General features: G+C 46.7%; 12 protein-coding genes, 2 long non-coding RNA genes and 4 pseudogenes across 26 annotated transcripts; 4 read left to right on the top strand and 14 right to left on the bottom strand.

Moving 5' to 3' along the window:
• Positions 1-3,827: 3,827 nt before the first annotated feature.
• NFATC4 (nuclear factor of activated T cells 4) lies at positions 3,828-12,932 on the top strand. Its single transcript, XM_074328083.2, has 10 exons — positions 3,828-4,044; positions 5,146-6,241; positions 7,627-7,789; positions 8,377-8,576; positions 8,897-9,069; positions 9,529-9,669; positions 10,568-10,623; positions 10,895-11,021; positions 11,212-11,793; positions 12,522-12,932. The coding sequence occupies exons 1-10, from the start codon at positions 3,945-3,947 to the stop codon at positions 12,587-12,589; spliced, it is 2,706 nt and encodes a 901-aa protein (XP_074184184.1). The 5' UTR covers positions 3,828-3,944; the 3' UTR covers positions 12,590-12,932.
• Positions 12,933-29,888: 16,956 nt separating this feature from the next.
• Positions 29,889-49,936, top strand: NYNRIN (NYN domain and retroviral integrase containing). Of its 2 annotated transcripts, none has more exons than XM_074328084.2 (9): positions 29,889-30,010; positions 30,563-30,777; positions 38,508-39,154; positions 39,274-40,821; positions 41,707-41,837; positions 41,967-42,063; positions 43,638-43,739; positions 43,950-44,051; positions 45,240-49,936. In XM_074328084.2, the coding sequence occupies exons 2-9, from the start codon at positions 30,580-30,582 to the stop codon at positions 48,109-48,111; spliced, it is 5,697 nt and encodes a 1,898-aa protein (XP_074184185.2). In that variant the 5' UTR covers positions 29,889-30,010; positions 30,563-30,579; the 3' UTR covers positions 48,112-49,936. The 2 variants fall into 2 exon arrangements, with proteins under 2 accessions (XP_074184185.2, XP_019570006.3); XM_019714447.3 differs by lacking the exon at positions 29,889-30,010 and adding an exon at positions 30,236-30,418.
• A 5,654-nt stretch (positions 49,937-55,590) lies between these two features.
• On the bottom strand, positions 55,591-63,455 carry CBLN3 (cerebellin 3 precursor). The gene is made up of 5 exons (XM_019714402.3): positions 63,317-63,455; positions 62,847-62,950; positions 61,331-62,347; positions 60,908-61,027; positions 55,591-60,591 (listed from the first exon to the last, which is right to left on the bottom strand). The coding sequence occupies exons 3-5, from the start codon at positions 61,628-61,630 to the stop codon at positions 60,394-60,396; spliced, it is 618 nt and encodes a 205-aa protein (XP_019569961.2). The 5' UTR covers positions 61,631-62,347; positions 62,847-62,950; positions 63,317-63,455; the 3' UTR covers positions 55,591-60,393.
• KHNYN (KH and NYN domain containing) lies at positions 62,445-70,778 on the top strand. 7 transcript variants are annotated; one of them, XM_019714396.3, is made up of 8 exons: positions 62,445-62,559; positions 63,289-63,509; positions 64,305-65,416; positions 65,569-65,699; positions 65,787-65,883; positions 68,476-68,583; positions 68,789-68,890; positions 69,387-70,778. In XM_019714396.3, the coding sequence occupies exons 2-8, from the start codon at positions 63,309-63,311 to the stop codon at positions 69,637-69,639; spliced, it is 2,004 nt and encodes a 667-aa protein (XP_019569955.1). In that variant the 5' UTR covers positions 62,445-62,559; positions 63,289-63,308; the 3' UTR covers positions 69,640-70,778. The 7 variants fall into 7 exon arrangements, 6 of the variants coding, with proteins under 6 accessions (XP_019569955.1, XP_019569952.1, XP_019569954.1 ...); XM_019714393.3 differs by having other exon boundaries at positions 62,486-62,694; XM_019714395.3 differs by lacking the exon at positions 62,445-62,559 and adding an exon at positions 62,761-62,897.
• A 1,304-nt stretch (positions 70,779-72,082) lies between these two features.
• Positions 72,083-75,107, bottom strand: SDR39U1 (short chain dehydrogenase/reductase family 39U member 1). Of its 3 annotated transcripts, none has more exons than XM_074328087.2 (6): positions 75,032-75,107; positions 74,634-74,740; positions 74,465-74,547; positions 73,969-74,090; positions 73,105-73,248; positions 72,083-72,833 (listed from the first exon to the last, which is right to left on the bottom strand). In XM_074328087.2, the coding sequence occupies exons 1-6, from the start codon at positions 75,090-75,092 to the stop codon at positions 72,421-72,423; spliced, it is 930 nt and encodes a 309-aa protein (XP_074184188.2). In that variant the 5' UTR covers positions 75,093-75,107; the 3' UTR covers positions 72,083-72,420. The 3 variants fall into 3 exon arrangements, with proteins under 3 accessions (XP_074184188.2, XP_019569957.2, XP_019569958.2); XM_019714398.3 differs by having other exon boundaries at positions 75,050-75,107; XM_019714399.3 differs by having other exon boundaries at positions 75,022-75,065.
• On the top strand, positions 75,096-118,327 carry LOC141570610 (uncharacterized). The gene is made up of 4 exons (XR_012494809.2): positions 75,096-75,188; positions 93,071-93,145; positions 93,415-95,326; positions 115,749-118,327. It is a non-coding gene; the product is annotated as an uncharacterized LOC141570610 (long non-coding RNA).
• LOC109436101 (chymase-like) lies at positions 90,528-93,585 on the bottom strand. The gene is made up of 5 exons (XM_019714401.3): positions 93,458-93,585; positions 92,621-92,771; positions 91,713-91,848; positions 91,229-91,483; positions 90,528-90,835 (listed from the first exon to the last, which is right to left on the bottom strand). Exons 1-5 carry the CDS (start codon positions 93,534-93,536, stop codon positions 90,695-90,697), a joined length of 762 nt encoding a protein of 253 aa, XP_019569960.2. The 5' UTR covers positions 93,537-93,585; the 3' UTR covers positions 90,528-90,694.
• Positions 101,478-104,323, bottom strand: LOC109436090 (mast cell protease 4-like). The gene is made up of 5 exons (XM_019714371.3): positions 104,257-104,323; positions 103,522-103,672; positions 102,939-103,074; positions 102,452-102,706; positions 101,478-101,999 (listed from the first exon to the last, which is right to left on the bottom strand). Exons 1-5 carry the CDS (start codon positions 104,309-104,311, stop codon positions 101,856-101,858), a joined length of 741 nt encoding a protein of 246 aa, XP_019569930.3. The 5' UTR covers positions 104,312-104,323; the 3' UTR covers positions 101,478-101,855.
• A 9,460-nt stretch (positions 118,328-127,787) lies between the features above and the next one.
• On the bottom strand, positions 127,788-130,427 carry LOC109436089 (cathepsin G). The gene is made up of 5 exons (XM_019714370.3): positions 130,297-130,427; positions 129,428-129,575; positions 128,888-129,023; positions 128,475-128,729; positions 127,788-128,041 (listed from the first exon to the last, which is right to left on the bottom strand). The coding sequence occupies exons 1-5, from the start codon at positions 130,349-130,351 to the stop codon at positions 127,880-127,882; spliced, it is 756 nt and encodes a 251-aa protein (XP_019569929.3). The 5' UTR covers positions 130,352-130,427; the 3' UTR covers positions 127,788-127,879.
• A 13,756-nt stretch (positions 130,428-144,183) lies between these two features.
• On the bottom strand, positions 144,184-146,930 carry LOC109439851 (cathepsin G-like). Its single transcript, XM_074326708.2, has 5 exons — positions 146,800-146,930; positions 145,933-146,080; positions 145,393-145,528; positions 144,979-145,233; positions 144,184-144,438 (listed from the first exon to the last, which is right to left on the bottom strand). The coding sequence occupies exons 1-5, from the start codon at positions 146,852-146,854 to the stop codon at positions 144,256-144,258; spliced, it is 777 nt and encodes a 258-aa protein (XP_074182809.2). The 5' UTR covers positions 146,855-146,930; the 3' UTR covers positions 144,184-144,255.
• Positions 146,931-155,145: 8,215 nt separating this feature from the next.
• LOC141570765 (granzyme H-like) lies at positions 155,146-162,133 on the bottom strand (annotated as a pseudogene). The gene is made up of 4 exons (XR_016020781.1): positions 162,077-162,133; positions 160,182-160,365; positions 159,535-159,656; positions 155,146-159,330 (listed from the first exon to the last, which is right to left on the bottom strand). The product of XR_016020781.1 is annotated as a granzyme H-like (transcript).
• A 1,484-nt stretch (positions 162,134-163,617) lies between these two features.
• Positions 163,618-166,656, bottom strand: LOC141570613 (mast cell protease 1A-like; annotated as a pseudogene). The gene is made up of 5 exons (XR_016020560.1): positions 166,425-166,656; positions 165,316-165,460; positions 164,713-164,848; positions 164,272-164,528; positions 163,618-163,888 (listed from the first exon to the last, which is right to left on the bottom strand). The product of XR_016020560.1 is annotated as a mast cell protease 1A-like (transcript).
• Positions 166,657-172,536: 5,880 nt separating this feature from the next.
• Positions 172,537-174,759, bottom strand: LOC141570614 (granzyme B-like; the record flags this gene model as incomplete). The annotated part of the gene is given in 4 exon segments (XM_088796929.1): positions 172,537-172,776; positions 173,394-173,765; positions 173,767-173,992; positions 174,515-174,759. Coding segments are annotated over 4 exon segments (987 nt in total), but the record flags the coding sequence as incomplete, so codon positions are not given.
• A 2,543-nt stretch (positions 174,760-177,302) lies between these two features.
• On the bottom strand, positions 177,303-180,400 carry LOC109439895 (mast cell protease 1A-like). 2 transcript variants are annotated; one of them, XM_074328101.2, is made up of 5 exons: positions 180,110-180,393; positions 179,001-179,145; positions 178,400-178,535; positions 177,958-178,215; positions 177,303-177,573 (listed from the first exon to the last, which is right to left on the bottom strand). In XM_074328101.2, the coding sequence occupies exons 1-5, from the start codon at positions 180,162-180,164 to the stop codon at positions 177,412-177,414; spliced, it is 756 nt and encodes a 251-aa protein (XP_074184202.2). In that variant the 5' UTR covers positions 180,165-180,393; the 3' UTR covers positions 177,303-177,411. The 2 variants fall into 2 exon arrangements, with proteins under 2 accessions (XP_074184202.2, XP_074184203.2); XM_074328102.2 differs by lacking the exon at positions 178,400-178,535 and having other exon boundaries at positions 177,958-178,297; positions 180,110-180,400.
• Positions 180,401-192,021: 11,621 nt separating this feature from the next.
• LOC109439931 (uncharacterized) lies at positions 192,022-195,421 on the bottom strand. The gene is made up of 3 exons (XR_012494375.2): positions 195,215-195,421; positions 193,315-193,449; positions 192,022-192,235 (listed from the first exon to the last, which is right to left on the bottom strand). It is a non-coding gene; the product is annotated as an uncharacterized LOC109439931 (long non-coding RNA).
• Positions 195,422-197,518: 2,097 nt separating this feature from the next.
• Positions 197,519-200,548, bottom strand: LOC109439940 (mast cell protease 1A-like). Its single transcript, XM_074328099.2, has 5 exons — positions 200,323-200,548; positions 199,230-199,374; positions 198,627-198,762; positions 198,186-198,443; positions 197,519-197,788 (listed from the first exon to the last, which is right to left on the bottom strand). The coding sequence occupies exons 1-5, from the start codon at positions 200,483-200,485 to the stop codon at positions 197,627-197,629; spliced, it is 864 nt and encodes a 287-aa protein (XP_074184200.2). The 5' UTR covers positions 200,486-200,548; the 3' UTR covers positions 197,519-197,626.
• Positions 200,549-207,133: 6,585 nt separating this feature from the next.
• On the bottom strand, positions 207,134-210,382 carry LOC109439989 (granzyme B-like; annotated as a pseudogene).
• A 22,226-nt stretch (positions 210,383-232,608) lies between these two features.
• LOC109439890 (granzyme H-like) lies at positions 232,609-235,899 on the bottom strand (annotated as a pseudogene).
• Between the last annotated feature and the right edge of the window lie 7,894 nt (positions 235,900-243,793).

The following is a 243,793-nucleotide window of genomic DNA, read 5'->3' as shown; positions in this document are numbered from 1 at the left end:
GTTATAAGGTTATAATTATATAAGGTTATAATTCATTCCTATGACACACAAATATGTAAACATATGTTTTTCCTTTTTATTTAAAATAAAAGTATATTAATATGATTACAATTATTAATTTGTTGTTGTTTTTCTTGTACTATAACATATATATATACACACACACGTTATACATATGAGCATATGATGTCAGTAAAAATATTTTTACTCTCTGTATTTCTTTCCTGGCCATTATTATGTTCCATATCATGATTAATACTGAAAAACCTTGTTTTGTTATAGAGGAGAAGGGCTATAAAATGATATGCTTCAGTTGTCAAATATGTAAGGTATGCCGTTGACATTAGGTACTGTTATTGAGCGTCTACATCAGAAAACAAATCAAGGCCTAAACTCATATGGCAATGAAGGAAATGGAAAGGAAGGCTAAACAGGTAGATACTGCCTGAATAACACTAATAGTTCTCTACAGTGATGGACACAAGGAAGAGGGAGATGTCAAGTATGGGATATATTTCCAGCCTGATAAGAACTGGCAATTCTTGGGGACTTGGTTTATAAATATAGGTACCTAATGCCTAGAGGTTTCTCAATACACATTTTTTTGTTTGACTGAATAAATGATCTTGTTTAGGACACATCTTATGTGCCTCACATACTCTCCATCCATCATTTTACTCCAGGACGGCAACCAACTGCCTGCAACTGCCAGCTACAACTCCTATCTTTTGCCTTTTGCTCAGCCTTGTGGGACACCTACTATTTTCTGACACTTGTGTAAACCTGGAAGAGTAAGGGAATTAACACTGAAGGGCAACTTTTGACCATTGGGGGTGGGAGCGCCTGGATAAACATTCCCCTGTCTGTCTCTTCAATCACATTGTATATGGCTTCACAGAAGGTTCCCAGTGAGACAATGTTCCAGTTGCTCAGAGTGATGACCAGCTCAATATCCCAGCTTTGGATGGTCTTTCCCTCTTTCCCAGTTTCACTCTTCCCAGTCCAAGGGATAGGTTTCACTTCTATCCCTTGGGATTTCTTTCCACAATAAACTACCTACATCTCATTCTTGCCTGAGGCTCTGCTTTTTGAGGGAGCGCAGCTAAGACAGATTCCTGTGTAAAATATGGTGTAGTGGAATTAGCACTGGACAAGAACCCAGGAAGATCTCGAAGCCATTTGTTAACTAAGAAAAAAAAAAAGCAAGGCAAGAAAAATGCTTGTAGCACGGTCTTCTGTGCATAAAGAGAGCAGGTGTGCATACATATATGTTAGTAGATGTATACACAAGGTGGACTATAACCGTTTACTATATATTTTTGTGTGGCTTGAATCGTTTACAAGGACAATACGAGTATATCTGGTGTGGAAAGAAAAAAAGTGTCCACCTCAAAAGGGAATTAACTTGTGAAAGGGCAGAGCAGAAGGCAAAGCACTCCACAAACACCAGGTGAGAAAACTGAGCTGTGCTCAGGTGTGCGCGCTAGGGGGCAGCGGGGCCTGCACAAAAGAGAGACCAGCGAGAAACCTCAGCTGCCGGGGAGAGAGGGCCGCCGGGTCTTTGTGATCGCCAGGGGGCAGAAGTGTAGGGAAATCTAAACCTACAAATACTCTTCTCCAGGCAGGACAAGACACAAGTCATAAATTCCATCCCTCTGCTGCAGCCCAGACAGACGGGAGGGTTTTCAGAGTCGAGGGGATCCCCCCTCCACTCCCTCGAGAGAAGCTTGGCACCTTGAGATGCCAAGGCTAGTTCACACCACTTTTGCCCTCCACAACTCTTCCCTCTGCTCCCCACCCTTCCCTAACTCCCGCGGAGGGGAAATTGAGTCACTGAGAGGCGAGGCCAGAGTGGCCAGGGGAATGTGTGCAGACGCCAACCCTCAGGGCCTTCCAGATGCTAAGAGGAGGGGGAGGTTCTCCAGGAAAATATACAAAGGGGGTGAGAGGGGAGGCGGTTGGCTGGGCAGGAGCTAAGCCAGACACATGGAGAAACGCTGCCCAGGATCAAAGGAAATATGACATTTGAAAAGAATGTGCGTGTCTGCTTGTGCTGCGGAGGGGGGCGCGGGGAGCAGCAGGGGCTGGGTCCCGGTCCCGGTCTCTACCCTGCCCTTCTCGCCTCCGCTTCCCACCTCTCTCTGCCTTCCCTCCTTAAGGTGGAGGCTGGTCGCTGTCTCAGGGTGTTCCTCGCTCTCCCTCCCCGTTTGTCTCTCCTTCATTTCCGAGATGAAGCTGGAAGGGAAATGTAACCTGAGGAGACCAACCAAAGGGGGGAAATATCGAACCAGACCGCCTCCCGGCTCGGCCTCGGAACATTCTTCTCTTCCCGCCGGCCTGGCCTCTTCTCCCCGCCCCTCCAGCGTCGCGGCCCAGGGCTCGGAGCCGGGGCAGCTCCGCACGTCACTGGGGTCCCCGGGGGCTGGGGGGTCCCCAGGGCGGGCCAGAGGGAGGACGGGAGGGAAGGGAGGGGAGCCGCCTCAGCCGCTGCGGAGCTCCGGCCTCCCGGGCCAGCCCTCCCCTTTTCTCCTGCCCAGCGGAGCCTGTTTCTCATTAGAGTAACGGGCGCGGTCCCCGCCCGGCTCCCGAGTGTTTGTAAACGTCTGACCCGAGGGCCGTCGCTTAACCCTTCAGATGCGGGGCTGGGGCGCCAACGGGGTCGTGGCCCTGAGGCTGGAAGGATTTAGATTAAAGATCAGGGCGGCCTGTTAGGGAGCTTGGAACTATAGGATTAGAGTGGGGGGAAATGGTAACACCCAAACCCGTCCGCCGTCGGAGTCACGAATCTCGGATATAACTCCCACTCAAACAACTGGGCCTCTCCGTGCCTGCCCTTCCTAGAAGCTCCAGTCCGAGTCTTCCTTCCTCCTCCCGCCCAGGTGACAGGTGTCCCACCCCGGAGCCCACCAGGTCGCTAGACTCGGGCCTTTAGTAAACCTGGCCAGGATTTTCAGGAGAGCCGGATCGGGATACCATAGGGTCTGAGATTCATTCCAGTCTACAGTTCTTGGGAGGAAGGAGCTGACTTCCCGTGGAGGCTAATTAATGGTCCCTCTGGGTAGCTGTGACAAGGGCAGCGGTAAAGCCCGGCCTGGATCATCGCCCATCAGGGGCCGTGGACCTATGAACAGTTCCCCAGGACTGCTAAATGTTCTTCACCTTTAGGATGGACAGGAGAGAGGGCAGGAGAAAAGGCTGATTTGGCAGAGCAAAGGCTTCCAGAAGACCCAGGCACGGCGGTCTCGGGCGAGGGACTTCGAAGGAATGGCCTTTCCCTCTTCAGAGCAGCCTGGAGCCACTCTGCACCCTAGAGCCTGCTTGGCCTCAGGCTTGGAGGGAAAGGGAAGAGGTGGTTTTTCCCAACTAGTTACTGGCTGCAGAACTCCAGAACTTAAGAAACGGTCTTTCGTGGACCCTCTACACTGTGGGCGCAGGATGTGGCCCCTTTAAGGCGCTCGGACCCGGAGCCCCAGAACTTAGACTAAGTTGGGGAGTGGTGATGGTAGTGCTCCCTGAGGGAAATGATTGTCACAACTGCGGGCCAATAGGCAGCATTATGGTCGTACCACGCTTGAGGGACCGTTTTCCAATTCAGTTTTGTTCTTTTTTTTTGAGGGGGAGGGACTGGAGAGCGGACCAAGGGAGGGAGGCAGGGTGGGGGAGGACGAGGGGCGCGTGGTTTTCCCATCTCATCCCTGGAGGAGGGGCTGGAGCATCCTGGGCAGCCAATCAGGGAAGGCTGGGGGAGCGCTTTGAAGAAGTTTGGGGGAAAAAAGTTTGGAAAAGTTTCTATAATAACTAGGGGGCGTCCGGAGGGAGGTGGCAGCGGCGGAGGAGGGGGCGTCTCAGAGAAGGGGAGGGAGGGAGCCACGGGTGAAGCGACGGCAGCCTCCTGAGCTCACCCCTCCCACCCAGACCTGGACCTGGGGGCTCTGGCCGGATCCATGGGGGCAGCAAGCTGCGAGGATGAGGAGCTGGAATTTAAGCTGGTGTTCGGGGAGGAAAAGGAGGCCCCCCCGCTGAACGCGGGGGGGCCGGGGGAAGGTTAGTGCGGGGCTGGGATGGGGTCTTGGGGTCAGTGAGGGAAGGGCCTGGGGATCCTGAGACCGGTGACTTTAGGGCAGCGAACTTGCGGGGAGGGGAATGAGGGGTCAGAGGTTGAGGGGAGTCGCGGGGCTCAGGGGTCTGCGGAGGTCTGCCGGGGGCAGGGCACCACTTTCTCCTTTTTAGGTCGTGACTGAGGTGGGGGTGGGGGTGCCGTTGGCTCCGCGCCGCCTCTCGGCTGGGCCGACTGTCACTGGGATGGGGGGCGGGCGGGAACAGCAGTCCTGAGAGCCCCCGGCACCGCCGGGGGAAGGGGAAGTGGGGCTCCGGAGCTTGCCCCTTGCGGACCGAGCCCTGGGCCCGCAGACCCGACGCCGGGGGCCGGGGGCGCTCTTGGGCCCCGTCAGGGCGCCCCTCCCCCTCCCCCGTCTGGCCGCAATGAGAGGCAGATGGCGGGGACTGAGCCGGGGGCGGCGGCCGCCTCTCGCACGAAATCCGTGCGGCCTGCGCCCCCCTCCCCCTCTCCGGGCCGGGCCGGCACGCAGCACCCCCTCCGCTGCACCCCCGCCCCCAGATTGGGGGGAGAGAGGGAGGAGCCACCTCCTCTCGTCACCACTGCCCTGGCGCTCCCCCTCCCCTGGCCACTGTTGCGATGGCAACTGGGGCTCCTGCCAGGGCCGTTTGGGGGTTTGGGAACCGCTGCTAATTGGGTTCATGTGTGAGTCGCCCCCAGCCCAGCCCAGCGTCTCTCTAAACACGCCTCCAGGCCCGGCTCCAGCCCCTCTCGACCTGCCTCCCTCACCGTAAGACCCACCGGGTCTGATACCCGAGGTCCCAGGGACGGGGTCTTAGAGTGTGAGGTTCTCCGAGTGGGAAAAAGCCTGGCACATCTGAATCTATCACCTCCACCTCCCGAAGTCCAACTTTGCTTGTCTTTGTGGCCCAGAAAGGCACTCAGAGACCCTTCTTTGCTGAGGAGGGGGTAGCATCCAGGACTTGGGGGGCTGACCACTCAAGGAACCTAGGTATCTTACCCGCTTCTCTCTCTCCCCACGCCTGTGGCATCCCTCTTTCTGTCTCCCTCCCTTCCCATTTTGACAGAACTGGACTCAGAGGATGCCCCGCCATGCTGCCGTCTGGCCCTGGGAGAGCCCCCTCCCTATGGCGCTGCCCCTATTGGCATTCCCCGGCCACCCCCCCCTCGGCCTGGCATGCACTCGCCACCACCCCGCCCAGCCCCCTCACCTGGCACTTGGGAGAGCCAGCCAGCCCGGTCAGTGAGGCTGGGGGGGCCAGGAGGGGGCTCCGGGGGGGCTGGAGGAGGCCGTGTCCTTGAGTGCCCAAGTATTCGCATCACTTCCATCTCTCCCACGCCCGACCCGCCAGCCACACTGGAGGACAACCCTGATGCCTGGGGAGACGGCTCCCCCAGGGATTACCCCCCACCAGAAGGCTTTGGAGGCTACCGAGAGGCAGGGGGCCAGGGCGGGGGCCCCTTCTTCAGCCCGAGCCCTGGCAGCAGCAGCCTGTCCTCGTGGAGCTTCTTCTCGGATGCCTCTGATGAGGCAGCCCTGTATGCTGCCTGCGACGAGGTGGAGTCTGAGCTAAATGAAGCAGCCTCCCGCTTTGGCCTGGGCTCCCCGCTGCCCTCGCCCCGGGCCTCCCCTAGACCATGGACCCCCGATGATCCCTGGAGCCTGTATGGTCCGAGCCCAGGAGGCAGGGGGCCGGAAGATAGCTGGCTACTCCTCAGTGCTCCAGGGCCCACCGCTGCCTCCCCACGGCCTGCCTCTCCATGTGGCAAACGGCGCTATTCCAGCTCCGGAACCCCATCTTCAGCCTCTCCAGCTCTGTCCCGACGGGGAAGCCTGGGGGAGGAGGGGCCTGAGCCACCTCCGCCCCCCCCATTGCCTCTGGCCCGGGACCCTGGTTCCCCAGGCCCCTTTGACTATGTGGGAGCTCCACCAGCGGAGAGCATCCCTCAGAAAACCCGGCGGACTTCCAGCGAGCAGGCATTGGCCCTGCCTCGGTCTGAGGAGCCTGCCTCATGCAATGGGAAGCTGCCTTCGGGAGCAGAGGAGGCTGCAGCTCCCCCAGGGGGTCCTCGGAAGGAGGTGGCTGGCATGGACTACCTGGCGGTGCCCTCCCCTCTGGCTTGGTCCAAGGCTCGGATTGGGGGACACAGCCCCATCTTCAGGTGAGGGTTGTGCAAGGTACTACTGAACCAGGAGGCTCAAGGGATGGGTTTGAACAAAGGTCCTAGTTCTGTGCCCTTGGCATTTCAAAGGACAATCTGCAACTAACTTGGCTGCTGCCATTTACGTAGTTTTAGGGAGAATTAAAAAAACAAACAAACAACACTAAGTTCTACAAACTGATGATGCTTTGCAAAAGGATAAGCATTCTCTATGGACTAATTAGAAAAAGCCCCCCAGCAGCACTGCTTAGGGAAAGGGGGAGTTCCTCCAGGGTGTCCCCTGGCCTCAGCTTTGGGCTGGCACTGGCTGGTACTGGACCATGGGCTGGATTTCAGCCCCACCCTGGGTAGCAGGAAGTCCCCCTTCTGTAACTTAACTTTTAGGGCTTGACTTATGCTTTAAAAGTATAGCTGCTAATTTGAAGTAAAATAGCATATATTTGCAAGTCAAAATTCATATTAAAACAAGTAGTTCTTGCATTCTTCTATCCCTTTTACCCTCAAAGAACCCTGCTTATTTCAATAATCCTAAACCTTTAGATGCCAGATTGAGCTGGCTCCATGCAGAAAAGTTTCCTGGGGAAAGAAACCTTAATACCTGTTCCCCTGGGTTCCTTGTAGGTCAGGGTTTCTCACCCTCACCACTACTGATATTTTGAGCAGGACAATTCATTTTTGTGGGGGCTGTGTTGGGCGTTGTAGGATGGTTTAGCAGCATCCCTGGCCCCTATTAGGTGCTAGTAGCACCTCCTCCCCTAGTTGTGACAACAAATATTCAGACATTGCTGAATATCGCTGGGGCAATTACCAGTTGAGATCCCCTGGCCTAGGGTATCTGGGAGCTCAATATGAGAAAGTTGCCCATCTGTAACCTGCAGCTCCTGAAGGACCTGTCCAGCCCCAAGTGGGTGCTGGCCTGAGAACAGGATGTGCTCAGTCCTGGCTTCTGTCAGTCACTGGCTTGTTGGCCCGCTGTATTCCATCATCTGGGTCTCAGTTTCTTTATTTGAAAAACAAAGGGGTTAATCTCTGAGGTCTTTTCTGGTCTGAAATGGTGCTTCTTTACTGGACTCTTCCCATCCAGGTCTGAGGATTAGGATGGGCTTGGGGTTCCTCTGTATCCAGGTAAACCCTTGCCACCTCAGACCCTGTGCTCAGAGCTGGAAAGGAGGGAGTCTCAGATCTGGTACCATCTTCCACACCCTCATATTGAGGGACTCTGAGGATCCTGTCCCCTATCCCCTTGCTTCTGGGCCTTTGGACTGTTTTATTTCTACAATAATTTCTCTCACACTCACACCCCCTCCTCCATCATATCCCAGGGAGCTGGGACCCAGCGCTGCATCTGAGGCTGCAGATGACCAGTGTTCTTCTCTCCTGCCCAGGACCTCTGCCCTACCCCCGCTGGACTGGCCTCTGCCAAGCCAATATGAGCAGCTGGAGCTGAGGATTGAGGTGCAGCCTAGAGCTCACCACCGGGCCCACTATGAGACAGAGGGCAGCCGAGGTGCTGTCAAAGCTGCCCCTGGTGGTCACCCCGTAGTCAAGGTAAGAGGCAGAGACCAGGCTTGATAGCCTTTCTCTTCTCCAGTCCCCATCCCTGCAGATGGGCTCCAGCTGTGCAGACCCGCCTGTGGCACTGCCCTTTCCCACACTCCCTCTCATCAGTGACCCTGCAGGCAGCCAGGGGGAGGGACTGGAGTTGGAGGAGGAAGGATGCCCTTCAAGGACCCGGATATACTTTCTACTCCTCTGTCCCTCCACCCCCGCTCCACTCATCCCAGGGGACACCAGCCTCATGTCTACTCTGGAAAATGGTGGCCTGCCAGATGTGGGGGAGGGCTTAGGCTGAGGCCAAAGTTCACTGGGAGTTAGGTTGTCTCCCTTGAGTTGGGCGAGTCTCTCTTGGAAGATTTTCCCCTTTGCCCAGCCCAGTTTGGGCCTTATTCCAAGAATAACACCCGAACTCCAGACCACGTTTTCTCCACAACTGGTGCCCAATTCCCCCTGGGAATCCCTTCCAGGATATCCTTTGTCTTTCTCCATCCTCACCCTCTGGTGGACTGAAAACCCAGGGGTGGATGAAGGATGAGACAGTGGGGATTTCAGTTGGGTGGCCTGTCTCCCTCTGCCAGCTCCTTGGCTACAGTGAGAAGCCACTGACCCTGCAGATGTTCATCGGCACTGCAGATGAAAGGAACCTGCGGCCGCATGCCTTCTATCAGGTGCATCGTATCACTGGCAAGATGGTGGCCACGGCCAGCTATGAAGCTGTAGTCAGTGGTACCAAGGTGCTGGAGATGACCCTGCTTCCTGAGAACAATATGGCAGCCAAGTATGTCCTTACTTCACTTCCCCTTAGTCTTCAGGTTTTAGAATGGGTCTTTTCCATGGGGCCTAAGCCAGGCCTACTCTTGCTTTTCTCAGAAGAGCTAGACAATATCCATAGGAGCAGTTTCAGGCCTTCTCACCATCTAGAAGAGGACTTTTGAGGCTGGGAGCACCCCAGAGAGGTCATCTCTGGGTTAAAATAGGCTCCCAGAGAAGGTCTTCAGAGCTTTGGATGGAGGGTGGGGGCTTCTCTCTTGGGGGGGAAGGGGTCATTACCATTCTGGTTTCAGCTTGGAGGGCTTGCCTTCTATTCTTTGCCTTCAGCATTGACTGTGCCGGAATCCTGAAGCTTCGGAATTCAGACATTGAGCTGCGGAAGGGTGAGACAGACATCGGGCGTAAGAACACACGTGTGCGGCTGGTATTCCGGGTACACGTACCCCAGGGCAGCGGGAAGGTCATCTCTGTGCAGACAGCGTCGGTGCCCATCGAGTGCTGTGAGCAAAGAGGCCCTACGCCATCTCTCTGTCTCTTGCAACACTCTTGTCTGTGTGTCTGTTCACCCACCACCTCTGCATAGCATCCTGTGCCCCGTCTGTCCTGGGTAGCCCGACAAAGGACTTAGCCCTTATTTCTTTCCTGGAGGGTTGGGGGAAATGTTCTAATTTGTCCCTGCTGCAGACTCTGTCTCTGGGCTGGACCAGAGTGGCCATGTCTTCCCTGTGTCCTGGGTGGCCCTGTGCACTTGTTTGGGTAACACTCTGGACTGCTCTGTTCACTTTTCTCTCTGCCCGGGTGTCTCTTTACATGGTTGGTGCCACCCCAGGGACTCTATTGGTTTACTTGTGTGTCTGCTGGTGAGGAGGGCTCCTCCAAGGCCCTGTGATAGTTATTCCAAGGAAGTGGGGGCAGAGGCTGTCCTCTCCATACCCAGCCCAGCCTGCACTGCTCTGCAGCCCAGCGCTCAGCCCAGGAGCTGCCCCAGGTGGAGGCCTACAGCCCCAGTGCCTGCTCCGTGAGAGGAGGAGAGGAGCTAGTGCTGACTGGCTCCAACTTCCTGCCAGACTCCAAGGTGGTGTTCATAGAGAGAGGCCCTGGTGAGTACCCACTGGGAAGGGGAGGGCAGTCAGGTGAAAGATCTCTGGCCCTGTCACTAAACTAGCTAGTTGAGCCTCGGTTTCTTTCTCTGTAAAATGGGGCAGATAGATTGTACTTCTTCTTGTTCTGTCTGCTTCACGGGCACGACAGCAATCTACAATATTCAGGATGGTGAACAAATGTAAGAAATATGCGTTCTATTTATTAAAGAAGAGTCGGCTTTAAGATCATTGACCCCCGTTGTGGATAGGGTCCATGAGGAGACGGGAAAAGTTGGCTTACACCCTCACAGCCCCACACGGAGCCCCTCCTGAGTATAGGCCTGGCAGTACAGCTCTGATTACGAGAGTCTATGAGGTACCCCAAGAGGTACCCCAAGGGGAGACTGAGGGACCCAGGTGTGCACCCACCAGCCAGAGGCCTTTGCTCTTTCCTAACCCTGACCACTAAGAGCCCTAGCCCCTGTACTCAAATATAGCACTCTGGGACCATGTCAAAGCAGATTTAGAGGGGCTGGGTCATGAGACTTGAGGTCTCATTGCCTTCCTTCAAACTGGGACCCTTTCCTACCCTCGAACTTCCTCCTAGCGCTCTTATGGGTGTTTGGAGTTGGTGGGAGGGTTCAAGAGTTGCTTCTGTCACCCGCTCCCTCTGGTTTCTAGGCTGGCCCTGCCCTTTCTCTTGGTCTCAGTTTGCTCCTCTATTTCCTACAGACAGTTTTAAACCCTACCTCTTCCATTTGATTGCGTAAACACGCAGTGGGCTCCTTTGTGAGCAAAGCCTTCTAGAGGTCTTCTGAGTCTGGCCTTGGCTCTAGCAGGAGAGGAAATGGCAGGAAACTGGTCAGGGCACAGGGGCCCTGGAGCTGGGCTGGAGCTGTCTGTTCCTCCTGTACAGATGGAAAGCTGCAATGGGAGGAGGAGGCCACCGTGAACCGGTTGCAGAGCAATGAGGTACCAGTGTCACTGGGGTGCCTACCCTGGGGGCGGGGCGGGGGAGAAGTCAGGGAATTCCCAGCTATGTCCCTTGCCCATGGGAATGGACCCCAGAATCGACCTGTTCTTTTCCGGAGGAGGCAATCTGGCCACTCTGGAGGCAGGTTCACCTCCAGGAAGTGAACTTTGCACATGGAAAACGCTAGGAGGTGGAGTTTGGTTACTTGGAAGGGCTAGGCTGAGCCTAGGTCCCTGAGGGCTCCCTGCCTCATCCTCTGCTCCTCCCCAGGTGACACTGACCCTGACTGTCCCTGAGTACAGCAACAAGCGGGTGTCCCGGCCTGTCCAGGTCTACTTTTATGTCTCCAACGGGCGCAGGAAGCGCAGCCCTACCCAGAGTTTCAAGTTTCTGCCTGGTGCGCTCTAGGACAGCCCATGGTGGGGTGTGGGGATATGGGAGCTGCAGCAGGGCAGAGGGTGCCATGCCCCCATAGTGAGGGGTCAGGGGATGGAGGACACCTGGGGATGGGAAGGTAGATGGAGGGTGTGCAGTGGGGAGCCTGCCAACCTTCTCACCAGTGTGTCCTCCTGCTTCCCATCATCCAGTGATCTTCAAGGAGGAGCCCCTACCGGACTCATCTCTCCGGGGCTTCCCTTCAGCATCGGCCCCCCCCTTTGGCACTGACATGGACTTCTCACCACCCAGGCCCCCCTACCCCTCCTATCCCCATGAAGACCCTGCTTATGAAACTCCTTACCTGTCAGAAGGCTTCAGCTATGGCACCCCCCCTCTGTACCCTCAGACGGGGCCCCCACCATCCTACAGACCTGGCCTTCGGATGTTCCCTGAGACTGGGGGTACCACAGGTTGTGCCCGCCCACCTCCAGTATCTTTCCTTCCCCGGCCCTTCCCTAGTGACCCCTATGGGGGACGGGGCTCCCCTTTTCCCCTGGGGCTGCCATTCCCTCCTCCAGCCCCCTTTCGGCCTCCTCTGCCTTCCTCCCCACCGCTGGAAGCCCCCTTCCCTCCCCAGAGTGGTGTTCATCCCCCACCTGCTGAGGGGTACAATGAGGTAGGGCCAAGCTATGGCCCTGGGGAGGGGGCTCCGGAGCAGGAGAAATCCAGGGGTGGCTACGGCAGCGGCTTCCGAGACAGTGTCCCTATCCAGGGTATCACGCTGGAGGAAGGTGGGTGTGGGACTGGGGGCTGCAAGTGTGAGTGTGTGCAAGAGATTGCTCTGTATGTTTGCTGAGGGCTGGAGCTTGGCTTCCCAGAGATTGGGCATCCTTGATCCCTTGGGGCCAGTTGGAGGGTCTCAGGAGGCAAGTTCTTGATGCATGTGGCCATCTGAACTTGGCTAACTTAATTCTGAAGAGTGCATGGAGTCTCTGCCCCAACCCTTCTCTTGCCTCTGCCCCAGATCACAAAATCTCAGGCTAGAAGTGCTTTCAAGATCATTCAATCGAGCTCCCCAGTTTGCAGATTTAGGCACTGGATTTCAGAGAGGAGCAGCAGCTTACTGAGGTCCCAGTCAAGCACATTTTCCCTTGTGTGACCTTCCCCTAGACATGGGGACTGGGGTTAGGATTGGTGATGAGGAAACTTCATATTTTGCCCCTCCTTCCTCCCACTGGCTACACCCACCTCTGGCCCTGCCGACAGCGATTGCCCTGGCATTGTAGGCTGCTGAGCCAGCATGAGAGGGCTGGGATGGCAGCCTGGGAGCCCACATGGATGGAACTGAGCAAGATTTGATTTGGAGCAGGTGTCAAGATTCCTTGGGCAAAGTGAGGCCAAGTGGAGGAGGAGCCTAGAGACATCTTAGACTGAGGCCTGCCTGGAATGGATTGGGGGTCTCTGTTAAAGGAGGGGAGTTGCCCTTAGCCCCCATCTCTCAACTGTCCCTCCTTTACAGTGAGTGAGATCATTGGCCGAGACCTGAGTGGCTTTCCTGCACCTCCTGGAGAAGAGCCTCCTGCCTGAACCCAGCGCCTGGCAATCCCAGCTCTTGCCCCGCCCCCAGCCCTGCCCACTCTCCCTTCATCCTGGGGTGGTGGTTCCAGAAGCTTGGGGCCAATCTCGTTTTTGCCCCCCAGCTTTTGCCTTCTCTCCCCCGCCCTCCCGCCCCTCCCCTAGCTGAGGTGTGGCCCCCTGGGCCTGGTGCTGCCATGGAGGGAGGGGCAGAGCACGGAGGACTGGGATGGGTGGAGACTGAGGCTGGCTGTGAGGATTGACTGGAGCGAAGGCTGTGTCTCTAGATTGTGTACAGGCCGCCGTGCTGGGAGGCTGGGGACAGGTGGATGGGTAATAAACTGCTCACTGATGAGTGCTTCATGCTCTAGAACTCTGTGGAGAGAGAGATGGGGCAGCTCACTCCAGCCCTGGCCGGAGGAGGCTTAGAGGTTGGAAAGAGATGGGATGTGGCTGGGATCATTGCACCCCAAATAACTGCTCAGTGCAGGGAGCTGGGGAGGGTTTGAAGGGGCTCCAGAGGCTCCTTGACTGGGTTGAGGGCGGGGCCAGAGCTCCAGTAGGCCTCTGTCCCTTGAGGATTCAGAGTCCGGTAGGGCCTTTGGGATGGTGCCCAGGAATCTGGGTATTTTCAAGTTCCTTTCTCTTGCCACCACCCAGATGATTCTGATTCATAACCAAGGTCAGGAAACACCAGTCTAGTCCTGCCTCATTTACAAAGGAGGAATCCGAGACTCAGGGAAGGAAAGGGCTTGTCCAAGGTCACATAGCCAATCAGTTGCAGGTTAGATGCTGTATTCCTGAGCTGCTGCCCCCAGCTCACCCTGACGCATGCTGCCTAGGCCCCTAAAGCTTATTTCCCTGGACTAGGGCTGCGGGTGAGGGAGGGCTGGCATGGGTCCATCCACAATCTGGATTCTCCCACCCTTGGGGACTGTGAAAACATTCTGGAAAGATCTGTGCTTCAGAGGTAGACTGCAGGAAGCCAAGCAGCCAGCCTCTCCAGCAGCCCTGAGTGCCACCTGCCCTGGGGCTCAGGGCATTTTATGCGCCCCCGGCCTATCCCGCAGGTATGCCCACATGTAACCACTGATAGGCCTGTGCTGAAAACTGGTTTGTCTCATCTTGATGGCCTGTGGGGCCAAGTCCCTAGTGGGTTGGGGAAAGTCAAACCTTGTCAGCTCTGCTTACTTGGAGCCTGGCACACAGTAGGCACTAAGTACCACTATCCTGAGTTGCTAGGCCTGGCTGCAGGGGGCCATACCCAAAACAGACTCAGGGAGTTGGTGCTTAGGAAACTGTGCTCAGCTCAAGGCTGGTGGGGCCTCTCTATGTCCAGTGGCTCCAGACAGGTGTGGCAAGTACCCATGTGTTCAGGGATGGGTGTGACAGAATCTAACTCTGGAATGGAGGACAAGAAAACCAGGATGACCCCTGGTAACAATGAATTGTCTTTATCTTCCTGAACACAAACTGCTGTGAACCAAACTGACATCAAGTGATCAGCTCAATGGGCCTTGGCTGCTTTTCAAAGACACCCTCCAGCAGGGGCCAGAGTCATTATCCTATAATCGCCATGTCCGGAGGGACCCTGGGGTACATATCATACCTAGCATTCAGCTCCCCCCCGCCCCGCCCGCCACCAACCCCCAAGATCTCTGGTGGGTCAGTTTCATGAATGAAAAGGTGTAGTGGTGGGGACTCACTGACTCCTAAGGCAGACAATTTCATTTTCTGCCAGGCTACTGCCGTTCATTCGTTGCCAGACATTTATCAAGCAGCTACTAAGTGCCAGCCAATGGGTCCTGGAGGACCTCAGCCTCATGGGGCAACAGTAAGTCAACAGCTCGTTATAACTCAACAGTTCAACTCAGTAAATATTTCTTCTAGTATGTCAGGTCTTCAGGGGGCAGTGAACAATTTCATTATGGGGTGCAGAAGGAGCAGAGAGCAGGGGTGGCGTCCAGCTGTGGGGGCTTCAGGGAACTTCAAGAGCGACTTCTAGATGGAGACCTGAAGCATGACGCAACTGACCAACCCCAAAGCGGAAAAAGGCAGACCAGGCAGAGCCACCAGAAGGGGCCAGGTCCTGGAGGAGAGAAGCAAACACGGAAGGCTGGCAGACAGAGGGCTTGTCACACTTGGAGGAACAAGAGAGGTTCTGTGTGATGGGAGTGGGAGGCAGATTAAGTTCTGGAAGTGGGGAGCTCTGAGGAAGGACTGGAGAGGAAAGCAGGGGTTGGATTCTGAGGGGCTTCATAGCCACGCTGGGGACTTTAGAGTTATCCAAGGATGATGAGGGCTTTCCCACTAGATGGTAGGCCTTAAGCTGGGAGTGACACAGTAGACTCGCATGAAGTTCCTCCTCTGGCTGAGCTGACATCTGCTTCCATGTGACTGCTCTGCAAGACTTGTTCTGGGCCCTCACTGCACAGGCCTAACCCCTCTTCCCATTAGAATTCTGATGTGGGTTGGCCTCCCAGGGTCATTGTCTCTTCCCAGGATCCCTACAGACATCTTGCTCCCTGAGGCTGGAGTTGGGAGAGGAGAAGGATGCTGGATCTTTAGCTGATGCCAGAAAAGACTTCCTTGGCCAGGGTTTCTCAGAGTGTGGTCTGAGGGTTACTTGCGTTTGAATCACTAGGTGGTGTGGGTGGTGGAGGAGGTTGCTTTGTTTTGTTTTGTTTTTTAACTTCGATTCCTAGGCAACCCTTGACCTTCTCAATGATATTCTCTGGGGGAAAGGCCTAGGGCACTCCACTTTAAAGAGTACCCTAGGTGAGTCTTCAGCACAGGAAGGTTTGAGAGCTAGAATCACTTATCAATTATGTGTCAGTCTTTCCCACTCGAAGCTAAAATAGCCCAGATCTTGTCTGGGCTGCTGTGTGTGGAGGGTCACCTGGAAAAGTGTACTTAGGGGAGGGGAAGGGCACACACATTCCTGACATTGCAGCTCATCTCTTCCCTCGGCTGGCCCTGTCTTGCTTCTTCATCTAAGGTCTCAGGGACAACCTGGAAGCCTGATGCAGGGGCAGCTGCCTCTGGAGTCTCCTTCTCTGGCTGGAACTCTGGGCCTCCAAGATGTATGGGGAAGGCAGAGTGGGGAGCACTGTTGGGTTTTGGGCTCTGCTTGGTGCGGGTTCCGTGGCGCCTTGGAGCTTGCCCCCAGACCAAGGCTGCAGAGAAGTGGCATCTTGCACACTTCCTGGAAACTGCAGGTGTGGAAAGCGCACAGTGGTTGGGCTGCTTTTTTTGGGAGCTGGTTTTAGTAGCCTCAGTGTCTGATTGCTCACTTAGCCAACTCCCCACAAAGTCCTCCAGGGCCCTGCTCTATGCCAAACCCTGTACTGGGGCGAGGAACATGGGCATCACAGGGGGGCCTTGCCCTGAAGGATCAGACAATCTAGTCACTAGCGGAAGAGACCTTCCTATCTGGAGATGGGGATTCCATCTGAGCTGTCTGAGAGACAGAAACCGATATGTTGCTATGGAAACAATGGGGCGGAGCCAAAGGAGGAGGATCAAAGAACATTTTACACAGGCAGGTGATTTTGAACTGGGTCTTTAAGGAGGAGTGGGAGTTTTTTGGGTAAACAAGATAGGGAGGAGAGAGGGGTTCATGCCTAGGAGTTAAAGTGGATGAGGTCAAGACCAGACATGTGGGAAGGAATCACACTTAGGATGCTTCAATAGGCCATGCTGAGGAGTGTGAATAATACCGAGTCATTCACTCATTTGGTCAAGGGCCTACAGGCGTGTGTGTGTGTGTGTGTGTGTGTGTGTGTGTTAAGATTTAGAAGCTGTGTGGAGAGTTAGTGGCAAGGAGACCAGAAAGAAAGGTTTTGTATTATTTCACGCAAGAGAAGTCTGGGCTGTAGCTACTGCTTAGCTCAGCTAAACAGGATGAGCTATTTCTAACAGGGACTAGGAAAGGTCCTTGGCTGGAGTCCTAATTCAGCCAACTATCTGTGTGATCTCTAGCACATCCCACATCTAACTGGGTCCTACTACCACATATAAAAGTTTAGTGAGCTCCTACTACGTGCCAGCCTCTGTGCTAACTACTGGGGCGAGAACAGTAAATGAGACAAACATGGTTCCTTCCTTCATGGAACTCAAGGATTAATAGGTAATTATGGAACAACATGTAGTGGTGAGGAAGTACTGGCGACTTTGGGACCTCACAGAAAGGTCACTGAATCTGTCTTCTCCCTCTTCTTGGCAATGGAGGATGACCATATTTTGAGAAAATTTGTTGGACTAATCTCTTTGAGGGGGAGACAAGATGTTCTCTGAAAGGAATCGATTTTCCCAATGTGAGTTATCCTGGATGAAGAACATCCAGGGTCAGGAACAGTGGATTTGTCACTCAGGCCTTGGATAGAGTTTGAAGGAGCATCTCTCTCTCTGTTTCTCTCTCTTGGGCCTGAACCCTGAGGAAGCTATTAAGTTGGTGCAAAAGTAATTGTTTAAAAGGTTAAATATTATTGCAGAAACCGCGATTGCTTTTGCACCAGCCTAATAATTAGCCCTGAGTGTGTCCAAGTGGCCTCTCCCACAGTGAGGCAGGATCCTGGCAGAGTAGGAAGCCAGGGGCAAAGGTGGGGCAAGGTGGGGCAAGGTGGCGTCTCTATGACTCGGTGGCACTCCACTTTTATGTTCCTCTGAGTAATTCCTTTTAGCTCTTTTTGAATGTCTTAGTTTCCTAGGGCTGTCATAACAGCGCCACACACTGGGTGGCTTAAAAACAATAGAAACCTATTCTCTCATAACTCAGGAGGCCAGAAATCTGAAATCAATTTGTTGGCAGAGTTGGTTTCTTCTGGAGGCTCTGAGGGAGAATCTGTTCCCGTCCTCTCTCCTAGCTTCTGATGGTTGCTTGTAGAAGCATCATTCTAATCTCACCCTCTGTCATCACATGGAAGTCTTTCTTGTATCTCCTCCTACCTGTGTCTCTGTGTCCAAATTTTCCATATAATGACATCAGTCATTGGATTTAGGGCCTACCCTAAATCCTAGAGAAGAGAGACCCTCTTCCTTCCCAGTGGGACCTGGCTGAGCTTCAGGTCTTGCTTAGCTGTGCCCTGGGGTAGGGGGTTGGCCCCTCCCCACAGATTGCCCTGGGGGGAACAGTGCCCAGTTTATCACCCAGGAGTGCTAGGAAGGTGACTGACACCAGGGGGCAGCAGTCACAAGGTGGAGGGTGGGGTGGGAAAACAGGAGAAGAAAGGGTAGAAAGAGCAATGTCTCCATTCCTGTTTGAACTTGACAATGCAGATCGTCTTCTGCAGTTGCTCAGACCACTCCTGGAAGACTGGTTCCCGATATTAGAATCATCAGTCTTTCAGCCCTTAGTAATCATACATTTGCCTTGCTAATTGTATTTTTAGGGAGCTTTCCCTGTCTCCCCTACTAGACTGTAAGGTCCTAAAGAGCAGAGACAGTGTTTATATTTATAACTCTTTGTATCTCCTTACACAGATACAAAGAGTTATAATGAATAATAAAATTTGCCATTTTTGTGCTGCATGTTAGGGGAGTGCTTTACGTGTTTTAATGCCAAGTTTGCTGCAATCCCAAACCAAGGCTCAGAGACATTTGTTAAGAACAGCAGCAACAGAAGTAAATAACACTTAGGGAGTGCTCACTCTGCTCCCCGTGCCTCATCAACACCTTTACATAGCTCATTTCATTTAAACCTCTCCCAACAATCCTCAGGAGTTGCTCCTATTACTATCCCATTTTATAGATGAGGAAACTGAGACACAGACGGCTTAAGTAATGTCTAGAGTCATATAGCTCCCCAGCGACGGAGCTACGATTTGAAGGCTATCTCCTAACACCAGGTCCAGCGATCTTTTCTACAATACTGCAGCCAATTTCTTCTCACCTGGGTGAAATCAGATTAAAAGTAAACACCTAGTAAAGTACAGCATAGGGAATATAGTCAATAATGTTATAATAACGATGTACGGTGTCAGATGGATACTAGACTTATCGGAGTGATCACTTTGTAAGGTATATAAATGTCTAATTGCTCTGTGTAGATCTGAAACTAATACAATATTGTGTGTCAACTGTAATTGAAAAATCAATTTGAAAAAGAAAGTAAACGTCCAGGGCTACCTGCGAATGATGCAGCCAGACAACCCAGAGATTGAACTTGAGACTTTTAATGAAAAGTCCTGGGATTCACGCTTGCGTTTGGAAATCGTTCACTTCTTAAATAGTAAAACTACGTAAGTAGGGGTTGGACTGGTCTGAACAGTGCCTGCGCTCCCGTTCAGTTCTAACACTCCAGGAGTTTATGTCACAAATAACACTGTGCAGAGGCCCCTGCAGAAGGTGATCTTCCCACAGGGTTGCCAGATAAAACAAGGGAAGGCAAGTGCCACCTCCCTCATCCCCCGCTGAACGGGCAGAGTGGGGAAGGGGTATGCAGGCTGGGTGTATGTGGAGACAGGGAGGAGAACTGAGCCCCTTTCCCCTCCATTCTTTAGGTTCCTTAAAGATGTTGCTCGGACTCAGAGAGAAGTCTTCGTTCCTTGTCCCCTTGGTGGTAGAAGGCAGAGAAAGAAAGCAGACCAACGTTTTGGTGTGCCTGTTACCTGGCCAGCCCCCGTACGCAGGCTGTGTACACAATGCCATTGTACATAGATTCAACCAAGTGCTGAAACGCTTCATTACCCCTCACATGAGTGATGATGTAGAGCACGAAAGGTTTTTCCAAGACAGGGGAGATTAAGTTTCAATTCCATTTCGGGTTATTTTTGCATTATTTTCTCCATGCTGAGAATTCTAACACTTCCTAACTGAGTACCCCCGTGGCTGCTGACCATAGTCTCACCTGGTCCTCTAGCTTTGAGTGGATCTGGCTACACTCCATTTCCTGCCTCCGTCAGATTCCCCACTCTTGTTTCTTTGAGGTTGTACTTGGTCAGCGTGACCTTCTCTGGCTCTCCCAGGATGTAACACACTGTCACCAAAATTCTCACTGGCTTAATTGTTCATTAGCTACCCAGCATGCCATCCCATTGTGCAATTGGCACTACTAATTCATTATTTCACAAACATTCTTTTTAAAAGGAATATAGAACTGCAGGGAAAACTGTTGGTCTCTGCTCGGATGAAAAAGGCATGTACGACAAAGACCTGTCCTCACAGAGACTGCCACTGTGCAGGAGTTTGTCATATAACCACAGTGATTTGTTCACAAAGGATTTCTTACCACTGGGCATCCCAGAGGCCCCACCACTCTCTATTGCTCATCGCAGGCTCTCCTCACCCAGCAGGTCTCCTGCCTGGCTACTGTTTGTGAACTCTGTCTTCTAGCATTTCTGGTGATAACAATGGAGGACAGTATGTAATGAGGTCAAATGTGTCCCACAGATCACTCAGCTGCTTGTCCCTGAAAGGTGACCTGAGGCACTGAAATGTGGCACACAAGCAATTTTTGTTACTAAAAATAGTTTAAATGTTGAAGCTACTTGTCTTAGTTTCCTTGGGCTGCCATAACAAATTACCACAAACTGAGTGGTTTAAAACAACAGAACTTTATTCTCTCCCAGTTTTGGAGGCCAGAAGTCCAATTTCAAGGTGTTGGCAGGGCCGTGCTCCCTCTGCAGGCTCTAGAGAAGAATTCTTGCTTGCCTCATCCAGCTTCTGATAGCTCCCGTCCATCAGGCTTGTTCCTTTCCGGCATTACTCCAGTTTCCGTATTCATTTTCCTATGGTCTTCTCCTCTGTGTCTCTGTGTCTTTTCCTCTTCTTACAAGGACACTGGTCATTATTGGATTCAGAGCCCACTCTAATCCAGTATGACCTCATCTTAATTAATTACAACTGCAAAGACTCTATTTCCAAATAATGTCACGTTTTGAGGTTCCATGTGGACATGAATTTTTGGGGGGACACTATTCAGCCCACTATATTAGTGAATGATTCTTCTAAAGGAAATAGAGCATTTTTTAAGTTTATGCCTATAGAAATGTCACTCACACTTGTATTCTAATATGCTTTATTGAGTGAACGACCAGTAACATTATAACTACTAGGGATTTTTCACAACTGTGGCTATACTCAGAGAGTGTATCTGGCATGTGAATTCTCCAGTGTGGGAGGAGGGGGAACAAGGGGAAAGGTTGGGGACAGCTGGTAAATATAGTGAGTACTACTTGGTCAGAGAAGAGGTTAAAATGGCCACGAAAGGCTTTAGAAGGAAGTGGGAAGTAGTGTTTGATTGAGACCTTAAACTGCAGATAGGGTTTAGATGGGTGGAGAGGAAGTGAAAGAACAGCATGGTCAAAGTTCAGAGATTCCATGTGTGATGCAGGGCGGCCTGCGGGGTCTCTGGTCCCGCTCCCCACATAAGAACGCAGGATATGCTGAGGCCAAAACGGAACACCCACAGAGCCACAGATAGGGGAGTCATACCACTATAGTCTCGCTGGCGGCTGGGTTGGAGACACAGGAAGGAGGAGCCACCCTCACTCTGCTGCTTGCAGGCTCAGCCACCATCTTCTTGCTAGCTCCCATTTTCTGCTAGCGAAGCCACGGCAGTTATATTAGTGGCCAGTGGCTCACTGGTTACAGCTGACGGCCAACTAGCCACAGCTGACGGCCATCTACTACCTGAGCCAGAACCCCCCCACGTGAGGCCAAGAGCCTGGAAACTGCTCTCTGGGGCTCTGTCCCCACACCATGACATACTGATGGAAAGTAAATGACCAGTGTGGTGAAGAGTGAATTTGGGTTTGGGGAGTATCAGACTGGGCTAAGAGATCAGACATAGTCCTGTAAGCTGGTAGAACCACAGTGTTCAAATCATATCAACTGATTTTATAGCTTATATTTTGCACTTGCTGTAAGATTTCCTTTGAGTAATAATAACAACAACAACAACACTAAGAGCTAATGATTATCAAGTGTTTATTATGCACATAAGTATCTATGTGCCTTATCTCATTTAATGCCCCCCAATCTCCCATCTCCTTGACTAGGTAGTACGATCGTCTTCTCTTTAAAGATGAGGAAGCTGAGATTCTTACGGCTGGGATGCAGTCTCTCGGCCGCGGATATCAGAGCCTATGCTTTGAATCGTTATATTCAACTGCTGTTGTCAAATGGGTTCCATGGAAAATAATACTGGGAAACCACTGCTGGGAGTTGCTAAAAATGTGGAAATGGTAAGCTCATGCCACAGAGAGAGTGGTGTTCTTCAATTAACTGGGGATCTGGATTCAGAGTCAAATCAGGGTTTGGGGTTGTGGGTTGGGGTGGGGTGACGGTCTGGTGGCTGGCAGACCAGTTTGAAGGTCATTTCAGTAGCCTAAGCAAGGGTGGTGTCTGTGGCATCTGAATCAAATAAGTCTCATCGGATAAGGAGAAGAAGTGGTGAGTGATTTGCTTGTGCAAAATACTAATCTAAGTGCCCCACCACTTCCCTCTTAGAAATTGTGAGAGCTTAGAAAAGCTCTACTGTGTGGAGCTTTGAGTCTCAGTGTTAACACAGTGTTAAAAAAAAAAAAAGAAGAAGGGCCCTCATGTGAACTATGGATTTTGGGTGGTAGTGATGTGCCAATGTTGGTTCATCTGTTGTAATAAAAATATCACTCTAGGGCAGGATGTCACTAGTGAGGGACGCTGTGCGTGTGTGGAGGTGGGCAGCATATGGGAACTCTTACTTTATGCTCAATTTGCTAGGAACCTAAAACTGCTCTAAAAAGAAAGTCTATATGTTAAAAAAAAAAAAAGAGGGGGTAATGGTTACTGAGGAAATACTGATAAATAAAGTTAATATTTTTTAACTGCAAGACTTACATCACTCCTTTTCCTTCCTAACACTTAATATAATTACAATGAGATAATTATGCCATTATTTGTTCACCTTCTAGACATAGGCTCCATGAGACCAGGGACCATGAGCACTGATGTATCTCCAGCACCTAGAGTAGAGTTTGGCACATGGTAGGCCCTCCATACTTACCAATTGAAGGAAAAAGAAATCAATCTTGTAAGTCTTGTAAGACTTGATGATTGATTGGATGAGAGAGCGGGCGGAGGGCCATAGCTTTGGAGTGGCTTTAATTAGTCATACTCTTGCTTGAGACACTCCCTTCCCCCCCCCCCACACCTTTAAAGCTCCCCACAGCCTACTCTGCTTTGTTTGTCTTGTGATGGCCTCTGACCTCTGCAGCCCCCACTTGACCAGTTTTGCCCCCCACCTTAACCTCAGTGGCTTTCAGGCAAATCTCTGCCTATGCCCCAGCATAAGCTGTGCTCACTGTTCTCTCCACCAGACCTCCAGCTTCCTCTCAGCCACTCACCCTGAAAGTCCCCTTACCCAGTCTCAAAGCCCGGCCCAACACCATAGAGCTCAGAAATATTGCTGCTTTTGGCTTTTTGCAACAATTACCCAAAGTGCACCAGTGTCTCACAGCAGTAAATACCAGGTAATCGTGGGAGCCACCAATGTCCTCTGGTGTCCCTGAGAAGCCAGGGAATAAGTAAATCCACATGAGCTCCACCCCAGGCTTGTTCTAGGAAGAGCTGGAAATATGCCAGGATGGAGGGAAGGCAGAAATCACCGTATCTGGTATGATGTCAGGGACAGAGGCTTTTTTTTTTATCAGCTCAAGCCAACATAAACAGTAATCCTAACGTCCTAGGGATGACCTCTGTTTCAGAAATGAGCTCAGGAGAGAGGTGGGACTAGCTCCTTCATGGCAGCTAGAACATTCTTAATAACTGAAGGAAGAACTTCCTCCTTAGCTATTGATATATTTATATAACAACAGGTGTACCTTTCTCCTGCTGATATTTAAAAAAATCATAAAGGCAGTATCTGCTTATTAAAAAATGTTTTAAAATATTAAAAAACTGTAAAGGGCCATGAAACGGAATGTGGAAGTCTTGCCCCACTGCCTATCCACTTCTGTCCATCCTCATTTTAAAATCATGCCACGTGTTTTATTGTGTAGCCTGTGCCCTGCTCCCTAACTTTAAGGAATTGATCAATCATCTAGCTCATTATTTTTATTGGCCACACAATTTTTAGCAGCGTGAATGCACCATAAATTTGGAAAACAATCTAAGCATGCACAGCCTTTGATGTAGCAATTCTGTTTCTAGGAATCTACAGAAACACCAGCACCAGCGTGAAAGACTGTATCACCCCAATGTTTGCTAACAGTGAAACACTGGAGACAGTCTGTTAATTTGTAATATAACTGAGGAGGGAGGGACAGAAAGCAAACCACTAGGTATGAGAAACTCTGGTTTTGGGGACTCTGTAGGGAGACAAAGGGCCATTATCAAATAGAGAATATGTTTCCTACTAATAAAATTTTCCTTTCTGGGTGTACATACAAGGTAGTGTCAGGTTACCTGGACTCCTGAGGTCTAAACAGAAGCAACACTCTTGACAGTAGACTTCTTCTTTTTCTTTTTCTTTTTTTCCACTAAAGATAGAGGTTAGCAAGGTATTCTGCATTTTGCTTTACATTTTTGGTACAAAAAAATAGAAAAATCAAACTAAATTACACATTAAAAAAACATAAATGTTACAAACACTCTAAAATCCAGAAAAATAGCATCATATGTTAAAATTATTAAATTTATCACTAACTGCTTGATGTGCAGTTTGTGGGACCTATACCTTTGTGCGACCATCCCAGAGGAGGTGGCACAGTTGGCAGTAGGAATATTTCTGGAAGCCATTTCCACACAGGAACAGCAAACAATAACTTAACTCTGCATGGAAGTTACTGCAAGCCGTACAAATCTGTCCCAGGAAACGTACAATAAATGTGCCTCCAACCCATCTTAGCCAGATCTCAAAAATGTCCTTGGCTGTTCCAGTGCCACTTGAGACAACGGGAAGTGTGACAGGAAAATCTGAAGGGGAAGACACAGTGGTCTTGACCAACTGGGGTTAAAATATCTTCTACAAATTTTACAAAAACACGGGACTGTGGAACCATGGCTGGGGCCCCTCCAGGGCCTTGGCTAGGGCCTGTGGCGGGGGAGGGGCCCTACAGCCTCAGCTTGCTTAGAGACAGGAGAAGCGTGCCTCTGGTGTGGGTGCTGGCAGTGCCCTGGGGCAGCCAGAAGTTGGGTGGTTTTCCCCAGCTCTCCTTCCCTTGCACTTGGCTTTATAAAATTCATATTTGTGTGTCTTAGACATATTACTAGTTCCATACTAGGACAAATAAGAGAGCCTAATTCTACCCCCCAATTTTTTTCAAATGATATTAGGTTGGTGCAAAAGTAATTTGGTTTTTGCCAATTATTTTTAACCTTCTAAACCGCAATTGCTTTTGCATCAACCTAACATATTCTATCGTATGAACACCTACCTTTGGATTATTTCAATCTGCCATAACAAACAATGCTGCAAAACATATCCTTGTTCAAACTGGATTTTTTTTTAACTGATGACATATGCCAGGGAACAAGATCTCAATGCTCCCACTCTTTTTCTTTTTTTTTAAAGCATTTGTGGGAATATATTTGTAAAATACATTCTTAAAGTTCGATTACTGGGTCTCAGAGTATATCCAGTTAAAATTTTGGTGGAGGGGGTGGCCGGTTACCTCAGCTGGTTAGAGCATGGTGCTGGTAGCACCAAGGCTGCCAGTTCAGATTCAATCCCCACATGGGCCACTGTGTGCTCTCCTTAAAAAAGAAAAAAATTTTGGTGGCTATTGCCAATTGCGGTCCTTGAAGGCATGCGAGCAGGGTGTGAGAGGGGTCAACACTGTGTGTGTGCAAACATTGCTGGTTCTTGTCACTCTTTAGGTGAAAAATGCTTTTAATTTGCATTTCTCTTAGTAAGGGTGAAGGGGAAGATCTTTTCAAATATTTAAGAACCAGTTATATTTCCTTTTCTATGGACTGTTTATGTCCATTGTCCATTTTTCTATTGAGCTAGTTTTTTTCCTTATTGATTTGTAAGAGCTGTTTAAATTTTAAGGAAATTAGCCCTTGGTCTGTGATATAAGTGGCAAATATGTTTGGCCAACTTTTCATTTGTCAGTTGACTTTGTCTATGATGTTTATTTTCCCGTGGGGAAAAATTCTATATTTACGTAACTGAATGTATTAAGTAATGACTTCTGGTATGTGTCATACTTAGAAAGGCCTTTCTGTCCCAATATAATAATAAAAAAATTCTCCTATGGTTTGTTGTAATATTTTTATGATTTCATTTTTTTTAAGTTTATTGGGGTGACAATTGTTAGTAAAGTTACATAGATTTCAGGTGTACAATTCTGTATTACATCATCTATATATCACATTGTGTGTTCACCACCCAGAGTCAGCTCTCTTTCCATCACCATATATTTGATCTCCTTTACTCTCATCTACCATCTCCCTCCCCCTTACCCTCTGGTAACCACTAAACTATTGTCTGTGTCTATCAGTTTTTGTTTCATTTGTTTGTCTTGTTCTTTTGTTGTTTTCAGTTTTATATCCTACATATCAGTGAAATCATATGGTTCTCGACTTTTTCTGTCTGCCTTATATCACTCAGCATAATAATCTCAAGATCCATCCGTGTTGTGGCAAATGGTCCTATTTCATCTTTTCTTATGGCAGAATAGTATTCCATTGTGTATATATACCACAACTTCTTTATCCAATCATCTATCGAAGGACACTTTGGTTGTTTCCATGTTGTGGCCACCATAAATAAAGCTGCAATGAACATTGGAGCACATATATATTTATGATTTAATTTTTAATATTTAAATTTTTTATCCTTCAGGAATTTGTTTTGGTGTAGGGGGTGAGGCGTGGCTGTTTCATTTTATCTCAGAAGGCTACCCCATTGTCCCAAGATCATTTATTTAAAAATGCATCTTATCTCCACTGACTAAAAGGCTATGTTTGTCACATACTAAATTTCAGTATGTAATTGCTCTGTTTTTCTAGATTTTTTGGTCTGTTCCACTGAATAGTTTGTCCATTCATGCACCAGTTGATTATAGTAGCTTTATATGTTTTTTTGATTTCAGACTTCCAGCTTCCAAAACTGTGAGAGAATGCATTTCTGTTGTTTTAAGCCACCCAGTTTGTGGTAACTTATAACGACAGCCGTAGGAAACTGATACAGTGACAGAGCTGGGATTTGAACCCAAACCTTTGATTGAAAGTCCTGTTTTCTGAATGAAGGTGCAGGGATAATCAGCCCTGTTCCTGAGAGTGTTTGTTGGTGGAGGAGAAGAGCAGAAGAAATTCATATAATGCCAGTTTCCTTGGGCCCCATCAATCTGTGGGTATTAAAGGGACAAAGGGGTGTGCTGACTATTCTTTGTCCCTTTAGTTCTCCTTTTCACTCTTCTCCACCCTGCCCTGTATCTATGAGGCTGACCGCAGTGGTCTGCCTTGACCCTACTTCCTTGCCCTTTGACTTTTGATCAGGTTTGGTCAATGCTAGGTACTGCTGGGAAATTGGAAGGCGGCCCTCTCCACTCTGGGCCCCAGCTTGTCAGTGGCTGTGCATCTTCACCTAAGGCCCACCTGTGGCCTTCTAAATCTCCAGTTCTTGCCCAATGGTTGGTTTCAGTGACCAGTTCTTCCCTTTTCCCTTTCAGGCCTACAGGTGATAACAGCTTCTCCCATACTAACGCTAGCATACTGCACCAGTCTCTTGGTTTTCCTTAACTCTGCCCACATCCCCATAAAAAATCTATTCTTTAAACTTCCGTCAGCGATCTCTTTTGAAAGGACCATGTGTTTCCTGACCAACGTGGGAGAGCCTCCCCCCGCCCCCACCCCAGTAAAGTAACTCCAGTTTCCTTGGGTCTTGCCTCTGTCTGCTCATTTGGAACCACCTTAAGTCATTGCTTCTGGGAAGCACTTCTGCTCTGATGGAAGCCTCCTGGAAGACAAGCTGCTCAGGGACTCGGGTAAAGTCAGGAAGAAGCCCATCTCCCTTCTGGGTTACTCTATACAAAGGCTCAAAGCAGGCTGCCTGGGTCCCAGGGCTCCCCACCCCCATCCCCAGGAACTGGGCTAGGCATGGTCTGGGCTAGGCAGGGAGGTCTTCAGGTGACAGAACTGCCTCTCCTTCAGAAGCCTGGGAGGGATAAGATCTATTACTGTCAGGCTCACAGGGCAGGCCCCTCCTTTAATCATGATGAGCTTTCTCCTGGAGGCTTCTCATTCCTTCTGCAAACCCGCTCCTGGCAGGATATGCTATCCTGTTGCCAGACATGCCTAGACATATCTATTTCTACTTAGACTTGAGCTGGGATCCTTCAATACCAGGTTGGGAAAGTAGATTTGGGTCAGGGTGAGGGAGGCCTCCAACACAATCAAACAAGTTTTATTTAACCTAATGTTGCAGGTAAGGAATTGCTAAATGAATTCGAGCTGGGGAGAAACTTGGATCAAGAATTGTTAATAGCATAGCGCGTTGCCATCTCAGTGCCCACGTTCCTGCTCTCCCTCTAGCTGAAACATCACCTCAACCAGAGAGGCCCAAACAGGGCACCCTCCACCACCGCACCTGGTTTTATTTCCAGCAGAGTATGTATCATTCCCTGAAATCACACCTGTTCTCTTCTTTCTTCACCTGTTCTATGAGGGCAGGGAGATAGCTGTCTTAGTCAATGCTATACTCCCAGGGCCTGGCTGGCTCATACGAGGCACTTGATTACATGTGTTGTTGAAATTGTTGAATAAGTGAATGAATTTGGCTCAGTGAATGAGTTTAGATGGGGAAGCCCAGAAAGGTCAAGGGACTTAACTATTTGATTAAGAGAGCACAAGTCATCACTGGCAAAGCTGGGACTAGAACCAGGATATAGAACTAAATCCACTACCTCCAGGTGGAGAGGCAGGAGGTGGGAAATGGCTTAGCAAGAAGGGTAAGGAGAGCCCGACGTAGGAGCCAGGCTGGTGACATCTCGGTGGCAGTGAGATGCAAAAGGATAGGAAAGACGGGATCTCTGGGAAAGTATGGTGGCAGAGTGGCCCAAGCTGAGGTGGTGGAGAAGAAACAAGATCGACGAACGGAAAATTAAAATATATCGGGTATCTACTCTTTGCCAGGCAATGTGCCAGGTGTGGTACCTGTGTCTGTGTGGTCTGATTTACAACCTGTGCTGTAGGTATTATTATCCCCATTTTTATGAGTGAAGGAAACGAAGGCCAAGAGTTTCAATAAATTACCCTTTTACCCATTTATCAAATACCCGACTGCTAAGCTTGACCTCTTCCCATCCTCCACATGGTCTCTTTGAACATTGGATTAAAGCTGAGAGTTTTCCTTCAAGATGCCACTGTGCTTGAGGTCCACAGTCAGTTGGAAGAGGGCAACAAGAGGTAAATGTTTATTAGTGGGGAGCAGGGGGTCCGTGGTGGCTCTTACCTTGTTTCAGAGGAGAAGCACAATACGGCAGGAGCTTTGATAAAGGGAGAGCAGTTAGAGGTATTAATAGTAAGAGCGGAGAGAGACAAGGTCACTCTGAGAGTCTTCTGCTTCAAGGTGCTGTAGAGGGAGCAGGTCAAGAACTTGACATGGGACAGAGCAGAAGGCCTTGGAGCCAGGGTGACACAGATCACCTTTTCCTTATCTGGATTCCAATCTAGGGAGAAGCAGCAGAAGTGGGGTAGGACTGGATGGGTTGAGTTCCGTCCAGACTAGGAGTGCTGTGAGCCCATCCCTTCTCCCTTAGTTGGGCCCCTTCCTTGCTGTGGGGCACTTCTGGCCCTTTCCCGTAGGTACACAAACACATGATGGCCCCTCAGCACAGATGTTCCCGGGCAGCCTAATTTAAAGCCCACTGCCCTTTATCCCTGTAGGTACACTTGTATCTGTCAGATTGCTCTTGGTTTTGGTTTGGAAAATAAAGGTCATTGAGTTCCAGGACATAGATGGTGCCCTCCACAGAGCCAGGTTCTGTTCAGGCCACAGGGCTGCATAAGGTGTTCTTTGTGCTGGGGATGCCTTTGGGGTCCGGTGTTGGAGGTGGCCCCCAGCCCAGGGTTAGTCCCTGACCACTGATGCCAAGCGGCTGGCTGTGGGTCAAGGGTTGAGGGAACCCTCAGAGGCTGTGTTACCCACCAGACCCTCATCCCATCCTCCCCTCAGGACATAACTCAAACTTGCTAAAAAGGGCTTTCATAAACAACACAAGTCTGAAAACTCGGGCGGGGAGGCCCCTCCAGTCCTGGGGGCTTCAGGAGGGTCTGGGCTGCCTGCCAGCTCCAGGCTGTCCCCAGACTTGGGGGGAGGGGTGGGGAGGCGGTGCTGTTACCCTCCCCTTCCTGCTCGGTTTCCAGCCCAGAGTTTCCTCAGGCCCCGGCCTCCTGGGCTCCCCACCCTGCTCTCCCTTAACCCTTTCCTCGAGGGAAGGAGTAGCACAGGTCCCCGTTCTCCAAGGAGGCCTGGGAGGCGGCTGGGTAGGAGTGAGGAACCGCCAGGTCCGTGAAACCAAGACCTCTTTCCCCCACCCGAATTTCCCTCCTTCCTCTTCCTCTTCCTTCCACTAGGGAAAGGGGAACGTGGAAGGAAATTAACTTTGACCCCTGGATTCTGGCTCTGAGCCCAAAACTTGGGTGGATGGCAGAGTTTTCCAGGACCCTCCCCCCGCCCCTCTCCTCCTCCCCTCCGCCTTCCTCGCCCCGTTAAGCTGCCCAGCCGACTGAGAAGGAGTTCATCCTGGAGGGGCTGGCTGAGTGGTGAAGGGGGAAGGCTGGGGGCGGAGGGAAGGGCGGCGGGAGCCCGACCGGTCCCACCCCCAGCTGCAACCCCTGGCAGGAAGAGATTGTCCCAGGAGCCGCCGCCGAAAGGGACGGAGCTCCAGAGGGCGGGCGCCCGAGCGGTGGCGGGTGGGTCCGCTAGCCCTGAGGACCTAGGCCGAGGCGGGGGGCGCGCCTCCGGGAGCAGGGGGCGTGGCCTGGGCTCCTTGGGCGGGGGGCGGGGGCGCCTCCCGCGCGGGGACCCCGGTGACACTTTGGGCTCCCTCCTTTCAGGGGCGGGCGGGGCAGCCATGCTCCTGTCCGGGGGCGACCCCCCAGCACAGGAATGGGTCATGGTGCCGACCAAATCCAAGCCCCGCGTGCAGCGGCAGCGGCTCCAAGTGCAGCGCATCTTTAGGGTCAAACTCAACGCCTTCCAGAGCCGCCCGGACACCCCCTACTTCTGGCTGCAGCTCGAGGGGCCCAGGGAGAACCTGGGCAAAGCCAAGGTAAATAGCTTCTCTCCACCCCCACTCGTCCCTCTCTGCCAGACCTCTCTCCCGCTCCCGTGCCCCCGGGGAGACAGGGGACCCCAGCAGTTCCTCGACCTGGATTCGGCAGTATGGCGGGCAGGTACTGGGCCATCCTCCTGACTTTCCAGATTTGCAGCCTTGGTTTCTTCCCTTTGGTTCCTTCTCTTTTCTGCCCCACCCCTCTCTTGCGTGTCACTTCTGCCCCTCAAATGCCTTGAGAGAGGCTCCGCAGGGTGTGTACCCCCATGAGCCTTCCCTGGCCAGGGCCCCAGCACCCACAGCTCCCCTCCTCCATCTGGGGAGCAACTTAAGGTCCTGCATTTCTACGGACTCTGCAACACACCTCTTTGTTCTCCACCAAGACAGTCCTTCTGTCTCCTTTTAAGTCTCCTGAAATCTGGGGCTGTCCCTTGGAGCCTGTTAGGGTGCAGGGACTGGAGGGGCCCTTAGATATGCTGCTAAAACAATGCTGGCATTTTACAGATGAGGTATTGGGCATTGGAGAGGGGAAGGGGCTCACCTGAATGCTCAGGGTCAGGCTGGTGGGGATGATGGGGGCTGGGACCAGAACCCAGAGCTCTGGGTTCCCTGCCCCATACTCTTGATGCCATCGACAGCTTTTTGCAAGGCTCAGGGGTGGGGGTGCAGCTGCTCTGGAAGGCAGCAGCCCTTGGGGATGGGTGGGAATCTGGGAGGAGGGCTGTGGGCTTTCAGATGAAAGGGCTTGCTGTATGGGGTTGGGCACTGCGCAGATAGGCCAGGTCACAGTGTGCGCCTCTTGTATTCTCCCTGGCTTCTCTCACAAGCTTCTCTTCTTCCTCTTGTGCCTCTCAGGTTCTCTTTGACCCCCAATCATGGCCAAGGTCTCCTGCTTCCCTCAGATTCCCTTATCTTATCTTTTCCTGGTAGGAATGCTACTGCCTCCCTCTGCCCCAGACCACCCCAACACACACTCCTTCCCTAGCTGGGTCTATACCAATATACTAATTGGTGAAGGCCATGGGTGGGGGAGGCCCAGAACATGCTGGCCAGCAGGCAGCCAGGCTGGAAAGTTCCTCCCTCAGCCCCTCTGTTGAGCTGCTGCGTCAGCAGTTTTTCCAATTCTGACAGAGGTGCCGGGGGGAGGGGAGGGGTGTCTGTCCTGAGAATAGATGTTCAGGAGCCCCTGAGATTAAAACTTCTCAGTAGCTGGGATAGGATGGGTTAACAAGAGAAGCCTTTTGGGTTGTTTAGGGTTCTTAATGATTTTGTTAATTTGAAATACAACAGCTCACCATTTTATGGGACTGGTACTTGCTGAGGTGCACAGCTCCCCTGCCCCCTGCTTAAATCCTGGGATCAACTTCTCCAGGCCTGTCTGCTCCTGCTCACACTGCCTCCCTAAAGGATCCCTCCCTCACATCCCAGGCCCTGCTGTTGTAACCTGTCGCTTCCTCAATTCCCTTACCCTATCACTCCTCCTTTGTCTTCCCCTGGGGAAAGGCACTGTTTAAGATGGAAACATAGCATAAAGATATCTGAAGCAACTCCCTCCCTTATTTCACAGAATGAGCAGAAAGAAGAAATGGTTGGAGGTTTGGAGCAAGAGGACAGGGAAGGTGGGGAGTATAAGGCTTTGTCTCAGGAGTTAAAAGCTCTGGCCTTAATTTGCTATCACCAAATTATACTGTGACAGAGGGGTATGGTGGGAGAGTTTGAGATTGGCGTTTGCTACCTTCTAATCGGGTGACCTGGGTCAAATCATTTACCCTCTCTTGAGCCTATTTTCTCATCTATAAAATAATATATTATCACCCACCTCATGGAGGGGTTGTGAGAGTCAGCTGAAATTATGCATGCTTAAGTACTTTTGAAAAATGTGGAGAACTATAGAGTACAGATGTCAGTTATTGTTACCTAGCTGCGTAACTTTGAGCGAGTCCTGTTCCCATTCTGAGTCTTGGTCTCTTTGTTTGTAAAGTGAGAAGCTTGGATTAAATGCTCTCTAAGTTTCAGCGATGTGATACAGGAAAATTTCCCAAGTATAAGGATGTCTAGTGTTTTCCATGTGGAGATGCTGTGGCTCACCCCAGTCTCAGCTGTAGGGACACAGAATCATGCACTTTGATAATGGCCAACAGGCAGCAAGGACTCAGTGAGACTAGAGATTGAGGAAGGGGTGAGAATGGGGATGGCTTGTTGGTGAGGAGAGGAAGGAAGAGTCAGGAAGGATACAGGCTCATCTAGAGAAGGGTCTGGGTGTGTTTATACAATACATGTAGTTGGTCTTCCAGGAAAATCTCTGTAGAATTCAAGAGTGCCTTTACATTGTTTTCTTGTGGTGGGATTTAAAAAACAATGAAGACATTGCTGAAATTATATTCCCACGCAGCAAAAACAAACACTTGGGGAGGCCTGGCTTCTGAGTGAAATCAGCAAGTGGAAAGGAGGGTTCATCTGTCTCTGCTCCACACTTAACTGTGAGCAGTACCATGGAAGTCGGTAATGGCCAGAGGTATGCTGGAGGTGGCTGCTACTGACCCATAGTTAACATTTCAGGAAGTTTGCAAGCCTGTGGAGTCCCACTGGGAGTTTGAAATCAGCCATGGTGGGAGTATTTACATCACAGGAATTGGCATATGCTACAAATCGGGGCTAATCCCCCAACCGGCTGATTGTTAAACACTTACCAGCATACCTAATTGTGTTGTGGGCACCTAACCCTCCTTTTTTTTTTTTAACTTAATTTTTCTTTTATCAAAGTAATTCGCAATTGAAAAGTCCAGTAATTTTGAAAAAGTTCACAATAGAACACAGCGATTCCCTGCGTTGTTCTTCTCAATTCTCCCTCAAATGCGCTTCCTTGTAGACAATGTTTGCTCTGGCATTTACACATCTCCACATTGCCCCCAAAATTTTAGATAGGATTATCTTTTGATGAATCAATTTTAGATATTTTTTTTTTACTTCCTGTTATGGTAGGTGAGGATTTAACTTCCTTACATTGCCATCCCCTCTTTATTTTTAATATAGTTATTTTTCAATTTTCTGTTAAATCTATATTTAGTAGTTGCATCATTATGTCTATGCAAGTATCATTAACATCTAAACATTGAAAGGTATGTACTATGATTATGTTTTCTTTCCTTTTTATTTCACTGAGGTTAAGAACTCCTTGTTTTTCAATATGCTTGTTTTTCTTTGTACCTATTGCCAATTCTTAAAACTTTCAGTGGCCTCTTGCTACAGTTTTCTATAAGGTCAATCTATTGGTGTGCTTTCAGTTCCAAATTTTTTCTTGGAGACATCCTTCCTTCTGTCTTATCCAACCTGCAGAGCTGTTATCCTGAGACTTTTGTTTGCTGTCATGCTTGGCCTTTCTTTGCCTTTTTTCTTTGTTAGATGTCTTGTTTCCTGGACCAAATGTCTTTCTCTTTCTTGGGTGGGTGGAGCACATCCACCATTAGCTTCAAGTTATAGAAAGATGGTGCAGAGCGAGAGTGTGCTGATGACTGCTCTCAACCTCCTTGTCTCCTGAGTCCTTTCTAACCTGAACTAGTTGTCCTCTGTGCTTGCTGGTAGTCGTCATCCTAGAACAGTGCCTGGCACATAGTAGGTACTCAGTAATGATTTGTTGAAAGGATGAGTAAATTCTGAGATTTCTCTTCATTATCATCCTGGAGGTTGCCTTTGCTTTTTTTCCTATGTTGGTCTCCTTTCTTGGTTTGATGGGAAATACTCTGCAGGAGCTTCCTGAGAAAGGTTTTATAGGAGGTAAAAATGTTGGGATTGCATATCTGAAGGTCACTTGATTGATAGGCTGGTATCAAATTATAAATGGAAAATTATTTCCCTTCAGAAGTGTAAAGGCATTACTTCATTGACTTCTTGCTTTTTAGATGTCTGAAGTTTTCCGGTTCCTGGTCCTTTGTATGTGAGGTTTTTTTCTCTCTGGAAGTTTGTAGTTTCCCCCACTGTTCTGAGTTTTCTCAGTGAGACCCCTTTATGTGGATCTCTCTTCATCCATCATTGGTTACTGTTGTACTCAGTGGGTCCTTCTATCTGGGCACTCATGTACTTCAGATTTAGGGCATTTTCTGGAAATGTTTCACTGATGATTTTCTCCCCTATGTTTTCTGTTTTCTCTCTTTCTGGAACTCCTATTCAGACATTGGGTTTTCTGGACTGACTGGTTCACTTTTCTTATTTTTTCTCCTATTTTCCAACTCGGACTTTTTGCTTTGCTTTCTGGAGATTTCCTTAACTTTATCTTCCAACCCTTTTCTTGAGTCTTTCATTTCTGATTTCTGCCATCATATATATATGATGGCAAGAAAATGTATATATATATATATTTATTTATTTATTTAAGTGTGTTTTTCCAGGACCCATCAGCTCCAAGTCGAGTAGTTGTTTCAGTCTAGTTGTGGAGGGCGCAGCTCACAGTGGCCCATGCAGGGATCGAACTGACAACCTTGTTGTTAAGAGCACCGTGCTCTAACCAAGTGAGCCAACTGGCTGCCCCTCTGCCATCATATTTGTAATGTCTAAAAGTCATTTATGTTCTCTCTGTATTTCCTTTTTAAAAATAGTAGCCTATTCTCGTTCAGTTTGTACAGTATTCTCTGTTATCTCTGAGGAGACTAATGATAGGAGGAGACCGTTTGAAGTTTTCTTCTTCCTGACTTTCTCTTCCTTCAAGTCTCTTCCCACCTCTTTTTGTATGTTTTCTGTATGTTTGCCTCACATTAGAAGTTTTCTTCATATGTTTGATAATATTGTCATGATTAAGAATGAAGGTCAAAATGCCGATCGGGAGCTGACTGAGGCATGTTGATTTTGAGCTTGGCTATACAGAGGTCTGGGGGTACTGACTACTAGGGAACCTGTTTGGTGGTCTTTGCTCTTGGGCTGGCTGGATTTCTAGAATGTATTTCTCTGTTCTTTATCCTAGAGGGTTAGGGTCTGGCTGCTGAATTTCTGAATGGGAAGAATGAGTTTCTCTGCAATGAGCTTTCACGGTAGACATCATTGTTTGGCCCTCCTCCCTTCCTCCATGGTTTTTTGTATGGTACTCACACCCTCAAGTATGCTGATATGATAAACCTCTAATCCCAGGACCTGTTTTCAGCTCTGTAGAGAACAAATCTCCAGTGGGTAGGGAGGTACTTGCCCAGCCTGTTTGTGTGTGGTGGTGGGGGATGGTTGGCCCCTGGATCTTAACTGCTCCTCAAACAACTTTACCTCAGTCCACCTTTCTTTTTATGTTCTCCTTCACTCCCAATTCCAGGGTTTCTTGGTGCTGTCATTTTCTGAGCTTTTGAGTATTCTGCAGTATAATTTTGGGTGGTTCTGGAAAGCAGACAATGAATGGTAACTGGCTTAAGAGAAGGAAGAATCCAAATCAGGTGTTAAATAATAAAGCAACTTGATTAAGTATAGAGCAGTGTTAAACTATTTGGTGGTGTTTTTAATTTAACTTACAGGTTGACAAAGAATCTGCGGGACATTGTGCAACATATTTTTATGAATATACCACTCTTTTTCTGTGCTTATTTTGTTCCTGCCTCTTCTCTACTTTTCCTCCTCTTGTAGGAAAAAGTCCTAGATGGGCTTTTAAGCAGGAAAATTGTTCCAGGTATTTTCTGGATGTAAATGCCTGTTGTTTCCTCTCCTCTTCCTCCTCCTCCTCCTCCTCCTCTTCTTCCTCTTCTTCCTCCTCCTTCTCCTCCTTCCCTTTCCTCTTCCTCTTCCTCTTCCTCTTCTTCCCCTTCCCCTTCTTCTTCTCCTCATCTTCCTCCTCCTCCTCCTCCTTCTTTTTTGGCTTGAAAGTATAGACAGCGTCGTGATTAAGGCCCCAGACGTTGGAGTCAGAGCGGCTGAGTGTCCCAGCCTGTGATCTGTGTGACCTTGAACATGTGCCCATCCTTGCTCATCTAAAATAGGGATGACAGTGATTTCCTTACAGGGCTGAGAGAGGAATAAATGAGATAGTGTGTGTAAAGAGCCCAGCACAGAGTAAGTGTTCAATAAATATTCAGATTTATTATTTTGAAAATTATTTCAGTTCTTGTATATCTTCTAGTTAAAAAATATTGAATAGTTAATGGTACAATAAATATTTTAAGCTCTTTGCACAAAGAGAAAGCAACCACCCATAATCTTCCTCTCCAGCACATCTCTTCATGTTTACATATTGTTTCCCTGTGGTTAGAATGTGGGGTGCACAGGGGGGCAAGTTTGTTAAGACCTGTGAGGGTGATCCCTCACCTGGTCAGACTCACCCTTGCTAGGCAGTGGGTCCAGCTGAGCTTCTGGGTGGGAGGAGTTCGCTTGGGATCTCAGTCAGGTTTTGAGCTGGTTTGGGACTGGTTGGAAAGGGGTTAGACCCGGACCTCAGGCTCTTTGGGGAAAGAGTTGGCAGTCTATATCCTGGGCCAGGTGGAAGAGGTCAACATAGGCCGGAGGTAAGCAGAGGGCCTGGAGTGGTCTTTAGGATGACTGCTGGAGATCCCGAATGGTGCATTTGCTTCCTAATGGGACTGTCAGGGGGGAGCAGGAAGATTATGACTGTTAGCGACACGGGGATATGGAGGAACAGGAGAGTGAACACTGTCAACATTAACTGGCTGGTTGAGAGGGAGTGCTCAAACTCCCTTGGAGCTCATGGGAGCATGCTGGTGGAACTCAGCCATCTAATGGAGGAACCCGACCTCTCCCATTCCAGCAACTGCTAAAGACTGAGTGTGTGAGTCCTCGTGTGAACATGAGGGCTTGGTCTGCCCAGAGAGCCAGGGGCCTTCCTTCTGGTTCAGCCATTGTGCATATCTGTGGGGTTCCCCTGGATGCGGGCCCAGAGACTTATCTCCTCCTCTGGCCCCTCTGGGCAGCAAAGTTACCATGGTTACGGGTACAGATTGTGCTAGAGACCTTCTGGAGGGCGATTAAGCCAGAATCTCACAGGCTTACCCTATAGTCACTGTGTAGTCAGCCTGAGGAGGTGGAAGAGCTCTGGTTCCAGGGTCAGACAGATGTGGGTTGTGGTCCTGGCCCTGTCACCCTCTAGCTGTGTGTCCTTGGGCAAGCTGCATAGCCCTTCTGAGCCTGCAAAATGGGAATAGGCTGTGCCGGGCACTAGGCTAAGCACTTTTTTTTGTATTAACTCACTGAAGCTCCATAATAGCCTTTTGAGGCCGAACTATTTTCCCCATTTTACAGATGCGGAAATGTAGGTACAGGGAGGATAAATCACTTGCCCCAGGTCACGTAAGTTCCTGGCACCTGGAGGGTGCTCAGTAGGGTCCAATCCCGCTCTCCCTAGTTATTTCACAATTCTAGAATGCCAGAGTAGGACTGGACCTTAGGAGTATCTTGTTTAACCTGTTACACAAGTAAAGAGGCTGAGGCCCTGAGCAGAAGATACATTTCCCACAATGAACTTAACCTATTGAGGTCAAGTTGGAAGTAGAACCAGGTCCCGTCATTCCAAACACAGGTGTTCCCCTTTCCTCCAGGACTCCCCCATTCTGTCAGACTCTCCTGGAAAGGAATGATTGTGAGGAGGCAGGGCCAAGGAGAGGGGGGCTGGCCATGGGGAACTCGTTGGCTTGTGGTAGGAAGGGGAGGGCACCTGCTTGGCGAGGGGTGAGCCTTCTGGGTGGGAAGTGGCAGCCAGTGGCCGCCCGTAAAGGGATGACTTCCTTTGTGTTCTCCCACTGTGGCTTCAGGAGTATCTGAAGGGCCTGTGCAGCCCGGAGCTATGGAAGGAGGTTCGCTATCCGCCTGCCCTGCACTGTGCCTTCCTTGGGGCCCAGGGCCTCTTCCTCGACTGCCTCTGCTGGAGCACCCTGGCCTACCTGGTGCCTGGCCCCCCTGGCTCCCTGATGGTGGGCGGGCTGACTGAGTCTTTCATCATGACCCAGAACTGGCTGGAGGAGCTGGTGGGGCGGCTGCGCTGGGGCCCTGCCCCTCTGCTCACCCCCCGGGGGATCTGGGAGGCCGAGGTAACCCGGGCCTTTGGGGCTTTGGTCTGGATCCGTGGTGATCAGTATGCAGGGGACCTGCTGCAGCTGCCCCCAGCGGTCCAGGAGCTGCTGCTGAGCCTGGTGCGGGACGCTGCGGGCAAGGAGGACATCATTGAGTGGCTCAGCCGAATCGGCACCTCCAGCGCCCGCTCTGACCCGGAGGTCATGATCTGCCCTCCCCACCAGCGGAAGGAAGGCCCAGCAATGATGTCCGTGGGAGATGGTCCTGGGCCCCTCCTGGAGATGAGGGCCCTCCAGAATGGGAGCACAGAAAATTCAAAGAGATTAACCAGCCTGGGAGCCCCCCCAGGCCAGAATGCACAGCAGGAGACAGCAAACCAGCTGGTACGGTAAGTTCTGGACAATCAGTCTAGCTTCTCTGCTCCCACCCCTGCTCCCCCACCCCAAGGAAGGTGTTTGGAACCTAACTGACCACCTCACCTTTCCAACAAACTTGGTCTTCCTCCAGGGTCGGTTCCAACAACCAAGGTGGTATGGACAGTGCTTGCAAGGAAGGGCCAGTGCCCGCAGCCAGCAACCAGGACTCTGTGAACCACTCACAAACCTTGTCACAGCAGAGGCAGGTCCAGAGGGTGGAAGACAAACTCCCCTTCCCGCCTCCAGTGTCAGCCCTGGGTGTGTGCCCTCCCTGGAAGGCCTGGGCTCCTGGGCCAGCCTTTGGGCCCTTGTGGCCGGGGGCTATTGCTGCAACCTTCTGGAGGATCAATGAACTGCATTCTCTCCACCTGGCCTGGCTGCTGTCCCAGGCGTGCTTCAGTTTCCCCTTCTGGCAGAGGCCGCTGGGCCCCATTCAGTTCAAACTACCAGGGCAGAGTCCTTTGCCCTTAAACCTGGAGTGGAAGCAGAAGGAGCTTGTTCCTTTGCCCAGTGTGGAAAGCCCAGATTGTAGACCAGATGGGGGACCGGGAGGAGAGGCAACCCTACAGAATTGCCCGAGGCCAGAGACCCCCAAAAAAGTCATGAGTTTATTGGTTGTCTCAGGGGGCTCGGGTATAAAGGACAAGGCTAGCCCAGGACTTCCACAGATAGGGCCACCTTTGACCTCTACACACCAACTCCAAGCTGGAAGTGAGCCGGGTGGTCAAGGAAGTGTGCAGTGGGATTGTAAGGGCCCAGAAGAGGCACCCTTTCCAGCATTGCCCAGAGAGCAAGGCATGCCTACAACTCAAGGGAGGCCTGTGGCTCAACCGGGGCTAACCGCTCAGTCAGTACCTGATGCTCAAACAGTGCCTGAAACTCTTGAAGTGCCCATGGTTTCAGCAGTGTCCCCAGCTCAAACTCCACCCGCAAACCAAGTACCGCCTGCAGCCCCCAAAGTGCCTACAACCCAAATGATGCCAGCAGCCCACACAGAACCTGCTGCTCCCAAAGTGCCTTCGGCTCCAGCAAAGCCTGCACCTCAAGTGGTTCCCACAGCTCAGAAGGCAGCCGTGGGGCCACTGGCATCGGCAGCTCACGCGGTGCCTGCAACTCCGAAAACCCCCACAGCTCAGAAAATGCCTGCAGCTAAAACATCACCTGTGGGCCCCAAAACACCCAAAGCTCAAACTGGGCCTGCAACTAAAACAGGGTCCACAGCTCCCAAAGGATCTGCAGCCCCCAAAGCCTCCAGAGCTCAAAAAATGCCTGCAGCTCAGAAGGCACCCACAGATCCAGGCCCAGCCTTGGATGCAGCCAAACTCCTGAGTGAGGTTCAGCCCCTGTCAAGGGGCAGTGCCTCCTTGAAGGGCCAGGGAGAGGCCAGGAGGCAGAGTCCCCAGTCCAGCAGTACCTTGGCTCCCAGTAGTAAGCACCAACCTCAGGTGGGCGGACTCCTGGGGGCCTGGGAGGGGGCCCCGAGGCAGCCCCCTCGACAACCACAGGCGAACAATACAGTGACCAGCTTCCAGAGGTACCACGAGGCCCTCAATACACCCTTTGAGCTGAACTTGTCGGGGGAACCTGGGAACCACAGGCTGCGGCGAGTGGTCATTGATGGCAGCAGCGTGGCCATGGTGTGAGTAGCCACGGTCTGGGGGAGGCTAAGCATGCTGGGGGGCTGTGGCAGGGAATCCCTGGGGGGACAGATTGTGGGCATCCTTTCTTGACCTCTGTGTGTGGGTGACATGGGGTTCAAATGGGGAAAAGATGGGAGGGGAAGTGACCCATGTTGAGTGGCTACTGCACGGTAGGCAGTGTGTGTGTGGAATTGTCACAGTAACCCTGCAAATGAAGGTTTCTGTTCTTCTTTGACAGAAGCCGAAACAGGCTCAGAGAGGTGACCAATCTTGCCCAAGTTCCCAGAGCCAGTAAGGGTTCTAACTGGCCTTTGGGTTCAGATCCATTCACTGCCAAGGCCCACTCTCTTTCCATTGCAGTCTGCCTTGCATAGCATGGCATCAGACAACCCCAGGCCTTTCCAATGTTTAGCACGAACCTTAGTCCTAGTGCAGACCTCTTCTATGAAGCTTTTCCTGACCAACCCTTAGACATCGCCCTCCCTCTATAATACTTACTGCTGTGTATGCATTAGCATAAATATATGCAAGACCACGGTAGACTAATGTCTGTGTTGAATACACTCCCCGCACACAGTAGGTGGTCAGTGAACGTTTGTTTTCAGCTCTAACCTGAGCTCTTTGGGTATAGAGGTCGCCTTCTTCCTCTTGCCCTGGGGGCCGCGCGCGCGCGCACAGTAGATGAGTTTACCCAATAGGTGCTGGAAGGATGATGGGCTGATGATGGAAGGAAGGGAGAAGGGCATTTTTGGTGCCTGTGGTGCTGATGCTGGTGCCCTGGCATTGCCCACTGTGCTGCCCCGGCTGGCTCTAAGGGAGGGGTGGAGAGGCAGGGCCATTCCATGCGTAGGCAGTTGCTCCTTTACTTCTCACCAACCCCACAGGCACGGCCTCCAGCACTTCTTCTCCTGCCGTGGCATTGCTATGGCGGTGCAGTATTTCTGGAACCGGGGACACCGAGAGGTTACTGTATTTGTACCCACCTGGCAGCTGAAGAAGAACCGGAGGGTGAGAGGTGAGCTGTGCACTGCCCCCCAGCCCCTCCAGCATGACCAAGCTTTTCCTATCCCTGACTGTCCCCACTGCGGCCTTTTCCACTTAACCCTTCCTGTGACCATCTCTGTCTTCTGCCTTTCACCTCCAGAGAGTCACTTTCTGACGAAGCTACATTCCCTCAAGATGCTTTCAATCACCCCCTCCCAGCTTGAGAACGGCAAGAAGATCACCACCTATGATTACAGGTGTGCCAGTCCCCAGGCCTTCTCTCTGTGGGGCTCCGGAGTCTGGACTGGTGTGTCAGGTGGAGTCCTGGCTTGTCTGCTTTGGGAGATGGAGGCAGACATGTTTGAGGGGGTCGTGTAAAAGAGGATGACGCATAGCCCTCTGTAGGCAGAGAGAAGGACACAGTGAGGAGACGGCTCCAAGGTCAGCTCTACTCGAGCCAATGGGCATTCCTGACTTTGGGACTTTGCTACTTCATTTCCCTTAGTTAACAGACTTTCTTTCCCCATGTCGTATGGGCCAAGACCCACTGCTTTGAATAGGACTAGGCCAGGTGACTCTTGGTGCTTCGGTGCTTCGAGTGAGCTGCTTCTCTAAACAGATGGTTTTGGGTGACAGTTTGGGTTGAAGTTCATGCCTCTAGGAGCTGCTTCAGTCTTTCTCTTCCCCATCCCTGGTACTGGGAGGAGGTATATGCGCAGTTCTGGCTGGGTTCTGAAAATGGTTAGACTGGCCCCATTTCCTAGCTAAAGCCCGAATGCCTCCCTACTTGTCAATCCTAAGCACCAAGTCCCCAACATGACTGCACAACCACTGTGCACGGGGATGGGGTGGGGGGTGTGAGTCTGTGCTGCCTTTGTTGGGGCAGAGAAGGCCCTGCTGTAGTCTCCTGGGTTAGACACAGGTCTTGGCTCCACTTAGGCACCTACGATGCCGGGCAGGGAGAAGTTGTGTTCCTCCCCACTATTCCCCAAACCTGGCCCCCACTCAGCTTTCAGGCCTGGGAAGGGGTGGGCAGGGCAGCTCAGGCAACTTTCCTTCAAGATCAAGCCTGCTGGGTGAGGTGTTTAAGTTCCTGTAGGTTCCTTCCTGTGTTGGAAGGTGGCTTTTCTGCAGATGGCCCCCTCTGCTGGGCACTAATGGAATAACATGCTTGGAGCCGCCTGAATGGCCGTCTTCAGGGAATGCTAAGTGGGTGGCCTTTGCTTTCTTTCCTGGTCACAGTCCTCTTTCCAGTAGAAGTGATCCTTGGAAAATGGGTTTGTTTATTCAGGTGTGTGTTTTTATATGCATTTTACATGTGTATACATGTATACATATAGTATATGTACGTATGTGTGTCTCCGCATGTACATGGGTGATGTGCATTGGTGAAGAGTAATAACGGAAAATGTGTGTGTGAGCTGTGTAGCAGGCGCTGAATGTGCTGTCATTCAGTTTAATCCTCACAGCAATATAGGGTAGGTGTTTTATGTTTTACAGATGTGGACACTGAAGCAGTAAAAATTCATGTGTGGGTGTGGACAAGTGTGTGGGTTTGTGTGTGTGCGTGTGTATGCGAACGCCTATGTGTAAAATAAGGGTCTGTGTTCGTATAGACAGTCGGGGGGTGTGCATCCCAGGTCACCCTCCCAGGTACTAGTAGTGACCCCAGATGGCTGCACAGACGAGGGGATGGGCTCCTGAGCCCCGGCTTCCTGACTACCAAGGGCAGTTTTTGTCCAACACGCCTCAATGTGAAACTACAAGTTCATTTTCCTGGGAAAGGAGGGCCTGGTTGTTGGGCCATTAGTGACTCCCTGTCTCCTTGCAGGTTCATGGTAAAGCTGGCAGAAGAGACGGATGGCATCATCGTCACCAATGAGCAGCTCCACATTCTGATGAATAATTCCAAGAAACTGATGGTCAAAGATCGGTGAGGCAGCTGAGAGGGGGTTAGGCTGTTCCTTCCCCTTGAGTGTCAGGCAGCCTCTGGCAGGGGGGTGTTGGGGCAGGGAGAGGGGCCTTGGGGCAGTGCCCACCAGCACTGCTGGGTCTCCACCCCCGTGGAGATGCCCGGGCAGCAGTGGGGTGTGGGTGAGTCAAGGGCTCCTCTGTGACTGTGCCTCTTCTCTCTCGGGTCCAGCCTGCTGCCCTTCACCTTTGCGGGGAATCTCTTCATGGTGCCTGATGACCCCCTGGGCCGTGATGGCCCCACTTTGGACGAGTTTCTGAGGAAACCAAATAGGTAATGGGCCTCTCCTGCCTCCCTGCCCCTTCTGGCACTGACCAGAAACTTCCCCTAGGTGCTAGCTAGCATTTGTCTAGTGCTTAATAGTGAGCAGAATGATTGAACTTTTTCACGTCTTTACACTTCTACCACTTATTTATACATCTATAAACCACTTACAGTGTGGTTTTGTTGTTTTTCAATTTTTCACACATGCTTTAGTACTGTATATATCCTTCCACAATTGGTACTCAACTTTTTATTGTTTTTTTCCAGATGTTAATTCACATGGCTCTCTTTAATGACCGTGTGATATTCCATTACATGAGTACTCAACAGTTATCAGACCTCTTGTGGAGGGCCGTTGATGATTTCAGGGTTATGCTATTGGAACAAGGCAGTGAACAGCCTTGTTCTTGTTTCATTGTGTACAAGGACAGCTGTTTCTAGAATATATGCCAAGGAGAATTTTTTCCACATTTATTATTCCCTTTGGTCTTCACACCTTGAGTTAGAAATACATGACCACTGTCTTCATTCTACAGATGAGGAATCAGAGACTCAAGTACTTTCCCAAGGTCACTTTGCTGGTATCTGCAGGACTGGTTTGCAGTAACTCAGATCCTTTGGCCTCTGCCCCCTCTGAGCCACCTTGTTCCCCATCTCCCAGTTCCCTGAGCCCACCAGGGGACTGTGGTGGACCTTCTGGACAGGATACTGCTTCCTGGGCCAGGTCCCCCTAGTGCCATTTTCCTGGTTTGGAAAAGAAGTGATGTAGAGGAGGTTTGTCTGCTGTGTCCTCCCAAGTCCCTTGTCAGGCCTCTTTCCCTCTCTTGAGCTCTCCCTGCCTTGCTCATCCTGGGGTCAGATTGGGAGCATCAGTCATCTAATTCTTATCAAATGTTGGCTTGAAACTGGTTGAAAATGTCCCTTGGTCAATGAGATTTTGATTGGATAAGCCTTCAAAGCACAGCGGAATCTCTAATATTGAGGCCCTGCACGTAGAGGAAGCATGTGAGGGCATGGTCCTAACTAAGGCTCTGCCATGTCGGAGGCTGGCACTTGGCCCAGACTCAGGGGCGCTGAGCAATGGGGTGGGGTTCTACAGGGTTTCCACAGGGGTGATTGTCCCCTTCAATGACCTTTCGTGTGGGCTGTCCCCTTCCCTCCTCCATCGGACCCCTCCACTCCGCTGTTCTGGTGCAGGTTGGACACTGACATTGGCAACTTCCTGAAGGTGTGGAAGACTCTTCCTCCCAGCTCGGCCAGCATCTCTGAACTGAATGATGCCACTGACCCAGGGCCCTTGGAGAGTCCTCAGAAAGTAGAAGTCAGGGAGGAGAAGGAGGAGAGACAGGACGGAGAGCCAATGGAGAGGCTGGACGAGGAGCAGAGGGAGGGGCAGGGCATACAGAGGCCAGCTGAGGAAGAGGACCTGGACTCCTCACTGGTGTCGGTGTTCAGGGCCGAGTGCCCTTCCCTTTCAGAGGAAATCCTCCGGTGTCTCAGCCTCCAGGACCCCCCGGACGGGGCCCTAGACATCGATCTCCTACCAGCAGTGGCTTCTCCCTCCCTGGGCATCCCCTGGGATGGGAAGGCCCCCTGCCAGCAGATTCTTACCCACCTGGCCCAGATGATCATCCCCAGCAACTTCACTGCACTCTCCTTCTTTGTGGGGTTCATGGACTCCCACCAGGATGTCATCCCCGACTATGAAGCCCTTGTGGGCCCCTTGCATAGCCTCCTCAAGCAGAAGCCAGACTGGCAGTGGGACCAGGAGCACGAGAAGGCCTTCTTGTCTCTGAAGCGAGCCCTAGTATCTGCCCTCTGCCTGACAGCCCCCAACTCCCAGCTGCCCTTCCGTCTGGAGGTGACGGTGAGCCAAGTGGCCCTGACGGCCATTGTCTACCAGGAGCACTCAGGGAGGAAGCACCCCATTGCCTATACCTCGAAACCCCTCCTCCCCGATGAGGAGAGCGAGGGCCCCCAGTCGGGGGGAGACAGCCCCTATGCTGTGGCCTGGGCCCTCAAGCATTTTTCCCGCTGCATTGGAGACACCCCAGTGGTCCTGGACCTTTCCTATGCTGCCCGGACCACTGTGGACCCTGAGGCACGAGAGGGCCGAAGGGTTTCCAAAGCATGGTTGATCCGGTGGTCCCTCTTGGTACAGGATAGAGGCAAGAGGGCCCTGGAATTGACACTTCTCCAGGGCCTGCTGGGGGAAAACCGACTGCTGACGCCTGCGTCCTCCATGCCTCGTTTCTTCCAGGTTTTGCCTCCTTTTTCCGACCTGTCTACTTTTGTCTGCATTCACATGTCGGGCTATTGCTTTTACCGTGAGGATGAGTGGTGTGCTGGCTTTGGTCTCTATGTCCTGTCTCCCACCAGCGCCCCTGTCTCCCTTTCCTTCTCTTGCTCTCCTTACACACCAACTTATGCCCACCTGGCTGCCGTGGCATGCGGCCTGGAGCGCTTCGGCCAGTCCCACCTCCCGGTGGTTTTCCTCACGCACTGCAACTGGGTCTTCAGCCTCCTCTGGGAGCTCCTGCCCCTGTGGAAGGCTCGGGGCTTCCTGTCCTCTGATGGGGCCCCACTACCTCACCCGAGCCTGCTCTCCTACATCATATCCCTCACCTCCGGCCTCTCATCCCTTCCGTTTATCTACCGAACCTCCTACCGTGGCTCCCTGTTTGCTGTGACAGTGGACACCCTGGCCAAGCAGGGTGCACAGGGGGGTGGGCAGTGGTGGAATTTGCCAACGGATGTGCCAGTCCCCGTAGTGTCTCCCCACACCATGGGCAAGAGGCCCGACTTGCGGGCATTACAGCTGAGCGACAGCACCCTGGCGGATATCATTGCCAAGCTGCAGGCCGGGCAGAAGTTGTCTGGCTCCTCACCCTTCAGTTCTGCCTTTAACTCGCTCAGTCTGGACAAGGATAGCGGCCTGCTTCTGTTTAAGGGAGAGAAGAAGCCCAAGGTCTGGGTAGTCCCGAGACAACTCCGGAGGGATCTGATTTTCTCTGTGCATGACCTCCCCGTCGGGGCCCACCAGAGGCCTGAGGAAACCTACAAGAAATTGCGGTTGCTGGGGTGGTGGCCCGGGATGCAGGAGCATGTCAGAGATTACTGCAGGAGCTGCTTATTCTGCATCCCCCGAAATCTCCTAGGCAGCGAGCTGAAGGTTATCGAGTCCCTGTGGCCCCTCAGGTCGACCGCCCCCTGGTCGAACCTGCAGATCGAGGTGGTGGGTCCCGTTACCATAAGCGAGGAAGGCCACAAGCATGTGTTGATCGTGGCTGACCCCAATACCAGGTGGGTAGAGGCGTTCCCACTGAAGCCCTACACGCACACGGCTGTGGCCCAGGTGCTACTTCAGCATGTGTTTGCCAGGTGGGGTGTTCCCGTGAGGCTGGAGGCCGCCCAGGGCCCCCAGTTTGCCCGGCATGTCTTGGTGAGCTGTGGGTTGGCCCTGGGAGCCCAGACGGCCTCCCTGAGTAGGGACCTCCAGTTTCCCTGCCTGACAAGCTCAGGGGCCTACTGGGAATTCAAGAGGGCCCTCAAGGAGTTCATCTTCCTGCATGGTAAGAGGTGGGCGGCTGCCCTGCCCTTGCTGCACCTGGCCTTCAGGGCCTCCTCCACCCAGGCCACGCCATTCCAGATCCTGACAGGGGGTGAAGGGAGACTGACCGAGCCCCTGTGGTGGGAGATGAGCAGTGCAAATATCGAAGGGCTCAAGATGGATGTCTTCCTGCTGCAACTGATGCGGGAGCTGCTGGAGCTCCACTGGAGGGTGGCTGACAAGGCCAGTGAAAAGGCGGAGAACAGGCGTTTCAAGCGGGAGAGCCAGGAGAAGGAGTGGAACGTGGGGGACCAGGTCCTCTTGCTGTCTCTCCCCAGGAACGGCAGCAGTGCCAAATGGGTGGGCCCCTTCTATATTGGGGACCGCCTGAGCCTGTCTCTCTACAGGGTCTGGGGCTTCCCAACTCCAGAAAAGCTCGGGTGCATCTACCCCAGCAGTCTGATGAAGTCCTTTGCCAAGAGTGGCACCCCCCTGTCCTTCAAGGTCTTGGAGCAGTGAGCTGGAGCAGTGGGGGAATCCCTGCCCCCAGGGTCCTGGGCCGCTGTTGCTAGGCCTCTCACAGCCCCTGGGGTCCTCCGTTGTGCCTTTCATAGAGAAGTTACTTCATAAAGCTTTGCTGAATTGCCTTGAACTGGGGACCAGCATCCCTATGGAAAGGTCCCCAATTTTGGGTATTGGGAGAATCTGCCAAAGGCTGTCAGCTATGGGCCTCTGGCAGTTTCACCTGGGGAGTGCGAAGTCCCCTTACTGAGGTAGGCCAGGCTCAATGTCTTTTCCCCCAGTATCCCCTTCACCCCATCACACACGTGCAGGTGTATGCACACAAACACGCACACACACACATCCAGAATCTGACTCCTGGCTACCTAACCATGAAACTGTGGCTCAGGACTTCAGAGCCAGAACCACACTCCCTTCGCAAACAGAAACCTCCGATGTAGACTCCTCTCCCCCGACCTGTTCATTTGGGGACCCTTTGCCCTTGAAGTTGTCACAGCTGACACAAACATGCAGGCTGTGGAATGGCAGCCTGTTCCCAGTCTCATGGTCAGCTTTTTTAGACCAGGCTAGGCCTGCCTCGCTGTCAAGGAAGAGCTGGCAGCCCTAGGCCCTGAGGCTCAGAGCCGGGGTGGGAGGGTGGCCAGCCACAAATGAGTGTCCCGCTTGTCAGCAAGGAAAAGCAAGGGGGAGACTGAGTCAGCCTACCTCATTTGACTCCAGCCAATGGAGACAACCCTGACCCCTGCTGCGATGGTACCAACCCCACAGGAATCAAGGATCTTGATGCCAAATGTGGCATCTCTACCTGAAGAGCTGCTTCAACTAGACCAAGGGGCCCAGGCCTCTATTTCACGGGGGGAGGGTGTCTGAAATGGGCAGTCTGGCACATGGTGAGGTGTTGGCATGTCTCTACCTCCCTACCCCACCCCAAAGCCCACAGCCCTCTCCTCCCGCCTCCAAGGCGCCCTGCACCCCCACTTCCTACATAGTGTGTGACTGCTGTGGTTGGATCACCTCCCATCCCCTGGACCTGCCTTCTGTGTAGAGCAAAACGTGGGTGCCCTCAGAGCACTCTGCAATGATCACTCTTGCAGCAAGAGAGTTCTCAGGTGTGTGCACTTATACTCACCCTCACCCTCTGAATTGCTGCTGCCACAGACAGAGTGAGCTCCAGTGAAGGCCAGCACTGTATCCCTCTGGCTGGGCCTGTGAGTAGTTTTATTTCTCTAAAGCTGAGCCAGTCTCCTTGCCTAGCTCAGGTTGCCAACACACTTGGCATTGCTAAAGCCAGAGTAGAACCTGCCATAGAGTTGAATTTGCTTGTTTTACAGCCAAGGAAAGGTCCAGAGAGGGGAAGTGACTTGCCCAAGGTCACAGCTAGCTTGTGGCTGAGCTGGGACCAGGATTAAGCTTCTTGACTCTCAGTTCACCATAGACAGGGCTCTAGTGACAGGTTCAACCGAGAGAATGCCTCAAAATCATATACCCATATTCCCTCCAACTCCCCATCTCCCATATCTTGTAGACAAACTACTAGAGGTTGCCCTTAAACTATTCCCAGCTGTTAGTTCTGTCCAGGAAAGAATGATTGGGTGACATGAGAAACTGAAAGCTGAGCTGTGGGATTTATAGCAGAACCTTCTCTCCTCTCCCTGCTCCTCTCCCTCCTCCCCTTCCTCCTCCTCCCTCCAATGGTATGGCCAACCTCATTCTTCCTCCCAGTGCTGTACCCATTCTCCCTGTTAACCACATTTATGAGTTTATACCTTTTTACGTGACTTTTAGTTTTCATTTGATTCATCAATAAACAGATCAAAACAGAGCCAAGGTCCAATTCTTTTTTAGATTCAGTTATGGGAATGAGGAGGGTGGGGGGCCGCCGTGGGGTATGACTGCTACATGTTTCCCAGGCTGACTTGCAGATTTGAAGACCTGGATGGCGCCTTTTCAACTTCACCTGACCCTACCTCTTATTTTACAGATGAGCCTGGCAACCGGGTAGTGATGTACAGGCCCCAGGACCCACGGCTGGTTCGTGGCAGGGCTGGGAGGGGAGCCCAGGCTGTGGCTTCCACGCGAGTGCTCTTCCCAGTTTCTCTCTCTCTCTCTCTTAAATAAGTCCAATATTTATTTATTTATTTATTTTTAATTAAATTTATTGGGGTGACAATTGTTAGTAAAATTACATAGATTTCAGGTGTACAATTCCATATCACATCATCTATAAATCCCTTTTTTTCTTTTTTTTAAAGATTTTTCTACTGGGGAAGGGGAACAGGACTTTATTGGGGAACAGTGTGTACTTCCAGGATTTTTTCCAAGTCAAGTTGTCTTTTCAATCGTAGTTGTGGAGGGCGCCGTTCAGCTCCAGGTCCAGTTGCCATTGTTAGTTGCAGGGGGCGCTGCCCACCATCCCTTGTGGGAGTTGAACTGGCAACCTTGTGGTTGAGAGCCCACTGGCCCATGTGGGAATCCAACTGGCAGCCTTCGGAGTTAGGAGCAAGAAGCTCCAACCACCTGAGCCACTGGGCTGCTCCCACCCCCCACCCCCCAGTTTATTTCTTGAAAATGGGTAGGGTGGGAAGATAAATGAAGGCTGACGTAAGAACATGGCATCAGAACTGAATCAGTTGTATTGGAAACAAGCTGGAACTGGGTTTGAATACTGACTCTGTATCTGCTAGCTATGTGACCTGTTTCCTGAGGCCTCAGTTTCCCCATCTGTCAAATGCAGGGTAACAATTCCTAAATTATAGATAGTTCAAAGAATATATGAAATAATCTGTGCGAAGAGACTACTGTGGCACCGGGTATGGAGTAAGCATTTATCACTACATAGGCTGCATATTTGTGCTCCCCCGAATTCATATATTGAAATCCTTACCCCTAGAGGGATGGTATTAGGAGGTGGGGCCTTTGGGAGGTAATCAGGTTTAGATACTGTCGTGAGGGTGGAGCCCCCATGATGGGAACAAATTCCTTATAAGAAGGGAGAGAAATTAGAGCTTGCTCTCACTATCCACCTCATGAGGATACAATGAGAACATGGCCATCTGCGCATGAGGAAATGGGCTCTCACCAGGCACTTGATTTGCTGGCACCTTGATCTTGAATGTCCAGACTCCAGAACTATGAGAAATAAATGTCTGTTGTTCAAACCACACAGTCTATGGTGTTTTTGTTACAGCAGGCCCAACTAACTAAGATGATTGCATGCTAGCTAACGTTTCTTTCCTTCCTATCTTTGGAACTGTTGCTGTCACTGCCCCTCAGGCTCAGAGACTACCGTAACCCTGGCCAAGCTTCCTGACGTCAGGTCTCTGCCTCTTGCTGCCTTTCTTACCTGCCCAAACTTCCATTCAGCACTGGCTGGGGGGTATGGAGTGGCAGGAAGGGACTGTCCTTCCTGAGAACTCCCCAGCTCATGTGTATACTGCCATTCAGTATTTATAGAGCACCTACTATGTGCCAGGCCCCAACTAGGTGTGGGTGGATAGCAAGCACTGTGGGTGACATGGGTCTCTGCCCCTTTGGAACTCACAGTCAGTGAGGGAGGCAATTCAACAAACAAATACAGTTCAGGGTGGTGAGGGAGAGTGTGGCATAGAAGCCCATGGCACAGGGGCCCGGTGTCTCAGCTCACAGTTTATTCAGAGAGGTCTTGGTCTTCCCTGATCCCCTTCACCAAGAATAACATACATGCCCTAGGTCAGTGAGTGAAGGGTTCAGAAATCCCAAGTGGAAGACTGATCAGAAAGGTGGCCCAGCAAAATCTCTTTAGTTTTACTCAGAAAACTTTAAGCAATAATCAGATTTTACCCAGATTAGCCTCTGAGCCCTCTAATGGTGAGATTTCTCTTCTTCACTTTTGAACAATTTACAAGGTCTGAGCAAAGACCGGGGAGATTCCTCCTATTTTCAAAGGAGTGAATAAAAAAGGTTTGTCCACAGCTGAGTGCCATGGCACTGTAGACTAGTAGACATTGCTTCTCATGTTTATATCTATCATGATTTTCCCTTATCCTTGGGGGCAATGACAGGTGCATTTCCCGAAGTCTCTAACAGAAATTACCAAGTCGCTGGGATGCAGACAGTCCCATGACATAAGCACACTATAAGATAAAGAATGTCCTGCATCGTATCAGTTCCCACGTTAAAATGTACATAAACTATCTGGTGAGATTAGGAACCCCTAAGCCTTGCTATACCTTGTTTTCCTAGCAACCATTTACTAAGTCTTGTATTCACTGATACAAGTGAACACACCTCAAAGAAAGAACATTATAATAGGTAAATGGCCACAATAAAACAAAACAAAAATCTTGTCTGCTTTGTAAAGATTGTCCAAGAATCCTTGGGACGTGAACAACTTTTTACTGTTTCCTAACTCATATGGTAACAGTAACTTACACATACTGAGTACTTGCTCTGTGCCAGGTGCTGTTCTCAGTGTTTTCCAACCCTGTTGGGGCAGCTACAATTATTCTCTCCATTTTATAGATGAAGCAAATGAGGTACAGAGAAGTGAAGTAACTCACTCACAGTCATGTGCAGCTATTAAGTGAGAGGTTCCTGTGCCCACTGCCTAAACCACTATGCTCACTGCCTCTCAGGCAAGTATGTTAACTTTGTTCCCACTGTTACTTCCCCCGTCCCTTAATCTATGGCCTCTCCATCTTTTATTAATATATAGTGTCAGTTAAGATTTCTCCATTTTAGTTTGGCCCACATTAAGATGATTCATAAACTAAAACAGGTCCTAATTGACCTCTGTTGAGTCCACGAATGATTCCCTTGGCCCTGGTTAGTTTTGACTCAAATGCCATACCTTTTTTTCCCCAAGAAGTGCCATTTTCCCTCAGCTAATAAATGGTACTATTTTATAGTTTCCCACATTCCTGTAGATGGTGAAAACTGAAGCGGGGAGATCTTCTGCAGCTGAATTGCAAAGGATCTCAAAACCATGTTAAGAAATATGGATTTCATTCTGAGACCCTCTTCCCTCTGGGGTTCCCCTAAAGAGCTGTAGGCAGTGAAGTTCATTTAGATGATCATGACAACCCCAATTTAGATAATAGACTAAGGGAGGCAAAAGTGGAGGCCACGGGGCCAGCTGAGGAAGCTTTTGTAGAATTCCATCTGAGAGATTGATACCGGTAGTTTGAGCCAGGGTGGGTGGAAAACAATGGATGGGACCTGTGGATGTGAGTAATTGGATATGGGGGTTATGGGAGAGGGAAGAATTGAGGATAGAGCTGGTGTTTGGTTGGGGCAACAGGAAGGCTCCCTATGCAGCCACAGAGAATAAGGGAGGGAGATTAAATTTAGGGAGGAAAGAGGTCAATTTTAGCAGGTTGACTTCAAGGTGGGAAATCCAATGTACGAGCCTGAGATTTAGGAGGGAGATTCTGGATAGAGATAAAAAAATGAGGAAGTTGTCAGCCCATGGATGGAAACCGTGTTTCGAGAGTGTGCCACACAGAAGGAATCCTGGGGCAGGACCTTAAGGAAAACCAATATTTAAGAAATGGGCAGAGGTAGAAGAGCCTGAAAAAGAAACTGGGGCATGGGCAGAGAAGTGGAGGGAAAGCCCACAGAGTACACAGTCAGGGATATCGGAGCAGAGAGTGCTTCTAGAAGGAGGTATGGCCAACAGGGACAAACGTTAGGGAGAGTCTAAGTAACAGAAGGACGAAGAAGTGTCTGTTGACTCTAGTGACACAAAAGTTGTGAGTGACCAGCTGAGCGCAATGTAGGTGGAGCAGTGCAGGCCATAGTTACTTAAAAGGTGAGCAACTGATGAGCATAGATATTTGGCTCAAAAGAGGGGAATGATGCCCATTACCTGGAGGGGCATATTGAGCTGAAGATGTATATATATATCTACAACCATTTCCACATCCATTTTATTCTCTTTTAGGTTTAAGAGACTAGAGTCTATTTAACTGCTGAAGGGAAGGAGTAAGTAGAGAGGGAGAAAAATATAGAGGAGAGAAGAAAGGAAAAGAAAAGGTTATGCTTGGAAGAGACGGGATCCATGGCTTGAGGCTGAAGATCGCTGCCTTGACAAGAGAAGGGACGCGTTTTCTACTGAGCCAGATCGGAAGAAGCCAAGATGAGGAGGACGGTGAGTTTCTAGATGTGATGGTGGGAAGGGTTCCTGCCTGGTGTTTCTGCTTTTTCAGTGAAGTAGAAGGTAAGGCATCTGTTGCTGACAGTGGGGGCAGAGTTGGTAAAAGGTTTAAGGAGAGAAATGAAGGCTTCAGTTGGATTCTGGGGGAGGATGAGGAAAGAAGCTGACAAAGGAAGCCACAGAAGAATTGCTTGGAGGGTTGAGGCCAGGGGTGGCTACAGACCATGGATTTAGGTTTACAGTGAATCCTTCACTGTGAAGCTGGGGAATTTTCCCTGTAGTAATCAGCTGCCAGGGCATGGGTGTAAGGAAGGCAGGACAGTTGGATTCTATTTTTAGGATCCTTAAAGTTGGAGGAGTTTTTGTACCTGGAGAGGAACACTAGCCACCATCTGTGCTTTATTTATTGTTTAATCTACTTACTTCATAAAAAATCCTATTTAAGCAAAAACTGTCTCAGTTTTTAAACACTATTTATATAACCAACAAATCAAAGTCTATACATTTTATAAGTCACATTATTTTAAACATTGATTGCAAACTTAAAGCCTCTTCCTTATGTCAATAGAATCATCAGTATTATGTCAACTTCTCTAAAAGCATCAAATATTTTGGTAAAGCACACATATCTTACAAGGGTTATAAAATTTACCATAGTATCACTTAAACCCACTCTAAAAATTGGTTTGTATATCTGAAAGACGGATACTCTCAGTTCAGACCAAGTTTTGAATTTGGATATCCAAAAGAACATTATTTCAGTGTAGACCAAGTTTTGGATTCTCAATTAATGAAGTGTTTGTTGGGACCTGGGAACTGGTTTACCTTTTAAGATGATTAAAACCTGAGCCAGTGTTTATCTTGTATATCATGGGACATTTTCAAGCCCACACCATTCCCATGAATTTAGTGTATTTTAACTGGATGCCTTTTCTTTAAATAATGTCATCTTTAAGTTTAATAAGTATGATACATAGATGTCCCAGAGATGTCCATACCAAACCCCTGGAACCTCTGAATGTTATATTTCATGGCAAAAGGGACTTTTTAATATGTAATTAAGGTAATGGGCTTTGAAATAGATTATCCTGGATTATTTGGGTGGGCCCAATTTAATCACATGATCTCTTAAAATCTGAGAACTTTTTCCTCTGAAGTCAGAGACATGTGGCAGAAGGGTAGGTCAGAGAGATTCAAAGTGTGAGAAAGACTTGGCCTGATGTTGTTGGCTCAGAGATGGATGGGACCAGGGACCTCAGTCCTACAACCATGTCAGGGAAGAAAAATTATCCTTTACCTCAGTTCTTCTGGCTGGACTAATAATCACATTAACATAAGACAGATTAGCAGGAGAAAAACAAATCAAAATTTAATTACATATATACCTCTTGTTACAATGGGAGAGACCCAGGAACACTGAGTAACTCGTCAAAGTGATGGAAGCCATCACCTTCAATATCACCTTCGGTTAAAGACAAAGATGTTGGTGATGGAGAGTCAGTTATGGGAGGTGAACAGGAAAAGCACAGTAAACAAGGGGAAGGTAATCATGCAGGTTTCAGTCCAGGGTCTTCTCCACTGACAGTGAACGCAGGCCTGGTACAGTGAGGGAAACACCCTTACAGATTTCTCTTAACAAATGTAAATGTTCTTTACAGAGGGTAACTTTTACCCGGTTTTCAGAGCTTCTCCCAGGTGTGCTGTTTCTTGAAATTAATTAGCCTAAAATAATCAATATCCCAAAAAGGCATATTTTGGGGTGGCAAACTCTGTTTCCCTTCAACCATAAGGAAATGAATTCTGAATGAGCTTGGAAGTGGATTCTGCCACTTCAGTAAGGAAGGTAGTCCTGCCTACACCTTGCTTTTGACCTTTTGAAACTCTGAGCAGAGAATCTCCTTATGCCCTGCTGGACTTCTGACCTACAGAAACTGAGATAACACATGGGTGTTGTCTTAAGTCGTTACTAAGCTTTATGCCATTTGTTACATGGTAATAGAAAACAAATACAATAACTTTATTAACATTATTTACAAATTCATCTCGCTCATTTGCATTTAAAAAAACTTCTAGTTGTTTTTCCCAGTGTCAAACCTCCTCTTCTTCCTTATTACAATACTCCTGACTTTTAGCTGGGCCTGGCTGCCTGCAATAAAAACTCTATTTCCTACTGTTTCTCTCTGGCCTGGTGTGGTCACGCGTGACTAAATTCCAGCCAGTGAGATGCAGTCAGAAATGTTAGGGGCGCCTTTCAGAAAGCCTCTTTAGAGGAAAGTGGTGTGCCCTTTCTTCCTTACTCCTTCCTTCCTGGGGGCTGTAAGGCGATATAATGGTTGAGCTCAAGGAGCCATCTTGTCAGGAGGTGATGCTCGTGTACTACAGATGGTGGAGCAGCAAGAGGGGAAACTGGGCTGTGATGATCACAAAATTGCTGCAATATTGTGATTTATAAGAAATATATATTTGGTCATTCAGATGACCATTTCTCATATATACATTTGGTCTTTTTCCACACAATCCTTGGTTCATAGCTCCTGAAAACCTTAGCGTTTCCTAAGTGCTAAGAATGAAGAAGGTACCTTTTGTTATTTAGTGAGGTGACTTTTGGAAAGCACATAAGGATGGGGGCTGGTTGCCAATGGAGACAACCATATGATTAGAGGGTTGGAACTTTCATTCCCACTGCCCCCCGCCCCCCACCTCCATTTCTGGGAAGGGGAGTGGGACTACTGAGGTTGACTCAATTGCCTATGGCCCGTGATTGAATTAATCACGCCTATGAAATGAAGCCTTCGTAAAAATTCAGGACAGGGTTCAGAAAGCTTCCAGGTTGGTGAGCACTTGCAGGTGCTGGAAGAGTGGATCCTACAGAGGGCATGGAAGCGCCAAGCCCTTTGCCCACATCGGCTCTATGCATTTCTTCCATCTGGCTGTTCCTGAATCATCCTTTTGTAATAAACCAGTAATCTAGTAACATGTTTCTCTAAGTTCTGTGAGACTCTCTAGCAAATTAATTGAACCCAAGGAGGGGGTCACTGGTGACAAGAGAAAAAATTCTGAGATGTCCTAAATGAACACTACAGCAACCAGAGAGTGAGAGAAAGAGACAGAACACTTAGCCTGTTGATAGTAGTGGACCAGCTGTGACAAAAGACTGCTCACATTCCTGTGTATTTGTTGGAATTTAGGATTAATTTCTAGCTGACTATTTCTGTGATTATTCAAAAGAGAGAATAGCTGGATGCTGTGGAACCCCATGAGTCTCCGTTTCTTATTTGTCATTGAGCTTTATGGACTCTGCTGTGCCCCTCCCAGAACTAGCCCTGCTTCACCTTCACCCAGCACCTTTATCTGTAGCTAATGCAAATTCTTTCAGAATGACCTACACCTTTCTTCCCCTTACTTGATATATACAAATACTTGCAAAACTGCTGGACATTGGACATGTTATCTTTTCTACGTAGCCATGATGCTGATGGTTTAGATTCCATGCCCCAACACGTGTCTTCTTTTTTGCTAGCAATAGCCTAATAAACCCTTTCTTTCGAAAAGAGTTTCAGTCATGGAAGTTAAAATATTTTTGTTTAACACTGGAATCTGGAATCTAGCCAGTCGATCAGAAGCACAACGTGGATTTTAGACTTGTGTCTAAATTGAGTTGCCAAGGAGGGGTCATTGGACCCTCCAATCTATGGGTGGTTGGTCAGAAGTGCAGTTAACAGCCTGTGCTTCTGGCTGGAGTCTAAAGTCTCGTGGGACTGATCCCTTAACCTGTGCAATCTGATGCAGGATCCAGGTCAATAATGTCTGAATTGTGTTGAATTAAGTGGAATTCTTGGACATTCCACTGGTGTCCGAGAATTGCTTGGTGTTGTAATGAGAAGCAACCTTTCCTTCCCCCCACACATTGGAATTTGGTCTAGGAACCCAAAAGAACTGCCATCCATCTCTGGACCCTTTAGTTGCAGATTCTTCTGTGTGAGACAGAAATAATCTATCTTGCTTAAGGCATTATTATTTTGGGTTATACTGCCTTTCCTATAATCTCATTATAATTAGTAGGATAATATAGAGGCTCCCTTTCCCAAGAGAATAAGGATGACGTTTGAGCAGTGAGCAGTTATCTTTAGGACATTTAACTAATTCATCATCTTGTAACACACTGTTGGGTTTTCTTTCTTCTTATTTGTAATATACGCGCAGATGGTGCCAATCAGTCTCTTTCATTCTTGGGACAGTTCCAACCTTTTCTGGAATTACTCACAGCTTTCCATATCCACCCCTCCCTACTTACTCGTATACAGATAAAGAAAAGTAAATGCACCTTATGAATACTTAAAATACCTACTATGTTTACACTCTTCTACTTATCAAAATTAACTAAAAATATCCTATTATATTTAATCTTCTTCACTCAGTATGTTAACTATCTTTTTGCACACTTTATAGTGACTTTTTCGTTTTGGAGTATCATTAGTCATAATTTTTAAAAATTCACCTTTATCCAATTAATTGTATTATTTTCCTTTTGATTACCAAATTGTCACAGAATGTCAGGTGGAAACATTTTAAAACTGGTTCCTTTGCTTTTTCAGCTCTACCCTATACATTTGAAAAAGTACCCTTGCTTTTTGTCATCAACGTGTTCCAGGCCTAGAGTTATTTAAGATATGGAGCTATTTTCCAAGGAACCCTGAGTCCTTTTAAAGTGAATAATATTTGAGGCAAAGATCCAGGTGCTAAGAATGCATATTAGATTTTTCCTAATGTTGTTTCTATGCTACATTTTAGTGACAAAGATTTCTTTTTGAAAACCACAAATTCACATTGGTATTTCCTATTTAATTCAAACATTAGTAAATCCTTTTTTATTTGACTCTAACATAGTTTTACATTTATTTTCTCTACAACATATCAGCTTGTATCCTGTGACCGATTCAAATTGTAATGGCATCTTTTATCTTTAGTGATCCTAGAGTGTCTCATCAACCATCATTCCCTAGTTACTTTATTGATAGAGTCATCCATGCTGGGCGAATGGGACAGCAAGGTAAGAGAGTTTATAATACTGGCAGGAGAGTGGGTGAAGGGATGTATCATGGAATCCAAGGTAATAGGAAGTTTAATAAGGAGGATAACATAGGACAGATCAGAAGAAAGAAGAGAGGTTATAGGATAGTCTAGAACAGGTACAGTGAAGATTAACTGACAGCTGGGAGGAAGGAGGTGGTGGTCAGGATGTGAAGTGATTGAAATTCAGACTACAAAGGTGGAGTTTCAGGAAGTGGCTATGGTCATTGATATGTGCCATGCCTGGAGATCTACACTTGCCCACATATGACCTTTTACCCCCACCTGCAGTTGCCCAAGGGAGCACTGTACACTCACTGCCAGCCAGAGCAAACATACATACACAACCCATGTGTCAGGTGGGGATGTGAGGGCCAGAGTCCATTTGGGACCTGGTACAGATGAACACCCAGGTTCACTGCCTGCTGGCTGCCCCAGTGTACATAAAAAATGTGTTTTCAGGCTAGGCACATGTTTCTTCCTGCCCTACCAGCCCTAGGCTTTGGGCTGCTCTGTGGCTCTCCCCACACTTCTGCTGGTGGCTGAGCCTCCTGCCCTAGCCCATATGGTGCTGGCTCAGCTCCTGACTATGCTGGCAGAGTTCCATGATGCTGGCACTCCTCACAGGAAGGAGCCTGCTGGGTATGCCGAGGCTGGTCCATCTGGGCCTCTGTGGGGGCCTGTTAGGCTCACCTGTGCCACCTGCCCCCAAGTAGCTCTGAGCAAGAAGCTGGGGGAGGGGTGGGGCAAGGGGAGCAGAGTCTGCAAAGTAGCTCAGGCCTCTCTATCTGCCAAACCCTGCCCTGATCCTAGGGCTGTAGACACAAAGAGACGCCATGGCAGGCTGTGAGGGCATTTGTGTGTGTGTGAGTGTGTGTGTGGGGGGGTGGGTGGGTAAGAGGTCCTGAGACACCACAGCTCTACTCATCACCTTGGGTGTTTGGCACAGGGTCCCATGCAAGGAGGTGGAATACAGGCAGCCAGAGGGAGCCTCTCTCCTGTCCCAAAGATGCTTCTTCTGGGGCAGGAGAGGGAAGAGGACAGAGGTCAGGGGCTAGAGTCTTGTCCTGGAGCCCTCAGAGTGGGAAGATGAGGAAGCCAGAGAAGCTTGAATATTTCCAGCCACCCAGCAAGTTCCCCCGACGTAGGCGCAGGGACACCCGGTCCCCAGGGTCCAGGGGCAGTAGTACAGAGCTGGTGGCTGCCTCCCGGGTCACATCAGGGTCGTTGGCAAAGGCTGAGATGACAGGCCATGTGTTCAGCATGAGGCTCACCTGGGGAGGGAGCCCAGTTAGCATCTCTCCCCAGCCTTCGTCCTAGAACCCCATTTTTCTGAGGGCTCCCCCTCTTTGCCCCAGCCCCAGAGGAATACTCTGGAACCTGGGGCTCAGTGCTCTCTCCTGGGAGGGCTGAGGGGTGGCCAGTGCAGGTCCTCCACTCTCTGCTAGGTAAGCCCTTTCCGCCCTTGCTCCTGGTTCCCCAGGACACAAGTCAATGGAGGGTCTGTCCAGGAGTCTGCTGGGCTCTGCTTATTCCTCCCTCCTCCCAAGCCGGGACAGGGTCAAGGACAGGGCCCAGCGCTCAGGTCACCTGGACAGTTTGGCGGTTGTACACCTTCACCACGTGGAACCGGAAGCTGTAGACACCCCGGACAGGGGCCACGAAGGAGCCTGAGGGCCGATCAAAGCCACCGCCCTCATTCACCAAGACCTAGGAGGAGACACTGCTGAGTGGGCTAGGGTCACCTGGGGCTCAGGGAAACCACTGGGTTGAGGGATGGGGCGGTGAGTAACGAAAAGAAGGGATGGCAAGTAGCTGCCAAAAGGAGGAATGCATGATTCAAAAAAAAAAAAAAATTGGTGAGAAAGGGCAAGGAGGGGTATGGGCAAGAGTGAAGGGGAAGAAGATGGGCAGTGGGGTTGAGGGGCAACTGGCCACAGCAGGGGGCTGTTTCCTTAACAGCAGAGTGCGCTTGGACAGTTGATTCTAGGTCCGGGCAGGGTAAGGGGTTACCTGGTCAAAGTAGATGGCCCCACTGGTGCCGTTGATGATCTCCCCTGCTGGCTCATGGTGGTGGCTTCTTATCGCAGCAAATGCCACTCTTCCAGGGGGCGCTTCTCCCAGAGCAGCTCCTCCAGGGCCCCCTGCAGCAGCTCTGCCGGGCTCACAGACCACCAGGCACTCGCCCTCTAGGAGGACTGGCTCTGCCCCCTCCTGGGCCCATCCAGTCCCCAGGGCCAGAAGCATCAGGGCCAAGGGCAGCCCAGTGATGGGTGCGAGACCTTGTAGCCAATGTTGCTTTGCTACCAGCATGGCTGAGGGGCTCTGTGACCCACAAGACTTCCTGTCTTCTGCCTCCTTTTCTGCTCCTTTCACTTTCCACTCCCCCCAGACTCTCAACACCTCCACTCTGCTTCTCCGCCTTCTCTCTGGGTCTGTCACCTGGTCGCAGAATCTCCCTCTCCATACCTCTCTGTGCCCCACAACTCTGTCATGCCTCTCCTGCTGTCACTGCTGTTCCCTCCTCCTTGGCAGGGCACAAAATGACAGCAGTTGGGCTCTGGGAGGGAAAGGAGGGATGAAGCAGTCAGACAGGAGGGCTGCAGCCAGAACCCCAGGGCAGCTTCTCCAGAGAGCATTGAAGGCTGGAACTGGAACCACAGAGAACGTGGATGTGTGTGTGTGTGAGAGTGTGCAGATGTGCAAGAGACAGCTCCTACAGCCCCCTTCCTCCACCTCATTCCTTCCCTCTTCAAAATCCCTCACAGGTCCACAGCACTCAGTGGCATCTTTTCCATCGCTAGAAAGGAGTGCCCTTGTATTTTCCCCCAGAATTGTTTTGGTGAAAAGTGCTTGAGCCAACAGTGTCACTATCTTGTGACTCTGGGCCAGTCTCTTTCCCTCTTTGGGCTTCCATAACTTCATCCGAAGGGACTGCATTAGTCGCTTTAAGGCTGTCTTCACCTCCAACTCTCAGAGTGATTCCTCTTTCCTGAGAATTGCGGAGAACCAGCGGGAACCCAGAGGAACCTGGAGAAGACGTAGGGGACCCAGAGACCTGAGGGCAAGTGGGCGGGGCCGAGGCCCGGAGCTCGGAGGAGCCCGGAGGGGCGGGGCGGGGGTGGGCGCGCGCGGGGCCCCGGTGCAGGCCCAGTCCCGGGAGGGGCCGGGCTGACTCCGCCCCGGGCCAGGAAGTGACTCAAAAAACAGTTCGAGATGTGGAGAAGAGAGGTCCCCGTTGGGTGAGAAATCCGGGAAGGCCCGCCCCGATTCGAGCCCCCCGCCTTTCTCCCCTGGGCCGGGGGCGCGGGCGAAGCTGGGGCCGGCGGGCACCTAGAGGCACCGGCAGGAGAGGCCACAACGGGCGGCCGAGGCGGGTATGCGCGCCCGGGCCGCGGGAGCCGAAGGCCGCAGTGCTGAGCGCCGCCGGGGGCGGGGCTCGGTTCGACCCCTAGGCCGTGGGTGGGGCGCTTGGCGCGACCGCGGGGATGGCTGCAGAGGGAGGGGGAGGGGTGAGAGTGGCTAGAACCTTGGAAATGGCAGACGAGGGATCCCAGAGGACAGCCCAGTTCAAACCCTGGTGAGGATCCATCTTTAAGAGGCCGTCTTGGACCCGGTGATTGCAGATTCCCCCTAGAAGAGGGATCTTTCGTCATCCTTCCACTTCTAATGGCCCCAGAGCGAGCTGGAGCCCCCCACCCCGCTTCCTGCTCAGGGCTGTGGTCATCCTTTTCCAAAGGCCAGACGCCCATCCCAGAGAGAGTCTTGTTTACCCACGACTTCCTCTTCAGGGAAGGCCTGTGTCCCTTTAATCTGACATTCTCTTCCTACCCCAAAGATGGCCCGAAATCTCCTGGGGTGTTTACTAGATCGGCAACTAGATGCGACCTGTTGATAGCTGGTGTTGGCCTGGAGACCAAGATTTGGGTTGAGGGGTCGGCGAGACTCTGACCTGCCTTTCCTACTTCCAGGGCTGGGTGGCCACACAGCCATGCCTACCTGGGGGGCTGGCTCCGCGTCCCCTGACCGTTTTGCCGTGTCTGCGGAGGCCGAGGATAAGGTGCAGCGGCAGCAGCCCCACGTGGAGCGCATCTTCCGCGTAGGGATGAGCGTCCTCCCGAAGGACTGTCCGGAGAACCCTCACATCTGGCTGCAGCTGGAGGGCCCCAAGGAGAATGCCAGCAGAGCCAAGGTGAAAGCCCCTCCCTGACCCTTCCGGGAACAATGCCTCCTCCACTCAGAGGCTGGGGAGAGGAGGGCCTGGGGGGGATCTCCACTACTGGCTTGTCTTACTGGCAACCTCAGTCTGTAGTCCTGAGCTTTGAGAGACTTTCCAACTTTGTATTTGGAGTTTTGGTTTCCTTTCTGCTGTGATGACCCAGCTTCTGCCAGGACTTGAACAGACAGGTGATTCAATTCAAATCAGGTTGTGCTCTTTGGGAAAGCAGAGACAATCCGGCTGGGCAAGAAGGCCCCAGCAAGGAATTCACTGGAGGGTGGGAGGCCAGGCCTGGGTTCCAGTACAGCCCCACTACCTACCAGCCCTGTGACCTGAGTCTCAATTTTCTTACCTATAAAACGTGAATAATAGTGTCTACTTCATGAGGCTTATGAGGTAAAGCATGAATGAGATAAAGCATGAGTTCAGTAAAAGTTAGCAATGGTGATCATTATGATGGAAATATATAACACACATACACATGTAAATATTTAGAGAGACAGTCTTGTAACCAATTAATTATAATTGTATCTTAAAGTGAGTCGAGTTCTACATGGAAATACTAGCCACAGGCTGTCAGCTGGAAAGAGAAAAAAGTGAGATTCTTGATCCCTTTTTAACCCCCACCTTTGTCAGGATCTGTGGGGCTCCATTGCTCTGCCCAGGCATCCTGGAGCTCAGGGGAGAGCAATGAGCCCGCAGGGGCTACTGGACCACTTAAGATTCCAGCAGTCTCTTTTTTTCCTACCTTCCCCTCTTTCCCCCCAGGAGTACCTGAAGGGTCTCTGTAGCCCGGAGCTACAGGATGAAATCCACTACCCACCCAAACTACACTGCATCTTTTTGGGGGCCCAGGGCTTCTTCCTTGATTGCCTGGTCTGGAGCACGTCAGCCCACCTGGTACCTAGGGAACCCGGCTCGCTCATGGTCAGTGGCCTGACCGAGGCCTTCGTCATGGCTCAGAGCCGAGTGGAGGAGCTGGTGAAGCAGCTGAGCTGGGACTTTCGGCCAGGGCCATCCCCTGGAGCCTCTCAGTGTGCTGGAGTGCTGAGAGACTTCTGTGCCCTGTTGCAGCCCCGGGAGGATGCCCACAGAGAAGCCCTGCTGCAGCTGCCCCTGGCTATCCAGGAGGAACTGCTGAGCCTCGTGCAGGAAGCATCCAGGGGGCAGGGGCCCCAAGCACTTCCCTCTTGGGAGGGAGGGAGCCCAGGTCTGCTGGGTGCTCAGTACCAGGGAGTTGGAGCTCCCCTGAGTGAAGGCAGGGAGTCCCTGGACACTGGACCTATGGGGTGGCAGGAGTCAAGGGGAGAGAGACATGCTATGGAGAAGGAAGGAGGGAAGCAGGGTGGTCCCAGGGAGATGGATTTGGGGTGGAAGGAGCTGCCTGGGGAAGAGGCCTGGGAAAGAGAAGTGGCCTTTAGGTCACAGTCAGGGGAAGGAGAGACAAGGCAGGCAGGCCTCCTGAAGGGGAAAACCTTGGGAAAGCAGGGGGTGCCTCAGGAAAGTGGAAGGTTCTGTGTCCAGGGTGAGTCTTCTGGTGCCCAGGGCCCCTGTCAGAGGGCAGCACAGACCCGGGGAGCCTCTCTCCTCCAGCGGCTCCACAATGGGGAGGCCTCACCTCCTAGAGTGCCTAGCCCCCCACCTGCACCTGAACCCCCGTGGCACTGTGGAGACCGAGGAGACAGGGCAGACAAGCAGCAGGTGGTGGCTCGAGGTCGGGGGTCTCCATGGAAACGAGGCACCCGGGGGGGCAACTTGGTGACTGGCACTCAGCGTTTCCAGGAGGCCCTGCAGGATCCTTTCACCCTGTGCCTTGCCAATGTACCTGGCCAGCCAGATCTCCGCCATATTGTCATTGATGGCAGCAACGTAGCCATGGTGTGAGTACCCAGTGGGGCTGCGAGTCCTGGGGACAGGGGAGACGGGCAGTTGTATTCACGTTGGGGCCTTGTGCTGAGGGGCAAGCACTGCATCTAGGCTGCCAGGCCCTCCTGCTCTGGGGCCCCAGCGTGTCGACCCCTTCCCACTGCAGGCACGGCCTCCAGCATTACTTCTCCAGTCGGGGCATCGCCATTGCTGTGCAGTACTTCTGGGACCGTGGCCACCGGGACATAACCGTCTTTGTGCCTCAGTGGCGCTTCAGTAAGGATGCCAAGGTCAGAGGTGAGTTTGTGCCTGGTCTTTTGTGTCCTGGGAGAGGCCCTGCCTCCACCGTGAGGATAACTGTGTTGTGCCCCTCTGTTTCTCTAGAGGGTCACTTCCTGCAGAAACTCTACTCCCTCAGCCTGCTCTCCCTCACTCCTTCCCGAGTCATGGATGGCAAGAGGATCTCCTCCTATGATGACAGGTACTTATTTCTCTCCTGGTCCCAGGCTTGATATTCAAGGAGCCCAGTGGGAGATCGAGGGAGAGACAGAAACTCATGACCCTTTGCACTCTCTAAACCTGGGTAGCCGGGCAAAGGGCCAGTTATTCTCTGTGTGCCCATGACTGGTTAGGTAAACCTGCTCCACAGGTGAGATAAGATGGATGGTGGACAGATGTGTTTGCCCATTCATCCTTCATCTTTCATTTATCAAACTAGATGCTTTGTATATAGTACCTTACTGTCTAGAAAATACTGGTTTAATGGCAAGATGGAAAAGCTGATGAGATGAATAGCTGACAAATGCCTTCTCACAACCTCAATTTCCAAACACGTAGAGAAATCCCCCAACATCTTGGAAAAACCAGAGTAAATGTTCAAAATAAATCAAGTGAAGAAACACAATCCATGCATAGTAACATAAATCAAAATATAAATAAAACATGGTATAATAGAGGGATCACTGGATTTAGAATTTGAAGATCTGAATTGGAGCGCCAAGTGGCATTACTCATTGACTCTGACTATGGACTAATCTCTTAGTGAATTAACCTCTTGTCTCAGGACCCTCTACCATTTATTCATGTTCCTTGTGAATATGAAAAGAAGGTAAGGTATGTGCTTGCCTCATTCAAGGTGCTAGGCAAGAGTACGGTGATATTCCCTAACTATTCATGGACCCAATCAAGTGTGGCAGAGGGTCTTATCTCTATGGTACAGAAATGGACCAGAGGGTAGGAGTGGTTAATTCTCTTGGCAAAGGCTACCAAGTGACGAAAATGAGAACTTAAAGCTGCGAGATAGTTTAAATGAAAAACACAGGGCACATCCCCTCAGGGTACACACACGGTGTGGGAAATGGGCAGATTTTAAAAGCTAAGCAATTAAAAAGTTTTACAACTACAAGTTCTTTATTCTCTAGGATTTTCAGTTTTAAATAAAAAAACTGGTTTCCACACCATACCGATGATATATTTTGTCTTTTCAAATACTTAACTTTTTTTCCGTAACAAGTAAATGGTATCCTACAAAAAGGTAGTTCACTTTCTCCCGATGCTGTTGTTTTATGTCTGGATTTCACAGATTATCCAAGATATGGAACATTCTTTCCACACCAGCATTGACACAGAACTGAAACTGAAGATCGAGTCAGTTGTAATGAGTTTTGAAGGCACGTGTCTGTGTAGTTGTATAGGTCTTGGTAGGAAGACAGCACAATATGAGTTTGGAATTATGCCTAGTTACAGTGAACAAATACACGGTGCACGGCATAGGCCTGCTGAATGAATGCTGCTGAGCAACGTGTGATGTGTCGTGATAATGGTCACATGTGCTTAACCTGATAATACCTTTTCTATATCATAGGATTCCATATGCAATTGTATGTCATCTCCTTAATTTGTTTCCCAGAAACTCTGAACCAGACATCTGTCACAGCCAGTCCTGATTACTAGTCCCCTCTGTACCACACTGCCTTTCACACACTGACTGCCCACTTAGTGCTAGGTGGGTGGCCTGCAGAGGGAGGCGGGAATGCTGGGAATTTGACTTGAAAGAGCCAAAAGAAACTATAAATCAAACACTACAGGAACTTGGAGGAAAGGGAGCCCCCTTCCGGCTGGGATTTTGTGGGGAGGGAGGGATTTGTGAGTTTTGTTGAGACGGGGACATGGGATGGGCTGGATCTCATGGTTTCTAAACCTGTTAAAAAGGATCCCCACATACCTCTTTATGAGTCCTACCCCAGTTTTCATGGAATCAGGATGACTCAAATTGGGCCGAGGCATCTCTTTTTTAAATCTCCCCTTGTGATTCTGTTCATTAGTGAGGTTTGGGAAGCACCTTCCAGATGGAGGGAATAGTTTGAGAAACATGGAAGAGAGCACAGGGCATGTTTGGGGAACAAGATGTAATGTGATCATTGATTTTGGCACTAGTTGAGAGTAGCTTTGGGAATACCAGGAGGAAGAACGCCATAACGGTGGCTGGAGCTGGGTGCTAGAGAGGCTTCACTGCCAGGCCTGGGCATGTGGACTTTATTCAGTAGATAAAGGGCAAGAGTGGAAGAGTTGTGTAGGGGAAGGGCATGGTCTCTTGGGGGAGGGTGGTAAATGGCAGGAGGTGGGGGACCTCTTTATCAGGAGGCTATGCAGTGTCTCATTTGCAGTGTCCGAATAGCTAAGGTGGTAATGGTGGGAATGGAAAGGAAGGAGGCAGAGTGGAATACTTTTCAGAGGAAATACATGATGGTTTTGTGACTGATTGTTGGAGTAGGGTGGAAGAAGACAGAGCCAGGGCCAGATCTTACTGTCTTGCCAACCACGCCTAAAGTGATAAGTGGAGGATTGTGGTGAGTGGTGGGAATGGTCTTTGGATTCCACGTTGGATTTGTCTGTTTCCTCTCTAACCCATGGCACTGTATCCAGTCAGCCTCCTGCTGCCTGGGTCAAGGTGGGGGGTGTAGGGGAAGCAAATCTCCATCACCAGAAGTAGGTCGTGGGAGTTGATATTGATAGCACTTTTTGGGGTTGGGGCTTTGGAGAATCCCGGATGTTGCTTTGGTTTTTGAGACAGGTTCATGGTGAAGTTGGCTGAAGAGACTGATGGGATCATAGTCTCCAATGACCAGTTCCGGGACCTGGCAGAGGAGTCCGAGAAGTGGATGGCAATTATCAGAGAGCGGTGAGGGGGCTTCCCCTGAGAAAAGGGCTTGGACTCAGATCTTCCTCTAAAACCAGTTATGTCCTGCGCCGGGTGAGGATTCTGGGAAGGGGCTTGGTGTTGGTTGGAAGGATGGGAGCTGACAGCTTCTGGTGGAGTTGGTCTCAGCTGTCTGGGAGGTGTGCAGGGGCCCCTTTGTGACCATGCATTCTCTGTCCCTGTCCAGCCTGCTGCCCTTCACCTTTGTGGGAAACCTCTTCATGGTCCCTGATGACCCGTTGGGGCGAAATGGCCCCATGCTGGATGAGTTCCTGAAGAAGCCAGTCAGGTAATGCCTCAGAGTCCCCTAGGTAGCCCCCAGCCCTGGCCCCCTCTGCACACGGGCCTTGCAGACCTGGAGACTTGGCGGGAAGTGTGACCTCAATCAGGGCTACCTTAATTCTGTAGTGGTTTAGGTTGCCTTGTGCTTGACCTTTAACTGTTTCACTGGGAATCCTGACACAGACCCTTCAAGGCTGGGCGGGAGGAAGCTTCTGCTTCCTGTTTCCCCTTATCAGTGTGTTTGCTGGAATTATTTGGAACATGGTTGTTTTTACTTATAGCCACTTGTATTTAGCACGCCCTCTGTTGGACAATGAAGTGATTAGTTTATTAGACTAGAATAGATCGTAATTGTGTTGACACTGCCCCTCAGTGGTCAGCTTGGGGAACTTCAGAGCCAGGAATAGGGTGATTAAGGGCAGTGTTGCGCTGGGAGGCCCATGGAGCTCTAACTTCTCCCCAGGATGCGCATCAGCTCTTCTGTTCTCTCTGCTTCTTCCTAGGGCACAAGGGTCTTCTAAGGCTCAGCATCCTTCCAGGGGCTTCGCAGAACACGGTAATCAGCAGCAGGGGAGAGAAGAGGAAGAAAAAGGCAGTGGTGGCATTCGGAAGACCCGGGAGACGGAGCGGCTCCGGCGCCAGCTGCTGGAGGTGTTTTGGGGCCAGGATCACAAGGTGGACTTCATCTTGCAGCGGGAGCCTTACTGCCGGGACATCAACCAGCTTTCGGAGGCCCTGCTCAGTCTCAACTTTTGAGCGTCACCTGCCTGAGTGGCTGCCACCCTGTCAGCTCCAGCCTCACCCAGCTCAGCCCCTTCGAGGGTCCCTGTGCTGCTCAGACCCTGACCGAGACCCACTTTAAGTTAGTGCACTGGGTTAGGGAAGCACTGAGGAAGAGCATTTGAATGTGGGGAATGCTCCTGCCTAGTGCACTTTGGGGACAGGTCCATAAAGTGACCTGATCTCCCCTTGAGTCAGGACCTCAGCCAGCTCTCAAGAGGTTCTCCTCAGCCCTAACTTCTCAACCTTGCCATAGCACAGGGTTTCTGTAGGGAGTGAGGGCTGCTGAAGAGGGTAGGTCCTGGAGATTGGGACTGCTGGCTTCTTGAAGCTGAGCTGGGGATGGAGGCTAGGGTGGGCGGGAGGGGAATGAAGAACGATGGCAAGGAAGCTGAGCCTTTCCTCTCCCTGGCTGCTGCTCTGGATGGTTCCCAGGCTTGGCTGGGCTCCTGGGAACCTTGGAGGGAATGCTGGGCCCTGGAAAGGCTAGGGGTCTGGGTCACAGGGGGACCAGCAGGGAGCTGGTGGGGAAGGCAGAAGGAAACTTGGCTTCTGGTCTCAGCAGTGCCTGTCTGTGACCTTGTTGGAGCAGCGTGGCCTTTACTTCTGCCTATAAATCAGACGTAAAAATACCTGTTGGGAAGAGACGTGAGAACATGGAGGAGGGCTCCTTGGAGGAATGGTACTTGGACCAAGTCTCAGGTGTGTTTGTGGCTGTACAGGCTTCTGAACCAAAACCTCGCTCAGAACTGAGGGTCCTCTGTCCCCAGGGCATGTGCCCTCAATTTTAACACTGCACCCTCATTCTGATGTGCCCTATAATGGCTGCATCCCTTTTGGGCAACCCCCAAATCCACATTTACAAAACAGTAAGGGGTGACTGTTTGCATTACCAAAATACTCTCAGGGTTCCTCAAAATGGCAGCTCTCCTGTTGTATTCAAGTTTACAGATTAACGAATGTGTCCGAAAGTCCCTGGTTCCATGCACTTGCTGAGGTGTTGCCCATTCACCAAACCAATGAAGCCATGTTCTGCAGTGACAATGTCAATGTGATCAGACCCTTGCATTTTCTCTACAGTTCACGTATGTTGCATAAAGCGAGGCCCACTTTTACTTTGTGTGTGTGTGTATGCGGATGGGGTTAGAGATTGTATCTAGACAAACCACTTAGCTGGAAAATGGAAACAGAAGAATCAGACCAGCTGCTGTCCCATCAGGACATTCCACCCTGATTCCTGCAGGTCATTGTCCTTTATCTGCCTGAAGTCCTCCCGTGCCTGGGAACTGTCTACCTCCAAGGTAGCGCATTCCCTCTGGGGACATTATTAGTAGTCCTTCCTTTAGTGTCGCCCCCAGCGTGCACTTCTGCCTTATGCTGGTCACTCCCCCAGGAATAATACAGGGCCAGTCAACCCAGAGTCCAAGACCAGATAAAGAAGGGGGACAGGTGGCATGGGGTTCTGTGCTGTCTGGGCCTGCAGAAGTCCCTGTAATGATCCTTTCCAGGCTCTGGCTGCTGCTCCCTGAGCAGCACGCTGTGTCTGTGTGTACCGCCACTTCAACTCCTCATTCCAGCAACGGGGGGAGCTGAGTGCTGATGGAGAGGGGCCCTTCCCAGTGTCTTCACGCCCTCCTCCCTGTTGGTGATGTATATACCACTAGACCCTATTGACTTGGGCTGGGGGCAGATGTGTTCAAGAAAGGCTAGTCAGAGAGGTGACAGTGACTCAGAGTCCCCTCGGAAGAAAACAGAATGGTTAATATGCCTGATTTAGGGGCTAGGGAAACTGCTGGTCAAGTTGTGGCAGATACCAGGGTAGATAAAAGAAAAGGGTCTTAGATGAACACTTGGGACTTTTTTTTCCTAATAGGGTTGAGTTTGTAGTTTTTGATATGTTCCTTGCCCCTTTCACTTTCAGTGATGGTGGGTGTGCAGTAGGCCAGAGGTATCTTCTGTCTCTGTGCTGGGGACCTTGGTTGACTGAAGTGGCCTCAATCAGATGAGAGGCAAGTCCTAAGCTTCTTTCAGACCGGAATGTTGGCTTTGTCCTACAACGTGATGAACTGGGACCAGCGTGTGACTGCTGTATTAACTCACTGCCATCCCGTGAACGACTGAAGGCTGTCCTCGACTTGGGCCTCATGTCTGCTGGCATCCTAATGGCACTGTGTGAACAAGTATGCAGGCTGACCACAGAACACACTGGGAACCGATCATTTCTCATCTTCTAGTCTTTACCTTTATCATAACCTCATGCCCCAAATTTGTTACCAGCTCTTTTGGAAATGGAAGGACCAAGAAGGAAGATGTTACCCATTATAGCTTTCAAAACCCCACATAGGGGAAAGAGTCAGCTAGGGTGTCATAACTTGAAATAAATTCCAGGAGAATGGAGGCCAAAGAGATGAGCCGAAGCTAGAGAGATAATTTATCTTTATTGCCTAAACTGTAGAGCATTCACTATACAGCAAAAAGGAGAAATGGGGAAGGAATGGGACCTGTAGGGAAACCCAACTTGGAAATTCTTTTACAAGGAGTTGAAGAGGACTTTAAAAGGATTTGCAGAGACTGCATCCTTGAAACTGGACAGTCTCTCAGTTAAATAGGTGGACCAACAGAACAAGAGAGAAAGGACGGAGAGGAAGAACCAGATGCTTTCAGGTCTTAAGTCGAGGAGAACCTGAGCCTATTCAGTCGCTAACTGGAAGTCTCTGTTGAGGGATAGGCCTTGGGCCCTGCCATGAGCCTCCCCACTTAGGCTACGACTTCCTTCAAGGCGGCCCCCAGCTCTGGAAAAGAATACTGATAGCCAGTGGCCAGTGTCCGCCGTGGGACTACTTTCTGGCCCTCCAGCAGCATGATGGCACGTTCTCGCCCAAAGATAGCTTGCACAATGGTGCTGGGGAGAGGGATGAAGGCTGGACGGCCCAGGGCTGTGCCCAAGGCCTGAGCAAACTCAGCATTTGTAGTGGTGGAGGCTGGAGCCACTCCGTTCAGGACCCCCTGCACGTGGCTTGCTTCAAGGGCATGGGCCAGGATTCCTGCCAGGTCCCCGATGTGAATCCAGGGGAAGAACTGGTGGCCTGAGCCGATGGGGCCCCCCAGGCCCAGGCGGAAAGGCAATAGCATGTGACCAATGGCACCGCCCCCACGGCCGAGCACAACCCCTAGAGCAGGCAAGAAGGATGGTACAGGGAGGCCCCTCAGTCTCCGGGCAGCCCCACTCTTCCTCCCCATTTCCCATTCCTTTCCCCATGCTGGCTTAGCTGTAGCAGATGAGGGGTATGGTTCTCCTCAGGACTTCCAATCCTCCCATCTGCAGGTTGGCCAGAAGTAGTGGTATCCTCACTCTAAGCTCAGATCCCTTTATCACCCCACTCACCCAGCTCAGAGAAAATGTTCCAATCCTGACTGATAATACAGGTCCCTGGTTCTCACCAGAGCGCACCACCACCTGGCGTGTAGAATCTCCAGGAAGCCTGGCTGCAGCTTCCCATTTGGTTACGAGGTTGGAGAAAAAGTCAAAATCTCCTCCTGGGCTGTCCTCGTCATACTCAGCAGTCAGGCTGGGCTGGTAGTAAGCTGTGGGTGGGACAGCACTTGTTTGCCTTCATTGTCCTAGGTCCTGCCCAGTCCTTTGTAGTCAAGGCTCCCCCTTGGCCTAAGCCTCCTTGGCTCTTGGGATCTCCCTATAGGAAGACAGCTGCAGATATTTTCCTCTTGAGCTTCTCCATGAGCTGACCTGTTACTGCCCTGGAGTAACTCTTATGTTTACCTGCAGGGCTAAGCTGAGAGGCTGCTACAGTATAGTGGTTAAGAATAAAAGTGTGGGCAGACTGAGTTTTAATCTCAGCTTTACCATAACCTCTCTGTGCAGAATTTTTGCATTTTTAAAATGGAATAATAGTACCTACCTCATAGAATTCTCGTGAGATTAAATGCTGTAATGTGTAAAACACTCAGTGGCTGGTGTATGTGCCAAAATTGTTTGCAATTATTTAGTCCCAAAGGTGAAATACAAGAATCAGAAATTCTGTTCCTAAAGAACTGTGTTGTGAGAAGCAAAGGAGTTGGGATTGGGGATTTTTCCTGGCACTGGGAGCAGTGCCACTCCCCTCTCTTTCTCTGAGGGTCCCTGTTTCTCAGTGAAAGTACCTAAAGGTCAGGAGAAACATGCATGGATCAAGGGCCTAAGAAGAAGACCAGCACTCTGTACATGTATAGCTAGAAGGGCTCCAGGTCTTCCTCACTGTGTACTCCCTTCCCCTGGCTAATGTAAGGGGTTGGTGATTTGGGGCATACCTACACCTGTAACTAACACCCAGGCCTGGGGGGGTTGTGCCGCCTTGGTGATGGCTCTAGCCAGTATGTGGGTGGTCTCCAAGCGGCTGCGGAGAACCTCTTTTTGGAAGACTTCATTCCACCTGCAGGAGAAACGGGAAATAAGCCACTAAATATATACATGCATATATCCCTTCTCTTTCCCGGGGACCTGTCCCTATCCATTTCTAGTAAAACCCTGCATTGTGGCTTAGAGAAATGGGCCATCTCTCCTGTAGAGGGAAAAAGCGTATCGTTTTTTTGGGCATCCTGAGTTATGAGTGAGGACGAAAGTCAACTGGCGGTGTGGGTCGAAGGGAGGGTGGGCATGGAAGAGGGGGGAGGGATAAGTAACGCGGGATATAGATTTAGTTCTCGATCTGGCAGCTCCATTCTTCACATCTCAGAGGGTCTCACCAGAGTCGTTTCCTCGCCTGCCTCTGCGCTGAAGGATATCGGTTTTAGGGCCCGGACTGACCTTCGGAGAGGGTTGAGGATGTTCTCTCCGGCCAGGTTGACAGCGGCATCGCAGCGGGGCAGCCCCGACGTAGCGAGCTCATCCTGTCAGAGAAAGCACACAGTGCCCGCCCGGCCCTGCGTGGCCAAACCAGGCCTCCCCCCCGCCAGCTTCCAGAGCATTGACATACCCACGTAATCCGATCTGGCCCGGGCTTTCGGGAGACCAGTGTCACTTCGTGGCCTCTGGCTTTCAGAAGTTGGGTTAGGGCTGTCCCAATGAAGCCCGTCCCGCCACCTGATCGGAAAATACGAGGTGTTTATTCTCCCGGGGGGCGCCTTCCGTCCCCGCATGTGGCCCCTCTTCTGACCCCAAACTTCTCTCTCGCTCCCTCCCCGCGATGCACAGGTGACACAGGTCACAGGGACCAGGGAGATTCGGCTTCTCGGGCTAGGAGGCCAGGGCCAGGCAGCCTGTGCACGAGAGAGTGCCCTCCTTCGGAGGCCACCCAGCCCTCAATCTCTGGCTCAATCTTTCCGTAAACCCGCCCCCCACTCTCCCTTTCTGCCCTCCCTCACCCACAAGCACCCGCATAGCTACCACGACCTAATGCGCCTGCGCGAGATTTAGAGCCCCACCACGCGACCATTGTGTTCAATGCGTCTTTCGGGAAGCGCGCTCCGATTGGTGGGCAGCATTGAGACTGGGCGTGGCTCGGGAAGAATTTATAGCAAAAGCTGTATGTGTACGTACACGTATTTCATCACGAGGCGTGGCCGGGGCTGTGGGGGGCGGGTGGTGGAGGTGAGGGGAGTCGAGGGAGTGGGGGAGTGGGAGGTGGGGGAGGAGTCGGAGCGGCTTTCGGGGGAGAGGCTGGGGAGTCGGGAGTTGGGGTGGGGGTGGGGGAGTAGATCCAGGGGGCGTGAAAGACGGGGAGGCGGCGGCGGAGGGAAGGTTTTGGTGTAGAAACACACCCCCGACCTAAAACCCGTAGCTACTCAAACCACCAAATTCTGGAGATCTATGCAGCTGGTGGGTCAGGAATCCATAAGAATCCGTCCACAGGTACTATGGATTTCTTTAGACCCGGCCATTTATTTTATGTTTTCTTCTCTCTGTTCCGGTCCCTTCCTACCGTCATTGAAACATTCTAAAGTTTTCCTCCTCTTAACCCTTCTCCAGCCGTCTTCTTCCTCTGCTAATGTCCTCTCTCTTCTTCATAGTCAAACTTCTCAAAAGAGTGGTGTCCATTTTCTACATCCTAATTTACTCGCGTCTTTATCATTCATTGCCCCTCTTGCCAAGATCACCAGTTTCCCATGTGTCACCAAAAAGAATGCCTAGTTTTCAGTCGTTTTTCTTGACTTCTGTTTCACTGGACACTTGCTGACTTCTCCCTCCTTTTGGAAAGGCCTCAGTGAAGGCCACACTGTCTTCTGGGTTTTTCTGCTAGCTTTTTTCAGTCTCTGTTGCCTGCTTCACCTCCTCTGTCTTAAAAAGTGTTGGTATTCCTTGAAGTGGGTCCTAAGACCTTTCTCCCTCCAATTCTGCACTTTCTCCCAAGTGACATTGGCGAATTCAGTTACCAGTTTTTCAAAGACTCCCCAAATGTATTCAACTTGAATCTCTCCTGAGAACCCTGCTCCTATAAAAGCTTCCCACTAGACATCTGTTCTTTTTTTTTAAAGATTTTATTGGGAAGGGGAACAGGACTTTATTGGGGGAACATTGTGTACCTCCAGGACTTTTTTCCAAGTTGTTGTCCTTTCAATCTTAGTTGTGGAGGGCGCAGCTCAGCTCCAGGTCCAGTTGCCATTGTTAGTTGCAGGGGGCACAGCCCACCATCCCTTGCGGGACTCGAACCAGCAACCTTGTGGTTGAGAGCCCACTGGCCCATGTGGGACTCGAACTGGCAGCTTTCGGAGTTAGTAGCATGGAGCTCCAAACACCTGAGCCACTGGGCTGGCCCCTAGACATCTGTTCTTGAATGTCTGAAACGCTGTTAATTTTATTTACTAAATATCACCCAGATTCATGTATTTCTGTCTATCTCTGCCACCACCACTTTCCTTCTACTTATTATCTAAACTTTTGTCTAAATTTCTGCAATAATTTCTTAATAGGTTTCCCTGCTTCTGCTTGTGTTTGTAAACTGTTCCACAGGTTGCAAGCTGAATGATCTCTTAAGAGTGAGGGAGGAACACTATGGTGGCATATAAATCCTAAAAAAACTTCCACTGCAAAATCCGTGGCTATGCTGGATAAAATTTAACACATCTCCATTTAAAAGCATTGCTGAGTTAGCTAGAAACTAAAGGAAATCCTCAGAGACCAAAAACAAAGTATGACTTGGGACTGAGGCTACTTTGTGGTCGTCAGTCTCAGTAACCCTGAGCGTTGGGTGACAGGAGATGACACGTGGGACCCAAGCAAGATTGAGACTGAGACTCCTGCAGAGAGTTCTTGGTGGGTATGTCCTCAGGGAAAAAGTGAAGTTAAAAAAGCCCACTTAGTATCAAAGAATTTAAGTGTTCCAGATAGGAGCGTGCATAAATCCTCCTTAGATTTCACGGGATCCCAATAGATAAAATCCATGGCCACACAATCCAAAATTACAAAACATACAAGAAAACAAGTCACTCCCGGGAGGAGTCAAGTCAGCAGAAACAACACACAGCAGAGTTAGATCAAAAAGAATTTCAGATATTAGAATAATGAGATATAGAATATAAAACTACCAAGTTTAAAATGTTTAAAGCCAAAGACATTAAAGAGAAAGAGATAAGATCCTATCAAAAAAATTCCAGCAGACTTGAGAACCAATTTGAACTCATAAAAATTAAAAATATAATAATTGAATTTAAAAATATAACTGAGTTTAAGCAGCAGGGAATAGATTTACCATTGGTTAAGAGAGGATTAACTAGATATGAAGAAATTACCAAGAATGCAGCACAGAGAAACAAAGAGGTAGAAAATATTAAAGAGGGTAAGAGACAAGGGAGGTAAAGTGAGAGATTCTAACTTTTATATTTGGCAATCAGAAGAGAAGGGGACAAAATATTTGAAGAGAATATTACTTCCCCAAATTACAGATATGAATAATCAGATTCAATAAGCAAAATAATCTCAAATAGAATGAATAAAAAAATCCATACCTAGTCACATCATAATAAAACTATAAAAACAAAGACATAAAAGATATTAAAAGCAAGAGGAAAGAAAACAGATTATCTATAAAGAAATAACTATTAGATGGACAACTGACACTTCAACTACAACAATATAAGCCAGTGGAGTAATACGATAATGCCTTCAAATGCCAAGAAACCAATTGCCAACCTAGAATTGTTTATCAACAAACCGGCATTCAAGAATGAAGGTAAAACAAAGATACTTTTAGACAAGCAAAAAATGAGAGCATTTACCGTCATTAGACTTCTAAACTTTATCAGAAAAAAAGAAAATGATCTCAAAAGGAAGGTATGAAATGCAAGAGAATAATGATCAAAATGGTAAACAAATGGGTAACTATAAACAAATATTGACCGTATAAAGCAACAACAACAATAAGTGTGGGAAAAGTGAAAACAGAGCTAAAATATTAGTCACCAACAATGGAGAAGTATGTTACTAGAGCTGAATTGTTGGGGAAAGGATAATATTGAGTAATATTAAATTGTTAAATACACATTTAAAAAATTAAGGGCAACTATTGCATATTAGAAATAAAATGCGCACTTCCAAATCAGAGAAACAAAACAATTTCATCCAAAAAAACCAGGAAAAAAAAAGAAAACTTAGACACAATTAGAAAGCTCAAAAGATAATAGGAACAATCAGTAACCATAATATATGTAAACCAAGAAATTGAATTAACTAGATGTATTGGAATTACAAATTTCAATCTGGATGAATCTCACAACTATAATATTAAACAAAAAGGAAGCTGTAGAAAAGTATTTACAATATGATACTATGTACTTAAAGATTAAACATAGGCCAAATCGCCAATATATGGTTAAGGAAAGAACTGACTCTGGGTGGCGAACACACAATGTGATATACGGGTGATGTAATACAGAATTGTACACCTGAAATCTATGTAACTTTACTAATAATTTTCACCCCAATAAACTTTAATTAAAAAAATAGGCAAAATCATACTTTTTTATTGAGGAGAAAAATAGATTTATAGTTGAAGAATGCACAGGAGTGAAAATGAGAAAACTCAGAGTAGCATTTCCCTGTGGGGGGTAGAGTGGGAGTGTGGTCAGGGAGGTGTATACAGGGGATTTGGAGTTCTTATTTCTTAAGCTGGGTGGTGGGTACATAAGCATCATTTTGTTTTTCTTTGTATTTTTTGTATGTCTGAAAGATTTCATAATAAATAGACATGTAGTGGATTTAAAATTTATAGCCAGATCTCAGATGTGCAGAAATATAACTTTATTTTTTATAATTGAACACAAGTTACTCATGAACATTTCTGCTTGGCAATAGAATAAACATAGACTTACCCAACCCAAGTAACTTCATCATTTCTAGTTTACAATTTCTCAGTTAACTCAGTTTCTCCGAGTAAATTCTTAGTCTTTCAGAGTGCTGTGTCCCTCTTCTCTTTTCCTTCTCCCAGCTAGATACTTGGGCGTAGGAGGCGCTTTGGTCCAGGCACTGTTATCTAGTCCTCAATGTCTGCTCAGAAGAATCTCATCTCACTTGGCCTTTGGGTGTTGCCTGCTTTCATCCAAGGCACAGCTGGTTAGGCCAGGCCTGTGAGCATAGTGTTTTTGATACTGACACCCTTGCTTTTGGGTATCATCCCTTCTGCTTTTGATACCCATGATCTTTGCTTTGATCTCAGTGTTCCCTGAGGCACCAAGAACACTTGGATTGTCTTGTGGCCAACAGCATGGAATGTGTGGGCCTCGGTTAGTCTCCCCTCATCCTCATCTCTTGGTTATCTGCCACAGTGCTTACTGCCCAGGCACCTTGCTGCAATCCAGCACAGTGAATTTTATGTTGCTCTAAACAAATGATCTCAAAACTTAGTGGACTGAAACAACAATATTTCTTATACAATCTGTGTGGGTTAGGACATGGAGCAGCTTAGCAAGGTGGTTATGGCTCATGGTCTCTCATGGTTAAGACAGCAGTTAGGGCTGCAATTATCTAGAGACTTGGAAGATCCGTTTCTTAGATGGCGCACTCACATGGCTGTTGGTGGGGGACCTCGTTTCTTGCCACTTGGAACTCTTCATAGGGCTGCTTGAGCGTTCTTACAACGATGGCTGCTGGCTTCCCCGGAGCGGAGCAAGTGATCTAAGAAGGGAGAATGAGGATGAAGCCTCAAGGCCCTTGATGACCAACCTAGTCTCAGAAGTTACTTCGAATCACTTTTACTATAATTTATTTGTTAGAAGTGACTCATTAAGTCCAAGGGGAGGGGAATTTGGCTCTAACTTTTGAAGGGAGGAGTATCAAAGAATTTCTGGACATATTTTAAAAGCACCGCAAGCTCTGTGGGGGCAATTATGGCTTCTCTGAGAAACTTGCAGTCTCTTGGCTATGACTGGGAATTGTGGCACAATCCTGTTGTTTTCACATACTCCTGCTTCTCTGGGTTGAGCATCAATCCCTACCTCTCTAGCTGGGTTCCTTCTCAGAGAACAAAGGCAGTATTTACAGTCTAATTTTGTTCTCTCCTGATCTCTTCTAGCTCCTCCCCCAAGCCCAGGAAAAGCTGTGTGATGGGCGGCTGCTCTGATGTCATATCCTGCCTTTTTTTTCTTTTTTTTACTCTTCCATTATAGAGCAATTCTATGCTCAGTCTTCCAAGATCCAGCTTGTTGGAACACTAATATTTTCTTGTCTCCACAAAACCTTGATCTTGCAGGTGAATCTCCTACTTTCCAGCTATTATTTAGATATGGAATAAAAACTTTATTTTGAGATTCAAAGATAAGGCTTGTCTTATTTGTTCTAAAGGAGAGAAAAGGAAGTACTGAGAGGAGAAGATACTTTGGGTAATATTTCAAAACTGATTGATTTTCTGTATGGCTGGATCCAGGTGCTCAAATAAAGTTGTTAGGAATCCATATCTTTCTAGTTCTCAGCTCGTCTTTTATGTAGTTTGTCTTCATTTTCAGGAAGAGTCCCTGTCTACCCCTCCCCCCTTATGGCTAGGATGGATTCTTGATTTGTAATCCCAGCAAAAATCTCAGCATTTGACTCTCATTAGACTGACTTGTCTTATGTCCATCTCTGAACCAACCAATGTGGCCAGGTGTGCAGTGTTCTCCATACTTGGGACGTGTGTCTGCTGCTGGAGAAGGGGTGGAGGGGGTCCCCACTCACCATTCTCCTGTGTGGAACCTCAGCTGAGTCTCTGAGGTGTCAAGGGACTCCTCCCCTCTTCAGCCACACCCTAGATATTGACAACCCATTCTTTCCTGGCTCTGCCTTTTCTTCCAGTGAATTTGGGGGGTGGAGGAAAGAGAGAAGAGATTCTGCAACATTACATGACTTTAGATCACGGATTCAGGAGGTGGAATGTCACAGATCAATGTCATGGAAGTGAGGTGGGAATGACTTCCCGAGCTTCGTGCCCCTTGTGAGAGGGGATATACATGGGGCAGGCCCCGCTCCCAGCAACCACTCCCTTCTCTCCAGGGAGGCTGGTGGGGAGCAGGCTCTGCTGGAGTGTACTCAGCTTCCCCTCAAATGCCTTGAAGTCTTTTTCTTTTGGGTTCTGAGGCGGGTGGGTCAACTTCTCCCTCCTCAGCCTCTCCTTTAACAACTGAACTAGTTAAACTCTGTGCAGCTCTCGCAGTCCATCTGACACTTTGGCAGTTAAAACATTCAAATCTGAGCCAGACAACAAGATACGAGAAATTTATGTCTGCACATCTGATGTAGGGACAAGTGTAACTGATTTGCTCTTCAGGAAGTCAGGGGTCTCTCCTGAGTCTGCAGCAATTGCAGGGACTTCATTCATTGAAATGTTTTCCTCACAGATGCTTCCTGAAACAGCAAAGGTGCTGAGCACAGTCCCTCTGGGTGGTCAGGCCATGCCCGCTGGGCAGGACAGGAAGCCAGGGCTCTGGGAGGGATCCTGGCTGCTCCCCTCAGGGGGATTGAGGCAGGATGGGGGTTTTGCTGGTGACAGGAGCCTCTGCCCTTGCCCTGTGCCACCTCTAACTGTGTGAATGCCCCATGCTTCATTTTGTTTGGGCAGATGTTTATAACTTCTGTCAGGCTCTGGAATGTTGCTTGCTAAATGCTATTCACATCATTTCACATGGTTTCTGATTAAAATATGATAGAACCAACCAACCAGTGAACCAACCAAAACCCTAATATGGAGACACAACAGATAAAGGATCCTAGAACAGCCCCTGCCACTCCTTTTTAAGATGGTCTCCTCTCCCCCTGGGGTTTGTAGTAATAAAAGCAGTGTTACCCAAGCCTTGCCCTCTGTGGAGATGCCAGCTCTTGTCCTGGGGCCACACCTCCTCTCCTCTCCCCACCCCTCCCCTGAAGACTTCTAGATGCCACCCTCTCCAGTGAGACCCCTATCCAGACATCTGTTTCCAGTAGGGCCTTACTCAGGAGTTGATACTTTCTCACCTTTGGCATCAAATCCATTTTTTTCTGTTCTCGGTCTGGACCTGCTGTGATAACCACGTGCTCCTGAGATCTCTCTGCTTTTAGTTTCCAGAGCAGTTAGTGAGAAATGAGCTAAGGATTGCGCTCCTATGTGCTGTATCACTGCTGGCACGTGTGTGTGTGTGTGTGTGTGTGTGTGTGTGTGAGAGAGAGAGAGAGAGAGAGAGAGAGAGAGAGAAAGAGAGAGAGAGAGACAGAGACAGAGAGACAGAGAGAGATAGAGAGAGACAGAGAGCGACACAGAGACAGAGACAGAGACAGAGGGAGAGAGAGACAGTCTGGTCAGGCTGAAGGGGAATGTTCAGCATGAGCAGCTATTCTTGTACCACCAGGGGCCTCACTAGCCCAGAAATGCCATTTCCTGCCCACTCAGTGGGAGGGCTGTGGGCTGCAGACTGTTGCCGTTGTTCTGGCCCTGGGCTGTAAAAATGGCCACGGGGAGGCTTTTCCTGGGTTTGTTTTCCCCTGGCCAACAGTGTAGCAAATAGATGTGGGCAGGAAAAGCCAAGCCAGGTGAGAGAAAGGGTTCTAGTCCATTGCTGGGCCATGAATTACTAAACGGGATTTGAACCCCTTAGCATATGAGCAGCTTATGAGGGCTTATGTGATGAGCAGGGGCCTAATGGGAAGGTGAGCAATGGGACATAATTCCACAGTAAAAGAAGGATGTGGTGAGGCAGGTGAGAGTGAAGTGGCCCTGTGTGTGAGGAAGACATAAGTAATCTTAAAGTACAAATTGACATAATGCTGATGGGAGGAAATCACATTCTCATGTGATTTGCAGAATCCCTTTCACATAGAATAAAATGTTCAATGATTTTCTGCCACAATATACGCTCAGAAGTTGCTTTAGGAAACAGCTCATCTTCAGGTAAGTGAAACTTACTCATTGGCTTGCTAGAACGATTTGACATTCTTTTGGGAATTCTTGCGTGAGTGAGTGGGGTGATGAGAAGCAAAGTATACTTTTATTACTCAAGGTTGAATGGATGAGAGTGAAACGTGCATATAAAAACGTGGAGTCCTCTCTGTTGTGGTCACCTGACCACTCCAAAGAGTAAAAAGTGAGGTTAGAGAAGCTGTTTATTTAACACAAACTGTACTACTTGAGGTAACAAAGGGTGGAAAATGCCTTATTAGAGTGGAAATTAGAGGTGATTCTTTACTTAAGATTTGGGATGTGGAAATAGACTGCAACATAAACCAGGCCAGGTGTTAGCTGTAGTTTCTTTAGTAGTAGCGTTTACATCCAATTAAATCCATCATCCTTGAGGAGAATGGGAGGTAACTGAGATAGGAAAATTAGGTAATGAAAAATTGAAAAATAGAATATTAAAAGTCAACAACCATAAGAACCCTGTGAATTAAGAAATAAAATTTCTGGGTTAAGGTTTCCAGGCACTTAAAAAAAAAAATCTTCCTTAGTGAGCAACCAGCATAATCAGAGCGGCTGCTAGGGGTGAAAATATGCCATTTAAAAAAATACAGTAAAATTGGCTGGGTGAGGGAAAAAAAGAGAAGTTACTGAACAGCAAGATATGGATAGATGTTAACTGGAAATGAGATAACCAAAAAACTTAGGCGAGCTAAAGTCCAACTTAATAAAAACCCCCAAACTTCTAATTGCAATGGAACACTAGTGTAACTCAGTGAGTTATCACAGAGGGAACAGATTCATGTAAGCTCTCAGGGACAGAACAGCACCAGCTTTTCAGAAGCCCCCATTCCCCAACCATGCTGCCTTCTCGTCCTCACCAAAGGTAGCTGCTATCTTGCCTTTTCACACCATAGATTAGGTTTGTCTGCTTCTGCACTAATACAATAGGTCTTCTTCTATTTCTGGCTTTTTTTCTCCTTTCAACATCATGTTTATGAGGTTCAGGTGTGTTACTGTATGTAACAGTGGTTAATTTTTATTGAGGTTAGTGAGCCACATAGTGGTATAGTGTCACCATACCACAAATGTATTTATTCATTCTTCATGGGCTTCCGTGTTGTTTCCAAATACCGGGTTATGTTATGAGCATTCCTGTTCATGCTTCAAGATGCAGCTAGTTCTTTTGGGGGTACTCCTAGGAGTGGAATTGATAGGTCATAGGATATGTTCACTTTCAGTTTCTCAGAGTGGTTGAGTGGATTTAACACTCCCTCCTACCTTGTATAAGAGTTCCTGTCACTCTCCTGTCCAATACTTAGTATCATCAGTCTTTTCTTTTTCAGCCATTCTGGTGAATGTATAGTGGTATGGTATTGTGGCTTTAATTTGTATTTTCCTTATTACTATTGAGATTTGGTACTTTCATGTGTTTATTAGCCATTTGTGACTTTATTTTGTGACTTTTCCTGTTCAAGTCTCTTGTCTGTGTTTTTATTGGGTTGTATGATTTTTTTCTTTCTGATTGATAGGCATTATTTATAAATTCTGCATGTAAACTCTTTGTTGGTATATGTAATAAAAGGATCTTTCCCCTCTGTGGCTTGAGTTTTCACTCTTTTAAAGATGTCTTTTGATGACTAGAAGTCCTTTTTGTCAAAAATGATTTATCAAATCATTTTTCCTTTAACACAGTGGTTTTCAACTGGAGTGATTTTGCTGCCCAGGTACGGTTATAAGATAAAATACATGACACCCAGTTAAGTGTGAATACCAGATAAACAAAATACTAGATAAAAAAAATACCAGATGAAAAAAAATTTAATGTAAGTACTTCCCAGGTCATATTTGGGCCATACTTAGACTATTTTTGTTATTATTTATCTGAGATTCAAATTCTGTTTTTTCCCTAATTCTGGCAATTGTACCCCCAGGGGACAATTTTTGGAGACATTTTTGGTTGTCATAGCTGGGGTGGTGGTGGTGGTGGTGCTCCTGGCATCTAGTGGGTAGAGGCTATGGACGCTGTTAAATATCCTACAGTGCCCAGGGCAGCAGCAGTTGATCCGGTTCAAAATGTCTATAGTGCAGGGCTGAGAAACTTCCTTTAAGGTTAGTGATTTTTGTGTGTTTGGGAGAAATCTTTCTAAACCCCAAGGTAATAAAGATATTCTCCTGTCATATTGTGTAGAAGTTTTATAGTTTTACCTTTCACATGAGGACCACCTGGAATTGGTTTTTGTGTGTTTGGGAGATAGGGGTCAAATTTCATCTTTCCCCGTGGATGTTCACGTGGCCCAGCAACAGGTACTGTAATGACTGCCCTTTCCCACTGCTCTGCACTTCCCGCTTTGCCATAAACCCCGTCCGTGGATGAATGTGTCTGTTTCTGGACTCTATTCTGTTTCGTTGCTCTAATTGATTGCCTTTGCAGCAACATCACACTGTACTAATTACAGTAGTTTTAAATAAATCCTGATGCCTGGGAGTATCTTAGATTGGGTTCCCCCAGGAACAGATCCTGATACAAAGATTTGAGTGCAAGTCGTTTGTGATGTGATTCCTGGAAGCATCAACGGAGGAGTGAAGTGAAACAAGGGAGGAAGGAAAGAGAATACAGCGTGTGTTAATGAGCAGATTGTCACCGTGGGCCATGGAGCTTCATCTCACCTGGGACTATTGGGAGACGGTGATAGATGTGCCTCAGAGTTGTCCCCACCATCACAGTGTCATCAACCAGTTCCTGTCCGTCACGGATTGAGGCTACTGAAGGGGGCATTTCCGGTTTGCCATGTGCCCTGGCTGAGTGTGCTCCTGCAACCAGAGAGGGCTCTTCGGGAGAGAGTTGCGGATGAGAGCTGTGCAGTAAGAAGCCTTCTGCAGTGAGAGGCTCACTTCAGGGAGCAGCAATGGGATATGGACAGGACACTAACAGTAGCAGCTCCCCTGCTCCCGCTGAGACGATCTCTTCTACAGTTAGTTCATTTCATCTTCTCGCTGATTCTTCAAGGTAGTGGTCATTTCAAATGACAACACCAACAACGAAACAGGTAGGTATAGATATAGATGTATAGATAGAGAGGCAGGTAGGCTGGAAATTCAGGCAAACGTGATGTTGCAGTTCTGAATCCGAATTTTACAGGGCAGCAGGCTGGAAACTCAGGCAGGGTTTCTATGTTACAGTCGTGAGAATTTCTTCTACTTCAGGAAACATCAGTCTTTGCTCTTAAGGCCTTCAACTCATTGGATGAGGCACACCTGCATTATGCAGGTTTACTCAAAATCTACCCATTTAAATGTTAATCACATTTAAAAAAATGTCTTTATAGTGACAGCTATAATTCCTGTTGTTGCAGTTAGTCCTGGGGTCATTATTATTTTTTTTGGGGAGGGTCATTATTAATAGTTGTTTTTTTTCGCTTCTAGCACCTGTTCCTCTGGCCCCTCACCCCTGCTCCTCCCCTTGGCAGGCATGCCTGCTGATTTGGGTTGCTGCCCTATTAGGTTGCAAAGATATGACATGCAAAACAGCAGCAGCAATCGAGGCTACCATTGGTGAAGTTTATGGCAGTCCATTGTCATCTGCTGTGGTAGCGCTGGCTTTCCAGGGCACCACCCCCTACCTGCGTTATGCCTTTGAGGGGGCTTCTAAGCTAAACCATTGCACCTAGGCTATTGCATTGTTTCTGAGTTACCATTTTGGCCAGAGGTGGGGACGCAGCTACACAGGTTTTCTACCAAAATAGACTTGACTTTATAAAATCAGAGACTCATTATGAGAGCCTGTCAGCTTCTAGGTACTGTCTGTACGTTCCAAGTATGCACTCAGGGATCCAGGAATTGACCACAGGCTGGGGGTCAAGGACCTAAATGACCCATTGTGAGATGGACATAGGTGAGGACTCTGTCACTTGGCAACTGCTAAGTCCCATTTCTAACAGAATGGACCACTATTGCATTTTGGGTCCCCAAATATTACTTCAGCTCAGATCCTGTATACAAGAGTCCTCAATAGTGCTGGATATTTTGTAGGTCCCTTTGGCAAAGAATTGGAAAACTATTCTCTGAAGGTCAGATCAAATGTGGGAGGATGTGAGGTGCACAGTTCTCTAAGATGCAGACAGGGCAGTAACGGAATAGAGAAACTGCTGAACAAACAGGGCGAACACACGGCAGAAGACATGTCAAACGCTTTGTTCTCTTGAAGCTGTTAGCTGAGCTTTGATTAGTGTCACCCCACATTTCCTGGCATGGGAGTGGGTACCCTCTCTGTGATGGAATGGTGGGAGTGCTAGGAGTTAGTTGTTACTGACTGATCAAAAGATGTCTGTCTGGCTCCTGTAACAGCTCTGACCCCCTTGGTGGCCTCTGCTACCTAGGACTAGAAGTCTCTCTCTTGAGGGTTTTGCCTTGAAAAAACAGCCCTTCCTGCCTCCCATGTAGAAGTGAATCACAATAATCTTCCTGGGCTTGTTGCCTCTCCTGCACCAAAAACTACTTTAACATAGGCTTGAGAATATCTAAGCCTCAGTGATGTGACATTTTCCTTTTTCTTCTGTTCTTGAAGAGGAAGAGTTGAGGAACCTGCTGTGAATAGAGTGGCATGTGGCTTTAGGACTTTTAGCCAAAGTCACGGGACAGTGAATAGGCCAAAGGACTCTGGAAGTTCTCTGATGGGTTGGGTGTAGGCAGGAAAAGGCCCTGTGCGGTTATTCTCCACTGTCCCCTCCAGACCTACTCCCCACCTGCTCTGGGGCCCACCTTCTGGGCTGCTTCAAAAGTCCCTCTTGTCTTTGGTTTTCAGTCGGGTTGGCCAAAGGAGCACTGGCTGGCAGGGGTGGGAGCAGGAGAAGAGTGAGATGGTGGAATTGATTCGCACCATCCCTTTGTGCCAGATCACCGGTTGCCTGGGGGTCCTTCCTCTGCCATAGCCCCGGCTCCTGCAGCTACAGCTAGAGCTAGAGGAGGCAGAGCTTCAACCCTTTTCCTGGGGTATAGTAACCACTCCTTCCCCAGGCCCTTACACGCGGAAGGGACAGTGGTGTCTTCTCACTCTTTCCAGCTCTGGGGTGTGTCACTGCCCTCTATTGGTTTTCTGTAAACTTACCCCTTTTGCAAACAAATCCTCCATTGAACTTTCCCAAATTCTCCTGTGTTTATGCTGTCTGTCGCTACTGCGACCTGACAGACTTTGAGAATAAAGGCTCAAAGAATGTGTTGCCATGATCGTTTCACAGCCCAGAGGTGTACTTGGCAATGGAAAACTTGCAATTGGCTGTGGTGCACTTTCAGAGCCAGCAGGTCCAGAGAAGATAAGCTCATGCGCAAGATAAAAATCAGAGATTTTCATCAGGGAAAACATCATGACAACTAGCAAAGATCTTAGCTCCCTGACTACCCCTGCCTAATGATGCAACTATTGATGAGGAAATGAACCCAAAGTAATACAGCCAACTCCCCTTTTGGGGAGCCATGGTGTTTGATAGCCCTAAAACCACGTAGGAAAGTCAAACCAAAAAAAACCCAAAAAACTCCAAACACTGAAACTATCCAAATAAGTTGAAAGTACTGAAAGGCTGAATAAAGACAGAGCCTTTCATCATTTAATCAAAAACATAGACTCAGAAAATAATGGCCTTAACCACGAATCACATAACCTGGGCAGAGATCTGTTAGCTTCTACTTAACCTCTCTCTGGCCTGGGGGACTGAGATGGGGTGTGCAGTCACGGGATATTGTACAATGGGAGGAAAAGTCCAGGGTCTTCCCAGGAAAAAGAAGCCTGCCTTCGAGCGCCTGTACTGACACAGATCCTTCCCCTTTTGTATACACACAGCTCTGTGTCTTGGCACATAGTAGTCAGACAATGTGCTTTGACTTTTAGCAGTGTTCGCTTTTTTCTCTTTCCCTTAGCTTAGGGGACACAGCTGGGTCACTGCATGTGTTGGGCAGGCCTGGGACATGGCCTTCCATGGATTGGTGAAGCCTCTTGCGCTGTGAGGGACGAATCTCCTGCAAGTCCCTGCCTTTGGTGGTTAACACCAGCCAGGTGGGAGCAAGCAATGGGCAGCAAGCCTGGGATCTCAGAGTCGGGTTTCTACCACTGGGTACTCTTACCTTTTCTGACTACGGGCCCACATGGAACCTGTGTGAGGGGCACTGCCATGGGCTGAATCAGGGCGTTGGGGCGGTTGGCAGGGCTTGGCAGGGTACAGTGTGGGGTCCTCTTAGAGCTGCTCCCGTGAGTGGTTCCCCCAGCACTGGGTCTGGAGAGTCATGAGTCTCTCCTGTACTTTCTGTCCTGGGGGCTGGGTGCTATGTGCTGTGGTTCCACAGCCGTCTGGGAAGGGCTTTCTGGTTGATGTGCTCTTCGTTTTTTTCCCTACACATACATAAACCATATAGGTACAAAATCGAGATTCTGCTATAGAGAGATTTTAATATTGCTTTTAAAAAGCATTACATTATATGGCTTTTTCCATATCATTAAATGGTTTTGAAAATAAATTTTGAATGAATTCAAAATATTCAATCATGAATTTACTGTTCAAACTTTGTTCCATGGCTAGGATTGCAGCTTTTTTATTATTAAAAATAATGAGGGCAATCTTTATTCATGAATCTTCGTGTGTATCTCTGATTATTTCTTGAAGATGCGTTCTTAGAAAGCGTTCACTTGGTGGAAGGGATTGCCCTGCCCTCAGAATGAGGAGCGCTGTCAGCTGTGAGGCTCCTGTCATGTCTATCCCTGCCCTGCCCTATTTTCTCTCCTCCAGGCAGTACCTCAACTGGCAAGAGTTTGCGTTGAGCAGGCTCTAGGCTTTCGACTTCCTGCTGGTTTGGGTGCAGCCCTTTGTGGCTGGGTGTTACTTGTACAGAGCTTATGATGCTATCCTTCCTCTTTATCTGCCCCAGGTATCTGTTTTGCAGCAATGAGTGAGGTGATCTGCATCTCAGATTAAAGCTCCACAGATGGTAGATCTTTCCTCATGGAGGTGCATTGTGAGGAGGGCCCTGTATGGTACCAGCTGCCTTTTCTAGATCCTGTATCGAAACCATTGGTTCCCAACTGAGGGTGATTCCTACCCCACCAATCCCCCGCCCCTGGGGCACATTTAGCAATTCCTGGAGACATTTTTGGTTGTCACAACTTGGCTGTGGAGATGGGGTATAGCTACTGACATCAAGTGGGAGAGGTCAGGGATGCTGTAAATATTGTACATCTTGTTTACAATTCAAAATTCTTAGTGATTCTGAATATTACTAAAGATAAATCAGAATTGATACAGAGTTGATAATTAAGGCAAGGAAGGATCTGGTGTAATTTCTTGTTTCAGTTGGAAAGATGGATCCTGCCTGTCTAGGGAGTCCCTTTCTCTTCTTTCTTTCCCTATTTTTTCTTCATTATTTCCCCTCTCTCTGTCCCTCTGTCTCTCATATACACTCACCCCTTTCCAAACGTAATGGCTGCCTGGGCTGGGCATCAGGTTGCTCTGTGCTGTGAGAAGAGAGCAGTAGAAGGAGTAGATGTACACTCGTGTCTGGAAGCTGAGTCTTTATTGAAGTTTACTGAGAGTTTTTTGACCTGAAGGAAGCCTCTTGAGGCCTAGGACCAGTAGGATCAGCAGGAAGCAGGTGCAGCTCTGGACACAGGTACCCTACTCAGGTCCAGATTCAGATTTCCTCTCAGGCTGGCCCAGGCTCCAGGGTTAATTCTCTTTTAGGACCTCGTTGATCCAGGGCCGGTAATGGGAGATCCGGGTGAAGACAGAAGGGGGTTCTTCATTCTTTCCATAGGAGACAATGCCCTGGGCCACGCCAGCACACACAAGAGGGCCCCCCGAGTCTCCCTGCGGCAGGGGTGTGGGGGAGAGAGAGAGAGAGCAGAAGGTGAGCCAGGAAAGTCATCCACTCCCGTCCGTGGGCCCCAACTCTGAGTCACATTCAGACCTAGGGTCACACGCAGGAGCCCTGCTTCTCCTGGAGGTATACGTCTTGGTCTGGTGCCCCTTCTTCCTGTCCTTCTTGGTACCCCATCTGTCCTATTTAGCAGACTGAGAGGGGTGGTCAGAGAGTACACAGGGCCATGGGAGAATGGATCCACAGAAGGACAGTTCCAGTTTCCTCAGTCCTATGATCTTAAACCCTGGCCTTGGCTGGCAATCTTCTGACCCCATCTCCTTCCAGAGATGTCTGAACCCTGCACAGTGATTTGTGAAGAAGAACCCTAGTCTAAGGATTACCTTAAATACAGATTTTGTCTTCTTAGGATTCCCCACACACAGCTGGAGTTTGTGGTCAAAAGTGCTGAAATATTTACAGGCCTGGGGATCCATGAGTCTCAGCTTCACCTCTTGCAGAGTCTTGGAGCCCAATTTCTCCACTTCCGTTATTCCCCAGCCGGCCACCCGGCACATTCTCCCTGGTGGGACGAAGCTGAAGTGAGGTGGAAGGGGGAGTGTCCCCACAGCCAGGGTCAGGTTGGCTTTCTCCTTCAACTGCGAAGGGAATGATGGGCTGTCAGTACTAGACATGCGTTAGGACGCAGTCGGAGGCCATCAGGCAGGGACCGTGCAAATTGCTTCGCATGAGAGCCACATCCAGAGGGTGAGTGTGCGTGTGTGTGGGGTGCAGTCCAGAGGCAGGTCAGGGAAATGTCAGGGCTATAGGGGCCTGAAGGAGAAGGCTAAAGGAATAGGAAGTGAAGAAGGGGAAGAAAGATGTTACCTTTAGTAACATGATGTCATGATGAGCAAAAATGTAATCAAATTTTGGATGAGGGAATTGTTTTACGACCTCAAGCTTCTGCCATGTGTCTTCTTTCTTTGTTATGTTATGGGCTCCAAGGGTGACCATTATAGACCTGTGTGAGGGAGAAGGCAGGTCAAGGAGAAACAGTGCTGGTTTGGGGTGTCTCCTGAGACGTGCCCATTCCGAGAAAAGGGGACTGGAGGCTCTTACTAGGTCACTGGACTCTACCCACTCTTTGCCTGGGCTACTGTGGCTTTTTTTTTTTTGCGGGGGGGTGGACTCAGGTTTTACTTAGGAGAGAGTTTTCCCAGGGAACAGAGATAATTCCCAAGACCCTTGGGAACTGCTGGGGACTGAGCAGGCCATGGAGGACCCAGGGCATAGGGTTAGCAATTCCTAATGCAGGAAGCCCTATATGAGGGTTCACCTTCTGGAGCAAGAGATATCAGAGAAAAGGGGTAAGTGATGGGGTTTCAGGTGGACTCTAGTCCCTGCCTCCCATGGAAAGGATGGAAAGGATGGGTTCAGGTGCCCGAGAACTAAAGCCAGTGTTCTTGGAAAGGGCATAGAGAAAGTGGCCAAGAGAACTGGATGGGGCCCTGAAAAGTGTGTCACACATCTTGTGTATTGGGGTTGGGGAGAGGGGGAGCTACTTTTAGAGGAGGGACACTTGGATGGTGCCTCTTGCTCCTTTGTAGGGGACCTGGGAGTTGAGCTCCCAGTGACTGTGGATCAGAGCGTCCATTCAATTAGGAGAACAATTTCCTTAAGCCCAAGTCTTGCCTCTCTTTAAAGTGACTCAGACCCCCTTGCAGAAGTGTCCCTGGTTGCTCCCCTGGATGTTTATCTCCCATTTGGAGATAAACACAACCCTGTTGTCTCACCTTCCTGTGCAGTGAGCAGCCGTCAGCACAAAGTTCCGTCTTATCAGGAAACCACCACAACTAAGCAGCTTATTCTGGGAAGTGACAATTTCCAGGTGGGCCATGTAGGGGCGGGAGTGAGGCTTGCACTCGGTGCCCCCAATGATCTTCCCTGGAACAGAGAAGTCCAGGGCCTGAGCACAGGCTTTGGCACACTCTCCAGAGAGTGTACAAATGGGGCTCAAGTTGAGAGGCTTCTCTTGAATCTCATCCTCACTCTGTATTCTGTCCATCTTCCGTCTCATGTGTCTCTGTTACTGCTTTCCCCGACCACAGCCTCCCACATAAATTCTCATGGCTTCCTTCAGGCACAATAGCCAACGAGCCTCAGATGTCATTCAAGCATTTTTCACCTCAGATTTCCCCCACTCCCCTTCTGCCCCTGCCTCAACCCTCCTCTGTTCCTTGCAGGACAAGCGCTCTGGGTTCCTGTCTTGACCTTACCCACAGCCCATGAACTGTGTCACAAAATGGCCAAATGACAAGGTAATGTGTGGTCCCAAAGCTCCGAAGATGAAGAGAATATGGGGCTTCATACACATGATTACACATGTTAGAGAAGATACCCCTTTTCCTCCCAACTACTCTGGGCTTTCCCCAATCAGTGTGGGGTTCCTCGTTCCTGGGAATTACCATGGGCTGCAGAGAGTGTGTGGACACATCCCAAGTGGAAACTTCACTCTAGACTCTTGAAGAGAGATCCCGCTGCACTTCTGTTTAAGAGTCAGCTACATTCACACTAAACTTTGTTTTAGGAGCTGATCTGCAGCTTTCAGAGGAAAGGACCCTGTGACTCACCGGCTTCAGCTCTGGAGCATAGAAGAAAGAACAGCAGGGGGAGAGGAAGACGATGCATCTTCTCAGAGAGGCTGCCCATGGCAGATGTTGCTTCTGGTTTCCACTCTTGGGCTTTATAGCTCCCAGCAAGTGATAAAGGGCAGGGCTGGTAACCACAGGAACTGGGTGGTCAGGTTTTTTCTCTCATTCTAAGCTGGCTGTCTTTCTGACCAGAAGTTTCCCCAGAGTTGCCTTTTGTTTTGCTAGAGGTGAAACTGAGGCCTGAACTCTGAAATCCTGGCTGCCAGGATAAACTGTCCCCCATGTGCCTTGTCTGGAGTGGGGGTGGGGGGATCCTGTCTTTTCCATTTAGGGCAGTTTGTTAAAGGCCATCAGAAACATGGGTGCGAGAGATTTGTTACACTGAGCATGTAGAAGCATAAGCACTTTTAGGGCTATAGCTCACAGTAGGAAATGCATTTTGCAAAAAGCCTCAATGCACATACACATGTATGTGTGAGTATATGAGCACAAACATACACATACACAAATGAGTCAAAAGTTTCAGGAAACAATACTTATCCTTATGATATACCATGCTCTCTGTTAGTTTTCATTCCATTCCATTCCATGTTAAAATGTGAGCAGCACCCCACTTAAAGGATGATTACTTTGAAAAACATTATCTGGATCTCTCCTTCCTTTGAACCAAATGTTCATTGGCAGGAGAAGGGAGGGTCCAAGGAGATAGTAGATGGGAGAATGGAACATACCCTGTGATAGGGCTTTATTACATTATCACAAGAGCAGATGGGAATGGAATTAGCATTTTTTGAGAGCCTGTGCATATCATTTATTGTCATAATTCTTAAATATATTTTCATCACAATCCTGTGAAGTAGGTATTATTATATTAATTTTATGTATCTGGCTATCAAGGCTTATATAGTTCATAATTAGATTTTTCCAGATTCCAAATCAAGGGCCCTTTCTGCTCTTCCACCAAAGGGAAATAGAGAAGCTGAGACGCGTCCATGGGGATGTAGATGTAGAAGGATGGTTTCCTCCCAGGGGTTTGGGGTTTCCTACCCTTACTTAGGAATCAAGCTTGTTTTGCTGAAATAGAATATGTACACACAGATGTCAGTATCTGAGGCTTTTTTGTTTCGTAACAATGTTAAGAAATACCATTACTATCACTTTTCAAGTGTAGAATTGAGAATCATACACAATAACATGACCAAGATCACACAACTCATAACTATCATAACTTGGAGAAGCAGGCAGCCCAGGAAGAGTGGGGGCAACATGGTGGAGTGTCATTTCTCTGGGAGATTTATAAGGCATTTAGGTGAGAGATGGGGAAGCACGGGACAAATACCTCCCCAAATCATTCTACCATGCCCTAGTCTTAGCTTGGGCTTGTAACTGGGGTGGTCCATTCCTTAGCGTATATTAGCTGGACTCTCTGTTGACCTCAGCTCTGATCCCCTCTAGAACAGAACATTTACACATGTTCCTAATGTCTGAGGAGACCCTGTACTAATTCTTTTACTCTCTAGAGTTGCCAGTTTAAAATACAGAATGCCCAGTTAAATTTGTGTTACAAGTCATTGAACAAGTCATTTTTTAGTATAGGTATGTTCTGATATGGAAGGAGACATAGTGAAATAAATCGTTGTCTATCTGAAATTCAGATTTAACTGGGAACACTGTGGTTTTATTTGCTAAAGCTGGCAACCGTACTCTGCATTCTACCCTTGGCAGGACAGAAGAGAACTGGAGGTGAAGGAGTCCTGTTCTGAAGCCCTGAACCAGTTAGACCGAAAAGCAGCGGTGTAAACAGATGAAGGGTATCTGTTTCTCACTCATGTAATGAGAAATCGAGAGGTAGGTAATCCAGGGCTAGTAAGGTAGCTCCACAGCGTCCTCAAGGTTCAGATCCACTAAGACTCAAGTTTTGTTTCACCTGAACTGGCTGAGAACAGGGAAAGCAATCAGTACAGCTCCAGGCAGGTGACCATTTTCAGAAATGAGGACTGCACTATCTCCCCATGCTTTTTTCCTTGCTCTTTTCTTCCGTGACTTTCTTGGTCATGTGTGTATTTGCATATTTTAACAGATTTCCTTTTTCTCTCTGCTCTGCCTGCCTTCTGCTATTTTATATGTGGTATGTTGTTGTTGGTGAAGTTTATAGTTTTGTCTATGGTTTATAGAGCGTCACTTTGGGAATGTGACTGATTTAGAGGTGGAATGGGTATCACCTAGGGATCCCGTACTTGGAGTTGAAAAGAGTAACTGATGAGATTGGGTTATGTCAGTTCTGCAGAGAGTTAAGCCTCATTTTCCTTTGTAAAAAAGATAGTGAGACTTATGTTCAATGGGAGCATTTTTGTTTTGGGAAAGGTTAAGTATGGAAAAAGAGCACACGTTCATATTGGGCAGCCAAATGATGGATTGTAGTGGACAGGTGGTATACAGTCCCAAACAGTCACAGGGTAGGGCCAACCCTCCAGGTATCATTTAGGGAGTTTTCAGTTGTGCTTCTGTCTAACCATATTTTGGGGGGAAGGGTAGTGTTGTCATGCAGCAGCCTAACCGTCTGTCCCCTTGTGCCTATCCCTAAAGAAAGAAGAGTCTGTGAGACTGTTCCTTTCAGGGACTTTGCTTCACCTTTGTGCTTACACTTCATGTCTCTCTGTTTGGCCCCCAAAAGATGGTTGGTCAGTCAATGACGGGTAAGATTCCTCACGGGAGGAACAACCCAAGCCAGATGGAACTGTGTGGAGACCACCAGGAGAATTCACGGGGTCGATAGAGGTGGGCACAGCCCCCACCTTCCCCTGGCTAAGGAGAGCTTCTGCCTGTGTGGCTATATTCCTTCCCACAACCTGTGTGGGATGTAATAACATCAGTTCTCTTTCCATTCTTAACAATAAGTTTCAGCATAAAGGATTTGTCCCTGGGGAGGCACATATCATAATTGTTAAGACATCATGGGACTTTCGATTCCGGCTGTTTGCAGGCAAGGGCGATTGATTTGAATCAGTTTTCTGGTATGACGTATGAGACTCACAGACCATGGAGAAAACAATGCTACTTCCTTGTGTGTTCATCAATAAAAGCCAGAAGGCGGCCTGATTCGGGGCTCTCAGTCCTTTGAGGCTGGGAGACCCTTGGCCCCCTGTTTCATAACTTTCTTGATTTCTGTTTCTTTCTTAACCCTTCGCCGCCCCTTCTCGTTCTCTCACTGCCCGTGTTGCGCTGGACATGACAGGGTAGAGGGAGAAAATCAGGACCACGGACAGCTCCAAGTCTTTCCCTTGTCCTGGGGTGGAGAAAAGCCAGGTTGTTCAGAGAGAATGAGTTGGCACCTGGGGAGGTGTGGAGGGTGCAACTGCAGCTCAAGAATCGGGAGAATGTGTCATGTGGTCAGGGAGAGATCTGTAAATAAACTTGTATCTCAATTGTATAGAAAAACATGCATCCCTTAGGAAATTCCTCTCTCCCTGTCCGTGACCCTCTCCTTCTCCCTTCCTCTCCTCTCCCTCCTTATCCTTCTCTTTTCCCTTCCATTCTTTCTTTCCTCCATCCATTCTCACACCTGAAGCTCTTTTTCACAGAGGTTGGAGGGTGGGGAGATGTATAACTATAAAAGGATAGCATGAAGGAGTTTGGAGAGGTGATGAGACTTGTATCCCAATAGTGGTGGCGCTTACATAAATGTATATCTGCATTAAAGTTCATAGAACTGTACACCAAAAGAAATCATGATAATTTAAAAAGAATTTCTCACAATAGTCCACTGTTATTTTGCAGATGAGGAAACTGGGCTTATAGAGGCACAAAGCCAAATAACGAATTAGAGAGCATAGGTTCTAACACAGGCTTATTTAATTGTAAAGTTCAAGTTGTTTCCACTCTTTATTGCTGCATGCCTTGAATATTCAAATGAGTAGCCTAGAAAACACGTGCAGGGTCTGTCGTCTGCCACTGTAGTTTCGTCTTTTTGAGAATGCCATGTAAATGGAATCAATGTGTAGCTTATTGAGGCTGGCTTCTTTCACTCAACATAATGCTCTTGAGGTTCATCCAAGTTGTTGCATGAACAGTTGTTTGCTTCTTATTACTGCTGAGGAGTATTCCATTGCATGTATGTACCACAGAGGTTGGATGGGGTCTTGTTTAGAATTCACTATTAGCAGGAAGGAAAGGGATGAACATGATGTAAAAGCACTGACGTTTTAATGATTGTTTATCCATGTAAGTGTCTGTTGTAAGACATTTCTGTTGCCAAGACATGGAAACAACCAAAACGTCCTTCGATAGATGAATGGATAAAGAAGTTGTGGTGTATATACACAATGGAATATTATTCGGTGGTAAGAAAAGATGAAATAATACCATTTGTGACAACATGGATGGATCTTGAGAGTATAATGCTAAGCAAAATAAGTCAGACAGAAAAAGTAGAGAACCATATGATTTCATTGACATGTGGTGTATAAAACCGAAAACAATAAAAGAACAAGACAGACAAATGAAGAAACAAAAACTCATAGACACAGATAATAGTTTAGAGGTTACCAGAAGGTAAGGGGGGTAGGGGGTGGGAGATGAGGGTAAGGGGGATCGAATATATGGTGATGGAAGGAGAACTGACTCTGGGTGGTGAACACACAATGTAATTTATCGATGATGTAATACAGAATTGTACTCCTGAAATCTATGTAATTTTACTAACAATTGTCACCCCAATAAACTTTAATTAAAAAAAAAGACATTTCTGTTGTTTCCAGTTTTTGGTAACTAGGCATAGATCTGCGGTAAACATTTGTGTACAGGTTTTTAATGTGAACTTAAGTTTTCATTTTTGTAAGGTAAACATCCAGGAATAGGATTCTGGGTCATATAGTAAGCGTATGTTTAATTTTATAAGAAACTCCTAAACTATTTTTTTAAAGTAGCTGTAGCATTTTGCATTTCCCCAGAGATATATGTGAGTTCTAGTTGGTCCACATCCATGCAAACCCTTGGCATTTTCAGTATTTTTAATTTTAGCCATTCTAATGTGTGTGGTAGTATTTCATTGTGTTTTCAATTTGCGTTTTCCTAATGACTCACGAGGTCGAACATCTTTTCATGTGTTTATTTGCCATCCGTAAATCCTTTTTGGTGAAGTGTCTCTGTTCGTGTATTTTGCCTATATTTTAATTCAGTTGTTGTCTTACTGTTGAGTTTTGTCAGTACCGCATATATTCTGGATATAAGTCATTTTTCAGCTTTGTGCTTAGCACATATTTTCTTTCAGTCTGTAGCTTGTGTCTTTCACAGAATTTTTGAAGGTTTTTAAAGTTTGGTAAGTGCAGTTTATCAATTCTTGTATGGATTGTGCTTTTGGTGTCATGTCTAAGAACTCTTTGCCTCACTGTAGGTCACAAAGATTTTCTTCTATTGTTTCTAAATGTTTTATAGTTTTATGATCCATTTTAAGTTAGTTTTTGTATAAGGGGCGAGACTTGAGGTTCCTTTCCTTTTTTTTTTTTTGCATATGGTGTCATAACAATGAAATGAGACAATGGAGGGAAAGTGGTACCCAGTGGGCTGTCAATAAAAGTTAGTTCTTTCTCTTGAATTTTGTGTGGTTGGTTAAATGACCTGCTTCATGAATATTGTGCCGACTCATTGAGACTGTGGCCCTACAAGGGCAGACATACAGCTCACCTGACTTTTATTTTGCATCCCCTGGATGAATTGTAAGTCCAAGCACAGTTAGCAATGTCATCCATCTCCAGCTTTTTATAAATGTATTTCCTTCAGACCTCAATTTTCTTTTCTCTGTAAGCTTGCTTGGCTCTTGTTGTTGAGGAATAGATGTGTCCTTATGATGGCGATGTTGAGTCTAAGTTCATTTAAACTATCTACAGGCCAGGCAGAGAACAGCTATGAGTCACAGCTACTCACAACTGTGCTAGCGAGCACCCAGCACCGGGACTACGGGGGAGGAAGAGAAGAATCTAGGGCCCACAACTGAGGAGGCACTCACTCTCAGGGTCATGTAAGTACCTTCTTATGTGGCTGTCTCCTTAAATTTTGCTCCCAGGTGTGTCTCTTACTTCGCGCCAGTGAGGCCAGTTTCCTGCTCGGTGGCACTTTATTGCAGGGAAAAACCTTAGAGATGGAGCAGCCCGTGGAGTGGGCGCAGGAGCAGGGAACAGTGTGTGGATATGTGAGGGTAAAAGTTGCTGGGGAGAGACAATCCCCAGCTCCCTAGGGGAGGGCCTAATATTGGGGTGGGATGGGAGGAGCAGATAGTTTCCTGTTGGGTTTTTGGACCTGTGCCCCAATAACCATGACCACAGGTGGAACTGGCCCTTTAGCATTTATTTCCCTGTATGCTGCCCTCAGCTGTTCACAGGCCCTCTTCCCATGAGTTTGGGCAAAGCCCTCTTCTCTGGACGGTTTCTCCTGCTGACCAGGTGATGCTGAGACTTTCTTATCACTCCTGGTGTCGGTCAGGAGGACACACTCCATGGTCCATGGGCCCGCCCCTCCGCATGGCAGAACTAACACTGTACTCATTGATGATGCACTTATCTTCTCTGCGTGGCTGGGCCACCAACGGCTTTTTCCATGGTAGGGATCCATGTGATGCTTGTTTGGTGTTCAGCGGTGGCTGTGCTGGAGTCAGTGCCTGTTAACCCCTTGTGGTCCACTTCTGCCTGCAGGCTCAGCTCAGCGGCCTGCAGTCTCCACTGGCCCTGCTACTGCTTGGGGGCCAGGCTGGCAGGACACGCTGACTGCTCTCCCACATCTCCAGTTGCCTAGCTTCCAGGGAAGAAGGGATGCCCTTGGATGTGCTGTCCTTAGGGTCTGGGGTTCAAGAGCAGATGGGGCTTTAGCTTCAATTCAGTGTGTGCTCTGGTTTCCTAGACAAACATTACACGTAGTGTCTCTGCCTCTTGTATATCACATTGAAAAATTCTTATTTAATTATACAAATATAAAACAAGAGTTAGGACAAAAAAAATGCTTTTATTATGATTCCAGCATATGCTGGAAAAAGATCTTTTTGAGATCTTCCAGGTTTCTTTCTCTTTTTTTTTTTTTTGCACATGTGCTTATTTGTTGCGTAGTCAGAATTTACAATCAGTTTTGTATATTACACTTTATTTTACATCTGTATCGATTGGTAGGAAAGCTGGAAGCTCAGATCTGTGGGCTGGCAGGCAATGGGGAAGGTGGAGGTGCTGGGTCCCTGATCTCGGACCAACAGTAGCCGCTCTTTCTTGCACAGGCCAACCCTATCTTCTAAGGCCTCTTAGAGACCATGGTGGGACCTGTAAGGGCGCCCTTTACCTGCAGGCTCCTGAGACGTAGTTGGAGGTCATGCCCTGTTTCCCTTGTCTTTGGGTGTATACCGCTGTCAGTGTACCCATCCAGTTCAGATCCTGGTGCGTACGGGATGCAGAGTGTTGCAGGTAAGTTGGAGGAGGAAATTTTAGAGAACTTGGCCCAACTCAGGTGTTCCTTTCCTGGAATACTTGGAGGTATTGTGTCATTTCTGAAGGAAGATGCACATTGAATTTGGGTGGCTCTGATGCTCTTGCGGAGCCCTGTCCTGGGCTACAATGGCCAAGCCCGTATGTAGCCCCCTGTGACTGCTGCAGCAGCCCCGCCCTGAGGACTTCCAGGGGCAGCCCTCCCCCATCCGCATATCCTGAGTGCTTTGCTTGGGAAATGTTCTTCTTTCCCACGTGGCAGATGCTGCTCTAGCTGTAGAAACACTATTGAGGGGGATGATCATGGGGCTGAGCTGGGTGTAAGGACACAAGATATCACTAGCTCAGGCCTGGGGCGTCTCCTGAAACAGTCCTGGGGAATTTGCTATGGTGCATGTGCGCCCCGAATTGCAGTGACTGAGGCACAGGGTTCCAGGGCAGATGAGAAGATAGAGGAGAAGGGGTGGGGGTGGGGGAGGAGGAGGATGAAGAAGGGGACAGGGGAGAAAGAAGGTAAATCTGCGCCAGTATTATTCTGGATGTTAAATCCTATTATTCAGATTAAAATATTTTTCTTCAATAACCCATAACACCATACAATGTACAGGAAAACTGGTGGGTAAGATTATTCATCTGGCAAGACAGGAACCCAGTGCCGTTCTTCAGAGAGGACCTGAACTTCTCGTGGAGCAGACCAGCTCTGGGGGAGCTTTGAGGGAGAGGGAAGAGTCTCGTGCACACACGCTGGAGGCTGCATCTTTATTGAAGTTTGCTGGGGGTACAATCAGCAGGGGGTTCGTGCGCCTCTGGGAGCCTCCCGGGACTCAGGCGGGGGCCAGGCTCCCATGGAACCCAGGGGCTACCTTGGGAGGGCTCTGGCTTTGGGATTCTCCATGAGGCTGGCCAGGCTGCTGTGGCTACTTGCTCTTTAAGATTTTATTAATCCAGGGCACATATGGGGAGATTCGAGTGAAGACAGCAGGAGGCTTTGCATCTTCACGTCCATATGACACGATTCCTTGGGCCACCCCAGCACAAATAAGGGGGCCCCCAGAGTCCCCCTGTAGGTCAGAGAAAGCAGATCATGAGCAGGGTCATCGTTGTTTCCCTACTTCACCTCACCGTGGTTCTGTCAGCACCCTGGCTAGCCCCCAGTTACCCCAGAATCAGGCCAGGACTCTTGCTTCCTCATGGAGTCGTAAGTTAGGGATTTAACGTCTTATTTCTCTCTCTGACATAGAACCACCACTCCAGATCCTGTCCCCCTCCAGCTTCTTCCTTTCTCTGTCCTGGAGCCCTGCACAGCAGACTAGATGAGAGGGGTAGAGGCAGGACTTGGGTGTGGGACGATGGAACCCAGAAGGGGGATTCCATTTCCCATAGTCCTAGAAACCAATAATGCAGACACCAGTCACCATATTAGGAGACTTCCTGACCCCCCCCCCCCACTCCCTCCTAGGAGGACGCTGTCTCCCAGGGACTTGTTGTGAGGAAGAAATATAGGGTGTGGTACCTTGTATGCTGAGTTTCTCTTCCTGGGGTTGCCCACACAGATTTGTAGGTTATGGTTGTAAAACAGAAAGCACTTGCAGGCTTTGGCATTCATGAGTCTCAGCTTCACCTCTCTCAGAGTGTCTGACACTGGCTTTTGCACTCCTGTTCTCCCCCAGCCAGTGGCCCGGCACACTCTCCCAGGTTGAATAAAAGTAGACCGGGTGGGCAGGGGTACTGTTCCCACAGCATGGGTCAGCTTGGCTTTCGCTTTTAGCTATGAGGGAGGGAGAGTAGATGGACTGCCAGTCCCAGGGAAAGTGAGGGGTGTGGTGTGATAGATGCTCCCTGGTCAGGGCCAAGGGTTTCTCCCCAATGGGCTGGTGATGACATGGAGTGGCTGGGTGATCCCCGAGGAAGTGGGTAGGAAGAGCGAGAATGAGAAAGGTACAGGTCAGGAAAAGGGCTAAAGAAGGGGGGATTGAGAAGTGCAAGAAAGAGAATGGCACCTTCAGTAACATGATATCATTGAGATTGGTGAAAGAGTTGTATTGCGGATGAGTGATTTGTTTTGTGACTTCTAGCTTCTGCCATGTGGATTCTTCCTGTTTCATGTCATGAGCTCCAAGAGTGACAGTAATTTTTCTGTTGAGAGGGAAAAGAGAGTCAGGAAAAGGTGCTGGTCTCCTGAGAAGGGCCCATTGTGAACAAAGGGACATTAGGCCCTCTTCACCAGTGCACAGCTACCTGAAGAACTCAGATCTTACTCAGGACAGAAGTCCCCCCAAGGGATCACAACCATTTCAGGAAAGGCCAGGCCCTGGCAGACGCAGACTGAGAGAGCTGTGCTGGCACCAGGATGAGAGGTGCAGTGTTGGCCTGCCTTGACCTGGGCTAATAAAGGTCAGAGATGACCTTTGGAGATAGAGATGGAGATGACCAATAAACACGCCTGGTTCCTCCCACTATAGATCGCTGATCATCTGAGATGAGCAGGGCACAAAAATCTCTCCTCAGGCCACTTCAAAGTTGTGTATAACTCTGGTTCCTATAACTCCTCACATGAAAAGAGAACAAGGTCAATTTTCTTACCTTCCTTTACAGTGAGCAGCTGTCACCACAAATTTTCGGCTTATCAGAAACCCACCACAGTTGCCAACAACACCCTGTTCACCGATGATTTCTAGATGGGCCATGTAGGGGCGGGAGTGTGGCTTGGACTCAACGCCACCGATAATCTCACCTGAAACAGAGAACCCCAGGTTCCCAAATGTAGACTCACTGAGCCTTCAGGCAGAGCACTGGGCATTCATGAGGAAGATGAGGTGAAAGCTGAGGGACCCCCCCTCCCCCAGCCTCACCCTTACCTCTAATGTACCTCAGCCTCTCCATGTATCCTTTTTATCGGATTTCTCTACCCCAACCCCCCCTGTCAGCCCTCATCTTACTTTTCAGAACACAATGGCTCGTCTTGATTCTGAGTTGTCATTTAAACATTTCTTCATTTTCTCATCCCAACCTCCTCCACACGAAGCCAAGGTCAGAGAATGGCCAGGAAACAAAATTGTGGATATTTTGAGGAAAGCAGGTTAAGGGGTACTTCCAAAGCCAGTTTTCTGATTCTTTCTCCACCCAAGATTTCTCGTTCCTGGGAACCTGTTATTAACTGCTGGGAAAGAGTACAATTCTTCCAGCTAGAGATTTCCCCTGTGGAACACTCACAGTGGGCTCTTGCAGTCTCATTTTAGGGTCTTCTTTGACGCAGGTCAGTAAGTTTGGAATAGGAGCTGGGGACCCAGAGGACAGGGAGTTACACCCTAGACTTACCAGCTCCAGCTTCAGCAGGCAAGAGAAAGACCAACCAAAGGAATAGGGCCTGCATTTTGCCAGCAATGCTGCCTGTGGTAAGCTTCTTCTGTCACCCCCCGCTTTTATAATCCCAGAAGTAGAGGAAAGGGGGGAGGGCTGGAAACCACAGAAACTACATTTTTGTCTTTCACTCTGGCCTGGCTTATCTTCCTCATCAGAGATTCTCACAGCTGTCCTCTCTGCTCTGCTGGTGTTGAAGCTGTGGTCAGAGCCCAGGAGTCCTGGCTTCTAGGATGAGGAATGCATCTTTCTCATCTAACGCAGCTCTCTAGAGGCCTAATAGCAGCGCATATTGGAGGTGGGGGTATTTTTAGATGCTGTAGGGGTCTAGAGCAGGGGTCAGCCAACTTTCTGTAAATAGCCAGTTTGTAGGTATTTTCAGCCTTCCGAGCCATCCTGACTCTGTGGCAGCTACTCAGTTCTGCTGTTATAGCACAAACGCAGACATAGACAAAATGTAAACAAATGAGTATGACTGTGTTCCAATAAAACTTAATTTACAAAAGCAGGGAGTGGGCCAATTTGGCCCGAGGACCATAGTTTGCCTCCTACCCCCACCTAGAAGATCAGCCCTTCCTTCAATCCAAATAATCAGTAGGAGATTAGATATTAAATACCCCCAGTATGTTTGGCACCGATATGACTTTACATAGATCATATCACTTAATCTTTTTAACAGTCCTCCTGGGTCAGTATTATTATATACAAATATGCAGCACTCAACTGAAGCTCGGAATGTCACATAACAGCAAGATCCAAAATGTAATATGTCAGATTCTGAAACTCATACTTTTTTCCATTCCACTAATCTGAATAATAAGGGGTGTGGGGTGAAGGGTTAGTGCAACGAATAGAGAAAGGAATGGCATGTATAAAGGAGAATGCTTGTGTTCTCTAGGGGGTGTTGGGGTTTTCCACTTACGCATGGAGAGTCACATTTGGTTTGATAATAAAATGATATCTGCATTTGTCATTATTTGAGATATTACTCTGGGCTGTCGTTATTTTATGTGTAGTGAGAAAGGAAAAAAAAATGTTCTCAATTAGACAATAACATGCCATTGATTACAGGATTCATTCCTGTTGTAAAGAGGTTAAAATGTGAAATATTGTGCATCAATGAAATATTCTAACCAGTGGCACGTTACACATATGTGCTTTATCTCACTCACCCTCACATCAGTCCTGAAAAGTATTGTTTCTATTTTACAGATGAGGAAACTGAGGCTCAGAGAACTTTGGTAACTGGACAAGATTTCATAGCCAATAAATATCAGAACTAGTTGTCTAATACATAACAGTTTGACTCTAATCATGTGATCTTTCCATATGTCATCCTGCTTTCCTGGTGAAAATAAAACAAAAGAAATCAACAAGAAGAAGGATCTAGAGAGGATTTCTTCACCAGTTCCCACAGTTTTATAAGATACAGTCATTATAATAAATTCCTTATTTTCATCACTCACAGTGGCTCTGCTTTCCTGATTGAGCTCTAAACAGAGATATTGGCACTGGAATGGGGTCCAGGGGAATCTAAACTTAGGTTCTATAAACTGGTATGGGTTATCTGCTATTGGTTCTCTAATTTGAATATATTTAAAGGTATTACTTACCATGTTGTAAGTGGTTAAGAATATCAGTTATAAGTGGTCATTTATGGCATAACTGTTACTTATATTATTACCTGTAGATATCTGTCATCACAGGCAAGACGTTAGGTGACCAACTATTTGTTGCCCTAGAACGTGCTGTGTATCCCCGAAAGTAAAACCTAGCCAGACAATCAGCTCTAATGCGTCTTTTGGAGCAAAAATTAATATAAAACCCAGTCTCACATAAGACCGGGTCTTATAGTAGAATAAGACCTGGTATTATATTATATTATATTATATTATATTATATTATATTATATTATATTATATTATATTATATTATTACATTTATTATATTATATTATACCGGGTCTTATAGTAAAATAAGACCAGGTCTTATATTAATTTTTGCTCCAAGAAACACATTAGAGCTGATTGTCTGGCTACGTCTTATTTTCAGGGAATCACTGTGTTAGTGGAAATAAGGAGTTTAATGGGGTTAATTACTTCCAAGTGCACTAAAGAACTTAGGAAAAGAAAATGATGAGCTTTGGACTTTACATTTTAAGCTTATGGTCTAAGTAAGGATACAGAAATCTATGACTGACATAAAAGAAACTCTTATCTCATGTAACCTCATGTCTGAGATTTCTAAAAACCAAACCAGTATCTAATCCTGTCAGTGGCTTGCAATGCATTTTGAATTCCCAGCCTGGGAGGGTTTCTTATATAAAGTTAAGGTATTAATTGAGATGGTGAAAATTGAGATGGGAATATATTTGGGCAGATTCTGATGAAACTGAAACCTTGAACTGGTAAATTCCTTCAATCTGCCTTTGCCAGTAACAGCAGCCCATCTTCCTCAGTCTGAGGAGGTTAGTCTTCCCTGGCCTGAAGAGTCTGTAATGGGATCCTCTGAGGTAGTTCTTTTGCAGGGGACTGCTGACCCCTGCCCTTTCATTGCTTCTAGATCTATAACCAGACTCAAGTCCCAGTAGATCCCAGAAGTAAGTGTGACCCATGAGGAATTGCAGTATATACCAAAATAATTGCAATATTTTTGCTAATTTATATAAACAGAAGCATGAATGAGAATGGATCTTAAAGGTGTTGGTGTAGGTTAGAAGGAACGTAGTAATGTTGGGCCTGGATGATGGGATGAATTAAGCAGAGATTCTAATGTCAGTGTATTAGACCAATCATACTGAAGTGGCTTTAACTATTTGCCTAGTTGGTTGAATTGAAATATAGACCCAAAGGTGGCTTTTACTAAGTGAAGTTGAGACGTCAGACCTTCTTTGGTATACTGTGGGAGAAGGTATCCAATGTTTAGGGAAATCAGAAGGTAGAGTGGGTTTATTATGTGAGACTGGTGTACTCACTCCCTAAGTGTGTCTCAGGAGAGTGCAGAGAACACAACTTCAACCAAAGCTGTGAAAAATACGCTGGGGCGAGGGACCACTGGCATCTTTGAAGAGGCTGTAGTGGCCATTTGCTGTAGACCTGGAATGACTGTGGGAACTGCTGTTGCTGAACTGGGATCCCTGAGTTCCAAGGTGATGATAGGATCCCAGGGTGGGAGAAGCCAGGCTACCAGAGATAAGGCGGGCTTGGTTACAGTCATGGGTGTCAGAGTTGAGGCAGAAGTCAAGGTAGTTTGACAAATAGAGGTCTTTGACTTTGGCTAATTGTTCATGGTGTCCCTAGAACTAAAATAGATGGGCCACCTACTAAAGTCATAATTGATTTGTATAAGTGGAAGCATTCTAGAGCTAGTGACCAGAGGTCTTGAATATCACCAGGTACCTCAACTAATTCCCAGACTTGAGCTCACTCACTGACCCAGAGCTTCTTGAAAGCAGAGGAATAAGTGCCCTTGAGGAAGGTCCTTGCTACATAGTTAAAAATCTGTACTGTACATCTTCCTCCTTGCCTTCCCCAAGGCTGCCTGTGGCTGTCTCCCAGAGTGACTGTAAATTAGAGAAAAAAAATCTGAGAAATAGTAGGTCTTTTTGTTTGGTTACTGGGCACTGGCTCTGACTTGATACTAATTTCTAAAGATCCCAAATGCCTCTGTGAATCACCAGTCAGAGAATGGGCTTATAGAGGTGATAGAGGTGGTCAGCTAGGTTTTGGCATGGGTTCCTCTCATAGTGATTTGCAAACCAACGTTTGACTATTTCCCCAGTTCCAGAAGGCAGAGGTAGAATAGACATATTAAAAAACTGGCAGAATTCCTACAGTGGTTGCCTGACTCATGGAGTGAGGTCTATTATGGTAGAAAAGGACAAATGGAAGCCAGCAGAATTGCTTCTATCTACCAAAATAGTAAACTGAGATCAATATTATCTTCATGGAGAAATTTGGAGATTAGTGCAACCACTCAATTACTGAATGATGCAGGAGTAATGATTCCTACCACATTCCCATTCAGCTCACCTATTTGGTTTGTGCAGAAGACAGATGGATCTTGGAGAATTACAGTAGATTACTGTAAATTTAATCAGGTGGTGACTAATTGCAGCTGCTCTTCCTAGTGTAGTTTTATTGCTGGAGCAAATACAACAGATCTCCTGCAGGTGTCCTGGGGAATGCTTGGCAGGGCCACCAATATACCATCACTCAGGGTCATTTCAACAACTATTGCAGGGACCTTGATCATCTCTACTTTGTAGGACATCATACTGGTCCATTACATTGATGATGTTATGTTGTTTGGACCTGGGGGTCAAGAATTAGCAACTACTTTAGACAGTTTGATCAGATGCAAGAGGGGCAGAATGTTGGAATAAGTCCCACAAAATTCATGGGTCATCATTATTAGTGAAACATTTGACGGGTCAGTGATCTCAAACCAAGATATCCCTTCTTAAGTAATAGACAAGTTGCTGCATCTGGTCCCTTCTACCACTAAAAGAGGTACTAACAGCCAGTTGATTGAGAAAGAATATCTTTACATCTGGTTTACAGATAGTTCTCAATGATATGCTGGTAACACTTAAAAGTGGGTGGTGGTAGTAATAAGCCCCACTCCAAGTCTCGCCCCTGCCGCCCAGAGGATGACGGTACACAGAAATTCAAGCTGAAAATAAAAATGTCTTCACACTCCTAGAAAAAGGCTGATTATTCTGTAGCCATGGTAACAAGTAGCAACCAGAACTATTTTTTTTAATTAAAGCTTTTACTTTGAGATAATTGTAGGTTTACATACAGTTGTAAGAAATATTACAGAGAGATCCTATGTACCCTTCGCCCAGATTCCTCCAATGGTAACACCTTGCAAAACTATAGCATTATTACAACCAGGAAACTCACATTGATATAATTTACCAATCTTTTTTAGACTTCATCAGTGTGTGTGTGTGTGTGTGTGGTATTTAGTTCCATGCGATTTTATCACGTGTGGGATCATGTATTGTTCACAAGAGTCACAAGGTACTGCAGTCCTATCATGAAGAACCCTCGTGCTGCTCTTTTATTACCACACACCCCACTGTGCTCCTCTACCACATCCCTAACCCCCTTGCAACCATTAATCTCTTTTCTATAATTTTTTCTCATTTCAAGAATGTTATATAAAAGGACATATATTTTCATGTAACTTTTTTGTAAACATATCGTAAATGTTTTAAAATTCAATGTCTGATTTTATTTGCATATAAAACACAATAGGATTTTATGTATTCATCTTCTAATGTGTAAACTTGCTAAACTCATTATTTTAATAGCTTTTTTGGTAGATTCCTTAGGATTTTCTACATAGATGATTACGTTACTTGCAAATAAAGAAAGTTTTACTTTTGTCTTTCCAATTTCTATAGCTGTCATTTCTTCTTGCCTTATTGTGCTTGCTAGGTCCTGCAGTATAATGTTGAATACAAATGGTGAGAATGACATTCTTGCTTCATTTCCAAATTTAAGTCTTTTACCATTATGTATGATGTTAGGTATAGGGACTTGTAGATGCTCTTTATCAGGTTGAAGAAGTTGCCTTCTGTTCTTTGCTGAGTTTTTCTTTTTAAATCATGAATGGATGTTGGATTTTATTAAAGAATTTTTCTGCATTGATTGAGATGATCACATAGTTTTCTATTTTTAGTCTGTTAACATGATGAGTTACATGAATTGGTTTTTGAATGTTTAACTTTACAATCCTAGGATAAACTCCATTGGGTCATGATACATTATCCTTCTCTATGTTGCTATATTTGATTTTCTAAAAACTTTAAAAGAATTTTTGCATCTGTTATTGCAATGGGCAGCCTGTAAGATGGCCCTCTATGACCCCTGCCTCCTGGTACTTATGCTGTTATGTAATCTCCTCCTCTGTGGACTAGATTGACTGACTCACTTCTAATTAATAGAATATTATAGAAGTGATAGAATGCCACTTTCAAGAATAAGTTGCTAAAAGAATGTAGCTTCTATTTTCAGGACTTCCTCCCTCCCTCTCTCCTTCCCTCTCTCGTTTCCTCCCTCCCTCTCTCAAAATGCAATGTGTGTGTGTGTGTGTGTGTGTGTGTGTGTGTGTGTGTGTGTGTGTGTGTGTTGGGAGAAGCAAGGTGGCATATTGTACATAACTCTATGGAGTGCTCTACATGGCATGGTGGGTGTGGTGTTTGATTGAGGCCCGCAGTTCCACAGCCTATTAGGAACTAAGCCCCATCAACAACCACAGGAGTAAGCTTCCAGGTGGATCCTGTAGCCCCAGTGAAGTCTTTAGGTGAAACTGCAGCTCTAGTAAACAGCTTGACTAAGTCTCACGGGTGAAATTGAACCAGGAACACTTAGCTAAGTTCCACTTGGATTCCTGAATCACAGAAATGGTGGGTTTTACATCATTAAATTTTAGGGTAATTGTTATGCAGCAATAGATAATTAATACAGTGTTCACAAGGGCTATTTGTCTGTTGTTTCCTTTTGTTGTAATGTGTTTGTCTGGTTTTGGTATCAGGGTAATACTGGGCTCAAACGAGCCTTTCTCTTCTATTTTTAAAGAAGGTTTAGTAGAATTGGTATTATTTTTTTCCTTCAATGTTTGGTAGAATTCACCAGTGGAGCTTTCTGGGTCTGGAGCTTTGTTTGAAGGAAGATTCATAACTACATGACATAGGATTCTAAAGAACACATTTGTTATTGAGTGAGTTTGATAGTTTTTGTCTTTCAAGGAATTTGTTCATTCACCTAATTTGCCAAACTTACAGGCATGAAGTTATTCATAATATTCCTTTATTATCCTTTTTAATATCTGTAGCATGTGTAGTGATGTTGCTTCTCTCATTGCTGATATTGGTAATTTGGGTTATCTCTCTTGTTTTTCCTGATCAGCTGGCTAGAGATTTATCAGTTGTATTGATCTTCTGAAATAACCTGCTTTGGCTTCATTATTTTCTCTGTTGTTTTTCTATTTTCTAATTCTTGCTTTTTGTTGTTATTATTTTATTTCTTCTGCTTACTTTGGGTTTAATTTTATCTTCTTTTTCTAGTATATATACATAAAATTATTGATTTTATATATAGGCATATTTAGAATTGTGTTTTCCTAGAGATTTCTAACTTTTATCTTAATATATGGAAAATATTCCAATTGTGTGATTTTACTATAATCTCATCAAGTCTATTTTGGTCTGTGTCTACTGAGTGTGTCTTTTTATTTTGTTTAGTTAAAATTTATTTGGGTGACAATGGTTAGTAAAATTACAATAGGTTTCAAGTGTACGATTCTGTAATACATCAGCTACATATCACCTTGTGTGTTCACCACCCAGAGTCAGTTTTCCTTCCATCACCATATATTTGACCCTGTTTACCCTCATCTAACACCCCTTCCCCGTTACCCTCTGGTAGCCACTAAACTATTGAGTGTATCTTTTTTTCATCCCTTTATTGCCAACGTTTTAACATTCTTATGAGTAAGTAAATATTTAGCTGGATTTGTTCACCAAATCTGATATTTGTCTTTTAACTTATGTGTAGAGTTCATTTACAATTTGTTTAACTGCTGTTATGTTCGAAATTATTTATACTAACTTGCATTATAGTCTGTATTTTCTCCTCCTTTTCTGTCTGCTTTTGTAAGTGATTGAGTTTCTAAAGATTTCCCTTTCTCTTTTTAGTAGTGTAGAAACAATGCATTCTATTTCTTTTTCATGGTATTTACCCTCCAATTTTATTTTGGCACTTAGGTAGCTGAATACCAGACACCTTGTTTTATGTATAAAGAGGGCTTCCCAATGAGATTGTATAGGATAGGGACTGGAAAATTTGTTTTTTTTCTGTACTTTAGCTGGAGTCCATTTGTAGTTCTCTAATATTTAGCTTTACTTGAAATTTTTGCTTTGCTTCTGATCTTCACTGTACTTTAGTCTTTAATTATAGGACTTCTGGGCTCTCTCCAGTATGCTTCCCTGGGTCTCTTTTTGTTTTAATTGTGCTCCTGCATGAAGGTGGTAGTGAAGAAAGTAGCCAGGGCAGTAAAAGGTTGAGGGGAGTTGAATTTCAGTGTCTCAGGGGTGAGAGATGGCAGGGACAGCTTCTTGTTTTGCTTTCTCGCTTCTGTTGTAGGCTCACTGCAGATCTGACAACAGTGGCTTTGTGTTGTTCCCTGTTCTGTCTCTTCTCCTTTCACCAGCCTCTCCATTTACTCAGTAGTCATTCGAAGCAGTCCTCAAGCCATCCATTTGCCATAGATTTGGGTAAAATCCCTTAAATCTGGGATGCTTCTTTCATAAACCTTGTGATACAGCCAGTCTCTCTACCAGCAAAACACATCATCTAGGCCAGCAACCGATAGTTCTGTGCATCTTAGAATCAAATCTATTAATGGCAATCGTCTCATATCTGGTGAGCTTTTGGACCAACTGTCCTTTTCATGTGCCTACATGAAACTTGTTTGATTTGTGGTTGCTGCCAAGAATGAGTCAAGCAGCGGCTCTGAGCCAGCATGGCAAGAGTCAGAGCGCCCAGCCCCAACGCATATTTTATGCTCTCCCATCTGTGATTTCAATTAATTGAGGGGGTGCTACTCAGGACTGGTCATTTAGCCCTCTAGGATCTGAAATCAATATTTTCCTGGGTAATGATTCTACCTTTCAGTTGCTCCTTATTCCTTACCTCTTAAGACAACCATCCAGGAATAACTTTCTCCTCCTAGGTGCTGTATGTGATTGATATAGTTTTGAACATTTGGTTGGTCTGTTGAGGCTGCCACGGTGGAGGAATCTAAGCACAAAGATCTCTTGTGAAGGATTGATTTTTCAGTGCTTGTAAGAGGAGTATCATGAAGAGAAGAGAGGAGTGGATATCCCAGGGCAAATATCTGCGAATTACATGCAAAGATCACATTATCAAGGCTTAGGGAAGGGTTGTCCTTTCCTTACAGAAGCCTTATTCCACACATTTGGGAGCTAGGTGGATCAATAGTTAAGAGCTCTGGAATCAGACAGCATTGGAATCCTGGTATGGGGCAAGTTTTGTCATGTCTCTTAGCCCCCTCCCCACTCATCTGTAAAATGGGCATCAGATGGTGGGGATTAAATAAGAGATTATTATTATTATTTTTTTTTTGGTAAAGTATCAGGCATAGTAAGTCCACAAAGTTAGTTTATTAGCCCCTAACATCACTTACTTCTTCCAAGAGTTTGTGAACCAGAATTGTGTTCTTTTAAGGTGTGCCAGGAATCTAAAAAGCCAAAGGACTGTTCCAGCACTTGGAACAGTCTCCCACGTGCCCCTGTCCTATTACAATATGTGAGGGAATCTGGGGCTCTCCACTCTGTTTCCAGAGGAGTGGTGGTTTTCCATTTTCGTGAAAATGCCACCCTGTTCTCTGGGTTACACTCAGGAATCTGAGGGCTGGGATGGTTACTTCCATCGTCATTTTGTGTTCTGGGACCTCATGTGCCATTATTTCAGCGCATACTTCCAGTTGCTCGAACTCCTCCCTGATTTTATGACCGTTTAAAAAATCTAGTCTGAATCCCTTGATAATCATATGAAACATGATTGGCACAATCTCTCCCTCTCCCAGCCTTCTGTTCCATCACGAGTTCTTTCAGTGACAATGCGAGTATCAGTCTGGATCTTAAACTTCTCCGTTCCTCTCAGGTTCTGGGTTTCCAGATAAAGTGCCACTCACTCACTTTATGAGTCAAAAAATAGTTTGATGGGCACTTACTAGATGCCACACCCTGGTGATAAAAAGGAGATCACAGTCTACAAGCTAATAATTACAGCACAAACAGCAAAGTGCCTCAATGGGGAGATGTAAGTGCTGTGGGATGGTAAGAGAAGCTCTCAAATCTGTCCTGGGAAGGCAGTGACAGCTTCATTGAGCCGAGGTCTCAAGGGTAGTTTACACTTTGTCATTGGACAAATTGAGACAGGGTTTTCTGGGGGAGAAAAGTAGCAACATACACAAAGAGGGCAAGAGAAAGGGTGGCTATTTGGGGAACTACAAGTCATTCAGTATTATTGAAGCATAAAGTTCAGGGAAAAAGGGCAGGAATAGTGGAAGATGAGCTAGGTAGGAGCCAATTTAGGAAGGGCTTGTCTGCATTGGAGGTGTGGAGTTTATAAATGAGGTTTTTTTTTGTTTGTATTTTAAGTTGTGGTAAAAACCCTGCCATCTTAACCATTTTTAAGGGTATAGTACAGTAGTAGTAACTATATGCCCATTGTTGTGCAACAATCTCTAGAACTTTTTCATGTTGCAAAACTAAAACTCTGTATCCATTGAACAATTCCCCATTTTCTCCTTCCCCCAGCCCCTGGCAAACACTGTCCTACTTTCTGTTTTAAGAGTTTGACAACTTTAGATACTTCATATAAGTGGAATCACGCAGTACCTCTCTTTTCCTCAGGGTTCATCCATGTCGTAGTATATGACAGGATTTCCTTCTTTAGGGCTAAATCGTATTCCATTATATGTGTATATTACATTTTCTTTATCCATTTGTCTCTCAATGAACATTTAGGTTGCTTCCACCTCTTGGCTTGGTTTTTGTTTTCTTTAAACTGTGACATAGATCACTTAAATAGGAAGAGCTTATAACTTACATATACAGTTTAATGAGCAATTATAGAACAGATGCTCATGTAACTACCACCCAGGTTAAGAAAGAACATAGCCAGCATCCAGAAGCTCCACGTGCTTCCTGGTCACAACCCTCTACCTGCACTAGAGGAGACCACTCACCTGATTCTGGCATAATTATTTCCTTATTTTCTGCATCTATTTTGTTTCTGAGTTTGAATAAGAGTAAATATATTTTTACTGCATGTGGATGTGTCTCTGGACAATATAATTTAATTTAGTCTATTTTTGAATTTTATATAAATTGGCTATGTGTGTTTTTTTTGTAACTTGCTTCTTTTATTTAAAATTATGTTTGTGGATTTATTTGTATTGTGTGTTTTTATTGTATGAATATACCACAATATATCAGTAGATATTTACTGATAATAGACACTTTTTTCTAGTTTGTGATTTTTATGTATGATACCAGTAAAAGCATTTTTCATATTTATTCATTTATTTTTTAAATAATTTTTTATTTTTCAATTACAATTGACATACAATGTTATATTAGTTTTAAGTGTACAACATAGTGATTAGGCATTTATATAACTTATGAAGTGATCACCCTGATAAGTCTGTTACCCATCTGATACCACATGATGTTATTACAATATTATTGACTATATTCCCCATGCTGTACTTTACATTCTTGTGACTGTTTTTATAACTGGCAATTAATCCTTTCTCCTGTTTCATCCATCCTCCCAACTCCCCTCCTCCCATCTGGCAACGATTAAAGTGTTCTCTGTATCTACAAGTTTGTTTATTTTGTTTTTTAGATTCTGCATATAAGAGATTCTGCCTACAAGAGATTCACTTCAGATCAAAAGACACACCCAGACTGAAAGTAAAGGGATGGAAAAAGATATTTAATGGAAATGGAAATGAGAAAAAGCTGGGATAGCAATAGTCATATCAGACGAAACAGACTTTTAAACAAAGGCTATAACAAGGGACAAAGAAGGACCCAGGACTTCTGTTCCAGGAATTTATCCAAAGAAACTCAAAACATTAATTTGAAAAGACATATGCATCCCTATGTTTATTGCAACATTATTTATGGAGGTAACCTTAGTATCCATCGATAGACAAATGGATAAAGAAGATGTGATACATATATACAATGGAATATTACCTGGCCATAAAAAGTGAAATATTGCTGTTTGTGACAACATGGATGGTCGTAGAAGGTATTATGCTAAGTGAAATAAGTCATACAGCTCAAGCTAAATACTATATGATTTCACTTATATGCACAATCTGAAAAAGTAAAAGCATTCTTGAACATGTATTCTGGTGCAAATTTGCATGAATCTCATTATCACCTGTAACTAAGAGTGCAGTCATTGGGTCAAACCATATGCATACTTTCAACTTTCATAAGATATGCCAAACTGTTTCTAGAATCATTGTACCAATTTATGCTCTCACCAGCAGCTTATAAGGCTTCTCGTTGCTTTATATTTGCACTAACATATGGTATTTTCAGACTTTTTTAAAGTAGAATTTTTGCTGAAGAATGACACAAACATACCAAAATATATACATCTTGTACTAGCTAGAGCAATCGGGCAAGAGAAAGAAATAAAAGGCATCTAAATCAGAGAGGAATAAATAAAATTGTTGTCATTTGCAGATGATATGCACTTATATATAGAAAACCATAAAGATTCAGTGAAAAAACAGTTGGAGCCAACCAACAAATTTAGCGAGTTTGTAGGACATAAAAATGAACATACAGAAATTTCTATACACTAACAGTGAAATATCTGAAAAAGAAATAGATAAAATTATCCCATTCACAATAGCATCAAAAACAATAAGAGACTTAGGAATAAATTTAACCAGGGAATTGAAATATCCATACAAGGAAAACTACTAGACTTAAATGAAAGAAACTGAAGAAGACACAAACAAATGGAAAGTTATCCCATGTTCATGGATTGGAAGATTTAATATTGTTAAAATGGCAGTACTATCCAAAGCCATCTATAGAGTCAATGCAATCCCTACTAAAATTCCAATAGCAATTTTTCACAGAAATAGAACAAACAATCCTAAATTTTGTATGGGACCACAAAAAACCCCAAATAGCTAAAGAAATTCTGAGAAAGAACAAAGTTAGAGGCACCACAATTCCTGATTTCAAGCTATAGTAGAAAGCTATAGTAATCTAAATAGTACGGTACTTGCATGGAAATTGACTGTTGCCAGCACCCCAGAAGCTCTCAGACTCTACCTTTTTTTCCCCCTAAATGTACCCTTTATCGTAACTTCCATCACCTTAGATTAATTTTGCCAGTTTGTTTTAAAAAACTTTATCTAAATAGAATCAATCACTATGTACCCTTTTGTGTCTGGCTTCTTTTATTCAAGTTATGTTTTTAAAGACTCCTCCAAGTGGTTGTGTGGAATGGTGTCCCTTCATTCTTACTGATGATTAATGTTCCATTGTGATTATTCTACAACTTCTGTATCCATTCTATTGGATATTGGAATTTGTTATTTCCATTGTTTTTGCTATTGAGAATAGATCTGCTATGAACTTTTGTATTTATACCTTTGGTACACATATGTACGAATTTCTGTTGAATGTATATCTAAAAATGGAATTGTTGTACTCGACATAAGCATGTGTTGAGAAAAACGTTTTCCCCCCCACAAAGTGTTTATTTATATCACTTCCATCAGTAGTGTATGAAAGTTTTGGTATTGTTGGTATACCTTGTTAACACTTGATATTGTCAGAACTTCTCATTTTAGCCACCCTAGTGGCTGTGTAGAAGTATCTTATTGCAGTTTTTAATTTGCATTTCCTTGAACTAATACTGTTGAAAAATGTTTTATATGCTTATTGGCCATTTTAATATCCTGGTTTGCAAAGAATGTGAGAGCTTGCTCATTTAAAAAATTACATTGCCTGTGTTTATCTTACTGATTTGTAGAAGTTCTTTGTATATTCGGGATATGAGTCCTTTGTCAAATATATGCATTGCAAATGATTTCTCCCACTTAGTGGTTTGTCTTCTCATCCTCTTGTCTTTTGATGAACAAACACTCTTAATTTTAAGGTATTTTCCTTTATGATTAGTGGTTTTTGTGCCTTATTTAAGAAAATTCTTGCACACCTAAAAGTCATGAAGATAGTCTTCTATATTAACTTCTGGAGTTTTCTTCGGAGGAGGTTTTAAATTGTAGATTCTATCCCTTAACAGATATTGGGCTACTCATATTTTCAAATTTTTGTGTGTCAGTTTTGGTGAGTTATGTTTTTTAAGAATTAATCAGTTTTCTAATCTAGAATTTAAGGTTAATTATAAAAAAGTTTTTTATAGTATAATAAAAACTTTAAAAAATATTTGTAAAATGTATAGTGATATCTCTTTTTCCATTGTTGATTCTGGTAATTATTTTTCTCTTTTTTTCTTAATCAGTTTAAGTGTTGTCAAATAAAATATAAGATGCCTAATATTTATACTAACATTTTTTATCTGACCTTCAAATTTAACTGGAATCCTGTATTTTTATTTACTAAACCTGGCAACCCTATCAGTCTTGCTATAGCTTTATAAGCTTTATTAGTCTTTTCAATTACCAAACTTTTAGCTTTGTTTGTGCATTTGTTTCTATTTTAATAGACTTTGTTCTTACCTTAACTATTTCAATCTTTCTACTTTCTGTGGTTTTAATAGTGTACTATTTCTAACATCTTGGATAGAAGTCATGAGATCATATTGACTTGTCAGCTTTTCCTCTTTTCTAATAAATGACATTTAAGAATGTCAATTTCCCGCTAAGCACAGTTCTATTTATTTGGTTTTGAGATGACATGCTTTTATTATTAATTTCAAAACATTTCTAAATTTTTATTGATTTTCTTCTTTTACCCTAGGATTATTTAGAGTTTGTGTCTAAAACATTGGTTATTTGTTAGTTATCTATAAATTTATTTTTTTTATTTTTAATTTATTTTCAGTTTTTTTTAAAATTTCTAATTTATCATGGGGCACCATTGAAGACTGTCATGTAGGCAAAATTTCTGCACCTCATCACCCTCCATCCCTGGTTGAGAGTTGAGAGTGTCTGCTTTTATTTCCATGGAAAGAAGAAATAGTCTCAGTTATGGGAGACTGCCCCAAACTGGGTGTTGTTTCCTGCCTTTCTTCTCACTCAGTGTGCTGAGAGGAATGGTGGATGCAGTGGAAATACTGGCTACTTTCCCTCTGTGAAAACAACTTCCTAGGCCTGAGCCTCAAGGGTGGAGATTGGGGTCTTCTCCAAGTACGCCAGTTTCCTTCATCACCTGAGAGGTTAGCTCAGCACAATGGAGGAACTAAGAGAATCTGGCCACTGGATTTCCCCTCTTTGGCCTCTGAGGAGAATTTCCACTAGAGAGGATCCTGGGAGTTGAAGGGATCTCATTTTCTTAGGAATGGATAAGGAACCAGGTGTTTAGCTTGCAAGAGAGTACAGTTGGGCTAAAAAGATGGTATGCATAATAGCTGTCCTAAATTAAAGACTATCAGGTGGACCTGGGTGAGATTTTCTCCTTGCATTTCCAGAACTGGGTGGTTGAATAACTGGCTGCCACACTAGTAGAGGGAACCCAGAAGATACTCAGATAACTTAGATTCTATCACTTAATTGAGAAATATAGATGTATGGCAGCCCCAATGGGGTTGATTTAAGCTTATAGGCAGGACATGGGATGGACCTCATGGGTGGGATGGCTCTCATGGTTCCACATGGGGCATCCTTTCCAGTAGAAGTCAGAGCAGCCTGTACGGCCATGTGGCCAGAGGTTTTGTAGAGACGAAAATGTGCGGAGTAAAATCTGTATGGAGAAGCCCTGCCCTGGTGGATACAGCAGCAGCTCTGTTCCTGTGGAATACTCGCTGAGTGGCTATGCTGGTCACCTCCCTTCCTGGGCCTTATATGGAGATTGGGGAGGATGTGGAGGTGAGATGTTAAAGAGAGTACTTGAAAGATAAGGAGAGGTGAGAAGAGGAGTTCTCAGAGCAGGGTTGACAACAAAATGTGCTTGAATTTACTGTGTGGTTCTCAATCTTCTCAAAGGAACAAGACAGTCTATGTTACTATGTGTTTATATTTTTCCTTTATAGTACTGGGATTTTTTTTCCACAGGAAATAATTTCACCCATGCCAAATGTTTAAAATAGATGGACAATTCTGATTTAACATGGTGGAGTGGGCGTCTCGATCCCTTCCCTCTTTTCTTCTATGATGCTCCAGGATTTGAAACCATGGGACACAATGATACACAAGCTTCCTTTAACTCCATTCATCCGTATTTTCTAAGATCATGGGAGATGATGCCAGTAGAGTGTATTATGGTAAACAATGGCAGTTGTGGTGCTTATGTTTGAAATGGACACTCTTCCATTCTTATTGAGTTTCACTCAGACGTGTCACTGAGGACTCTGAGGACAAAGCACAGAGATACATTGACTGCAGACTAAAGTCACTCTGATCCTGGGTCATTAGGCATTTGTCATTCTCACCATTGTATCTCCAGGGCCATGCACCATGCCAGCAGTTGACTGATCCTCACTAACCATTTATGTATCGATGGATGGCAGGAGCAGGGCCAAACTGCCAACTGTGACCAGAAGGGATGGGCTAAAATGTCCTGTGGCTGTTGCATGATCAGGCAGGGACTGGACCCTGAGGTTGGGGCAAATGCTCCCACCTTGTCCTCCAGGACCCAACCCAGAGCCCAGCTGAGAGTCTACCTACCAGGAGTTTTGGCACCACAAGGAGGAGCCCAGTTGTCACCCATAGAGTATGCAACAGCTGGCTGTGAGAACCTGAGTCAGGGATATGTGGGTGATTCCCTAAGGCACGGGATCCTGGTGGGGTGAGTGGTCTCTTGGGCCTTTAGGTGTCCCTTACACCAGCTCATTCATTGCCTCTGTTCAGCTGGGCTTCCTCACACTGCTCACCTGGCATGACCCCTGAGCATGTGTTTGAGTGGGGGGTTGGGAGGTGGGCTGCCTGAGGATGCGGAAGAAGATGGAGGATGAAGGAGCAGTTAGAGCCTGCTCAGGGTCAAGAGGTAACTAACAAGTGCGTTTTAACAAAGGGAAAGAAAAGTTAGCTCCTTTTCACCTAAGATGTGGTTTATTAAGGAAACTCCAAGCGTAGGTAATCCATAGAGTGAGCATCAGATGGATGCAGGGTTATACAGCTTAATTAAGTTATTCTTGTACCCATAACTTAATTAAGTTATGCTAGAGCTTGATCCAGGTGCAGACTGAGGAGGGTTCTCATTGACACTGACATATCGGACACTGTCCTGGGCCTCACACAGAAGGGTCTCTAGTCTCTCCATGGAACAGAGAGAGGCAGGTCCCAGCTCACATCCTCCACTTTCCCCTCTAGGCAGACTGTTTTTCTTCACTCCTCTCTGCTGCGATTCTTTGTTGTCTGAAAGGAAAGGCCGTGTGCGTGCGTGCGTGCGTGCGTGTATGTGTGTGTGTGTGTGTGAGAGAGAGAGAGAGAGAGAGAGAGAGAGAGAGACCATCAGCATTTGGGCGTCCGCGGTCCTGACTGCTCTCCAGCTCTCCACTGTCTTTCCGAGGCGTCAGGAATAAGGCCCGTAGACTGGATGGGAGTCTCTCTGGACCCTGGTAAATCAGTTCTGTGGACTGTGGGCATAATCTTCCCAGATGCCCCTAAGACTCTTTTGCCTCTGGGTCACTGCTGGCATACATCTGTCACCTTTCCCTTGCAAGAGCCTTCTCTGGATTTCCCACATGCAACTTCCCACACACAACTGGTCAGAACTGTTGTAGTACTGATGCTCTGTGTTCCTGCTGTACCTCCATTTCCACCTCCTGGACTGTGTCCAGATAGTTGCCATCATCCAGGCATCCCAGCCTGCCTCTCTGCACATTATCCCCTGTATCACCTAGTCCTAACTCTGGTGCTAGACGAAGGACCTCAAAGGAGAAGTTGTTCGGCCTCGTGTTCAGATGGCTGGAAGAGGCAAGAGGTAACAAGTGATTATTTGCTCTGTTGGGTCCTAGTGCCATGGAGGAGCTATGTTTACTGAGCCCTCCTGTAGAACCTATACCAGCCCCTTTGTGACCTGGGACTCAGCAGATGATTCAGGCTGGAAGAAAAGCTGGAGCTGGGGTCTGATCAGCTACTGAACTAAAAGGAAGGCATGAGGCTTAAGTTGTATCTGGTTCCTGTATTTTTTAAAAAAATAATTTATTTTTATTAGTTTCAGGTGTACAAAGCAACATAATAGTTAGACATTTAAACCCCTCATAAAGTGATAACGCACTCCTCAAGCTACTACCTCTCTGATATCTTATATAGCTGTTACAATGCCATCGACTATCTTCCCTATGTCAACATCCTGTGACTATATACACCTATATATTTAGTTATAGTTGACATTCAGTATCATTCTACTTCAGCTCTTCAGGTGTATAGTGCATTGGTCAGGCATCTACGCAGTGTATGACGTGATCCCCCTGATAACTTCTGTGCCCATCTGGCACCTTACATGATCTTTACAACATTGGTGATTATATTCCCCATACTGTATTAACGATCAATTTGTATTTCTTAATGCCTTCACCTTTTTCACCCTGCTCCTAACCCCATTCCCATCTATCACCCTGATAGATCTAGTAGCTACCTGGCACCATACCTAGTTATTACAATATTATTGACTATATTCCTTATGCTATAACCTACATCCCCATGACTACTGTATAACAATCAATTTGTACTTCTTAATCCCTTCCCCTTTCACCTATCCTTAACCCCCATCCCATCTTAAAGAAGTTTCTCTAAGATTCCTTGTAATACTGGTTTGGTGGTGATGAACTCCTTTAGCTTTTTCTTGTCTGGGAAGCTCCGTATCTGTCCTTCAATTCTAAATGACAGCCTCGCTGAGTAGAGCAATCTTGGTTGTATGTTGTTGCTTTTCATCACTTGGAATATTTCCTGCCACTCACTTCTTGCCTGCAAAGTTTCTGTTGAGAAATCAGTTGGCAGTCTTATGGCGGCTCCCTTGTAGGTAACTAACTGCTTTTCTCTTGCTGCTTTTAAGATTCTCTCTTTTTATTTAAACTTTGGCGTTTTAATTATGATGTGTCTTGGTGTGGGCCTTTTTGGGTTTATCTTGTTTGGGACTCTGCTTCCAGGGCTTGTGTGTCCATTTCCTTTACCAGGTTAGGGAAGTTTCTATCAGTATTTCTTCAAATAGGTTTTCAATTCCTTACTCTCTCTCTTCTTCTTTTAGTACCCCTGTAATGCAAATGTTGGTATACCAAGAGGTCCCTTAAATTCTCCTCAATTTTTTGGATTCTTTTTTCTGTTCTGGTTGGGTGTTTTCTGCTTATCTTATCTTCTACATTGCTGGTTGGAACACTGCTTCACCTAATCTACTGTTGATTCCCTGTAATATATTCTTTGTTTCCATTATTGTATCCTTTATTTCTGACGGGTTCTTTTTTTTATGGTTTCCATTTCCATTTTTATGCTTCTTATCTCTCTGTTGAAGTTCTCCCTGAGGTCACTGAGTATTCTTATAACCACTGTTTGGAACTCTGCATCTGATAGACTGCTTATCTCCACTTCACTTAGTTCTTTTTCTAGAGCTTTCTTCTGTTCTTTTATTTGGGACATGTGTGTTTCTCTTCCCATTTTGGCTGCCTCCTTGTGTTTGTTTCTATGTGTTAGGTTGGGCTGCTATGTCTTCTGGTCTTAGTAGAGTGGGCTTAGGTAGTAGGTGTCCTGTGGGCTCAGTGGTGCAGTCCTTTGGGTCACCTGAGCCACACGCTCCAGGTGTGTCCCTTGTGTGGGTTGTGTGTGCCCTCCTCTTGTAGTTGAGCTTTGGTTGATAATTGCACATCAGTGTGAAGGACTGACCCTTGGGCTCACTGGTTGTAAGCACTGGCCTTGACTACAGTGGAAGAGTTGTTGTACAGGGGCTCATCCTATGGAGCAGTATGTGCCTCAGCAGGACTCTGGTGCCTGCCCAGTCCGCCCCATGTGTGTGTCATACTTGGAGGCGGTTGGGTGAAGCTCCAGCTTATTTTGAAGCTGACCACAGGGGGTGCCAGCCCCAGGACCACCTTGGAGGGGATCTGCCTAGATCTACTTCAGCCACAGCCTGTGCCCCTCCTGGGGCCACCTGGCAGGAGCCAGAAAGAAGTCTGCAGATGGCTGCTGCTGGTGCTGTGCTTGGAAGTGCCTTGAGAGGACAAACCATGAACCAAGGCTAGCTGCCACTAGTGCTGGCTTAGGGCTACTCAGCCAGAGGTACAGGACACACTCAAGCTTGATACTGCTTGTCTGGGTTCTGTGAACCTTTGAGAGATCCTCGGAAAGTCTGCAGCTTGAGCCAAGGCAGGTGATCTGCACAAAAAAGCCACTGAAAGCAGCCTGGTTGTGCCCAAAAGTTGGGAGGGGCCAGGTCTCGAATCACCAGGGCATGGTGAACTAAAGGCGGAGACTCAGAAATGGCTGCCATCTGTGTTTGCATTCGGGGTAGGGCAAAGAAACAATGGCCTCCAGCAGTTCCTCTATCCAGGGGAAAGCCTTCTCTCCTGCTCCCGTCCCAAGCCAGACAATTCAATTCCCCACCATATGTTCCTGTTGCCTTTCTAGCTGCTGACCCAGTGCTGGAGCTCAGAGCAAGTGATTCCATTGGTGGATGAGTCCACGTGTAGTCCCTTTAAGAGGAGTTCCTGTGAGTGCTCTCAGTCTCACTCAGTCACAATCCCTGCTGGTTTTCACAACCAGAAATTATGGGGACTTCTCTCCCTGGCACTGGCACCTAGACTGGAATCTCTTGCTCCTCTAAGGGATGGGGAGGGGATCCCCACAGCCGAAATAGCCCTCCTGATCTTTAATGGTCACACGCAGGTGTGGGACCAGCCTCTCTGACCTTCCACGTCTCTGAACTTCCTACCAGTCTAGAGGTGGATTCTTCTGCAAGTCTTTAGTTGAAAGGCTCCAGTTCAGCTTGATTTTAGGCGATTCTCAATAATGGTTGTTTTGTAGATTAGTTGTAATTTTGATGTGGTTGTGAGAGAAGGTAAACACAGCATTTATATGCTGCTCCATCTTGGTTGTCTCTCCTCTGGTCCCTGTCTTTAGTCTCCATCAGGATATGGGATGGCTCTGCACATAGGGATTTGCTGCTGGTGGTTTCCCCTCAGTGACAGTTGCGGGAAGCATGGGCGACATCTGATTGTGGTAGCAAAATGTGAAGAGGCTGCAGTTCATCCCGACCTTCCCTAATCATTCTGGTCTCTACTTGCCCTGGGAATTTAGGGTCTCAGTGATGACTGTCATGCAGCCACGCCTTCACTTTTCAGTCTGAATGAATACCAGGAGTTAGGAGTCATTCAGGCCATATTCATGGTTGGCTACTTCTGAAACCCATTCTAATTGTCAAAGTTGTAATAGCAGCTTCCAAAACAAACACTGTAAAATTTCTAGATTGTCAAAATGGTTTAATAATTTGCTGTACATCAATACAGTGGATCATAATGTAACCTTGGAAAATTATACTTCTGAAAGTTCAGTGGAAACATTGATAAAGCAACCATGATAGGGTCTCAGGCTAACTGAGTTCTTAATTGTTTTGGGGGTCATGTTGCCTAAAATCTTGAAATAATTCATATTTAGCAGATTTCATGCACTTCTGATAGTTTTTACACATTTATATAATAGAGATGTTTTCTATGAGCTAGTGGGGCTGGCCTCTGCCACTCCCTGTTGTCCTATTCTAGGTTCAGATGGCTTTCCTGGGCAGTCATCCTTTTCCCAGACAAAGTCACACACCATTATCAAGGTCACCATCAGCACTTTGCGGTTCTGCTGTGGTTATGAAGAATAGCTGGTGTCTAGTTTCTCCTGACCTGGATAATCTGCAAGGGGACAGAGGCAGCAACCTCTGGAGGCTGGAAGTCTGCCTTAGCCATTGGGTGGGGAGAAAGGTTCCCTGTGAGGTTACTGAGCATGAGCTTGTTATGGTTTTATAACTTTCCGTCAAGTCAGTAGGGCCTGTAATGCAGAGTCTGCACATGGAGAAAGAATGTGGGAGGAATGGTGTACTTTTGCACTAGTTTCACTGTGCCTTGAAAACACTATCTTGCCAAAGCTCTGCTGCTGAGGTTTACTTAGTAAAGAGGACTGCAGAGCTGTGGGAGGTGGTGGGGCTGGCTCTGGGGTGGTCATGGAGGGAATTGTCTTCTGGAGGTGAGCACCAGGAGGTCTGTGAAAACCCTTCCAGCAGGGCAGCTGGAGGCAGAGAGCTGCCTTGCAAGTGCTGACTGGCAGGGAAAGATATGGACGTGAGATGGGTCTGCCCTGGGTGTTTCCTGGGGACTGAGTCCTGAGCTGGGTGGTGCTCTGGACCTCCAAGTACATGTCACAGAGAGGAAGGGCTGGGTGGGGGCTCTTCCACCCTCCCTCCTGCCCCACATTGTTACACATCACATTGTGATATCAAGTATTTGTTCTATTTGCTAATGCAAACATTTAATAATGACACTGTTATCCCAAGAACGTGCAAGCAACAGATAATTTCTATGGGTAGGTGGTAGCAAATATAGACAGAATGACTGAGCATTGTCAAAGGTGCATTGTTAATACATGGCTTACACTGAATATTAGGCAAATCACTTTCTGACAAGAAATACCTATAAAATAGTGGTCAAATTTACCAAGGCATTTCTGTATATAGCCAGTTGGATTTGATATGTGTTCAGTGATTCTTCCATTTAGAGTATGGAAACTGCAAAAGTTCAGATGGTCAGTGTCACATTGCAAGGAATAAATAATATTTTGATAGAGGTGGAACCTCCCAGCTGATTCTGTACAGTTACCTTAGGAAGGTGTTTCAAGTGTGAGTTTAAGTTACGTGACTTCAGCAATTTTGTTTTTCAAATGTGATATTTGTGTAGATAGTCATGGGTGAGTCTTTGGGGTAAAAGTCTTGTGAATTTAGTCAATGTTGTGGGTGGAGTTTATGTAACTTTAGAGTATCAAAACAGGAAGCAGACCATTGTCAGATTGAAAATGAGGACACTGGTCTATACTACAGTGGGCGTTGGGAGGCATGAGAGTTTGGGGGAAGGACTCTGGCTATCGATGGAGACTTGGGTTGCTTCCATCTCTTGGCCACTGCGAATAGTTCTGTTGTGAACATGGGTGTTCATTACCTATTTTTAAGCAAGCAGATCTTTTTCTTTCTTCTAGGACTTGCATGGTTTCATTTTTTGCATTTACATCTCTGGCGTATTTGAGAGTTACATATTTTGGATTAGGGTGTGAGGACTGGATCCAATTTTACCTTCCCTCGCCCACCCAAATCTACCTAGGTATTTTAATACCACATATGGAACGTTTATTGTTTTCCAATGATTTGAGACACCACCTTTGCCATATATTAAATTGAACCTCGTATGGAATTTCAATTGGGTTCCTTTGGTCTGCCTGTCCTACACATACCAGTGGCACAGCGTTTTAAAGTGTACTTCTATATCTGTAGGGGAGTCTCTGGTAGAGTCTTGTAGGAGAGCAGAGAGCCTTGCCCTTGGGAGACATCTGCCCTTCCATCACACCCTGAGGACATGGTGGAAGGGAGATGGGGAATGGATGTCTTGGAGGAGGGAAGTAGCTCATCCTATCCCCAGGGTGGTGTGTGGGGAAGTTCATTTGTCTGGGGGAAAGACCCCATTTCCCTGTAGTAGCTCAGACTCAGTCCTGGATACATTCATTATGTAATGAATGATGTTTAAAGAACACATGAGAAATAGGTTACATACACTCTAAACATGGACATTTATTATGGCTCTGGGAGCCGCGCTGGAGCTGGCCTCAATCCCAGAGAAGAGTCAGTCACAGGAGGGGCGTCTCAGTTTGATTCCCCGTACTGGAAGCGCTTCATTGTTTTATTTATCCAGGGAAGGAAGCGTGCAACCCTGGTGAAGACTGCTGGAGGCGTCCCAGTGCCACTTCCATAGGAGACAATACCCTGGGCCACATTGTTACACACCAGAGGGCCTCCGGTGTCCCCCTGTGGGTGATGAGAGGAAGGACACTTGCTCCAGGCCTCCCCAGTGCTGCTGCCCTAAGGCCTGAAGCTCAGAGAGGCAGGGTGGGTGGGCTCCTTCAGTTGTTGGGTGTGTGTGAGATGGGAGGGTGTTGGGGTTGCAGAAGTCAAGCTTCTGTATCTCTAATTGGTTGGGCTTGAACCCTGGCTATGGTTACTGTTTCTAGCTCAACCGAAGTGAAGGTACTTTAACCTCCCAAGGGTAAACTCTGCATATATATGTATCTCGTGTGTCTTGTGTTCCTCACATTCCACAGAGACCACGTTGATGGAAAAAGACCCCCACCATGCTCTGATCTGGCTTCCAGACTGAGGCCATGGGTTGTAGTCTGTTTCCATTGCCCAGTTTTGCCCAGGCCCCCCATCTCAGGCCCATTGGCAATGCCCGTGACCTTACCCGGAAGGTGGTGCTGCTCTGCCTTTGGTCCCCTACACAAATCTGCCTTCGGCCGTTGTAGACATCAAAGCGATCGCTGCACTCCTGATCTTTCTGCACTCGCAGCTGCACGTCCCGGAGTGTGTCTGTTCTCCTGTTTAGGCTGACCAGGCCCCAGCCAGCCACAGTGCACACGGTCCCAGCACACAGCCTGGCCATACTCTGAGGGAGATCCACTGGCCTCACGAATCGATTCAGCCTGGCTCTATTTTCCAGCTGGCACGAAGAGAGCAAGTAATCAGGGAGTGTCTGTGCAGCACTCACTGCACGCACCCCACCACCCTCTGGGACTCTGCCCCTCCTTCCTCCTCCATGGTCACAGGACAGGTGGGGAGCCAGCTCAGCTGGAGACCAGAGGGTCAGGCATGTGGTACCTGCAGTAACATGATGTCATTCAGGTTGTTTTGCTGATTATAACCAGGATGGGTGATGGCTCTGAGCACAGATATTCTCTGCTGGGTCCTTTCCCGTCTCCTGATGTTGTGAGCCCCCAGGATGACACGCATAGGGCTGCAAAGGAATGGTGGCCTAGAGGTAGGTATGAGCCACAGGAGCTAAGGTCTGCAGTATAGGTGGACAGCCTAGGACAGCAAGACTAAAGTGGAGGGAAATGAGCTCTCTCTGCTGTCTGCTTCTCCAAAACCCTGAGCTGGGGATGGTTGGGGACACAGTGACCTTAAGTTTTGCCTCCTGTAGAATAAGTTGAGAATTAGCTTGAATTCATATTTCAATCCCCAATGCACGACTTCCATCTCCTCTTTCGGTCCTCATTTACTCTGTCCTGTTCCCTGCCCCCCAGTTCCTACCCAGTCTCTTCAACCCTTCATTGCTAGACACCTGCTTTCAGACAGATGTTCTCATTTACTTTCCTGGGCCTGCCTTATTGGTAGCCCAGAAGCTCCTTAGTTCCTCACCTGCCCAAGCAGTGAGCTGCTGTCATCACAAAGTCTTCTCGCACCAGGAAGCCCCCACACGTGCTCAGACCCGTTGGTGTTTCAGTCAGAAGATAAGCCATGTAGGGGTGGGAGTGGGGCCTGGCCTCTCGGCCTCCAATGATCTCCCCTGGAAGGAAGAATTCAGCACTTATCTCTGCGCTTGCTGACCTCACAGTTGGTGGCTCCAGAGAGGCTAGCAGATGGGGAGGCTGGAGAGGTGATGCAGGGGAAGGAGTATTTGCCCTGAGAATTGGGGTCTGTAGGGTACCACATTATGGGAGAGGGCTCCAGGGTTTTCAAGGAAACACTGCTGGCTCCCCACTGGGACCTCAGCTCACTCCCACCTCTCAAAATGAGAGCACCCCTTGCTGTAGGCAAGGCCAGCTTAACCTCACATTGTGGAGAGATCTCTGCTGTCCAGATCTGGAACCTCTGGAGCGGTTTCTCCCTGAAGTTCCCCGGTACTTTGTCTTCCTCAGGGAGCTTCCCTGCTCCCTCTGAGTACAGCTCATGGCCAGCATGGGAGCGGTTTTTAAGTTTCTAGACATGAGCTGGTGGGACTGTTACTGCTGTATCCTTGTCTCCTAGGCTCTGACACATGAGCTACAGAATGAATTCACAGAGCACAATTATAGACCTTTTATTATGTACGTGCCAGGTACAATTCCAAATTTCATGGACACTAACTAACTTAACTGTCTTAGCAACTCTATGAGGTAGGCTTTGCTATTATTCCTGTTTTGTAGATGAGGTACTGTGAATTCAAATAATGTGCCCAATGACAAAGAGTTAGGGAGTGCCTGGGCCGTCAGACTCTAGAGTATATGGGATGGGGTTGGGCCACTCACCTGCCCCAGCCCTGGAGGGTAGGAGAAAGGCCAGCAGCAGTGGGAGCAGCTGCATCTTCCCGGGAAGGCTGCCCAGCTAGTGGCTGTTGGTGCTCCCTCATGCCAGACTTTTAGTCCCCAGAGAGGAAGGAAGGATGGGGTGGGGCTTGAGGGTTCACAGTCCCATTCTTCTGCTGGTGTCACCCACCAGGTTTCGTCACCCACGCTGCCCAGGAGGTTTGCCCACCAACTGCCAGTGACCTGGGGGAAGGTAGAGTAATCGAAGCCAACACCGGATCTCCCAATCTGCTGAGTCAGTACTGGCATCAGAAATGGGAAGCAGGACACAAGGAGAGGGGCTTTGGGCACTGCATTACCCCAGAACCCTAAACCCATGCAATTCAATAATATCCCAACAAGGCATGAAAGATGCCAGCTGCCTACTTCTTTTCTTTCCTATCCCTTGAGGATTGAAGCCTGCCTGCCTTCACCTTTTGGCCCTTGGTCACTCTGCTGAGACCCTGTCTGCTCCCATGTCTTTCAAGAAGTCATCAAGGCAGATTGAATAGCTCTCTGTCTCCTGAGTGGTTGGAGGGGACTAGCAGGGAAGGAAAATGAAAGAAAAAGGCTCTGCAATTGATTGTAACTTTCTCAGGCCACGTGAACGCAGAGAAATGCTCAGTGAAGCTCATGACACAGTTGCAATTGCAGACGTCTGTTTGCCTGCTTCCTACTCAAGGTGGAAGACTTTGTGTTCCAGAGGTTCCCTGCACGCGAAAAACGGCCCAGTATCATGATTTTGTGAGAGATGTCAGAGCCTGCCTGGAAAATATCTAAGACCCTATTTCATCCAGGAGAAAAGAGACCAATCAGAAAAATCTCCATTCTCTGCCCAGGGGCAGGAGCTTATAAGAAGCAGATACATCTTTGCTGTGCTACCCTTAATACATAAATCCAAAGAACTGAAACCATACATTCAATGTTGAGTGTAAGGCCTGACTCAGTACTGCAGAATAACACCGTGGTTTCTGAGGAACACTTAACACTACTGAGAAGCTTCTTTTAGCTCAGAAAAACATTATGATTCAGTATAATTTTTGCTAAAATATCAGAATTGAAACTAATGTAATTTTCAATTTATTTAGGATTGTAATAGCCCCACTTGAAATTCTTCTTAAAGTGAAGTCTCCTCTCATATATAAATATACACAGACTTTCACTTATTTGCAGAACTGTAAAAAGTTTAATCCCTTCTCTAAAATACAGTCTAAAATTGTAATCTCATGAAAAATTTGTTTTCTCCTTAAAAGTAATATGCAGAAAAAGGAGGAAAAAGAAAATAGTATTACAGCTTTATTAGTGTCTTAGCATTTGGGGTGATTTTTATTTATTGTTACTTAAATGCTTTTCAGTATTTAATTTTGTTTTAAAAACAGTTAGTCTAATTTAAAACCAGAAAGATAAAGAACAGCCTGCACATGTGAAAAGGGGAGTAAATTCTATGCACCCAGTGATCTGAACAGAGATATGGGGAATGATTTTACTAACAGTGACCTAGGATTTCATGCCAATCTTCCCACTAAAAACAACCAAAATAAAGCTGTTTAAAACATCTAAAAACTTTCAAAGCCTTCGTAGCTTTGAAGAAATGCCAATGCAGGAGTGATTATGAGGCGAAAATGAAGGAATAATGGGAGTTCTGTTGGTATTAATATCTACTATTTTTCTGAGGGAATTTGTTGAACCCACAAAATCTGAGCCTCTGTCTTGAAGACCATATAAGGTGAGGGGAATAGAAATCAAAGACCAAGACCCACCCAAGTAGATCCAGTCAGAGCCCTTCCCCACAGGAAGCTGGGAGCTGAAAAGTGTACAGCCTGAAAGTAACAAGACTAAGGGGCTAGTCCTTGCGAGTAATACATGAAGGTGAGAATTACTTGGACTGTTCATGGAATGCCGAACCTTGAATTTGCACTAATGTAGTTATGGATGTGTCCCAAAGTAGCTTGCAGAATCAAACGCAAATCTAGAGGAAATTCACTTAATTCCAAATTTGAATCACACCTGCAAATTATTTTGCAAGTGTAATAACGACAAATGTAGAGTCAAATACAAACACGATCAACAAGCAAAGAAAGAAAGAAGACACCATGACTAAGAAATAATAATCAATAAGAACAGAGGAAAAAAACTTTATTGTGATAATAAAATAGTTTAATACAGATTACAAAACCATTATGCTGAAATAAAAACGAGCTTTAAAGGAGATGCAGGGCACATGAAACTTAGAAAAAGTGACATGCCATTTGAAAAGGAACTAAATACAACTTGTAAAAGTGACCAATGTAATAACCACAATTAAAGTCACAGTGGATAGAGTTAATTAATTAAAGTCACAATGGTTAGAGTTAATTACAGATTAGACAGGGATGAAAAGAGAATTTCCAACCCAGAGTAGTTCAGAAAATTGTGTCAAGAATGGAGCCCAGAGGGGTATAAAAATAAAAATTTAGAAAATAGTAGAATTATAATTTTGAACATATGTTCAGTTGGAGTTCTGGAAGAAAAGATAGAAAATAGGAAAAGAGATAATGAGATCATAGCTGAGAGTTTTTTCAAAACCGGTGAAAAACATCCAATCAGAGGTTAAAAAAGATAAATAAAATTCATGTAGAATGATAAAAGGAAATGCATACCTAGAAACCAATGTCATAAAGAAATGGCAGAAATGTCAGGAAAGGGAGATTGCTAGAGAAAGAAAGATTCCTTTCAAATGAACTGTGATCAAAGGCTGAATTCTCAATAGCAGCAATGAGTGAATGCTATGCAGGAAGAAACAACTTCACAGTCATTTGGGAAGATTCTAAATCACATCTTATCAATTGATTAGTAGTGATATAGAAGTTATGAACAGCTAATGAAAAGAATCACATACATAGTTTGCTTTGCTCAACAAATGTAGATTATATATTTTATAAGCACATGGAGCATTTTTCCAAAAAGTGACTATAGATTATGCCTTGGTTAGGTCTTAAAAATGTTTAGAGGATTAAAATTATACATCATTTGTAGTAGACCACAATGAATTTAAACTAGAAACTTCTAACTAGAATCTGAGCAGGAAAATCCCTATACTTTTAAAATTGAAGAAATAAACTGTTAAATAAATCATGAGTCAAAGTCAAAATTATAATGGAAATGAAAAATGAGTTCAAAGTGATTTATATGATGAAAATAATGTATTGGAAATTTTGTTGGGCATATAGGGGAAAAAATGGATCTTGATTATTTAACTCTACCTTAAGTTAACTAATTTAAAGGTTAAAGAAAGAAAACTTTTATAAGACAGGAAAATTTCTTTATGAACTAAAGGTAAGAAAAACATTTTCAGCAAGACATCAAAAGCACTCACCATCAATAATTATAAAGGAAAAATAGATAAATCAGTATGTATAAAAATTCAGAAATTCTGATTATCAAAGACACTGTTAAGACAGTGAAAAGTAAACCCAGAGTGTGGGAGAAGACATTTGGAACAACTCAGGGTTTGTATCTGGGAGATATATGTATATATATTTACAGGTATAATTCAGAGCTATGCTATTTTACAAGTCACTGGAAAGCCAATAAGTTTGAAAATCAACATGAAATTGACAAATCCCTAGAAAATATAACTGAATGACACATACTCAAGAAGTTTGAATTTTCCTACAAAGATTAAATAAATTGATTCAGTATCAGAAATATTCCATCAAGTACAAACCCAGGCTCACAATGCTTCATAGGAAATCTCTACAAAATATTCAAAGAGTGCTACACAATTCCTTAGGAAAGTAGATGCTACCCATCTTCTTTATGAGACTAGCAAAACCTCAATGCGAAATCCAATGAAGACAATATGGAAAGGAATATTACAGGCCAGTATCACTTAAATACTGATGTGAACCAAATAAATCAATAAGAAGACATTATATCATGACTAATTTGGGTTCATCCTAAGTATGGCTGGCTTTTCATGTGACACTAAATTGCTGTAACATATTACATTGATGAAAGAAGAAACACCATATGATTACTGAAGCAAAACAAAATAAAACCGTTTGCTGAAATTCACCCTAATTTATTAAAAAAATTCTTAGCAATCTGAGAATGTAAAAGAATGTCCTTAATCTCATAAAATAGATCCACAAAACGCCACAGCAATCATTACACTTAATGGTGAAATGCTGAATAGTTTTTGTTTCAGAGCAAAACAATACAAGGACAACTGCATAGTCATAAACATCATTTCTCTTCAACAGTATATGCTGTAGATTTTATTGAGTGCAGTTAGCCAGGAAATAGAAGTGAAAAGTGTAAGGACAGGAAGGGAGACAAACTGTCTTTATTTGAGACTATGTTAGTGTATATAAAGAATGGCAAAGAAATCACAGATAAATAATTATTAAGATAGTTTAACAAATTTGCTCGACACAAAATCAATTTAAGATTAATCTTATTTCTCTATATATAGAAATTATGTTAGAAAATGAAATTTTGAAAAAGTTAATATTTAAATGTCATGAACATTATCAAATAGCTAAACATAAAGCTAAAAGCAGATGTGCAAGAGCTCTTTGGTGAAAATTATAAAGTTGTATTAAGAGACACTTAGGAAGACCTAAACACAGAGATATTGCATGTTCTTAGATTAGACAACAAAACATTTTTTAAAAATGTCAATTCTCCAAAAAGTGATCTATAGATTCGTTGCACCCAAGAGGTTTTTTTAAAAAATAAATTTTATTGGGGAATGTTGGGGAACAGGGTGTTTTTCCAGGGCCCATCAGCTCCAAGTAGTTGTCCTTCAATCTAGTTGTGGGGGCACAGCTCAGCTTCAAGTCCAGTCAGCAGGAATTGAACCGGCAACCTTGTTGTTGAGAGCTTCCGCTCTAACCAACTGAGCCATCCTGCCACCCCTCCAGCAGCTCAGTGGCAGCTCATTGTCTTCAATCTAGTTGTGGAGGGCACAGCTCCCTGGCCCATTTGAGAATTGAACTGGCAACCTTGTTCAGAGCCCACGTTCTAACTAACTGAGCCATCCAGCCGCCGCTCAAGAGGTACTTTATAGAACTTAATTGATTCTAAATATATGTGGAAAAACAAATGGCCAACAATAGCCAAGACACTCTTAAGGAATGAGAATAAGATGGGAGGTCTTGCTTTAGCAAATAAAGCCAAAGTAATGAATATAGTGTGGTATTGATGGGGCCACGGAGACATAGACTAATGAGCCAGAAATTTCGGTCCTACACACATTTGAACACTGATGCACACATATATGGAGGCTTAATTTATGATGGAGGTTTCATGGCAGAGAGAGGGGAAAAGAATATATATATTTTTTCCCTCATAAATAGTGCTAGGACAATGGTGTCCTGTAGGGACAGATACTTTCTATGTGGAAAACAACAACAATAAAACTTGACCTTTATCTATTTTAGGTGGATTATGGATCCAAGTGTGAATAAAGTTTTGAAAATATAATGTAATAATATCTTCATGATAGGTAAAGATGTTAAACACTATATGTAAAAACACTGAACGTAAAGAAAAAGATTGATACATTTGAAACATTAAAATTGAGAGAAACAAAAACAATTTTCAGAGGGGACAAAGATGTTTGTATCACACATAACTAACAAAGGACTTACATACATATTATGTAAAGAACTATAAATCAGTATGAGAAGGATAATAACTCAGTAGAATAATTTGCAAGAGACTAGAACAGGCTCATTTCAAAAGAGAAAATTAAAGTGGCCAGTAAAATATGAAATTTGGTTGTTACTCTCAGTAGATAGAATCACCCATATGAATCACAGTGAGATACCAGTTACAGTTACCAGGGGGTCCTTTCCCCACTCTAGGTTTATACCCTAGAGAAACGTGCAAATTTCTATCAGATACATGTCGAAGAATGTCACAGCAGCATTTTCATGATAGCCCCAAACTGGAAACACCTGGAAGGCCCATCACCAGCAGCATGGGTAGTCAAATTGTCATATAATGGAATGTTGCATGACAATGAAATGAATATATTGCTACATGCAGCTACACAAATGAATCTCCCAGACATGATGTTGAGAGACAGAACCTAAGAAGACTACATTCAGTAGGATTCCCTTTATATAAAGTTGAAAGCAAGCAAAAAGAAAAGTATATTGGATAGAAATGCATACATAGTGGTAAAAGTCTGATGGAAAGCAAGGAAGTGGTTATCACAAACGTTACAATTATAGTTAATTCTGGGATTGGAGAACAGAGAGGACATTTTGACCAGGAAGATCAAACATGATGGGGGATTTCTGGAATGTTGATCATGCTCTATTTCTTGACATAAAGCATAGTGCTTGCTTTATATTATTCTTTAACTGTACATTTATGTTTTGTGCACTTTTCATGTCTGTATGCACATATTTGCAATAAAAAAAAATTTTTTTAAGTCTGTTTACCAGATGGTGGGGATAGAGAGAATATTTGGATGGACAGGGGACTATATGAGAGCAGATAGGGACCTGCATGATTTTAATGTTTTTATTTTAATAAAAATGGTGATATTTGTACTAAATGAGACTGTGGTATGTTTCACAATATACATAGCTGGTTACGTCTATGTTGGACTGTTTTCTTACATTTCCGTCAGTTACAGTTTTTAGTCCTCTGGGATGTTGGGACATTAAAGTTGTGCATTTCCCACCTCCTCCCTGAGTCGCATGTGCCACCAACAATGCAAATCTTCTGGTCAGGCGGTTGCCAGCTGATGCTGGGCACTTCCCACTTTCTCCCTTTGATGCTGCTCCAGTCAGTCACCACGCTAGTTGCTCTTGGCTCTGTCGGAGGCCATGTACCTGAGGGCTGCCTTAGTATCACTCTTAGAAGGAAGTTTTGGAAGCTCCTTGGGAAATCTCCACTGAAGAGCTGGTGATTGTTTCATGGAGTGTCAGTGCTGGAGAAGGCTGTGCCAGCCCCATGGAGGCACTTTCTTGGCAAGAGCTGGCTTGTGCTGTCTTCCTTGTAATGAAGAGCAGGTGACAAGGGAAATTCAATGGGATCTCATAAAACCTTCCTGTCAGAGTAGTTAGGGAGAAAGAGGGACCTGCAAACAGTGGGTGTGGCAGAGAAAGATTTGACAAGATGTTCAAGGCCGTCAGTGTTCCTGGCAGTAAAGTTTACTTCTGAAACTCATCAGCTGAGGCTCCTGGGAAACATGAGAAAGAGGTGGAGGTGGACGTATTCTCTGAGACCCTCTTCCAAAACACTCAGACAATCCAAATGTTCAATAATGGTAACAGAAATCATGTGTTCATAGGGTGAAATGCTATCCAGCTATTAAAAGGCATCATGTTTTAGAAGACCACTTAGTGGCACGGAACAGTTTGTATCATCTAATATTAAGCAGAAAAAGTAGAATGTAAAATGGTGTATACAAGTTGATACTAACTATGTTAAAAAAGGACAACAACCAGAACAATTATTTTATGGGTGTGGGGACAGAGCCAGGAGTGCAGTTTCTAGGTTCTCGGCCTCACATGGAAAGGTGCTCACTCAGGTAGTAAATGGCCATCAACTGTGATTGGATGGCCATCAGCTGTGGCTAATTGGCCGTGAGCTGTAACCAGTGAGTGTAACCATTGGCCACTAACATAACTGCTGTGGCTACGCTAGCAGCAAATGGGGGCTAGCAAGAAAAATGGGGGCTAGCAAGAAGATGGTGGCTGAGCTGGCAAGCGCGGATTGCAGTAAGCATGGCGGAGTGTGGGTTGCAGATTGCAGAGAAGCGGACAGCAGGTTGCAGACAGTGTGGCTCCTGCTTCCTGTGTCTCCAACCCAGCTGCTAGCAAGACTATAGTGGTATGACTCCCCTACCTACGGCTCCGTGGGTGTTCCTTTTTGGCCTCACCATATCCTGTGTTATTATGTGGGGAGCGGAAGCAGAGACCCCGCAGGCCGCCTTGCATTACAATGGGACTCTTGTTTTCATCATTATGTGATCCAAGTTTTTGTCTACTGGAAATGTATTAGTTTTATGGAAAGAAAAATATTTAAGGCTTGTGATTCTTAGAAACAACTAATGCTATTAAGCATTATGGTAGAGCAGAGGTAGCAGTTGAGCAAAAAAAAATTTTCTTTTCTTCCAGGGGACATAGGTAAACTATTACCCAGCTTCATTTGAGGTGAGGTGTGTCTGTGTGACTGTCGTAGCAAATGGGATGTAAGTGGATATGAGCCAGGTACCTTCCAAATCTGGCCCATAACATACTCCTATGCTTTACCACCTAGGTTCTTCCCCTTCCATGGTTTGACACAGGTGAGCCTGGGGAACTTGGAAACCATTTCAGGGGACTGAGTCTTCACCTGGGCTGACCCTGAGGTTTATTGTCCAAACTGGGACACTTGAAAATAAAAGGGGGCAGTACTCACCAGTAGAACTCACTTCAGACTATGTGTGACTGAGAGATAGACGTCTATTGTGTTAGTCACTGAAATGCTGAAGTTTATGTGTTAGAATCTTTAGATCTTTAGGGTTGGAGTTCAGGTCAGTGGCAGAGTAGGTAAATGCCGTGCTCATCACCTTCCATGACCACATCAAAATTGCAACTTAATTATAGAAAAATCAACTTGGAGAACCATCTGATGTCTAGCAGAACAGAACTCCTATAACTAAGGATATAAAAAAGAAGCTCCGGGAAGACTGGTAGGAGGGGCAGAAACATGGAATGGGTGGCCCCACACCTGTGTGTGGTGGTTGAGAATCAAGATGAATATCTTGGCTGTGGAGGTCCCTCCTGAGGAGTGAGGGGTCCCAGCCCCATAGGGGTTCCTTAACTCAGTGTTCCAGTACCAGGAAGAGGAGCCCCCTACAACATCTGGGGGTGAAAATCAGTGGGGATTCTATCCATCCAGATGAGACAGAAATCTGCTGGAAACCCAAAGCATCATCGCTCAAAGACACTCACCCTGGGCAGGGGAACAGTGGCTTGGGAGGCACCAGAGACATACAGGGAGAAACTGAGTTTTGTGGCTTCAGAGAGAGGGCTGGAGGGACAGCCGCTGTTGTCCCTGTGTTGAGCCCTCCCCCACATGGACAAATCTGAAGCTGGTGAACTCTGCTTCCTCTACCCTATTGACTCCCTGGGACCCTGTCCCACCTGACTTGCACACTGCTGGAGGTCTTGCAGAGGCAGGAAGCCATCATTGGCTCATGCTTCAGTCTTTCTTAAGTGACTCTCAAAGTTCTGCAGGTCCCAGGCAGAGGGTGGGTGTCTTCGGTGTGCTCTGTTCCTTTTGCTGAGTGGCCCCAGGCTCAACACTGGCACTAAATCTGAATCTGCATTAACCTGGTGAATACTACTCTTCCCACCCTGGTGACTCCCTGAGACCCTGCTCTTACCACCTTGAATAAAAGCCTGTCCAAGGCTCTTCTATTGACTGAGTCTTACGTGTATCCAGCAGGTGGCAACAGGCTTCAGGGTGCCCTGAATAGTTTGCTGAACTGCCCCAGCCTGGTGGTGAGAGCCAGCCTTTGTTCACAGTGTGGCCTCTCTGATGTGCCTCCAGGTCCCAGGTACAAGCAGCTACCAACCGTAGCTCCTACCAGGTAGCCCTGGGTTGGTCACAGGCAGCAGCTGACCTTGGCCTGCATTGGAGTACCTCCCAGTAGGCTCCAGAACCAACACACCCAGTAGCCAGCTTCAGACTGCAACAGAGCACCACCTGATTGGCCCCATAAGTGGCTCACCCAAAGGTGTCTTGGCAGGCACCAGAGCCTATGGGGTGAATCTCACTCCATGGGGTCAGTCCCCAAACAGCACTTCATACACTGTGGGCATGGCCAATCATAACAGCCAGTCAGCTTGAGGGTCATTCCCATCAACAGCAATCAAGAGTTCATTACAAGAGGGCACACACACTATGCAAGGGACACTCCTAGAGCACCCAGCTCAGGTGATCAGGGATAATGCACCAGTGGGCCTCACAGGACACATACAACATGTGGTATGGCCACCCTGCCAAGACTGGGAGACATAATAGATCTGCTTAATACATAGAAACAAACACAGGGAGGCAGCCAAAATGAAAAGATAAAAAATGTCCCAAGTAAAAGACCGGTAGAAAACTCCAGAAAAAGAACTAAATTAAATGGAGGTGAGCAATCTACCAGATACAGATTTCAAAATATTGGTTATAAGGATGCTCAAGGAACTTAGTAGGAACTTTAAGAGATAGTAAGCATACAAAAGGACACAGAAACAATAAAAAAGAACCAGTGAGAAATGAAGAATACAATAACCGAAATGAAGAATACACTAGAAGTAATCAACATCAGATTAGATAAAGTAGAGGACTGAACCAGGCATTTGGAAGATAAGGTAACAGAAAACACCTAATCAGTACAGCAAAAAGATAAAAGAATTAAAAAAAAAATCAAAACAAAAACCAAGGACAGTTTATGGGACCTCTGAAACAATGTCAAGTGTGACAATATTCTCATCATAGGGGTACCAGAAGTAGAAAGGAGAGAGCAAGAGATTGAGAGCCCATTTGAAGAAATAATGACAGAAAACTTCCCTAACCTGGTGTGGGAAAAAGACATTAAAGTCCTGGAAGCATGAAGAGTCTCAAACAAGATGAACCCAAACAGGGCCACACCAAGACACATCATAATTAAAATTTCAAAGGTTGAAGACAAAGAGAGAATCTTAAAAGCAGCAAGAGAAAGGCAGTTAATTACCTAAAGGGAGCTCCCATAAGACTGTCAGCTTATCTCTCAAGAGAAACGTTTCAGGCCAGAAGGGATTGGCAGAAGATATTCAAAGTGATGAAAAGCAAGGACCTACAACCAAGATTACTCTACCCAGCAAGGCTATCATTTAAAATTGAAGGAGTGATAAAGAGCTTCCCAGACAAGAAAAAACTAAAGGAGTTTATCACCACTAAAGCATTTTCACAAGAAATGTTAAAGGGACTTCTTTCAGAAGAAGAAGGGAAAAGAAAAGAACATAAATATGAATAATAAAATGGTAATAAATATGTACCTATCAATAGTTACTTTAAATGTAAATGGACTAAATGCTCCAATCAAAAGACATAGGGTAGATGAATGGATAAGGAAACAAGACCCATATATACACTGTCTATGAGATACCCTTTTCAGATCAAAAGACACACACAGACTGAAAATAAATGGATGAGGATATGTCATGCAAATGGAAACAAAAAAAAAAAAGCAAGGTTATTAAGTACCTATTAAACAAGATGTATGAAGTTTTGGAAGCATAGAAAACCAAATGTGAAAGAATATAACTTTGGTCCAAAGCAGGTGTTTATCAGTTGAGTGCATATTTTTGCATAGAACCATGAGAGTTCTCACAATTTCTGTAGCTGATTTGTCGTACATTTGGCAGTGTTGTCACATTTTTCTGATAGATCATTTTCCTCTGTGCTATTGGGACACTACCTCGGGATACACTTCCACCTCACACATGGCTCAGGCCCTCATTGTCCCAGGGTTCCCCATGGGTCCAGATAATACTGGCAGGCAGTTGCTTCTCTCTGCTCTCCTGCCTTTCTCTTCCCCTGTCTCACTTGATCCACATCTATTAATAGCTGACCTTGACTTTGCTGCTCTGACCAAGGGCAGAAGGCACCTATGCCTGGGCTTAGCCACTGTGCCAGTAGAGAAGCTTGAATGCTCTTGTGAGGTTATCATTAATGAATTTGCAATTTGTGATTATTTTAGTGTCATGTTCACAGGAAGGAAAGGCTAAGATGGAACTATTTCTGAGGTTTGTGATATTAGCCAGATGTGGTGACCTGGAAACAGAATGCTCAAAAGAGAAAAGCAGCTCCAACAATGCTGGAGATGGGCAGAGGAGGTTGCTGCCCAATTCCTTCAAATAACATCTACTATCCTTAAAGATTTGGACCTTTTGTATCACAAGGGATATTTAAAAAGGACTTATTAAATTGCGGTAAAATATATACAACATAAAATTACTAACCACTTTTAAGTGTACAGTTTGGTGTCATTAAGTACATTCCCAATGTTTTGCAACCATCATGATTGCTGCTTATGTTTCCCCTGCATCTACCATTCTTTCCATGACAGTGAGTTTTGTAGAAAGGGTAGAGGAGGAATGCACAGGCCCCTCTATCCCATCTGAACACATTCAGGAGAATGTAGGAGGTACCTCGGCTTCATCTTGGAGGTTGGGGGAAGAGGATGAATTCAGACAAGCTTGTGGGAGGGGGTGAGTCTGATGGGGGCTGGTCATTAGAGGAATCATCTTCTGGAGGTGAGCACCAGGAGGTCTGTGGAAACCCTTCCAGCAGGGCAGCTGGAGGCAGAGAGCTGCCTTGCAAGTGCTGACTAGCAGGGAAAGACATGGACGTGAGATGGGTCTGCCCTGGGAGTTTCCTGGGGACTGCGTCCTGAGCTGGGTGGTGCTCTGGACCTCCAAGTACATGTCACAGAGAGGAAGGGCTGGGTGGGGGCTCTTCCACCCTCCCTCCTGCCCCACATTGTTACACACCACATTGTGATATCAAGTATTCTTTATATTTGCTAATGCAAACACTTAATAATGACACTGTTATCCCAAGAACGTGCAAGCAACAGATAATTCCTATGGGTAGGTGGTAGCAAATATAGACAGAATGACTGAGCATTGTCAAAGGTGCATTGTTAATACATGGCTTACACTGAATATTAGGCAAATCACTTTCTGACAAGAAATACCCATAAAATAGTGGTCAAATTTACCAAGGCATTTCTGTATATAGCCAGTTGGATTTGATATGTGTTCAGTGATTCTTCCATTTAGAGTATGGAAACTGCAAAAGTTCAGATGGTCAGTGTCACTTTGCAAGGAATAAATAATATTTTGATGGAGGTGGAACCTCCCAGCTGATTCTGTACAGTTACCTTAGGAAGGTGTTTCAAGTGTGAGTTTAAGTTACGTGACTTCAGCAATTTTTGTTTTTCAAATGTGATATTTGTGTAGATAGTCATAGGCGAGTCTTTGGGGTAAAAGTCTTGTGAATTTAGTCAATGTTGTGGGTGGAGTTTATGTAACTTTAGAGTATCAAAACAGGAAGCAGACCATTGTCAGATTGAAAATGAGGACACTGGTCTATACTACAGTGGGCGTTGGGAGGCATGAGAGTTTGGGGGAAGGACTCTGGCTATCGATAGAGACTTGGGTTGCTTCCATCTCTTGGCCACTGCGAATAGTGCTGCTGTGAACATGGGTGTTCATTAGCTATTTTTAAGCAAGCAGATCTTTTTCTTTCTTCTAGGACTTGCATGGTTTCATTTTTTGCATTTACATCTCTGGCGTATTTGAGAGTTACATATTTTGGATTAGGGTATGAGGACTGGATCCAATTTTACCTTCCCTCGCCCACCCAAATCTACCTAGGTATTTTAATACCACATATGGAACGTTTATTGTTTTCCAGTGATTTGAGACACCACCTTTGCCATATATTAAATTGAACCTTGTATGGAATTTCAATTGGGTTCCTTTGGTCTGCCTGTCCTACACATACCAGTGGCACAGCGTTTTAAAGTGTACTTCTATATCTGTAGGGGAGTCTCTGGTAGAGTCTTGTAGGAGAGCAGAGAGCCTTGCCCTTGGGAGACATCTGCCCTTCCATCACACCCTGAGGACATGGTGGAAGGGAGATGGGGAATGGATGTCTTGGAGGAGGGAAGTAGCTCATCCTATCCCCCAGGGTGGTGTGTGGGGAAGTTCATTTGTCTGGGGGAAAGACCCCATTTCCCTGTAGTAGCTCAGACTCAGTCCTGGATACATTCATTATGTAATGAATGATGTTTAAAGAACACATGAGAAATAGGTTACATACACTCTAAACATGGACATTTATTATGGCTCTGGGAGCTGCGCTGGAGCTGGCCTCAATCCCAGAGAAGAGTCAGTCACAGGAGGGGCGTCTCAGTTTGATCCCCCGCTGCTGGAAGCGTTTCATTGTTCTTTTTATCCAGGGAAGGAAGTGTGTAACCCTGGTGAAGACTCCTGGAGGTGTCCCGGTGCCACTTCCATAGGAGACAATACCCTGGGCCACATTGTTACACACCAGAGGGCCTCCGGAGTCCCCCTGTGGGTGATGAGAGGAAGGACACTTGCTCCAGGCCTCCCCAGTGCTGCTGCCCTAAGGCCTGAAGCTCAGAGAGGCAGGGTGGGTGGGCTCCTTCAGTTGCTGGGTGTGTGTGAGATGGGACGGTGTTGGGGTTGCAGAAGTCAAGGTTCTGTATCTCTAATTGGTTGGGCTTGAGCCCTGGCTATGGTTACTGTTTCTAGCTCAACTGAAGTCAAGGTATTAGGTTGGTGCTAAAGTAATTGCAGTTTAAAAGTTTGAAAATAATTGCAAAAGCCACAATTACTTTTGTACTAATCTAATACTTTAACATGACAAGGGTAAACTCTGAATACAAATATATATATTATATATACTCACTTGTCCTGTGTACCTCCCATTGCCCCGGACCAGACTGGTAGGAAAAAGCCCCCTCAATACTCTGATCTGGCTCCCAGATTGAGGCCGTTGGGATTCCCATGGGGATGCAGTCTGTTCCCATTGCCCTGTTCTGCCCACGCTTCTCTATCTCGGGCCCATTGGTAGATTCCGTGGTATTACCTTGAAGGCAGACTTCTTCTGCCTGCGGTCCCCTACACAGATCTGCGTTTGGCCAGTGTAGAACCTGAAGCGACCGCTGCACTCCTGATCTCTCTGCACGTGCAGCCGTACATCCCGGAGTGTGTCTGTTCCCCCGTTTAGGCTGACCCGGCCCCAGCCGGCCACAGTGCACACGGTCCCAGCACGCAGCATGGCCTGACTCCGAGGCAGAGCCACTGGCCTCACGCTTCGATTCCGCCTGGCTCTATTTTTCAGCTGGCATGAAGAGAGCAAGTAATCAGGGACTGTCTGTGCAGCACTCACTGCACGCACCCCACCACCCTCTGGGACTCTGCCCCTCCTTCCTCCTCCATGGTCACAGGACAAGGTGGGGAACCAGCTCAGCTGGAGACCAGAGGGTCAGGCATGTGGTACCTGCAGTAACATGATGTCATTCAGGTTGGTTTTGTCATTATAACCAGGATGGGCGATGGCTCTGAGCACAGATATTGACTGCTGGGTCCTTTCCCGTTTCCTGATGTTGTGAGCCCCCAGGATGACACGCATAGGGCTGCAAAGGAATGGTGGCCTAGAGGTAGGTATGAGCCACAGGAGCTAAGGTCTGCAGTATAGGTGGACAGCCTAGGACAGCAAGACTGAAGTGGAGGGAAATGAGCTCTCTCTGCTGTCTGCTTCTCCAAAGCCCTGAGCTGGGGATGATGGGGGACACAGTGACCTTAAGTTTTGCTTCCTATAGACTAAATTGAGAATTAGCTTGAATTCATATTTCGATCCCCAATGCATGACTTCCATCTCCTCCTTCGGTCCTCATTTACTCTGTCCTCTTCCCTGCCCCCCAGTTCCTACCCAGTCTCTTCAACCCTTTATTGCTAGACACCTGCTTTCAGACAGATGTTCTCATTAACTTTCCTGGGCCTGCCTTATTGGTAGCCTAGAAGCTCCTTAGTTCCTCACCTGCCCAAGCAGTGAGCTGCTGTCATCACAAAGTCTTCTCGCACCAGGAAGCCCCCACACGCCATCGGACCCTTTGGTGTTTCGGTCAGAAGAAAAGCCATGTAGGGGTGGGAGTGGGGCCTGGCTTCTCGGCCTCCAATGATCTCCCCTGGAAGGAAGAATTCAGCACTTATCTCTGCGCTTGCTGAACTCACAGTTGGTGGCTCCAGAGAGGCTAGAAGTTGGGGAGGCTGGAGAGGTGATGCAGGGGAAGGAGTATTTGCCCTGAGAATTGGGGTCTGTAGGGTACCACATTATGGGAGAGGGCTCCAGGGTTTTCAAGGAAACACTGCTGGCTCCCCACTGGGACCTCAGCTCACTGCCACATCCCCAAAATGAGAGCACCCCTTGCTGTAGGCAAGGCCAGCGTAACCTCACATTGTGGAGAGATCTCTGCTGTCCAGATCTGGAACCTCTGGAGCGGTTCCTCCCTGAAGTTCCCGGTACTTTGTCTTCCTCAGGGAGCTTCCCTGCTCCCTCCGAGTCCAGCTCATGGCCCACATGGGAGCGGTTTTTAAGTTTCTAGACATGAACTGGTGGGACTGTTACTGCTGTACTTGTCTCCTAGGCTCTGACACATGAGCTACAGAATGAATTCACAGAGCACAGTTATAGAGCTTTTACTATGTACATACCAAGTGCAATTCCAAATTTCATGGACACTAACTAATTTAACTGTCTTAGCAACTCTATGAGGTAGGCTTTGCTATTATTCCTGTTTTGTAGATGAGGTACTGTGAATTCAAATAATGTGCCCAATGACAAAGAGTTAGGGAGTGCCTGGGCCGTCAGACTCTAGAGTATATGGGATGGGGTCGGGCCACTCACCTGCCCCAGCCCTGGAGGGTAGGAGAAAGGCCAGCAGCAGTAGGAGCAGCTGCATCTTCCCGGGAAGGCTGCCCAGCTAGTGGCTGTTGGTGCTCCCTCATGCCAGACTTTTAGTCCCCAGAGAGGAAGGAAGGGTGGGGTGGGGCTTGAGGGTTCACAGTCCCATTCTCCTGCTGGTGTGATAGGTTTCGTCACCCACGCTGCCCAGGAGGTTTGCCCACCAACTGCCAGTGACCTGGGGGAAGGTAGAGTAATCGAAGCCAACACCGGATCTCCCAATCTGCTGAGTCAGTACTGGCATCAGAAATGGGAAGCAGGACACAAGGAGAGGGGCTTTGGGCACTGCATTACCCCAGAACCCTAAACCCATGCAATTTAATAAAATTCCAACAAGGCATGAAAGATGCCAGCTGCCTACTTCTTTTCTTTCCTATTCCTTTGGGATTGAAGCTTGCCTGACTTCACCTTTTGGCCCCTGGCCACTCTGCTGAGACCCTGTCTGCTCCCATGTCTTTCAAGAAGTTGTCAAGGCAGATTAAATAGCTCTCTGTCTCCTGAGTGGGTGGAGGGGACTAGCAGAGAAGGAAAATGAAAGAAAAAGGCTCTGCAATTGATTTTAACTTTCTCAGGCCACGTGAGCCCGAAGAAATGCTCAGTGAAGGTTATGATACAGTTGCAATTGCAGACTTCTCTTTGCCTGCTTCCTACTCAAGGTGGAAGACTTTGTGTTCCAGAAGTTGCCCTGCATGCCAAAAAAGGCCCAGTGTCGTGATTTTGTTGAGAGTTGTCAGAGCCTGACTGGAAAACATCTAAGACCCTAATTCATCCTGAGGAAAGAGAGCAATCAGCCAAATCCCCAGCTCTTCCCATGGTGGAGAGCTTCTAAGCGGCAGATATGAGGCCTGATAATTAAGTTCATGAACTCATCCTAGAAAAAGTGCTACATACCTCATTGCTGAATATTGCTATGGTCACCTTCGAAGTACATCCTTGGGAAGCTGCACACTGACACCAGTGCCTAGTCCACCCTTAAATACAATTTTGGAACTCTTTCTGGAATGGCCATCAGAGCTGTTGTTGAATGTCGCGTCCAGCGCAACATGGGCAGTGAGGGTGCGAGAAGGGGCGGCGTTGGGTTAGATTCTAAGAAAGAAAGAAACAGAGACTTAATGCAGTTAAATCTCAGAAGGCCAGGGGGTCTCGCACTCACCAGAGACTGGAGCCCCGGATCGGGCCGACTGGTGGCTTTTATTGATAATCATACAAGGAAGTGGTATTGTTTTTTACATGGTCTGTGAGACTCATCCATCATGTCACAGAAGTGAATCAAACCAATTATCTTTCTCCCCAAGCAGCCGGAGCAGAAAGTCTTGTGATGACTTAGATGACGTATGCACCTCCCTGGGGGGCAAGTCTCTCATGTTGTAACCTTTCCTTTTGTTGAGATAAGTGGAGAGAGCTGGTCTTTATTGCCCTCCTGACTTCTCTCACAATCAGGTGAGAGAGGAAAGCCAGAGTCAGTAATGGCTTTTCCCAGGCAGGGGGGGAAGGGGAGGCAAGGCTCCTTCCCGGATTTTCTAAGACAGCTCATTGGGGGTCCCCACTCGGTTCCGCCTGGCTTAGGTTGTATCTCACTTGAGATATCTTACCTGTCTTTGGCTGCAAACTATCTTTTGGAGACCAGACAGAGAGACATAAGGTGTAAAACACTGAGATAAGAAAAGTCCCAAAAAGGCACTGTCTCACAGACTTTTCTTTCCTTAAGGAAAGACACGGGGGGACTGTCGGCTAGGCTGCTGTGTGACGACAGTTGTATTACCCATGATGTCCTGAATGTCATCAAAATGTCTTTCTTTCAATATTTCCTTTATCATCAAGTAAAGAAGAAGTCACTGGAGGTTAGATCATGTGAGTAGGGAGGGTGTTCCAATACAGTTATTCATTTACTGGCTAAAAGCACCCGCACTGACAGTGCCAGGTGAGCTGGTGCATTGTCCTTTTTCAAGAGCCATGAATAATTATTGGCGAAAAGTTCAGGTCATCTAACTTTTTCATGCAGACTTTTCAACACTTCCAAATAGTAAAATTGGTTAACTGTTAGTCCAGTTGGTACAAATTTGTAATGAATAATCCTCCTGATATCAAAAAAGGTTAGCAACAGCGTTGCAACAAGTTCAGGAACGTAATTGTCAGACCTCATACATACTTGCTGTGTTACCTATAATACGTAAATCCAAAGAACTGGAATCACACATTCAATGTTGAGTGTAAGGCCCGGCCTAGTACTGCAGAATAACGCTGTGGGTTGTGAGGAACACTTAACACTACCGAGAAGCTTCTTGTATGCTCTGAAAAACATTATGACCCGGTATAATTTTTGCTAAAATACCAGAATTGTAAACTAATAGAATTTTCAATTTTTAAAAAAAAATATTTTATTGGGGAAGGGGAACAGGACTTTATTGGGGGAACAGTGTGTACTTCCAGGACTTTTTTTCCAAGTCAAGTTTTTGTCCTTTCAATCTTAGTTATGGAGGGTGCCATTCAGCTTCAAGTTGTTGTCCTTTCAGTCTTAGTTGTGGAGGGTGCAGCTCAGCTCCAGGTCCAGTTGCCGTTGCTAGTTGCAGGGGGTGCAGCCCACCATACCTTGTGGGAGTCAAACTGGCAACCTTGTGGTTGAGAGCCCGTGCTCCAACCAACTGAGACATCCAGGAGCTCAGTGGCAGCTCAGCTCAAGGTGCCGTGCTCAATCTTATTTGCAGGGGGTGGGGCCCACCATCCCTTGCCGGACTCGAGGAATTGAACTGGCAACCTTGTGGCTGAGAGCCCACTGGCCCATGTGGGAATCGAACCGGCAGCCTTTGGAGTTAGGAGCATGGAGCTCTAACCACCTGAGCCACTGGGCCGGCCCTAGAATTTTCAATTTTTTTTGATGATTGTAATAGCCCCACTTGAGATTCTTCTGAAAATGAAGTCTCCTCTCCTTATATCTTAAAATACACACTTATTTTTTCAGTTATTTGCAAAGCTGTGAAAAGTTTAATCCCTTTCTAATATATTCTCTATAATTGTGATCTCATGAAATGTTTTTATGCATCCAAAGTACTATGCAGAAAAATGTAGAAAAAGAAAAAATAGTATAGCAGCTTTATTAGTGCCTTAGCATTTGGGGTGATTTTAATTTATTGTTACTTAAGTGTTACTCAACACACAATTTTGTTTTAAAAACAATTAGTCTAATTTAAAACCAGAAAGATAAAGAACAGCCTGCACGTGTGAAAAGGGGAGCAAATTCTATGCACCCAGTGATCTGAACAGAGATATGGGGAATGATTTTACTAACAGTGACCTAGGATTTCATGCCAATCTTCCCACTAAAAACAACCAAAATAAAGCTGTTTAAAACATCTAAAAACTTTCAAAGCCTTCATAGCTTTGAAGAAATGCCAATGCAGGAGTGATTATGAGGCAAAAATGAAGGAATAATGGGAGTTCTGTTGGTATTAATATCTACTATTTTTCTGAGGGAATTTGCTGAACCCACAATTTCTGAGCCTCTGTTTTGAAGACCATATAAGGTGAGGGAAATAGAAATCAAAGACCAAGACCCACCCAGGCAGATCCAGTCAGAGCCCCTCTCCACAGGAAACTTAACCTAAGTCCTATAACTAAGACTCTGCACCCATCTACATATCACTTGGTAGCTCATACCAAGTGGCTCTGGGCAAGGCCCAGGAAGGAGCTGACCTTGCTCTGACACAGAGCCCCTCGAGAGAGGTCTCAGAACAACACATCAAGGGGTCAGATTCAGACCACACCAAAGGGCAGACTGGGCAGGCACCAGAGTCCTGCTAGAACAAATCCTGCTGTGTGTATGGTCAGCTCCAGCTCCTCTCATGGCCAGTCCTCACAAGCAATCAGCCTGAGTGTCAGTCTCTCCCATTGATATGCAAACAGCAACCAAAGCTTAACTACAACAGCAGGGCACATAAAACACACACAAGGGACAAACCTGGAGAACCTGGCTCAGGTGAGATTGTGCCATTGAGCCTCACATGACATCTACTACATAAGGTCACTCTACTAAGATTGGGAGGCATAGCAGCCCTACCTCACGCATAGGAACAAAATAGAGATGCAGCCAAAATGGGGAGATAAAGAAACATGTCCCAGATGAAAGAACAGAATAAAGCTCCAGAAAAAGAACTAAACAAAATGGAGACAGGTAATCTACCAGACGCATAGTTCCAAACACTGGTTACAAGGATGCTCAATGATCTCAGTTAGAACTTTAACAAAGAGATAGGAAACATAAAATTGGAGATAGGAAACATAAGAAAGAACCAGTCAGAAATGAAGAATACAATAACTGAAATAAAGAATACATTAGAGGGAATCAACAGTAGATAAAATGAAACAGAGGATTGAATCAGTGCTTTGGAAGATAAGGTAACAGAAGACACCCCATCAGAATAGCAAAAAGAAAAAATAATTTTAAAAAATGAAGACTGTTTAAGGGGCCTTTGGGACAACGTTAAGAATACCAACAATCACATCATAGGGATACCAGAAGGAGAAGAGAGGAAACAAGAGACTGAGAACTTATTTGAAGAAATAATGACAGAAAACTTCCCTGACCTGGTGAAGGAAATAGAAACACAAGCCCAGGAAGTGCAGAGAGTTCCAAACAGGATGAACCCAAAGAGGGCCGCACCAAGGCACATCATAATTTAAATGGCAAAAGTTAAAGACAAAGAGAGAATCTTAAAAGCAGTCAGAGACAAGCAATTAGTTACCTACAATGGAGCTCCCATAAGGCTGTCAGCTGATTTTTCAACAGAAACTTTTCAGGCCAGAGGGGATTGGCAGGAAATATTCAAAGTGAGAAAAGGCAGGAAATATACAAAATGATGAAAGGCAAGGACCTACAAGCAAGATTAATCTACTCAGAAATCCTATCAGAATTGAAGGGCAGATAAAAAGATTCCCAGAGATAAAAAAGCTAAAGGAGTTCATCACCACCAAACAAATATTACAAGTAATGTTAAAGGATTTTCTTCAAGAAGAAGAAAAAAGATCAGAAATATGAATAATAATATGGCAATAAATAGAAAGTCTGACAATTAAGTTAGCGAACTCATCCTAGAAAAAGTGATACACACCTCATTGCTGAATATCACTGTGGTCACCTTCAGACTACTCCCCTTGGGGAGCCATGCCCCTATGCCAACACCTAGCCCACCCTTCAAAGCAATTTTGGAACTCTTTCTTGAATGGCCATCAGAGCTGTCGTCGTATTACCCTTGATGTCCTGAGTGTCATCAAAAGGTCTTCTTTTCAATATTTCCTTTATCTTCCGGTAAAGAAAGAAGTCACTGGGGGCCAGATCAGGTGAGTAGGGAGGGTGTTCCAATACAATTATTTGTTTACTGGCTAAAAACTCCCTCACAGACAGCTCAGTGTGAGCAGGTGAATTGTGATGCAAGAACCATGAATTGTTGGTGAAAAGTTCATGTCGTCTAACTTTTTCGCACAGCCTTTTTAGCACTTTCACATAGTAAACTTTGTTAACTGTTTGACCAGTTGGTACAACTTCATAATGCATAATCCCTCTGATATCACAAAAGGTTAGCAACATTGTTGCAACAAGTTCGCGAACTTAATTGTCTGACCTCGTATTAATGTTTTTGGCATCCTTTGTATTTAGTTATGAATCCTATAATTGAAATAATTTAACATAAACATTCTATTAAAATATATTAGTGAATATCACCTCAGAATCTCATTCATATTTGATAAGCAGGCTTTTAAGTTATCCAAATAATACATAATAGTTGTAGAAAAATAGGAAAAAGGATATAATGGAAGAAAAAAATAGCCTAAAAGGAAAATATAAGAAAAAATTTGATACTTGTATACAGTCCTGCATGCCATAACCATATTCTGGTCAAAGACAGCCTGCATATATGCAGGTGGACCCATAAGGTTATAATGGAGCTGAAAAATTCTCATTGCCCAGTGACATCATAGGCTTCATAATGTCCTAGCGGAACGCATTCCTCAGGTGTGTGTGGTGATGTTGATGTAAACAAACCCACCACACTGCCAGTTGTACAAAACTATAGCACATGCAATTATGTGCAGTACACAATAGGTGATAGTAATAATAAACTACTATGGTACTAGTTTATGTATTTACTATAGTATGTTTTTTATCATTATTTTAGAGTGCGCTTTCTCTACCTTTTTCTGTGCTATAAAACCATATTTGTGTTAGGCCCACAGCAGCTTTATTTACATCTCTTGATTGCATCATTTTCTCTTGTGCTTGATTTAGTCTTGTGTTTTTTTGTTAGTGGCCTGTACTATCTGTGTGTATAAACGCACTCTGTGATGTTCACAAAACGACAAAACCACTGAACAACCCATGTTTTAGCATATCTCCATTGTTAAACGGTACAAGACTGTATACTGCTTTCTGACCTGCTTTTTCTTTTTCTTTCTTTTTTTTTTTGCTGTGTAAATTAGTGCTTTGTCTGCTGTGTATTTTTTATATTTATTTATTTGTTTGTTTATTTATTATTAGTTTCAGCTCTAACCTGCCTTTGACTTAATTATGCCTGGTGAGCTTTCTTCCATGTGGCAAAATGCATTCTGTGTCATAGCTTTAATGGTTCCATAGTTCGATTATATGTAATAATGTAAAAGCTAATCCCAAATTTTTGTTAGACATATGTATGGTTTTTAAGATTTGACTTGTGCAACAAATATTTAAGAAATTATCTTGTCCAAATTTCTTGGTGTGGTTGATGGCTAGTAAAAGACTACTTTTTTTTTTAGGATGTTTGTGTACAACGTGTGAAAACGCCATTTTCTCAATGTTCATACTGAATCTGAATATTATTATTTTTGTAAACTCTTCCTAATCAGATAAGCAAAAATTTATTACTATTTTAATTTGCATTGATTAGTTAGTAAGCGGTTACTTTTTTCCAAATGTTTATCAGTTTTTTTCTTAAATTTGTCTATTAATGTTCTCAGCCTAGTTTTCTTTCTTTCGTTTTCTTAACCTAGTTTTCTGCAGTCATAGATAATGTAGCTGTGAATGGCTTGCATAATACATAATATGGTGTGGCATATATGACCATTTCCCTATTTTGGACATTAATATGATTCTAATTCAGAGTCTATTATTAAATAATGGTGTGATGAACATCTTTAGGAACAACCCCCAGCCCACATACACACTTCAGACCTCACGTAGGATAAACGTCCTAGAAATAAAAATTGCTAGATCAAAACAGGGAGAAAGAAATGTAAACATACTTAGAAATCACTTTAAGGAAACAGGTACCATCTTCATGATGCTATGGTTATTATAAGTAACAGTTGTTCCTCTTAATATGTGTCGTACTGTGTCAAGGGCTCCTCTCAGGTGTAAGGGAATAAGACTGACCCATCAGGCGCTGTCCTTTGAAGCCACAACCTTGCCCCTGGTGGCAGATATCCTTGGCCGCTTTTCTGGCTGGCTCTGGCTTACACCCTGGGGCTCCATGGAGCCCCTCATGGCTGACTATCTGGGGTCTTTATTTCTTTTGTGTGATGGCTTCTCCCTAGAGCGTCATGTTTTACTGCTGTAGCCTGGAGCTGTCCCTTGGCTCGTGCACGTTCTACTGTTCGCCTGCTTATCTCCGCACGTGCATTTAGCTCTTCTCTCACCTGTGCTTCTGCCAAGGCTGTGAGCCCTACAGAAGACTTGGCAGATGGACGAGGGTCAGTCTTGTGTGAAAATAATTTTGTTTGCTTTTAGCCTTATGTTTACATGTGCTGGATTTTGCTTCTCATACCCATGTTATCTTTTTCTAGTGAAGTTGTTTCTCTTTGGATGTGGGTTCTTCCCGATTCAGTTTGTCCAGCTCTTGTGAATTTGTTGTATCTGACACATCCAGCTAACTGGTGCTGCTGTTTGAAGGATACAGGCTCTAAACTCAGGTCATCTGGGTCACAATGAACTGTCTTGCACTTGAAATGTGGCATTTGTGGGTTTTGTGGACTGAGGCTTATCCTTCCTACATGTAATATACAAGGTCTGATAATTAAGTTTGCGAACTTGTTGCAACGGTGTTGCTAACCTTTATTTTTTTTTACATCAGAGGGATTATTCATTATGAATTTGTACCAATTGGACAAATAGTTAACCAAGTTTACTATTTGGAAGCGCTGAAAAGGCTGCGTAAAACAGTTAAATGACCTGAAATGTTCATCAACAATTCATGGCTCTTCCATCACGACAATTCACCAGCTCACACGGCACTGTCTGTGAGGGAGTTTTTAGCCAGTAAACAAATAACTGTATTGGAACACCCTCCCTACTCACCTGATCTGGCCCCCAGTGAAATCTTCCTTTACCCAAAGATAAAGACAATATTGAAAGGCAGAAGACAGAACCTGGGAAGGCCAGGGAGGAAGGCCTTAGGGAGAAGCTAGGCTTTGGCTTTGCAATTTTGTGTTTGTAAAGACTTGACCATGTTGCAATGCTGATGGGGAACGTTAGGAGAGCTGAAGATGCAGGAGCGCTTGGGGAGGGGGATAGATGCAAATCAGCAAGGACCCTTAAGAGCCAGGACAGGAGGTATTTGAAGCCCATATGCAGAATCGTTTTGCTGGGTTTGAGAGCAAAGTCTTTGTCGTGCGGGAGACCCTGCTCGCTGCGCCATTTGTCGTGCGGGACGGCCTGCAGGGTCTCTGGTCCCGCTCCCCACATAACGCAGGATATGGTGAGGCCGAAAAGGAACACCCACGGAGCCATAGGTAGGGGAGTCATACCACTATATTCTCGCTGGCAGCACTATACTCTCACTGGAGGCTGGATCCACACTGTCCGCAAACCGCCATCCACACTTGCCAGCCTAGCCGCCATCTTCTTGCTAACCCCCATTCTTCCTCTTTCTCCTCTCTCATCGCCACAGCAGTTATATTGTGGCCAATGGCTCACTGGTTACAGCTGACGGCCAACTAGCCACAGCTGATGGCCATGCAATCACAGTTGGCCATTTACTACCTGAGCCAGGCACCTATCTATATGAGGCCGAGAGCCTGGAAACTACTTTCTGGGGCTCTGCCCCCCACAGTCTTGTATCTGCATCACCCTGTCACCTCCCACTGTCACTGCCTGAGAGTCCACCACTGTCAAAGTTCCCAAGGCCAAGTGACTTGGAAAGTGTTTGTAGTCAGAAACATTTTTACCCCACTGGGCATAACTTCGTATCCTTTCCAGTAAGGAGATACAAAATACATGATACCAGGACATGTATCCTGGGGCAGCTTCCTATGTACGTGACATGGTTTGATGCAAGGGACACTAAGTCTGTTTCCACCTAAAACAGCACTCACCAACCTGCCTCAGATCCCTGAAATATCACACCACTTGGATTACCTTCCTGAAGAGTCCTGTTAAAACACAAACAGGTCAAAACCATCTTGAAAAGAGCGCCCATGTTCATAGCAGCGTATTCCCAATGGCCAAAAGGTGGAAGCAACCCGAGTGTCCATTGATGGATGCATGGATAAACAGGAGGTGGTATGGTCACACTACGGAATGTTATTCAGCCTTGAAAAGGAAGGAAATTCTGACCCATGCTCCAATATGGATGAACCTTGAGGACATTATGTTAAGTGAATAAGCCAGTCACAAAAACACAAATACTGTAGGTTTCCACCCACATGAGATACACACAGGAATCAAATTCAGAGACAGGAAGTAGAATGGTGGTTGCCAGGGGCTAAGGGCAGTGGGGAGTGGGGCATTGTTGTCTAATGGGCACAGAATTTCAGTTTTGCAAAATAAAAGAGTTCTGGAGATGGATGGTGGTGGTGGTTGCACAACAATGTGAACGTACTTAATGCTGCTGAACTGTGCACCTAAAATGGTTAAGATGGTGAATTTTATGTTATATGTATTTTACCATAATTTAAAAATATGAAACAATAAAAAACACAGGTCATTTAAAAGGTGAAAAAGAAATATTGAAAGGCAGACATTTTGATGACATTCAGGACATCAGGGTAACACGATGACGACTCTGATGGCCAGTGCAGAAGAAAAGTTCCAAATTTCCTTTGAAGGGTGGACTAGGCACTGGCATCAGTGAATAGCTTCCCAAGGGGAGTACTTCAAATGTGACCATAGTCATATTCAGCAATGAGGTGTGTAGCACTTTTTCCAGGGTGAGTTCTTGAACTTAATTGTCTGACCTTGTAATTAAAGATAAGGTACGCTGGTTGCCTCCTTCCTCACCTCTGGAGATGGACTTCACTGAACATAGATTGGAAACCACAGGACCTGTGGGTCTCCAGGTCTCTTAGGTATTTTACACGGCCCTTCTGGAATCAAACAAGATCCTGCGTGTAAAACTGTAATGTGCAATACAGATAAAATACTGAGAGTTTAATTATTTTCAAGACAAGATTTCTTGTGGATTCCAAATACAGATCTATGCGTGCTAAACTGATCTGCCTCATGGAAGGAGAGGAACCAGAAAAATTGAGAGACAATTTCTCATCACTGTAAGTTTCTCAGTGGTAGGGACAGAACCTGTTATGTGCCTGGCACAGAGAAATCTAAACTTGACGTGTTGATGGATGGCAAAGTGGTACTTTGCAGTCCTGGACCCTGGAACCTTCTGGCTCACAGAACTGCCATAACCCAGGTTGCCAGCAGAGGGAGGCAGGTCCCGAGCCCAGGCCAGGCTGAATAGGGTAGAGGCTGCAGAGTGACTCCACAGGCCATGGTGGCTGTGCCCCAGGGGGATGCTGGGCTGGAAGGAGTGCCTGGGCTGTCCTTGCACAAGTGGGACGTGAGTTCTGGCTCCTCCAATAGGTATTAGGTGGGCTTCCAGTTCAGGGCTGGTGAGGAAGCAATAAGGAGAATTCACTTGGGACACTGGGTACTCTGTTTGGGAAATGAGATTCTGGCTCAAAACAGTGTGGGCTGGGAGGGTAGGCGCTGGTGGCCAGGGCACTTGGATGGAAAACAGGGGCTGGTGTGGGAAGTTCAGCCAGGGAGGAAGGCAGACAACTGAGTTCAGCCCTGGGCCCAGGGCAGGGCAGGGGAATAGGACCTAAGTGAAGCGAGGGCCATCATAGGAGCATCTCAGCCTCCTAAGCTGTTGAAAGTCTTGGCTGTGGTTGAAGCCTACTCCCTGTGGAGAGAGAGAGGCCCGGGAAACAGGAAACTGAGTGTCCAGATATGGCCTCTGGCCTCTGGGTCCCTAGAGATATTCCCCTTCCATTGACCTGGTCCTTTCTCTGCCAAACAGTTGGGGGATTGGTGATTGTGTTAGTCTTAGAGAAGGTAAGAACTTTCTAAGGCCCAGAGAGAACTATTTTTTTGGGGGAGAAGATTGTCCTTTAATAATAGAGTTTAGACTCAGTCCTTACTGACGGCTAAGCACCAAAGAGCTGTGCTCGCAGGTACGAAGCTACATGGGTTTTAGGGAGGAAAGAGGGCTGTGGGAGAAAGAAGGACGCAAAATCCAGAATTGCCAGCAGAGGGCTCCCTGGAGCGGTGTTGTTGCCTATTGAAAGTGGTTCAGTGAATAAGATTTCAGTGTCCTCACTCTAGGGATTTGTTTATCATGGCCCTGTACTCCCCACTGCCCACCCCCATGGAATTCTTGCCTCTGCCCCAGGAGAGATGGTCAGACCCAGAGGAAGGTCAGTCTCATGCTGTTAGAGGTGCTTCACTGTTCTCTTTGTCCAGGGCAGGAAGTGTGAGACCTTCATGTAGCCGCCTGGAGGTTTCGTGTTTGTTCTGTAGGAGAAAGTACCCTGGGCTGTGTTGTTACACATGAGGGGCCCCCAGAGTCTCCCTGTGGCAGAAAGAGGAAGGACTGAATTGGGCTTCCTCATGGTCCTGCTGTCCCAGGGGTGGGTGGCCTCTGTTAGGGGCTGCGTGGGGATCCAGGCCAGGGCAGGCCTCCTCACCTCCTTGTCGGAGGGCTCCAGCCTGGCTCTGACTATCTTTCCAGCTTGGCCCACGCCAAGCCTTTCTCTTCATTCCTCAGGGAAATGCTGGTGATGACACTGCTGTGGGATGACTGATCCTTCTTCCCCCCAAACCCCGGATCCACTCAGGGCAAAACAATAAAGTCTATATTTGTGGACTGGGCTGTTCAAACTCTCAGGCTGACGTATGAAGATATGGCCGTTCCCATACCCCAGAGCTCCCAAGTTCCTCTCCCCACGACTTGTCTAGGTAAACGCTAGAAACCTGACCTTGACACCTGTCATCCTCTCCTGGGTCCCCTACACAAACCTGGGTGTCCCACAGTAGTAGCTGGGGAAGCGGGATCTGCACTCTCGATCCTTTTGAATGGTCAGCTCCACTTCCTGTAGAGTATTTGCTAAGGTGCCCATCGTGCCTTGTCCCCAGCCGGCCACGCTGCACTTCTGTCCTGGCCTCACCGAGTCCTTACCCCTGTGCAGGCGGACGGGCTTCACAGCTTTAGTCAGCTTGATATTTCTCCCCAGCTGATGGGGAAGAGGCAAGACAGGCCAAGGTCAGCCAACGACCCCTGGGCCTGGACATGCGATGGGTCTGCACTGTCTTCCTTCCCCCCTGAGGCACTGGGACTAGTCAGGTGGCCAGGATGGGCAAGAAGGAAGGAAGAGGTCACAGTGAGAGGAGAAACAATCTGGACCCTGGAGAGCAATCACAAGAGGAGGTTTCCTTACCTGCAGTAACATGATGTCATTGGAGAAGTTCAGGCTGGGGGATGGCTTTTGTCACTTTGAAGACATACTGGATCTTCTCCTGTTGCTTGATGTTGTGGGCTCCCAGGGTGACAATGATTGAGCTGCACAGAGAGCAGAGTGGGAGTGTGGGGGGCATGGGGTCTCAGGACATACAGCCCATGAGCCGTGAAGGGTAGATGACAGCTGAGGTGGGACAGAGCTGCCGTTAGGGGAAATTGAGGCAACTGGAGGGCCAGGAGCTGAGTGTCCTCTCTGCTTCTCAAGGACACTGAGGGTAGGGCTTCTGGGAGCTGTCTCTTGCTCTCAGGCAGTATCATGACATTGCCTGAGTTTGCATGTTTACCCTAATGCACACTGTCTCCTCCACCATTGCTGGATTTGGCCCGTGTGGTCCCTCTCTTCTCAATTTGCCACTTGTCTCACCTGTGACCCTCTGAGCCCAGCTTGCCTGTCCTATTTCTCAGTTTTTCATTGCCCAGTCACGCTCTCACATGGCTCCTATGAAGAGCTCTGGTGGCTTGAGTTAGCACGAGCCCGGGGAGCTCACCTGGGCTGCAGCCCTTGGGGAAGGACAGGGGACCCTGTAGGAGTCTGGGGGGAGGGGAAGGCTGGCTGCTGCCACTTACCTGCCGCTGCAGTGAGCAGCTGTCAGAACAAAGTTCTCTCGCACAAGGACACCTCCGCACCTTTTCTGTGTCCCATTATCCACAAACTGAATGTAGGCCATGTCGGACGGGAGTGGGGCTTGGCCTCATGTCCCCCGATGATCTCCTCTGAAGGAAAGGCTGGAAGGGGGGTGACTGGGAGTGGCTGTGGGAGGAGGGAAGGCTTAGGGAGGCGATGACTGAGGTGTGACCCGAAGACAATGGGGGGAGGGTCTCTGGTTCTCCTGCAGCAGAATCACCTTTTCTGAACCTCAAGCCTCAGACTCCAGCTTTAGAAAGGCAGGGCAGTGCTTGTTCTCCGAGTCATATGAAGACACAAGTATGGAGGAGCTAAGACCTATCTTGAAGGTGGCGGAGCTGCAGGTAATGTGTACAGGACGCAGTGAGTCTCCCTGACCACACCAAGTCTCTGGTAGAATCCTGATTGGTGCTGTTTTCTAATGATCTACCCATGAGTTATGGAGCTGGATTTCTAAAATCTTCCTGTCTGAAGGCCTAGACATCCTAGGTTCTCAGTAGGTATGTTATGATTGCATCAATGCATGGCCTCCAATTAGCTTCTGGCTGAGGATTGGTGGGGACTGTGCTGGTGGGATTCAAAGCCACAGGGATGGTGAGAGGGCACTGCCAATGACAGTGGAGCAGTTGAGGGCCTGGGAAAGCCAGGGGAAAAGGGGATGAAATAGGCTGCCCAGGCCTGGGGCAGAGCCAAGGCTACCAGGGAACCCTGTGTGCAGTCATCTAGCCACTGCTGAGATCAGTCGCACCCTGGGCTCCTCTCCTGAGCAGGAGCAAGGTGGTGGAGGGCATAAGAGCTTTAAATGGTTCTTGAGCTGGTCCAGGGACAACTCTCCCAATGAGCGATTTGTCTGAGGTGCCCTTTCCTGGGTTGGAGTGAGGGATTTTAATTCCTTTTCTTTTGTAGCTTCACATCCTTTGCTAAATGTATTTCTAAGAACAACCTCCTTTTTCGGTGATAAGAGAGAGGCTAAGACCTTGCAGTGGAACCCTTCTTCCCATCCATCCTTGTTGAGTAGCTATCAAACATGGGACTTGTTGGTCTGGGTTTGGGAGGGAAGCAAGCTGGGCTTCAGAAAGTTCCTGGGCTCAAATGCAGGACAAGCCCTGCCTGTGCTGGACCAAAGGTTTGGGAGTACGGAGTGTTTTATGAGATGGGCTGAGGCCTCAGGAATGGGATAGTCACTCACCTGTCCTGAGCTCAGAGGGTAGAAGAAAGGCCAACAAGAGCAGGAGTGGATGCATCTGCTCAGGTCAGAGCCGCTGGTGTTTCTGCCTTCCAGACACAAAGCCCCAGAGGGGAACAAAGGAAGTGTGGCTCAGCGACTCACACACCTCCTCAACACTTGCTCCTTTAGTTTTGCTGGGTGTCACCATAGAAGGTGGTTTGTCAGAGTTCTCTGGTTTGGTTAGGTGAGAATGGCACTGTCACCACATTTGTATTTCATGGCTCCTGCCTCTTTTTCCTTTCTGATGAAATCATGAATAATTACTTAGCAAGTTGTGTTTAGTGGTATGAGTGATGTGGCCCTGTCCTTCAGAGGCTGACGGTCAGCTGGAGTAGACTGAGAATCTGTGGGTAGTTGGGGTGCTAAGGGCGATGGTGGAGGGTCTGCTTGGTGGTGGGAGATAGAGGCTGGACTGGCCTGAGGCCCAGGTAGCACTGAACACACCCCAGTGAGCCAAACGGTCACTCCATTTCCTATCTTACCACCTCTCCAGCCCATATTTTTCGAATATTTAGAATCCCCACTTTAAATATCAATATTCTGTGACACAGAGACCTAGAGCTTTTCTTACCCACAGTTTTGAACACACATCCTTGACTTGATACTCACTGGATGGAAACAAGTCATCATGGCGTCTGTTGGAGCCGAGTGGCCTGATTGGCTCATGCTGCGGTTATTTAGCACCCCTTGGGCTGAGGAAGGGACTTCCCCCCCCCCCCCAAATCATAGAGCCTCTGTGTGGGCAATTTCCCGTCAAGAAATGCTGTTTACTGTTGCCAGGCGATGGGGAAATGGATGCCGACCATCCCGATAGTTACTGGCCACTAAGTTTTCTCTGTCCAGTGTCCAGAGAACCTTGTCTCTGACGTCCTCGGGCCTAGTACTTGTATACGCTGCATACAGATTATCCCAATGCTGTCATCAGTGTGACAGAAGAAGAAAGAGAAGTGGAAAGGGAGGTATGATGACTTCCAAACAGCCCGACCCAGTTCTGTTCTAGGAACGGCATCTCGTGAATACATCGAGAAAGAGTGGAAGTAAACATGCTTAAGCAGCAGTCATGATATCTGGGTGGTGGAGGTCTCGGCAGTTTTCATTTTGTTGTTTATGTCTTAACTCTCTTTCTATGACGAATAAGTATTACTTATATACCCAGAATACATTTTCCCTGAGTCAAAGCAACTCATCCATGGCCCACATTCAGTGAACTACTCTTTTTCAGTCCTGCCTTCTCCAAGGTGGATGTTTAAAATAAGGTTACTTTTCTGAATTCAGTATTGTGAAAGATTTAGAGATTGTTGAAAAATAGAAGAAATAAACTCCCTCTATAAGCTTTATGCTGTAGGATACTGTTGAAACAATAGAAAAATACTGTTGAAAGTAGTACTTTTCATTACAGTGAGTTTCCTTTGGAGATACAAACACACACACACACACACAACACACACACACACGCACAATGGGAGGTGGGGAGAGGCTGGCCTAGACCAAGATGGAAGAGCACCTTGAAGGTCATTTCGGGCTGCAGGAGGATGGGCTGCCAGGACAGCAGAGGTTGCAGTGAGCCCTGCGCCCAAGACAGGGCTGTGACAGGCACTGTGCTGGGCCTGGGAGTACTCAAGGGCCCTCCTGAATCTTCTCAGGCTTCCAACTGCTCTGATTTGGGGAAGGAGTGTTTCGTGGGGTGAAATTACATCTTTCCAAGGTTCTCACACATTTTTGTTCTGGTAGGAGAAATGGCCCCCTACCCAGGGCGTCTTAGCTCATCCTTGTTTCAATTTCTAAATTCTTTTATGTTGTGTATTGGCCCTTGGTTCTGCTAGTGGGGTAGGGCTGTGGGTGTGGATTGAAGTAGGAGAGGAATATGGATGCCATACGAGGGTTGTCAGGACGAGGGTCACTTTTTCCTGGGGTGACGCTCCTTTTTCCTGATGGAGCTTTCATTCAGCCTGGCAGGGGGAGCTGGCACTGGGAAGGTGTATTTGGAAGGAGTTTGTTATCGATGCAGAATGATTTTTTATTGTATGGATGGAAGGTGAGTTACACTGAAGGGGGAAGTCTGTAAAAGATCAGAGATGTGAACAGATGGTTTCTGGACACAATAGTTGGTAAGTAATAAAGGTTTCAGTGAACAAAAGAGGAATCAATGATTTTCAGTCTAGAGATGGGAGTTTATTAAGTGTCTGGCAGAGTGCTCTCCACCTACTGCAGTATTGGCCTGTGTCCCAGAGAAGATGGGTGGATCAGTTCCGGGGTACCTCAATGTGGTCTCCGCAGATTGAAGTGTTTCATTGTTCTGTTTATCCAGGGCACAAAGTATTTGATCCTGGCGTAGACTCGTGGAGGTTTTCCAGTCGTTTTTCCAAAGCAGACCATGCCCTGGGCCTTCTGTCCACATACGAGCGGGCCCCCGGAGTCCCCCTGTGGGCAGAGGGATGGAGGACTTAGTTGGACTTTCTCGTGGTCTGACCCTCCTTGTTGTATGAAGGGTGGGTGGTCTCTGTTAGGGGCTGTGTGGCAGTTAAGTGCCAGGTCCCAGGGCCAGGGTTACAGCCTGGCTCTGATGGGTCCCGTTCTCCTTTCTCCATAAAGCCTGTCCATAAGTGGCTGTGGGACAGTCTCTCATTCTCCCCCACCTCCCGCCCCCAGGGAGCCGGCACCAGAACATCTGAGGACATAGGTGTATGCCTCTCCCGGAATTGCCACTGAGCCCGAGCTGCCAAGAAGCACAGGACACACTGTCCTGGGTCTCCTCAAAGCTTGTCTGTGCCCAGGACTGGGCATCGACAATGATGCCATCTTACCTTAAAAGAAGACTGAATCTTTGTCGGGTCCCCCACACATATCTGGAATTCCTTGTTGTAATATTTGTAGCGAGAAATACATTCTTTTTCTCTCTGGATTTTCAGTTCTACCTCGTGCAGTTTCGCAGGGCCTGGGGTGTTCACACCTAGGCGCCCCCAGCCGCCACACTGCACACATCCCCGGGCTCCACGTTATCTCTTCCCCCGGGCAGGTCGATGATTCTCACAGCATCATTCAGTTTGGCTTTGTCCTTCAGCTGAAGGCAGAGGACAGGAATTGTAATGTACCTGTGGTCCACAGACTGCAGGGATAGTCGTGTGGTTGTCATCTTCACGGCCCTGGGACAAGTAAAGATGCCACACTGGGAAGAAGGACAGGACAGAGGTCATGTGGACACAAAACCCTGGGGCTAAAGTGTGCAAGATGCAGTGGAGCCCTACCTGCAATAACATGATGTCGTTCGCATGCGTGATTTTATTAAATTTTGGGTGGGATATAGGTGTTTTCACCGGGATGACCTGCTGGTTACTCTCGTTCATCTTGATGTTGTGGGCGCCCAGGACGACAGTAATTGAGCTGCAGAGACCAGAGAGGGTGGTTAAGTCACAGGAGATATAGCCTAGGGGCTGTGAAGGAAAGAGGCCAGCTGGGGACAGGGCAGGACTGGAGTGGGGAGGTGTGACAGGTCCCCTGGGGCTGAGCACATTTGTGCCTCTGCTTCTTGGCAGCTCGTGCTCAGAGGCAGTTCCTGGAGCAGATTTCATTGTGCTGAGCTTGCCTATCGCTTAGCCAAACTGTGAAGGTCTCACATGTGCCCGCTGGGCTCTAGGGCACAACCTCCATCTCCTTCCCCTGCCACCATCCATCAGTGCCTTCTGTCTTCAACAGGCCACCTGCATTGAGCTGTCCCTCTCTCCCCAAAGCTTACTTGTCTCATGAAGAGTTCCTCTGTGTTATTAGGGGGCTCAAGTCTGTAGCCCCCGAGATGAGGGTTCCCTTCCAGGTATCAACAGAAGGGTGGGGGCCCAGAAACAATTACTCACCTTCCCAGGCAGTGAGCTGCTGTCAGCACAAAGTCCTCACGCACAAGGAAACCTCCACAGTATTTATTCTTTGAAGATGTGATCTTAAGATATGCCATGTAGGGACGAGAATGAGGCTTGGCTTCTTGACCCCCGATGATTTCCCCTGAAAGGAAAATTCTACCTTGTGTGCTGTGCTCGTGGAGTCAAGGACTGAAGCAAGGGAGGCTGGGATAACCTGTCGCAGTTTTCAGAGGAGTGGGATGGAGACGGTGAGGTCTGTAGTCGTCAGCAGTAACAAGAAGGGGTCCTGCGGGTGACTGGGGCAACAACAGTGGCCTGCCAAGTGACCCACAAGACTCAGATTGTCCCTCTGACAAAGAGAAGGACAGTCCTTATTACTCAATTGCAGCTGCACACACGTATGTGGGCAGAGAGGATTTGTGTTTGGAACAAGCAGGGAAGGCCCTGTACATCCTGGCAAATCCTTTCCCTGACGTCCCCTGGTCCTCTCTCCATTCTTGTTTCCCAGACTCACTGAGCTGCTGCTGGTTTGTAATACTCGGAACATTTTGACTGACAAATTACCAGAGAGAACTTGAGGCTGAACCAGCCAATCACAAGTGTTAAGGGGACTAGGATGCCATCAACTCTGGGAACAACTGTGTCCTCAGCTTCTTTCCTGGGCAGCATAGGAATGACAAAGCTTGGAGAAGGAGGAGAGGATTGAGGGTAGATTTTAAGACATTGAGTTAGAATGTGAGAGGGCCTTCTTTATTCCAAAAGCCAGCCTGTTTTCCAAGCTGCCGTTTCCTGGGGATTTAATTGTTTCTCATTCTCAGCTTCCAATCTTCTTCCAGATTCGTTTGTGGAAAAGCCCACATTCCAGATGAGAAGGGAAGACCTGGGAAGGACATGGTACCCACTGGCCCTCCTGGAGAACAGCCTTCTGTCCTGCATTCCCATGGAGTGTTTATTCTGCATCAGATACGCTGGTCTTTGATTCAAGGCTGAACCTAGAGTTCAGAAAGTTCCTGGGGATGGACCAGGCCCAGAATGTGTAGCGTCTGAGCATGGCTGTGGCAGTGTGCATTGGGGTTGGGAGTCTGTTGGTCGGGACAGTCACTCACCTGCCTCTGCCATGGGGGACAGAAGAAGGGCCATCAGGAGCAGAAGTGGCTGCATCTTGTCAGGAAAGCAGCCCAGGTGAGAGCTGCTGGTGCTTCCTCCTGGTCTTCTAACCCGAGGGCTCTTTGGTGTTGAGGCCTTTATCACGTTAGGCTCTATTTGCATCCCTGACGCAGCTGTCTGGTGAAATATTCAAGCCCGAGTGGAGTAAGAACTTATCAGTAACGACATAAGCACCTGTAGCTCTTGACTCAGTGCTTGGCACAGCAGCTGAAAACAGGAAACAGTGGCTGCAGGGTGGGGTGGTGGGAGATGCTGTATTAGCCAGTAGCAGGTTCCAGAGCCCCCAGAAACCTGAGTCTCATGATGATGCCTGCAAGAACCCCTCACTTCCTTGTTTTTTGTAGACCGTTTATTGAGGCCCCTTTTTTGAGCCTCAGGGGTATTGGTCATGAGATTTCTTGCATCTGGTAGAGACAAAACCATCAGTGATCAGATAAAGATGGTGAGGGCACAGTTAGAGGGATGGATACAATGGTGTGGCAATAGTGCTGAGGGGGCTTATTCCAGTTTCTACAGAACTGAGTGGCTTCAAACAACAATGACAACACAATTTATTCTTCTCACAAATCTGCATGTTGGTCAGGATGTAGTGTGGATGCTCCCCTTTGCTACCCTTCCTGTCAGGGGAGGCTTGAGCCTGGAGCCTGGGATCAGCCGAGGGATGACTGACACATGCCCAGTGGTTGGTGCTGCTGCCCACTGGGCATGTCAGTTCCTCTCCGTGAGGGCCTCTCGTATGGTCTCTGCATAGGATCGGTCGGTCTGGCAACATGATGGTGGGTTTCTGCAGAGTGAGCGTCTCTGAAAAATGGACTTGGGTAGAAGATGTGTTCTTTTTCTTACCTAGACATCGATGTCGTGTGGTATCCATTGTACCACGTGCTACTGCCTGGGGCAATCAAAAGCCCTGACCCAGATTTAAAAAGGAAGCAGTGCTGCAGGCATGTAAGAAGAGCCTGTGGGATGGGACATACACAGTGGCGGTCAGAGCAAAGCCCAGTCTGCCACTCCGCTTTAGGTGCATGTACAGGTGGCCAGACGAGTCGAAACCAGTCAACCCTGTAAGCCTGGATCACAGCCTTTGCAAAGGTCGGGGTGACCTGTCCAAACCACGTGTCCTGAGAATGGAAGACGGTTGGCTCTCCCCAAAGCTGTTCTCTTTAATGAATCTCTGATACCATGTGAAGTGGGAATGGATGCCAGGAAGCCAAAGCAGTACTGTCAGACCACTGTCCAGAGAACTGGTACATTTCTGATATCCTGGTGCTATGCTAATATGTGCATTAAATGTGATTTCAATAGAATAACTGCACTAGAAAATATAGTTTATTCTCCTAGCCTTATACAAGTTCTAGACTCTTCTAAAATTCACGTGGAAAATCAGCATGCAAGAATAGCTAGGAAAATTATGACAAAAAGAAAAAGAATGGTAAGGGAGAGGCTTAGCTTTATCACATATTAAAAAGATCCTATAAAACTTCTTTCCTGAAAATAGCATGATGCTGACTCATGAGTGAACAGAGAGACCAATGAAATGGAATAGAAAGTCCAGAAACATTTCCAAGTACGTAAGGACGTGTAGTTTATGATAAGGTGGCATTTCTTTTCTTTCTTTCTTTCTTTTTTTTTTTAAGATTTTGTTGGGGGAAGGGGAACAGGACTTTATTGGGGAACAGTGTGTACTTCCAGGACTTTTTCCCAAGTCAAGTTGTTGTCCTTTCAATCTTAGTTGTGGAGGGTGCCGTTCAGCTTCAAGTTGTTGTCAATTCAGTCTTAGTTGTGGAGGGCGCAGCTCATCACCTGGTCCAGATGCCATTGCTAGTTGCAGGGGCACAGACCACCATCCCTTGCGGGAGTTGAACCAGCAACCCTCTGGTTGAGAACCCACTGGCCCATGTGGGGATCGAACTGGCATTTTTTGGAGTCAGGAGCATGGAGCTCCAACCGAGGTGGCATTTCAATTCATTGAAAAATAGACTTTCTAATGAGGGATATTGCAACAACTAGATAGTTCTTTTTTGAGATATCGAGATGGAGTATATTTCACATAAACTACCAGAATAAACTCGAAATTGATGAGACTCAAATACACAATAAAACTGTAAGGGCACTAGAAATAAACATGAGTAAATTTCTTTATAAACTCAGAAGGGGCAAAGTCTTTCTAGCAATAACTCTAAATAGAGAAACATAAAAGAACAGATTGATAAATACATTTTAATATGTTAAAAATCAACTTTAAAAGTTTGGATGTCAAAAAGCAGCATAAGTGAACTCAAAATACGGACAGCAAACATGGAAATAAATCAATGCAATATGTATCACAATTAAAGAGGGAACCTATTTTATATAGAAAGAACTCTGAAAATCCAGAATAAAATTCGGAAAAGTTGACAGAAAAATGGGCAAAGACCTGCACAGATCACAGTAAAATATACTTAAAAAAATAATGCAGAGAATGTCAACTTCACTCATATGAAGAGAAATGGAAATAAATATGGAGAAATGGAAATGAAACTTCAACTGAGACACTTTAGCTCTTTTCACAGGTGGCCTGTGAAAAGTTAAACAGCACACTTCATGGGCAAGGTTGTTTTCTTTGGATTGGTTGCAGAGTATCTCTTGTGTATTTCTATAGTTTTACATTCATTCTACCCATGTCTTTATATTTAGCATGGGTCTCTTATATACAGGAAAAAATTGGGTCTTGCATTGTTTTAGCCAGATGGCAACCTCTGCCTTTTAATTGGATAACTTATATTTTCCCTCTGTCTAATTTCAACTTTTTCCCTTTTTCTTTGATTGTTACCATTTTGACTATTATGGTATGTGCGTAGATGTGATTATCTTTGTCCTATCAGAGGTTGGCTGATCATCCTGAATCTGTGGATTAGAAATGGAGTCTAGCAAGAGGCCTAGACAAAAAGGAACCCATTGCTGTACTCCTTTGACGCTAAAATATGTTTATTGTTCAAACTCAGTGTTGTGTAGGATACCAAGACAGGAAACAAACCCTGTAGGACCTAAGTCCACATAGAGTGGAAGTAAGGCAGAAGTATGGTGCTGGGCAGGGAAGGCAGAGCCATCCCAATGCATGTTACTGGGACAAGTTAGCAAGCTCTTGCCTTCCTTTGGCCCATTCCCCCTGCTCAAGGAGCTGGCTTTGCAGTTCTCTCTGAAGCCGTGCTGAGCCCTCACTCTTCTTGTGGGTCTGGAGGGAAGAAGGGGTGGTGGAAATGGGTCTTGGTGAGTAGAGGCATTACAGAGGCATCTTATTTTGTTTTATTGTTCAATGTTCATGACAAAGATTTTTAAGCAAGGGAAGGTTGTTTCCTCCATGTTGGGGTGGCATGGGGTGGGAGGGGTGCTTCCACAGGCAAAGGACATTTGAATGACTCAGCATGTTTAAGGTGCTTACCAGCCTCCATTCCAATGTGTCCATGGGCAGACTTCACCACACAAAGGAAAGTGTTGGGAATACTTGTCACAGAATGGCTGCCATAGGAGCCTAGAGGCTTTCTCTCCAGGGAGGTGTCTGAGCAGAAGCTTATGATTTGTTCAGGGAGCCAGGAAGTTGTTGCAGGGTAGGTGTTAGAAAACATATAAGAGGTGTTGCTGCGCTGGCTGCAAGGGGGCCTGGACTCAGTCCCGCCTCTGTCCTAACTCTGTGGTACCTTCAGTTGCTCGCCACTGCCTCCTGGGACATTGTGTCTCTCTCTTTCTCTCATTTCTCAAAAAAGGATGTCATACAACAGGGTCCTCAAAGTTGTTTTAAACCACAGAATCGTTTCCTCAAAGTAAATGTTGTATATTAACCAGTATGAGGTTCAGCAACTTTTTTAAATACTAGTTTTGCTTTGCCTTCTATGTTTTCCTTTGTCTTTTTCAGTCAAGGCGCCAGGCCCTTAGCAAGTGTTAGATGTGGGGATTTTTTTCAGCTGCACATCAGTAGCTGTGTGACAATACTGTTCTTCCCTTGTAAAAGTGCCCAAGGTCATTCAGTGATGTGCTGTTGCGTGCTTTGTGGGCAACAAGATGTGAGAAGCCTTATGGGCCTTTGAGGGTTAGGCCATCTCAGAGTATTTACCCCACGCCCGAAGAGAGTGTAGTGTATTTGGGGCAGGAGGGATTTAGCTCAGAGCTGGAACTTATGCTCAGCTCTTAGGCAGTGCCCCACGATACTGGCAAGACATGGAGGGATGGCTGATGGGAAGGTCTGGAGGGGTTAGCCCAGCACTGGGAGAACCTGGCTCAGATATATTATCATTCTAGAGATACACAATGTGTGGCCTCTGAGCCAAGAACTTCCCGACGTTGAAACGTCTGGATAGTCTTGGATACCATGGATGCAGCAGTCACCAGGATGGATTAAGGAGCAGAGGCATTCCTCCATTTTTCACCACGTGAGCCTTCCTGATTCTACAAAAGCCAGAGCTTCTACATAAGTCATGACAGGGATCATGTTTCTGGCCCATCCAGTCGGGTGGGGGTTTAAAGTCAGACTCTCACTGGCTTCTAGCAGGTATGCAACCAGGTTTTCCTACCCTTTGAATCTGTACAATGACATTCACACCTGCTACTTTGAAAGCAAATGAAAATGAGGCTGCCCCACCTGCCTGCTGCCCTCTCCCCTGGGTGAAGAGGATGTTCCAGTGAATAGTTTGGCAACTTCACATCTAGAAACTGAAGGACTGAAGGCATTCCCAATCCTGTACACTGCTGTTCTACTGTCACATGTGATAAAACTCGTTCAGGGTGTAAGCTGAAATAAAACGAAATACCAAAGCTTCCCTCCTGTGGGCTTCCCACATAGACCTAGGCCACGTGGATGCATGTGAAGGAGGAGAGGGCATTGGATGATTTGGATAAAAGCCAACACTGTCATTTTCTTTTGCATTTGGAACAGAACCTGTATTATGTTCACTGTACGTCCTCAATGCCTGGCCCGTAGTAGGTGCTCCATCAGCACGTGTTTGTTGATCGATAGAAAACACTGTGCTTTGCAGTCCTTCTGCAGAGCAGAGTCCTTTCTAACTGAAAATATCGAGATGGCCCGAGGTGGCCAGCATGGAGTCTTAGTCTAGAGGCCAGCAGTGACTCAGAGTAGCAGGCTGACAGGGACTAAGGCTACCGAGTGACCAGGAGGCCAGTAGCCTCTGAGCACATGTGGGACACTGGGCTGGATGTGAGGGGTTGAGCTGACCCTGTCGGGGTGGGGGATGGGGCAAGGGTTCTGGAGAGACATCCTGCCAGCCCTGTCCTCCAGGGGTCCTGCCTGGTGCAGGCACAGGCCTAGGGCCTCTGATCACCCTCTCTAGGGTGTTAGCTGTGGAGTCATCTCCGTGGCGAGACCCTGCTGGAAGCACACGGAGCTCTGGGTGTCCTAGGTGGGAGGGACATGGGATGTGGCCACCTCAGATCTGTGGTCTGGAGGGGACAGGAGTTAGTAGACTCTGAGACCTCTCAGCGGTAATCAGGATGCAGAAGGAGGGACACAGGGTCCTGGAGGCCAAGCTCTGCTCTGAGCTCAGAGGAGGGCAGAGTAGGGCAAGGAAAGAGTGAGCCTTGGTGAGAATGAGAGCTTCTCAAGGCCGTTCGCACCCTCAACTCTGCCAGCGTCCCTGGCTCTGGGAGTGAATGTCCTGCTCTGGAGGATTTTGCCCTCCCCGGTGTGGGGTGGGGGCAATGCTCTTAATCTGCAGCCCCAGGCTTGATGTCCAGCACACAGGGTGTTACCCCTTCCTCTCTGCCTTGTAACACAGGGGAAGGAGGTGAGAAGTTCAAGCTGAGCCCCAGTCCCTGAGAGACTCCCGTTTTCTCCTGATGGGGCTCAGCTTCAGCCCTGGCACAGAGCAGCCCTGGAGGTACAGGTGTGGGTAAGAAGGAGCTGGGTAACAGCTTTGCATGGGGTTTGGGGGAGGTGGGGGGGGCTATGGGGAAGAAGAGGAAGCAGAAAACTGCAGAATTGTTCCCTTGGCCATCTACGCATACAGCTGGTGGCTGTGAATCAGGGTCAATGAATAAACAAGGAACCAGCTCTTCCCACTCAGCTAAGAGGCATTTATTAGGGTGCTGGCACCACCTGCCCTCTCCTACCCCCTCAGTGTGATTCTGGATTCGCTCGAGAAGACAGTCTGGTTCCTGCAGTCAGGCTTTGTCCATGGTTTCCTTTATCCAGGGCAGGAAACTTGAGACTTTGGTGTAGGCCCGGGGAGATGTCCCATTTTTTCTTCCGTAGGAGACGATTCCCTGGATCACACGTCTGCACACGAGAGGGCCCCCGGAGTCTCCCTGCAGACAGACGGGGGGGACTAAGCAGCTCTCCTCCTGGTCCTGCCCTCTCTGCCATCCCACGCCCCCTCTCAGAGAAGGCCACCTCGCGTGGCTGCCATGTGGGAGATCAGAGGGCGGCAGGCCACTGTGGGACCCTCAGATTGGACATTGTCACAGCTTCACTTCACCCCAGGTGTCAGTTCCCTCTCCTCTCCCAGGTCCCGGATGCTCTTCCTCTACAGGTGCTGTGGGACTGTGGCTCGTCTACTGTGTAAGGACATGAAAGCAGGCGGCTAGGGCTGACACTTAGCATGGAGGACCAGCCTGTTATCCAGGGTGGGTGACAACTCTGCTCACGCAGGGAGCACAGTTATACAAGCGCTGTGCCTCAGTGTGTGCCAGAGAATTACAGAATCATCCTCTGGAGGAGGACCATGTATAGATTGACCAGGGGCCCTTGGTTGGTTCTCAGAGGCCCTATTTCTCCCCAGCTCTGGCTGCTCTCCGTTGCCTTTCTGGGGAGAATGATCATAGGCTGGAGGGTGGCGAGGTTCCCCACTGCTTGTGTCTCCACGTCCCCCATCTTTCCCCCAAAATTTGTCTCTCCAGATCAAGCTAGCCACGCTCAATCTCACCTGAAAGGAAGCCTTCCTTTCTGTCGGGTTCCCCATGTAGAGTTGAATGGCAGGGTCATAATAATTTTGTAAGTAGCTTTCACACTCCCAATCCTCTTGCACAGTCAGCTCCACTTCCAGTAGAGTGTTTGCTAACGTGCCCATCAGGGTGATCTGTCTCCAGCCGGCCGCACTGCACTTCTGTCCTGGCCTCACCGAGTCCTTGCCCCTGTGCAGGCGGAGGGCCTTCACAGCTTTAGTCAGCTTGATATTTCTTTCCAGCTGATGGGGAAGAGGCAAGACAGCCCAGGTCAGCCAGTGACCCAGGGCCTGCACATGCGATAAGGCTGCACTGTCTTCTTTCCCCCCTGAGGCACTGGGACTAATCAGGTGGCTAGGATGGGCAAGAAGGAAGGAAGAGGTCACAGTGAGAGGAGAAACAATCTGGAGCCAGTAGAGCAATTACAGGAGGAGGTTTCCTTACATGCAGTACCATGTTGTCATTGGGGAAGTTCTTGGGATTATAGACTGGGTGGGGGATGGCTTTTGTCACCTGGAAGACCTGCTGGGTCTTCTCCTGTTGCTTGATGTTGTGGGCCCCCAGGCTGACATTGATTGAGCTGCACAGAGAGCAGAGTGGGAGTGTGGGGGACGTGGGGTCTCAGGACATACAGCCCATGAGCCTGAAGGGTAGGTGACAGCTTATGTGGGATAGGGCTGCAGTTAGGGGAAATCGAGGCAACAGGAGGGCTAGGGGCTGAGTGTCCTCTCTGCTTCTCAAGGACACTGAGGGTAGGGCTTCTGGGAGCTGTCTCTTGCTCTCAGGCAGTATCATGACATTGCCTGAGTTTGCATGTTTACCCTAATGCACACTTTCTCCTCCACCATTGCTGGATTTGGCCATGTGGTCCCTCTCTTCTCAGCTTGCTACTTGTCTCACCTCTGACCCTGTGAACCCAGCTTCCCTCTCTTATTTCTCAGTTTTTCATCACCCAGTCACGCTCTCAGATGGCTCCTGTGAAGAGCTCCTGTGGGCTTGAGTTAGCAGCTGTCCAGGGAGCTCACCTGGTCTGCAGCCCCTGGGGAAAGACAGGGGACCCTGTGGGAGTCTGGGATGGGGTAGGCTGGGTGCTGCCCCTCACCTGCCGCTGCAGTGAGCAACTGTCAGAACAAAGTTCTCTCGCACAAGGACACCTCCGCACCTATACTTCTTCCCAGGACGGGAGTGGGGCTTGGCCTCATGTCCCCCGATGATCTCCTCTGAAGGAAAGGCTGGAAGGTGGGTGACTGGGAGTGGCTGTGGTAGGAGGGAAGGCTTAGGGAGGCGATGACTGAGGTGTGACCCGAAGACAATGGGGGGAGGGTCTCTGGTTTTCTTGTAGCAGAATCACCTTTTCTGAAACTGAATCCTCAGAATCCAGCTTGAGAAACGGGGTGCAGTGCTTGTTCTCCAAGTCATATGCAGACCCAAATATGGAAGAGGTAAGACCTATGTTGAAGATGGCAGAGCTGCAGGTAATGTGTACAGGACGCAGTGAGTCTCCCTGACCACTCCAAGTCTCTGGGAGAATCCTGACTGGTGCTGTTTTCTAATGATCTACCTATGAGTTATGGAGCTGGATTTCTAAAATCTTCCTGTCTTAAGGCCTAGACATCCTAGGTTCTCAGTAGGCATGTTATGATTGCATCAATGCATGGCCTTCAATTAGCTTCTGGCTGAGGATTGGTGGGGACAGTGCTGGTGGGATTCAAAGCCACAGGGACGGTGAGAGGGCACTGCCAATGACAGTGGAGCAGTTGAGGGCCTGGGAAAGCCAGGGGAAAAGGGGATGAAATAGGCTGCCCAGGCCTGGGGCAGAGCCAAGGCTACCAGGGAACCCTGTGTGCAGTCATCTAGCCACTGCTGAGATCAGTCGCACCCTGGGCTCCTCTCCTGAGCAGGAGCAAGGTGGTGGAGGGCATAAGAGCTTTAAATGGGTCTTAATCTGGTCCAGGGACAACTCTCCCAACGAGCGATTTGTCTGAGGTGCCCTTTCCTGGGTTGGAGTGAGGGATTTTAGTTCTTTGTCTTTCGTAGCTTCACATCCTTTGCCAAATACCTTTCTAAGAAGAACCTCCTTTCCAGGTTGATAAGAGAGAGGCTAAGACCTTGTAGTGGAACCCTTCTTCCCAGACATCCTTGTTGGGTATCTATGCAGCATGGGACATGTTGGTCTGGGTTTGGGAGGGAAGCAAGCTGGGCTTCAGTAAGTTCCTGGGCTCAAATACAGGACAAGCCCTGCCGGTGCTGGACCAAAGGGTCAGGAGTACGAGGGGTTTTATGATATGGGCTTAGGCCTCAGGAATGGGATAGTCATTCACCTGTCCTGAGCTCAGTGGGTAAAAGAAAAGCCAACAAGAGCCACTGTCATCAGGGCATCTGTTGGAGCCGAGTGGCCTGATTGGTTCATTCTGTGGTTATTTAGCACCCCTTGGGCTGAGGACGGGACTGCCCCCCAAATCATAGAGCCTCTGGGTGGGCAATTTCCCCTCAAGAAATGCTCATTACTGTTGCCAGGAGATGGGGAAATGGATGCCGACCATCCCGATAGTTACTGGCCACTAAGTTTTCTCTGTCCAGTGTCCAGAGAACCTTGTCTCTGACGTCCTTGGGCCTAGCACTTATGTATGTTGCAAACAGATTATCCCGATGCTGTCATCAGTGTGACAGAAGAAGAAAGAGAAGTGGAAAGGGAGGTATGATGACTTCCAAACAGCCCGACCCAGTTCTGTTCTAGGAACGGCATCTGGTGGATACATCGAGAAGAGTGGAAGTAAACAGGCGTAAGCAGCGGTCAGGATCTCTGGGTGGTGGAGGTCTCGGCAGTTTTCATTTTCTTGTTTATGTCTTAACTCTCTTTCTATGACAAATAGGTATTACTTATATACCCAGAATACATTTTCCCTGAGTCAAAGCAACTCATCCATGGCCAACATTCAGTGAACTACTTTTTTTCAGTCCAGCCTTCTCCAAGGTGGATGTTTAAAATGAGGTTACTTTTCTGAATACAATCTTGTGAAAGATTTAGAGATTGTGGAAAACTAGAAGAAATAAACTCCCTCAATAAGCTTTATGCTATAGGATACTGTTGACACATAGAAAAATACTATTGAAACTAGTACTTTTCATTACTGTGAGTTTCCTTTGGAGATACACACACACACACACACACACACACACACACACACACACACGCACAATGGGAGGTGGGGACAGGCTGGCCTAGACCAAGATGGAAGAGCACCTTCAAGGTCATTTCGGGCTGCAGGAGGATGGGCTGCCAGGACAGCAGAGGTTGCCCTGAGCCCTGCGCCCAAGACAGGGCTGTGACAGGCACTGAGCTGGGCCTGGGAGTACTCAAGGGCCCTCCTGAATCTTCTCAGGCTTCCAACTGCTCTGATTTGGGGAAGGAGTGTTTCGTGGGGTGAAATGACAGCTTTCCAAAGCTTCTCACCCATTTCTATTCTGATAGGAGAAATGGCCCCCTACCCAGAGAGTCTTAGCTCATCCTTCTTTCAATTTCTGAATTCTTTTTTGTTGTGTATTGGCCCTTGGTTCTGCTAGTGGGGTAGGGCTGTGGGTGTGGATTGAAGTAGGAGAGGAATATGGATGCCGTACGAGGGTTGTCAGGAAGAGGGTCACTTTTTCCTGGGGAATCTCTCCTTTTCCCTAATGGAGCTTTCATTCAGCCTGGCAGGGGGAGCTGGCACTGGGACGTTGTATTTGGAAGGAGTTTGTTATCGATGCAGCATGATTTTTTATTGTAGAGATGGAGGTGAGTTACACTGAAGGGGGAAGCCTGCAAGAGATCAGAGATGTGAACAGATGGTTTCTGGACACAACAGTTGGTAAGTAATGAAGGTTTCGGTGAATAAAGGAGGAATGAATGATTTTCAGTCTAGAGATGGGGGTTTATTAAGTGTCTGGCAGAGTGCTCTCCACCTACTGCAGTATTGGCCTGTGCCCCAGAGAAGATGGATGGATCAGTTCCGGGGTGCCTCAATGTGGTCTCTGCAGATTGAAGCGTTTCATTGTTCTTTTTATCCAGGGCACAAAGTATTTGATCCTGGTGTAGACTCGGGGAGGTTTTCCAGTATTTTTTCCAAAGGAGACAATGCCTTGGGCCTTCTGTCCACATACAAAGGGGCCCCCAGAGTCCCCCTGTGGGCAGAGGGATGAAGGACTTAGTTGGATTTTCTCCTGGTCCGACCTTCCTTATTGTATGAAGGGTGGGTGGTCTGTGTTAGGGGCTGTGTGGCAGTTCAGTGCCAGGTCCCAAGGCCAGGGTTCCAGCCTGGCTCTGATGGGTCCCCTTCTCCTTTCTGCATAAAGCCTGTCCATAAGTGGCTGTGGGACAGTCTCTCATTCTCCCCCACCTCCCGCCCCCAGGGAGCCGGCACCAGAATATCTGAGGACATAGGTGTGTGCCTACTCCAGGAATTGCCACTGAGCCCGAGCTGCCAAGAAGCACAGGGCACACTGCCCTGGGTCTCCTCAAAGCTCGTCTGTGCCCAGGGCTGAGCAAGGACAATGATGGGGTCTTACCTTAAAAGAAGACTGAATCTTTGTCGGGTCCCCCACGCATATCTGGAATTCCTTGTTGTAATAGATGAAGCGCGAAGTACATTCTTCATCTCTCTGGATTTCAAGTTCTACCTCGTGCAGTTTCGCAGGGCCTGGGGTGTTCACACCCAGGCGCCCCCAGCCGGCCACACTGCACACCATCCCCGGCTTAATCTTATCTCTTCTCCCTGGCAGACCGATGATTCTAACGGCATCATTCAGTTTGGCTTTGTCCTCCAGCTGAAGGCAGAGGACAGGAATTGTAATGTACCCGTGGTCCACAGACTGCAGGGTCAGTCGCGTGGTTGCCATCTTCAGAGCCCTGGGACAAGTAAATGTGCCACACGGGGAAGAAGGACAGGACAGTGGTCATGCGGACACAAAACCCTGGGGCTAAAGTGTGCAAGATGCAGTGGAGCCCTACCTGCAGTAACATGATGTCGTTCGCATAGGGGGTATTATTGTATTGTGGGTGGGGTATGGGTGTTTTCACCGGGATGACCTGCTGGGTACTCTCCTTCACCCTGATGTTGTGGGCTCCCAGGGTGACAGTAATTGAGCTGCAGAGACCAGAGAGGGTGGTTAAGTCACAGGAGATATAGCCTAGGGGCTGTGAAGGAAAGAGGCCAGCTGGGGACAGGGCAGGACTGGAGTGCAGAGGAGTGACAGGGTCCCTGGGGCTGAGCGTGTTTGTGCCTCTGCTTCTTGGCAGCTCGTGCTCAGAGGCAGTTCCTGGAGCAGATTTCGTTGTGCTGAGCTTGCCTATCGCTAAGCCAAACCGTGAAGGTCTCACATGTGCCCGCTGGGCTCCCGGGCACAACCTCCACCTCCTTCCCCTGCCACCATTGATTGTCCCTGTCTCTTCAACAGGCCACTTGCATTGACCTGTCCCTCCCTCCCCACAGCTTACCTGCCTTCCGAATAGCTCCTCTGTGTTACTAGGTGGCTCAAGTCTGTAGCCCCCGAGATGAGGGTTCCCTTCCAGGTGTCTAAAGAAGGGTGGGGACCCAGGTGCAATTCCTCACCTTCCCAGGCAGTGAGCTGCTGTCAGCACAAAGTCCTCACGCACAAGGAAACCTCCACAGTATTTATTCTTTGAAGATGTGATCTTAAGATATGCCATGTAGGGACGAGAATGAGGCTTGGCTTCTTGACCCCCGATGATTTCCCCTGAAAGGAAAATTCTACCTTGTGTGCTGTGCTCGTGGAGTCAAGGACTGAAGCAAGGGAGGCTGGGATAACCTGTCGCAGTTTTCAGAGGAGTGGGATGGAGACGGTGAGGTCTGTAGTCGTCAGCAGTAACAAGAAGGGGTCCTGCGGGTGACTGGGGCAACAACAGTGGCCTGCCAAGTGACCCACAAGACTCAGATTGTCCCTCTGACAAAGAGAAGGACAGTCCTTATTACTCAATTGCAGCTGCACACACGTATGTGGGCAGAGAGGATTTGTGTTTGGAACAAGCAGGGAAGGCCCTGTACATCCTGGCAAATCCTTTCCCTGACGTCCCCTGGTCCTCTCTCCATTCTTGTTTCCCAGACTCACTGAGCTGCTGCTGGTTTGTAATACTCGGAACATTTTGACTGACAAATTACCAGAGAGAACTTGAGGCTGAACCAGCCAATCACAAGTGCTAAGGGAACTAGGATGCCACCAACTCTGGGAACAACTGTGTCCTCAGCTTCTTTCCTGGGCAGCATAGGAATGACAAAGCTTGGAGAAGGAGGAGAGGATTGAGGGTAGATTTTAAGACATTGAGTTAGAATGTGAGAGGGCCTTCTTTATTCCAAAAGCCAGCCCGTTTTCCAAGGTGCCCTTTCCTGGGGAATTAATTATTTCTCTTTCCCAGCTTCCAAAATTCTTCCAGATTCCTTTGTGGAAGAGCCCACATTGCAGATGAGAAGGGAAGACCTGGGAAGGACACGGTACCCACTGGCCCTCCTGGAGAGCAGCCCTCTGTCCTGCATTCCCGTGGAGTGTTTATTCAGCATCAGATACGCTGGTCTTTGATTTGGGGCTGGACCTAGAGTTCAGAAAGTTCCTGGGGATGGACCAGGGCCAGAATGTGTAGCGTCTGATTATGGCTGTGCCAGTGTGCGTTGGGGTCGGGAGTCTGTTGGTCGGGACAGTCACTCACCTGCCTCTGCCTTGGGGGACAGAAGAAAGGCCATCAGGAGCAGAAGTGGCTGCATCTTCTCGGGAAAGCGGCCCAGGTGAGAGCTGCTGGTGCTGCCTCTTGGTCTTCTAACCGGAGGGCTCTCAGGTCTTGAGCTTTTATCGCTTCAGGCTCTATTTGTATCCCTGACACAGCTGTCTGGTGAAATATTCAAGCCTGAGTGGAGTAAGAACTTATCAGTACGACATAAGCACCTGTAGCTCTTGACTCAGTTCTTGTCACAGCAGCTGAAAACAGGAAACCGTTGCTCAGGGTGGGGTAGTGTGAGATGCGGTATTAGCCAGTAGCAGGTCCCAGAGCCCCCAGAAACCTGAGTCTCATGATGATGCCTGCAAGAACTCATTTCCTTGGTTTTTGTAGACCGTTTATTGAGGCCCCTTTTTTGAGCCTCAGGGGTATTGATCATGAGATTTCTTGCATCTGGTGGAGACAAAACCATCAGTGATCAGATAAAGATGGTGAGGCCACGGTTAGAGGGATGGATACAATGGTGTGGCAATAGTGCTGAGGGGGCTTATTCCAGTTTCTCAAGAGCCGAGTGGTTTCAAACAACAATGACAACACAATTTATCTTCTCACAAATCTGCATGTTGGTCAGGATGTAGTGTGGATCGCTCCCCTTTGCTCCCCTTCCTGTCAGGGGAGGCTTGGCCTGGAGCCTCCGAAAAGCCGAGGGATGACTGACACATGCCCAGTGGTTGGTGCTGCTGCCCACTGGGCATGTCAGTTCCTCTCCGTGAGGGCCTCTCGTATGGTCTCTGCATAGGATCGGTCGGTCTGGCAACATGATGGTGGGTTTCTGCAGAGTGAGCGTCTCTGAAAAATGGACTTGGGTAGAAGATGTGTTCTTTTTCTTACCTAGACATCGATGTCGTGTGGTATCTATTGTACCACGTGCTACTGCCTGAGGCAATCAAAAGCCCTGACCCAGATTTAAAAAGGAAGCAGTGCTGCAGGCATGTAAGAAGAGCCTGTGGGATGGGACATACACAGTGGTGGTCAGAGCAAAGCACAGTCTGCCACTCCGCTTTAGGTGCATGTACAGGTGGCCAGACGAGTCGAAACCACTCATCCCTGTCAGCCTGGGTCACAGCCTTTGCAAAGGTCAGGTGCTCTGTCCAAACCATGTGTCCTGAGAATGGAAGAGGGTTGGCTCTCCCCAAAGCTGTTCTCTTTAATGAATTACTGATACCATGTGAAGTGGGAATGGATACCAGGAAGCCAAAGCAGTACTGTCAGACCACTGTCCAAAGAACTGCTACATTTCTGATATCCTGGTGCTATGCTAATATGTGCATTAAATGTGATTTCAATAGAATAACTGCACTAGAAAATATAGTTTATTCTCCTAGCCTTATACAAGTTCTAGACGCCTCTAAAATTCACATGGAAAATAAGCATGCAAGAATAGCAAGGAAAATTATGACAAAAAGAAAAAGAATGGTAAGGGAGAGGCTTAGCTTTATCATATATTTAAAAAATCCTAGAAAACTTCTTTCCTGAAAATGGCATGATGCTAAATCATGAGTGAACAGAGAGACCAATGAAACGGAATAGAAAGTCCAGAAACATTTCCAAGTACGTAAGGACATGTAGTTTATGATAAGGTGGCATTTCAATTCATTGGCAAATAGACTTTCTAATGAGGGATGTTGCAACAACTAGATAGTCCTTTTTTGAGATATCAAGATGGAGTATATTTCACATAAACTGCCAGAATACACTCGAAATGGATAAGAGACTCAAATACACAAAAGAAAACTGTAAGGGCACTGGAAATAAACATGAGTCAATTTCTTTATAAACTCAGAAAGGGGAAAGCCTTTCTAGCAATAACTCTAAGTAGAGAAACATAAAAGAAGAGATTGATAAATACATTTTAATATGTTAAAAATCTTCTTTAAAAGTTTGAATGTCAAAAAGCAGCGTACGGAAACTCAAAATACAGACAGCAAACATGGAAATAAATCATTGCAATATGTATCACAATTAAAGAGGGAACCTATGTTATATAGAAAGAACTGTGAAAATTCAGAATAGAAATACGGAAATGTTGACAGAAGAATGGGCAAAGACGTGCACAGATCACGGTAAAATATATTTAAAAAATAATGCAGAGAATATCAACTTCACTCATATGAAGAGAAATGGAAATAAATATGGAGAAATGGAAATGAAACTTCAACTGAGACACTTTAACTCTTTTCACAGGTGGCCAAAATTCAAAAGTTAAACAGCACACTTCATGGGCAAGGTTGTTTTCTTTGGATTGGTTGCAGAGTATCTCTTGTGTATTTCTATAGTTTTACATTCATTCTACCCATGTCTTTATATTTAGCATGGGTCTCTTGCAAACGGCACAAAATTGGGTCTTGCATTGTTTTAGCCAGACTGGCAACTCTGCCTTTTAATTGGAGTGTTTAATCTGTTCACATTTAATGCGATTACCGAGAGGGTTGGATGGAAGAATATCATATTGCCGTTTGATGTCTCTCAGCATCATTTCTTCTTTCCTTTGTCGTTTTCTTCTCTTCTTTGGAGGTATCTTGTTTTCTTTTCTTTTTTTTTTTTGGGGGGGGTTGGTTGTGATTATGTTCTTGTATGTGGTCTGACAATTAGTTCGAGAACTGTTTGCTTACTGTTTTTGATATCAGCGGGATTATTCATTATGAATTTGTACCAACTGGAGAAACAGTTAACGAAGTTTACTAGTTGGAAGTGCTGCAAAGGCTGTGTGCAAAGTTAGACGACCTGAACTTTTTGCCAACAATTCATGGCTCTTGCATCACGACAATATACAAGCTTACAGGCACTGTCTGTGAGGGAGTTTTTAGCCAGTAAACAAATAACTGTATTAGAACACCCTTCCTACTCACCTGATCTGGCCCCCAATGACTTCTTTCTTTACCCGAAGATAAAGGAACTATTGAAAGGAAGACATTTATATGAAGTCATAGTGATATTCAGCAATGAGGTGTGTAGCACTTTTTCTCGGAGGAGTTCGCAAACTTAATTGTCGGGCCTAGTATATTATTAAAGTGGTTACTCTAGGGTACAATATGCCTTCTTCACACATCACAGTCTACTTGGAATTAATGTTATAGCACTTCCTATGAGAACCTCGTAATGCTACGTTTCTGTTTATCGTCCCTCCCACCTTTTGTACTTCGTCTCATTTTAAACTTTAATTTCTCTTTTCCCTTCTGCTTACAATGGAGATCGTTTCCCTTCAGCCTGAATATCTTCTTTTAGCAATTCTTTCAGTGCTCGTGTGATGGCAATGAATTCTCTTACCTGTGCTCTTTTGAACACATTCTTATTTTCACCTTCATTTTTAAGCCATATTTTCAGTGCATATAGAATTCCAGAACTAGATTGCTTATTTTTCTCTCAACTGTTTGAAAATATAAGTTTTCTGTCTTCTGACTTCCATTATTTCTGATGAGAAGCTTGTTGTAAATCTTATTGTTGCTTCCCCTAAAGTAAGGTAACTTATATTTTCCGTCTGTCTAATTTCAACTTTTTCCCTTTATCTTTGATTGTCACCATTTTGACTATTACGGTATGTGTGTAGAAGTGACTTTCTTTGTCCTATCGGAGGTTCACTGATCATCCTGAATCTGTGGATTAGAAATGGAGTCTACATAGACACAGACAATGGTTTGGTGGTTGCCAGAGGGTAAGGGGTGTGGGGGGTGGGAGATGAGGGTAAAGGGGATCGAATATATGGTGATGGAAGGAGAAGTGACTCTGGGTGATGAACACACAATGGGATTTATAGATGATGTAATACAGAATTGTACACCTGAAATCTATGTAATTTTACTAACAATTGTCACCCCAATAAATTTAATAATAAAAAAAAAGAAATGGAGTCTAGCAAAGGCCTAGACAAAAAGGAACCCATTGCTGTATTCCTTTGACGCTAAAATATGTTTATTGTCCAAAATCAGTGTTGTGTAGGATACCAAGACAGGAAACAAACCCTGTAGGACCTAAGTCCACATAGAGTGGAAGTAAGGCAGAAGTTTGGTGCTGGGCAGGGAAGGCAGAGCCATCCCAATGCATGTTATGGGACAAGTTAGCAAGCTCTTGCATTCCTTTTGGCCCATTCCCCCTGCTCAAGGAGCTGGCTTTGCAGTTCTCTCTGTAGCTGTGCTGAGACCTGACTCTTTAGGTGGATCTGGAGGGAAGAAGGGGTGGTGAAAATACGTCTTGGTGAGCAGAGGCGTTACAGAAGTATCTTATTTTGTTTCATTTTTGAATGTTCATGACAAAGACTTTTAAGCAAGGGAAGGATTGTTTCCTCCATGTTGGGGTGGCGTGGGGTATGCGGGGTGCTTCCACAGACAAAGGAGATTTGAAGGAATCAGCATGTTTAAGGTGCTTACCAGCCTCCATCCCAATGTGTCCATGGGCAGACTTCAGCACACAAAGGAAAGTGTTTTGAATACTTGCCACAGAATGGCTGCCATAGGAGCCTAGATGCTTTCTCTCCAGGGAGGTGTCTGAGCAGATGCTTATCTTTTTTTTTTAATTTTTAAAAAAAATTTATTGGGCTGACAATTGTTAGTAAAATTGCTTAGATTTCAGGTGTACAGTTCATATTACATCATCTATAAATCCCATTGTGTGTTCACCACCCAGAGCCAGTTCTCCTTCCATCACCATATATTTGATCCCCTTTACCCTCATCTCCCACCCCCCACACCCCTTACCCTTTGGTAACCACTAAACTATTGTCTGTGTCTATGATTTTTTGTTTCTCATTTGTTTGTCTTGTTCTTTTGCTGTTTTTGCGTTGATTTTGTAGCCAGTAACTTTACTGTATTCGTTGATTGTTTCTAATAGCTTTTTGGTGGAGTCTTTAGGGTTTTCTGTAAATAGCATCATGTCATCTGCCAAAAGTGACAATTTAACTTCTTCATTCCTAGTTTGGATGCCTTTTATTTCTTTCTCTTGCCTGATTGCTCTGGCAAGGACTTCCAACACTATGTTGAAAAGCAGAGGTGACAGGGGACAGCCCTGTCATGTTCCTGAACGTAGAGCAAAGGGCTTCAGTTTTTCACCATTAATTATGAGATTAGCTGAGGGCTTGTCATATATGGCCTTTATTATGTTAAGGTACTTTCTTTCTATACCTATTTTATTAAGTGTTTTAATCATAAATGTATGTTGTATATTGTCAAATGCTTTTTCTGCATCAATTGATATAATCATATGATTTTTGTCTTTTATTTGGTTTATGTGATGTATAGCTTGATGGATTTGCGGCATTGAACCATCCTTGTGGCCTGGTGATGAACCCCACTTGGTCGTGATGAATAATCTTTTTAATGCATTGTTGTATTCAATTTGCTAGAATTTTATTTAGGATTTTTGCATCTGTATTCATCAGAGATATTGGTCTGTAGTTTTCTTTTTTTGTGGTGTCCTTACCAGGTTTTGGTATCAGGGTAATGTTGGCCTCATAAAATGAGTTAGGGAGTCGTGTCTTTCTTCAATTTTTGGGAAGAGTTTGAGCAGGATTGGTATTAGATCCACTTTGAAGGTTTGGTAGAATTCACTAGTGAAGCCATCTGTTCCCGGACTTTTGCTTTTGGGAAGGTTTTCGATGACTGATTCAATTTCGTTACTGGTGATCGGTCTGTTTAGATTTTCCAATTCTTCATGGTTCAGCATTGGAAGGGTATATGTTTCTAAGAACTTTTCCATTTCTTCTAGGTTATTGAATTTGGTGGCATATAGCCCTTCATAATATTCTTGGATGATCCTTTGTATTTCTGTGGTGTCTGTGATAACTTCTCCTTTTCCATTTCTGATTTTGTTAATTAGTGTCTTCTCTCTTTTTATGTTAGTGAGTCTAGCCAAGGTTTGTCAATTTTGTTAATCTTTTCAAAGAACCAGCTCTTTGTCACATTAATTTTTTCTATTGTCTTTTTGTTTTATATTTCATTTAGTTCTGCTTTGATTTTTGTTGTTTCCTTTCTTCTGCTGACCTTGGGTTTCACTTGTTCTTCTTTTTCTAGTTCTTTAAGGTGTAACATGAGGTTATTTATTTGGGAGTTTTCTTGTTTCTTGAGATAGGCCTGTGATGATATAAAGTTCCCTCTTAAAACTGCTTTCGCTGCATCCCCAAAATTTTGGTAGGATGTATTTTCATTGTCATTTGTTTCTATGTATCTTTTGATCTCTCCTCTAATTTTTTCTTTGACCCAGTCATTCTTTAGAAGTATGTTGTTTAATCTCCATGTATTTGTTGTTTTTTCCTGCTTTCTTTTTGCAGTCGATATCCAATTTCAAAGCCTTGTGATCAGAGTCTATGCTTGGTATGATTTCAATCTTCTTAAATTTGCTGAGGCCGATTTTATGTCCCAATATGTGGTCTGTCCTTGAGAATGTTCCATGTACACTAGAAAAGAATGTATAGTCTGATGTTTTAGGATGAAGTGCTCTATAAATGTCAATTATGTCCATTTCAACTAATGTGTCATTTAGGGCTGCTATTTCGTTATTTATTTTCTGTTTGGATGATCTATCCATAGCTGTCAATGGTGTATTTAAGTCCCCTAGTATAATTGTGTTGTGGTCAATTTCTCCCATTATTTCTGTTAGTAGTTGTTTGGTATATTTCGGTGCTCCCTGATTGGGGGCATAAATATTGATGACTGTTATGTCTTCTTGTTGTACAGTCCCCTTCACCATTATGAAATGTCCATCTTTGTCTCTTGTTATCTTTTTCACCTTGAAGTCTGTTTCATCTGATATCATTATGGCTACACCTGATTTTCTCTGGGTACCATTTGCTTGGAGTGTCAATTTCCACCCTTTCTCTTTGAGTCTATGCTTGTCCTTGTAGCTGAGATGTGTCTCTTGGAGACAGCATATGGTTGGGTTTAGTTTTTTGATCCAATCTGCTACTCTGTGCCTTTGTATTGGTGAGTTCACTCCATTTACATTTAGGGTGATTATTGATATGTGAGGATTTCCTGTCATTCTATCTTTAGTTTTCTGGTAAGGCTGTGTCTCCATTGTTTCTTTGCCTTTTTGTTGTTGTCTATTATTTCTGTGCGGTGGTATTCAATGATGTTTCCCTCTGTTTCTTCTTTTATTATAGTATATATTTCAGTTCTGGATTTTTTTGAGTGATTACCCTTAAATTTATGTAAAAGAAAGTTTGATATTTAGAGTATTCCATCTTCTTCAGCACACTTACTTTCTCCATTCCCATGTTCTGGTTCAGGCCTTTACTCTCCCCCTTTTTATGTTTGGGTTGCCACAAATTGTCCCTGTTGATGGTGGTCGAAAAGCCTCATTTAGTATTTCTTGTAGTGCAGGTCATGTATTAGAAAATTCCCTCAGCTTCTGTATGTGTGGAAAGGTCTTTATTCCTCCTTCATATCTAAAGGATATCTTTGCTGGATATATTATTCTTGGCTCATAATTTCTCTCTTTCAATAGTTTGAATATTTGGTTCCACTCCCTCCTGGCTTGTAGAGTTTCTGCGGAGAAATCTGATGATAATCTAATGGGCTTTCCTTTGTAGGTTATCATCTTCTTTTCCCTGGCTGTCTTGAGGACTCTTTCTTTGTCATTGATTTTGGACAGATTCAATGCAATGTGCCTTGGAGAAGGCGTGCTGGGGTTGAGGGAATTAGGTGTTCTATTTGATTCATCGATTTGAGGATCCAGTTCTGTCCACAAGTTTGGGAAGTTCTCATTGACAATTTGTTTGAATATATTCTTTGTTCCCTTCTCTCTTTCTTCTCCTTCTGGTATGCCCATTATTCTTATATTGCTCTTTCTGGTGGAGTCAGAAAGTTTGTGTAGAATTCTTTCATTTCTTTTAAGTTTCAAGTCTCTTTCTTCTTCCATCTGTGTAATTTCCAGGTTTGTATCTTCAATGTCAATGATTCTTTCCTCCATCTGGTCAACTCTACTACCTAAGCTGGTTATTTCATTCTTAATATCTTCTGTTAAATTCTTAATCTCCAGAAGTTCTATTTGGTTCTTTTTTAAAATTTCAATCTCTTTCATAAAATGCTCATGTTGTTCTTTGATTGTGTTTCTGAGTTCCTTAAACTGCCTTTCTATGTTTTCTTGCATCTCGTTGAGTTTTTTCTGAACTGCAATCTTGAATTCTCTGTCATTTAAGTCACATATTTCCATATCTTTAAGTTTTTTTTCTGGGGACTGTTCACTTTCTTTCTGAGCTGTCTTGTTGCCTTGGTTATTCATGGCAATTACTGATTTATTATTTCTCTTGCTAGACATCTACAGGAGTTGCTTCTGCAACAGGTTGATAGGAAGAGGTTTTTCTTTTGTGTTCCAGTACGTGTTGGTTGAATGTTTTATTTTCTCTCCGACTGCAGCCTTCTTTTCCCCTCACATGGTAGTACTATGTTTTCTCTGCACTATCCCAGCTTCTCACACACTAGGAGGATTCCCTGGAGACAGGCTTCTCCTCTGTTAATAGTTCGTCTGGGTCACAGGGCGCAGTGTCTGCGTGAGTATGCAGAGAGCTTTTGAAGTTCCAAAGCACTTCCTGCACCAGATTCAGAGCCCGTATGTTTCAGCAGTTCTGTTTACTCCTGCAGGGATCCGCCCAGATAGGTGGGGCCAGGGGCGTGGTGAGTTGTGAGAGGTGGCCCAGAGTAATGTTGGTGACCACCACCACAGCTGGTCCTGCTTCCACAGCTCCCTCCCCTTTCCCGGAACTAGTTGGGCTGCGAATCTGTGTCTGCGGACTACAGTTCTCAGGACAGCAAATATTCTGTTCTTTTGATCTGACAGTGCTACTGTTCCGCTTCTTGCACCGGGCAGGTGGGGGCGGGGTGAGCTCTGGGAGGGTAGGCAGGGGGCGGCTAGTCTCAGTGACTAAGGCTTCTGTTCTCTGCTCGGCAGTGAGGGCTTAAACCACCTTTTTCAGCCTTCTTCCCTCAGTCTTTTATCCGAGGTCTCTGCCGTGAACGTTGCGTTCAGCTGTGTTATATGCTGCCCCCTCAGCCCTGTGGGCCATAAGCGGAGCCCTAGCAGTCCGAGTTCTTCCCTCTCCTGCAGCTGCGGTAGTTCCGGGATGCAGCGAGCTCGGAGCACTGAGCTAGGTCTGCGTTCTACACCCACGCGGCTCCAACTCTGCACTTCTTCCTTCCCTCCTCCTCTGCTCGTGCGATTTGCCCACCTTTAGGTGAATTCAGTAGTGGGTCTCTTTGTCTTGCCTGTCTGCTGTGCAGGGAGTCCTTTGTGGAGTTATTGTTGTTCAATTAGTTGTAAATTCCAGGGGAGCTTTACAGAGGCTCCCTCATGCCACCATTTTGATCTGGAACCAAGACCGCTTATGTTTTGTTCAGGGAGCCAGGAAGTTGTTGCAGGGTAGGTGTTAGAAAACACATAAGACCTGTTGCTGGGCTGGCTGTAAGGGGGCCTGGGCTCAGTCCAGGCTCTGTGCTAACTCTGTGGTACCTTCAGTTGCTCGCCACTGCCTCCTGGGACATTGTGTCTCTCTCTCTCTTTCTCTCATTTCTCTACAGAGGATGTCATAAAACAGGGTCCTCAAAGTTGTTTTAAATCACAGAAATATTTCCCCAAATTAAGTGTTGTATCTAAACCAGTGTGAGGCTCGACAACTTTTTAAAATACTAGTTTTGCTTTGCATTCTATGTTTTCCTTAGTCTTTTTCAGTCAAGGCGCCAGGTCCTTAGCAAGCCTTAGATGTGGGGATTTTTTTCAGCTGCAAATCAGTAGCTGTGTGACAATACAGTTCTTCCCTTGTAAAAGTGCCCAACATCATTCAGCTATTGTGTTGCTGTGTGCTTTGTGTGCAGCAAGATGTGAGAAGCCATATGGGTCTTTGAGGGTTTGGCGATCTCATAGTATTTACCTCACTCCGGAAGAGAATATAGTGTTTTGTGTATTTGGGGCAGGAAGGAATTATTCCAGAGCTGGAACTTATGCTCAGCTCTCAGGCAGTGCCCCACGATAGTGGCAAGACATGGAGGGATGACTGCTGGGAAGCTCGGGTGGGGTGAGCCCAGCACAGGGAGAACCTGGCTCAGCCAAAATATCTTTCTAGAGATAAGTAAGTGTGGCCTCTAAGCCAAGAACTTCCCGACCTTGAAATGTCTGGATAGTCTTGGATACCATGGATGCAGCAGTAACCATGACGGATTAAGCAGCAGAGGCATTCCTCCATTTTCCAGACCACGTGAGCCTCCTGATTCTACAAAAGCCAGAGCTTGCAGTCATGACAGGGATCATGTTTCTGGCCCGTCCAATCGGGTGGGGGTTTAAAGTCAGACTCTCATTGGCTTCTAGCAGGTATGCAACCGGGTTTTCCTACCCTTTGAATCTGTACAATGACATTCACACCTGCTACTTTGAAAGCAAATGAAAATGAGGCTGCCCCACCTGCCTGCTGCCCTCTCCCCTGGGTGAAGAGGATGTTCCAGTGAACAGTTTGGCAACTTCACATCTTGGAATTAAGGACTGAAGGCATTCCCAATCCTGTACACTGCTGTTCTACTGTCACATGTGCTAAAACTTGTTCAGGGTGTAAGCTGAAATAAAACTAAATACCAATGCTTCCCTCCTGTAGGCTTCCCACATAGACCTAGGCCACATGGACTCATGTGAAGGATGAGAGGGCGTTGGATGATTTGGATAAAAGCCAACACTGTCATTTTCTTTTGCATTTGGCTGATAGAACCTGTATTATGTTCACTGTACATCCTCAATGCCTGGCCCGTAGTAGGTGCTCCATCCCCACGTGTTTGTTTATCGATAGAAAACACTGTGCTTTGCAGTCCTTCTGCAGAGAAGAGTCCTTTCTAACTGAAAATGTCGAGATGGCCCGAGGTGGCCAGCATGGAGTCTTAGCCTAGAGGCCAGCAGTGACTCAGGGGAGCAGGCTGACTAGGACTAAGGCTACCGAGTGACCAGGAGGCCAGTAGCCTCTGAGCACATGTGGGAGACTGGGCTGGATGTGAGGGGTTGAGCTGACCCTGTTGGGGTGGGGGTTGGGGGCAAGGGTTCTGGAGAGACATCCTGCCAGCCCTGTCCTCCAGGTCTCCTGCCTGGTGCAGGCACAGTCCTGGGGCCTCTGATCACCCTCTTTCAGGGTGTTAGCTGGGGAGGCATCTCCGTGGTGAGACCCTGTTAGAAGCACAACGCAGCTCTGGGTGTCCTAGGTGTGAGGGACATGGGAAGTGGCCACCTTAGATTTGTGGTCTGGAAGTGACAGGAGTTGGTAGACTCTGAGACCTCTCAGTGGTAGGCAGGATGGAGAAGTAGGGACAGCAGGATCCTGGAGGCCAAGCTGTGCTCTGAGTTCAAAGGAGGACAGAGTCGGGCAAGGAAAGAGTGAGCCTTGGTGAGAATGAGAGCTTCTCAAGGCCCCTCGCCCCCTCAACTCTGCCAGCATCCCTGGCTGTGGGAGAGAATGTCCTGCTCAGGAGGGATTTCCCGTCCCTGGTGTGGGGGTGCAATGCTCTTAAACTGCAGCCCCAGGCTTGGCGTCCAGCACACAGGGTGTTACCCCTTCCTCTCTGCCATGTAACACAGGGGAAGGAGGTAAGCAATTCAAGCTGAGCCCCAGCACTCTAGAGACTCCCGTTTTCTCCTGATGGGGCTTAGCTTCAGCCCTGGCACAGGGCAGCCCTGGAGGTACAGGTGTGGGTAAGGAGGAGCTGGGTAACAGCTTCACATGGGGTTTGAGGGAGGTGGTGGGGGCATGGGGAAGAAGAGGAAGCAGAAAACAGCAGAATTGCTCCCTTGGCCATCTACGCATACAGCTGGTGTCTGTGAATCATGCTCAATGAATAAACAAGGAACCATCTCTTCCCACTCAGCTAAGAGGCATTTATTAGGGTGCTGGCACCACCTGTCCTCTCCCACCCCCTCAGTGTGATTCTGGATTAGCACGAGAAGACATTGTGGTTCCTGAAGTCAGGTTTTGTCCATGGTTTCCTTTATCCAGGGCAGGAAACTTGAGACTTTGGTGTAGGCCCGGGGAGATGTCCCATTTTTAATTCCGTAGGAGACGATTCCCTGGATCACATTTTGGCACACGAGAGGCCCCCCGGAGTCTCCCTGCAGACAGACGGGGGGCGGGGATTGAGCAGCTCTCCTCCTGGTCCTGCCCTCTCTGCCATCCCAAGCCCCCTCTCAGAGAAGGCCACCTCACGTGGCTGCCATGTGGGAGATCAGAGGGCGGCAGGCCGCTGTGGGACCCTCAGCTTGGACATTGTCACAGCTTTACTTCACCCCAGGTGTCAGTTCCCTCTCCTCTCCCAGGTCCTGGATGCTCTTCCTCTACAGGTGCTGTGGGACTGTGGCTCGTCTACTGTGTAAGGACATGAAAGCAGGCGGCTGGGGCTGACACTTAGCATGGAGGACGAGCCCGTTAACCAGGGTGTGTGACAACTACTGCTCACGCAGGGAGCACAGTTATACAAGCGCTGTGCCTCAGTGTGTGCCAGAGAATTACAGAATCATCCTCTGGAGGAGGACCATGTATAGATTGACCAGGGGCCCTTGGTTGGTTGTCAGAGGCCCTATTTCTCCCCAGCTCTGGCTGCTCTCCGTTGTCCTTCTGGGGAGAAAGATCACATGCTAGAGAGTGGAGGAGTTCCACTGCTAGATGTGCGTCCCCATTCTTCCCCAAACACCTCTCTCCCCAGATCCAAGTTAGCTAAGCTCAATCTCACCTGAAAGGAAGCCTTCTTTTCTGTCGGGTTCCCCACGCAGAGTTGAATGGCAGGGTCATAATAATTTGGAAAGTAGCTTTCACACTCCCAATCCTCTTGCACAGTCAGCTCCACTTACTGTAGAGTGTTTGCTAACGTGCCCATTGGTGTGACCTGTCCCAGGCGGCCACACTGCACTTCTGTCCTGGCCTCACCGAGTCCCTGCCCCTGGGCAGGCGGATGGCCTTCACAGCTTTAGCCAGCTTGATATTTCTCTCCAGCTGATGGGGAAGAGGCAAGAGAGCCCAGGTCAGCCAGCGACGCAGGGCCTGGACATGCGATGGGGCTGCACTGTCTTCCTTCACCCCTGAGGCACTGGGACTAGTCAGGTTGCCAGGATGGGCAAGAAGGAAGGAAGAGGTCACAGTGAGAGGAGAAACAATCTGGACCCAGGAGAGCAATCGCAGGAGGAGATTTCCTTACCTGCAGTAGCATGTTGTCACTGGAGATGTTCTTGGGATTACAGTCTGGGTGGGGGTGGCTTTTGTCACCTGGAAGACCTGCTGGGTCTTCTCCTGTTGATTGATGTTGTGGGCCCCCAGGATGACAATGATTGAGCTGCACAAAGAGCAGAGTGGGAGTGTGGGGGGCGTGGGGTCTCAGGACATACAGCCCATGAGCCGTGAAGGGTAGGTGACAGCTGAGGTGGGCCAGGGCTGCAGTTAGGGGAAATTGAGGCAACAGGAGGGCTAGGAGCTGAGTGTCCTCTCTGCTTCTGAAGGACACTGAGGGTAGGGCTTCTGGGAGCTGTCTCTTGCCCTCAGGCAGTATCTTGACATTGCCTGAGTTTGCATGTTTACCCTAATGCACACTTTCTCCTCCACCATTGCTGGATTTGGCCAGTGTGGTCCCTCTCTTCTCAGCTTGCTACTTGTCTCACCTCTGACCTGAACCCAGCTTACCCCTCTTATTTGTCAGTTTTTCTTCACCTAGTCATGCTCTCAGATGGCTCCTGTGAAGAGCTCTTGTGGGCTTGAGTTAGCAGGAGCCCGGGGAGCTCACCTGGTCTGCAGCCCCTGGGGAAGGACACAGGACCCTGTAGGAGTCTGGGAGGGGGTAGGCTGGGTGCTGCCCCTCACCTGCCGCTGCAGTGAGCAGCTGTCAGAACAAAGTTCTCTCGCACAAGGACACCACCGCACCTATTCTTCCCGTTATCCACAAACTGAATGCAGGCCATGTAGGGATGGGAGTGGGGCTTGGCCTCACGTCCCCCGATGATCTCTGAAGGAAAGGCTGGAAGGTGGGTGACTGGGAGTGGCTGTGGGAGGAGGGAAGGCTTAGGGAGGCGATGACTGAGGTGTGACCCGAAGACAATGGGGGGAGGGTCTCTGGTTCTCTTTTGGCAGAATCACCTTTTCTGAAACTGAAGCCTCAGAATCCAGCTTGAGAAAGGCAGGGTAGTGCTTGTTCTCCGAGTCATATGCAGACACAAGTATGGAAGAGCTAAGACCTATCTTGAAGGTGGCGGAGCTGCAGGTAATGTGGACAGGACGCAGTGAGTCTCCCTGACCACTCCAAGTCTCTGGGAGAATCCTGATTGGTGCTGTTTTCTAATGATTTACCCATGAGTTATGGAGTTGGATTTCTAAAATCTTCCTGTCTTAAGGCCTAACACATCCTAGGTTCTCAGTAGGCATGTTTTGATTGCATCAATGCATGGCCTTCAATTAACTTCTGGCTGAGGATTGTTGGGGACAGTGCTGGTGGAATTCAAAGCGACAGGGATGGTGAGAGTGCACTGCCAATGACAGTGGGGCAGCCGAGGGCCTGAGAAAGCCAGGGGAAAAGGGGATGAAATAGGCTGCCCAGGCCTGGGGCAGAGCCAAGGCTACCAGGGAACTCTGTGTGCAGTCATCTACCCACCGCTGTGATCAGTCGCACCCTTGGCTCCTCTCCTGAGCAGGAGCAAGGTGATGGAAGGTATGAGAACTTTAAATGGTTCTTAAGCTGGTCCAGGAACAATTTTCACTATGAGCGATTTGTCCGAGGTGCCCTTTCCTGGGTTGGAGTGAGGGATTTTAGTTCTTTGTCTTTGGTAGCTTCACATCCTTTGCCAAATGCCTTTCTAAGAACAACCTCCTTACCAGTTTGATAAGAAAGAGGCTAAGATCTTGCAGTGGAACTCTTCTTCCCATCCATCCTTGTTGAGTAGCTATCAAACATGGGACTTGTTGGTCTGGGTTTGGGAGGGAAGCAAGCTGGGCTTCAGAAAGTTCCTGGGCTCAAATGCAGGACAAGCCCTGCCTGTGCTGGACCAAAGGTTTGGGGGTACGGAGTGTTTTATGAGATGGGCTGAGGCCTCAGGAATGGGTTAGTCACTCACCTGTCCTGAGCTCAGAGGGTAGAAGAAATGCCAACAAGAGCAGGAGTGGATGCATCTGCTCAGGTCAGAGCCGCTGGTGTTTCTGTCTTCCAGACACAAAGCCCCAGAAGGGAACAAAGGAAGTGTGGCTCAGCGACTCACACACCTCCTCAACACTTGCTCCTTTAGTTTTGCTGGGTGTCACCATAGAAGGTGGTTTGTCAGAGTTCTCTGGTTTGGTTAGGTGAGAATGGCACTGTCACCACATTTGTACTCAGATGCTAAGCCACAAGGCAAAAGCAGAAAGAAGGAAAAAGAAAGTGAAGGCCATGGCTACTGCCAGCAGAGAGGCTGGAACCCCAGAAGTCCCTTAGTGACTAAATCAAGAATGTTTCCACTTCATGGCTCCTGCCTCTTTTTCCTTTCTGATGAAATCATGAATAATTACTTAGCAAGCTGTGTTTAGTGGTATGAGTGATGTGGCCCTGTCCTTCAGAGGCTGACGCTCACCTGGAGTAGACTGAGAATCTGTGGGTAGTTGGGGTGCTAAGGGCGATGGTGGAGGGTCTGCTTTGTGGTGGGAGATAGAGCCTGGACTGGCCTGAGGCCCAAGTAGCACTGAACACACCCCAGGACACTAAACGGTCACCCCATTTCCTGTCTTACCAGCACTCCAGCCCATGTTTTTCGAATATTTAGAATCCCCACTTTAAATATCAATATTCTGTGACACAGAGACCTAGAGCTTTTCTTACCCACAGTTTTGAACACAAGTCCTGGACGTGATACTCACTGGATGGAAACAAGTCATCATGGCGTCTGTTGGAGCCGAGTGGCCTGATTGGTTCGTGCTGCGGTTATTTACCACCCCTTGGGCTGAGGATGGGACTGCCCCCCAAATCATAGAGCCTCTGGGTGGGCAATTTCCCCTCAAGAAATGCTCATTACTGTTGCCAGGCGATGGGGAAATGGATGCCGACCATCCCGATAGTTACTGGCCACTAAGTTTTCTCTGTCCAGTGTCCAGAGAACCTTGTCTCTGACGTCCTCGGGCCTAGCACTTATGTATGTTGCAAACAGATTATCCCGATGCTGTCATCAGTGTGACAGAAGAAGAAAGAGAAGTGGAAAGGGAGGTATGATGACTTCCAAACAGCCCGACCCAGTTCTGTTCTAGGAACGGCATCTGGTGAATACATCGAGAAGAGTGGAAGTAAACAGGCTTAAGCAGCGGTCAGGATTTCTGGGTGGTGGACGTCTTGGCAGTTTTCATTTTCTTGTTTATGTCTTAACTCTCTTTCTATGACAAATAGGTATTACTTATATACCCAGAATACATTTTCCCTGAGTCAAAGCAACTCATCCACGGCCCACATTCAGTGAACCACTCTTTTTCAGTCCTGCCTTCTCCAAGGTCGATGTTTAAAATGAGGTTACTTTTCTGAATACAATCTTGTGAAAGATTTAGAGATTGTGGAAAACTAGAAGAAGAAAATCTCCCTCAATAAGCTTTATGCTACAGGATACTGTTGACACATAGAAAAATACTATTGAAACTAGTACTTTTCATTACCGTGAGTTTCCTTTGGAGACACACACACACACACACACACACACACACACACACACACAATGGGAGGTGGGGACAGGCTGGCCTAGATCAAGATGGAAGAGCACCTTGAAGGTCATTTCGGGCTGCAGGAGGATGGGCGGCCAGGACAGCAGAGGTTGCCCTGAGCCCTGCGCCCAAGAAAGGGCTGTGACAGGCACTGCGCTGGGCCTGGGAGTACTCAAGGGCCCTCCTGAATCTTCTCAGGCTTCCAACTGCTCTGATTTGGGGAAGGAGTGTTTCGTGGGGTGAAATGACAGCTTTCCAAAAGCTTCTCACCCATTTCTATTCTGATAGGAGAAATGGCCCCCTACCCAGAGAGTCTCAGCTCATCCTTCTTTCAATTTCTGAATTCTTTTATGTTGTGTATTGGCCCTCGGTTCTGCCAGTGGGGTAGGGCTGTGGGTGTGGATTGAAGTAGGAGAGGAATATGGATGCCATACGAGGGTTGTCAGGATGAGGGTCACTTTTTCCTGGGGAGTCGCTCCTTTTTCTGGATGAAGCTTACATTCAGCCTGGCAGGGGGAGCTGGCACTGGGACGTTGTATTTGGAAGCAGTTTGTTATCGATGCAGCATGATTTTTTATTGTAGAGATGGAAGGTGAGTTACACTGAAGGGGGAAGCCTGTAAGAGATCAGAGATGTGAACAGATGGTTGCTGGACACAACAGTAGGTAAGTAATAAAGGTTTTGGTGAATAAAGGAGGAATGAATGATTTCCAGTCTAGAGATGGGAGTTTATTAAGTGTCTGGCAGAGCTTCTAAACCTACTGCAGTATTGGCCTGTGCCCCAGAGAAGATGGATGGATCAGTTCCGGGGTGCCTCAATGTGGTCTCCGCAGATTGAAGCGTTTCATTGTTCTTTTTATCCAGGGCACAAAGTATTTAATCCTGGTGTAGACTGCTGGAGGTTTTCCAGTATTTTTTCCAAAGGAGACAATGCCCTCTGCCTTCTGTCCACATACGAGGGGGCCTCCGGAGTCCCCCTGAGGGCAGAGGGATAAACGACTTAGTAGGACTTTCTCCTGGTCCGACCCACCTTGTTGTATCAAGGGTGAATGGTCGCTGTTAGGGGGCTGTGTGGCAGTTCAGTGCCAGGACAGGCCTTGTTCCCTCTCTAGGTCCTAGGTCCAGGGTTACACCCTGGCTCTGATGGGTCCCGTTCTCCTTTCTCCATAAAGCCTGTCCATAAGTGGCTGTGGGACAGTCTCTCATTCTCCCCCACCTCCCGCCCCCAGGGAGCCGGCACCAGAATATCTGAGGACATAGGTGTATGTATTGCCACTGAGCCCGAGCTGCCAAGAAGCACAGGGCACACTGCCCTGGGTCTCCTCAAAGCTCGCCTGTGCCCAGGGCTGAGCAAGGACAATGATGGGGTCTTACCTCAAAAGGAGTCTGAATCGTTTTCGGGTCCCCCACACATATCTGGAATTCCTTGTTGTAATAGCTGAAGCGCGAAGTACATTCTTCGTCTCTCTGGATTTCAAGTTCTACCTCATGCAGTTTCGCAGGGCCTGGGGTGTTCACACCCAGCCGCCCCCAGCCGGCCACACTGCACTCCATCCCAGGCTTCACCCCATCTCTTCTCCCGGGCAGGTCGATGATTGTCACGGCGCCGTTCAGTTTGGCTTTTTCCTCCAGCTGAAAGCAGAGGACAGGAATTCTAATATACTTGTGGTCCACAGACTGCAGGGACAGTCGTGTGGTTGTCATCTTCACTGCCCTGGGACAAGTAAAGGGGCCACACTGGAAAGAAGGACAGACAGTGGTCATGTGGACACAAAACCCTGGGGCTAAAGTGTGCAAGATGCAGTGGAGCCCTACCTTCAGTAACATGATGTCGTTCGCAAACGTGATACTGTCATATTTTGGGTGGGGTATGGGTGTTCTCACCGGGATGACCTGCTGGGTACTCTCATTCACCTTGATGTTGTGGGCTCCCAGGACGACAGTAATTGAGCTGCAGAGACCAGAGAGGGTGGTTAAGTCACAGGAGATATAGCCTAGGGGCTGTGAAGGAAAGCGGCCAGCTGGGGACAGGGCAGGACTGGAGTGGAGAGGAGTGACAGGGTCCCTGGGGTTGAGCACGTTTGTGCCTCTGCTTCTTGGCAGCTCGTGCTCAGAGGCAGTTCCTGGAGCAGATTTCATTGTGCTGAGCTTGCCTATCGCTAAGCCAAACTGTGAAGGTCTCACATGTGCCCGCTGGGCTCCCGGGCACAACCTCCATCTCCTTCCCATGCCACCATTGATCAGTGCCTTCTGTCTTCAACAGGCCACCTGCATTGAGCTGTCCCTCCCTCCCCAAAACTTACCTGCCTTCCGAAGAGCTCCTCTGTGTTACTAGGTGGCTCTAGTCTGTATCCCCCGAGATGAGGGTTCCCTTCCAGGTGTCTACAGAAGGGTGGGGGCCCAGGCGCAACTCCTCACCTTCCCAGGCAGTGAGCTGCTGTCAGCACAAAGTCCTCACGCACAAGGAAACCTCCACAGTAGCTATTCTTTGAAGTTAGGAACTTAATATATGCCATGTAGGGACGAGAATGAGGCTCAGCTTCATGGCCCCCGATGATTTCCCCTGAAAGAAATATTGTACCCTGTGTGCTGTGCTTGTGGAGTCAAGGACTGAAGCCAGGGAGGCTGGGATAACCTGGGGCAGGTTTGGGAGGAGTGGGATGGAGACGGTGAGGTCTGTAGTCGTCAGCAGTAACAAGAAGGTGTCCTGCGGGTAACTGGGTCAATATATTCATGGCCTGACAGGTGACCCACAAGACTCAGATTGTCCCTCTGACAAAGAGAAGGACAGTCCTATTCCTCAATTGCAGCTGCACACACGTATGTGAGCAGAGAGGATTTGTGTTTGGAACAAGCAGGGAAGGCCCTGTACATCCTGGAAAATCCTTTCCCTGACGTCCCCTGGGTCCTCTCTCCATTCTTGTTTCCCAGGCTCACTGAGCTGCTGCAGGTTTGTAATACTCGGAACATTTTGACTGACAAATTACCAGAGAGAACTTGAGGTTGAACAAGCCAATCACAAGTGTTAAGGGGACTAGGAGGCCACCAATTCTGGGACCAACTGTGTCCTCAGCTTCTTTCCTGGGCAGCATAGGAATGAGACAGCTTGGAGAAGGAGGAGAGGATTGAGGGTAGATTTTAAGACATTGAGTTAGAATGTGAGAGGTTCAGCCCCTTATCCAAGGTTCCCTTTCCTGGGGAATTAATTATTTCTCATTCTCAGCTTCCAATCTTCTTCCAGATTCCTTTGTGGAAGAGCCCACATTCCAGTTGAGAAGGGAAGACCTGGGAAGGACAGGGTACCCACTGGCCCTCCTGGAGAACAGCCCTCTGTCCTGCATTCCCGTGGAGTGTTTATTCTGCATCAGATACGCTGGTGTTTGATTCGGGGCTGAACCTAGAGTTCAGAAAGTTCCTGGGGATGGACCAGGCCCAGAATGTGTAGCGTCTGATTATGGCTGTGCCAGTGTGCATTGGGGTCGGGAGTCTGTTGGTCGTGACAGTCACTCACCTGCCTCTGCCTTGGGGGAGAGAAGAAGGGCCATCAGGAGCAGAAGTGGCTGCATCTTGTCAGGAAAGCGGCCCAGGTGAGAGCTGCTGGTGCTGCCTCTTGGTCTTCTAACTCGAGGGCTGTCCCATGTTAAGGCCTTTATCACTTCATCCTCTATTTGCATGCCTGACGCAGCTGTCTGTTGAAATATTCAATCCTGAGTGGAGTAAGAACTTATCAGTAACGACATAAGCACCTGTAGCTCTTGATAAAGTGCTTGGCACAGCAGCTGAAACAGGAAACAGTGGCTACAAAGTGGGGTGGTGGGAGATGCTGTATTAGCCAGTAGCAGGTCCCAGAGCCCCCAGAAACCTGAGTCTCATGATGATGCCTGCAAGAACTCCTCATTTCCTTGGCTTTTGCAGACAGTTTATTGAGGCCCCTTTTTTGAGCCTCAGGGGTATTGGTCATGAGATTTCTTGCATCTGGTGGAGACAAACCCATCAGTGATCAGATAAAGATGGTGAGGGCACAGTTAGAGGGATGGATACAATGGTGTGGCAATAGTGCTGAGGGGGCTTATTCCAGTTTCTAAAAAACCGAGTGGTTTCAAACAACAATGTCAACACAATTTATCTTCTCACAAATCTGCATGTTGGTCAGGATGTAGTGTGGATGCTCCCCTTTGCTCCCCTTCCTGTCAGGGGAGGCTTGAGCCTGGAGCCTGGGATCAGCCGAGGGATGACTGACACATGCCCAGTGGTTGGTGCTGCTGCCCACTGGGCATGTCAGTTCCTCTCCGTGAGGGCCTCTCGTATGGTCTCTGCATAGGATCGGTCGGTCTGGCAACATGATGGTGGGTTTCTGCAGAGTGAGCACCTGTGAAAAATCGACCCGGGTAGAAGATGTGTTCTTTTCTTACCTGGACATTGATGTCGTGTGGTATCTATTGTACCACATGCTACTGCCTCAATCAAAAGCCCTGACCCAGATTTAAAAAGGAAGCAGTGCTGCAGGCATGTAAGAAGAGCCTGTGGGATGGGACATACACAGTGACCGTTAGAGCAAAGCACAGTCTGCCACTCCGCTTTAGGTGCATGTACAGGTGGCCAGACGAGTCGAAACCAGTCATCCCTGTCAGCCTGGGTCACAGCCTTTGCAAAGGTCGGGTGCTCTGTCCAAACCACGTGTCCTGAGAATGGAAGAGGGTTGGCTCTCCCCAAAGCTGTTCTCTTTAATGAATTACTGATACCATGTGAGGTGGGAATGGATGCCAGGAAGCCAAAGCAGTGTTGTCAGACCACTGTCCAAAGAACTGCTATATTTCTGATATCCTGGTACTATGCCAATATGTGCATTAAACGTGATTTCAATAGAATAACTGCACTAGAAAATATAGTTTATTCTCCTTGCCTTATACAAATTCTAGACTCTTCTAAAGTTCATGTGGAAAATAAGCATGCAAGAATAGCTAGGAAAATTATGACAAAAAGAAAAAGAATGGTAAGGGAGAGGGTTAGCTTTTTACACCCTAAAACGGTCCTATAATATTTCTTTCCTGAAAATAACACTATGCTGACACATGAATAAACAGAGAGACCAATGAAACGGAATAGAAAGTCCAGAAACATTTCCAAGTATGTAAAGACATATAGTTTCTGATAAGGTGGCGTTTCAATGCATTGGGAAAGAGACTTTCTAATGAGGGATATTGCAACAACTAGATAGTGTTTTTTTGAGATATCAAGATGGAGTATATTTCACATAAACCACCAGAATACACTCGAAATGGATAAGAGACTCAAATACACAAAATAAAACTGTAAGGGCACTGGAAATAAACATGAGTAAATTTCTTTATAAACTCAGAAGTGGGAAAGCCTTTCTAGCAATAACTCTAAATAGAGAAACATAAAATAACAGATTGATAAATAAATTTTAGTATGTTAAAAATCATCTTTAAAAGTTTGAATGTCATAAAGCAGCGTACGCAAACTCAAAATACAGACAACAAACATGGAAATAAATCATTGCAATATGTATCACAATTAAAGAGGGAACCTATGTTATATAGAAAGAACTGTGAAAATTCAGAATAGAAATACAGAAATGTTGACAGAAGAATGGGCAAAAACCTGCACAGATCACGGTAAAATATATTTAAAAAATAATGTAGAGAATGTCAACTTCACTCATATGAAGAGAAATGGAAATAAATATGAAGAAATGGAAATGAAACTTCAACTGAGACACTTTAGCTCTTTTCACAGGTGGCCAAAATTCAAACGTTAAACAGCACACTTCATGGGCAAGGTTGTTTTCTTTGGATTGGTTGCAGAGTATCTCTTTTGTATTTCTATAGTTTTACATTCATTCTACCCATGTCTTTATATTTAGGATGTGTCTCTTGTATACAGCACAAAATTGGGTCTTGCATTGTTTTAGCCAGACAGGCAACCTCTGCCTTTTAATTGGAGTGTTTAATCTGTTCACATTTAATGCGATTACCGAGAGGGTTGGGATGAAGAATATCATATTGCCATTTGATTTCTCTCAGCATCATTTCTTCTTTCCTTTGTCCTTTTCCTCTTTTCTTTGGAGGTGTCTCATTGTGTTTTGTTTTTTTGTCCTGTAATTATGTTCTTGTACGTGGTCTGACAATTAAGTTCGAGAACTTGTTTCTAAGTATTTTTGATATCAGATGGATCATTCATTATGAATTTGTACCAACTGGACAAACAGTTAACGAAGTTTACTATTTGGAAGGGCTGCAAAGGCTGTGTGAAAAAGTTACACAACCTGAACTTTTCACCAGCAATTCATGGTTCTTGCATCACGACAATATACAAGCTTACACGTACTGTCTGTGATGGAGTTTTTAGCCAGTAAACAAATAATTGTTTTAGAACACCCTCCGTACTCACCTAATCTGGCCCCCAATGACTTCTTTCATTACCCAAAGATAAAGTAACTATTGAAAGGAAGACATTTAGATGAAGTCGTAGTGATATTCAGCAATGAGGTATGTAGCACTTTTTCTCGGAGGAGTTCGCAAACTTGATTGTCAGGCCTAGTATATTATTAAAGTAGTTACTGTAGGGTACAATATGCCTTCTTCACACATCACAGTCTACTTGGAATTAATGTTATAGCACTTCCTATGAGAACCTCATAATGCTACGTTTCTGTTTATCGTCCCTCCCACCTTTTGTACTTCATCTCATTTTAAAGTTTAATTTCTCTTTTCCCCTTCTGCTTACAATGGAGAACGTTTCCCTTCATCCTGAACATCTTCTAGTAATTCTTTCAGTGCACGTGTGATGGCAACAAATTCTCTTACCTGTGCTCTTTTGAACACATCATTATTTTCATCTTCATTTTTAAGCAATGTTTTCAGTAGATATAGAATTCCAGATCTAGGTTGCTTATTTCTTGTTTATCAACTATTTGAAAATATCACTTTACTGTCATCTGACTTTATCATTTCTGATGAGAAGCTCATTGTAAATCTTATTGTTGCTTCCCCTAAAGTAAGGTAACTTATATTTTCCCTCTGTCTAATTTCAACTTTTTCTCTTTTTCTTTGATTGTCACCATTTTGAATATTATGGTATGTGCGTAGATGTGACTGTCTTTGTCCTATCGGACGTTCACTGATCATCCTGAATCTGTGGATTAGAAATGGAGTCTAGCAAGAGGCCTAGACAAAAAGGAACCCATTGCTGTACTCCTTTGATGCTAAAATATGTTTCTTGTTCAAACTCAGTGTTGTGTAGGATACCAAGACAGGAAACAAACCCTGTAGGACCTAAGTCCACATAGAGTGGAAGTAAGGCAGAAGTATGGTGCTGGGCAGGGAAGGCAGAGCCATCCCAATGCATGTTACTGGGACAAGTGAGCAAGCTCTTGCCTTCCTTTTGGCCTATTCCCCCTGCTCAAGGAGCTGGCTTTGCAGTTCTCTCTGAAGCCGTGCTGAGCCCTCACTCTTCTTGTGGGTCTGGAGGGAAGAAGGGGTGGTGGAAATGGGTCTTGGTGAGCAGAGACGTTACAGAGGTATCTTATTCTGTTTCATTTTTGAATGTTCATGACAAAGATTTTTAAGCAAGTGAAGGAATGCTTCCCCCATGTTGGGGTGGCAGGGGTGGGAGGGGTGCTTCCACAGGCAAAGGACATTTGAAGGAATCAACATTTTAAGGTGCTTACCAGCCTCCATCCCAATGTGTCCATGGGCAGACTTCAGCACACAAAGGAAAGTGTTTTGAATACTTGTCACAATTTGCTGGCATGGGAGCCTAGAGGCTTTCTCTCCAGGGAGTTGTCTGAGGGGAAGCTTATCTTTTGTTCAAGGAGCCAGGAATTTGTTGCAGGTCAGGTGTTAGAAAACATATAAGACCTGTTGCAGCGCTGGCTGCAAGGGGGCCTGGACTCAGTCCAGGCTCTGTCCTAACTCTGTGGTACTTTCAGTTGCTAGCCACTGCCTCCTGGGACTTTTTGTCTCTCTCTCCCTCTCTCATTTCTCAAAAGAGGATGTCGTACAACATGGTCCTCAAAGTTGTTTTAAACTACGGAAACATATCCTCAAAGTAAATGTTGTATCTAAAGCAGGTTGAGGCTCGAAAACTTTTTAAAATACTAGTTTTGCTTTGCATTTTATGTTTTCCTTTGTCTTTTTCAGTCAAGGCGCCAGGCCTTTAGCAAGTCTTAGATGTGGGGATTTTTTTGCAGCTGCAAATCAGTAGCTGTGTGACAATACAGTTCTCCACTTGTAAAAGTGCCCAAGGTCATTCAGTGATGTGTTGCTGCATGCTTTGTGTGCAACAAGATGTGAGAAGCCATATGAGCCTTTGAGAGTTAGGCCACCTCACGCAGGAAGAGAGTGTAGTGTTTTGTGTATTTGGGGCAGGAAGGAATTATTCCAGAGCTGGAACTTACGCTCAGCTGTCAGGCAGTGCCCCACGATAGTGTCAAGACATGGAGAGATGACTACTGGGAAGGTAGGGTGGGGTGAGCCCAGCCCAGGGAGAACCTTGCTCAGCCAAAATATCTTTCTAGAGATAAATAAATGTGGCCTCTGAGCCAAGAACTTTCCGACCTTGAAGTGTCTAGATAGTCTTAGATACCATGGATGCAGCAGTAACCATGACGGATTAAGCAGCAGAGGCATTCCTCCATTTTCCAGACCACGTGAGCCTCCTGATTCTACAAAAGCCGGAGCTTGCAGTCATGACAGGGATCATGTTTCTGGCCCGTCCAATCGGGTGGGGGTTTAAAGTCAGACTCTCACTGCATTCTAGCAGGTACGCAACCAGGTTTTCCTACCCTTTGAATCTGTACAATGACATTCACACCTGCTACTTTGAAAGCAAATGAAAATGAGGCTGCCCCACCTGCCTGCTGCCCTCTCCCCTGGGTGAAGAGGATGTTCCAGTGAACAGTTTGGCAACTTCACATGTAGGAACTAAAGGACTGAAGGCATTCCCAATCCCGTGCACTGCTGTTCTACTGTCACATGTGATAAAACTCGTTCAGGGTGTAAGCTGAAATAAAACTAAATACCAGTGCTTCCCTCCTGTAGGCTTCCCACATAGACCTAGGCCACGTGGACGCATGTGAAGGAGGAGAGGGCATTGGATGATTTGGATAAAAGCCAACACTGTCATTTTCTTTTGGGTTTGGGTGACAGAACCTGTATTATGTTCACTGTACATCCTCAATGCCTGGCCCGTAGTAAGTGCTCCATCAGCACGTGTTTGTTGATCGATAGAAAACACTGTGCTTTGCAGTCCTTCTGCAGAGCAGAGTCCTTTCTAACTGAAAATGTCGAGACAGCCCGAGGTGGCCAACAGGGAGTCTTAGCCTAGAGGCCAGCAGTGACTCAGCAGAGCAGGCTGACAGGGACTAAGGCTACCGAGTGACCAGGAGGCCAGTAGCCTCTGAGCACATGTGGGACACTGGGCTGGATGTGAGGGGTTGAGCTGACCCTGTCGGGGTGGGGGATGAGGGCAAGGGTTTGGAGAGACATCCTGCCAGCCCTGTCCTCCAGGGGTCCTGCCTGGTGCAGGCACAGGCCTGGGGCCTCTGATCACCCTCTGTCAGGGTGTTAGCTGGGGAGTCATCTCTGTGGCGAGACCCGGCTGGAAGCACATGCAGCTCTGGGTGTCCTAGGTGGGAGGGACATGGGATGTGGTCACCTCAGATCTGTGGTCTGGAGGGGACAGGAGTTAGTAGACTCTGAGACCTCTCAGCGGTAAGCAGGATGCAGAAAGAGGGACACAGGGTCCTGGAGGCCAAGCTGTGCTCTGATCTCAGAGGAGGGCAGAGTAGGGCAAGGAAAGAATCAGCCTTGGTGAGAATGAGAGCTTGTCAAGGCCCCTCGCCCCCTCAACTCTGCCAGCGTCCCTGGCTCTGGGAGTGAATGTCCTGCTCAGGAGGGATTTCCCGTCCCCGGTGTGGGGTGGGGGTGATGCCCTTAAGCTGCTGCTCCACGCTGGGCGTCCAGCACACAGGGTGTTACCCCTTCCTCTCTGCCATGTAACACAGGGGAAGGAGGTAAGCAGTTCAAGCTGAGCCCCAGCACCCGAGAGACTCGCGTTTTCTTCTGATGGGGCTCAGCTTCAGCCCTGGCACAGGGCAGCCCTGGAGGTACAGGTGTGGGTAAGAAGGAGCTGGGGAACAGCTTCGCGCGGGGTTTGGGGGAGGTGGTGGGGGCATGGGGAAGAAGAGGAAGCAGAAAACAGCAGAATTGCTCCCTTGGCCATCTACGCATAGAGTTGATGCTGTGAATCATGCTCAATGAATATACAAGGAACCAGCTCTTCCCACTCAGCTAAGAGGCATTTATTAGGGTGCTGACACCACCTGCCCTCTCCCACCCCCTCAGTGTGATTCTGGATTCGCTCGAGAAGACATTGTGGTTCCTGAAGTCAGGCTTTGTCCATGGTTTCCTTTATCCAGGGCAGGAAACTTGAGACTTTGGTGTAGGTCCGAGGAGATGTCCCATTTTTAGTTCCGTAGGAGACGATTCCCTGGATCACACGTCGGCACACGAGAGGGCCCCCGGAGTCTCCCTGCAGACAGACGGGGGGCGGGGATTGAGCAGCTCTCCTCCTGGTCCTGCCCTCTCTGCCATCCCAAGCCCCCTCTCAGAGAAGGCCATCTCGCGTGGCTGCCATGTGGGAGACCAGAGGGCGGCAGGCCGCTGTGGGACCCTCAGCTTGGACATTGTCACAGCTTTACTTCACCCCAGGTGTCAGTTCCCTCTCCTCTCCCAGGTCCTGGATGCTCTTCCTCTGCAGGTGCTGTGGGACTGTGGCTCGTCTACTGTGTAAGGACATGAAAGCAGGCGGCTGGGGTTGACACTTAGCATGGAGGACGAGCCTGTTATCCAGGGTGGGTGACAACTCTGCTCACGCAGGGAGCACAGTTATACAAGCGCTGTGCCTCAGTGTGTGCCAGAGAATTACAGAATCATCCTCTGGAGGAGGACCATGTATAGATTGACCAGGGGCTCTTGGTTGGTTCTCAGAGGCCCTATTTCTCCCCAGCTCTGGCTGCTCTCCGTTGTCCTTCTGTGGAGAAAGATCACAGGCTGACGGGTGGAGAGTTCCCCACTCCTTGGGTCTCCACATCCCCATCCTTCCCCAAACAGCTCTCTCCCCAGATCCAAGTTAGCCACACTCAATCTCACCTGAAAGGAAGCCTTTTCTGTCGGGTTCCCCACGCAGAGTTGAATGGGTCATTATAGTTTTGTAGGTAGCTTTCACACTCCCAATCCTCTTGTACGGTCAGCTCCACTTCCTTAGAGTGTTTGCTAACGTGCCCATTGTGGTGACCTGTCCCCAGCTGGCAACAGTGCACTTCTGCCTGGCCTCACCGAGACCTTGCCCCTGGGTAGGCGGATAGACTTCACAGCTTTATTCAGCTTGATATTTTCCTTTAGCTGATGGGGAAGAGGCAAGACAGGCCAGGTCAGCCAGCGACACCATGGTCTGGACATGGGATAGGGCTGCACTGTCTTCCTTCCCCTCTGAGGTACTGGGACTGGTCAGGTGGCCAGGATGGGCAAGATAGGAGGAAGAGGTCACAGTGAGAGGAGAAACAGTCTGGACCAAGGAGAGCAATCACAGGAGGAGGTTTCCTTACATGCAGTAACATGATGTCATTGGAGATGTTCATCGGATTGTAGTCTGGGTGGGGGATGGCTTTTGTCACCTGGAAGACCTGCTGGGTCTTCTCCTGTTTCTTGATGTTGTGGGCTCCCCGGGTGACCCTGATGATCTGCACAGAGAGCAGAGCGGGAGTGTGGGGGGCACGGGGTCTCAGGACATACAGCCCATGAGTCATGAAGATAAGGTGACAGCTGAGGTGGGACAGGGCTGCAGTTTGGGGAAATCAAGGCAACAAGAGGGCCAGGAGCTGAGTGTTCTCTCTGCTTCTGAAGGACACTGAGGGTAGGGCTTCTGGGAGCTGTCTCTTGCCCTCAGGCAGTATCATGACATTGCCTGAGTTTGCATGTTTACCCTAATGCACACTTTCGTCCTCAACCATTGCTGGATTTGGCCCGTGTGGTCCCTCTCTTCTCAACTTGCTACTTGTTCTCACCTCTCACCAGCTTGCCTGTCTTATTTCTCAGCTTTTCATCTCCCATTCATTCTTTCAGATAGCTCCTGTGAAGAGCTTTTGTGGACTTGAGTTAGTAGGAGCCGGGGAGTTCACCTGGGCTGCAGCCCCTGGGGAAGGACAGGGGACCCTTTAGGGGTCTCGGGGAAGTGGAAGGTGTATGCTGGCTGCTGCCCCTCACCTTCCGCTGCAGTGAGCAGCCGTCAGAACAAAGTTCTCTCCCACAGGGAAACCTCCACACGTCTTCTTCCCTTTGTCCACAAACTGAATGTAGGCCATGTAGGGGCGGGAATGGGGCTTGGCCACATGTCCCCGATGATCTCCTCTGAAGGAAAAGTTTGTTGTGCTTCTGTGCACTCACTGAGGCCACCAGGAAGACATTGACTTAACTCTAAACTGCTGGGGACTTGGGAGCCTGGGCTGGCCTCGAACTCGGAGGGTCTCACGTTTCTCCTCTCAAAAGGGAAGAGCAGCGGGCTTTGTCTATGAGTTTTTCTCCACATTTAGTTGGAGGTGAGCATAACTGTCTTTGGGACAGCAAAGTCCAAGAGGCTCCTGAAAATTCGTCTCTGGACATTGCTTGGTTTCAATTGAGTTTCTGAGGTTCTGTGGTGCCGTGAAGTCCAGAACAATAATGCTATCTAGTGGCCAGACTTAAGTTTAGGGCTCTGGGTTTATGCCCAATAAGTGTTTATTGGCTGCATGAAGCCAACAATGGACCTCTTGAGGTGGTTTGGTAGGGGCAGTGCTGTGAGATTCTGGAAAGCAGAGAACATTGGAGTTGCCAAACTCAGTGGCCCATCCTTGAAAGAGAGGAGCCGCTAAAGGCCTGGGAAGAAAGGCAGAATTGGAGAAAGGGAATGAGGGGCCTTGGGACTGAGCTAAGGCAAGAGCACTCTTCTGGGCACAGGGACCCCGTAACTCTGGGGTGTGCTGAGCTCTGGGCTTCCTTCCTAAGAAGACACTGAGGAGAGCACCTGTCCCATCCCAGACATGGAAGCCAGGACTGCTGTCCAGTTTTCCACCCTCAGCCAGGCAATTCTAGGGAAGTTCCCCTTTCCAGATGGCGAACGTAGGTCCTGGGGAGGAAATAGAACCCGCTGGATTTTCTTGAGAACAGCCTTCTGCCCTGCCTTTATGCTGATAGCTTATCCAGCATCATGCTTGGGGGTCTGAGATGGGACAGGAGCTGGGGTTCAGAACATTCCTGGTGGATAGATGGTTCAGGGATGTGTGGAAGAGGAAGAGGTCTGCAACCTCTGTGGGAGCGAGAGTGGGGATTGTCAGTCACCTGCCTCTACTCCGGGGGGCAGTAGAAAGGCCAGCAGAAGCAGGAGCTGGAACGGCCACATCTTCCCAGGAAAGCTGCCCAGATTGGATCGCTGGTGTTCCTCCGTGCTCTCTTTTAGCCCCTGGGAGAGGAAGGAGGTGCAGGTGGGCTCAGGGACCTCGAGTTCCTCTCTGGTTTTGTAGTGTTTCATTCTAGAAGGCTTTCTATGAAAGCTTCCCCGCGCTCACACCTCCTGCCTGATGACATTCTCTGGGTGGTTGTGTGAGAATTAAGCATAGACCACATCAGTAGCCACAGCTGATGACTCAGACCAGACATCTTGTTCCAGCCCAGAGCAGGAACCCAAGGGTCTGAGGTGGGGGCTGTAGGATGTGGTATTGACCAGTAGATGTGTTGGAACCCTGACACCTGAGTCCCCAGTGATAGAACCACCAATGCCTTATTTCCATGCTACCAAGTCCATCTAGATAATTTCTTTTACAGATGTGTGTTTAGGCCCTTCTCTGTGCTATGATGAAATGTACTGGAGCTGTGTCTCCTTCCCTTACAGAGCTGGCCATCTGGTGGAGGAGACAGAAACATCAGTGACCAGAGTACTGTATGGGAAGGGCCATGGTGGAGGGATGCACAAGACAGTGAGAGAGCATGGACATCATCTACTAAACTGATACAGCAGCTCATTCATCACCACAGCTTCCTTCCTAGGGACTGTTCTCTTGTTAGTTTCCTGTTAATCTCAGGTTTTCTTCTGTTAATTTAGGAATTAATCTGCTGTTAATTTGCAAAACCTCAGAGTGATAGAGTCCATCTCTCCTGTCAATATTTTTAACAAAAGTCCTGCACTTGATGTGTATTGGCCTAAAGTAGTGAATCCCTGTGCCCCTACAAGTTGAATCCACTGATTGATTTAAGCCTAGGTCATTCCTATTTTGGGTAGGCTGGGGTTGGTCTCACTCAAACCACTCGAACTAAGACTGGGAAAGGGCTGGTTTCCCAAAGGAAGTTCAGATTGCTAAACTGCCAATACCACGTGAAGTGTGAAAGCGTGCTGGGCAACCAAAGGCCAGTAATTGTCCTGTTAGTGTTCGCTGTCCTCTGTCCAGAGTGCCACAGTTCTGAAATAGCAGGCTTGGCACATAATAGGTTCCCAGTTGATAAACAAATTATGCTGATGACCTCACTATACTGTAGTGGACCTGTGTTTCTAAACATCCAAGCTCAATTCTGTTCAAAGAACAACTAAGAATCTCTGAGTGGTTAGATTCTGGTAATTTAAATTTCCATTTTTGCGTTTTCTGTGCTTTACAATTTTTTCTATGATGACTATTATGTATCAAAATGCATAATTTCAGTGTAAATGTTCTCCTTATCATAATCTACTTTTTTGAACTTAGCTTGCCTAGTAGTAGACTTTTTAAAAATAAAAATACTTCTCTGATTATAATTGCAATATAAGTTCATTAAGAAAATTTGGAGAGTAGAAAGGAAAAGTATCATTCATTTGCCTATCTCCCACCCATAGACTGTTACCATAAGTAGTGCATTTTAAATACATGGGATCATGTTATATGTACAATGCAATTTTCTTTTATCCTCAGGTAACCCTACAATGTACGCATATTCCCCATGCCCTTAATAATCTATTATTCAATACCACTATAGTCTCTCTTCACTAGTTATTAAAAAAAATGAACCTGGAATTAATTTCTATAATTTTTGGAAAATTAAAAAAATAATTCAATCAAGAGAAAACAATGAAAATGATCTGGTTTCTGATTAGTCATTGATAATCATCTTTAATATCGTGATCTAATACATTTTACCCTCATTTATATCATCACTTTTAAAATTAAAAAGGGATTGTGGTAAACGGAAGACTATGTTATGACCTTTTAAAAATTGAGGTGAAATTCACATAACATAAAATTAACTATTTGAAAGTGTACAATTAAGTGCCATTTAGTGCATGCAACTACCACCTCTCTCTAGTTTCAAAACTTTTCCATGACTCCATGAAAACATTTTGTCCATACCCATTGAGCTGTGGACCCATTAAGTTGTGGGTTAACTTGGGCACTGAATCACTTCCCAGTCTCCCTCTCCCACCCGCCCCCCACCCCAAGCCTGGCAGCCACTAATCTTCTTTCTATCTTTATGGATTTGCATATTCTGGATAGTTCATATAAAATGAATCATACAATGTGACCTGTTGTGTCTGGCTTCTTCACTTAGCATAATGATTTTGAGGTTCATCCAAGTTGTAGCATGTATCAGTGTTTTTTCCTTTTTTTATGGCCAAACAGTATTCCATTGCATGTATATGGCACAATTTCTCCATTAATCGTTAATAAACATTTAGGGTGTTTGCACCTTTGGCTATTGTGACTAATGCTGCTATAAATATTTGTGAACAGACTTCTGTGTGGATGACATGTTTTCATTTCCCTTGGATACACCTGTATTCCTAGGAGGGAACTGCTGGGTCGTACGGTAATTCTGTGTTTAAGTTTTTGAGGAATCACTGAACTGTTTATTGCAGTGGTTGCACTATTTTATAATCTCGCCAGGAATGTACAAGTGTTTCTATTTCCCCACAAACTTGTCAACACTTGTTATTTTTCATGTTTTGATTATAGCCATTCTAGTAGGTATGAAGTGGTATCTCATTGTGGTTTTCATTTACATTCTGTTAATGACTAATGAGATTTAGCACATTTTTCTGTGTTTGCTGGTCATTTGTGTATCTTTCTTGGAGATATGTTGACCTATCTCACAATTCTCATTCCTATCCCCCGTCACTGTTTGGATTGGTTCTTTGAGAGTTGGGCTGGGGCCCCCAACACAGCCACCTTGACATGCTATGCTGATTGAGCTGAAAATGGAGCGGGTGGGGAGTTCAGGGAAATTTTTCTTTAAACTGTAATGGCTAGTCAAATGCCCAAGGCTGTGTAGGAAAGTTCTCCCAAATCCAGAAGTAGAAATACCAATTTAAGGTAGAGGAAAGCTTACTGCGGTGACATGTGGAAAAGAGTGTGAAACAGGTAACTTCCCAATGAAAAATCTGGAGAAAGCCTCACTGGGTAGAATATATTTCTTCCTAGATGTGACTAAACAGTCAGACTAAAAGATGGTGGAATCCATTTGTGACCTATAAATTTAAGAATCTGTGTCTAAATAAAAATTAATAATGAACATTATTAATAAACATGAATATCAATAATAATAAACATCTGGAAAAGAAGATATGATTAGTTTGTTGAACAAATGAGAAAATAATATCTAACATCTCAATGCTGGCTATGTATTGATCACTGACCGTAGATCCTCAGTCCACCCTCTGAGCTAGCTACTGATTTTCTTCCAATTCATAAATGAGAAAGCAAGACACTGAGAAGGTAAGGGCCTTGTTCTATATAATTCAGCTCATCAGAATGGAGATTAGAATGCAGGGATGTGATTTCATAGTCTGTGATCTTATCCACAGATTTATAAACACCATAATTTCTTATTTTGTTCAAAGAATCTGGGGAAAAATTAACTGGGTATTGAAGAATAAAAGTTTCTGTCTATATCTCTAATGTGGGACTCTGGTTCTCTTAGAAGAGAAAGGCACCTCAGTGGCTACAATGTTGTGACAGAAAAGGTCATTTGGATCACATTCTTCTGCTCTTATCCTTTATTCCCCTGCTGTTCTTCCTCAAAGTGCAGGAGAATGTCATGCCTGGCCCATGAGGGACAATTCCCTTGGGCCTTGGCCTCTCACTGAATCACATCTACTACTTATTGGAAGTGGGCAGGCCCATTCCTTGTAGGCAATGACAATGGCAGAATCAGATGACATTGCCACACTCGTACATGGCATTTGAGGCTGCCGCTGTCAGCCAGCTTCCCTGAGCCTGTTCATTCTCTTTAAGTTATACCTAAAATCAGAACCTAGAGGCATAAGGGACTGAAACTTGGCCCTGGCTGATTTCGTTTGACCATGAGACTCAGCCGTGCTGTTGAGAAGATATTCCTGCTTCAGTTAAGGGTTATATCTGCATTGCTATCAGGAGGCTGGGATGATAGTCACATAATTTCTGGGGTGTTCACATCAAAAACAGTTTTGAGAGAGAGAGACCTGTCAGTGAAGGAGAACCTTGGTATGTGTTGAAGCGGTGAGGGTTGTTCTTCCACCTGGCCTGGGTAGTACAAGGATGGGGGCGAGAGGGCAGGGATGGGAGACAAAATGTCTATAGGACAGATATACATCTGTGAGATTTGCAGAGTTTTGGCATCAACCAGAACACCCTTTGATTTATCCCTGTTGCCTACACCAGTCGTTGCTCAGCCACCAAGAATAAACAAGGTCTGGATGTTGGATTGGGGGTAATTCAGTAAAACTCTGGAGTGTGTAAATGTCTGGTGTGATGAGTGGAAACATGACCACAGAGGAATGGGAGGAGAAGTGGGCTTGGGCAGGACAGTGTACCCGTCCCCACCGAGCTGGGGATCAGTGGAACAATGCAGGCCCAGAAAAGTCAGTTGCTGTTGACCGCTCTTCTGGGTGGGAGAGAATTGGAAAGTAGTGATGTTTTGGGTTGTGAAGTTGCATTTAATGTGACCTTAGATCACATTCAAGACCCCCCTCCCCAACTCCCTCACCGAAGGATCTTTATCTCCCCAGGAACTTTGCCCACCAAGGCCATTTCTTTTGCTCAAAGCATTTTGTTTCCACAAGGCCTAAATTTCATACCTTCCCCTTCTGGAGCAAATGGGTTCTTTCTATTCCCATCTTGCTCAGGGGCTAGTGGTGTGCACTTTCTCACCATGTGTGTACGGGATGTGGCAATTGGTTTGGTTTGGGGTAGGTCAGAGGAATACTGCTGAATCATTTACCAGAACCTCTAGGAGATGATTGCAAAACAGGTGGGTCTTTCTATTTCACAACTTGGGTCAGATGTAACAATCTGTTACATTTGGAAATGCAATTCACACCTAAGAATTTTTGTGTCACATCCCCTCTCTGTTCTCCAATCTTGCTATGACATATCCTAGTTGTAGTTACCCCTCTGCTACTAAGTTCCTCTGTTTTTGACTGAATACTAGGAAGCAACACTGGAACCATATGTGAACAAAGCAGATGATCAGGACCGTCCCAGACAGCGCTTCCGTCTACTCATGAGAAATGAAGTATTGTAGAGACCTGTTAGGCCTCTGAGAGCATTTTACCAATGGAAACGTGGCAGGAGATTTACTGTAACACCAATGACTATATTAGTCTCTCTGTGTTTTCTATGCTCAGTCATTTGCCAGCATCTCCATCATGTGATTGCAAAACTGTAGACATTTTTTATGTTCCCTTGTCTCAGGTTTTTAAGCCTGGAAGACTGAGAATCAATCTATTATTGGATCACGTACAATTCACCAAGGCATTGAACTCTACCTTTAAGGCTTTTAGGAGTCAGCCCTCTGGTCCCTTTAGCATCATATGCTAAGACTGGCTGTGCAGCTACGAGCACCTTAAATACCTCCACATAAGTACCTACGCGTAGTAGGACTTGGTAACCCCTGAGGACATAATGGGGACCGGAATCAGTGGGACTAGCATTGGTTTGTGTCCATGGCTTGGCCCCATTCTCCCAGAAATCTCATCTTTGCCACAATCTCACAGGGGTAGAGGTTCAGGCTCTTTTCTTGACCCCATAGAGATTATAACACACGGAAGGGGGAAGTCTGGTCTCAAGAAGGTGTCTACCCTGGGCTTTGCTGAATGTCTCAGAGGAGAGGGTCTTCACTCATAAATCAACTCCCAGCTGACTCATGCAGGGAAAAGAGAGCTGGGAGGTGGGTGTGCATCCCAGCTACCTTCAAACAATTTGAGGCTGACATTTAGGAGCTTCTTTTTCGTTTTTTGTTTTTAAACACAAAACAGCATGGGGGAAATCAGGGAACAGGAAAGGCAAAGGGCATTAATATGAATCCGTACCTTACTGTGTTCCAAAGCATATACAATTTACATGTGTTATCTCATTGAACTTTCCACCTTCTGCATGGGCATTTTCATTAATCATATTTTCAAATGAAACAGACTCAGAGATACTAAGTGATGTGCCCAAGGTCACATGGGTATGGAAAGTTTGTACACACACACGCACACACACGCACACACATACGCACACACACACGCACACACACATGCACACACACATGCACACACATGCACACACACGCACGTACACACACGCGCGCACACACACACACGATGCATGCCTGACAAGCTGCAAGGTGCCCTCTATACTCCCCTAAGAAGTGGTGGAAACCATAGTAGACACTCTTTAGCTCAGCAAAACAGAGAGTTCTGACACTTAGACTTCTGTTGGAATGGCTGCTCAGGTTGCCCAGAAGCTTTATCTCCAGGGAACTTTTGCAGCAGAGGCTGGGAAACCTCTTAGTCTGGGGCCCCGTGAGGTTATCATGGGTGTAGGCAAGAGCACGTTTAACATCCTTCGCAGGTCTGAGCCTTTATCGCTCAGTCAGAAGGGACCTGACCTGGGGTTAGGAACCCAGGGCTCCTGTTCAGTTATGTAGCTCAATTGCCAATTTCTAGGCCTCATTATTCTCATCTAGTGAAAGAAGATTGGACTATAGCAGAGGCTTTTTAAACATTGTTAACCATAGAAACCTTTCCTCAAGTGGTTTATATATGTGTCAATGTAGCTTTTTGCAATTATATATCTATATTTATACCTATGTACATAGATGCATGTATACATATTTTTACATATATATGTTTTTATATGATTACATACACACATGTATATATGCATACATATATTTATGTGTGCTTGGCTGTATAGTTGCATGTTTTCGTTTTGATCTCTTCATTTTCCGTTTTCTCTTTCTGAGCACGATCTTAGTCCATCTTTGTTTCAGTAGGATTTCCAGCACTCAACAGAAGCTGTGTGAAGTCAGCTGTTCTCACCTCATTACAAAACTGGTCAAGATTAAGCTATTCTGCTACAGAGGTCTTTGTGGGTAACAAGATGTGAGAAGGCACGCCTTTGAGGGTTATGGGAACCCTGAAGGAGATATTGCCCCATGTGAAAATGAATTTGGTATTGGTGTGTGTGTGTTTTGGTTGGAGAGTATTCACTACAACTGTCACTGAGCCTAGCTTCAAAAAAAACACCCCAGATTGGCCTCAAGACCTAGGAGGGGACGGCTGCTGGCATGCCTGGCTGGACCTACCCAGACACAGGACAACCCACTGTCAACAAAGAGTCTCATACCACATGTGAGGGCTGCAAGCTAAGAGCTGGATGACTTTTAGGGTCACTCTGGGCTTGGAAACCAAGGATGTAGCAGCAAGCATGATGGCCTGTGGGTTGGAAGGCTGTTCACCATTGTTTTCGGGCACCATGAGAGCCTCCCTGATCTGATGTGATTTAAGGAAGATAAAGAAAAGTGGCACCTCTTTCATGGCAGAGTTTATACTGAGCTTTATACCCATAAAGTACCCTAGATGTAAACCATAAAGAAATGGCGGCCCTGGTTGTGTTTTCCCTCCTGCATCTCCTTCATCCAGAGGTGGGGCTCCACTGGCTACAGAACTGGAAACTTATTTCCAATCCCATACACTGCTGCTCTGGAGTCGAATGTGACAAGTCGAATGTGAGGGGCTCAGCCACAGAAAATGTGTGGGAAAAGGCTAAGCTGGGACATAACATGGCAAGTGTTTATGAAAAGGTGGTGGGCAGAGATAAAGCAGAAAACAGGGGAGAAATGAAGGCAGAGGGAACAGAGGCAGGCCTGGTCTACAGCTGGTACCCAGTGACTGTTCAATATATAAAAGAGAAATCAGTCATTCCAATCCAAAACTGGATATTTATTCTGGACATGGCAGCCTCCACGCAGGGAGGTCTGGCCTCTTCCTTAAAGAAAATGGACAGTCACAAAAGGAACTCAGTCGAGTCCCTGCTCTCATTGATCTCTTTCTTCAGGGCAGGAAGTTGAGGATCTTGGTGAAAACCTGGAGGTGTTCCATTTTTTCATCCAAGAGAGATAATGTCCTGGGTGCGATGTTACTACACGCAATAGGCCTCTGGAGCCTCCTGTGGGCAGAGAGAGGAAAGTCTGAGCTGGCTTCCTTGTGTTCTTCTCTGTGGCACACGGGGTGCTTCAGCCCCACTCCTGTGGTCTAGGAGGTTTTCAGTGGTGTCTTGTTCTTGAATAGTTGTTAGTTTTTCTTCTTGTCATGGGGAGCGAAGTCGGGAATGATCTCTGTTGTGATCTTGGTGCCCTCACGCTTCTATACATAAGATTTTGTCACCTGCTTTTGTTACTTAGTTATATATGACTATCAGGAAATAGTAATTATCATTTTAATGGCTGCTTCTATTTTGTCACTTGCACGTGACATGTGAACTTACCAAAATTTACTTAATGATTCTCCTTTTGCTTTATATCAAGATTGTTCCCATTTTTTTGCTTGTATATACAGCACTGTAATTAATAATCTTTATATACTTGTCTCATTTTCTGAGGATAAGTACACAAAGTGGGTTTGCTAGTTCAAATCATACTTGCATCTTTAAAAACTTGTACACATTAGCAATTGCTATCTAAGAAGATTGTATGTTAGCCAGCCAGGTGGCTCAGGTGGTTGGAGCGCCACGCTCCTAACGCCGAGGTCACGGGTTCGATTCCCACGTGGGCCAGTGCGATGCACCCTTTACAGCTAAGATTGTGAACAACAGGTCTCCCTTAGCTGGGCTGCCGTGAGCAGCCAGAGGTTAGCATGAGCTGCCGTGGCTTACCGTTGCCGCTGTGAGTGGCCTGCAGCCAGTGGCTGGCAGCCAGTGAGAGCTGCCGTGAGCTGCTGTGAGTGGCTGATCCACGACCAGTGATCGACTGCCTGGGGGGTGGGGAGAGGGGGAGCGCAAGGTTCATAATACCAGCATGGGCCAGGGAATTGTGTCCTACACAACTAGACTGAGAAACAACGGCTTGAACTGGAGTGGGCGGGGGGAGGCAGAAGAAGGGGAAAAAAAAAAGATTGTACCAATTTATATATTCAATATCAAGAAATCTGTATGGCAGTTTCTCCAGACCTGTGCCTATACTGAATATGTCGTTCTTTGAATTCATTGCCAGTCCAAAAGGATAAAGTGTTATCTTGATGTTTTAATGAGTTTCTTTTATTGGTAATGAGAAAATGGAAGTAGCCAATTAATGTTTTTAGCCTAGTTTTCTATAGCATTCCTAAAGGTCATATTTTGTGTTTGTATCATACTCTAGTGTGTGGATATACCATAGTCAATATTTCCCACTTGTTATTTAGGCTGTTTTTAATTTTTGGCAATTTTAGATATTGTTGAGATGCTCACCGTTTATTGCTGGCATGTGTGTGAGTCTGTTTTTAGAATATAGAATATACCCTAGCAGCAGAATTACTGTCATACAATACAAACATTGAAAAATTATGTTGCATTGGTTAACTGCTTCTCCTTGCTGCTGGGAACATTACGAAGGAAAGAGGACATCCTGGGTCCTGGCCCGTAAGCACTCTCTGGTTCGTACCCGGCCACTTCCTTAGTCATTACTACAGTGCAATAGCTTTCCATCAGTGTGTTCTCCATCCCTAGGAGCTTACCTGTACACAAGTAGATAGGGCCAGGGATCCCGTTATGTGCTAGCGATATGTGAGGAGGAAGAAGAGGCCAAACCCCTCCTCGTGAGGGTCAAGGGGTGCGCAGGGGATTTCCACCCTCTATCTTGCTCCAGTCTTGGTCCCAACAGACATGTCTAAAACATTGCACCCACCCAGTGCAGAGTGTATATTTTCATAAATAAATTGGTCATTTACTGGGCCATAAAGTAAATATTGAGAAATTCCAAAGATGTAACTTTTTGGAATGTTTTCTGGCCACAACAGAATTAAATGAGAAATCAATAAAATCGTGATTAGAAATAAAGAAGTATATTTTTTAAATAACCCACAAATCAAACAGTTTAAAAAGATATGGAAAATGTTTGAATTAAATAATAACAATAACAGTACTTATTGAAAATTGTGGAATGCAGCTGAACTGGATGGAGGAAAATTTAGGCTTAAAACTCACATATTACAAAAAACTGAAATTACGGAGCTGATCATATATCTCAAGAAGCTAGAAATTAGTAAGTGAAATGAACTCAATGAAGTAGGAGGGAAATATAATAAGACGTAGCAGAAGTTAACGAATTAGGCAAACCTACAACAGAGAGGTTTAATAAAGCGAAGACTAGTTATTTGAAAAAGTTAATAAAATTGACGAACCTCTGGAGTAACTAATGAAGAAAAAAAGAGAGAAGGTGCAAATATTTACTACCAGGAACTATACAGGGGAATACTTTTACAAATACTTGTGGACCATTAAAAGATAACCCAATAATATTAGAAAAAACTTATGCTAATAAATTTGAAATTTTAGACAAAATGGAAACATCACTGACTAATAATTACTTTAAAAATTGCAAACTTAGGTAATACGAGAACTATCAAAGAAATTGCATTAGTAATCAACAATTTTCTAGATGTCTTTACTGTTAATTTCTACTGAAATTCACGGAAGGAAAACTTTTAACCTACAAACTATTGCAAAAAAGAAAAAAAAGAAACACTAACGATATCATTTTATAAGGCTGACATAACATCGATACAAAAAACAGAATAAAAAAGGAAAATTACAGGTCAATCACATTCATGATCTCCATAGCCACAGAAGTTATATCAGTGGCTAATGGCTAACCGGTAACAGCCGATGGCCATCTATTACCCGAGCCAGCACCTTTCCACGTGAGCCCAAGAGCCTGGAAACTGCTCTCTTACCCCTTTGAAAATTCTGGCTGGCACCATACCCTGCTTGCTGCGCCATGTGTCTTACAGAGTCTCTGATCCTGCTTCCTGTGTCTCTCCCGGCTGCCACGGAGACTGGGGTGCAGGGGGGTCCCTCGTTGGGGTGCTGGCGGATGTTTGCTTTTGTGTCTCGACCAGCCGCCAGTGAGAATATAGTGGTATGAACCGCCTATCCATGGCTCCGTTGGTGTGCATTTTTGGCCTCACCATATCCTGCGTTCTGGTGCCGGGAGCGGGAGCTGAGACCCCACATTACATGGAGATTTGGTGTTTCCCCCTGATTGCCCCTTCCTGTCGCTCACAGTCTGAAAGGATGATGTACATTGGAGGTAACTGCTGTCCCTTACGTGGCAACATCAGCCTCCTTCTGCCTTTCATCCACTTCCGTTCATGTCAGGGGGGAGGAACCGAATAGGGAAATAGAATCAAGACCCAAAGGAAGCACAGTGGGGAGGAGCGTGGTTCCCACTCCCTTCCTCCTTGCAGGGTCCCCAAGCTCTCATCTAACATAGGGGCTGAGTAGTAAGTGCACGAGGACAGCCGTGTGTGTGTGTGTGTGTGTGTGTGTGTGTGTGTGTGTGTGTGTGAACCCACCATGGAGAATCCGGAAGAGCCCAGAGGAACGCACACACGAGTAGGTGGCTTAGAGTAGCTCAGCATTATGCCTGAGGGGACACAGTTATGCCGCCCTTTCTGTTGCTGTTTCCACAGGGAAAGTGAGGCCAGGTGAAGCCCCCCAAAGGGGACTAAGGAGCTGCCTGCCCAGGTCTCCCCTTGTTGGGGTAATAATTTTGCTCCCACTGAGTGGAGCTGAAGAGTATCGCATCTTGCCTGTGTCTGAAAGAATGTCCTCAGACCACATCCCTCACTCAGTATCCTGTCTCTCAGGAATGACTGACTAATTATCGTTCCTTTCTACTCGGTGAATTCCCAAGATTTTGGCCATTTCTGTGACCCTCCCCATGTTAATCTCATGTTAGGACAGCCAGACACTGTAAGAACCTGAATGTCCCTCTGTCCAGCTCCTGTACGTGGGGAAGGAATGATCTCCCTGACTGGTGTCTGAAATTTTGTTTTGTTTGTTTTCAACAGGTCTTTCCAGTTGAGTGGAGACCAGTTTCTCCGTCAGGATGTCTGAGCTCTCAAGAGTTACGTGTGGTCCTGGGCGAGCTGTGTCCAGGCCAATCTACCCTGCACGTTGCTCTCCCTTTGCCCCTGGAATCGGCATCTTTTCCCTGCGGAGTTGCCAGCTGTCCCCTGCCCTGAGCAGGTTGGGACTGTCTCTAACTAATTATTGCCTTTGTTCTACTTCCCATGATGATGAGTGACATCAACCTGTCTGTGGAGGATCCTTTTTCTTGGGAGAGAGCGAAGGGGGTAATGATACCATCTAGTACTACAGAGTGGGACCTGTAGGGGAAGAGGGTGGTAGATAAAGGAGTCTCTTAGGCATTGGGTGGGGATAGCTGAAAACTAAGGTTTTTAATGAGCATCCACACCTCTTCAGCATTTGGTACTTCCCAGAGCCCTTTCACATTCCACATTTCACTTCAGTCAACAGGAGTCTGAGGCAGGAAACGTGCAGATTATTTTCCTTTGAAACATGAAGAACCGTTTACAGAAAAATTATGTAATTTGCCTGTGGACAAAAAGCTAATGACAAAGCCAGGGGGTTCTCTGCTAGGAAGGATTCTAGTTAATTTACTTTTTAAAAAGAAATTTGCCTGGCTTGCAGTGTGTTAAAAAATAATGTGTAGTGCAATTTTTAGAGGCATAGTTTGTAATTTGGGGTAGGGCGGGTCCACTATTATAACTAGCCTGACTTCTTGCCTGGACAGTCCTTTGCAAATGACCTATTTCCCAAATAATGTTGAGCTTACTTGGATAGCATAAATAATAGCACCATGACAACTCTGGGAGCATAGTATGCTGACAGGATCGTTTTCCTGGGGTCTTCTTTTCTTCTTGTAGCTGACTGTCTAAAGATACTTCCGGGAAAGATGTGCTATCACTGATTCACACGTTAGTGAGGTATTGTTCAGTTTGATTTTCTCTTAGCATTATTTTTTACTTTGGGTTCAAGCTCAATTTGTGGAATAAATGGTTCCTTTTAAGTTTCTCTCAATTTAAGTCATCTAAGGATAGTTTGAGAAGCGACATTTGGAATCACACTAAAACATCTGTACCAAACTTGAACTTCTTTATAAAGGAGGGGCATGAATTACTGACCAAAAACATGTCACATAATCTCCCAGGCCATAGAACCATTCATTTCCGTTCCCATAGTTGATGACACAGGCACTGAGGCCAATTTCTCTCACTCTTCACTCTTGTGAAATTAGTCTTTCTGGAAATTTCCTCCAGAAAGTGGTCTTAGGACAAGAGCTTCTTCTTTATCCCAGAGCTGAAATACATGAAATGTGCAGGATCTATGTCCCTGGGGCAGAAAAACGGCCAAAGATGTCTGGATAATGTTTGCTCATGAGACCGGAGTCAACATGGATTTAAGGGAAACACATCCATTCTTTTAGCCAGCATCTGTCTGGCAGCATCGCCAGCCTGTAAGCTTTACTTCTATATTTTGGATCCAGCCCAGAGAAGCCGCCTGCTGTCAAGCTGACACACATTGAGCTCTATGTGTCAGTCACAGGGCTAAAGGTTTTCCATTAATTACTTCATTGAATCCTTATGATAAACTGTGAAGTAGATAACCACTCCCAGGTTAAAGCTAAGAAAGCAGGCACTTGTCTGAAGAAACCCACCTAATAAGAATCGAGCTGGGATTTGAAGTGGGGCAGGGCAGGCCCTCCTGGGACCACTCTTATTGACCACAATGCAATGCTGCTCCAGTAAACCACACCAGAGGGCACCCTGCTCACGTCCACTCCAGTTAAAGGTGTGTGTTTTATTGTTCCTCCTGGGGGTGGGCATGGGGGTAGGGGACAGTTCACACATTCTTTTTTCCCCGCAGTTTCTTTCTGTCCAAATGCCAAGGCTTCTTCAATATTGGAAAGTTCAGACCAATGTAAACGGGTCCACCAGTATCAGTCACTCATTCCAGGTCAAAACGAGCAAAACTCCCTGGGGCAGCCACTGTATTATGAATAAAAAACATGTTCAATAGTAGGAACCAGATTTTCCTTACTCAGGCAGTAAAAGAAAGGTTTGGTTTTAAGAAAAACTAACAGAAAGTTTCAGGGTTCAATAGCCAAGGATGTGGTATTATAATTAAACAGAGCATCTGGCACTCATGGTCAGAACATGTAAAAGGACTTTTCTTTAGAAATTGTGAAGGATCCTAGCCGTGTTTGGATCTCAGGGTAAAGCTGAAAACTCATGGGCTTGTCTTTCTTTTCTACATGTCATCTGACAAATATTGAGTGGCAAAGCAATTGGGATACAATGTCATAGGGAGAAGGTTCATAGCTAATGTTGACAAGTGACACCTGTGACTTGTGGGACCAGCGATTTCTGTATAGCCTTTGACACATCCAAGTATGGATGTGTGATAGGGCCAGGCTCCATTTAAACAGGCATCCTTGAGATGGTTGAGCACACATAGAAAAAAATGTGTTCTTAAAAAAAATATATCTTCATTCTATCAGAGAGAATCAATAGCATTTAAAATGACTATATCACTATTGTTACCTTCAAAGTACTCCACTTGGGGAGCCATGCCCCTACGCCAACACCTAGCCCACTCTTCAAAGCAATTTTGGAACTCCTTTTCTGGAATGGCCATCAGAGCTGTTATCGTATTACCCTTGATGTCCCGAGTGTCATCAAAAGGTCTTCCTTTCAATATTTCCTTTATCTTCAGGTAAAGAAAGAAGTCCCTGGGGCCAGATCAGGTGAGTAGGGAGGGTGTTCCAGTACTGTGATTTGTTTACTGGCTAAAAACTCCCTCACAGACAGTGCTGTGTGAGCTGGTGCATTGTCCTGATGCAAGAGCCATGAATTGTTGGCAAAAAGTTCAGGTCATTTTCATCTAACTTTTTTATGCAGCCTTTTCAGCACTTTCAAATAGTAAACGTGGTTAACTGTTTGTCCAGTTGGTAGAAATTCATAATGAGTAATCACTCTGATATGAAAAAAGGTTAGCAACATCGTTGCAGCAAGTTTGCAAACTTAATTGTCAGATCTTGTATGTATCTATCAAGGATTACTTTAATGTAAGAGAATTAAGTACTCCAATAAAAAGGTAGGGTGCTGAATGGATAAGAGAAGAAGATGTTTACATATGCTGCCTGTGAGAGACTCATATCAGATCGGAAGATACACACAAACTGAAAGGAGAGAAATGGAAAAAGATGTTTCATGAAAATGGAAAATGAGAGAAACAAAAAAAAGCTGAGGTAGCAATACTTATACCAGACAAAATAGACTTTAAAACAGAGGCTATAGCAATAGACAAAGAAGGACCAGTAATCCCACTTCTGGGTATTTATCCAAAGAAATCCAAAACACTACTTCAAAAGGACATGTGCATCCATGTTCATTGCACCATTATTTACAATAGCCAAGATGTGGAGGCAACCTGGGTGTCCATCAATGGATGAACAGATAAATAAGAGGTGATGTGTATACACACACACACACACACACACACACACACAAATATAATGGAATATTACTCAGCCATAAAAAACAATAAAATCTTGCTATCTGCAACGACATGGAAAGACCTAGAGGGCATTATGCTGAGTAGAGTAGCTCAGACAGAGAAAAACAAATGCCATATGATATCACTTATATGTAGAATCTAAAGAATAAAATAAACAAACAAAACAGAATGGAACTCATAGATACTGGGAGCATTTTGATGGTTGACAGATGGAGGGGGGTTTGGGTGAACAAAGGGAAGGGATTAAGTACAAATTGGTAGTTAAAAAATAGGCACAGGGATGTAAAGTATAGCGTAAGGAATATAGTCAATAATATTGTAATAACTATGTATGGTGTCAGATAGGTACTAGGTTTACTGGGGCGATCTCTTCTTAAGGTATAGAAGTGTCTAATCATTAAGTTGTACACCTGAAACTAATATAATATTGTATGTCAACTGTAACTGAAAAAATATTTTAAAAATGACAGTACCAAAATCAATCAATCAATCAATCAATCAATCAATCAATCAATCAATCAACAATCAATCACAGTGAGATACCAGTTATAGTCACCAGGGGATCCTTTCCCCACTCTAGGTTTATACCCTAGAGAAAGGTGCAAATTTCCACCAGATATGTGTTGAAGAAGGTCACAGCAGCATTATTCATAATAGCCCCAAACTGGAAACTCGGAAGGTCCATCACCAGCAGCACAGATAATAAAACTAGAATATTGCATGACAATGAAATGAATATATTGCTACATGCAGCTACACAAATGAATCTCACAAACATGATGTTGAGAGAAAGAACCTAAGAAGACTACATTCAGTAGGACCCTCTTCATATGAAGTTGAAAACTAGCAAAAAGAATAGTATATTGTATAGAAATGTGTACGTAGGTGATAAAAGTATGATGGAGAGGAAGGAAGTGGTTATCACAAACGTTACAATAGTAGTTAATTCTGGGGTTGGAGAGTAGACCGGGTATTTTTTTTAAATTAAAGTTTATTGGGGTGATAATTGTTAGTAAAATTACATAGATTTCAGGTGTACTATTCTGTATCACATCATCTATAAATCCCATTGTGTGTTCACCACCCAGAGTCAGTTCTCCTTCCGTCACCATATATTTGATCCCCCTTACCCTCATCTCCCACCCCCCACCCCCTTACCCTCTGGTAACCACTAAACTATTGTTTGTGTCTGTGAGTTTTTGTTTCTCATTTGTTTGTCTTGTTCTTTTGTTGTTTTTGGTTTATATACCACATATCAGTGAAATCATATGGGTCTCTGCTTTTTCTGTTTGACTTATTTCGCTTAACATTATAATCTCAAGATCCATCCATATTGTCAGAAATGGTACTATTTCATCTTTTAACCACCAAAGAGTATTCCATTGTGTATATATATACCACAACTTCTTTATCCATTCATCTATGGAAGGACATTTTGGTTGTTTCCATGTCTTGGCCTCCGTAAATAAAGCTGCAATGAACATTGGGAGCAAACTTGTCTTTATGTATAAATGTTTTCAGATTTTTTGGGTACATACCCAGGAGAGGGATTGCTGGGTCATATGGTAATTCTATTCGTAATTTTTTGAGGAACCTCCACACTGCCTTCCATAACGGCTGCACCAGTCTGCATTCCCACCAACAGTGTATGAGGGTTCCTTTTTCTCCACAGCCTCTCCAACACTTGTTACTATCTGTCTTGTTGATGATAGCCATTCTGACTGTGGTGAGGTGATATCTCATTGTGGGTTTTACTTGCATTTCTCTGATGATTAGTGATGTTGAGCATTTTTTCATATGTCTATTTGCCATTTGTATGTCCTCTTTGGAGAAATGTCTCTTCAAGTCCTCTGCCCATTTTTCAATTGGGTTGTTTGTTTTTTTGTTGTTGAGTTTCATGAGTACCTTGTATATTCTGGATACTAGCCCCTTATCGGAGGCACTGTTTGCCAAAATCGTCTCCCGTTCAGTTGTTTGCCTCCTTATTTTGTTGACAATTTCTTTTGCTGTGCAGAAGCTTTTAAGTTTCATATAGTCCCATTCGTTTATTTTAGCTTTTACTTCCCTTGTCTTTGGAGTCAAATTCATAAAATGCTCTTTGAACCCAAGGTCCCTAAGTTTAGTACCTATGTTTTCTTCTATGCAGTTTATTGTGTCAGGTCTTATGCTTAAGTCTTTGATCCATTTTGAATTAATTTTGGTACATGGTGCCAGTCCAGTTTCATTCTTTTGCACGTGGCTTTCCATTTCTGCCAGCACCATTTATTGAAGAGGCTGTCTTTTCTCCATTGTTTTTTTTTTGCTTCTTTGTCAAAAATTATTTGTCCTTATTTATGTAGACCAGGTATTTGACCAGGAAGTTCAAACTTGATGGTGGATTTCTGGAATGTTGGCCATGCTCTATTTGTTAAAATAAATCATAGTGCTTACTTTATAGTTATTCTTTAACTGTATATTTATGTTTTGCGCACTTTACATGTCTTTATGTTTGCAATCAAGGAAAAATTTTTAAGTCTGTTTACCAGATGGAGGGATAGAGAGAATATTTGGATGGAGAGAGAAAATTCAAGATCTGACAATTAGGTCACAAACTTGTTGCAACAATATTGCTAAGCTTTTTGATATCAAAGGAATTATTCATTATGAATTACAAACAGTTAACCCAGTTTACTGTTTGGAAGTGCTGAAAATGCTGTGTGAAAAAGTTAGATGACCTGAACTTTTCGCCAACAATTCATGGCTCTTGCATCAGGAAAATGGACCAGCTAACACTGCACTGTCTATGAGGGAGTTTGTGGCCAGTAAACAAATAACTGTGTTGGAACACCCTCCCTACTCATCTGATCTGGCCCCCAATGTCTTCTTTCTTTACCCAAAGATAAAGGAAATATTGAAAGGGAGATATTTTGATGACATTCAGGACATCAAGGGAAATAAGACGACAGCCCTGACAGTCATTCCAGAAAAAGAGTTCCAAAATTGCTTTGAAGGGTGGGATAGGGGCTGGAATCAGCTTCCCAAAGGGAGTACTTTGATGGTGACCATTGTGATATTCAATAATGAGGTAGTATCACTTTTGAGACTTAATTGTCCAACGTTGTATATGAGAAGAGATAGGGACCTGCATGATTTTAATGTTTTTATTTTAATAAAAAATGGTGATATTTGTACTAATGAGACTGTGGTATGTTTCACAATATCCATAGCTAGTTAGGTCTACGTTGGACTGTTTTCTTACATTTCCGTCAGTTACAGTTTTTAGTCCTCTGGGATGTTGGGACATTAAAGTTGTGCATTTTCCACTTCTTCCCTGAGTCGCATGTGCCACCAACAATGCAAATCTTCTGGTCAGGCGGTTGCCAGCTGATGCTGGGCACGTCCCACTTTCCCCCTTTGATGCTGCTCCAGTCAGTCACCACGCTAGTTGCTCTTGGCTCTGTCAGAGGCCATGTACCTCTGAGGGCTGCCTTAGTATCACTCTTAGAAGGAAGTTTTGGAAGCTCCTTGGGAAATCTCCACTGAAGACCTGGTGATTGTTTCATGGAGTGTCAGTGCTGGAGAAGGCTGTGCCAGCCCCATGGAGGCACTTTCTTGGCAAGAGCTGGCTGGTGCTGTCCTCCTTGTAAGGAAGAGCAGGTGACAAGGAAAATTCAATGGGATCTCATAAAACCTTCCCGTCAGAGTAGTTAGGGGGAAAGAGGGACCTGGAAACCGTGGGTGTGGCAGAGAAAGATTTGACAAAAGGTTCAAGGCCCTCAGTGTTCCTGGCAGTAAAGTTTACTTCTGAAACTGATCAGCTGAGGCCCCTGGTAAACATGAGAAAGAGGTGGAGGTGGACGTATTCTCTGAGACCCTCTTCCAAAACGCGCAGACAATCCAAGTGTTCAATAATGGTAACCGAAATCATGATATATTCATGGGGTGAAATGCTATCCAGCTATTAAAAAGCATCATGTTTTAGAAGACTAGTTAGTGGCACGGAACAGTATGTATCATCTAATATTAAGCAGAAAAAGTAGAATGTAAAACGGTGTATACAAGTTGATACTAATTCTGTTAAAAAAGGGCAACAACCAGAACAATTATTTTATGGAACTCGTATTTTCACCTTTAAATGATACAATTTTTTCTCTAATGGGAATGAAAATATTTAAGCCTTGTGATCCTTATAAACATCTAACACTATTAAGCTTCGTGGTAGAGCAGACGTAGCCATTGAGCAAAATGGCTTGTGTTGTTGTGTGACATATATGACCATTTCCCTATTTTGGACATTAATATGATTCTAATTCAGAGTCTATTACTAAATAATGGTGCGATGAATATCTTTAGGAACAACCCCCCATCCACATACACACTTCAGACCTCACGTAGGATAAAGGTCCTAGAAATAAAAATTGCTAGATCAAAACAGGGAGAAAGAAATGTAAACATACTTAGAAATCACTTTAAGGAAACAGGTACCATCTTCATGATGCTATGGTTATTACAAGTAATAGTTTTTCCTCTTAATATATGTCATACTGTGTCAAGGGCTCCTCTCAGGTGTAAGGGAATAAGACTGACCCATCAGGCGCTGTCCTTTGAAACCACAACCTTGCCCCTGGTGGCAGATATCCTTGGCTGCTTTTCTGGCTGGCTCTGGCTTACACCCTGGGGCTCCATGGAGCTCTCATGGCTGACTATCTGGGGTCCTTATTTCTTTTGTGTGATGGCTTCTCCCTAGAGCGTCATGTTTTACTGCTGTAGCCTGGAGCTGTCCCTTGGCTCGTGCACGTTCTACTGTTCGCCTGCTTATCTCCGCACGTGCATTTAGCTCTTCTCTCACCTGTGCTTCTGCCAAGGCTGTGAGCCCTACAGAAGACTTGGCAGAGGGACGAGGGTCAGTCTTGTGTGAAAATAATTTTGTTTACTTTTAGCCTTATGTTTACATGTGCTGGATTTTGCTTCTCATACCCATGTTATCTTTTTCTAGTGAAGTTGTGTCTTTTTGGTTGTGGGTTCTACCCGATTCAGTTTGTCCAGCTCTTGTGAATTTGTTGTATCTGACACATCCAGCGAACTGGTGGAGCTGTTTGAAGGATACAGGCTCTAAACTCAGGTCATCTGGGTCACAATGAACTGTCTTGTACTTGAAATGTGGCATTTGTGGGTTTTGTGGACTGAGGCTTATCCTTTCTACATGTAATATACGAGGTCTGATAATTAAGTTTGCAAACTTGTTGCAACGGTGTTGCTAACCTTTATTTTTAACATGAGAGGGATTATTCATTATGAAGTTGTACCAACTGTACAAACAGTTAACCAAGTTTACTATTTGGAAGCGCTGAAAAGGCTGCGTAAAACAGTTAAATGACCTGAACTTTTCGCCAACAATTGGCTCTTCCATCACGACAATGCACCAGCTCACATGGCACTGTCTGTGAGGGAGTTTTTAGCCAGTAAACAAATAACTGTATTGGAACACCCTCCCTACTCACCTGATCTGGCTCCCAATGACTTCTTTCTTTACCCGAAGATAAAGGAAATATTGAAAGGCAGACATTTTGATGACTTTCAGGACATCAGGGTAACACGATGACGAGTCTGATGGCCAGTGCAGAAAACAAGTTCCAAATTTCCTTTGAAGGGTGGGCTAGGCGCTGGCGTCAGTGAATAGCTTCCCAAGGGGAGTACTTCAAAGGTGACCATAGTCATATTCAACCATGAGGTGTGTAGCACTTTTTCCAGGGTGAGTTCTTGAACTTAATTGTCTGACCTTGTAATTAAAGATAAGGTACACTGGTTGCCTCCTTCCTCACCTCTGGACATGGACTTCACTGAACTTAGATTGGAAACCACAGGACCTGTGGGTCTACAGGTCTCTTAGGTATTTTACACGGCCCTTCTGGAATCAAACAAGATCCTGCGTGTAAAACTGTAATGTGCAATACAGATAAAATACTGAGAGTTTAATTATTTTCAAGACAAGATTTCTTGTGGATTCCAAATACAGATCTATGCGTGCTAAACTGATCTGCACCTGGAAGGAGAGGAACTAGAAAAATTGAGAGACAATTTCTTATCACTGTATATTTCCCAGTCGCAGGGGAAGAACCTGTTATGTGCCTGGCACAGAGAGATCAAAACTTGACGTGTTGATGGATGGCAAAGTGGTACTTTGCAGCCCTGTAGCCTGGAACCTTCTGGCTCACAGAACTGCCATAACCCAGGTGGCCAGCAGGAGGAGGCAGATCCCGAGGCCAGGCCAGGCTGAAAAGGGTTGAGGCTGCAGAGTGACTCCACAGGCCATGGTGGCTGTGCCCCAGGGGGATGCTGGGGTGGAAGGATGGCCTGAGCTGTCCTTGCACAAGTGGGACGTGAGTTCAGTCTCCTCCAATAGGTATCAGGTGGGCTTGCAGTTCAGGTCTGGTGAGGAAGCAATAGAGAATTCACTTGGGACACTGGGTACTCTGTTTGGGAAATGAGAGTCTGGCTCAAAACAGTGTGGGCTGGGAGGGTAGGCGCTGGTGGCCAGGGCACTTGGATGGAAAACTGGGGCTGGTGTGGGAAGTTCAGCCAGGGAGGAAGGCAGACAACTGAGCTCAGCCCTGGGCCCAGGGCAGGGCAGGGGAACAGGACCTAAGTGAAGCGAGGGCCATCATAGGAGCATCTCAGCCTCCTAAGCTGTAGAAAGTCTTGGCTGTGGTTGAAGCCTACTCCCTGTGGAGAGAGAGAGGCCCGGGAAACAGGAAACTGAGTGTCCAGATATGGCCTCTGGCCTCTGGGTCCTTAGAGTTATTCCCCTTCCATTGACCTGGTCCTTTCTCTGCCAAACAGTTGGGGGATTGGTGATTGTGTTAGTCTTAGAGAAGGTAAGAACTTTCTAAGGCCCAGAGAGAACTATTTTTTTGGGGGAGAAGATTGTCCTTTAATAATAGAGTTTAGACTCAGGCCTTACTGACGGCTAAGCACCAAAGAGCTGTGCTCGCAGGTACGAAGCTACATGGGTTTTAGGGAGGAAAGAGGGCTGTGGGAGAAAGAAGGACGCAAAATCCAGAATTGCCAGCAGAGGGCTCCCTGGAGCGGTGTTGTTGCCTATTGAAAGTGGTTCAGTGAATAAGATTTCAGTGTCCTCACTCTAGGGATTTGTTTATCATGGCCCTGTACTCCCCACTGCCCATCCCCGTGGAATTCTTGCCTCTGCCCCAGGAGAGATGGTCAGACCCAGAGGAAGGTCAGTCTCATGCTGTTAGAGGTGCTTCACTGTTCTCTTTGTCCAGGGCAGGAAGTGTGAGACCTTCATGTAGCCGCCTGGAGGTTTCATGTTTCTTCCACAGGAGAAAATATCCTGGGCTGTGTTGTTACACATGAGGGGCCCCCAGAGTCTCCCTGTGGCAGAAAGAGGACGGACTGAATTGGGCTTCCTCATGGTCCTGCCTGTCCCAGGGGTGGGTGGCCTCTGTTAGGGGCTGCGTGGGGATCCGGGCCAGGGCAGGCCTCCTCACCTCCTTGTCGGAGGGCTCCAGCCTGGCTCTGACTGTTCTTTACAGCTTGGCCCACGCCAAGCGTTTCTCTGCAATCCTCAGGGAAATGCTGGTGATGACACTGCTGTGGGATGACGGATCCTTCTTCCCCCCAAACCCCGGATCCACTCAGGGCAAAACAATAAAGACTATATTTGTGGACTGGGCTGTTCAAACTCTCAGGCTGACGTATGACGATGTGGCCGTTCCCATACCCCAGAGCTCCCAAGTTCCTCTCCCCCAGGACCTGTCTAGGTAAACGCTAGAAAACTGACCTTGACACCTGTCATCCTCTCCTGGGTCCCCTACACAAACCTGGGTGTCCCACAGTATTAGCCTGGGAGGCGGGATCTGCACTCTCGATCCTTCTGAATGGTCAGCTCCACTTCCTGTAGAGTGTTTGCTAAGGTGCCCATCACGCCTTGTCCCCAGCCGGCCACACTGCACTTCTGACCTGGCCTCACCGGTCTCTGCCCCTGGGCAGGCGGACGGGCTTCACAGCTTTAGTCAGCTTGGTATTTCTCTCCAGCTGGTGGGGAAGAGGCAAGACAGCCCAGGTCAGCCAGCGACCCCCGGGGCCTGGACATGCGATGGGTCTGCACTGTCTTCCTTCCCCCCTGAGGCACTGGGACTATCAGGTGGCCAGGATGGGCAAGAAGGAAGGAAGAGGTCACAGTGAGAGGAGAAACAACTGGACCCAGGAGAGCAATCGCAGGAGGAGTTTCCTTACCTGCAGTAACATGATGTCATTGGAGAAGTTCAGGCTGGGGGATGGCTTTTGTCACCTGGAAGACCTGCTGGGTCTTCTCCTGTTGCTTGATGTTGTGGGATCCCAGGGTGAAAATGATTGAGCTGCACAGAGAGCAGAGTGGGAGTGTGGGGGGCGTGGGGTCTCAGGACATACAGCCCATGAGCCGTGAAGGGTAGATGACAGCTGAGGTGGGACAGGGCTGCAGTTAGGGGAAATCGAGGCAACAGGATGGCCAGGAGCTGAGTGTCCTCTCTGCTTCTCAAGGACACTGAGGGTAGGGCTTCTGGGAGCTGTCTCTTGGCCTCAGGCAGTATCATGACATTGCCTGAGTTTGCATGTTTGCCCTAATGCACACTTTCTCCTCCACCATTGCTGGATTTGGCCAGTGTGGTCCCTCTCTTCTCAATTTGCCACTTGTCTCACCTGTGACCCTCTGAGCCCAGCTTGCCTGTCCTATTTCTCAGTTTTTCATTGCCCAGTCACGCTCTCACATGGCTCCTATGAAGAGCTCTGGTGGCTTGAGTTAGCATGAGCCCGGGGAGCTCACCTGGGCTGCAGCCCTTGGGGAAGGACAGGGGTCCCTGTAGGAATCTGGGGGGAGGGGAAGGCTGGCTGCTGCCACTTACCTGCCGCTGCAGTGAGCAGCTGTCAGAACAAAGTTCTCTCGCACAAGGACACCTCCGCACCTTTTCTGTGTCCCATTATCCACAAACTGAATGTAGGCCATGTCGGACGGGAGTGGGGCTTGGCCTCATGTCCCCCAATGATCTCCTCTGAAGGAAAGGCTGGAAGGGGGGTGACTGGGAGTGGCTGTGGGAGGAGGGAAGGCTTAGGGAGGCGATGACTGAGGTCTGACCCGAAGACAATGGGGGGAGGGTCTCTGGTTCTCCTGCAGCAGAATCACCTTTTCTGAACCTCAAGCCTCAGAATCTAGCTTTAGAAAGGCGGGGCAGTGCTTGTTCTCCAAGTCATATGCAGACCCAAGTATGGAGGAGCTAAGACCTATCTTGAAGGTGGCGGAGCTGCAGGTAATGTGTACAGGACGCAGTGAGTCTCCCTGACCACTCCAAGTCTCTGGTAGAATCCTGACTGGTGCTGTTTTCTAATGATCTACCCATGAGTTATGGAGCTCGATTTCTAAAATCTTCCTGTCTTAAGGCCTAACACATCCTAGGTTCTCAGTAGGCATGTTTTGATTGCATCAATGCATTGCGTCCAATTAGCTTCTGGCTGAGGATTGGTGGGGACAGTGCTGGTGGGATTCAAAGCCACAGGGACGGTGAGAGGGCACTGCCAATGACAGTGGAGCAGTTGAGGGCCTGGGAAAGCCAGGGGAAAAGGGGATGAAATAGGCTGCCCAGGCCTGGGGCAGAGCCAAGGCTACCAGGGAACTCTGTGTGCAGTCATCTAGCCACTACTGAGATCAGTCGCACCCTGGGCTCCTCTCTTGAGCAGGAGCAAGGTGGTGGAGGGCATAAGAGCTTTAACTGAGTCTTAAGCTGGTCCAGGGAAATATCTCACTATAAGTGATTTGTCTGAGGTGCCCTTTCCTGGGTTGGAGTGAGGGATTTTAATTCCTTTTCTTTTGTAGCTTCACATCCTTTGCTAAATGTATTTCTAAGTAAAACATCCTTTTTCGGTGATAAGAGAGAGGCTAAGACCTTGTATTGGAACCCTTCTTCCCAGATATCCTTGTTGCATATCTATCCAGCATGGGAAATGTTGGTCTGGGTTTGGGAGTGAAGCAAGCTGGGCTTCAGAAAGTTCCTGGGCTCAAATACAGGACAAGCCCTGCCTGTGCTGGACCAAAGGTTGAGGAGTACGGTGGGTTTTATGAGATGGGCTGAGGCCTCAGGTATGGGCTGGTCACTCACCTGTTCTGACCTCAGAGTGCAGAAGAAATGCCAACAAGAGCAGGAGTGGATGCATCTTCCCTGAAGGTCTGCTCAGGTCAGAGCTGCTGGTGTTTCTGCCTTCCAGACACAAAGCCCCAGAGGGGAACAAAGGAAGTGTGGCTCAGCGACTCACACACCTCCTCAACACTTGCTCCTTTAGTTTTGCTGGGTGTCACCATAGAAGGTGGTTTGTCAGAGTTCTCCGGTTTGGTTAGGTGAGAATGGCACTGTCACCACATTTGTATTTCATGGCTCCTGCCTCTTTTTCCTTTCTGATGAAATCATGAATAATTACTTAGCAAGTTGTGTTTAGTGGTATGAGTGACGTGGCCCTGTCCTTCAGAGGCTGATGGTCAGCTGGAGTAGACTGAGAATCTGTGGGTAGTTGGGGTGCTAAGGGCGATGGTGGAAGGTCGGCTTGGTGGTGGGAGATAGAGGCTGGACTGGCCTGAGGCCCAGGTAGCACTGAACACACCCCAGTGAGCCAAACGGTCACTGCATTTCCTATCTTACCACCTCTATAGCCCATATTTTTCGAATGTTTGGAATCCCCACTTTAAATATCAATATTCTGTGACACACAGAGACCTAGAGCTTTTCTTAGCCACAGTTTTGAACACACATCCTGGACTTGATACTCACTGGATGGAAACAAGTCATCATGGCGTCTGTTGGAGCCGAGTGGCCTGATTGGCTCATGCTGCGGTTATTTAGCACCCCTTGGGTTGACGATGGGACTGACCCCACCCCCAAATCATAGAGCCTCTGTGTGGGGCAATTTCCCCTCAAGAAATGCTGGTTACTGTTGCCAGGCGATGGGGAAATGGATGGGGACCATCCCGATAGTTACTGGCCACTAAGTTTTCTCTGTCCAGTGTCCAGAGAACCTTGTCTCTGACGTCCTCGGGCCTAGCATTTATGTATGTTGCAAACAGATTATCCCAATGTTGTCATCAGTGTGACAGAAGAAGAAAGAGAAGTGGAAAGGGAGGTATGATGACTTCCAAACAGCCCGACCCAGTTCTGTTCTAGGAACGGCATCTCGTTAATACATCGAGAAGAGTGGAAGTAAACATGCTTAAGCAGCAGTCATGATCTCTGGGTGGTGGATCTCGGCAGTTTTCATTTTCTTGTTTATGTCTTAACTCTCTTTCTATGACGAATAGGTATTACTTATATACCCAGAATACATTTTCCCTGAGTCAAAGCAACTCATCCATGGCCAAAATTCAGTGAACTACTTTTTTTCAGTCCAGCCTTCTCCAAGGTGGATGTTTAAAATGAGGTTACTTTTCTGAATTCAATCTTGTGAAAGATTTAGAGATTGTGGAAAACTAGAAGAAGAAAATCTCCATCAATAAGCTTTATGCTATAGGATACTGTTGAAATAATAGAAAAATACTCTTGAAAGTAGCACTTTTCATTACAGTGAGTTTCCTTTGGAGATACACACACACACACAAACACACACACACACACACACACACACACACGCACAATGGGAGGTGGGGACAGGCTGGCCTAGACCAAGATGGAAGAGCACCTTCAAGGTCATTTCGGGCTGCAGGAGGATGGGCTGCCAGGACAGCAGAGGTTGCACTGAGCCCTGCGCCCAAGACAGGGCTGTGACAGGCACTGCGTTGGGCCTGGGAGTACTCAAGGGCCCTCTTGAATCTTCTCAGGCATCCAACTGCTCTGATTTGGGGAAGGAGTGTTTCGTGGGGTGAAATGACAGCTTTCCAAAGCTTCTCACCCATTTCTGTTCTGGTAGGAGAAATGGCCCCCTACCCAGAGAGTCTCAGCTCATCCTTCTTTCAATTTCTGAATTCTTTTATGTTGTGTATTGGCCCTCGGTTCTGCCAGTGGGGTAGGGCTGTGGGTGTGGATTGAAGTAGGAGAGGAATATGGATGCCATACGAGGGTTGTCAGGAAGAGGGTCACTTTTTCCTGGGGAGTCGCTCCTTTTTCCTGATGGAGCTTACATTCAGCCTGGCAGGGGGAGCTGGCACTGGGAAGGTGTATTTGGAAGGAGTTTGTTATCGATGCAGCATGATTTTTTATTGTAGGGATGGAAGGTGAGTTACACTGAAGGGGGAAGCCTGTAAGAGATCAGAGATGTGAACAGATGATTGCTAGACAAAACAGTAGGTAACTAATAAAGGTTTCGGTGAATAAAGGAGGAATGAATGATTTCCAGTCTAGAGATGGGAGTTTATTAAGTGTCTGTCAGAGCTTCTCCACCTACTGCAGTATTGGCCTGTGCCCCAGAGAAGATGGGTGGATCAGTTCCGGGGTGCCTCAATCTGGTCTCTGCAGATTGAAGCGTTTTATTGTTCTTTTTATCCTGGGCACAAAGTATTTGATCCTGGTGTAGACTCGGGGAGGTTTTCCAGTCGGGTTTCCATAGGAGACCATGCCCTGGACCTTCTGTCCACATACAAAGGGGCCCCCGGAGTCCCTCTGTGGGCAGAGGGATGAAGGACTTAGTTGGATTTTCTCCTGGTCCGACCCTCCTTATTGTATCAAGGGTGGGTGGTCTCTGTTAGGGGCTGTGTGGCAGTTCAGTGCCAGGTCCCAGGGCCAGGGTTCCAGCCTGGCTCTGATGGGTCCCATTCTCCTTTCTCCATAAAGCCTGTCCATAAGTGGCTGTGGGACAGTCTCTCATTCTCCCCCACCTCCCACCCCCAGGGAGCCGGCACCAGAATATCTGAGGACATAGGTGTATGCCTCTCCCGGAATTGCCACTGAGCCCGAGCTGCCAAGAAGCACAGGACACACTGCCCTGGGTCTCCTCAAAGCTTGCCTGTGCCCAGGGCTGGGCATGGACAATGATGGGGTCTTACCTTAAAAGAAGACTGAATCTTTGTCGGGTCCCCCACACATATCTGGAATTTCTTGTTGTAATATTCGAAGTGCGAAGTACATTCTTTGTCTGTTTGGATTTCAAGTTCTGCCTCGTTCAGTTTCCCAGTACGTGTGACGTTCACTCCCAGGCGCCCCCAGCCGGCCACACTGCACACCATCCGCGGCTTCACCCCATGTCTTCTCCCTGGCAGATCGATGATTCTCACGGCGTCATTCAGTTCGGCTTTGTGCTCCAGCTGAAGGTAGAAGACAGGAATTGTAATGTACCTGTGGTCCACAGACTGCAGGGACAGTCCTGTGGTTGCCATCTTCAGAGCCCTGGGACAAGTAAAGATGCCACACTGGGAAGAAGGACAGGACAGAGGTCATGTGGACACAAAACCCTGGGGCAATATGTGCAAGATGCAGTGGAGCCCTACCTGCAGTAACATGATGTCGTTCGCATAGGGGGTATTATTGTATTGTGGGTGGGGTATGGGTGTTCTCACCGGGATGACCTGCTGGGTACTCTCATTCACCTTGATGTTGTGGGCTCCCAGGACGACAGTAATTGAGCTGCAGAGACCAGAGAGGGTGGTTAAGTCACAGGAGATATAGCCTAGGGGCTGTGAAGGAAAGCGGCCAGCTGGGGACAGGGCAGGACTGGAGTGGAGAGGAGTGACAGGGTCCCTGGGGTTGAGCACGTTTGTGCCTCTGCTTCTTGGCAGCTCGTGCTCAGAGGCAGTTCCTGGAGCAGATTTCATTGTGCTGAGCTTGCCTATCGCTAAGCCAAACCGTGAAGGTCTCACATGTGCCCGCTGGGCTCCCGGGCACAACCTCCACCTCCTTCCCCTGCCACCATTGATCGTCCCTGTCTCTTCATCAGGCCACTTGCATTGACCTGTCCCTCCCTCCCCACAGCTTACCTGCCTTCCGAATAGCTCCTCTGTGTTACTAGGTGGCTCTAGTCTGTAGCCCCCGAGATGAGGGTTCCCTTCCAGGTGTCTAAAGAAGGGTGGGGACCCAGGTGCAATTCCTCACCTTCCCAGGCAGTGAGCTGCTGTCAGCACAAAGTCCTCATGCACAAGGAAACCTCCACAGTATTTATTCTTTGAAGATGTGTACCTAACATATGCCATGTAGGGACGAGAATAAGGCTCAGCTTCATGGCCCCCGATGATTTCCCCTGAAAGAAATATTGTACCCTGTGTGCTGTGCTCGTGGAGTCAAGGACTGAAGCCAGGGAGGCTGGGATAACCTGGGGCAGGTTTGGGAGGAGTGGGATGGAGACGGTGAGGTCTGTAGTCGTCAGCAGTAACAAGAAGGGGTCCTGCGGGTGACTGGGGCAACAACAGTGGCCTGCCAAGTGACCTGTAAGACTCAGATTGTCCCTCTGAGAAAGAGAACAACAGTCCTTTTTACAATTGCAGCTGCACACACGTATGTGAGCAGAGAGGATTTGTGTTTGGAACAAGCTGGGAAGGCCCTGTACATCCTGGAAAATCCTTTCCCTGACGTTCCCTGGATCCTCTCTCTATTCTTGTTTCCCAGACTCACTGAGCTGCTGCAGGTTTGTAAACTCAGAACCTTTTGACAGACAAATTGCTAGAGAGAATTTGACACTGAACCAGCCAATCACAAGTGTTAAGGGGACTAGGATGCCACCAACTCTTGGACCAACTGTGTCCTCAGTTTCTTTCCTGGTCAGCATAGGAATGACAAAGCTTGGAGAAGGAGGAGAAGGTTGATGGTAGATTTTAAGACATTGAGTTAGAATGTGAGAGGGCCTTTTTTCTTCCAAAATCCAGTCCCTTTTCCAAGCTGCCCTTTCCTGGGAAATTAATTATTTCTCTGCCAGCTTCCAAAATTCTTCCAGATTCCTTTGTGGAAGAACCCACATTCCAGATGAGAAGGGAAGACCTGGGAAGGACATGGTACCCACTGGCCCTCCTGGAGAACAGCCTTCTGTCCTGCATTCCCGTGGAGTGTTTATTCTGCATCAGATATGCTGGTCTTTGATTCAGGGCTGAACCTAGAGTTCAGAAAGTTCCTGGGGATGGACCAGGGCCAGAATGTGTAGCGTCTGATTATGGCTGTGCCAGTGTGCATTGGGGTCGGGAGTCTGTTGGTCGGGACAGTCAGTCACCTGCCTCTGCCTTGGTGGACAGAAGAAGGGCCATCAGGAGCAGAAGTGGCAGCATCTTCTCAGGAAAGTGGCCCAGGTGAGAGCTGCTGGTGCTGCCTCTTGGTCTTCTAACCCAATGGCTCTCAGGTGTTGAGGCTTTTATCACTTCAGGCTCTATTTGCATGCCTGACGCAGCTGTCTGGTGAAATATTCAATCCTGAGTGGAGTAAGAACTTATCAGTAACGACATAAGCACCTGTAGCTCTTGGCACAGCAACTGAAACAGGAAACAGTGGCTACAAGGTGGGGTGGTGGGAGATGCTGTATTAGCCAGTAGCAGGTAACAGAGCCCCCAGAAACCTGAGTCTCATGATGATGCATGCAAGAACTCCTCACTTCCTTGGTTTTTGTAGACCATTTATTGAGGTCCGTTTTTTGAGCTTCAGGGGTATTGGTCATGAGATTTCTTGCATCTGGTAGAGACAAAACCATCAATGATCAGATAAAGATGGTGAGGCCACAGTTAGAGGGATGGATACAATGGTGTGGCAATAGTGCTCAGGGGGCTTATTCCAGTTTCTAAAGAACCGAGTGGTTTCAAACAACAATGTCAATACAATTTATCTTCTCACAAATCTGCATGTTGGTCAGGATGTAGTGTGGATCGCTCCCCTTTGCTCCCCTTCCTGTCAGGGGAGGCTTGAGCCTGGAGCCTGGGATCAGCTGAGGGATGACTGACACATGCCCAGTGGTTGGTGCTGCTGCCCACTGGGCATGTCAGTTCCTCTCCGTGAGGGCCTCTCGTATGGTCTCCGCATAGGATCAGTCGGTCTGGCAACATGATGGTGGGTTTCTGCAGAGTGAGCAGCTATGAAAAATGGACTTGGGTAGAAGATGTGTTCTATTTCTTACCTGGACATCGATGTCGTGTGGTATCTATTGTACCACATGCTACTGCCTGGGGCAATCAAAAGCCCTGACCCAGATTTAAAAAGGAAGCAGTGCTGCAGGCATGTAAGAAGAGCCTGTGGGATGGGACATACACAGTGACCGTTAGAGCAAAGCCCAGTCTGCCACTCCGCTTTAGGTGCATGTACAGGTGGCCAGACCAGTCGAAACCACTCATCCCTTTCAGCCTGGATCTCAGCCTTTGCAAAGGTCAGGTGCTCTGTCCAAACCACGTGTCCTGAGAATGGAAGAGGGTTGGCTCTCCCCAAAGCTGTTCTCTTTAATGAATCACTGATACCATGTGAAGTGGGAGTGGCTGCCAGGAAGCCAAAGCAGTACTGTCAGACCACTGTCCAAAGAACTGCTACATTTCTGATATCCTTGTGCTATGCTAATATGTACATTAAACATGATTTCAATAGAATAACTGCACTAGAAAATATAGTTTGTTCTCCTAGCCTTATACAAGTTCTAGACTCTTCTAAAATTCACGTGGAAAATCAGCATGCAAGAATAGCTAGGAAAATTATGACAAAAAGAAAAAGAATGGTAAGGGAGAGGCTTAGCTTTATCACATATTTAAAAAATCCTCTAAAACTTCTTTCTTGAAAATGGCATGATGCTGACTCATGAGTGAACAGAGAGACCAATGAAATGGAATAGAAAGTCCAGAAACATTTCCAAGTACGTAAGGACGTGTAGTTTATGATAAGGTGGCATTTCAGTTCATTGGGAAATAGACTTTCTCATGAGGGTATTGCAACCACTAGATAGTCCTGTTTTGAGATATCAAGATGGAGTATATTTCACATAAACTGCCAGAATAAACTCAAAATGGATAAGAGACTCAAATACACAAAATAAAACTGTAAGGGCACTAGAAATAAATATGAGTCAATTTCTTTATAAACTCAGAAGGGGGGAAGCGTTTCTAGCAATAACTCTAAATAGAGAAACATAAAAGAACAGACTGATAAATAAATTTTAATATGTTAAAAATCTTCTTTAAAAGTTTGAATGTCAAAAAGCAGCGTACACAAACTCAAAATACAGACAGCAAACATGGAAATAGATCATTGCAATATGTATCACAATTAAAGAGGGAACCTATGTTATATGGAAAGAACTGTGAAAATTCAGAATAGAAATACGGAAATGTTGACAGAAGAATGGGCAAAGACGTGCACAGATCACGGTAAAATATATTTAAAAAATAATGTAGAGAATGTCAACTTCACTCATATGAAGAGAAATGGAAATAAATATGGAGAAATGGAAATGAAACTTCAACTGAGACATTTGAGCTCTTTTCACAGGTGGCCAAAATTCAAACGTTAAACAGCACACTTCATGGGCAAGGGTGTTTTCTTTGGATTGGTTGCAGAGTATCTCTTTTGTATTTCTATAGTTTTACATTCATTCTACCCATGTCTTTATATTTAGGATGTGTCTCTTGTATACAGCACAAAATTGGGTCTTGCATTGTTTTAGCCAGACTGTCAAGGTCTGTCTTTTAATTGGAGTGTTTAATCTGTTCACATCTAACACGATTACCGAGAGGGTTGGGTGGAAGAATATCATATTGCCCTTTGATTTCTCTCAGCATCATTTCTTCTTTCCTTTGTCGTTTTCTTCTCTCCTTTGGAGGTATCTTGTTTTATTTATTTTTTTTTTTTTTTTGGGGGGGGGGTTGTGATTATGTTCTTGTATGTGGTCTGACAAGTAGTTCGAGAACTGTTTGCTTACTGTTTTTGATATTAGCGGGATTATTCATTATGAATTTGTACCAACTGGACAAACAGTTAACGAAGTTTACTAGTTGGAAGTGCTGCAAAGGCTGTGTGCAAAGTTAGACGACCTGAACTTTTTGCCAACAATTCATGGCTCTTGCATCACGACAATATACAAGCTTACAGGCACTGTCTGTGAGGGAGTTTTTAGCCAGTAAACAAATAACTGTATTAGAACACCCTCCCTACTCACCTGATCTGGCCCCCAATGACGTTTTTCT

The sequence above is a fragment of the Rhinolophus sinicus genome, chromosome 3, assembly GCF_057876585.1.
Source record: "Rhinolophus sinicus isolate RSI-liver-muscle chromosome 3, RSI-T2T, whole genome shotgun sequence".
Taxonomy (NCBI): domain Eukaryota; kingdom Metazoa; phylum Chordata; class Mammalia; order Chiroptera; family Rhinolophidae; genus Rhinolophus; species Rhinolophus sinicus.
Note: the sequence above shows the minus strand (reverse complement) of the source record. Positions and strands in the feature narration are given on the sequence as shown.

Excerpts from the sequence above, each read along its gene's own strand:
- NFATC4 (XM_074328083.2), top strand. The coding sequence starts at position 3,945 with ATGGGGGCAGCAAGCTGCGAGGATGAGGAGCTGGAATTTAAGCTGGTG. Across the intron at positions 6,242-7,626 it reads GGACACAGCCCCATCTTCAG|GACCTCTGCCCTACCCCCGC; the intron begins GTGAGGGTTGTG and ends TCTCCTGCCCAG. Across the intron at positions 8,577-8,896 it reads GAGAACAATATGGCAGCCAA|CATTGACTGTGCCGGAATCC; the intron begins GTATGTCCTTAC and ends CTTTGCCTTCAG.
- NYNRIN (XM_074328084.2), top strand. The coding sequence starts at position 30,580 with ATGCTCCTGTCCGGGGGCGACCCCCCAGCACAGGAATGGGTCATGGTG. Across the intron at positions 30,778-38,507 it reads AGAACCTGGGCAAAGCCAAG|GAGTATCTGAAGGGCCTGTG; the intron begins GTAAATAGCTTC and ends CTGTGGCTTCAG. Across the intron at positions 40,822-41,706 it reads GGCAGCAGCGTGGCCATGGT|GCACGGCCTCCAGCACTTCT; the intron begins GTGAGTAGCCAC and ends CCAACCCCACAG.
- CBLN3 (XM_019714402.3), bottom strand. The coding sequence starts at position 61,630 with ATGCTGGTAGCAAAGCAACATTGGCTACAAGGTCTCGCACCCATCACT. Across the intron at positions 61,028-61,330 it reads GGGCCATCTACTTTGACCAG|GTCTTGGTGAATGAGGGCGG; the intron begins GTAACCCCTTAC and ends GTCTCCTCCTAG. Across the intron at positions 60,592-60,907 it reads ACAACCGCCAAACTGTCCAG|GTGAGCCTCATGCTGAACAC; the intron begins GTGACCTGAGCG and ends CTCCCTCCCCAG.
- KHNYN (XM_019714396.3), top strand. The coding sequence starts at position 63,309 with ATGCCTACCTGGGGGGCTGGCTCCGCGTCCCCTGACCGTTTTGCCGTG. Across the intron at positions 63,510-64,304 it reads AGAATGCCAGCAGAGCCAAG|GAGTACCTGAAGGGTCTCTG; the intron begins GTGAAAGCCCCT and ends CTTTCCCCCCAG. Across the intron at positions 65,700-65,786 it reads TAAGGATGCCAAGGTCAGAG|AGGGTCACTTCCTGCAGAAA; the intron begins GTGAGTTTGTGC and ends CTGTTTCTCTAG.
- SDR39U1 (XM_074328087.2), bottom strand. The coding sequence starts at position 75,092 with ATGGTCGCGTGGTGGGGCTCTAAATCTCGCGCAGGCGCATTAGGTCGT. Across the intron at positions 74,091-74,464 it reads ATCCTCAACCCTCTCCGAAG|GTGGAATGAAGTCTTCCAAA; the intron begins GTCAGTCCGGGC and ends TTTCTCCTGCAG. Across the intron at positions 72,834-73,104 it reads CCAGGTGGTGGTGCGCTCTG|GGGTTGTGCTCGGCCGTGGG; the intron begins GTGAGAACCAGG and ends TGCCTGCTCTAG.
- LOC109436101 (XM_019714401.3), bottom strand. The coding sequence starts at position 93,536 with ATGGGCAGCCTCTCTGAGAAGATGCATCGTCTTCCTCTCCCCCTGCTG. Across the intron at positions 91,484-91,712 it reads ATGACATCATGTTACTAAAG|TTGAAGGAGAAAGCCAACCT; the intron begins GTAACATCTTTC and ends TTCCCTTCGCAG. Across the intron at positions 90,836-91,228 it reads AGACAAAATCTGTATTTAAG|GGAGACTCGGGGGGCCCTCT; the intron begins GTAATCCTTAGA and ends CCCCTGCCGCAG.
- LOC109436090 (XM_019714371.3), bottom strand. The coding sequence starts at position 104,311 with ATGCAGGCCCTATTCCTTTGGTTGGTCTTTCTCTTGCCTGCTGAAGCT. Across the intron at positions 103,673-104,256 it reads GCCTGCTGAAGCTGGAGCTG|GTGAGATTATCGGTGGCGTT; the intron begins GTAAGTCTAGGG and ends TCTCTGTTTCAG. Across the intron at positions 102,000-102,451 it reads AGAGAAACTCAGCATACAAG|GGGGACTCTGGGGGCCCCCT; the intron begins GTACCACACCCT and ends TCTGACCTACAG.
- LOC109436089 (XM_019714370.3), bottom strand. The coding sequence starts at position 130,351 with ATGCAGCTGCTCCCACTGCTGCTGGCCTTTCTCCTACCCTCCAGGGCT. Across the intron at positions 129,576-130,296 it reads ACCCTCCAGGGCTGGGGCAG|GGGAGATCATTGGAGGCCGA; the intron begins GTGAGTGGCCCA and ends TCTTCCTTCCAG. Across the intron at positions 128,730-128,887 it reads ATGACATCATGTTACTGCAG|CTGGAAAATAGAGCCAGGCT; the intron begins GTACCACATGCC and ends TCTTCGTGCCAG.
- LOC109439851 (XM_074326708.2), bottom strand. The coding sequence starts at position 146,854 with ATGCAGCTGCTCCTACTGCTGCTGGCCTTTCTCCTACCCTCCAGGGCT. Across the intron at positions 145,529-145,932 it reads GCAGCTCACTGCTTGGGCAG|CCCTATGCGTGTCATCCTGG; the intron begins GTGAGGAACTAA and ends ATTCCTTTGCAG. Across the intron at positions 145,234-145,392 it reads ATGACATCATGTTACTGCAG|CTGAAAAATAGAGCCAGGCG; the intron begins GTACCACATGCC and ends TCTTCATGCCAG.
- LOC109439895 (XM_074328101.2), bottom strand. The coding sequence starts at position 180,164 with ATGCAGCCACTTCTGCTCCTGATGGCCTTTCTTCTGTCCCCCAAGGCA. Across the intron at positions 178,536-179,000 it reads GCAGCTCACTGCCTGGGAAG|CTCAATTACTGTCACCCTGG; the intron begins GTGAGGAATTGC and ends TGGTCTCTGCAG. Across the intron at positions 177,574-177,957 it reads AGATTCAGTCTTCTTTTAAG|GGGGACTCTGGGGGCCCCTT; the intron begins GTAAGACCCCAT and ends CTCTGCCCACAG.
- LOC109439940 (XM_074328099.2), bottom strand. The coding sequence starts at position 200,485 with ATGCAAATAGAGGATGAAGTGATAAAGGCCTTAACATGGGACAGCCCT. Across the intron at positions 198,763-199,229 it reads GCAGCTCACTGCCTGGGAAG|CTCAATTACTGTCGTCCTGG; the intron begins GTGAGGAGTTGC and ends TGGTCTCTGCAG. Across the intron at positions 198,444-198,626 it reads ACGACATCATGTTACTGAAG|CTGGAGGAAAAAGCCAAACT; the intron begins GTAGGGCTCCAC and ends CTCTGCTTTCAG.